The sequence below is a fragment of the Lutra lutra genome, chromosome 8 (assembly GCF_902655055.1).
Source record: "Lutra lutra chromosome 8, mLutLut1.2, whole genome shotgun sequence".
Classification (NCBI taxonomy): Eukaryota; Metazoa; Chordata; class Mammalia; order Carnivora; family Mustelidae; genus Lutra; species Lutra lutra.
The window spans coordinates 55170088-55391702 of NC_062285.1; the positions used below are offsets into that span (position 1 = coordinate 55170088).

Consider the following 221615-nt stretch of genomic DNA (forward strand, 5'->3'; position numbering starts at 1 on the left):
ATATCACAATGACTTTTTTTTTTTTTTAGACATTATGTGAGAGAGAGAAAGAGAGCATGAGTGGGGAGGAAGGGTAGAGACAGAGGGAGAAAAGCAGTCTCGCCACTCAGAAGGGACTTGATCCCAGGACCCTGGGATCATGACCTGAGCCAAAGGCAGATGCCCGACAAGTGAGCGACCCAGTCACCCCACATTATATCACAATGACTTTTATTTTCTGTGTTGTCTGTGTGTGTTCCTTGGCTTGGAAGCTACCAAAAGGCACGCACCAAATCTATGTTTACACAGATACTTAATCATAGTTTCTAGATAAGTGTGTAGGACCTATACAAATTTATCATACAAATTCAAAGGAATCTAGTTTCTTCTCCAGCAAAATTTGGCTGTCTTGCCACCAACTTTCCCACTGGTCCCTCCCTCAGAAGCCTGGATACTAACGATTCTTTCCCTCCCTCCATCTAGTGTTTTCTTCCTCCAGGAATACGCACGTTTACTGATGGCTCACAGTCTTGCTCTTCTGGGGAACTGATTTAGCAAGAGAAGTAGGAAATCCATCAGTGCCCATCAGCCCCAGGTGCTTGAAATTAACAATCGCAAATAGAGCTCAAGACTTCAGAACAGCCCTTGTTGAGGTCCCCGACTGGCTGAGTCAGAAGAACATTCGACTCTTGATCCTGGGGTCATGAGTTTGAGCCCCACATTAGATGTAGAGATTAGTTTAAAAAAAAAAAAAAAACACTTAAAAAAATAGTTCTTATTGGCAGTGCCTTCGCACTCCAACTTGTACACAAGTACCTATTTAACAGAAAGAAAGAATATCCTAGAAAGTTAACCCTGGAGAGAACCTTAAAAATCACCTACTTTTCTCCCTGATTTTTCCAAGTGAGGAAATTGGAGTTTTGAGATATGAAGTAACTTGCAAAGTTAATTCAGGTCATTAGTAGCAAGGCTGGGACTAGACTCCCAGTTTCCTGCTTCCAGGACAGCTGTTCTTTCTATGTCACGTCCTGGTGACATGTGCATCTAGCAAAACACGTCATAAAGTAGCCTCATCTTAAGCCATCAGGAGTGAAAAATAAATTATTCAAACCCTTCCTCTTCTCTCTGGCAATTTTTTTCCTTTGCGTTTCTCTGTGTCCTACTCTCTCTCTTTTTATCCTTCTAATGTTTCTGAGAATCCATCTCTCTGGGGTTTCAAACTGAATTGTAGCACGCCTGCATGATTCCTTTGATTTTTCTTTTCTAAGCTATTGTTTTCCGTCCAAAGACAAACATGCATAAGCCAATCAAGACTCTTCTTGACCTTTATGGAAAACAACACTCAATTTCTATATGAGAGGTGCTGGACCTCCCTCCTAGTCTATCCAGTCAATTAAAATGAGTCTCTGGCCCCCTTGAGAGCTGTTAACCAATCCTAAGAAAGAAAAGATCAATCTCATTTCTCCGTCACCACTGTGCAGGGAGGCTGCTAACCAGTGAGAATGTGCCACCAACAGTCATTAGAAAAACTGGCCAATCAGGCCAGCCTTGTTACATGGTCTGGTAGGAAAAGAAAGGGATTGATTGGAAAGGATAGTCTGGCTCCACACCCTTTCCTTCCGGGATCCTAGTTTTCCCTCGCTGATGTGGTGGAAGGGCCCTTTCCCAAACCGAGTTAAAAAGATCCCTAAGACCCTTTGCTAACTCTCTCTTTTGCTGTCTTCCAATTCACCCCTCTCTCACATACCTCAGCCAGTTTTTGCAGTCTCACTGTTCCCCTACGGATTTAATTTCTGACTTCAAGCCTGGCCACAATAGCCAGCCTCCCCCACTCTCAGTCCTCCCCCACAGATCTCTCTATCCACCGAGCTGTCAAAGAACCTGTTTTGCATGATTTATGAGGGTGAAAAAGTTCAGTATGTCATAGTTGAGTCTCAGGAGATACCACTGCTGGGATCTTCCAATCAAGTCTCCAGGAAGCAGTGCAGAATCCGAATTGCAATGCTTTCAGCTGTAATGATAATCACAACAATAACAATAACTGGTATTATTATTACTATCATTTATTGAACTCTCACTGAGTTCCAAGTACTTTGCTAAAAGCTTCACATATATTATCCCAATATTCGCTGTGGGGTAAGCACTATTATTACTCCAAATGTGCATAGCAAGAAATCGATTTAGAGGGGTTAAACAGCTTCCCCAAGGTCACAGCGATCTGGGAACCCAGGCTGGTGTGAATCCAGAGCCCAGCACCGAATGGGGGAGGGGGGTAAGGGAGAATTAAACGCCACAGGCTTTAAGAACTTCAGCTTCCTCAGGGGCCCCTTCTGCAATCTTCCTTTGGGATAGTTCGCGATATCCAAGAGGGGGTCTAAACTGTCACAACAAACAGCTACAACGGTTTGGCGGTGGCGCCTAAGAACTGCGGACTTTTTTTGCCTGGGAGGCCGCGAAGCCGAGAGCTGAAAGGAATTCGGGAGGGGGGGTGCGGGAGAGCGGGAGTGTCCGGAGCCCTTAGGGGATATCCTTGCCCGCCCGTCTTCCCTTTCCCCTCACAGCACCTTATACCGTGCCTGGCACCGCTTGGTACTTGGTAAATACCTGTTGATTGCCTCCCAACGATCCCAGCTCCTTTCTTCGCCTATTCCACCCCCCTCCCCATCTCGAGTCAACAACTGGAACTGAAGGGATATTTGGGAATTTCCGGGAAACCAGCGAGAATCCTCACCGAGCTGGAATCGTGGATTTAGGAAAGGCAGGAGGTCCCCCACCCTTCTCTCCTCACCCGCGTCTCCGATTTCTCCCCACTCCTTCCCCTCCCTTTCAGGAGCTCAGGGCCATAAAAATGCAGATGGAGGATCGGTGTGAAATAACGGGCCCATATAAATCCCTCTGCCGCCCGCCTGCAAGATGGATTGGCCGCATTGAAATTCCTCCGCGAGGATAATTAAACTCGGGGCCTCATCCGGGCAAAATTACATTCCTGTAATGGCGTCGCTCGGGGTCCCGGGAAATTGCTCCGTGGGCTTTCAGCGGCGGTTTTTATCGCCGGCCGGGGTGTGCCTGGCTGCGGCTCGCCTCTCCTCCGGGACCGTAAAGCTGCTGCCGTGATTTATCCTCCCCTTCTCCCAAATCCGATTAAATGGAGGAGCTCGGGGCCGGGGCGCCGCGGGGCCTGGGAGCCGGGAGGGGGCGGCGGGAAGGACGCGGCCAAGGAGGGGAGGACAAACGGCCCCTCAGAGGGTGGCGGATTTGGCTTTATTTACAGCCGCGGCTTTCTTTTTATTTTTTATTTTTTATGGGGGTTTGGTGAGCTTTCCCCGTCCTTCTCGAGCCGCGTTCAAGCACGATGCCTGGATGGCTGGCGTTTGGACATGAGGGGAAGTGGATAGGCCTTGTCGCCTTCCTTCCAAGGGAGCGGCTGGTCGCCTGTCTTGGGAGACAAAGAGGCCTAGAGGATGGGATGAGGGCCGGGAGCCCCCCACCCCTACTGCTTTCCATCTGGGAAAGAAAGAGCCAAAGGGCACGAGGGAGAAGCCGAAGGGCTTCCATGAGAACATCTCGCGGGAGGACGGCTTATCTCAACTCCCACAGATGGAGTCTGGGCAGAGGCAGGGGCATGCCTGCGGTGACCTCACAACCTCACTACAGGTCCCTGGTGCCCACTATTCCTTGACTGTCTCAGGACTCCGGAGAGAAGGCTTAGTGTCAGGGCGCTTGAGTCACCATCATCATTAGCCCCTATCTTCTGGTTTGGTGATGCTGGTTTCCTCATTCCTGGCTGATCACTAGAATAAGAAAGAGGGAGAGGGAAATAAAGGTGAGGCCACCACAGGCAGCTGGGGCATTTTGCTCACTATTCGCCCACTGAACGGGTTTCCAGTCCATAAGGTCAGGGTCCCTGGGCGACAGAAGGCAGGAGTGCCATGACTTTTAATTTTCCTTCTGCTACATTTTGGACACAGACCCCCCCCCATCTTGATGTATGTTATTTAACACTGAATTTCTGGTGTGTGGGGGTTTGGGGTTGGCAATGTGACTGCACATGCTGGGAAAGGGTACACGATCCCAAACGCTGAGCGGACCAAACCGCAGGCCACGTTACGGATCGGTTTACACTGGAGGGTCGTCCACGTTTCTGCACAGGGTCGGCTCTGCCTGCAGTTTCTCCTCTCAAACACCAGGTGGAGCAACTGGCCGAATGCCGCCACAAAGCTGGCAGGCGGCGCTGTGGCGCCTGGGTCGACCCTCAACGTTGCAATCACTCTATCCTTAGCAGAGCGTCTCGTTGGTCCGGGCCGCGCATGCGCTGAACCTTCCTTTTGCTCTTCCCGCCCCCCCTCGACACTCCCCCCGCCCTCTCTGTCTCCTCGGCCCTGGGAGCAGGTAAGGCTTTGGGCCCTCTCGCCCGCAATGCGCCGCGCACGCGCGCGGAACACCCTACCTTGCACGAGTCCTTTGAGGCCCTTACCTTGCATGCGCCCACCCTGGTCCTCACGCCCTCCTTTGTTCCTGGTATTCCCGCGCCTTAGGGCTGCCCCTTCCGCGTGCCGGTGACCTCCAACCGCGCGGGCCTGGCGCCATCTTGGATGTCTCGTGGGGGGGGGGGGGGGGGGAAGAGCGCTCTGGAGCTGGCGAAAGTCAAATCCCAGAACGCTCTTTTCACCTGTTCCACGCGGTTCCTGCAGAGGTTCTTTTCTCCCTCTTGTCTATTCAGAGTTGTCACAAACCCCGGACTCTCCCTTCCTGTCTCAGTTTTTTCTTCTTATCCTGACTCGTTGTCTCCTTATCGTGCAACCTCCAGACTTGGCTCCAGGACCTCAGCTGCCCAAGCAATGGAGATAGCTGATAGTCCTTTAAAAGTAATCGTGGACATGGTAGAACAAAGCCAAAACACCCTTCCATTCAGACCGTGGCCTAGGAGAGCTGTGGCAGAGAAGAGAAACCAGTTTCTTTGGAACCATTGGTTGTCTTGCAATACCGTTCTCTTCCTCCATCCAAGGGAAGTTGGAAAAAACGGAAGTGGTAGGCTAATAGCAAGGTTTTCTATTAAAGGGAGCAGGCCCGAAAGAGTCATGGGGGGCCCATTGGTGATCTTTTCCTGTCAGCTTTTCTGTCAAGGGTATACTGAGTCCCCAGACTCTGCTCTCATGGGGGAAAAGAAGGTTTAAGGAAAGGAGTGGTTAAGTCAACAGCCCCTCTAACTCTGTGACTGATCACGGAGGAATAAACCTGTGATGATTTAGGCCCTCTGATTCTGGATGATGCTGTTGTCTGGAGTGTTGTAGGCTAACAACTGCAGACTTGCCGCAGTTAGGTGACCAGTGGAGGCATCAGCACTTCATGCAGTCTCCCGTAATTGCCACCCTTTTGTTGTGGGTTTGTTACATGTCAGCACCACATTAAACTCTACATGTTACTTAATTTACGCCCCCCAACTATGTTCTGTATGATGATGTTGAGGTGTAATTGCCTTGGGGGGAAAACAGATAGTACTTATTTACTTATTTATTACATTTTAAACAAGCTCTACACCCAAGGTGGGGCTTGAACTCAAAATCCAGGATTTGCATGCCTTACTGACAGCCAGCCAGGTGCCTAGTGCTTTTTTTTTTTAATTAACATACAATGTATTATTAGTCCCAGGGGTACAGGTCTGTGAATCGCCACATTTACACACTTCACAGCACTCACCATAGCACATACCGTCCCCAGTGTCCATAACCCACCCACCCTCTCCCTGTCTCCCTCCCCCCAGCAACCCTCAGTTTGTTTTGTGAGATTAAGAGTCTCTTACGGTTTGTCTCCCTCCTGATCCCATCTTGTTTCATTTTTTCCTTCCCTATTCACCAAACCCCCCCATGTTGCCTCTCAAATTCTTCATATCAGGAAGATCATATGATAATTGTCTTTCTCTGATTGACTTATTTTGTTCAGCATAATACCCTCTAATTCCATTCACGTGGTTGCAAAAGGCAAGATTTCATTTCTTTTGATGGCTGCATAGTATTCCATTGTATATATACACATCTTCTTTATCTATTCATCTGTTAATGGACATCTAGATACTCTACAGAGTTTGGCTCTCTCTTTTTTTTTTTCTTTTAAAGATTTTATTTATTAGAGCATGGGTGGGGAGTGAGAGGAAGAGGAAAAGAATCTCAAGCAGACTCATCCCTGAGCTCAGAGCCTCTTGTGGGGCTCAGTCCCATGACCCTGAGATGGTGACTTGAACCCAAACCAAGAGTGGAGCACTCAACTGACTGATTCACCCAGCACCCCACCCCCACTTCTCCTTTCTTTTAAGCTTTAGGGAAATTTTGGCTTTTGACCAAATTTATAGTCTGCCGCAAAATTGGGTTAGAGTTATGTATGGGCAGTTGGAGACAGGACAAGAGTTGAAGCTACCGATTAATCTAAAAGTGACTGATTCTGGATTCAGAAGGGTAATGTGGAAAAATCTTGAGTACAACTCATTTAAGGAAGTGTTATTTAACAGGTTTAAGTAACCCCTGAGTATTTCAACCTGTAGCATATTAGGAAGCATTAACTTAAGTGTGAGAAAATGTCAAGTCCTGACTCTACCACTACCATCATTAGTGGGTTTTTTTTTTAATATTTTATTTATTTATTTGATAAAGATCACAAGTAGGCAGAGAGGCAGGCAGAGAGAGGGGGAAGAAGCAGGCTCCCTGCTGAGCAGAGAGCCCCATGCGGGGCTCGATCCCAGGACCCTGAGATCATGACCTGAGCTGAAGGCAGAGGCTTTAACCCACTGAGCCACCCAGGCGCCCCAACCATCATTAGTGGTTTTAAGACCATGCTGTCAGTGTACCTAACAATCACTTGAGAAGCTTGTTTGAAGTAATAGGACACTTGGGCCTTATACCCAGAGATCATAATCAGGACAGTCTAAAGTGGGACCTGAGTATGCAGAATTTTTTGAATATGCATTTATTTTATTTGGTTTTTTTTGAATATGCGTTTTTTGTTGTTGTTGTTTTATAAAACATTTTATTTATTTATTTGAGAGAGAGAGAGACAGTGAGAGAGAGCATGAGCGAGGAGGTCAGAGGGAGAAGCAGACTCCCCGTGGAGCTGGGAGCCCGATGCGGGACTCGATCCCGGGACTCCAGGATCATGACCTGAGCCGAAGGCAGTCGCCCAACCAACAGAGCCACCCAGGCGCCCTGAATATGCGTTTTTAATATATAGATCATCCCTACCCTCAAGTAACTAGTTCTTGTGGGCCTCTCGGAAATCTTTTTGTAGGTCTTTAACTCAACCACTCTTCTCTTAAATAACTTCATTTCTGCAAACTTAGGGCACCTATAGGGTGTCAGCATTGTTTTAGATCTTGAGCATACAAAATTGAATGCCACTTAGGGTGGTGGTGAAAATGAATACTTTAACAATCATGGCTAACTACGATAATGAGAGGATTCCTCACTGATCTGCCTCACTCTGTTAATTAATGTAGGAAATTGAAGTGTTTTGAGGAACCCAATAACTTCCAGGTAACTAGGTTCAGTAAAAAGATGATTGGCGATCCTTCCAGGGTCTTGGACTTCAACAAACAACTCTTAAGAGTCTTTAAAGGGCAGCTATTTCTATCCTGGACAATAAAATCTTTAGAAGAGTTCCTTTTGAATAGAGACTGAGGAAAACTTAGGCTGAGGACACAGGAACTTCTCTGAAGACACCAACTCACGAGCTGTGGAAATGAGTAACAGGTCTTAAATTTTAAGACCAAGTGGCTACTTGTCCAGACTAGTGGGAGTCACTTGATTATAAGGAAATCTTAGAAACTGTATGGAGGAAATCTTGACTTCAAGGTTTTGATTCCATCTCTGCTAATGACTTGAGGTCATTCACTCTGCTCTCTGGGCCATTTAAATTTCCCAGAGCACCTTTTCTGCTAATTAAGATCTCCTTTGATGAATAAGGACAACGTTTACAATTCTGCTTCTGTAATTTTCAGCTCTCCTGCCGCAGCCCCTCATTCCCTGAAAATGTACGCCTGTGCAAAGTTCGTCTCCACCCCGTTCTTGGTGAGTGCCTGCCTTTTCTGGGACAGTTAAGTAGGGGGGATCTTGTTTCTTCCTTGCCACACCTTGGTCTTCACAGTTGGGCTGGGGAAAGGTCCTTTGATATGTTAGCCTGACAACAGAGTGAATGCTTACCAGACACCCCCCATCTCAGATCCCTTGGAAGCCAGTTAAATCTTTTCATCCAACCATATTAGAAGATTGAAAATGAGAATCTAGGCTAAGATCGGGTTATTTCTATCCTAAAACTGTGTTCCTATAAACTGGAACCCAACCGGAAATAGCCTAACTTTGACCTCTGGGAGCTGAAATTTGAATGGCAAGTTAAATCACATGTAAATACACATTGGAAAAAATACGTGATTCAGAAGCAACAGAGTGGAAGAAATTGTGGATTATTTTTTTAAAAGATTTACTATTTATTTTAGAGGGGAAGAGAGAGAAAACAAGTGGGAAGGACAGAGGAAGAGGGAGAGAGAATCTCGACTCTCCACAGAGTGCGGAGCCTGATGCAGGGATCGATCTCACAACCCTGAGATGATGACTTGAGCTGAAAACAAAAGTTGGATGCTTAACTGGCTGTACCACCCAAGCGTCCCAGACGTTACAGATTATTAGATGGTGGAGGCAACCGGTTCATACATCCATAAGTGAAAAGGGGTGGCACTATTCATGGGTACCATTGATGGATGGAACACTGGGTGTACTAATTTGTGTACATAATCTCTTTTACTTCTCACATCACTCCTGAGTTACCGCCTTCCAGTTTGATAGATGAGAAGGCAGGTTTAAAAAGATTTACGTTACTTGTCCTAAGATCACAAGGCTGAAATAGAGCTTAGATTAGAATCTAGATCTCTCTGACTAAAACTGGCTGGTAACCACTAGGTTATCCGCTTTTTCCTGGGGATAGTCAGAAACGGCTATAAGAGGGGGTAAATTTTGAACACAATGGCAATACCTTGTGGTATGAAAGGAAGTAGGTTTCTTCCCTTAAAATAGAGGCGAAGCCTGGGAAGCAAGAGAACTCGAATGGTTCTTAGTTTGCTGAAAGTAAAAGAATGATCCAAGATTCTGATTTACGCTCAAGTGAATGAATGGGGCATCCACGTGACAACTTGGGGGTTCCGAAACTTCTCCACAACTTCCTTGACTCTCTTGCCTATGTGTTGTTCCCCTTAGGTCAGGAGCACCTCTCAGCTGTTGAGCCGATCACTGTCTGCAGTGGTGCTAAAACCACCCAAGACACTGACAGATGAGGCACCTTATAAGGTCAGAGTGGGCCTGTGGTTTTCGGGGTGAAGGGTGAAAAGGGCTATCTGGCAGCGCCAGTAGGGGGAGTGCTGAGGACAATCATCACAGACAAAGTTGGTGAAGGAATGGGGCCACTGGCTTTAGGTGAAGGTGGAGGACAGTTGATACCACATACATTAGTGTTCCAGCTTTTGCTGCTGGCAGCACATGCTCATGTGTGTTGCTGCTAACTACCATTACCTGACCTAATTTACTGACTTCAGCTGGTGGCATTTGGGCCCGATGATTTCAGGGCACCAAGAACAGGCTGCAGCTTAAGTCTTACCCTTCTAGACCATACCTGAATCTTAAAGGTATTTGATGTCCACCTCTTGCATCAAAAAGTTCTGCTTGGCAACATTATAGGGGATTTTCCAGGGAATAAAAAGTCATAGAATGTCATAGCGTAAAGGGTTTAAATGGTACAAAGTTACCAAAGCAAAAAAGGGGATTTCTTAAAATCTTTATCTTTTACTGGCATCTTCACAGGGCCTCAGCATCTTGTCAGCCCCACGTCCCCTGACCTCACTTATTCCTAGCCGAAGCCTCCAAACCAGTGCCATTTCAAGGGACATCGATACAGCAGCCAAGTTCATTGGGGCTGGGGCTGCCACAGTAGGGGTGGCTGGCTCTGGGGCTGGAATTGGGACTGTGTTTGGGAGCCTCATCATTGGTTATGCCAGGTAAGATGGGCCCTCCATTGGCTCTCATATGTTTCCAGTGGTCTGGGCAGAAATACCTGGGGATCTTGAGGCATACCGTCCCATATAGTAGCCACGTGTGGTTATTTGAATTTAAATTTTTAGTAACTAGGGATTCCTGGTTGGCTTAGTTGATAGGGCTTGTGGCTCTTGGTGTCACGAATTCGAGCCCCATGTTGGATTTAGAGATTATTTAAAATAAATATTTAAGTAACTAACAGTACATAAAGTTTAAATTTTGTGTATTTATAATGTGGCTAGGTAGCCACATGTGTCCAGTGGCTACCATATCGGAAAATTCCATTCAAAAGCTTTGGTTTAGAGCAGAAGTCAGCAAACCAAAGGGGGAGGGCCATACCTGGGCTACCCCTTGGTCTTTGTATAGCTGCGCTAAAAATGGATCTTAATCCTTAAAGTGTCATGAAAAAAGTGGGGCAACAGAAACCATATGTGACCCACAACAGCTACAATATTTGCTGTCTGGCTCTTTACAGAGAAAGTTTGCTACCACTGGTCTAGCGCCTCAAGTCAGCATGGTGGCTTGGTTGCTGCTTTTCCCCTATCCCTGGGAGTTCCCTCCCACCCCATCACTCCTGGGAAAACTGCCTTTGCAGTCAGCCCCACAGCTTTCTGACACTGGGGATTATTTGGTCTCCACCAACTCTGGGAAACTCACGTTAAAACTAAATTGATCCTCTAGAGACCTGCAAGTTCTCTTAATGCCTTTGAGGAAATAGGTTTGTTTTTTAGGATTTACATGAAATAAGCCTGACTGCTTCTGTGTTCACAATTCTGTTGGAAGTTGGTGTTACTTTACCTCATTCATCAAGGCTTCCAGAGGGGACCGAGTAAGGGAAATAGAAATTATATATTGACTTCCAAAATTGGGAGTTTTTTATCCCATTTTGTTTCTAAACCCCACAGACCATTTGTAGCTTCTTAAAGCCCCAGATCTTTGGCTACTTTGGAATGAAAGAAAGTAGTTTGTCCCCCTGGCTCCCTTGTCCTCTAGAATGGGGTTTTTCTAGTTGGGTTCCATAAAGCCCTAGGGTTTTGAAGTATGCCCAGAGACCGTCTTAAAGAATGAAGGGGAGACCAGTCAAGCCTTTAGAATCCCCGACTTTTTTACCATTGTGATTTGGTTTTTACACATTTTGTATTTTGGGGTTCTGCTACTTCCAATTTCAAAACACAGACTCTGTCACTGTGGATACCTCTTCCATTCTGGTTGGGCCCTAGGTAGTTAAATGTCCAGGCCCGGAGGTCTTAAGTTATGCTATGGGTGATCCACTGGAGGAGGAGGTAATGGGTCTTGTTACAGAATTTTGGATTGTCCGCTGCCGTCATTCAGTCTCTGTAGAGTCCTTGATATATCAGGCAAGAATTGGGGCATGATGGCGTCACCCCGAGACACGCATTGCCTAAGATGAGCTTGAGAAGATGAGTTTTCCCTGAGCCCACCTTTGGTGTTTGTCTTTTTCTTTGTGTGGACTAGAAATTCAGTCTTTTCTCCTCCCCTTCTCCCAGGAATCCCTCTCTGAAGCAACAGCTCTTCTCCTACGCCATTCTGGGCTTTGCCCTCTCGGAGGCCATGGGGCTCTTTTGCCTGATGGTGGCCTTTCTCATCCTCTTCGCCATGTGAAGGAGCCGTCTCCACCTCCCATAGGTCTTTCTCCCGTGTCTCGTCTGCCCTGTATAATCCTTTTCCTATACCTCCCCAGGCAGCCTGGGGAAAGTGGTTGGCTCAGGGTTTGACAGAGGGAAGACAAATAAATACTGTATTAATAAGAGCTTTCATGTGTCTCCTGTGTATATTTGTTCTCCACGGTTGGCTGAGTGCCTTGGTGAAAGTATAAGGCCTGGTGGGTGGTGACAGTTCTAAACTCAGCATGAGTCTGGGGTCACTTGTTCTTCATGCTCTGTGTCAGGAAAGCTTTATTCAAATTAGCAGTCGTTTTTAATAATTTTCACCTGGGATGGCCTGTTACCTTGGAGGATTGAGTCCATAGAAACGAACAGGACTGGCTTAAAATTTTGATGAATGGCTATTTTCCCTGCTACTCTCCTGGCTCAGGCCTTCATTGCCGCCCACTTAGCCTACTGCAATAACCTTTTAACAGGCCTTGCCTCCAGTCTCTTCCCTCTAGCATTTACTTCTATCTACCACTACCAGATTAATCCTTAAGTATGAGATAAGTTTTGTCATTTACCAATTCAAACACAGTCTGACCTCAGCTTTCTCAGATTTTATCTTTTATTGTTCCCATACACTCTACCCAAAGTGGTATTGTCATTTTTCAAATACTTTCCCTCTTTCCTGTCCTTATCTTCAGGCCTTGCCCTTTGGCCATCTCTGCTTTCTTTTTCTGAATCTTTGCACACTTTCCTTTTTTGCAAACTCCCTCTTATCTTTAAAGACTGAGTTAGGGGCGCCTGGGTGGCTGAGTCCGTTAAACAGCTGCCTTCAGCTCAGGTCATGATCTCAGGGTCCTGGGATTGAGCCCCACGTCAAGCTTCTTGCCCAGCAGGGAGTCTGCTTCTCCTTCTGCCCTTACCCCTGCTCATGCTCTCACTGTCTCACTCTCTCTCTCAAATAAATATTTTCTAAAAAAAGTTTAAGTGCTACCTCTTCATTACGAAGCTTTCATCTGTTTTCCATCTACCATCAGCCAAATGAGCATTAACCAAAATAAAGGACTATAGAGTATGTTGTATCCTTTATAATGCTTATGGTCTATGATAAACTGTGGATTTGTATGCACATACATGTTTTTTATCTTCCAAGTTAGACTCAGTTTCTTGAAGGGACTATGTCATGTTCATTTTTGTATCTCTAGAAGTATCTAAATGATGCATCTCAGCAATATCTTTGTCAGTCTTTTTATTTAATTATCTAAACCACCCACCTTCACAAATGAGGAAACCAAGAGTTTGAAAAGTCAGAAGATTTCCTCAGAAACACTGACTAGTCGAGCTGGAGCTAGAGTAAGGATCATGTTTTGTAGCCAGGGTGTAAGAATACCATACTGCTGGGCGCTTGGTTGGCTCAGTGGGTTGGGGCCTCTGCCTTTGGCTCAGGTCATGATCCCAGGACCCTGGGATCGAGCCCCGAATCGGGCTCTCTACTTGGCGGGGAGCCTGCTTCCTCCTCTCTCTCTGCCTGCCTCTCTGCCTACTTGTGATCTCTGTCTGTCCGATAAAAAAATTAAATCTTTAAAAAAAAAGAACACCATACTGCTGGTCTTGTGGGACTCTCCCCAAGCCATGTTGCCAGTGACTTATCCCAAGCAAGAGGAAAGGGTAGAATAAGCAAAGATAAACCTTTTCCCTTAAAAATTCCTGAAGAGGGACTTTGGACAGTGGGGTTAATATAAAAGTGAAGAATAGATTTTCTAATGGCTAGATACACTTAAAATAAGCCTTATCCTACACATGCTTGAAGTAACTGGGTTAAAGTCCTCACCTGATAATGTGAATGACCACAACACAAAAGTTTTTCTTTTGATTTAATTGACTATAAAGTTAAAGCCCAGTGCAGACGTAACTCCAGAGTAAACTGATCCTCAGGAAGCAGGTCACCCAAAATCGTTCACCCCTGTCCTTGTGCTATTGTGACCAAGGGTTGAGAGGGATCCTATCCACAGCTTGCTTCCAGATTGCTATATTACCCCCAACTAAGTGTATTCTGGGCCATAGGGCTCCAAGTGGAGCTTTCACTAGAATAGCTCCTCCAGCTCAGAGTGGGTGGAAGGTATGTACATATTTTGAGAGAGGGAACAGACTCTATTCCTCGACTATGGTCTCTTAGATTTGTATCTCTGGTAGGGCCTCTGCTGCCCATCCCCTTTCCGAGTCATCAGGTTTCTGTTTTTTTTCTCTTCTTGGCCCTTTCTTTGGGATTGATTCTAGCTAACCCCTTATCAACTTAGGTGCTTAGGGAGAGCACAGCTTAGTGGCCCACGTGTTTTTGTTCTCTCTGAGGTAAATGATGAGCTGGTGCTGCAAGGAGCTTGGGAGCAACTTTGAGAGGAGTCCAGGCAACCTCTTCATTTCAAGCCCCAGGAGATAGTTACTGGCAACCCAGGTTGCTAACAACTTGGGAAGAGGAGTGCTATGTTTTAGTAGAGGGTCCAAGAGCAAATTTTCTGAAGAGCTTTCCAACTTTGATAATACGTAATGAAAGCTTTCTACTGTCCTTTGTAGTTTTAGAAAGAGACCATGTTTGAAGTCAGATTTTTTTTTTTTTTTTTTTTAAGTTGAGCTGATCTCAATGCTACATTAGTTTCAGATGTATCAGGAGATGTTCTAATCTCTCTTCCACCACTGGCCACTGTGATATTGGGCAGATCACTGACCAGTAACTTTCTAGGCCCTCTGTTTGTCCCCATCTACTAAATAGGAATAATAATGTTCATCCCAGGAATTAATGTGCATATATACAGAGGCCCGTTGAGTATTTGGAAAGGATGGTGCCATCAAAGTTCAATATATTGATTATAATTTGCTTTCTCATTCACAGAGCTCACAGCATATTATAGCCATTTTGTAGATGGCTTCTCCCTTTTTTATGATTGGTATGGAAAAGGGAACTGACCATCCAAAATTTATAAATTCTAGCCATAAAACACGTGAGAGAGAACCCAAGGATGCTGAAGGCAGCGAGGCTTGCTTCCCTCCACTCCTGTTTTTTCAAAAGTTCGTTGTGTTTCTTCAGAACCAGGGGAGGAGTGCCATTCTAATTAGAGGAAAATGATGTCCTTTGGAAATAATCTAAATATTAAACAGCAGTAATGAGTAACCCTGTTCCAGGCTCCCCTTCAGGATGGATCTATTAGTTTGAGGCTTTCTCAGGTCATCCAGATGAGAAATATGTTTAGGAACAACACTGGTGATTTAGCTTAAGTTGGTGTCCTGGCTCTTAGAGGTTGCTCTGTGTCTTTACATCCTTTCAAGAGAAATGAGATGAAGGAATATTCAAGTCAAATTCTGAAATAGAAAAGGGAAGAGGATAGCATCACATTGGTAAGTAGAGGATATTGTCCTCATCCTCTAAGTTGTGAGCAATGAAACTGTCTTTATTGAGTCGTATCTAAAATTATCATGCATTTTCCAACATGTATTCTTAGGACACACTCTTGGACAGCTTGGTGTTCTCACTGTTTGATGAGGAAAACTTAAAACACAAGAAGATTTTTTAGTCCCCAGGCATTCCTTAAAATGTTTTTAGTTTTGAAACATTCATCTCAAGGCAGTGTGAGTGTTAGTAAGTACATTGTGATCAAACTAGCTACCGTAGAAATGGCAGAAGACATGATGGATAGAATACCAGGATGAGGTCAGGCCTCTCATCTCAAATGCTTGGCTTCTCTTACTGTAATAAGTGTAAATGGTTACTTAGAGATAGTTTGTTCCCGGTTCCTTCCTCCCCTTACCCCATAAGAGATCCTTTCATCTTTTAAATAAGTGTGGTAGTAGGCAGAATTTTTTAAATGACTCCCCTAAATGTGTCCTACTCTAATCCCCAGAACCTATGGATTTGATGGGATATGATGGGTGTGATTTTGTTATATTACATGGCACAGTTGACAAGATAGGGAGATTATCTGTGGGGACCCGATCTAATCCCATGAGCCCTTAAAAGCAAAGAGCTTTCTCAGGGTGGTGACAGAAAGATAAATGAGAGATTTGAAAGAAGGATTCAGTGTTCCATTGCTGGCTTTGGAGATGTAGGGGACCAGATACAAGGACTGGAAAGTGGCCTCTGAGAGCCAAAATTGACCCCCTAAACAGCAACCAGCAAGGAAATGAGGACCTAAGTCCCGCAACTGCAAGGAACTGAATTCTCCCAATGGCCTGAATGAGCTTGGAAGTGAATTCTTCCTCAGAACCTCTAAATAAAATTCTAGCCCGCAGGGCGCCTGGGTGGTTCAGTCAGTTAAGCATCCGACCCTTGATACCAGCTCAGGTCTCGATCTCCGGGTCATGAGTTCAAGCTCTACATTGGGCTCCGTGCTGAATGTGGAGCCTACATAAGGGGGAAAAAAAAGATTCTAGTCCAGTCAACACCTGCCTTGACTTTGGCTTTGTGAGATCCTAAGCAGAGAACACAAGTTTCCTGGATTTATGATACAGAATAGAAGGTGATAAATGGGTGTTGTTTTAAACCACTAAGTTTGTAATAATTTATTATGTAGTGTAGAAAGTTTATACAATGTTTCAATCTGCAAAAGAAGTAACATTTCATCTGACCCTTAATGCTGAAAAGGAACTCTAGAAGTTGACTTATCTGGCCCTCTGCCTCTTAACTTCATTGAATCTAATGTAGCTCAGGGAAGGCTAAAGAAGGAAAGACCTTTAAACAAAAATTATATGGCATAATATTTTACTATAGCTATTTAATTTGTACGAAGTAGATATATTTTCTTGTTTTAACAGATGAAAAAAACTAAGCCTCAGATTCAAGAGTGATGCCTTGTCCTTAAGGTTATCTAGGTAGGAAGTGATAAAACCAAATAGAAACCCACAACCAAAGTTGCTTGCATTCTATCACATCACAAGGTATAGGGACCACAGTATCATTGGTGGAGAGGTAAAACAAATGTAGATAGTTCTTCAGACTTCTCAGTGAAGGTGATTGATCTGTTTTTCTTACAGTTAACATCCCTGTTGTTAACTTGCTGATAGGTAACATTTTTGCCTCCCCCCTGGGTTCATTTTACCCCACTGCCTATTTCCTGGGTTTCTGGGCAGGCTCAGTTTAGTTGGCTCAGCTCTGCCTTCAAGATGGGTATTTTTAACCACTGTGGATTAGAGCCTTCCAGGAATTATGTAGCTGCTTTTACAGAAACCAGCCTGCAGATCTTGTGGGGCAGGAAGGGTTATGTATATGTAGGTGTAGAATCCAAGACCAGACAGACTTGCATCCCCTTTGTACCTGGAAGGCCTTTCCATTCACATCACCCAGCAGTTGGAGTGGGGACTTTCAAGTTTCCAAAACATAACTGCAAAGGATAACAAACAGCTAGCTTATAACTCCCTTAGCAACAGGAGAATAGTCAGTGGGGATTTAGCTCAGGAAAATTTGTGCAGTGCAAAAGACCATAAAATTTTCAGAAAGCAGCTTGGCCCTATAGAGTTGACCAGACTGAAAGTCCCAGAATCCTGGGTTCAAGTCGCTTTAGGTAAACTTCTTATGCTTCAAGTTTCTTCCCTTGTGTGAAATGAGCACATTTCCTTGAGATGTGCTTCCTGGAGATGTCATAGAAATAAGTGGAATTAAATTTTGAAACTTCTTTTTTTTTTTTTTTTTAAAGATTTTCCCTATCTATCTATCAGAGAGAGAGAGGGAGAGAGCGCGAGCACAGGCAGACAGAATGGCAGGCAGAGGGAGAAGCAGGCTCCCTGACGAGCAAGGAGCTCGATGTGGGACTCGATCCCAGGACGCTGGGATCATGACCTGAGCCGAAGACAGCTGCTTAACCAACTGAGCCACCCAGGCATCCCTTTTGAAACTTCTTTTTAGAACACAAGATCTTGTAAATTGTCTCTATCTCTGCTCTTTCTTGGTTACTAATTTACCAGGAGTAACTTAACACTAGGATTCTCTGCCAGTACTAAAATTAGACTCCACCACTCTGGGGCTTCCTTTCCTCCTCCTTGCTTTGTTTTAGGGTTTAAGGAAAACATGTACCGCTAGAATTAGCAAACTAAAAAACCCATTAGATTACCCATTAGAAAAACTATTTTCATCCTGCCCACATTATCTCCTTTTAAAGAAGGAATCAAATCTACCCTGGATTTTGATTATTCAATTCAGTTGTGCAGATGGATTAGGAAAGCCTAGTAACCCCATGGGAATAGAGAGGGAGGAATAAACAGAATTGGAATGGAGACAAGCTTGTCTCCTGGTCTCTCTAGCCAGCAGCCTGTCTTTCCCAGCCAGATAGGCTTTCTGCCATTAAAACTTTGAGGTTCTCTGGTCACATCACAAAAGGGCCTAGAGTTACTGCTCTGTGTGCTGACATCCTTTCTGAGAGTGGGAGTTTCAGGTATTGGGCACTTTTCCTGACCAGGGATCTGGGGAAAAGAAACAGGCAAGGAGGGAGTCAATCTTTTCCAGCTGCAACCTAGAGAGAGAAAAGGAACAAATTCTTCACCAGGGAAGATTGTGTAAACAGTGCCTTTGGCTGGAGCCATAGAGTTGGGGAAGCAAAGAAAGGGATCTTTGTTCTCCCCTACCCCAGCCAGAGCACAATCGTAGAGCTGGGATTGTTTGCTTTGGCAAGGGACTCCCTGCTTGAAAGGACTAGGCGTTCCAGAGACTGATGAGGCCTCCGTTGGGTTTCCCTTATGGAGCTGGGGAGAGGACAATCCACAGCCTACATTTTTTTACCCAAGGAAGTGAGCTGGGAAGCCTGGAGGCCTAAGCTATCTGGCCCATTCTTCTCTAGCTTTGTTCACCTCTTTCCCTTTCCAACTTGACCCCACCACAGGATGTTAGTTAGCCTCAATCTTCCTGCCTTTGAGGATACTTGTGGTCCTTGTAATAGTGTTCTATCCCAATAGAAAGCAAGACAATCCCAGGGCTCCATTCAAAAGAATCCCAACAGGAAAAAGGGATTCTGAGATCATCTTATTCACCCTGTTACTTTCTGGTTATATTGCACATGACCCTGATGTTGTAGGCAATCTTTCCAAAAATCTCCAGAAATGTCCCATTTTCTTTGGGTAGCATTAGTGTCTCACAAATGTAAAATAATATTTATGTATTGCATGCTCATGCCAGGTGTTTTACAAGTGCCATTTAATTTAATTCTTGTGACCACCCTATTAGGTAGATATAGTTACCCCCATTTTACGGATGAGGAGACTAGGGGTTAGCAAAATAGAATAATTTGTCCATGTTAGTTTGCTAGGGCTAGCAGAATGAAGTACAACAAACTGAGTGGCTTAACAGAAATTTAGTATCTCACTGAAGGCTGTGAAGCAGAATCTGTTACATGTCTCTCCCTTAGTTTCCAGTGGTTTGTTGGTAATCTTTGGCATTCCTGGATCTGGAGATCTGTGCCTTCATGTTCAAATGGCATCATCCTTGTATACATGTCTGTGACCAAGTGTTCCCTTTTTATAAGGATACTGATTATTGGATTAGGTGCCTGTCCTACTCCAGTATGACCTTATCTTAATTACATCTGCAATGTCTCTATTTACAAACAAGATCATATCTGAGGTAGTGGGGGGTTAGGACTTCAACATATGAGTTGGAGGTGTTTGGGGTGGGGGAGGAGACACAACTCAACTTGTAGTAGATGGTAATTTGCTATGCAGGATTTGAATTTGGGTCCATCTGACTCTAAAGCCATTTACATTTTTCCTTTTTTTTTTCCTTTTCCTCTTTCTTTCTTTCTTTCAGATTTATTCATTCAGGGGTGCCTAGGTGGCTCAGTCAGTTGAGTGTCTGTCTTCAACTCAGGTCATAATCTCAGGGTCCTGGGATCAAGCCCCGCATCCAGCTCCACACTCAGCGGGGAGTCCGCTTCTCCTTCTCCCATTGCCCCTCCCCCATTCCTTCTCTCTCTCTCCCTCTCTCTCTCAAATAAATAAATAAATAAAATCTTTTTTTTTTTATTTTAATTTTTATTTTTTTTTTAAGATTTTATTTATTTATTTGACAGAGAGAAATCACAAGTAGGCAGAGAGGCAGGCAGAGAGAGAGGAAGGGAAGCAGGCTCCCTGCCGAGCAGAGAGCCCGAAGCGGGACTCGATCCCAGGACCCTGAGATCATGACCTGAGCCGAAGGCAGCGGCTTAACCCACTGAGCCACCCAGGTGCCCCTTTTTTTTTTTTTTTAAAGATTATTCATTCATTTGAGAGAGAGCATATGCAAGCAACTCCAGGGAGCAGGAAGAGGGGCAGAGGGAGAGAGAATCTCAGGCAGACTGTCTTCTGAGTGCAGAGCGGAATGCAGGGCTCAGTCTCATGACCCTGAGATCATGATGCAAACAGAAGCCAAGAGTCCCAACGCTCAACTAATTGAGCCACCCAGGTGCCCCATATTTTCTTCCTACCATCTTCTGCTGCCTCTTTAAAATCAGGAGGTTAATTCAAAATGTCTCCCATCTTCAATCCAAATTCTGCTGCCAATTATCCTTCTAAAAAGTGAATTTGGGAGAGCCTGGATGGTTCAGTGGATTAAGCCTCTGCCTTCAGCTCAGGTCATGGTCTCAGGGGCCTAGGTTCAAGCCCTGCATCAGGCCCTCTGCTCAGCAGGGAGTCTGCTTCCCCCTGCCTCTCTGCCTACTTGTGATCTCTCTCTCTGTGTCAAATAAATAAAACTAAAATAATTTTAGGGCGCCTGGGTGGCTCCGTGGGTTGAGCCGCTGCCTTCGGCTCAGGTCATGATCTCAGGGTCCTGGGATCGAGTCCCGCATCGGGTTCTCTGCTCGGCAGAGACCCTGCTTCCCTCTCTCTCTCTCTGCCTGCCTCTCCATCTACTTGTGATCTCTCTCTGTCAAATAAATAAATAAAATCTTAAAAAAAAAAAACTAAAATAATTTTAAAAAATAAAAATTAAAACATGAATTTGATCAGTCACTCTGCTACTTAAAATCTTTGAATGGCTTCCAGTGGCTAACTATATAAAGTCCAGATATTTTATGGTGATAAAAAGGGTCTTTCTTCCATGCCTTTCTTTTCAGGCTACTTTCTCCTCACTCTCTCCTCGCATACAATCACCATAAATTCCAGCCATACTGACCTGTTTACAGTTTTCAGCAAACACATTATGCTTCTACACTCCTTCAAGACTTGCTTTCAGGGGCGCCTGGGTGGCTCAGTGGGTTAAAGGCTCTGCCTTCTGCTTAGGTCATGATCCCAGGGTCCTGGGATTGAGCCCCATATCGGGCTCTCTGCTCAGCAGGGAACCTGCTTTCCCCTCTTTCTCTGCCTGCCTCTCTGCCTACTTGTGATCTTTATCAAATAAATAAATAAAACTTTAAAAAAAAAAAGACTTGCTTTCATCCATCACTTCTCACAATATATTCCTTTTATAGTTATTCTCATTTCAACTATTCAAACCAAAAGGCCCTAGGCTCATCCTGATTCCTCTACTTCCTTTTCTCTATACATCCATCTCCACTGGCACCACCTAGTCTGGGCCTCCATCATCTCTCACATACACTACTGCAATAGCCTCCTAACTGGTCTCTCTGCCTCCATTCTTTTCTTCTTTCAGGATTTTATTTATTTTTTAGAGAGAGAGAGCAAACAGCAGAGGGAGAGGGTGAAGCAGACTCCCCACTAAGCAGGGAGCCCATGTGGGACTCGATCCCAGCACCCTGGGATCATGACCTGAGCTGAAGGCAGCTGCTTAACCAACTGAGCCACCCAGTCGCCCCTTTCTGCCTCCATTCTTGACCACTCCATAGTCATTGATTAAAGTGAAATTGTGATTGTTATTCTGAATAAAACGGCTAATAGCTTACCATTGAAGTTGGAATCAAATCCGAAGTTCTCACACACCTCTAAGTCTACAAGATCTGGTCCCTACCTACCCCTACCTCTGCCAATATCACCTCAGATTACTCCCCCATCTCTCAGTATATTAGCTATCTATAATTGTTTAACAAATTACCCCAGACTTAGTGACTTAAAACAACAAATATTTATTACCTCACGGTTTCTTTGGGTCAGAGATTCAGGACTGGCTTAGCTAGTTGATTTTGCCTTAGGACTTCTCATGAAGTTGCAGGCAAGATGCTGCCAGGGCAACAGCCCCAGTTAATTCAAGGATTGGGACTCAAAGATCAGATTTCAAGATGTCTCATTCACATGTTGGCAAGAAGTTTCAGTTCCTTATCTTGTGGTCCTCTCCATAAGGGTGGTGAGTGTCCTCATAATACCTGGCTTCCTCTGGAGTGAGTGATTCAAAAGAGAACAAGGAGAAAGCTGCAGTGCCTTTTATGGCCTATAATTCAGGTTCATAATAGAATAATTTACATACAGTAAAATTCCCTTTACAAAAAAAAGATTCAGGGGCGCCTGGGTGGCTCAGTGGGTTAAACCTCTGCCTTCGGCTCGGGTCATGATCCCGGGGTCCTGGGATGGAGCCTCGCATAGGGGCCTCTCTGCTCGGCGGGGAGCCTGCTCCCCCTCTCTCTCTGCCTGCCTCTCTGCCTGCTTGTGATCTCTGTCTGTCGGAGAAGTGGTGAAATCTTAAAAAAAAAAAAAAAAAAAAAGATTTCATTATTTAGAGAGAATGTGCATGTGAATCCAGGGGAGGGGCAGAAGGAGAGGGAGAGAGCAGACTCTGAGCTGAAGGCAGAGCCCTCATGGGGCTCAACCTCACAACCCTGAGATCATGACCTGAGCCAAAACCAAGAGTTGGGTGCTTAACGGACTCAGCCACTCAAGTGGCCCCAAATTCACCATTTTTAAATGTACGATATATCAAGTTTTGGCCAATGTGTAAAGTAATGTAACCATCACAGTTGGGATATAGGATATTTCTGCCATTCCAAAAGTTCTCCTGTGCCTCTTCGTAGTCAGTCCCCGCCCCACAACCATTACCATAGCCCCTAGCAACCACTCATTTGATTCCCATCTCTAAGATTTGTCTTTTCCAAATTGTTATGAAATGGTATGATACAGTATGTAGGGTTTTGTGTCTGGCTTCTTTCACTTCCTGTAACGCTTTTGAGATTCTTCTGTGTGTCACGTGTATTAATTTTATTGCTGAAGAGTATTTCATTGTATAGGTGTGCTATAATTTGTGTATCAGTTCACTGGTTGATAAGATATTTAGGTATTTCCCAGTTTGGAGATTTTAGAATAAATCTGCCAGAAGCATTCATTGTACAGGTCTTTGTGTGGGCAGATATCTCTAGGGGAAATACCAGAAGTGGGATTTCTGGGTTATGTGGTAAATATATGTGCAGCTGCCTAAGAAACTGTCAAGTTGTGTGCCTGAAACTAATATAACATCGTATGTCAAGTATACTTCAGAAAGAAAGAGAGAGAAAGAAGGAAGGAAGGAAAGAACGCGAAAGATAGAAAAGAACTGACAAATTGTTTTCTAAAGTAGATATATCTTTTTGCCTTCCCATCAGCAGTGTATGCTCCTCATCCTCCCTAGCATTTTGCATTGTCTATATTTGTAATTTTAGCCATTCTAGTGGGTGTGTGGTGATAGAGCATTGTGGTTTTAATTTGGAATTTCTGGGCACCTGAGTGGCTTGGTTAAGCATCTGCCTTTAGCTCAAGTCATGATCCTGGGGTCCTGGGATCAAGTCCCCCATTGGGGGGCACCTGGGTGGCTCAGTGGGGTAAGCCTCTGCCTTCAGCTCAGGTCATAGCCTCAGGGTCCTGGGATCGAGCCACGCATCAGGCTTTCTGCTAGGTAGGGAGCCTGCTTTCCCCTCTCTCTGCATGCCTCTGCCAACTTGTGATCTCTCTCTTTCTCTGTCAAATAAATAAATAATCTTAAAAAAAAAAAAGTCCCCCATTGGGCTCCCTGCTCAGCGGGGAGCCTGCTTCTCCCTCTCCCTCTCCCTCTCCCCTGCTCCCCACTCCCCTGCTCATGCTGTCTCTCAAATAAATGAATAAAATCTTTAATTTGCAATTCTGGTAATGATGTTCAGCATCTCCTAATGTATTTATTTGTCATCTGTACTTTTCATTTGATAAAGTGTTTGTTCAAGTCCTTTGCCCATTTTTAAAGTTAGGTGTTTTGTTTTCTAATCAAGTTGTAAGAGTTCTTTTTATATTGTGGGATACAGGCCTTTTATCAGATATGTGTTTTCCATATATTTTCTCATGTGGCTGGTTTTTATTTTTTAAATAAGAGCTTTTGAAAAATAGAAGTTTTTAATTTTGATGAAGTCCATATTTGTCCATTTTTTAATGGTTTGTGTTTTTGTGTCCCAGCTAAGAAATCTCTGCTTAATCCAAGATTACAAAGATTTTCACTTATGTTTTCTTATTTAAGTTTTGTAGTTTTAGGTTTTATATTTAGATTTATCCATTTGAAGTTGACTTTTTTATGTACAAGGTGCAAATTATGTTTCTTTTTTTTGCATATGGATGTCTAATTGTTTCAGCACCATTTTTTTTTTAAGATTTTATTTATTTATTTGACAGAGAGAGATCACAAGTAGACGGAGAGGCAGGCAGAGAGAGAGAGAGAGGGAAGCAGGCTCCCTGCTGAATAGAGAGCCCGATGCGGGACTCGATCCCAGGACCCTGAGATCATGACCCGAGCCGAAGGCAGCGGCTTAACCCACTGAGCCACCCAGGCGCCCTCAGCACCATTTTTTTGGAAGACAATCTTTCCTCTATTTAATTAACTTGGCATCCTTGTTGAAATTCAATTGACCTTATGCAGTTAAGTTTATTTCTAGATTCTTTATTCTCTTCCATGGATATAAATATCTATCCTTACACTAAAATCACACTATCTTGATTACTGTTACGCCACAGTAAGTTCTGAAATGGGACTGTGTGAGTCCTCCAGCTTTGTTTTCTTTTTCAGAACTGTTTTGGGTATGCTAGGTCCTTTGCTGCCAGGAGTTGTTGCATTTAAGTGCCCTCCTCTGCCTCTAATCTTCTCTGATTCCTTGTCATTCAAGCCTCACTTGAGATGTTTCCTCCTCTGAAAGGACTTCTCTCCATTTGGTTTAAAATAGACACACACTCAGGGCACCTGTTTGCCTCAGTCAGGAGAGAATGCGACTCTTGATCGCCAGGCTGTGAGCTTAACCCCCCCCGCATTTGGTATAGAGATTACTTAAAAAAAAAAAATCTTGGGGCACCTGGGTGGACTCAGTTGGTTAAGCAGCTGCCTTCAGCTCAGGTGGTGATCTCAGCGTTCTGGGATTGAACCCCACATAGGGCTCCCTGCTCAATGGGGAGTCTGCTTCTCGCTCTTGCTGCTCATGCTTTCTCTCTCATGTTCTCTCTCTTTCTCTCAAGAAAATAAATAAAATTTTTAAAAAGAATTTTTCTAAGCAATAAATAAAATGGACAGGCTCTTGATCCCAGGGTCATGAGGTCAAGCCCCATGTTGGGCATGGAGCCTTATTTAAAAAAATAAATAAATAAAAAATAAAATGGACACACATTCACACATTCATGTGACACTCTATTGCATTACCCTATTTAATGCCCCTGGTAGTAGCGTGTACACTCCATGAAAGCCCAGTTCTGCCTGACTTATCACTATGTCCCCAGCATCCAGAATACTACCTGGCTTGATGTAGTTCCTTGATAATTTATTTAATGAAGGAATTAAGGCCTTTGAATATGTTGTTTCTTTAAACTGAATAATCTTGAATAAGCGGGCTCAGTTGCTAGAGCAGGCAACCCTTGATCTTGGGGTTGTGGGTTTGAGCCCCAGGTACAGAGATTACTTAAAAAAAAGAGATTAGGTACAGAGATTACTTAAAAATAAATTTTAGGGCATCTGGGTGGTTCAGTGGGTTAGGCCTCTGCCTTCGGCTCAGGTCATGATCTTAGGGTCCCGGGATTGAGGCCTGCATTGGGCTCTCTTCTCAGCAAGGAGCCTGCTTCCTCCTCTCTCTCTGCCTGCCTCTCTGCCTACTTGTGACCTCTGACTCTCTCTCTCTCTCTCTCTCTGTCAAATAAATAAATAAATAAATAAATAAATAAATAAATAAATATCTTAAAAAAACAACAACTGAATAATCTTCTGCCCTGCAAATCTCATAGGTATCCATTAAAACAGTTCAGCCAAAATTCTAGATTTGTCAACTCCCTCTAGAGTTTGTTCAGTGCTCTTTGTGGCTGTATACACATTTGTTACAGCACTTATTGTGTCATATTGTAATTATTTATGTACATATCTGTCTTAGCCACAAGATTGCACCTATGACATAGTAGCCACTCAGTAAATAGTTTTCAAATGGATGAGCTACATTGTGGCTTATCTTATAGCTTATCTTCCTACAAGATGGAACAATTTAAAAGCACAACAAACAGGGGCACCTGGGTGGCTCAGTGGGTTAGACCACTGCCTTCAGCTCAGGTCGTGATCTCAGGGTCCTGGGATTGAACCCTGCATCGGGCTCTCTGCTCAGCCAGGAGCCTGCTTCTCCCTCTCACTCTCTGCCTGCCTCTGCCTACTTGTGATCTCTGTCTGTCAAATAAATAAATAAAATCTTAAAAAAAAAATAACAAATAAAAGCACAACAAACAAAAAACACATACATACAAAATAAAAAATAAATACACCTTAGAGGACCACTCTTTTTTTTAAGATATTATTTTTTTAAAGGCTTTTTTTCTTAAACTTTTTTTTTTTTAAGATTTTATTTATTTAGGGGCGCCTGGGTGGCTCAGTGGGTTAAAGCCGCTGCCTTCGGCTCAGGTCATGATCCCAGGGTCCTGGGATCGAGCCCCGCATCGGGCTCTCTGCTCAGCAGAGAGCCTGCTTCCCTTCCTCTCTCTCTGCCTGCCTCTCTGCCTACTTGTGATCTCTGTCTGTCAAATAAATAAATAAAATCTTTAAAAAAAAAAAAAAAGATTTTATTTATTTGACAGACAGAGATCAATCCTGGGACCCTGAGATCATGACCTAAGCTGAAGGCAGAGGCTTAACCCACTGAGCCACCCAGGTGCCCCAAGATTTTATTTTTTTAAGTAATCTCTAGGGGCACCTGGGTGGCTCAGTGGGTTAAGGCCTCTCTCTAACACCCAAGGAGGGGCTCAAACTTACAACCCCAAGATTAAGAGTCACATGTTATACCAACTGAGCCAGCTGTGTGCCCCATTAGAGGACCACTCCTAACATTAGATGTAAGTAAGTAATTTTTCCTTTTTTTTTTCCCCTAATTAAGCTCTACACCCAACATGGGACTTAAACTCAACCCTGAGATCAAGAGTCTCACACTCTATAGACTGAACCAGCCAGGTGCAAATTCACAACCCTGAGATCAAGAGTCAGATGCTCAAGTGACTGAGCCCACCAGGTGCCTGAATAAAGGCAAACTTAAATTCAGAGCTCTGGAGGTAGCCTGTGTCAGTGAGAGCCCCTAAAACTTAAGTGTCTTTAGCTTTAAGGCAAATCTGCTTCTAATACCAGGCACTGATCTAAGGGTATTACCTAGTCTCCTTAAACAACCCTATAAAGTGGTCTCCATTTTAGAGATGAAGATGTTAAGGGCCAAAGAGACTGAGCAATTTTTGCAGGATCCCGCTACTAGAATGACATGGAGGATTGGAACCCAGGAGGTCTGGCTGCAGAGTCCATACTTCTTTGCACTATTGCCTCCCTCAATGGGTGTGAAATATTTATCATTCATTGTAGGTTCGGATTGGCATTCCCCATTAAGCTAACTCTTAAATCTTAATCCTGACTCAGTGTAACCATAGCTGTAACCCATGGCTTCCTGTAAGTATCTCAGGCATTTCTCTAGCTAGAAGCTTGTACTTAAGAAATTAGTCAAAGATGAAAGAGTAATACTGAGTCTCTGGTAGCTCTCTTGGATCTAGCTATTCTATTTTTTCCTCATAAATTTATATAGCTAATAACCTCAAACATGGTCCTTTCTGCTATAGCTATGCAGGCCTTTAAAAATACTATAGACATAGGGGTGCTGTGCTGGCTCAGACAGTAGAGCATGTGGCTCTTGATCGTGGAGTTTCGAGTTTGAGCCCCATGTTGGGTGTAAAGATTACTTTTAAAGAAGAAGGGGACCTCTGGCTGGCTTAGTAGATAGAGCGTGCGACTATTCGTTTTGGAGTTGTAAGTTTGAGCCCCACAGTGGGCATAGAGATTACTTAAGAAAATAAATCCTTTAAAAATAATAGTAACAAAATAAATAAAAAGGAATATCATGGACACAGATTAGTCTAGTGTAATAATGAAACCTGATTTCCTTTCTACCACAAGTGGAAGAGTGGCCAACAATACTGTGAAGGATAACAAGAAATCAAAATGATGGGAGGATTTTTTTCTTCTTAATTAAAAAATAATTATGAGCCTGCTTGTATTGCTTCTTCTTTCTCCTTCCTTCCTGAGTAATTCAGTCTAAAATCCATTAGCTTGGGACACTTGGGTGGCTCAGTCTGTTAAGTGTCTGCCTTTGGCTTGGGTCATGGTCCTAGAGTCCCGGGATCAAGCCCTGCATCAGGCTTCTTGCTCAGTGGAGAGCCTGCTTCTCCCTCTGTCTGCTGCTCCCCCTGCTTGTGCGCTCCCTCTCTGTCTCACTATCACTCTGTCTCAAATGAATAAGTCAAATTTTTAATAAATAAAGTTATTTATTAATTAAAATCCATGAGCTGGAGAATGTAGGAGTCCAGTTAGTTGAGCAACAACAGTGGCCCGTTGTGGAGTGTTGGAGCCAGAGCAGGGTAAAGAGGGTTCCAATTGTATGTGGTGGGGGGACTATTGTGGGAGTCTGGCATGGGGTGCTGGAGGTCAAGCAGGCATTTGTGGTGCAGGGAAGGGGTGGGCAGCAATGGCAACAGATTGGTTATATATAAGGGGGATTGGCCAAATAATAAATATATTGAGGATAAAGGGAGACATATTTTTTTTCTGCTAAACAAGGGTCTCCACTATGGAAAAAGATAAAATCTGAATGAATCCTGTAACATTAGGTTAGAATTGGAGGTATCAGGGTGAAATGTATACATACATACATACACATATTTTCCTCCCAATTCTCTCCTGAAAGGACCTCAGAATAATGACTCCCCATAACGTTGACCACATCTGATACTGGTTTCTAAATACCATTCTCCATTAAAAAGGACCATTGCTCCTTTGAGAGAGGACTGATTCTCAGGCTGCGGGTGGGAGCAACTACAAGATAAACCTGAAATATCAGTGCCAAGAAAGCACAGAATGACCTAATAATGATAGGGATCTGTCAAAAGGATACAAGAGCCAACTTGAAGGGGTTCCCACTGGCCAAATCTGGGACAATCTGAATATCAAACTAAATAATAACAGTAAAGGATCAGAATCCACAGAATAAAATAGGAATCTATAAGTCATTGTGATAGTAATTAATAAATAAATGGGAAGAAGAAAAAGCTTTCCTCCATAAAATGACTAATAGAAGGAATGATGGAATTAGAAAATGCCACTTAGTACCTATCATAGTAATCCATAAGCATCAATGAATACTCTACCCAGTGGGTGGATATTGGATGAGGAATAGGATATTTCCATAGCCTCAAAGTACTTTCCCACAAAATACTCATTAATTAGAAAAGGGTAAAAAATCATTTTACAGTGGACAAACGTGGCAGACATCACCATAATTAAGAGATCAAAGTTAATGTTACCATTAATGGGACAAATCAAAATAATGTATAGGCTGATGGGATGCAATTAGAACATCACTTTGGTTGTAATTCCTGACAAAAATGCATAATCTGGGGCGCCTGGGTGGCTCAGTGGGTTAAGCCGCTGCCTTCAGCTCAGGTCATGATCTCGGGGTCCTCGGATCGAGCCCCGCATCGGGCTCTCTGCTCAGCAGAGAACCTGCTTCCTCCTCTCTCTCTCTGCCTGCCTCTCTGCCTGCTTGTGATCTCTCTCTGTCAAATAAATAAAATATTTAAAAAAAAAATGCATAATCTGAATCTAATCACAAGGAAATATCAGACATACCAAACTGAGGGACATTTTACAAAATAGCTGGCCTATAATCTTTAAAAGTGTCAAGGTCACAAGTCAAGGAAAGACCAAGAAACTTCCATATTGAGGGAGAGTAAAGGGGCACCTGGGTGACTCAGTGGGTTAAGCCTCTGCCTTCGGCTCATGTCATGATCTCAGGTCCTGGGATCGAGCCCCGTATTGGGCTCTCTGCTGGGCGGGGAGCCTGCTTCCCCCACCCTCTGTCTGCCTCTCTGCCTACTTGTGATCTCTCTCTCCCCGTCAAATAAATAAATAAAATCTTAAAAAAAAAAAAATAAGGAGAGTAAAGCAGCATGACAACTAAATACAACATGTGACTCTGGGCTGGATCCTTTTGCTTTAGAGGATATTTTGGGGACTGATGAAACATGAACAAGGTCTGTGGATTATATGGTAGTAATGTATCAAATACTAGTTTCCTGATTCTGATGGCTGTATTATGGTTATTGGAGAATTCCTACTTGGTAGAAATCATATACTAAAGAAATAAAAAACATACATTTTAGAAAAAGAAGTCTTTTTTCACAAATAATGTGAATGTTTACAGAAAATCCTATGGAATTGGGATGCCTGGGTGGCTCAGTTGGCTAAGCATCTGCCTTTGGCTCCGATCATGATCCTAGGGTCCTCAAATCGAGTCCTGCATCGGGCTCCCCACTCAGCAGGGAGCCTGCTACTACCTGCTACACCCCCTACTTGTGTTCTCTCTGTCTCCAACAAATGAATAAATAAAATCTTTTAAAAAAAGAAAATCCTATGGAATCTACAAGAAACCCCCTAGAACTAATAAGTTTATAAGATAGAATATCAGAATATCTATACTGATATAGATATACTGATATAGATATGCAAACAGATAGAAAGTCAGTTGTGTATATATATATGTATATATATATACATATATATTAGCAAAGATAATTGATATTGCCAGCTAGCAGACACTAATTGAGTCTTCAAGAGGCTATTCCGCTGTTCTACCAAACCAGCTGCTTCAGGATGGTGGGAAACATGGTAAACTCAGTGAATTACATGAGCAAAGACCCATTGCTGCACTTCTTTGGTATGAAGTGAGTTCCTTGATCAAAATCAATGCTGTGTGGAATACCATGACAGTGGATAAAGCATTCTGTTAAGTCCACGGATGCTAATTGTGGCCAAAGCATCACAGGTAAGGAAAATCTATATCCAGAGTAAGTATCTGTTCTGGTAAGAACAAAATGCTACCCTTTCCATGAAGGAAGTGGTCCAGTGTAACCAACCTGCCACCAGATAGCAAGCAGATCACCCCGGGGAATGGTGCCTCATCGGCCACTCAGCCACCGCCATACCCAGCTTGGCTTCGGTGAATGGAAGTCCATGTTGCTGAGCTCATCCGTAACTTCCATCTCCGCCACCATGTCCAGTTTGTTCATAAGCTCGTTGCGGGATGACAGCAGTGACTGGGCAAAGAGGCTGACTGGTCTCTGCAGAACAGATCATCCTATCCACTTGATTAAAATCCTGGTCTGCTGAGGTCACCCTTTGTGAGCATTCACAAGGTATACAAATAGCTTCACATTTTTTTGCCCATTCAGAGAAATCTATATACATACTTCTTCCCTGAGTTTCCTTATCAGCAACTTTCCATTCCTGTTCCTTCCAATTCCCTGACCATCAGGCAAACCATTAACCACAGCCCATGAATGGGTATATAATCACACATCTGGCTATTTCTCCTTCCAAGCAAAGTACACAACCAGGTGCAAAACGGTCAGTTCTCCTGGGAGGATTTCCCATCAGGAATGTCCCTGGAAAAGGCCATAGTGCTGCCACTGTCTACTTCAGAAGGTCCCTGCATATCATGCAAAACTACCTATAAATCAGACCTAAATCTCCTCTATACCTCCCAATCACAGGGAGCTCTGTGTGAGGCCATCGGTGCAGGCTGGGAGAGGATGGCTGTGTGGCAAGAGTGGGGACCATGGGCACTCGAGCCACTTCCTATAACTTACTTACGCCTTCAGGGCCTGCTTAGGCCTGAGCACATAAATACCATCTCCATTTGGTGACAGAGTGCTGCTGTGCACACCTAACTTGATGGCTTAGCGGGTGAAATAACACCCAGTTCATGGTGGGTAGCCAAGATAGTGTGGTAACTTGGTGGCTCATGGTTAGGAATTCCGTCTCTCTTAAGGCTAACTAGCAGACCAAGAACAGTTTCTCAAAAGGAGAGTAGTTCTCTGCAGAAGATGGCTGGGCTTTGCTCCAGAATCCAAAGGGCCTGTGTTGCAATTCACTGCTAGGGACCTGCCAAAAACTCCGAACAGCATCCCTGTTTGCCACTGCCCCTTCAAGCACCATTGGATCTGGTAGATCATGTGGCCCAAGTGGCCCAGCAACTTGCAAGAGCCTTGTTGCAGAGCTGTCTCCTATTCTGGGCCCCATGCAAAATGAGCAGCTTTTTGGGTCCCTTGGTAAATAAGCTGTGGTCACACACCCAAATGAGAAATATGTTGCCTTAGAAGTTCGAAGCGGCCCACTGGGCATTGTGACTTTCTTGGCTGTAGGAGGGGCCAGATGCAACAACTTATCCTTCACCTTGGAAAGGATATCTCCCCATGCCCCACACTACTGGGCTTTCACTGAGCTAGAAGACCCTTGAATTGTGGGACTTATTTCCCATCCTCCAGCATGCAATTGTCTTACAAATCAGTCTGGAGTCCTTGCTACTTCTTGCTTACTAGGTCTAATCACACCATGTTCTTGATGTAACAGACCAGTGCAATAACTTGTGGAAAGGAATAACAATCCAGACCACTGTAAATTAAATGGTGGCATAGGGATAGAAGCTTGATATACCTCTGAAGGTGTATTGCTGACCTTGCCAGTTAAAAGCAAAGAGCTTCTGGTTGGGCCTTCTTGACCAGAATGGAGAAAAAGACATTTGCCAAATCAATAGCTGCATACTATTGCTGTAACCAGGGCATGTGTTAATTCCCTCAGGCAATGAAGCCACATCTACAGAAGCTGCAATTGGAGTCACCCCCTGATAAAGCTTATAATAATCCACTGTCATCCTCCAAGATCCATCTTTCTTTTGCACAGACCAAATAGTCAAGTGGATTTTGCATTCTGGAACTGGGAAAATAACCACAGGACGGGTTAAGGGACCCAGTGGACCCACTGTGAAGACCTGAGCTAAAATTCCATTTGTTATGTGACCTCCCAAAGCCCCTACTCTGAGTGGTGGGCCACAGTGACATTTTGGGTCTCCTAGAATCAGTGTCAGTTCAGAATCTGTGCCCAGTAGTCCCTAGAAATTCTGATTATTTCTTTTCTCCTAATGTAGTTACCCTGGTGAAAGGCTATAGGTCCCTTTGCAGAGGGCTGGGAAAAAGATTAACAGTATAAATTTCAGTAGTGTACCACGGTCCTTTATCAAGGGGACCCAGCCTTCCCTTCATTAAAGCGGTTCTGATGGGGCACCTGGGTGGCTCAGTCCCTTAAGCGTCTGACTCTTGATCTCAACTCAGGTCTTGATCTCAGGGTCGTGAGTTCAAGCCCCACACTGGGTGTGGAATCTACTTTAAAAAAAAGGGGGGGGGGAATTCAGAGTCTGTAAACTGTCTAAAGTATGAGAATTGATTGAGGGACTGTGACTCTGTGGTTCAAGTTAAACTTTTATCCACCTGACACGGAAATTTTCTCCTTACACAAATCAAGTAAGAAACTTAGTAGGCTTCTTATCTATTTCACTTCCAGAAACACTAGGACCAGCTAACCAATGCCATAGTTCCATAAGCATCAGATTATTCTGATTGTCTCTGCTATCCATATGGTAACCATGCCTACCTTGTTTTTGGTGGCCGAGTCTTGCCATTTGGCCCTTGCCACCTCAGAATGCAATTACTCTCATTGCATTTAGGTTTCCCAATTCAGTGACTGCAGTGCTCACTGTTAGGTCTGGTCTACAGAGAAGAATGATCCTAGAGTTTTCAAAGGATTCTTGGGCTGCCCTCATGAATTTATTTCTCACAGTATTGGTGAAAGGTATGTGTTCTGGACCTGCCCAGTGTGAGTAAATCTTAAATGACAAATCCACTGTAATACTCCAATCTCCCTAAGCCTTTGAATCCCTTCCTCTATGTTAAACAGACATATCTGCCTATTCCAATTTGCTCACTGTAGGCCATCTTTTTTTTTTTTTTTTTTTTTTTTGGTCCATGTTTTAGCCAACAACCAAATTGTTACAGCCCTTTTAACTCCTGAACTGCCACATTAAATGCAGTATTTCTGTCCATATCAATAAACTTGGCCTTTATGTTCTTTATGCCATTATCCCACACCCTTAGGATCCATTCCCACACATTTCCCCCAGCTTTCTCTCTGTACCAATTAGAAAATTCCAGTAGTCTTTTTGGAGTATAGTGTACCTCCTCATGGATAGCACTTCATACTTCATCTTTAGGGGCCTACTAGGGCTTAAGTTTAGTTACAGGTACAAAAACAAAGAGGGGTGGTGGGGTTGAGTCTTGAGGAGAATCAGCCCTGTCTTACGTGGCAATTGCCTCAGAGAAGGCCGTTACATTTTCCTCAGGAAATGCAGTGTTAACCCCTTCGATGGGGTTAGGGAGGATAATATCACTGGGAGTGAGAGGCCGTTTCCGCTGGGGGTGAGGAGGTCTCTTTCACTAGCAGAGAAGACACATCAGAATTTAGCGGCTTGGGGCGCCTGGGTGGCTCAGTGGGTTAAGCAGCTGCCTTCGGCTCAGGTCATGATCCCAGGTCCTGGGTTCAAGCCCCACATCGGGCTTTCTGCTCAGCAGGGAGCCTGCTTCCTCCTCTCTCTCTGCCTGCCTCTCTGCTTACTTGTGATTTCTCTCTGTCAAATAAATAAATAAAATCTTTAAAAAAAATGCTGTTTAAAAAAAAAAAAAAAAAGAATTTAGCGGCTTAGTGTTCCCGGGCTCGTCAGGGTCCTCCCACACATACCCATCCCATCTTAAAGGATCTCATTCTCCCCCCAGCCAATGCCCTCACTTTAACAGTAGTCACCTTATAAGACTGGGAATTCAATATGTGTTGTAATTCAGCTAGTTACAGAATGAGATTCCAGGTTTGATTTGCAGCAATCTCAACCCCACAGCTTCAGGAGATAAGGTTCTCCTTCAGGACGCACATAGAAGTCTTCAGGTCATTTATGTGGTGAGTAAGCTGGAAATTTGAATCCCTCAGCTCATCCTCTTTTTCACCACTATGTCCAGTGACATTAGGAGCAACCAGCCAACCTCATTATATTTGTTAATTTAAAAAAATAAGTCTGAAAGTATCATATACGCAGTCAACCAGCTCTGTGTTTCTTTTAAAGATGTTATTTATTTGAGAGAGAGAGCATGCAAGAGGGGTGTAGGGGCAGAGAGAGAGGGAGAGGCAGACTCCCTGCCCTGATAAGAGCCCAACACAGGGCTCTATGCACGGATGGATTCCATCCCAGGACCCTGAGACCTGAGCCAAAGGCAGACACTCAACTGACAGAAAGACCCACGCCCTCCTACCATTTCACATTATAGAGTATCTGTGTTCACTTTATTACTGGAAATAGTCATTAGCATCTTTAAATTTAATCATAGTGGAGAGTCCGTTTCAGAAACCCCAGAACCAATTCAGAAAACTCATCCTTTCTTAAAAAAAAAAAAAATTATTTTTTGAGTAATCTCTACACCCAACATGGGGCTCAAACTCAAACCCTGAAATCAAAAGCTTCATGCTCTACTGACTGAGCTAGCAGGCACCCCCAGAAAACTCATCCTTAAAATTCTGTTAATAGCTGAATATATGTGAAGAGATTTATTATAAGAGCTTTATTTTACTCAGCCACACAAAAAAAGATTGAAATCTTGCCATTTACAATGACATGGATGGAGCTAAAGAGTATAATGCTGGGGCATCTGGGTGGCTCAGTCATTTCGTGTCTGCCTTCTGCTCAGGTCATGATCCCAGGGTCCTGGGATGAGCCCCACATCAGGTTCTCTGCTCAGCAGGAAGCCTGCTTCTCCCTCTCCCATTCTCCCTGCTTGTATTCCCTCTCTCACTGTGTCTCTCTGTCAAATAAATAAATAAAATCTTTAAAAAAAGAAAAGAGTATAATGCTTAGTGAAGTTAGTCAATCATAGAAAGACAAATTACCATATGATTTCACTCATATGTGGAATTTAAGAAACAAACACATCATAGGGGGATAAAAGAGAAAGGAAAACCAAGAAACACTCTTAACTATTAAAAACAAATTGATGGGGGGGCGCCTGGGTGGCTCAGTCGGCTAAGTGTCTGCCTTTGCTCAGGTCATGAACTCAGGGTCCTGGGATCTAGTCCCTCCTCCGGCTTCTTGCTCAGCCAGGAGCCCACTTCTCCCTCTGCCTGCTACTCCCCTGCTTGTGCTTTCTCTCTCTCTGTCAAATAAATAAATAAAAATCTTAAAAAAAAAAAACAAAAACAAAAACTGATGGTTACTAGAAGGGAGGTGTATAAGGGGATGGACTAAAGTGATGGGGATTAAGGCAGGCACTCAGTGTGATGAGCACTGGTAACTGTTGAATCGCTGTATTGTACACCCAGAACTAATATTACATTAATATGAAACTAATGTTAACTAACTGGAATTTAATTTAAAATTTTTTAAAGAGATTTATCATAATAAACTGTTTATAACAGATAAATAGGTTTATTATTAATTGGCTAATACAGTTATAGAGGCTGAGAAGTGCCACAAGTGGAGATCCAGGATGGCCAATGGTATAGTTTGTGCCTGAGTCTAATGGCCTAAGAACAAAGAGAACGAATGGTATAAGTTCCGGTCTAATTCTGAAGGCCTAAGAGCCAGAACTGATGGTGTTGAGTTCCTATCTAACTGCAGGAGAAGATTAGATGTCCCCGCTGGAAGATAGTTGGACAGAGAACAAATTCTCCCTTACCCCAAGTTTTGTTGTACTCAGGCCCACAATGTATTGGATACTCTACCCCCGTGGGGGAGGGCAATCTGCTTTGCTCAGTCTGCTGATTCAAATGTTAATCTCATCAGGAAACACTTTCACAGACACACCCAGAATAATGTTTAGCCAAATTAAAACCACACTGAGAGGTCCCCACACACCTATCAGGGCCAGTTGAACTCTCATGACTCTTAGTGGGAACGCAAAATGATGCATTCCCTGGAAAACAGTGGCAGTTTCTTAAAAAAATATATACATTTAGGAGTGCCTGTCTGGCTCAGTCAGTAGAGCACCTGACTCTTTCTTTTTTCTTTTTAAGATTTGTATTAATTTATTTGAGGGAGAGAGAGAGAATGAGTGGAGGGAGGGACAGAGGGAGAAGCAGACTCCCCCGCTGAGCAGAAAGCCCAACGCAGAACTCAAACCCAAAACCCTGGGATCATAACCTGAGCTGAAAACACATGCTTAACCGACTGAGTCACCCAGGTGCTCCAGCATGTGATTCTTGTCTCAGGAATGTGAGTTTGAGGCCCATGCTAGGCATAGAAATTACTTAATAAAAAATACATACATACATACATACATACAAACATACATACATACACAGACAGACATTTAACATATGATTGAGCAATTGTACTACCAGGTATTTTCCAAAGAAAATGAAAGCCTATGTTCATAGAAAGACTTATACACAAACTGTGATATGTCCGAACAGTGGAATGCCACTCAGCAATGAAAAGGAATGAACTGCAGGGGCACTTGGCTGACTCAGTTAAGTGTGCGACTCTTGGTTTTAGGGTCATCAGTCCCAGTGATATGAGAAGCAAAGGCAAAAAAAAAAAAAAAATTCCTTATTACTTATAGTCCATCGACAAATCCTTGAGACAGGCAGAGTGACATTTCTCTAGGAACTCAGCTACCTCAATGTTAATGCTTTGTTAAGGGCAAAAGGTAATATTAGCCTGAACCCCAGGATCCTCTAAGTCTATTTTAACATAAAAATTCCTTTGAAAACTTTATCTCTATCCCTCAAGATATATGTTAGCAATCATCCTCTAAGCATGTGACCCACTGATACATATCTGAAAGGTCTTGCCTGAGTTTTTACTAAACAGTAATAAATGATATTTTCCTAACAATACCTAGACCCCTCAAGGTCCTTAAAACCTTGTTTCCAAAATACCCTGGAGGCTTACTCTGACCCTAAACCCCTCCCAACTTGAAAGTATATAATCAGTATAATATAAACGACTGGGTGGCTCAGTCTCAGTCATTAAGCCTCTGCCTTAGACTCTGATCCTGATCCCTGTGTCCTGGGATAGAGCCCTACATCAGGCTCCCTGCTCAGAAGGGAGCCTGCTTCTTCCTCTACCATTCCCCTTGCTTTGCATTCCCTCTCTCTGTGTCTCTGTCAAATAAATAAAATCTTAAAAAAAAAAAAAAAGTATATAATCAGCCATTCCTCATGACTCCAGTGCAGCTCATTCGGCCCATGGGTCCTATCTCTGTGCTTTAAAAAAAAAAAAAAACTCCTTTTGGGGGCGCCTGGGTGGCTCAGTTGATTAAATGTCTGCCTTCGGCTCAGGTCATGATCCTGGGATTGAACCCTGTGTCAGCTCCCTGCTCAGCTGGGAGTCTGCTTCTCCTTCTCCCTCTGTACCTTTGCCTTTCCTGCCACCCCCACTGCGGCTCATGCTCTCTCTCAAATAAATAAATAAGATCTTTAGAAAAAAATAATTTAAAAATATTATACACTTTAAACAAATGCAGTTTATCTTATGTCAATTATACCTCAATAGAGTCGTAAAAACAACTTCAGTGAGAATGTAAACTGATACAAAGATATTAATAATAAAATATTTCAGATACAGATGCAGCTTTACCTACCAGTCCTTCTCCTCCTTCTTACACAGACATAACCACATTACCAAAAAGTTGCTATACTTTGTGTATAGCATTCTGTGTGTCTTCATACTTTCTTAACATACATAAATATCCATAAATATCCATAAATTATATATACTATAAATCATACATAATATTGGTTAGCATATTTTATAGCTATAAATGGCATCATATTGTATGTATTCTTTTCCAACTTGCTTTTTTCACTCAATATCATGTTTTTGAGACTTAGCCATGTTGATAAATGTAAATGTAATTCATTCATTTTAGCTGTTGTATGGTAGTCTTTTTTTTTTTTTTGGTAGTCCATTTTTGCACCAAGGAACAGTTTCCAACAGTGTTACAGTGAACATCCTGCACATGTCTCCTTGTTCACAAGTGTAAATATTTCTCTAGGAAAGACTACTTCAAGTAAAATTACTAGGTAATGGAGTATATGTATCTTCTGCTTTATGAGATATTGTCAAATTGTTCTCTCCAAAGTAGTTGTTCCAAGCATTTCCACTAGCTATAGCCTTGCCAACACTCACTGCACTTAGTAATTTTCATTTGCCAAGTGGTGTGAAATCGAACCTCATTATTTTAATGTCCACTTCCCTAATTGCTAAAGAGATTGAACATCTTTTCCTATGCTTATTATTCCTTTGAGTTTCTTCCTCCATAAAGTCCCCATAATATCCTTTGCCTGGCTCATTTTCTATTATGTTATTCATGTTTCCTTCTTGATTTCTGGGAGTTCTTCACATGTTTCATATGTTAATCCTTTAGGTGGATTGCAGGTATCTTCTAATCTGTGACTTGTCTCTTCAGCTTATGATATCTTTTTTTTTTTAAGATTTTATTTATTTATTTGACAGAGAGAGATCACAAGTAGACAGAGAGGCAGGCAGAGAGAGAGAGAGAGGGAAGCAGGCTCCCTGCTGAGCAGAGAGCCCGATGCGGGACTGAATCCCAGGACCCTGAGATCATGACCTGAGCCGAAGGCAGCGGCTTAACCCACTGAGCCACCCAGGCGCCCCATGATATCTTTTGATACAGAGAATTACAGTCTTTTCAATCTTTTCCTTCATGGGTATGCTTTTTTAGTTTTGCTCAGGAATACTTCCCTATCTGTTGTCACAAAAATATTCTCCCACAATTATATCTAAAGTAAATTCTGGCTTTGTTACTAACTAGCTATGTAATCTTGGGCAAGTTTACTTTTTTAAGCATATGTAGATTTTTCTTTTCTTTTCTTTTCCTTTTAAAGATTTTATTATTTATTTGAGAGAGAGAGAAAGAGAGAATGAGAGAGAGAAACCATGAGAGGGGAGACGTCAGATGGAGAAGCAGACTCCCCACCAAGCAGGGAACCCGATGTGGAACTCGATACTGGGACTCCAGGATCATGACCTGAGCCCAAGGTAGTTGCTTAACTAACTGAGCCACCCAGATGCCCCTTGGGCAAGTTTCTTCATCTTTCGGTCTTGGAGTTCTCATCTGTAAAACGGGAATGGTAATATGTCTAGTTCATAGAGTTGTTTTTAGGGTTATTCATTTGTATCAGGCAGGGACCCAAAGGAAACAGATGTCACTCTTAAATTAGAATGGTATGAGATGGGTTATTTACAAAAGTATGGATGGGCACAGGGAAACCACAAGGAATAGTACAATATCCTCAAGGTAGTAACAGCAAAGAAACTGTCATAACACTGAGACCAAAAGGGAAGAGGAAGGCAGGCAGTGGTTATTGAAAAGACAGACTCCATGTACAGAGGGTCACCTTGGGAAAGATAATGATTTTTGATCCAGAGACAGGGTAAACCCGAGGCAATTTGTCAGGAAGTAGCCTGGGGAATAAGTACTCTGAATTCAGTTTCCTTCCTCCAAATTCCTACTGGGGTTCCACATGTTGGCTGAAGCCAGAGGCCAAAAAAGTTTACTGATGATCTTCATATTGGCTACTGGGAAGAAGGGAAAGAGTAGATCTGAAGAAGTAAATGGAAAATATTTGGCAATACATTCAACCAGAATTTATTGAGTGCCAAGGTGATCCAAATATAGTTCTAGACACTGAAAATACAACAATGAACACAGTGGACAAAGTCCCTGAGTAATGAGAGGAAACTGATCATAAATATAAGTTAATATAATATGTCAAGTAGTGGTAAGTTTTAGGAAAAAAAATGAGGTGAGATGAGGATAGACTGATGGGGGATGAGGTATACAGGCAGTGGTTAGGGGAGCATCTCTGAGGAAGTATCATTTGAACAATGATTTGAAGGAAGTAAGGGAAGGAGCTATGTGTATATCCAGTAGAAAAATGAAAAGGTTTGGGGCACCTGGGTGGCTCAGTCATTAAGCATCTGCTTTCGGCTCAGATCATGATCCCGGGGTCTGGGAATGAGCCCTGCATTAGGCGCTCTGCTCACCGGGAAGCCCGCTTCTCCCTCTCCCAATCCCCCTGCTTGTGTTCCCTCTCTCGCTGTGTCTCTCTGTCAAATAAATAAATAAAATCTTCTTTAAGAAATGCAAAGGTTTTAAAACAGGACGATGTTTGGCAGTCTGAGGAAAGGTGAGGAGGTGGTAGTGTTGGAAAATAATGAGTGAGTGGAGAAAGGTAGCTTAGATCAGTGTGGTAGCAATGAAGGTGGTGTTAAGTGGTGTGAGCCTGGATATACTTTGAAGGTAGAGGATCTGCTGTCTCTACAGTATTTGCTGATATAGGATGTTTCAGAAAGACAGACATGAAGGATAACTCTAAATGATTTGGCTGCAAAACAACTGGAAAGAGTGACATCAACAAAAATGGAAAAGTAAGAATTCCTCCTTCCTGAATCTATTCTTCCATAAAAGTGATGAGAACACTGACAAAATTGTCAGGATCAGCTTTAAAAAAAAAAAAAAAAGTATTATTATTATTTTAATTAACCAAAGATTTGCAGCAATGAAGGGAGTAAATGTTTATGTAAGAAAAATGTATGAGGGGTACCTGGGTGGCTCAGTTGGTTAAGAATCCAACTCTTTTTTTTTTTTTTTAAGATTTTATTTATTTATTTGAAAGCCGAAGGCAGAGGCTTTAACCCACTGAGCCACCCAGGCGCCCCCCCCTTTTTTTTTTAAATAAAATCTTTTAAAAAAGAGAGAGAGGGGGACCTTCGGCTCAGGTCATGATCTCAGGGTCCTGGGATTGAGCCCCGCATCGCATCGGGATCTCTGCTCAGCAGGGAGCCTGCTTCCTCCTCTCTCTCTGCCTGCCTCTCTGCCTACTTGTGATCTCGGTCTGTCAAATAAATAAATAAAATCTTTAAAAAAGAGAGAGAAAGAAAGGCGATGGACTTATTAGACAAAGACTTTTTTTTTTTTAAGATTTTATTTGTTTATTTGACAGAGAGAGATCACAAGTAGACAGAGAGGCAGGCAGAGAGAGAGAGAGAGAGGGAAGCAGGCTCCCCGCTGAGCAGAGAGCCCGATGCGGGACTCGATCCCAGGACCCTGAGATCATGACCTGAGCTGAAGGCAGCGGCTTAACCCACTGAGCCACCCAGGCGCCCCTAGACAAAGACTTTTGATCAACCATTTCAAATATATTCAGGGGTGTCTGGCTCACTCACTCAGGAGAGCATGAAATTCTTGATCTCAGGGTCATGAGTTCAAGTCCCACCTTGGGTGTAGAAATACTTTTTTTTTTTTTAAGATTTTATTTATTTATTTGACAGAGAGAAAGATCACAAGTAGGCAGAGAGGCAGGCAGAGAGAGAGGGGGTAGCAGTCTCCCTGCTGAGCAGAGAGCCCGATGCGGGGCTCGATCCCAGGACCCTGAGATCATGACCTGAGCTGAAGGCAGAGGCTTAACCCACTGAGCCACCCAGGTGCCCTGGGTGTAGAAATACTTAAAAAAAATAAATAGAAATTAATATATAATATATAAATATTAACTAATTAATATCAATATGTAATATATATGTATTCAAAGAACTAAAAGAAACCACGTATGAAGAACTAAATGAAAGAGAATGACTGACCAGAGAATATCAATAAAAATACAGAAATTATTTTTATTTTTAATTTTTTAAAGATTTTATTTATTTATTTCACAGAGAGAGATCACAAGTAGGCAGAGAGGCAGGCAGAGAGAGAGGAGGAAGCAGGCTCCCTGCCAAGCAGAGAGCCTGATGCTGGGCTCGATCCCAGGACCCTGAGATCATGACCTGAGCCAAAGGCAGAGGTTTAACCCACTGAGCCACCCAGGCGCCCCCAGAAATTATTTTTAAAAGAACCAAATTCTAGTGTTGAAAAGTACAATAACTAAAATGAAAAATTCACTAGAAGGGCTCAACAGTAGATTTGAGCCTACAAAAGAGAGAAATACTCAGTTTAAAGGAAGATCAATTGATATTATCCAGTTTGAAGACCAAGAAAGAAGAATGAAGAAAAATGAACAGAGCCTCAGAGACTTGTAATACTCCATCAAGTGTACATGGAAAGAGAGTAGAGGATTAAAAAAAAAGTACAACACAGAAAGAGGGGTACCTGGTGGCTCAGTCGTTAAGCATCTGCCTTTGGCTCAGGTCATGATCCCAGTGTCCTGGGACTGAGCCCCACATGGGGCTCCCTGCTCAGCGGGAAGTTGGCTTCTCCCTCTCCCACTCCCCCTGCTTGTGTTCCCTCTCTCACTGTCTCTCTCCCTGTCAAACAAATAAATAAAAACTTTTTTAAAAATACAGAAAGAATATTTGATAAAATAATAGCCAAGAGCTTCCCAAATTTGATGAAAAAATCAGTCTATACAACCAAGTTCAACAAAATCCATGTAGGAAAAATTTAAGCAGATTCACACCTGCACACATCATAACCACACTGTCAAAAGACAGAAACAAAGAGTGACTCTTGAAAGCAGCAGGAAAAAAGTGATTCACCACATATAGGGGATCATCAATATGATTTCACATCAGAAACCATGGAGGCCAGAAATAATGGGGTGACATATTCAAAGTACTGGAAGAAAAAGCCTATCAACCAAAAATTCTATATTCAGCAAATCTATTCTTCAAAAATAAAGGAGGGGCACCTGGCTGGTTCGGTTGGCAGAGCATGGAACTCTTGATCTCACAGTCATGAGTTTGAGCCCCACATTGGATGTAGAGATTAGTTAATAAATAAACTTAATTTTTTTTTTAAATAAAGGAGAAATTAAGACAGCCCAAGATAAAACAAAATGGCAAGAATTCATCACTAGCAAACCTGCCCTACAAAAAATACTAAAGGGAGTTGTTCAAGAGGAAATGAAAGCACAATAGACAGTAAATCTAATCTACATGAAGAAATAATGAACATCAGTAAAGGTAACTGCATAGATAAATATAAAAGTCAATAGAAGTGGAACTTTTATATGTAACTGTCTTTTCTCCTATGGTATTTATAAGACAATCGTATAAAACAATAATTATTGATCTATGTTGATGAGCATACAAAGTAAAAAGATGTAATTTGTATGACAACAGTACAAAGGAGGAAGGAAATAAAGCTATATAGGAGCAAAGCTTCTGTATGTTATTGAAATTAAGTTAGCATTAATGCAAACAAGTATGTCATAAATTAACATGCTAATTGTAGTTCCCAGGGCAACCATTAAGAAAAAAATTTTAAAAATGCAAAAAAGCAAAGGCACCTAGGTGGCTTAGTCAGAGTGTCCTACTCTTGGTTTTGGCTCAGGTCATGATCTCAGGGTCATGAGATCCAGCCAGGCAGCGGGCTCAGTGCTGGGTGTGGTGCCTGCTTGAGATTCTCTCTCTCCCTCTTCCCCTGCCCTTCCCTCCACTCTCTCGCTCTAAAAGAAAAAAAGAAAAAGGAATAGTTAGAACAGTGCTTGTGGGATACCTGGATGACTCAGTTGGTTAAGTGTCTGCCTTCGGCTCAGGTCATGATCTTGGAGTCCTGGAATGGAGCCCTAGGTCAGGCTTCCTGCTAAGTGGGGAGCCTGTGTCTCCCTCTCCCTGTGCTCTTCCTTACTGCTCATGGTCTCTCTCTCTCTCAAATAAATAAATAAAATCTTTATTTAAAATAAAAAAAAGTGGGGCGCCTGGGTGGCTCAGTGGGTTAAGCCTCTGCCTTCGGCTCAGGTCATGATCCCAGGGTCCTGGGATCGAGCCCCGCATCAGGCTCTCTGCTCAGCATGAAGCCTGCTTCCTCCTCTCTCTCTCTCTCTCTGCCTGCCTCTCTGCCTACTTGTGATCTCTCTCTCTCTGTCAAGATAATAAATAAAAATCTTTAAAAAAAAAAAAAGTGCTTGCCTTCTTGTCACATAACTTACTATACAAAATGAGTATCTTTTCTAAGCCTTGGCAAATTGTTAGTCTCCATTCTTAATTTGTATCATATTGCAACATTTTATCCTTTGCTCTTTCTAGGTCATGAAATATCTGAGAGTTCCTTTAAAGTGAAGGTTTTTTGCCAGTATCACTTAATGTAGAACATTCTTCTTCATTCTTTTTGTCACTTTCTTCATTTATCAGTAAGTTCACCTTCACTGAGTTCCTTTTGTTGCTTATCCTGATTCTGTAGAATGGTACCAGTGTCAATATTCCCTTGATCAGCTGTCTTTTCTAAACTCCACTTATATTCAATTTGAATTTCATTTTCTGCATTATTGTTTTTTATTTCTTTCTTCTCTGTCACTTTTTTGGCCAGTTATCGATTGATTATCTATTTTTGAAGATGGCTATCACTGGAAGACAAGGAAGCAACACAACTACACACTCTGTTGTCTGTGCGTAAACTGAATAGCAGATGCACAGTGACCAAACACTATCAGACTTTGAAAGAAGTGACAGGATTGGCACTAACTAATCATATTTATGCACATATTTATGAAGTGGTTTGTGTACTGATGAGCCAGCGGGGAAGTTTGTACTTCATGTAAGTACTCACAGTTCATATACCATGGTAACTGAAGTTTGAACCATGATGTTAAAATGAAATACCTTTCTTTCTTCCTTTCTTTCTTCCTTTCTTTTTTGTGTGAAAACTTTACTTACCCATTTGAGAGAGAGCAAGCATGAGCAAGGGGAGGGGCAGAGAGAGAGGGACATGCAGAATCCTCTCTGAGCAGGGAGATCAATGCAGGGCTCATTCTCAGGACCCGGAGGTCATGACCCACACGGAAGTCAGACGATTAACCAACTGAACCACCCAGGTGTCCTGAAAATTAATTTCAATAATTGATAGAATAGCAGAAGATCAACAAGGGTAGAGAAGATTTGAAAAGCACTATAAGCCAACTATATGCAACAGATATCTCTAGAACAGTCCATCCAATAATAGCAGAATACATATTCTTCTAAAGTACAAATGAAACCTTCTCCACAGTAGACCATATGCTAGGCCATAAAATAAGTCTTAATAATTTTTTATTTAAAATTTTATTTATTTCTTGGGGCACCTGGGTGGCTCAGTGGGTTAGGGTCTCTGCCTTCGGCTTGGGTCATGATCCCAGGGTCCTGAGATCGAGTCCCACATCGGGCTCTCTCCTCAGCCGGGAGCCTGCTTCCTCCTCTCTCTCTCTGCCTGCCTCTCTGCCTACTTGTGATCTCTGTTCAAATAAATAAATAAAATCTTAAAAAAAAAAAGATTTTAAAAAAATTTATTTATTTCTTTGACATAGAGATAGAGAGCACAAATAAGCAGAGTGGCAGGCAGAGAGAGAGAGAAGCAGGCTCTCCGCCAAGCAGGGAGCCCAATGTGGGGCTTGATGCCAGGACCCTGGAATCATGACCTGAGCTGAAGGCAGCTGCTCAACCAACTGAGCCACCCAGGCACCCCATGTCTTAATAATTTTTAAAGTATTGGGGCACCTGGGTGGCTCAATTGATTAAGTGTCTGACTCTTGATTTCAGCTCAGATCATGATCTCAGGGTTGTAGAATCAAGCCCCGAGTTGGTCTCCACACTCAGTGGGAAGTCTGCTAGAGATTCTCTCTCTCCCTCCCTCTCCTTCTGTCCTTCCCCTGGCTTGTGCACACTCTCTATCCCTCTCTTTCTCTTTCTTTCAAATAAATAAATGAAAAATATCTTTAAACAATAATAATTTGCAAAGTATTGTAATAATGCAAAGTATCACAATAAAATAGTTCTCCAGGGGCTCTTGGCTGGCGCCTGGCTGGCTCAGTCAGTAAAACATGCAACTCATGATATCAGGGTTGTGAGTTCAAGCCCCATGTTTTGTGGTTGTGTGTAGAGACTACTTTATTTTAATTTTAATTGAAAAAAAAAGTTTTAATTAAATAAACTCTACCCCCGATGTGGGGCTTGAACTCATGCCTCTGAGATCAAGAGTTACATGCTCTGCTAAGGAGCCAGGTGCCCCTGGAGCCTACTTAAAAAAAAGAGAAAGAAAAGTTGTCTGATCACAATAAAATGAAATTAGAAATGAATAATAGAAGGAAATTTGGGAAACTCACAAATTTATAGAATTAAACAACACACTCTTGTATGACCAATAGGTCAAGAAAAAATTGCAAAGGAAATTAGAAAATACTTTGAGGGGCACCTGTCTGGGTTTGTTGGCCTGTGACTCTTGATCTCACGGTTGTAAGTTCAAGGCCCAGGTTCTGTGTAGAGATTATTTAAAAATAAAATCGTTGGAGCACCTGGGTGGCTCAGTGGGTTAAAGCCTCTGCCTATGGCTCAGGTCATGATCCCAGGGTCCTGGGGGACCACTTCGGGCTCTCTGCTCAGCAGGGAGCTGTTTCCCCCTCTCTCTCTGCCTGCCTCTCTGCCTACTTGTGATCTCTGTCTGTCAAATAAATAAAAATAAAATCTTTAAAAAATTTTTTTAAAAATAAAATCTTTAAAGGGGTGCCGGGGTGGCTCAGTCAGTTAGACGTCTGACTTCAGCTCGGGTCATGGTCCCAGGGTCTTGGGATTGGGCCCCCACATTGGGGTCCCTGCTTGGTGAGGAGCCTGTTTCTCCCTCTCCTCCTCCCCTTGCTTGTGCTCTCTCTCTTTCTTTCTCTGTCTCTGTCAAACAAATAAATAAAATCTTTAAAAATAAATAAATAAAATAAAACATTTTAAAAAAGCAAAAGAGGGGCGCCTGGGTGGCTCTGTGGGTTAAGCCTCTGCCTTCAGCTTAGGTCATGATCTCAGGGTCCTGGATCAAGCCCCACATCGGGCTCTCTGCTCAGCAGGGAGCCTGCTTCCCCCTCTCTCTCTGCCTGCCTCTCTGCCTACTTGTGATCTCTCTCTCTGTCAAATAAATAAATAAAATCTTTTAAAAACAAACACATACATAAATAAAAGTAATTAATTAATTAAAATAAATAAATAAATAAATAAGAAAGAAAATACTTTGAAATGAATGAAAATGGAAACATAACCTATCAAAACTTATGGAATGTATCGAAAGCAATGTTTAGTGGAAAATTTATAGCTACAAATGAGTGTTTTTTTGTTTGTTTGTTTTTTTAAGATTTTTTATTTATTTATTTGACAGACAGAGATCACAAGTAGGCAGAGAGGCAGGCAGAGAGAGGAAGGGAAGCAGGCTCCCCACTGAGCAGAGAGCCTGATGCGGGGCTCGATCCCAGGACCCTGAGATCATGACCTAAGCTGAAGGCAGAGGCTTTAACCCACGGAGCCACCCAGGCGTCCCCCTTTTTTTTTTTTTTTAAGATTTTATTTATTTATTTGACAGACAGAGATCACAAGTAGGCAGAGAGGCAGACAGAGAGAGAGAGGGAAGCAGGCTCTCCATTGAGTAGAGAGCCCGATGCGGGGCTCGATCCCAGGACCCTGAGATCATTACCTGAGCCAAAGGCAGAGGCTTCAACCCACTGAGCCACCCAGGCGCCCCCAAATGAGTGTTTTAAATAGAAAAAAAATCTCAAATCAATAACCTAAGCTAAAGTGACAGAGGAGCAACTAAGTTGATGGAAGGAAATAATAGAGATTAGAGAATGAAATAGAGGATGTAGAATAATAGAGAAGATCAGTGAAAACAAAAGTTTTTTTTTTTTTTTAAGATTAACAGAATTGGGGCGCCTGGGTGGCTCAGTGGGTTAAGCCGCTGCCTTCGGCTCAGGTCATGATCCCAGGTCCTGGGTTCGAGCCCCACATCGGGCTTTCTGCTCAGCGGGGAGCCTGCTTCCCTCTCTCTCTGTCTGTCTCTCTGCTTACTTGTGATTTCTCTCTGTCAAATAAATAAATAAAATCTTTAAAAAAAAAAAAAAGATTAACAGAATTAACAAAACTGACAAAAATAAAAAAAGAGGATTGGGGCACCTGGGTGGCTCAGTTGGTAAGCCTCTGACTCTTGATTTCTGCTCAGGTCATGATCTCAGGGTTGTGAAATCCAGCCCCATGTTGGGCTCCACACTCAGTGGGAAGTCTACTCCAGATTTTGCCCTGTCCCTCTCCAACCCACACTCTTTCTCTTAAAAAAAAAAAGAGAGAGAGAGAGAGGATTCAAGTTTCTATAAGCAGCCTCACAGAAATAAAAAGGGTTATAAAGGAATATTATGAAGCACATACTATTGAAGAAATACAGGGGTGCTGTGTGGCACAGTTGGTTAAGTGTCTGACTTTGGGTTTCTGCTCAGGTCATGATCTCAGGGTCTTGAGATAAAGCACCGGGTCAGACTCCATGCTCAGAACAGAGTCAGCTGGGGTTCTCTCTTCCCTCCCTCTGCTCCGGGAGGAGGAGGAGGAGGAGGGGGAGGGGAAAGGAGAGGGGGAGGGGGAGGGGAGGGGGTACAGGAGGGGGGAGGGGAGGGGGAGGAGGAGGGATACAAATAGACATATATACTGAATGGCCCTATAACAAGTAAAGATATTGCTCCAGTAATAAAAACAAAAACAAAACAAAGTAGCAAAAACTTCCCACAAAGAAAATCAGAGGATCATATGGGTTCATTGGTGAATTCTACCAAACATTTAAAGAATTACCTCCAATTCTTCATAAGCTCTTCTAAAAAATAGAAGAGGGAGCAACTTTACTCAATTCATTTTATGAAGCCCAATATTTTTTTAAAAACATTTTATTTATTTATTTGAGAGAGAGACAGTGAGAGAGAGCATGAGCGAGGAGAAGGTCAGAGGGAGAAGCAGACTCCCCATGGAGCTGGGAGCCTGATGCGGGACTCGATCCCGGGACTCCAGGATCATGACCTGAGCCAAAGGCAGTCGCTTAATCAACTGAGCCACCCAGGCGCCCTATGAAGCCCAATATTATCCTGATACCAAAACCAGATAAAGACGCCACAAGAAAACAAAACTACAGACTGGTTTCTCACAAATATAGATAAAAAGGTCTTCTACAAAATACTTTTAAAGAAAATACAGCAACATCCAAAAAGGATTACACACCATGATCAAGTGGGATTTATCCCCCAAATGCAAGGTTGGTTTAAAATATATGAAAATCGGGCTCCTGGGTGGTTCAGTGGGTTAAAGCCTCTGCCTTCGGCTCGGGTCATGATCTCCGGGTCCTAGGATCGAGTCCTGCATTGGGATCTCTGCTCAGTAGGGAGACTGCTTCCTCCTCTCTCTGCCTGCCTCTCTGCCTACTTGTGATCTGTCTGTCAAATAAATAAATAAATAAAAATCTTAAAAAAAAATAAATTAAATAAAATATATGAAAATCAATCAATGTAATATACTATGTTAATAGAATAAAGGAGAAAAATTATAATAGCATCTCAATGAGTGTATTTCATAAATGTATCTAACACCCTTTCATGATAAAAACACTCAACAATCTAGGAATAGAAACAAATATCTTTAATGTGATAAAGGGCATCTACAACAAACCTACAATTAAAAAAAAAAAAAAACCCGGGACACCTGGGTGTCTCAGTTGGTTAAGCAGCTGCCTTCGGCTCAGGTCATGATCCCAGCGTCCTGGGATCGAGTCCCACATCGGGCTCCTTGTTCTGTGGGGAGCCTGCTTCTCCCTCTGCCTCTGCCTGCCACTCTGTCTGCCTGTGCTCGCTCTCTCTGTCTCTCTCTGACAAATAAATAAATAAAAATCTTAAAAAAAAAAACCCTACAATTAATAGCACACTATTTTTTTTAAGAGATTTTATTTATTCACTTGAGGGAGAGAGAGAGAGAGAGTGAGAGCAGGAATAAGTTATGAGGGAGGGGTAGAGGGAAACAGAGAAAAGGACTTCCTGCTGAGCAGGGAGCCTGACTTAGGGCTTGATCTAAGGATCCTGAGATCATGACCGGAGCCCAAGGCGATGCCCAACATATTGAACCACCCAGGTGCCCCCAGTTAACAACACAATTAATAGTGAAAGACTAAAATCTCTCCCCCTGAGATCACGAACCAGAGAAGGATGCTCACACTCACTACTTCCATTCAAATCTTACTGGAGTTTCTAGCTAGAGCAATTAAGTAACAACAAGAAAATAAAAAGGATCTAGATTGAAAATGAAAAGGTAAAAAACTCTCTAGTAGCAAGTGATATGACCTCATTGAAAGAAAATCCTCAGGAGTTCACAGGAAAACTATTAAAGTTCATAAGTAGTGCAGCAATATTGTAAGATATAAGATCAATATATAAAAATTAACTGTGGGGTGCCTGGCTGGCTCAGTTGGTAGAGCATGTGACTCTTGATCTCAGGGTTGGTGAGTCTGAGCCCCATGATGGGCATAGAGATTACTTTAAAAAATTAACTGTATTTCCATATAGTAGCAATAAATAATCCAAAAATGAAATTAAGGAAACAATTTCATTTATAATAGTATCAAAAGGAAAAATACTTAGAAGTTTAACAAAAGAAGTGAAAAATTTGTACTTTGAAAACTATAAAACATAGTTCAAAGAAATTTAGAAGACCAAAATAAATAGAAAGATATCCTATGTTCATGGATTGGAAGATTTAACATTATTAAGATGGCAATACTCTCCAAACTGATATATAGATTCAATACAATCTGCATCAAAATCCTAGCTGGCTCTTTTGCGGAAACTGACAAACTGATCCTAAAATTCATATGGAAATGCAAAAGACCCAGAATATCCAAACCAAATGAAAAAGAAGAACCAAGTTAGAGGTCTCACAATTTCCACTTTCAAAACTTACTACAAAACTGCAGTTATCAAGCCTTTTTGATAATGGCATAAGAATAGACATATGGAACAATAGAACAGAATTGAGACTCCAGAAAAAAGTCTGAATATTTAAGGCCAACTGATTTTTGATAAGAATGCCAAAGTAACTCAATGGGGACAGAATAATCTTTTCAACAAATTGTGTTGGGACAACTGAGTATCTATTTGCAAAGAATGAAATTGGACCTTATACTATATATAAAAAGCTATCTTAAAATGGATCAAAGATCTAAACACAGATCTAAAACTATAAAAATTTTAGAAGTAAATATAAGTGTAAATCTTTGTGATCTTGGATTAGGCAGTACACCAACAGTACAAATAAGCATAAATAAATAAATACATACATACATACATAAATTGGACCTTACTAAAATTAAAAACTTTTGTGCTTCAAGACACCTGGCTGGCTCAGTAAGTAGAACATAGGACTCTTGGGACACCTGGGTGGCTCAGTGGGTTAAAGCCTCTGCCTTCAGCTCAGGTCATGATCCCAGGGTCCTGGGATAGAGCCCCACATCCGGCTCTCTGCTCAGTGGAGCCTGCTTCCTCCTCTCTCTCTCTGCTTGCTTCTCTGCCTACTTGTGATCTGTCAAATAAATAAAATCATTAAAAAAAAAAAAGAAGAACATAGGACTCTTGATCTTGGGGTCATGAATTCAAGTCCTGCTTTGGGTAGAGAGATTCTTAAAAAAATAAAGACACTAAAATTGTTTAAAAAAAAAACTTTTGTCGGGGCACCTGGGTGGCTCAGTGGAGTAAAGCCTCTGCCTTCAGCTCAGGTCATGATCCCAGGGTCCTGGGATCGAGCTCCGCATTGGGCTCCCTGCTCTCGGGGAGCCTGCTTCCTCCTCTTTCTCTGCCTGCCTCTCCGCCTACTTGTGATCTTTGTCTGTCAAATAAATAAATAAAAATCTTAAAAAAAAAAAAACTTTTGTGAATCAAAAAATACCATCAGATGGGACGCCTGGGTGGCTCAGTTGTTTAAGCAGCTGCCTTCGGCTCAGGTCATGATCCCAGCGTCCTGGGATCGAGTCCCACATTGGGCTCCTTGCTTGTCAGGGAGCCTGCTTCTCCCTCTGCCTCTGCCTGCCATTCTTTCTGCCTGTGCTCGCTCTCTCTCCCTTTCTCTCTCTCTGACAGATAAATAAATAAAATCTTTAAAAAAAAATACCATCAGAAAGTAAAAAGACAACTCACAGAATGGGAGAAAATAATTGCAAATCATGTATGTGATAAGTCTAGTATCTAGAATATATAAAGTACTTTTACAACTTAATAATAGAAAGACAGATGATAGATTCTTGATTTCAGCTCACATCATGATCTTGGGGTTGTGAAATTGAGCCCTCCTTTGGACTCCTCGCTAGTGTGGAGCCTACTTAAGATTCTCTCTCTCCTTCAGTCTTGTCCACCCCCAGCCTCTCACCACTAATGTGGCATGTGCACTTTCTTTCTCTCCAAAATAGAATAGAATAGAATAGAATAAATAATAATAGAAAGACAAATAACCCAATTACAAAAGAGGCAAAGGATCCGAACAGATGTTTCTCCAAAGATATATAAATGGCTGATAGGCATATGGACATTCAACATTATTAGTTATCAGGGAAATGTAAATAAAAACTATAGTGAGATACACTTTCACACCCACTAGGATGGCAAGAATCAGAAAGATGGACAATAAAAGTGTTCATGTGAGGATGTGGAGAAATTAGAACCTTCATACATTGTTGGTGTGAATGTAAACTGTGTAGCTGCTTTCAGAAAGTTTGGCAGCTTTTCAAAAAGTTAAATAAAAACTTACCATATGACTCAGCAATTCCATTCCTTGGTATATATCATGAGAATTGAAAACAATGTCCACATAAAAACTTGTATATGATGTTCAGAGCAAAATTATTTATAATAGCCAAAGAGTGGGTACAGCCCAAATGTCCATCAACTGATGAATGTATAAACAAAAATTGGTATATCCATTCAATGGAATATTACCCTGCCATATAAGGAATAAAGTACTGATGCATGCTAATATGAATGAATCTTAAAAACATTGTTAAATGAAAGAAGCCAGCCATTTTTTCAAATACTACAAAGGTCAGATATTATATTATTCCATATATATTAAATATATGTAACAGACAAATCCACAGAGACAGAAAGTAGACTAATGGTTGCCAGAAGTTGGTGAGGGGCAAATGGGGAGTGACTACTAGTGAGTATGTGCTTTCTTTTTGAGGTGATGAAAATTGTTCCAGAATTAGGTATTGGTGATAGTTGCATAACTTTGTAAATATACTAAAAATCACTGCCTTGTATACTTTAAAAAGGTGAATTTTGTGGTATATGAATTATGTCTCAATAAAAAAAATACAACTGGAATTCCACTAAGAGAAGGCTAGGGAAGGAACACATGTGGGAGAGAAGGCAGAATATATTTTGGACATGATAAGTTTGAAATACCCATTAAATACCCAAGTGGATTTCTTTCCTTTTTTTTTTCCAAAGTGGATTTTCAAAGTAGGTAATTGGAGTCTTCAGTTCAAGGGAGAGATATGGGTTGGAGATATAAGTTTGAAGGAAATGGATTAAAACATGTAAAACATTTAAAATGGTTCCTGGAGCACAGTAAGATCTATAAATGTTAGCTATTATATTTATTCTCTTATATGCACAGAGTAGTAGCTGATAGTCCTAGCACAATTTGTAGAATCCTTTACTCTCTCTTTCTTTTTTTTTTTTCTTTCAGATTTTATTTACTTATTTGTCAGAGAGAGAGAGCACAAGCTGGGGGAGCAGCAGGCAGAGGGAGAAGCAAGCTCCCTGTTGAGCAAGGAGCCTGATGTGGGACTCAATCCCAAGAACCTGGGATCATGACCTGAGCCGAAGGCAGAAGCTTAACCTACTGAGCCACCCGGCCATCCCAGTCCCTGACGTTTTTTAAGAGATTTTGGTTTTAGGTAATCTCTACAACCCAGTGTGGGGCTCCAACTCACAACCCTGAGATCAAGAGTTGCACACTGCACTGATTGAGCCAGCCAGGTGCCCCCGATTTTTTTTCTTTTAAGTTTATTTATTTCAAATAATTTCTACACCCAACATGGAGCTGGAACTTACAACCCTGAGATCAAGAGTTATGTTGTCTTCTGACTGAGGCAGCCAGGAGCCGCGACTCCCTGATTTTTAACACCACCCCCATTATATACAAATATCCCATTTATGTTGTTTCTATCATTGCATTCTTTTTTTTTTTTTAAGATTTTATTTATTTGACAAACAAAGATCACATGTAGGCAGAGAGGCAGGTAGAGAGAGAGAAGGGGAAGCAGGCTCCCTGCTGAGCAGAGAGCCTGATACAGGGCTCAATCCCAGGACCCTGAGATCATGACCTGAGCCGAAGGCAGAGGCTTAACCTACTGAGCCACCCAGGTACCCCTCATTGCATTCTTTTAACTAGGAATTGTTTTGGGGGAGAGTAGATTGGAAGCCAAGACCTTCCTCAATTGACTTCACAAGAACATAAGTGATTCTATGCTTCTGAACCTTTGTTATCTAAGAAGAAATCATCTGGATTATTTCTACCTTTTAGAGGGTGCTGTGAGAATGGATGACATCCTAGGCAGAAAGCTCAGAAAGCCAAGTAATATAAAGCTGCAGAAGGAAGTTACCTGAGAGAAAAGAGATTCCATAGGTAATACTTTGAGTCCATTAATTCTACTTATAACTATGGTAATATTTTTAAGGTTTTTTTTTTTTTTTTTTTTTTTTTTTAGTCGTGGCAAAACCCCACATAACATAAAATGTACCATCTTGGTTACCACATGAGAACAAATTTTAGTAGTTTTGCATTTTTTGTTTCATCCAAAATCTTCCCAAGGCTGTTTCCTCCTCATAGTTCAACTGCTGGTTCAAACACATTCCTTCTTCAGAGAGGCCTCACAGGAGTGAAGTTGCTTCCCGACATCCCAACTTTCTGTCTCATTACCCTGAAGGACTCTTCACTACTGACATAGGTGTGTTTTTTGGCTTATTAACTGTCTCCCTCTCCCCACTATCATGATAGTTCTACCTGAGCAGGGACCTGGTCTGTCTGCTCTTCTCCCCATGCCTGGAACAGTGCCTTGCACATAGTATGTCCTGTTGCACATTTATTTATTTATTTATTAGCAGAGAGGCAGGCAGAGAAAGGGGGAAGCAGGCTCCCTGCTGAGCAGAGAGCCCCACGGATGACCCCAGGACCCTGAGATCATTATCTGATTGGAAGGCAGAGGCTTAAAACCCACTGAGCCACCCAGGCGCCCCCCGCCCCTCTTTTAAGTATTTATTGAAATACTTGCTGAGTATTAAGTATAGTGTTCTGTGATCCCCAGTTTTATATATTTTATCTCATTTGATCATTACAACTCTTTGAGTAAAATTTACTAGCCCCATGGTAAAGAGACTCAGAGAAGCATCTCACAAAGTCACAGGCCAATTAAATAACAGGTTTGGAATTGCTACGTAGCTGGCTTGCTTTTTCCAATACGTTCACTCCAGTTCTAGGGCTAAAGGTATTTCAAACTACTTTCCAATTAAGGAAGTGATGACTCTGGAGGATAGGAGAAACAACCTGCACATTTATTTACGTATCCAGTTCCTGCAGTTGGAACCCTTACTATCCCCACCCCACCCCTTATGCAGTTACACACACACACACACACACACACACACACACACACACACACACACAGAGCAGATTTACGGCCACAGTAAAATTATTCTAAATGCAAAGAAGAAAATGCAATTACTCGACCGTTTGGAAACCTGAATCCCCTTGCGTATCGGAGTGTGTGTGGGGGGGTTCTTCTTCTTCTTCTTCTTTTAAACGGCTTCATTGAGGTATTCTCTTGTTTTAAAAGTGCGCTCCTTTAGGGGGCCGGGGAGGGGAAGAAAGTGTGCTCCTTTGAAATAATCTCATTCCCTAGAATATTTACTTCCCCATTTGCGCTTCCTTATTCTTAGTAGCTTTTGGTTTATTTGTTTATATATTTAAGTAATCTCTAGAGTCAACGTGGGGCTTGAACTAATGGTCCCAAGATCGAGAATCACAGGCTGTTCCGACTGAGCCAGACAGGTGCCTTTCCTTCACTTTTTTGGATCTCCACTACTACAGGCACCTGAACGGATTCCCTTTCTTCTTTTTTAACCCCTATATTGCACAGCCAAACACGTGTAACCCGTCTGTACCCAATTCGCTCAGCCTCTCTCCAGGCCAGCCCGGCCCACCAGAAGTCCAGCCCCTTCTGTTTTCCAGAGCACCGCCTTTCGGCCCCTTTCCAACTTAGGGCCTACGGATCTCGCCCTTCCTCCCCACCCCCCAACATCTCGCGAGAGGTGAGCGCCCCTGGCCGGACGAGAAGAAAGTATCTGCTCCGCTGAGGGGGGAAAGAAGGAGCTGGAGACAGATTGTGGGAACGAACGCGGGCGGGCGGGAGGCGACGGAGCTACCAGAGGGTGAGTTCTTTTAACATTAAGTAGTCCATGATCTGGCGGAGTCTCTCTTTCAACTCTGGCCACTCTCAGTGTCCCAGGCCGGGGTCTCCCCTCCCAGTCTGTGTTGGACGGGGGCGCTGAGGCGGTGGCCGGGCCCTGTCTGAGGAAGTGGGTGGGGCATGGACTCATGCCGACCAATAAAAGAAAAGGAAGCTACGATTGGCGGCGATGAACACTAATGAGAGATCGTCTTTACCTTGCGGAGTGCCGCCCCTCTTCTCTCCCTCCTACCGCCTCCTTCCTCTGGGGGGGAAGGCGGGGCCAGAGGCCTGAAGTGTGGGGAGAACTTGGGGGTAAGTAGCCCCGGGGGGCACAGGGCGTGGCAAGGAGAGGGGAGTTGAATCCTGAGGGAATGGAAGCCTAGTAGAGACTAATGGGAGGGTAATGGGATGGGGTGGAATGGGAGGAAGGGGAGGGGTGCTAAATTGGTTGAAGACTCAGGCTTATCAAAGTGGGGTTAGGGGCTTGGCATTGAAGAGCCAAGGGTAATAGGCAGGAGGTAGGGAACAGTAGGTGAAAATATGGCATTGGGTTTGGATGGAAAGATAGGTGGATGTAAATCACTGGAAATGGGAGTCATGGCATTTTGATTGAATTTTGAAAATTATGAAAAAAGAATAAGGGCATGATTTCGGAGAGAAAGTATGAATTTTGAGAAAATTCAGTGAATGAGTTTAGGAAGACTTTATAGAGGTGGGCTTACCAGCCAAGGCATCACTTTGGGAAGAGTGTAAGGGAGTTTAGAGGAGTAAAGGAGGTGTTTGGAAAGGAGACAGCGGATATATACAGGTCTTTAGCCTAGGTATCAGAAGCAGCCTAGGATATTGATTTGGGGCATTTGCTGTATATGGCACCTAGTCTGGTGACCAGCTTGCAAGAATAGTGAGGTAGGGGTGGAGGAGGAGAAATACAGAACACTTTTATCACTTCTGCTCTGATTTCCTTTCTCCCTTCTTTTCCTCTTCCTACACTCCTCTCTTCCTAAACTCAGGGATGGGGGCTTGGGACTTCAGCGGTTCAAGTTGGAACCCCATTGGGAGTTATGTTGCTCTGAATTGCTTGTTATGTTCTCTGACTGGGGTGTTTACTACCCAGGGCACCTCCTACCCAGATTGCTGCGTTGCTACTTTGCTAACTTTAAAAGTTTGCTTTCTACTTAATAGTGTTTTAGTATCTCCGAAGGTTGTATCATAGTAAGTGTAGGTTTGTGGGGATGTGCAGTTTTCTGGGCAAGCTCACTTGATTCTTATATTTAAAAACCTTGCAGTAGTGTAAGAATTCTTGTAATGACATTGGTCTTTACAGTTATTATAAGCACAGAAAAATATACTGAAGTTTGTTTTGTTAAATGTGTGTCTTATCCACTCATATTCTTGGAGCTCTTAAATGGTTGGTTGTGGTTAGTCTTAGCTGATATTATATATTTTTAAACGGTGTAAATAAGATGAACATATATTTCAGGAAAGTGAAAAATTTTCAGTTTCTTCCTTTGTGTCTAAACTCAGAAGTTAAAGATATGTCATAATATCTTAGGGCAAGTGTTGGGGAAATCAAACACAATTTGTACTTAAACATGGAGGATGTAAGGTAAGTGAAGGCTATTGCGAAATGTAACATGTCTGTAAGAAAAGAAGCTAAAGAAAAGTTTGGCAGCTATACTAAGTAGTCTTACCAGTTTGTTCTTAATTCTGTACAGCAAAGGGACGAGCCTTTGCCCTTTGTTTGATAGGTGTGTATTATTTAATAATCAATTAAACTAATATAGCCAATTAATTAAGAGCTGCTTTGCTGCTGCATAGATTTGTCTTTTATATCCTTCTCTTCTTCTACTTTTGAGAAGCAAAATAACGTCTGAAATGCCGGTAAAGCTGTTTCATGAAGAGAAACCAGAGTATGTTGCTTTGTATTAACCTTTGGTTTTCAGCAACCATTTGAAGCTTTTTCTCCTAGCCAGAAAGTTGCCCCTACAACACATTGAGACCAATTAATTACTAACCCTTTAGCATTAATTACTGAATTGAGCTCCAATATTTCACATTCAGAGCAATGCTGTTGGACATTCAGACCTTTTCACAGTTTGCCTGGCAGCAGAACAAAAAATACCCAATGAAAGAGCAAAGTCCCTTGTTTTATTCTTCCATTCTCGAGTTTGTGGTGGCTTTAACTGGGGCACTATCAAATGGAAGTTTTTTTTTTTTTTTTTTTAAATTTCATCAGTGTTAACACCTAGCAGAAAGCTAGGGAGTGTCAACACTGCTCATTTTTAAACTTGTGGATCAAAGGTTACATCCTGTGATAGTTCCAGGGTTGTAATTTTTAAGCATTTTTATTTACCGTGGCTTTTAAATGTTAATGGACACTGCTACTGTACCTCCTTTTTCTTTCCTCTCTCCACCTCCAGCTCCAAATGAAAATTGTTTTTTTCATCCAACTCTTAAGCTGCTACTTTGCCTCAAGTAAAGTCCCTGGCTCTGCCTGAACACAGCTGCTCTGAAATTCTCACAAGTTATTGTTTTGTACATGTCAAGACGGAGTTTTTCCTAGGCTGCAGTAGGAGGTAGTCAATGTTAACAGCAGCCTCATCCACGTCTGAGAAGGAGGAGCCTTCTTCTTGCAAGGAAGTTTTAGGTGGAGCAAATAGCCTTGCCATGTAAATGTATAACAAAGACAGCTCTCTTCTGGAGGCTAGTTGGCAGGCTGGCATATAATTGTCCCTTATCCCTTGATAAAGGTACTAAAGTTAAGGTGCAGATGTTGTTTCTTTCAGAAAAACAAATGCAGCATTCATTTAAAAAGAAAAAGCATTAATTTTTTTTTGCTGTTGGTTTCTCTAAAAATGGCACTATGATTTGAGAGTTCATGAAAGAATTTTCTTTTCTTTCTTTCTTTTTTTTTTTTTAAAGATTTTATTTGTCAGAGAGAGAGAGAGATCACAAGTAGGCCGAGAGGCAGGCAGAGGCAGAGGGAGAAGCAGATTCCCTGCCGAGCAAGGAGCCCGATGTGGGACTCAATCCCAGGACGCTGGGATCATGACCTGAGCCGAAGGCAGCCGCTTAACCAACTGAGCTACCCAGGCGTCCCCATGAAAGAATTTTCCATCGGGTGCCTGGCTGGCTTAGTCGGTAAAGCATGTATATGACTTTTGATCTTGAGTCGTGAGTTCGAGTTCCACATTGGGTGTAGAGAATACTAAAAAACAAAAAAAACTTTAAAAAGAAAAGGTCTTGGGGCGCCTGGGTGGCTCAGTGGGTTAAAGCCTCTGCCTTCGGCTTGGGTCATGATTCCGGGATCCTGGGATTGAGCCCCGCATTGGGCTCTCTGCTCAGCGGGAGCCTGCTTCCTCCTCTCTCTCTGCCTGCCTCTCTGCCTACTTGTGATCTCTCTGTCTGTCAAATAAATAAAAATAAATAAATAAATAAAAAGTCTTCCATCTATTTAGAAACATGTCAAAGGAAACAATTTTTTTTTTAAAGACTTTATTCATCCATTTGACAGATAGAGATCACAGTAGCCAGAGAGGCAGGCAGAGAGAGAGAGAGGAGGAAGCAGGCTCCCTGCAGAGCAGAGAGCCCGATGCGGGGCTCGATCCCAGAACCCTGAGATCATCACCTAGAGCCAAAGGCAGAGGCTTAACCCACTGAGCCACCCAGGTGCCCCAAAGAAAACAATTTTTAAGCATCAGTTTTTTAATGTTGCCTTCCTGAAGGAGGCTTCTTTTGGGATAAAGTATATTCATGAAACATGAAAATGCGTCCTATTTGGAATTCCTGGCAGGTGGGTCTTTTCACTTCTAATGCAATAAGAAGAAGGTCCCCACTTCACAGATACCCTATTCCATTATTGGAGGTCTACTTTTAGAACATTCTTTACATTGTGCTGAAGCTCTTTAGTTCTGCCATTTGCAACTATAATAAATAAACCTAATTCCTTGTCAGCATGGTAGTCCTTCAAGTATTTGATGACAGTTATGTAGTAGGATAAATATCCCAAGTTATTTTAGCCATTCCTTAAATGATAAAGTTCAGGCCTCATCAGCTGGGTTGCCTGTATTTAGGGTTTCTTATCTAGATCTGAAATAATAACACCTCAGGTATAATCTGATCAATACAAAGTACGGGGAAGAGTATGGCCTCTTTTCTGCTGTGCTCTGTACTTCTATTCTTAAAGCCTAAGATCGCATTAATTTGTGTAATTGATTTTTTTTAAATGTAACTGATGACCTTACATTTATCCTTGTAATTGTCATCTTGTTAATTTGGGTTTTTTGTTTTAGCTTAATAATGTTATTTGGCCTCTTAGCTATTCCTCATATCCTCATGTTTGTATCTTTGATAGAGAAATTTGATAAATGAGACATAAACATCAATGTTTTTGTTTTAGGTCATTGGTAGAAATATATAAGGGTGGAGCAGTGCCATATAACATCAGCATGCTATCATTAGGTTGATATTAATCCATCAATCAACCTTTTGCGTAAAATTCAATTATGAATTCACCTTCTGTTTTATCATCTAACTTATATTTCCTGTCTAATATTAAGAAGTATCCTGTTGAAATCTAAATATATTGTCTCTGACCTGTCCCTAAGCTCCTAGGCTAGTGACCTGGTAAAAAAAGAAGTTAGACATTAGTTGCTACCTAGCTAGGTCATGCTAGTGTTTATAAATCATTGCATTACTTGTCAGTTGTTTTTAAGACATCTATTTAATAATTCCACTATGTTTTAAAGTAAAATTTCCCCCCCTTTCCAACATTGCTGGTCCTGCTTCCTTTATTTTTCTTTTAAAAAATAATCCTAGAATGATTAACAGTGTTTCTGCATAGTTGCATATTTTGTGTCGTCAAACGAAATTCTGTTTTGGAATCTTTTAGGAAGACATGGCATTTTAAGTTAATATTAAAAAATTAAACTATTATCCATGTAGCGGTTTTATCATAGCCTCCCCATAATATTGACATCTCCAATTTAGACCTAACTTTTCATTTTGTTTGGAATAAAAACCTACACTACCTGTAAGAAAAAGCACACCCCCTCACACACAATTGCCTTTTATTATAGTTTATTGATGTGGTGGGCTAAGTTTGTCATACTCTGTGCTATAGGTAAAATTGTGCTAGAAATAAGCCAGAACATCAGAAAACATCTCTAGGGAATAAAGACTGTGTTGGCAGTCAACAACTTTCCTGTGTGTTAATTTTAGACCTGATAGTTGAACTTATGTTTGAGCAATTTTAGCTGATAAATGCATTTTTAAAGCACCTTCCTCTTTTGGGGTTTTAATTTTTACTTTCACTTTTAAAAAATTGAAAATTGTGAATGGAAATGTCTCTGTGGAATGAAGTAGCATGCTGTTAGGGACAGGGTACATCTTTTGATATCTTCTTATCCATTTGAGATTGTTTAGTTATTAATTCTCCTGAAAAGCAGAAGATGGACTTGATGACCCCTCAAGGTCCTTTCCAGTCCAAACATTCATAAATAGAAACTCAGATCAAAGAACTTACTATTGAAGAAAAGTAGACATTAAAGAAAATGAAATTGAAGTGGTTCTACTGACCCAGTGGGAATGGCTAAACAGAAAGTAAGGAACATAAATGTCAAGAAATAACTCCTTTGAGCAAGAAACAAAACAAGAATCAACAACAACAAAATTTTGCATTGGGGTCATTTCGTGTCTTAAAATATTTCATCCTGATATTTTCTCTATAGAATTTCCCTGGTGGACACTTTGTGTTGAAATAGTTTGTCTCCCTACCCCCGTAAGCCATAGTATTTTGTTTTCTTTCCTTCTCTTGTTTATCCTTTTGTTTAGAAAGTGTATGTGTGTGTGTGGGGGGGGGGGTGTCTGAATAATATACCCACTGCTTGTGTACAATGAAGAAAATTCAGTTTGGTTTTGAAAGTAAAGGTATACTGCTTGGCTACCTTAGAGAGGAAAATTTTTATGAAAAGATGAATTTGTTACCTAGTTTTTAGAACTTTGTAGGCAGACATGTAGGAAAGATTCCCAACTAAGGCAAATGTGAGTTACTACAATAATCTTTTTTTTTCTTTTTTAAACTATAGTAATCTTATGAAGGATCTAGGAACATTTAATCGGAGAACAAAACTCATTACAAACAACTTCACTTTGTTAGCTTTTTCTCATCTTCTTGCAATTTTAATCCTAAATGTTCTCATACATTTGAAACCCGAGTATATAAAAAGTTTCTCTTTTCAGGATGCCTGACTGGGTCAGTTGGTGGAACCTGTGACTCTTGGTCTCAGGTTGTGAGTTCGAGCCCCATGTTGGGTGTAGAGTTTACTTTAAAAAAAGGTTTCTCTTTTCTGTTCAAGAATGCATTTTTCCTTAATAAATATCAACTTGTGAAAGCGTAACCGGAGCTAAGATTTAGCTTAAAAAGTCACTTTGTGAGCTTGTGGCTTGGGCCTCCATGGAACAGTGTTGTTCCGCCATTGCTGCACCCTCTCACAAAATCCAACTTGTTTTGAGTGCAATTACCTATTAATATCTTATCTGGTATAGTGCTTCTTGCTGACATAGTGGACAAAGAAGATTTATATGCTAAATTGGTCAGATTGTATTTGGGGCTTATAATTTACCATGCAGTAGAAAAATTACTTTTTTTCAGATTAAAAAATAGAGCATAATCATTCTTTCTGAAAAGGAATATGCCAGACTATATTATAAAAACAGGATGATTTATTGACTAGAATGTATGACTGCTGTAAATGATTTGTGTTGGCACCAAGTTTCTTGCCAGTAATGTTTATTTAAGTTTTATCAAACTTGAGTAACACCATATTGGTTTTATTTAACATGGTTTTTCTGGTATTTCTGGTAGTAATGTGTTTCCTGTAGTACCATTTTCTTTATTTTTTTAAGTTATAGGCAAGCAGTAGTTTGCTGATATTTTATACATCTGTGTTTGGGATTATTGAAAGTCAGTGAGCATTAGAATACCCCAAACAGATCACTGTGTTGCCAGTATATGGACAGTCTTTAGAAAACAGATTTTTTTTTCCTTGAGAATTTTTAAGCATCTCCATGATTGTCATTATTGTAGCAATTTCCTATCCAGGACTTAACTCATACTAGGGCTTAATATTAAAGTCTATCAGGTTTATTTTTGTTAGTAATGTATTTAAATTAAGTCCATTAAAAAAAAAGAAATGCATGAAGATTTTAAATTTATCCCTAAGGATTAGTGTTTAGGGGTTGATCGCTACTGGTGTATTGTTTTAGGGATGATACCTTATCTGAAAATGAGTAGGAAAAAAACCGAAAACACAGGGTTAGATTTTTGACAGCCTTCCAGTTTCCAGGAATTTTTCAACTCCTAAAATGCATATTGAGGCCAAACATAGACACATATAGTGTTCTCTAGTTATTTCTAACTCTGCTTCCTGCTGTCACTTTAGTAAGCTTTTGCTTCTTTGTTTTTATTAACCTTTCTGAGGATAGCTTAAAATAGTTCCTTGAATCCTCCAAAAGCCTAGAGAGACTTAAAAAAAGTTCTAGTCAAATAGTTGCCTATATGAAGCTGTTCCCAGATAGGTTCTAAGGTTTGGCCATGTGTTGTCTAACTTATGATTCAGCCTAATTCTCACTCCCATCTGTTTTTAGTCATTCGATACAAAAGTATTTGATCTATTTAAGCTGGCTCCTGTTTTGGAAACCTGTCCCTTGCATGTCAGAGCTCAAAATCCAGAAATTAATTTGAACCTTTTCTTTGATCAATCCAGGGTACTCTACTGTTGTTTTGTTTTTTTTTTTAAGATTTTATTTATTTGTCAGAGAGAGCAAGCATGCACAAGCAGGGGAAGCAGCAGGCAGAGGGAGAAACAGCCTCCCTGCTGAGCAAGGACCCCAATGTGGGACTCAATCCCCGGACCCTGGAATTATGACCTGAGCTGAAGGCACATGCTTAACCGACTGAGCCACCCAGGCGTCCCTGTTTGTGTATTTCTTAAAGCAGTGGGTCTCAAACTGCTTTTGGTCTCAATACCTACCCCTTTATACTCTTCATAACTGTTGGGGACTCCAAAGGACTTTGGTTTGTCTTGGTTATATCTGTTGATGTTGAGCATTTTAGAAATTAAAGTGGAGAAATTGGGGGTGTCTGGGTGGCTCAGTGGGTTGAGCTGCTGCCTTCGGCTCGGGTCATGATCTCAGGGTCCTGGGATCGAGCCCCGCATCGGGCTCTCTGCTCGGCGGGGAGCCTGCTTCCTCCTCTCTCTCTGCCTGCCTCTCTGCCTGCTTGTGATCTCTCTCTGTCAAATAAATAAATAAAATCTTAAAAAAAAAAAAATAAAGTGGAGAAATTGAAAAAACACTCACTTTCAAATAACAACATAAATAATTACCATAGTGTCAGAAAAATTGGGGGGGGCAGGGCTTCAAATCTTTTAATGTCTAACTTAATAGAAAACAGCTGGATTCTCATATTTGCTTCTGTATTCAGTCTGTTACAGTATGTTGTTGGTTGACGTATGTGAAGATAACCTGGGTTCACACACAGATACTAATAGGAAAAGGAAAGATTTATTTTTAAAGACTTACTTATTTGAGAAGGGAAGGGGCAGACTGAGAGAGTCTTAAAGCAGACTCACTGGTGAGCAAGGTGCTGGATGTGGGACTTGATCCCACAGCCCATGAGATCATGGTATAAGCAGAAACCAAGAGTCTGATGTTCAACCGACTGAGCCACCCAGGAGCCCAGGAAACAGAAAGATTCTTTTCAGATAATTGTAGATAGTCTTTCTTCTTTGATACTATACCAGAATCCAAAATGGGGTAGTTTCTTAATGGTTGACTGTTGTGTAGAATCTGAAACACATCTCTGAATTTTTAATACTGTTAAATTAAAATGAATTAGCCTGTCTTGCTCTTTAAATAGATCTTTTGTCCATGTATGACTTGAACACCCGTAAACCCTCTGAATGGTTCTTAGGAATCTATGGGGATCCCTGGAGCCCACTCTGAGAACTGCTGTCTTGTAGTACCAAATTGGAAAAATACAGCCCTTTACTATATGGAAGAACTATAAGCTCTCCAACCATTTTAGTTTCCCTCCAAGGCTGAGTTTCTGACCATTTGCACTGGAATTACCCAGGGTATTTTGTTTTTTTTTTTAAGTGTAAATTCTTGGGCCCCAAAGCCAAGAAAATCCAGGAGGCATAGGAATCTGTATTTTTCAGGGTGCCCAAGTGAATATGTTAAGGTTGAGAACTATGGAGCTAGCTTAATTAACCTTATTTTTAGAAGACCTAATTTCTTGGGTATCTGACTGGCTCAGTCAGAAGAGCATACTACTATTGAGTTGTAGCTTGAGCCCCACAATGGATGTAGAGTTGACTTAAGAAAAAGAGGGGGGGCGCTCCTGGGTGTCTCTGTCGGTTGAGTGTCTGACTCTTGGTCATGGCTCAAGTCTTGATCTCCCCGTCATGAGTTTGAGCCCCGTGTTGGGCTCCATGCTGGGTGTGGAGTCTACTTTAAAAACAAAAACAAAACAAAACAAAAAAAACACAAAAAAGCCTAATTTCAAAAATTTGTAGTCATTTATTTATTTATTTAAGATTTTTATTTATTTATTTGACAGACAGAGATCACAAGTAGGCAGAGAGGCATGCAGAGAGAGAGGAAGGGAAGCGGGCTCCCCACTGAGCAGAGAGCCCGCTGCGGGGCTCGATCCCAGGACCCTGGGATCATGACCTGAGCCGAAGGCAGAGGCTTCAACCCACTGAGCCTCCCAGGTGCCCCCAAAATTTGTAGTCATTTAAAAAGAAATTATTATTAATTCAATTTAATTGAATAGTCACAATATAAAAGTTCTTACTAATGGTTAACACACACACTCTGACATTTGTCATAATTGAGATCTCCTAATTACCCATGTATTTTAATTAGTAATAGTTATTTATAAATACGAGGAGTTTGCAAACTAAGGCCAAATAGTAAATAAGGCTTTGCAGGCATGAGGTCTGTTTGTAACGATTCAACTCTACCATTATAGCACCTAAGAAGCCATAGACAACATGCAAAGGATAAGCATGGCTGTATTCCCATAAAACTTTTTTATGGACTCTAAAATTTGAACGTCCTGTAATTTTTATGTGTCATGAAATACTTTTTTTGTTTTTTTCCAACTATTTAAAAATGTAAAAACCGTTCTTAGCTTGTGGTCCATACAAAAAGAGGTGGCAGGCTGGATTTGGCCCACTGACTGAAGTTTGCCAATCCTTGACATATACTGTAACTGGATTATGAATTTAAAAATTATTATAGTAAAATATACTTAATGTTGGGCAACCCTCTTGGGTCCCCTCCCTCTTAGAGAGCTTTTTCTATTGCTCAGTAAACTTTACTTTGTTGTCCACCACACACACAAAAAAAATTACACACACTCTTAATGTTAAAACTATGAACATTATTTAATTTTTCTAGACAAAAAAATTGCTCCAAGAATTTGCAGTCCCTCCTGATTCATATTTCTGGACATTCATTTGTATAATAAACATATAAGAAACTATTATGTGTAAATTTTTGGAAGTAACACAATTCAGTTGGAAGTAGTTATACAATAGGCAGGTTATCGTACAACTTTTTTTTTTTTTTTTTTAAAGATTTTATTTGGGACGCCTGGGTGGCTCAGTTGGTTGAGTGGCTGCCTTTGGCTCAGGTCATGATCCCAGCGTCCTGGGATCGAGTCCCACATCGGGCTTCTTGCTCAGCAGGGAGCCTGCTTCTCCCTCTGCCTCTGCCTGCAACTCTGTCTGCCTGTGCTCACTCTCTCTCTGACAAATAAATAAATAAAATCTTTAAAAAAAAAAAAGATTTTATTTATTTATTTGGCAGACAGAGATTACAAGTAGGCCGAAGGCAGGCAGAGAGAGAGGAGAAGCAGGCTCCCTGATGAGCAAAGAGCCTGATGTGGGGCTCGATCCTGGGACCCTGAGATCATGACCTGAGCTGAAGGCAGAGGCTTTAACCCACTGAGCCACCCAGGTGCCCCTTTATCGTACAGCTTTTAGGAGATTTTGTTTTGTTTTTAAAGATTTTATTTATTTGTCAGAGAGAGAAAACACATGCAGGGCCAGCAGCAGGCAGAGGGAGAGGAAGGCTCCCCACTGAGCTAGGATCCCATAGCGGGACTCATCCCGGGAGCCTGGGATCATGACCTGAGCTGAAGGCAGAGTCTTAACGGACTGAGCCACCCAGGTGTCCTTAACTTTTAGGAGTTCTAAAAAGATGTGCTATCCGTTTTTATACCTTCTTCGAAGTGTGTGAGAATAGGTAACTAGGAGTCAAGTGAGCCTTAACCTCTTGACTCATCTTTTGTCTATTTTTTTTTTCTCTCTAGCTCAGTTTTCACAGTCTGTAAGCAAAGTGCTTTACAAAAACTCTGATATAAAACAGTAAGGCAAGTTAGTTTAAGATTAGAGTGATATATGTGCTTTCTGTATAATCCCTTTGGGGCAGTTGGTTTACCTACTAGTGAAATAATATATGCTAAACTGTTTTTATGCTAAGTAATACTGTGGAAAACAAACCCAAAATTTATGAACAGAAATTTCAATTCCTAAATAATCTACTACCTAGTAAAACTTGAGTCTTTGTTTTCTGAGGTTCACATAATATGCATTATAGTCTCACAGTTCATGTTTACTGGCATCTTTTCCTTAAATCATTTTTCTAGATGTAATGCAAATCACAGCAACACTTGAGTATCCTATGGAGAATAAAATGTTGAGACTGCTGTGGTAGAGATCTTTGGTGTTTGTACTCTTTGCTTAGTAGCAGCTTAATTATCTTAGAGTCTGAACTTGTTATGTTATGTTACAAAGTTATGTTCTTGGAAGAGAACTGTTTGTATATAATTTCTTTCTTTTTAATATCATAAGGGAATGGAGCCCATAGAGCTCTGTTTGGGTGCCTGTCTACATTTTTTAGCTTGTTTATAACTGAACTGAAAGACCTTTAGTACCTGCTAAGCTTGGTTTCAGCTCTCTTTATTCTCTCTGTGATGAATGGCTGGGGCAATTTCTAAGTGTTGGATATAAGTAATACTCTTTAGGGAACATTCATGGGATTCTGAAAATGGGTTCTTGAAGGTAACAAAGGAGGAACTATCTTGAACTGCTTGATTACCCTGTGTATCGATATAAGTTTCCACCGTGTCTATTTCCATATGAAGCTGCTAGTTTATAATTTTAGAAATATTTTTGGTAGTCTAAAAAATGAATTGAATTTATCAGTTGGTTCTGTTGCTTTGTAGTAGAGAATGAACAACCTTGCATGATTTTTAAATATACCATCTAGTGCTTTATTAGAGTGTACCAGATGTGGACCTTTTTTTAACTTGTAGATTTTTTAAATTAGATTACCCTATATTATTTTTATTTTTTTAAAAGCAATCTGTGATCAGTGTAGACTTCAGAAAATGCTGAAAGTATGAAGAAGAAAACAAAACTACCTGGAATACCATTATCCAGAGATAACCATTATTAACATTGGATGCTAATTCCCTTATCTTTTTATATGCTTATTCTTTTGTTTGCTTTTTTTTTTTCTCCCCCCAGTAGGCTCCATGCCCAATGTGGGGCTTGAACTCATGACCCTGAGATCAAGAGTTGTAAAGTTGCATGTTCTACTGACTGAGCCAGCCAGGCGCCCCGTTTTGTTTGCTTTTTTATAGATTTGGAATTATGGTGCATATGCAGTTTTATATCCTGCTTTTTTCCCTATAGAATATATAGCATTTTGGGCACCTGGGTGGTTCAGTGGGTTAAAGCCTCTGCCTTCGGCTCAGGTCATGATCCCAGGGTCCTGGGATCGAGCACCGCATCGGGCTCTCTGCGAAACAGGGAGCCTGCTTCCCTCCTCTCTCTCTGTCTGCCTCTCTGCCTACTTGTGATCTCTGTCAAGTAAATAAATAAAATCTTTAAAAAAAATTTAAAAAAAAAGAATATATAGCATTTTCTTATGTCATTAAATAGCTTTCAGAAAATGTTATTTTTTTTTAAGAGTTTATTTATTTATTTGACAGAGATCACAAGTGGGGGCGGGGGGAGGGAAGCAGACTCCTGACTCCCCGCTAAGCAGAGAGCCCGATGTGGGGCTTGATCCCAGGACCCTGGAATCATGACCTGAGCCAAAGGCAGAGGCTTTAACCCACTGAGCCACCCAGGTGCCCACAGAAATGTTATTCTTTTTTTTTTTTTTAATTTATTTTTATTTATTTGACAGAGATCACAAGTAGGCAGAGTCAGGCAGAGAGAGAGGAGGGGAAGCAGGCTCCCTGACAAGCAGAGAGCCCGATGTGGGGCTCGATCCCAGGACCCTGGGATCATGACCTGAGCCGAAGGCAGAGGCCTTAACCCACTGAGCCACCCAGGCGCCCCCACAAATGTTATTCTTTTTTTTTTTTTAAAGATTTTATTTATTTATTTGACAGACAGAGATCACAAGTAAGCAGAGAGGCAGGCAGAGAGAGAGAGGAGGAAGCAGGCTCCCTGCAGAGCAGAGAGCCCGATGTGGGGCTCGATCCCAGGACCCTGGGATCATGACCTTGTGGGTCTCGATCCCAGGACCCTGGGATCATGACCTGAGCTGAAGGCAGAGGCTTTAACCCACTGAGCCACCCAGGCGCCCCCAGAAATGTTATTCTTAACTTAAATATAGTCTCTTGTCAAGCAGTATCTTACATTGATCCATTTTTCTAAACATTTAATTCCTGTTCTTTTTTTCTTATTGTTATAAATATGACTGTGATAAACCTTTTAATATATAAGTGGTCCGTGTTTTGGGCTTTAACCCCAGAATAAAGTCCTGAAAAAAGAATGATTTGTTCAAGGGATACAAAACATTTTAAGACAATATAAATATTGCCAGATTGCTTTCCAGAAAGATTGTTCAAATATGTACTCCCAAAAGTCTTATATGAAGGTATAAAAATTTCTTTTTTTTAAAGATTTTATTTATTTATTTGACAGAGAAAGGGATAGGGAGAGAGGGAATACAAGCAGGGATGGAGTGGGAGAGGGAGAAGCAGGCTTCCCTCTGAGCAGGGAACCTGATGCGGGGCTCAATCCCAGGACCCTGGGATCGTGACCAGAGCCCAAGGCAGACACTTAACGACTGAGTCACCCAGGCATCCGAAGGTGTAAGAATTTCTGTGGCATTCTTTTTTTTAAACGTTTCTTTCTTTCTTTCTTTCTTTTTTTTTAAGATTTTATTTTATTTCATTTATTTTTTAAGTAGGCTCCACACCCAGTGTGGGGCTTGAACTCAAAACCCCTGAAAACTTGCAACTCCTTAAACTCACAACCACAGTGACATGTCTACCTAGGAAGCCAGCTAGGCCCCCCTCTGCTGCATTCTTTTATACATGAAAATATATCTTAACAGCTCTGGCCTGGGTTTTGTTTTCAAGGGCCAATGAAAGGTTAACTTGACAAATAATCTTCCTTTTCCCCATTTTTTAGCACTCTAACTGAAAGCTGTGGAGTCACCTCTATGCTATTTGGATGATAAGGAAAGCACGGAGTTGGTTGAGTGTAGTCACATCAAGTGCCTTAGGCACAAAGTAATTGTATATGTATTTAAAACATGTCAAATATGTTTAGCTTTAAATACATAAATATCTGTATAGCAGTTGTTTTGTGGACCCAGCTGGCAGCTTTATGAAAAAAAAAAAAAAAAACAAAACAGGAAGATAAATGTAGAATTTCAGCAGAGTATACTTAAATATTGGCTTGATATTAAATCAGTAAGTATTTATCAAAAATAAACTGTGTTATGAAAGGAAAGTCTTCCAGAAGTTTTAACCTAGATCTCTGTATTCTATCCCATTCCCATTTTGGTCACAGATAATACAGCCATTTTCTTTTTATTCATGAAACTAAAATAGCCTGCTCATGGCCACTAACATATCACCATTTCATTTCTTTCATAGCAGGTATCTGCTATTAATCTGAAATTACTTTGTTTACTTGCTTTGTGTTTGTCTCTTCCTTTTAGAGTGTAAGCACCATAAGAGTAGAAACCTTGTCTGTTTCATTCACTGTTGAATTCTGGGGCCTAGAGTGTGGGTAGGCACTGAATTGATGAATTGTAGGGTTGTTTTTTTTTTTTTTTTAAGATTTTATTTATTTATTTGACAGATCACAAGTAGGCAGAGAGGCAGGCAGAGAGAGGAGAGAGAGAGAGAGGAGGAAGCAGGCTCCCTGCTGAGCAGAGAGCTGGATATGGGGCTTGATCCCAGGACCCTGAGATCATGACCTGAGCCGAAGGCAGAGGCTTTAACCCACTGAGCCACCCAGGCGCCCCGAATTTTAGGTTTTTTGCTTCTTGTTTTTTGGTTTTTTTAAAAGTAGGCCCCATGCCCAGTGTGGAACTCAACTCGGGGCTTGAGCTCACCACCCTGAGATTAAGATCAAGACCTGAGCTGAGACCAAGAGTCAGATGCTTAACCGATTGAGCCACCCAGGCACCCCAGTGAATTGGTGAATTCTAAAACTGACCATAGGGGCACCTGGGTGACTCAGTGGGTTAAGCCTCTGCCTTCGGCTCAGGTCATGATCTCAGGTCCTGGGATCGAGCCCCGCATCGGGCTCTCTGCTGGGGAGTCTGCTTCCCTCTCTCTCTCTGCCTGTCTCTCTGCCTACTATGGTCTCTGTCTGTCAAATAAATAAATAAAAAATCTTAAAAAATAAAAAAATTAAAATAAAATAAAATAAAACTGACCATATTTACTTTTTGATCTAGAAAGTAAATTGTGATTATTAGTTTCAGACTTTATCCTTGCCAAATCTTTTACTAAGACTTTACATACCTCTTTTTTGTGCTCTTGCCTGTACTCTGGAGTTGTCTAGCAAAGGAATTTGATAAATGACCACAAAGAATAAGAAATAGCAACAGATCTAATATGTATGCTGATCAATCTCTGACTGATTGAACTTGTGAATTAAATCATCATTCTTACCACTTACCTGGCATCTCTCATGTCAAATGACAAAAATTCATTGTCTGACCAAACTTTAGGCAGGTTTTTGAACCTTCTTTTAGGCCCATCAGTGTACTTTCTTGTAAGATCCAGTTTTAGCAAGAATCCCTCACCATCAGTATCTGATCACCCTCATATATCTGATCACGTTCTTCATCTTTCACCATCCCTTAGATTATGTATCATCATCCTGGCCTGTCTTTATCAAGACTCTTGTTAGGTTGGTTTAGTCAGAATCCCCCCTTCTCCTGATGTTTCCTCTTAGTACTTTTCCATCCATTAACCCCCACCATGGTCCTTGGCTATAAATTTCCACTTGCACATGATGTATTCAGAATTGAGCCCAGTTCTATACAGAGGTCTCTTTTCTTCTATTGCAATCATTCTGACTAAAAAACTCTTTTTTACTGCTTTAACTACTCTCCAGCTCTAGTTTTTCTTGACACAGATGAGTGAAAGATTCTTTTTTTTGGCAAAGGATTATTGTCTTTTTATTTTTATGTCCACTTTGCTTGGCACTTAGTTCCCTAGTAATGTTTTTTGAGTGAATGAATGAAAGCTAGTCTAAACCCTTTCTAGATTTTCATGAATCTTTGATATTAATGGTGCATATGCCCTTCTCAATTTTTGTACTTAGCAGTATCTGCCTTTTGTTATTAGGAACCTAAGAAGAGGCTCTTGGGTGTGTTTGTATATGGCTTTTATGCCTTACTAAAGTTGGGCCATTTTATGAACAGCAGTTAGTTACTAAAGAAATAATTGCATTATACCTGGGTCCAGAGAACTGACTTTGTCATCCTCAGTGACGGACTTCATTCTCTTTCTATTAAAAAAGAAGGAAAAAAGATATATATGCATATATATATATATATATATATATATATATATATATATATTACATACATAGAAAATCAGTTTTCTTATTTGCACATTGACCATTTTAGGATATACTTCTGGCTTTGACAAAACTATTTAACATAGATTTTATGAAATTATCCCAGTTATTAAAAACCAGTCTCTAAACCTTGGATTTTCTTCACTTCTCTCCCAGCATTCGGGTAACTTTCTCTCTTTTGAGTAAATAGTAATTTTTATCATTTATGCCTTCTGGTGACTGAGCCTTTTCCTCTGCACACTTGGACTCTGGAACAGCCTTTTTCTGCATCTTTGTTTTCCTGTTCTAAGATCTCCTCTGGAAGCATCTCACTTCCTCCTGGAAATGTCTCTTAATGTGTGTATCCTTTGCCTGTCATTTATTGGTTAGTTGTACAAAATGTTGAGTTCCATCCTGAGGAATAGATTGGGGAGCAGACACACATTTGAGTGTCATGCCCAGACACGTGATCTACTTGTCAAGTAGTGTAGTTCCATATGGGCTGTGAGTTAAATTCTAGTGAATGACAGCATCTTTATTCAGGATTTCACCTTTGTCACAGCCTGTTTATATGACAGAAATGTGCTGCTTTTTGTTCTTTCTTTCTTTCTTTTATTTGACAGATCACAAGTAGGCAGAGAGGCAGGCAGAGAGAGACAGGAGGAGGAGGCAGGCTCCGATGCGGGACTCGATCCCAGGACCCTGAGATCATGAAGGCAGAGGCTTTAACCACTGAGCCACCCAGGCGCCCCTGCTTTTTGTTCTTGAGAAGGCATCAATTTGACCTCTTTCGTAACTAGAGATTTGTTTTATCTATCAGATAGAAATAAGCAATGGCATTCCTTGTATGTAGCAATTGATACAGCTAACAGGGAATTTGAAAAGATGTAAACTGGATTTTTTTTTTTTAAGTAGGAGAACAGATGATTATTATCGTTGTAATATATTTAATTCTTAAAAAAGACAAATCACTTTAAAGTGAAAATGATGGAAATGAAAAGCAGCAAGATACTGAGGAATGATTTCAGATTAATTCTGGTATTTAAGAAAGAGGGCCTTCTTCCTTCCATTGTGATCCTCCTTTCGGTGAAAATGGCAAAACAAAAAGCCAGTAAAGTGGGAAGGAAGAAGGAAATCCTAGTTAGTGATTGTCAGATTTGAGCCCTGAAAATGGTTGCTTTTGTTGGATTAAATACTTTTCCTCAGCTTTGTTTTGCCTTTTGTTTTCTTTTAGAAAATTGTGATTTTTCACTTCTATTTCCTAGTAAGGATGCAGTTAAATGAATTTGGAAGCATATATTGTGATATGATTGTACAAAAGCAAGTTAAATTTTGAATTTTGTGGTTGGAGGGAAACCATTCTGGAGTTTATTCGGTCACTTCCTATGCCAGTGCTGCCCTACTCTCAGCCAGCAAGCACCCCTTTTCTCCTCTAACTAGGTAGAAAACAGAAAATTTAGCCAAATAACAGAAACAAGGTAAAAGGAAGGAATCTCACCTGCTTCTTATGTTATATCTGCCCTAGCCCTTGTAGTTTACTTCCTGGTTGGAGATATGCTACAGGATCTTGTTGAAATTAAATTTTCATTTCATGATTATATTAGGAAAGCGGGGTTTGGGACTAGGAAGTGAAACTGTCTCCAGCACAGCAGTTAGGAATTTTTCGAGAGATGAATTGCTTTCCAAAAATGTTCTGAATTTTCAGTCATAATGGCCATGGTCTTTGCATTTATTTACTTTTATTTACTTGATATTTATTTTTTGCACTATGTCATAGTTCCAGAAAGTGCTAAAAAAATTATTATGTATTTAAAACAAACAAACCAGAAAACCCCCTTGTCCTGGGGCTGTGTGAAGAAGAATAAAGCTCTCATTTTCCCAATACCCAATCATCAGCTTCAGCTGGCTTCTCCTAGGAAAAGAATTTATTGAAGCAATTTATCCTGGCTAAATGTGATATAAATCTGTGTGCACCTATGTACATACAGGCTCTCTTCCATTACAGCAATGCTGCAGCATCAGTTTCCTTCATAGTTAGACCCTGTTCCTAGCACACTGAAAGATGACTAAGAAGCCCTTTCTGTTTTATGGGGCACCCCACAATTTTAAACACTGATTAGTTGTGAAATTACTAATCAGACTACCAGAAATACTGGTTTCCAACCCCAGAGTGAGTCTTAAGAGAGTAGGAGAGATGTTACCTAGCTGCCCTCTGAGTTTTAAGCAGGGTTTTCTGATTACCAAATTCAGTCTAGCACTTTAACATTTTATTTTAATGCAGACCCGAGTGAGGGTAACCTGATATTTTGGTTTATCTCCAAAATAAAAATTTGAATTTGGTTACAGTTCTGAAGTTGTTTCTAGGCATATTCAAATTATAGTTCTTCCTCTTTCATCTTCCCTTGTTAATGCTCTTTTCTACACCTTCCTTTCTTATAGAAAGATGTTCGAAAATATACTTTAGGAGTTTATTCTGTGAAGACTATTTTTGTGCCCTCCCCCTTTCAAAACCCTGTTTATCTTTTAGGAGTATTTTTACTATGATTTGCATTTCTCATCCTTATCCATCTCCACCTCTATTTTTATTCCTAAGTGGGAAATGAGAAATTTCCCCAACACATTCATATTGAAATTATTGTTCTTTGACAAAGAATTTCGATCAGCATTTCAAGAGTTTAGCTTCAATAATTAAAAAACAACAACAGTATAAGCCCTGTTAAATTCTTCAGAGAAATAGAGAGGATGGATGGTGATGCCTTTTAGTGCCATTTCTTTTATCCCCTGCAGCAGCACACATCTGTTGGCTGCAACAGAGCAGCCCAAGAACTCTGGCCGAGAGCGGCACAAACAGCCGGAACATATTCACCCAGTAAACCCCCAAAGAGTCGACATTTGTTTTATTGCTGCTTTTAAAAACCTAGCCATAAATAGAATTAGAGGGGGAAGGGCACCCATATTTCTCCATTTGCCACAGACGATTGGTGGGGGGAGAAGAAGGCTCCCAGTGGGGAGAGAAGGTTTTTATTTTTATTTTTTTATTAATGAAAATCATTTCCCGTGTAGCCCAATAGGATGGGTGCTTTGTTTTCTTTGGCAATAATCTGGGATAAACGGCCCTTGCCAACAGTCTCGTAGTTTATACACCAGGGAGCCAGATTATAGCCCTGTAAAATGGAGCACCCCTCCTATAATCCCTTAATTAATTAAATGACAAATTTTGGTCTTCTCTAGTTCAGAAATATGGCTTCCGCATCGAATGTTCAGTGGATTTATTGACATAGGGAACTGCACTGATTGTAATTCAGCAGACTAGAGGAGTGTGTTATATACTGTAGCAGAAAGAGGGGAAATCTACCAAAGGTTTGAAATTCCTTGACTATTTAGGTCTCAATTTTTCTAATTAAAAGTTTCAGTTGAGGCACAATAGATCATATGCCACCTGTCTAATGGGTCTCCCCAAAGTAGCCTGTGTTTATAGCTTTGATAGACAGCATTCTTGGAACACCTGTTTCTAGGCTTGATATTTTTGAAGCACTTTTTTTTTTTTAAACTCCAGCGTATTTAACATAACTTTTCCCCCTGCCTCCCCCTCCTCAGCTCCGCTCTGCTATATGAAATATGGGAGACGACAGACCGTTTGTGTGCAATGCCCCGGGCTGTGGACAGGTACGTTTACAATATACTTTATTGTGAATGTCTCGTTGTGAATCAAAGTGGCTGTTTTATCACTAAGGCAAAGAGTTTAAAGCCGGTATTTTACGTGATCACTGGAGGTAATCAGATCAGAGGATTTGCAGTGTGTAAATCCATGTTATGAGGAAGTGTAGGCACTCTACCGTAATGAAATCTGCCTTGCTCTCTTTCATATTGTTATTCTACTGGTGTTTGTTTCCCAACCCACAGTGTTGAGGAATACATGTTGCTCTCTTCTGCTTTCTAAAGCAATCCATCTAAATATAAAACAAGTTGAGAAATATCTTTTCCTCAACCTTTGGGGATATAAAAGTGTGCTTAACATATTTAGAATAGGCAGCTGAGAACGTATCTGTTCATTGTGAGCCTCAGTTTGCTGGAGTATGTTGGATTTTTTAAATAAGAGAGAAAAGTTTCTTTGGACTGTTGATCCAGAAAATCACTGTTGGTAGCTAAGGCAGATCTCTGCCTATGTAGAAAATACAAATCCAGCATAGAACCTGAGATCTCACCGCAATATATAAACTACAAGATTTCTCAGCCATCTTCCCTCCCTGACACCGCAGGATGTCTTGTCCTGTGTGTCAGCTGCCATGTTATTGTCTGCATATCTGTACATTATGTGTCAGATACTTTCATCATATGCTTTTTTAATAAAATAATTTTGTTGAAACTGCTTCTTTACCCCACCCATTTTGTATCTTCTTAACTTCTTCCTAGACCCTCCCCTACTGCCATGTTTCACAAAGGATGAAGAAAAGCATACAAAGGAAGTTTTATTGGCCTTCATGGACTGATTTTATAGAACTGAAAGGTTGAATTTCTGTTCAGTTAGGAATATGCCATGTGACTGCCCAGTGACACTTACTGGTGGTATGTGAGATTGCAGACTAGTTCTATTAAACACTATAAATACTTCAGCAGAAAGAAGAGTTAAGTTCCAGAGATTCCTAAGAATTGGAATTCTTAGTGAATGGGATGAGAGTAGTGACAAGGAATAAGCAGAAGGATTCTAAATTCCAATAATGCTGAAAATTTCAGAAAAGGCTAAAAAAGCCATTGCATTCTGAAGTATTCAGTGTCATAAGGTATATTTCCTTTTTTGTTAGTTTTCAGCTTTATTGTTGACTGTTCTCCCCCATCTGATTTGTATTTTATTCTTTTACAATAGAAGCCACTTGGGAAATTAGGGTAGATTTGTTTCACTTTTCAGACAGCTATATTAGAATACATATCTGAACCTGATCCCTCCAAATTTTTGTGTGTGGATTTGTTGATACTATCTACTGTGATTCCCATAATTGATACCGGGGACCCTTTTCACTTATCTCTCTTTAAAAATCTGCAATTTTGGTGAAAAGATTTATTTTTCTCATACTTTTATTTTTCTTTGTTTATTTTTTAAGCTTCTCAGTGCCCCGCTTATGTTTTATGCTTAAAACCACCTAGACAAGGGCTTAACGAAATTAAAATGGATTATAAAATAAAAGGAAAACACCAGAAAAAGCATCTCGTAAGCTCCCTGAGAAGAAAGGTATAAATGGGTTTCTTTAGGCTGTCTCATCAGAAAAGAGTAGTTTTCACTGAAATTTCTTTTTGTTTTGCTTGGGCTAGAGGTGGTAAAAATAGTAGGGACTTTTTACTTTGGTTCCTTTTGTATTGTTGGATACTGTTTGTCATAAGCCTTTTCCTTCCCCTACTTCTTCCTCCCATTTCTGAATTGTTTGCTGGTATTTTGGTTGTTGGGATTCTTTATAACCTCTACTGTTGGTCCTGAAGCCACCCCCCAGTGGATGTGGAACTCAAGGAGATTGCTACCTTCTTTTGTATTCCAGTTACTTGTTTTATAGAAAAGAATAGAAGGTAGCACGGTTCGTCCCTTTACCTCCTTTGCATGTCAGAATTTTATGATCAGGTAAAATTGTAGTTGTCTAGTTACGTTTAGTCTCCTTCCAAGTTTCCCCCAATATCTAGTGACAATTAACTCTTAAGTAGGATCTCTTCAAGATTTACTGTGGTAAACAACTGTGGTTGCTTTCTATTATATGAAATAGTGGAAATCTGGCAGAGAAGATAAATTTGGGAAAGCGAACTACCCTTGGCCTGTCATCCAGCTTTCTTACATCTCTTGAAAATGGTTTCATCCTGGAGCCACTTGAGGCCTTTAAGCTATTTATAATCCACTGTCATTGGTTCAAAATTTTTATTCCAGAAATGGTAGAATAATTTTTAAAAAGCTATGTAAATCCCAGTAGTGGTAATAAGGACCATGATAATTTTTACAAGACATGGTTTAGAACTTACTGCCATTGAAACCTCAAAAATTGGTGGTTTCTACCACTTAGAGGAAGAAGGAATGAAAGCAAATCTTTTTTTTTTTTTTTAAAGATTTTATTTATTTATTTGACAGAGAGAGATCACAAGTAGACGGAGAGGCAGGCAGAGAGAGAGAGGGAAGCAGGCTTCCCGCTGAGCAGAGAGCCCGATGTGGGACTCGATCCCAGGACCCTGAGATCATGACCCGAGCCGAAGGCAGCGGCTTAACCCACTGAGCCACCCAGGCGCCCCATGAATGAAAGCAAATCTTAATTCAAGAGACGGATCCTTAAAAAACCAACCAACAAACAAAAACTGTAGGAATCTTGCATTATTTCAGTGTATGTTCTCTGCCCAGACTTTACCTTATGTACCCCTAAACTCAGAAATCATCTACGCCTTAATATTAAGGGAAGGTGAAAGGAAAATTCACCTAAAATAGACTAGTGGATTATGCTCTCCACCATATAATCAAAACCACCGGGCTTTCAGTGGATACGTAAACATGTTTTGGTTGCTAGGTCTTTAATGGCTGTTATTTTTGGATGCTGTTCATGATCCACTTCCCAACAGTAAGTCTGATGTGACACAGCTGAATTCTAAATATGCTGCATGTACTTTTTTAAAAGAAAGATGGCTGCTGAAGGTTGTATTCTCTGCATTCTTATCTGAAAAGACAGATGATAGGGTGTTTTGAGCCCTCTCATCTCTATTCTCCTGTTGAGACCCTGTTTCTCTTGAGGCCTCATCACTCTCCTGAAGAGGAACTTAGGGAGAGCAATATTCTTGCTAATACCTCTCTATGGAATGTGGTAGCAGGAATAGTTAATAGAGCTGCCTCCAGAGAACGGGTTAGTGTTGTTAAGGCAACAGTACCCCAGATACCCTGTGCCAAAGGGTTGGGTTGAATTTGAGTGGTTTGGGTTTTTGAAATGTTTATAAGATAGCATCTAATTAATACTGTTGTGACATAGTATAGTTAGTAGAAGTATAGTTTGGTGCTGAATTTAGGTAGTCTTGTAAGTTTTTGATGCTTTGGGGGACTCTCTTATTTAAAGGTGGATTGTGAAATTGCTCTGTTGTTTGTAGAAGCAGGAAAAACTACAGTTGACCCTTGAACAATGGAGGGGTTAGGAGCACCCCAGGGGAGTTAAAAATCCGCATATAACTTTTGACTCCCTAGAAACTTAACTACTAATATAGCCTAATGTTGACTTGAAGCCTTACCAATAATATAAACAGTTGATGAACTCTTATTTTGTATGTTATATGAACTATATATTGTATTCTCACTTTGGAATAAGCCAGAGAAAAGGAAATGTTGAGAAAATTGTAAGGAAGAGAAAACTTATGGTATGTATTATATTTATTTTTTAAAAATTCCACATTTAAGTGGACCTGTGCAATTCAAACCCATGTCATTCAAGGATCAACTGTACTATGCTTCTGAGAGTAATCTTGAATTTGTAAATGCAGTTAGATAACTTACCTTTTGGATGCTTTTTGCCCAGTTTTTATTACTAGGAGCCCACAAATTCCATATTCCTGTACCTCCCTTTTGGGAACATGACACTGTTTTGCAGTACAAATTATGCAGATTTAAGTAGTCCTTCTGGTTATTGTAACTAAGCCCTTGAGCAGAAGCTGATCATATAAGCTTATTACTTAGAATGTCTGTTTCTTTAAGAGCAGGAACACATTTCCTCTGAGGAGATACTTCTGATGGACAAGATCATCCCATTATTAGCCATTGAGGAAAATTTCTGTCATAATCACCTCTATATCCACTCTGTCCTTTTAAGGAAAAATCCTTTGATTGTTTCTCTGTCCATTGTGACCTGAGGGACTGTTACTCTTTTCCCCCCCCTAAGGTTATCTACCGCCAGATCTTTTCTTCTCCCAGAGGACGTTTAGGGATAGGTTGAGGTTCTGTTTGTATCTAACTGAGACATGAAACACATAACTAGCTCATAGACCTCCAGGGCCTGCTTTCCCTTTCTAGGGCCAAGAATAGCAGTAGAGCCCTAGTTGTGGTGGGATTGAGGGCAGCTTCTTGTACCTCCTTATCTTGTCATATAATAGGAATAATGTTTATGGTGCTGTAGTCCTGGCTTCACTTGGCATTTAACCAGCCTCCAATGCTGTTTATTGCTTCGTATCCTCTGCCTCCATGAACATTATCCCTTAAATCTCTATTGCTTTGTAATATATGAGGCAACAAATAGCTTCTATGATTGGTTAAATGCTGGCATGCTACAAAGGTATATGTTTTATTGCCTATGTAACACAAATCTCTATAGATTTTTTTCTGTTATCCCAGCCCTCCCTTTAAGTGGGCCATACTGGTATTATGGGACTCTGGATTTTTAATTCTATCCCTTTGGCAAGTTTCCCTATTACCTGGCATTAGCACAAAGAAAAGAGGGAAGAATGGGTTGGTGCTGATTACTAATTCTTTATGTCAGGGGAGCATCTTGAATTGGAGAATAATAAGGAAGAAATGGCTTTGATAGGTAAATACCATTTATGGTGGTAGATACCATCTTTACATGCTTTGACAGGTGAGGGCAATTTCAGGCAAACAAATAAGCCTTTCTTCCTCACCCCCTGCCAAGAGTTTAAAAAAATTCAAATTTTTATTTAATAATTCATATTTCATTCAATAATTCATCCAGTTCCCATCTGGTAAGAGTGCCTGCATGCTGTCAGGCAGCTGAAAATACATTGCATTATACACAATTAGGCCAAATGCTAACCTTGTTTTTTGTAATAATATGTTGATTTTGCAATAACTTTCAGTCCACTCTGAGTATGCTACAGTTTTATGAACCGTTGTTATGCATCGTGTGGACAAAATTGGGACTAGGATTTTTAAAAATGTAAATATATTAAGAGCAAGGAATTAAACCTGTTTTTAATGTCCGATCTGGCACTCTCGATACTCGCCTTTAGAAACATGTGGTTGATGATTTTAGCTTTTTATGTTACCATTATTTTTATGTTACTAAGAACATAGTGGATTAAAAGCATCCCTGTTCTGATCTACCATGGGGGGAGGCTGTATGAACCTAATTAGAGTGATACCCAAGAAATTAGATGAAATTTTTCAGTTATTCACTCTTGTTTTCCTTGGATATGACTTAATATTTGGAATGGGAGCCCAGAAACAGTTCTCAGAGCATTCCTGGTAGGAAAAAAATAAATAAAATCCTGTATCTTCGTATCTCAGTTCTTCCTAACTCAGGAGAGAGGCTGTTTTCTAGTCCCTTCTTTTATAAACTGCTGAGTTAATAATGTGCTTTCTGGATCTGAGAGCCTGTCCTTCATTAGTCCCTCTTTTGCCACCCCTGCAAAACCACGTACAGCTAGGTTGTTAACTTACAAGGTATTGTCATCATTATATAGAATTCATCATTCTCTTATCAAATACTCTTCCAGCTAATGCGGCAGATTGAAGAACAGCCAGTGTGTTCCCTCTTTCTGGTGAGCGTGTTTCTTTAATGCAGATTGACTTGCTCAGCAGTTGCATTTTGTCTGAAGCCCTTGTTAGGGCCTACTCTGTATGTGGATTCATAACACATCTGTGTGTACATCTACAGTGCTGTATAAATAATAATAAGTAATCACCAGATGGCCTATAACTGCTCCTCTGGACCCGCTGGGTCTCTTGAAGCTGTTAGTAAAGTCTTCTGGCGTTTTGCTGGGGAAAACTTGTCATAGATTTATTTCTAAAAAAATTCAAACTCACAACTGGGTGTTTAGGACTAGATATTGCTGTCTGTGTTGTAAATATTTAACAGGCTTTGTACAATGACAAGTAAAAGCACCATTACTAACCACACACAGTGGCTGTGGAGCTCTTCTTCCCTCCTGGCCATTTAGAAAGGAAACAAAATGCCGATAAATTGTGCATTATGAACAAGGTGCAAGAGATGCTCTCTCTGGAAGCTCTTTCATAGGAGAGGAAAGAGAACTTCAGTGTTCTGCTCAAAGGATGTAACGGGACGAACTTAAGCTTTTTAACCAGATGCCAGTGACTTATATTAAAATACGATGTTCTTTTTAAATTGGATTTACAGTACAAAAGAAGCCCTTTCATTTGGAGTTAGGGAAGAGCCAGGTTTTGATCTTAATTGAGTCTTTATAACCAAATGATAAACCCCTTTGAAAGGGTTACAGTTGCAAATGTTAGTAAGCATTTAGCTAAATTTCACTTAGCCAGATCTTTAGACTTTTGGTTATGTCTAAAAATTTAAGATAGCTATTGTTTGCCAGTGTTATTTATAAAGCAGAACATCTATATTTTTGTCCGCTTTTCATTTGTTTTTGTAAAAGGGGTTATATGTTTTGTGTTTTTTTTTGGAGAAAAAAATCTTTTTTTTTTTTAAAGATTTTATTTATTTATTTGACAGACAGAGATCACAAGTAGGCAGAGAAGCAGGCAGAGAGAGGAGGAAGCAGGCTCCCTGCCGAGCAGAGAGCCCGATGCGGGGCGATGCGGGGCGATGATGTGGGGCTCGATGCCAGAACCCTGGGATCATGACCTGAGCCGAAGGCAGAGGCTTTAACCCACTGAGCCACCCAGGCGCCCCTGGAAAAAAAAAATCTTACTCTGATTTTCTGTTTATAATTTTCTGTGCTATATTTTACTATTACTACTGTCCGTGCTCCAGTTCCTGTTGTAAGATACTTGCTCAGTACAGCAATGAATATTTTAAAAAATCAAAATAGAACTGATTATCTCTAAATATTAGTGTTTTAAAATCTTTGTATATCTTAAGATAAAAAAGGTTTCAAACAGAAATTGCATATCTGAACTCTCAAGTCTAGTTTTCTTTTGTCTGTTGAGGGTTGAATCTATTTAACCATAGAAGGTCTGTCCTATAAATCATAGCACAAGGCTGTCACTTTTGACTTAGAATATGTAGAAAGCTTTTTTCTTTAAAAATCTCACCTTGAAGAAATGACATACAAATTGTGAGGGAGAAATCCTGTTATTAATAGTTTATTGTAGATAGATTTTGCTTTTTAAATCCCTCAAAAATGATCAGGTTAAGGATAAGATTTCAAGGAGGAAAACTGTGGAGAAAAGATGGAAGGTTTGGGGGTTTATCTCTTTGTAGTAGTGCCTTTGTGTTTTTACTTAGAAGTTTCTTTGTGCACTGAAATACACCACCTAAGATTGTGTTTTGGTAAGAATCTGGACTATTTGCAATTGCTGTGTGAACGAACGAAGAGAATGAGAAAGAATTTTGAAATTAACCCATTCCCAGTCTGACACACCAGAATGTGGCTGCTGATTCTGCCGGCAGATAGAGGAGCCGAACCAACTTCTGCTCTAAAGACCAGCATTGCCAGCCCTCATTCCAGCATTTAAATCTCCTTGCTCACATTGATGATGTCAGATTTTGAGCAAACATGGTTCTGTCTTTAGATCCCAGGTGGAATTTGCAATTCCCTGGGTTGAGGGAAAGAGTTCTTCCTTTTTGCCTTTGAAAAACTTGGGTAACTCTGCAGGGAAAGTCAGCAGAATAAATCTGCAGCCTTGCCGAGTCCTTTGAGTCATTGTGGAAAGCTGAGCGCTCTGTTCGGCAGTCAGTCGGCAGATTGGCTGTCAGAGTTGCAGCTCCGCTTATCAAAGACTTAGTCTCTTGAAGAGCCATTTATGTTATTCCAGAGAGAATCATCCAGTGGCAAAAGGAACTCCTCCTTTCTCCTCCCAAGGGTCAGATCTGCTTTTGATACTGGGCAATTATCCCTTGATTTTCCTGAAAAATGCCTCAATTTACCATAAAGATTGGCACCAGCACAGGTTGCAGACTTGGTTACAATGACAAGCTCTGATTTCTTAGCCACAGGGAGAGGCATCAGGGTGACACTTGTAAGTATGCCAGAGGCTTAATGGTGGTAATTTTTCTGCCAAGTATCTCAGTACCCCTTATAAGCTTGGTTTCTCTTCTCTTTCTCCGAGGGAGATAATATTTGCTTTAGTTTTTTTACACACCAGTCACTATAAAAATGATGTGAGAGTTGTCTCTCTCTCCTTCCCTCACTTCCTCAAGACTCTTGCCGTGTCTTTATCCTCCTGTCTAGTTTGTGATTAAGCGCTGTAGTCTCTTTTTTTACTTTTTGCCTTCTTCTTGTATAACGTATCTTGGCTCTTATTAGTCATTGTACCTGGTAGAGATTATTAACCAGTGTTTCCTTTGATTAAAAAAAAAATAGACTATTCTTTTTATCAGTTTTACACTTACAGAAAAATTGAGCGGAGGAATGGCTAGGTGTCAGTCGGTTAAGCATTTGCCTTCATCTCAGGTCATGGTCCTGGGGTCCTGGGATCGAGCCCCATGTAAGGCTCCCTCTCAGTGGGGAGTCTTTTCTCCCTCTCTCTCTGCCCCTCTCCCCCACTTGTGCTTGCGCTCTCTGTCTCTTGCTCCTCTCTGTTAAGAAAATAAATAAAATCTTTTTAAAAAGTTGAGTGAAAAGTACTGAGAGTTCCCATATATACTCCTTATTCTCCTCTGCTACTGTATCTTTTTTTCTTTTTTAAGGCTTGTATTTATTTATTTATTTATTTATTTATTTTTAATTTTTTTTTTTAAAGACACATTTATTCAGCGTCATGATCAGACTATTACATTTAGCAATCAACAGCATGGGTGCAAAAAAAAAATCTACATTAAAACCCTTTGTTGGAATGCTTTACACTTTCCACAGAACAGAAACTAAAATAACCTGTTATACAATTAGTCACAAATACAGTCCTCGAGTTTTTTTGCCCATACACATGAGTATTGTCTAAAACATGTCTTCTTTGTAGCAGCTAGGCCCTGCCACCACTGTGCTTGGCTGAGTTCACAAATCTGTTGTAACCTGTAGCTTCCCTGTCACTTCTCTGGCTCTCCTCTCCTGCTAAGCTTTGTTTCCTGGCAGTAATTAAAATCTTCTGCCACTGCCGTAGCTGCTGCTGCTGCTGGAACCACCATAGCCACCTTGGTTTCGTGGTTTGGCGAAGTATTGGCCTCCACCACCATAAGGGCCAGAGCTTCTGCCTCCAAAATTGCCTCCTTTCATGGGTCCAAAATTTGAGGATTGATTGTTGTAATTGCCAAAATCATTATAGCTTCCACCACCTCCAAAGTTGCTTCCATCATTACCAAATCCGTTATAGCCATCCCCACTGCCACCATATCCACCACCACCTCGACTGCCACCAAAGCCACCTCGACCACTGAAGTTTCCTCCGCGACCAAAGTTGTCATTCCCACCAAAACCACCTCCACGACCACCACCAAAGTTTCCAGAACCACTTTGACCTCTTTGGCTGGATGAAGCACTAGCCATCTCTTGCTTAGAGAGCGCTTTCCTTACTTCACAGTTGTGGCCATTCACAGTATGGTATTTTTGAATGACAATCTTGTCTACAGAATCATGGTCATCAAATGTTACAAAAGCAAAACCCCTCTTTTTGCCACTGCCTCGGTCAGTCATGATCTCAATCACTTCGATTTTCCCATACTGTTCGAAATAATCTCTTAGATGATGTTCTTCAGTGTCTTCTTTAATGCCACCAACAAAAATCTTTTTCACAGTTAAGTGGGCACCAGGTCTTTGAGAATCTTCTCTTGAGACAGCCCTCTTTGGTTCCACAACTCTTCCATCCACCTTGTGTGGCCTTGCATTCATGGCTGCATCCACCTCCTCCACAGTGGCATATGTGACAAACCCAAAGCCTCTGGAGCGCTTGGTGTTTGGGTCTCTCATTACCACACAGTCCGTAAGTGTTCCCCATTGCTCAAAATGGCTCCTCAGACTCTCATCGGTAGTTTCAAAGCTCAGACCTCCGATGAAGAGCTTCCGCAGCTGTTCAGGCTCTTTGGGAGACTCTGACTTAGACATGACGGTGGTGGGAGGGGAGACTTTAACGATGCTTACTCGGCGGCGTCCACGGGCAGAAAGCAAGGCTTGTATTTATTTATTTATTTATTTGAGAGTGCACAAGTGTGGGGGTGGGGGAGCAGCAGAGGAAGCAGGAAAAGCAAGCTTTCCCACTGAGCAGGGACCTGATACTGGACTTGATCCCTGGATGCTGGGATCATGACCTGAGCTAAAGGCAGACCTTTAATAGACTGAGCCACCCAGGCTTCCCTTCCCTCCCCGGTGCTATTTTATGTTAGTGTGGTACCTTTGTTATAACTGATGAGCCAATATTGATACATTAATACTAACTGAAGTCCGCAAGCTACCTTAGGTTTAATCTTTGTGTTGTACATTCTGTGGGTCTTCACAAATGTGTAATAACATGCACCCACCGTTATTTATCATATAGAGTAGTTTTACTGCTCTAAAAAATCCCCTGTGTTCCACTTATTCATCCCTCCCCGCAATTATCCCCAACCCTTGGTGACCACTGATTTTTTTTTCTAATATATATTTAATTTTTTTTTAGATGTATTTATTTATTTGAGAGAGAGAGAGCATGCACGAGTGAGCTTGTGTGAGTGGGGAGAGGGGCAAAGGAAGAGAGAGAATCCCAAGCAGACTCCCTGCTGAGTGCAAAGCCCTATGCGAGGCTCCATCTCACAGCCCTGAGATCATGACCTGAGCCAAAATCAAGAGGCAGATGTTTAACCTACTGAATGACCTAGGCACCCCACCACTGATCTTTTTACCGTCTCCATAGTTTTGTCTTTTCCAGAATGTCATATAGTTAGAATCTTGCTGTCCTCTAATTCTTTAAAGTTATGAGCAGATAACCATGTGATTAGGTATAGCTGGAGAAAGGGGAAGAGAAAATTTAACATTTAAGGTCATAGCTCGAAGGTCCCTCTAAAAGTCTCAAGAATCTATCCAGGGAGATTAAGGTGGCAGCTTTTCTAGTCCTCCAGAAGTCTCTCGGATGTTAAAAGATTTGACTTCCCTAGTGAGAGTTTTACTGATTCTGGGTGTTGGGAGCAAGGGTAGGATGAACATTGAATGGACTGTATATGGGAAGTGAAGGTATTAGGGCTGAGCAAAAAAAGAAGTAGTAGAGCCCATGATCCCTTTTCCTTTGATGATGTTGAGTACAATAAAATGTCCTTTCCATTCCTCTCAAGGGTAGCCTTATATGTGACTGAAAAAAGTCAGTGCAACTTAAAGGTAAATAAGAAAGATTCCCTGTCTTAAAGTAATCCTCTGTACTTCTACATTAGTGAAAGATTCATATAAATTAATAAGTTACTAGAAAAGTATGGGACTTGTCATTCATGCTTTAGTATAAATCAGTTTAACCAGAGATGTAGTATTGGCTACATGAAGGAATAGAAGTTTGTATTTGGGTTTCGGAATAATAGATGAGGACTGGCTTAGGTAGAATGGTTCCTGAGCAAAGGAGACGTGGCAACTTATGAGGATGTCAAAGATAAATAGATTTACTTCTTAGTTTTGTATTGGGCTATTTCAGTGTCCTTCTATTAGAAGCTAGTTGAGAATTCTAAGTCTTAAGAAGCATCCTAAAAAACACTAGAAGCAACTTAATTCTTTTTGAGATAGAAAGAGATATTTCCTCTTTGCCCTGCCCTGGAAAATTTATATTGATAAAATATGAGGGAAGGAGACTGAACTGATCTCTCCAGTTCTAGAATTCAAGCTTCCTATCTACTTAGAATAATAACTCTCTAGTATTGGGCAAGATCCCTTTTCATAGAGATAGTGACTTTCCACCTTCTAGACTTGGCTCCAGTCTTGGCCTCAATGGTAATTTAGTTTCCCTACTTGTTGAGCTGAATTGACTCCATGGTAAAATGAACCATTAGCCTACAGCAGGCTCTATAACATGATGTTCAGGATTACTGTCGATTAGTGCAGACCAGCAGCTCGAATATACAGACCTACACCTACAACTTAGAGGAAAGGCTGTTTATATAATGTGGAAAATTTTATTCTACCCAAGGGATTATATGGGGGGAATGGGAGAGAACAAAATACAAAGAAAATTATTTAACTCTATTAATGTAATAATAACGACAGCAGTAATGCAACAGCTAACTGAGCTCTTATGTACTGTATAAAAGTGCTTTATAGATACTACTTTATTTAATCCTAGAAATCCCTTGAGGGAGGATATAATATTATTCCTGTTGTACAGATGAGAAAGCGAAGGTTCAGAGAGACTGAGTAACTTGTACAAGGCCACACGATATTTTGTGATGGAGCTATTACACAAACCCAGACTAGCCCTTTTAACTACTAGGCTAAATTGGTTTCTCATTATTCTCCCTATACATGTATGCATATGCTCATCTAGCATGGGGGTGGGGTGGGGAGAGAAAATAAGTCGTTTTTTGGTCAATGGTCTATAGTTGGTCTAATGGTCTATAATGGTCTAAACTATATAGACCATATAGTTTATTACTATAATTGAGCTTGACTTGTACAAAAAGATAAGAATTCTTACTCATCTGAAGGGACCTCTCTGCAACTGCATTAGCCTTAATCTGTAATGGTAATGGCTTTTTATCTGCCTGGGAGTGCTGCTGAGATGTGGCTAACTCTTTCTGAGGTAAACAATCATGTTTGTAGCTTGGCCATGATTTTAAGATGGAAAGAAAATGAATTCTTGACCAGTCAGAAAGGTAGACAGAACTAGGAAATTGGGACCTAAAAATCTTGGCTTCAGCATCCTCCACTCATAGGCCCAAAGAAGCATTGTGGTGTCATCTTTGTGAATTCTAGACTGGGTTACTTCCTGATTGACGCTCCCTTCTTCTCGTTCTTAGTTTTATGCCTGTAAGCTCCCAGATACAAATGGCATCTCTCTTTGTGTAGTGTCATGTAGTAGTGGGGCTTTGGTTATAGTGGCTGCCGTACTGATTGGTAGCAAGAGGAAATATGACTAAGGTGGGATGAGGGTATGGCTAGAAGTTGGTTAATGGTGTCCTGAGATGTGTATTCTGCCTGGTGATTGCTAGCTTGTTTATCCTCTGAAGTTTTGGGCGTACAACTGCATGGAGGATCTTACCCGTTGAATAATAAAATTTTTCTCTACTCAGATCTTGCATCCTCTTCTTTGATTTCATAGCCCTTCCATATGTCTGGTCTTCTTTTTCCCTTGTGTGTTAATGCTGTGGACCTCATTTATCATTAAAAGTGACAATCTGTGGCTAAATAGATACATGGAAATATTTATGTGAAATAATTTGTGATAAAAATATGTGGAAGTACACAAAGGATTGAAAGAGATTGGAGAATCTCTTGGTTGATGTTTATAGTACAAGTATTCTTTGTATATTTTGTCTGACTGTATGTTTTATGGAAAGGCTGCTTAAAATATATATTTCCCTTCTTGATTCTGATTCTGATTCAGAATTTAGCATTCAACATCAGGAAATATCTGACTGAAGTCTTGTCTTTTCTACCTGTGACCAAGTCAAATTCTTGGCTTCAAAGCTGAGAATGCCTTATTGGGCAAGGTCACAGACTACCAAAACAATCACTCTAGGGGTCAGAGATCTCATTTGTTTATTTTGCTGGGTGCCTCTGACACCCATTTAGTTGCATGTGTATGCATGCATGTTTGTGTGTGTGTGAGTGTGTGTGTGTGTGTGTGTGTGTGTGTGTGTGTGTGTGTGTGTCTATCTGTCTCGGGGTGTATGTGTCCTGGCAGGAGTTCTTGTAAAACTAATTGCAGAGAAAAGGTGATTTAAAGCAGCAACCTATGAAACAGAGACTACAAGCTTGATTGCTAAGAGGTTATCAGATAGATAGTAGCAGCTTAATAGGGTGGAAGATTTTTTTTTTAAGGCCTGCATTTTTTTTAATTACAAAAATTTTTAAAGATTTTATTTATTTATTTGACAGAGAGAAAGCACAAGCAGGGGGGAGTGGCAGGCAGAGAAAGAGAGAAGCAGGCTCCCTGCTGAGCAAGGAGCCCACCATGGGGCTTGATCCCAGGACCCTGGGATCAGACCTGAGCCAAAGGCAAGCACTTAACCAACTGAGGCACCCAAGCATCCCAAAGGCCTGCATTTTAATGCTAAGTCTCAGTTACCTCCTTTTTGTGTCCCTGTTCTCAAAATCACTGACCAGGGGGAAAAAATAACAACCAAAAACCAAATAATAAATCTTTTTATTGGCAAGAGTTATTTTAGTCAAGTGAAGAGTTTTCTTTGGAGTTGTCAAGATCTCAGGTGTGGGGTGTAGGTGGACTTTGCTCTAGAAAACCAGAGTGAGGGGCACCTACGTGACTCAGTCAGTTTAGCTGTTTCAGCTCAGGTCATGATCTCAGCGTTCTGACATCAAGCCCCACACGGGGCTCAGTGCAACACTGTTTGGGATTCTCTCCTCCCTCTGCCCCTCTCCCTGCTCATGCTCTCTCTTTCTCTAAAATCAGTCAATCAATCAATCAGTCAATCTTCGGAATACTAGAGTGAACAGATAGTATTACACTTGTAACTTTAGTGAGCATCATTTTTTTATACAGTGACAATCTGTGTACATTAATTTTTTATACTGTATTATGTTCATAACGTCAGACATTTGTCATTTTACTTCAGTTTCGGGTATTTCTTAGAAGAAGAGACTCTAGTCCACTTAGGCTGTATTGGGAGGGGACAGTAAAAGTAGTTACTCTAACATTTTCAGGGGTCTGGGTGTCTGAATTTGTTTTATAAGGCACCATATTAGATTCAACAACTTAGCTATTTCCTCTTCAGCCTTTCCTTTTCTTTCCTTTTAGTTTTTACCTAGCTAAGGCAATGCAAAATGGAAAGGGGAGACTTGTTTCAGCATTCTTTCACTTTATATGCATTTGAAACTACAGCCAGGCAGCCTCCTTATGGAGGCTTGTACTTTCAGTTAGGCACATGTGATTGCTCAGAGGAGAGAGAGTAGTGTGCACATACGTAGCAGCTCTTGGCAGAGCAGTGGTTAAAGGTTTGAACATATTGTACCTTGTTGGCTCTTTCCTTAGTCCTAAGGGAGGCATTTTGCTCCTCCATAGACAGTAATCGGCTTGTCAGAGTCGAATGACTTTTTGTTTTTTCTTTATCTAGTAAAATGCAGTGGGCTCAGCTTTCTGGAAAGCAATTTCTTCCTCCACCGCATGAACAGAAGGTCGTGGATGCTGTCTCTGAAACAAAGGGGAAGTAGTGATAGAAAAATCAGCGGCTCGGGTGTAATTGCATTGGAGCTCTGTCAAAGAGACAACAATTCTTGCTTGGAAGCTGGACTTTCTGCTATGCTGTGCTTTTCTGTCTTAGAATAATAAGCAATGAGTACTCCAGGCTTAATTTTTCAGGCTCTTTTCTGAGCACTCTGTGAGAATAAGCATGCATCAAGCTATTTATTTTTACTTAGTCATTTTCAACTTTTTCTAAGGCTTTATTTTTTGAGAGCCATTATAGTTTGACAGCAAAATGGAGAGGAAGGTGCAGAGGTTGCCCTGCCCCCACAGGTCCATAGCCCCGGCCATTATCAGCATCCCCCACTCGAGTGCTGCCTGCGGTTCCTGTAACTGATGAGCCTGCACTGATGCGCCATCATCACCCAGAGTTTATAGTTATACTATAACTGTAGTTATAGTTCTATAGTATAGAACACCAAGTTCACTCTTGGTGTCGTACCTTTGATGGGTTTGGAAAAATGTATAGTGACATGTATCAATCATTGTATTATCATAGAATATTTTCACTGCCCTAAAAAGCCTCTGTGCAATCTTCTATCCCCTGGCAACCACTGATCTTTGTACTGTCTTTACCATTTTGCCTTTTTCAGAGAGCCATTTAGTTGGAATCATACAGTATGTAGCTGTTTCCGATTGGCATCTTTCACTTAATATGTGTTAGTAATATGCATTTAAGTTTCCTCCATGTTTTTTCTTGGCTTGATACCTCATTTATTTTTAGTGCTGAATAATATTCCATCATCTGGACATACCACAGTTTATTTATCCATTCACCCACTGTAGGATATTCTGGTTGCTTCCAGATTTTGGCAATTATGAGTAAAGCTGCTATAAAAATTCATGTGCAGGTTTTTATGTGGACATAAGTTTTCACTTGCTTTGGATAAATACCAAAGAGCATGATTTCTAGATCATATGGTAAGACTGTGTTTAGTTTTGTAAGAAACTGCCAAACCGTCTTCCAAAGTGGCTGTACCTTTTGCATTTCTACTGGCAATGAATGAGAGTTCCTATTCTTTCACACCCCTGTCAGCATTCGATGTTGTCAGTGATCTGGATGTTGGCCATTTGAATAAGTATGTAGCAGGATGTCACTGTTGTTTTAATTTGTGTTTTCCTAATGACGTGTGATATGGAGCATCTTTTCATATGTATATCTTTATCCATCTATATATCTTTTTTGGTGGGCAGTCTGTTAAGGTCTTTGGCCCATTTTTAAAAATTCATTTATTTATTTGAAAGAGAGAGAGCAAGGGAGCAAGCTCGGGTGGAGGGGGGCCAGAGGGGGAGGATCTCAAGCAGACTCCCTGCTGAGTGGGGAGCCCAACAAGGGGCTTGATTCCATGACGCATGAGATCATGACTTGAGCCAAAATCATGAGTTGGATGCTCAGCCAACTGAGCCACACAAGTACCCCTTTGTCCCATTTTTTTTTTAAGAGTTAATGTTTCTTGAACACTTTTTTTTTTTTTAAGATTTTATTTATTTGACAGAGAGAGACACAGTGAGAGAGGGAACACAAGCACAGGGAGTGAAAGAGGGAGAAGTAGGCTTCCCGCCAAGCAGGGAGCCCAATGTGGGGCTCAAAACCAGGACCCTGGGATCATGACCTGAGCCGAAGGCAGATGCTTAATGACTAAGCCACTCAGGCGCCCCTTTGGCCCATTTTTTAATTGGGTTGTTTGCTTTCTTTTTAATGAGTTTTCGGAGTTTTTTGGATATATATTTTGCTTTATCAGATGTGTCTTTTACAAATATTTTCTCCCAGTCTGTGGCTTGACTTCTCATTCCCTTGATACTTTCACAGAGAGGAGTTTTTAATTTTAACAAGTCTGACATATTATTTCTTTCATGAATTGTGTGACTTTGGTATTGTATCTAAAAAGTTTATCACCAAACCCAAAATTATCTAAGTTTTCTTCTATGTTACCTTCAGGAGTTTTTTGTTTTGTTTTAAGTAAAGGTTCCATACCCAGCATGGAGCCCAACAAGAAGCTTGAACTCACAACCCTGAGATCAAGACCTAAGCTGATATCAGGAGTCTGATGTTTAATAGCAATGCCTGCATGGCTCAGTCTAACTTCTGGGAGTTTTATAGTTTGGCTTTTACATTTATGTCTATGAGCCAGTTTGAGTTAATTTTTGTGGAGAGTGTAAGGTCTGTGTCTAGATTCTTTTTTTTTTTTTTTTTTTTGGTCCTATGAATGTCCAGTTGTCTCAGCACTATTTGTTGAAAAGATTTTCTTTGCTCCATTGTACTGCCTTTGCTCCTTTGTTAAAGATCAGTTGACTATATTTATGGAGGGTCTACTTCTGGGCTCTCCATCCTTTCCATTGATCTTTTTGTCTGTTCTTTCACCAGTACTACATTATCTTGATTATTGTAGCTTTAGAGTGTATCTTGAAGTTAGTGTCAGTCCATCACCGTTGTTCTCTTCTAATATTGTGTTGGGTATTCTGGATCTTTTGCCTCTCCATTTAAGCTTTTTTTTTTTTTTTTTTTTAATTTTATTTATTTATTTGACAGACAGATCACAAGTAGGCAGAGAGGCAGGCAGAGAGAAAGAGGAGGAAGCAGGTTCCCCACTGAGCAGAGAGCCCAGTGCAGGGCTCGATCCCAGAACCCTGAGATCATGACTGAAGCCGAAGGCAGAGGCTTTAACCCACTGAGCCACCCAGGCGCATCTCCATTTAAGCTTTAAAATCAGTTTGTCTGTTGACATCCACAGAATAATTCACTGGGATTTTCATTGGGAGTGCATTGAATCCGTAGATCAAGTTGGGTAGAACTGACATCTTGACGATATTGAGTATTCCTATCCATGAACATGGAATATCTTGCCATTTATTTAGATTTTCTGTGATTTCATTCATCAGAGTTTTGTAATTTTCCTCAGAGGGATCTTATACATATTTTGTTAGATTTATACCTAACTATTTCAGTTTTGGGGTTGCTAATGTAGATGGCATTATGTTTTTAATGTCAAATTTTACTTGTTCATTGATGGTATATTTAAAAAAAAAAAAAAAAGTTGAGGGTGCCTGGGTGGCTCAGTCAGTTAAGCCACTGCCTTAGGTTTGGGGCATGATCTCAGGATTCTGGGATTGAGCCCCACGTCTGGCTCCCCACTCAGCAGGGAGTCTGCTGCTTCCTTTCCCTCTGCCCATCCCCCTGCTCTCTCTCTCTCAAAAAAAAAAAAAAAAAAAGTTGAGGGCACCTGGGTGACTCAATCATTTGGGTGTCTCACTCTTGATTTTGGCTCAGGTCATAATCTCAGGGTCATGGGATTGAGCCCAATGTTGGGCTCCATGCTCAGTGGGGAGTTTGCTTGGGATTCTTTCCCTCTCTTTCTCCCTCTCCTCCTCTCCCCACTCATGCTTGCTTTCTTTTTTCTCTCTCTTTTAAAATAAATAAATCTTGGGTGGTTCAGTTGACTGAGCGTCTGCCTTCAGCTCAGGTCATGATCCCAGGGCTCTGGAATCCAGCCCTGGGATTGCGCTCCCTGCTCAGTAGGGAGCCTGCTTCTCCCTCTGCCTCCTGCTCACCCTGCCTGCCACTCTCCCTGCTTGTGCTCTCTCTCTCTCTCTCTCCATCAAATAAATAAATAAAAATCTTATTTAAAAGAAAGAATTTAAAATAAATTTAAAAAAGCAGTTGACTTTTGTATATTAATCTTGTATCCTGCAACTTTACTATAATCACTTATTAATTATAGGAATTTTTGTTGATTCTTTTGGATTTTCTACATAGATGATTATGCCATCTGCCAACAAAGATAGTCTTATTTCTTCCTTCCCAATCTGCATACCTTTTACTTCCTTTTCTTGTCTTACTGCATTAGCTAGGACATCCAGTACAATGTTGAAAAATAGTAAGAAGAAACATCCTTCCCTTGTACCTGATCTTAGTGAGAAAGCTTCAAGTTTCTCAACGTTAAGTATGATGTTAGCTGTACATTTTTTTTAGAGATGTTCTTTTATCAAGTTGAGGAAGTTCTTCTCTCTTCTTAGTTTGCTGAGGGTTTTTATCATTGTGTAGGGTTTTACCAAATATTTTTTCTGCATCCACTCATATGATCATGTGATTTTTCTTCTTTAGCCTGCTGATGTGATAGATTACATTAATTAATTTTTGAATGTTGAACCATCCTTGCATACTTGGGATAAATCTTACTTGGTTGTGATGTGTAATTCTTTTCATACATTCTTGGGTTTTATTATCTTGTTTAGGATTTTTTTGTTGCTTAGGATTTTTTTTAAAGATTTATTTATTTATCAGGGTGCCTGGGTGGCTTAGTCGTTAAGCATCTGCCTTCAGCTCAGGTCATGATCCCAGGGTCCTGGGATCGAGCCCTGCATCAGGTTCCTTGCTCGGCAAGAAGCCTGCTTCTCCCTCTCTCTCTGCTGCTCCCCTGCTTGTCTTCCCTCTCTCACTGTGTCTCTCTCTGTCAAATAAATAAATAAAATCTTAAAAAAAAGAAAAGATTTATTTAGAGCATGCATGTGCATGCATGAGTTGGGGTAGCACGCTTCAGGAGAGGAGAGAGAATCCTTAAGCAGATTCCCCTCTGAGTGTAGAGCAAGTATGGGCCTAATTCCAGGATCCTGAGATCATGACCTGCTAATGTTGAGGATTTTTGAATTCATGTTCATGAGTGACATTGGTTTATGGTTTCTTTTCTTTTTCTCTTTTTTTTAAAGATTTAATTTTTTAAAAAGATTTTATTTATTTATTTATTTGAGAGTGCTCAAGCAGGGGGAGGAACAGAGGGAAAGGGGTGAGCAGACTCTGTGCTGAACGCAGAACCTGATGTGAGGCTCAATCCCCGGACCCTGAAATCATGACCTGAGCCAAAATCAAGAGTCACACTTGACCAGTTGAGCCACCCAGGTGCCTCTGACCCCTTTATTATTATGTAATGCTCCTTTTTATTCTTGTTAATGTTCCTGGCCAGAAGTCTGAAATCAAGGTGTGAGCAGAGTCATAATCTCTCTGGAGGCACTCATGAGAATCCTTTCCTTGCCTCTTCCAGCTTTTGGTGGCTGCTGGCATTTGGGGGGTTATGGCCACATCACTCCAGTCTCTACTTTTGTCTTAACGTCACCTTCTCCTCTTTGTGTGTATCTCCCTTTGCCTTTCTCTTACAAGGAAGTCTGTAATGGCATTGAGGGCCTAGGTACATCATCCAGGATAACCTCTTCATATCAAAATCCTCAGTTTAATCATCATATAGGTAACGTGGGATCTAGGAATTAGGACATATCTTTGGACATATCTTTGGGAGATGTTAGGGGTTGAATTGTATCCCCTAAAATTCACATGTTGAAGTGCTAACCCCAAATATCTTAGAATGTGACCTTATTTGGAAATAGGATTGTTGTAGATACAATTAGTTAATATGAGATCATATTAGAGTAAGTTGGACCCATGATCCAGTATAACTGGTGTCATTATAAATGGAGGAAATTGGAAACAGATGTGCAGCCAGGGAGGACACCATGTAAAGATTGGAGTTATGCTACCACAAACCAAGGACACCAGAGATTGCTAGCAAACCATCAGAAGCTAGGAGGTGAGCATGGAACAGATTTTCCCTCACATCTTCAGAAGGAACCAGCTGTGCTGACACCTTGATTTCAGACTTCTGACCTGTAGAATTGTGAGACAATAAATTTGTTGTTTTAGGGCAGCTCCAGCAAACTAAAATGGGAACCATTATCAGCCTACCACACTATAGTTGAAATCTGTTATTTGCTATAGTGAGTTGTTACCAAGAAGTGAGGACGAGGAGTACCAGAGTCTTCATTTATCCCTGACATCCATCAGTATGCTTTATGGCCTTTTTATTTATCCTTTTTCTCCTCTTTTCCCTTAACAGATGGGGCTGTTGTAATGTGATATGAAGGTTAATAGGATCCCATTAGCACCTTCTGGTTTGTCTACATTCTTATATAATAGGATGGGAGGTTCTATATAATTGAAATAATTTGTTATCATTTTAGACCAGAATCAAAAATTGAATATGGATTTTCACAAATGTCTAGTGAGAGATCTGGTGCACACAAACGATCTGTGGTAAGAATAAAAAAGTCAAGACATTTCCCTTTGTGTATTTTGCCAGGTATCTCTAACCTTGAGTAAGATTGGGGACAGGTTTCCAAAATTAGCCCATGAATAATTTTCTCAGTTCAGTCAGACTCCTGTTAGCTTTTGTGGGTTCAATTTAATAAAAAAAATACTTGGATATCTGCAGTGTGCTACTCACCATGCTAGATACTAGTGACAGAAAGATGTATCAAAGTATTCACTGTCTCATAAGGGAGTCAGACACATAAAAATGTAATTACATTATAGTATGATAAATGTAATAATATAAGTATTTGCAAGTTCAGAGAGCTCTGGTAGACATCAGGGAAGGTTTCCTGGAAGAGGTGATTTTTTAACTGGTTTAGAAAAAGATAAAAAAAGAAATTACCAAAAAATTTTTTTTGCCAGACAGAGAAGATAGAGATGAACGTTAGACGAATATCCCAAACATAAGAGACATAAGAAAACACAAAAGAATGAAACAGCATGATGTGTTCAGAGAAACTGCAGGTAGCTTGATATTGACGGAGCACAGATTGTGATGAGGCTGGGAAGGTTAGCAGGGGCAGTTTCCCCAGCACCTGATGTTGCTGCTGTAGTGGATAACTATAATAGTCTCGAAGCGTGTGGATAAGTGTGACTGTTAGGCAGCATAGGTTCCATTTTGCCCCTCCCTGCCTGCATTCTTTTTTTTTTTTTTTTTAAGATTTTATTTATTTATTTGACAGAGAGATCACAAGCAGGCAGAGAAGCAGGCAGAGGAGAGGGGGAAGCAGGCTCCCCCCGAACAGAGAGCCCGATGCGGGGCTCGATCCCAGGACCCTGAGACCATGACCTGAGCCTAAGGCAGCAGCTTAACCACGGAGCCACCCAGGTGCCCCCTGCATTCTTTTAATGTAGACCACTATTCATTGGCCAGCATTCCAAAAAATACCTTGTATGGGGAAAAAAAAAATCCAACATATAAGGAGTTTCCTATTTGCTTGGTTTTATTTCAAAGCTTTCCAAGTTATACACAAGGAAAATAAGCTGAATGTATCAGTAAGTCAGGGTTAAGGCTTTCTTTCTGCATCAAATTAAGGAGGCAAGGCAGAATCAGTGCATTTCACAAGTTCCTGGCTTATTCAAGAGATTTGCCAAACCATTTGAATCTTTGTCTATTTCTTTACTAGCCTGTAACCTTTTCTGTAGTCATTAAAGCTCTGGACAGTTAAACTTTGATAGTTTGTTTGAAACAAAAACACATTGCTGTATTTTGGAATTATTTTTGAATGGGCGAGTGCAATCTTTTAAGCTTGCCTCAGCCATTGAAACACTCAAAGTTTTGAAGACTGAGGTATCTACATTTCTTTCTCCTTCCCTTTCTCTTCTACCTTTGTCCTTTCCTCCTTTCCTCTCTTACTCTCTCTCTTTTTCTCTGTCCCACTTTCTCTCTTTCAGGTTCAGTTTTTCTTTTGACTGAACTGTTAGAGTACCACGTTGTATTTAAGTCCTTAAAGGAGCAGAATTTTTAGCTATTGTAGTCTCTGTAGTGTGATTCATAGTACATTGCTCTGCTGAGCTTATTGTAAGCATTCAGAATCTCCTGTATTATTACCAAGAAGTGTTTAGAGTATTCTTTTTGCATAATGAAATTTTCATCAGCCCAAGAGAAAACAGAAATGTAGTAAATTATCCCAGCTTTGATGGTTAAGAGCCACACTGTTCACACTGTATGTTTGTCTTTCCCACCCATGTGTAAGATCCAGGCACAACAACACTAACTGTGTGGCAGAATAGATGTGATGTCTTATTCAAAATAGAAGTGACGTCTTATTCAAGGGCTCTGTACCTTATAATATCCTGATAAGAATTTGGGAAGAGAGATGAGATTGAAAAACACAAATGTGTGATGTCCAAAAGAACTTATAGGACTGTGTGATAATCATTTTGACCCAGAAAGCTTTCCTTGCTTTGTTAAGAACTAAAGTTATTCCTTTGGGAAGTTTAATAGTACCCCAGCTAAGCAGATACGTTTGAGAAGTAGAATACTATAAGATCTACCATTAGGCAGGAGCTATGGAGAAAGCAATTAGCTGTGTTAAATGACACAGTTCCAACCCCTGCTGAATTGCTGCTGGGATTTCTCTGCTCCTAGGCACTGGTCCTTTAAAGTTTGTTGAGCATAAGGGGCACCTGGATGGCTCTGTTGATTAAGGTTGATTAGGTGGTTAAGCATCCGACTCTGGATCTCAGCTCAGTTCTTGATCTCCGGGTTGTGAATTCAGCCCCCACATTGAAAAAAAAAAAGTTGAACATTTAATCCATCCAAGTAAGTCACCACTATCTAAAGAAAGGTAATGGGTCTGTTGTTGTTCATGCTTAAGCACAGTTCCCAAGAGTGCCCTGGAGTTTAATGCACAGCCAGCCATTATGTATTTGAGGGAGAAACAGGAATAAAAGAAGATGTGGGTAAACCTAAACCTCCATATGTTACTGAAGAGGATCTTTAACTGCCTTGGGTTCAAGAGCAGCATGACAAGGTGCCTCTCTCTTACCATTTTGTCCTTCCCTAAAGCCGGAACAAATGTATAGCCATTGTTTGTAAGAACCCTGTGGCAATAGGTGATGATGAGATGAAGTAATTTATTGGTATACTATGCGAAAGTGAATATGGAGTTCTGCATTAAGGTACAGCTGATAAATATTCATGAAGATGTGGAATGAGATATTGTCTTCCTTGTTCCATTTTCAAGTTCCTTAACAGAAAATGAGGAAGAATCTATATATCCTGAAATTCATCATATATTTGTTAGAAATGGTTTCAGCTGCAGCTACTTCCTGTAGCTTAAAACTTTGTGAACACTTGTAACGTAAGAAGTCGAGAATTAAGACTGTTTGAGCAGCTAAACAAGGTTATTGAGGACCTGGGTTCTTTGTGCCTTTCAGCTCCACCATTTTTAGCATTTACCTTTTAGTCTCGAGTTTGTTGCCTCACAGTCAAGGATGAGCAAGGAAAGAAAAGAAGTAGCACCAGGAAATTTCCTCTTTTAGTGTCCTCTTTATAAGGAAACAAAAGTGTTCCCAGAAGTTCAGTCTTTTATCCCAGCCCCTAGTGGATTTCTGTGGCCTAAACTGTGTGACAGCTTTAATCCTACCTGCATGGGAGGCTGAGGAAGTGAGTATCTGGCTTTTCTGCATTTATAGTGAGAAGCAAACAAGGGAAAAAGGTTAGGAATGGGGGGATTGGGTTAAGAAACCAATAGTGTCTTCCTCAAACCTATTACCTCTTCCCTGTCTCTGCTCCACTGCCACCCCCTTTCACCAGACAGTCCAGTATGTAAGGCATTAATTGACAGTGGTCTTTTCAGGATCTCAGAGTCTAATAAGCCATACAGATTTCCAGTTTTAAAGTCCTTGGATCCAGACCCAGCCCAGGGCAGGGGGGACGTGGCTGGCGTCACCCCGGCCTCTGTTGACTCCCTGTTTCTTCCCAGGCCCCTGGTCCCCGCAGGCGTGTCCGCAGCGCCGCGAGGGTTTCTTAAGATGTCCGCCGGAGTGTTAACCGTTGAATAAAGTGTGATTATTCTGGAAGCCTAGCTGGGGTCGCGTCCTTTCAGATTAGGCACTGGTCTGGTGGCTGAAGGGCTGAAGTTTTTGAATTCGCCCTCTTGGAGAGATGTCTGTGATGCCTAGGTAATGGCTCCTGCCACTTGAACCTGCAGGCTGTGACGAGAAGAGCCACATTGTTTCTTTCTGGCTACTATGGTGTTAACACAGAGGATTATCTCCTTCTGGTGTTGGGCAGATCCTAGGAACTTTCATCTAACCTTCCTGCATTAACCTGTGTGAGCAGCAGCTGTCAACTTACTGGAAAAATGAAACTGCCCGGGAATTTTGAAATGCTTAAATATTTTTAGATCAATGAGACTTCTTTAACAAAAATACTTGTTTTTATCAAAAAGATTCTAATAAAACATTTAAAGCAAAAAATAAATAAATAAATAAAGTCCTTGGATCCAGAATTTAATTATGGCCTTACTGGAAAAAGTCACAGGGAATATTATTGAAAGGAAAGGGATTCAGGGAAGGTGGCAGAGTAGGAAGCACCAGGAATTGGTCTCCCCTCCTAGACAACAGTTACACTGGCAGAATCTGTCTGATAGAAGTATTCGGGAATTCTAGAGTCTGTTAAAGGCTTATAACTTATAGGGGGGAAGGATTAGAAGGTAAACTGTGGTTAATTTTAATCAGTTTCTGTGCTCAGCACAGTAGTAGCTATTCTCCCCCACCCCCAGGCAGGAGCCAGGCAGCTGTGCATGTGTTCTTGGAGCAGCTTATACATAGCATATAGGAGCTAGAATGGTCAGAAAGAACCCTGTCTTCCAGATATCAAATTGCTGCTCTGATTATTCATTGGTGCTTCTGATGTCACAAGTGTAGACAGAGAGGTAGGTAGCCATTTTTATTGCACCTCCCTTCATTGTTGCAAGCGCCTCTCCATCTGGCTGAAGTGATTTCCAAGGGGTTTAAAAGGCCTGCACCGCTCCTGCCCACTTTATTCTTCACTTTTCCCCCTTTTGGGAGCCAGACATTACAGACTAAGGCCCTCAGAAACAATTGCATATATAAGAAAATTAGAAAGTGAGTGTGTGAGTCCAGGGAAAGGCTCAGAAAAGACCTAAGAAGATAGTAAGTTTATGCCTCAGTCTGATCCTCAGCACAGAGACACCGTACATCAATCAAAAACACTGAAACAGGGGCACCTGGGTGGCTCAGTGGGTTAAAGCCTCTGCTTTCGGCTCAGGTCATGATCCCAGCATCCTGGGATCGAGCCCCGCATCGGGCTCTCTGCTCAGCAGGGAGCCTGCTTCCTTCTCTCTCTCTGCCTGCCTCTCTGTCTACTCGTGATCTCTCTCTGTCAAATAAATAAATAAAATCTTAAAAAAAAAAAAAACACTGAAACAATAATAAAAATCATCAAGGCTTGGGGAAGGGGTAGAATCTGATTTCCAGAGTTACTACTTTATTAAATAGCTTCAAATGCCCAGTTTTGGGGGCACTTGGTTGGCTCAGTCAGTGGAGCATGCAACTTGATCTCAAGGTTTTAAGTTTGATCCCCATGTTGAGTATAGAGATTACTTAAAAATAAAATCTTAGGGGGCGTCTGGGTGGCTCAGTGGGTTAAAGCCTCTGCTTTCAGCTCAGGTCATGATCCCAGGGTCCTGGGATCGAGCCCCACATCAGGCTCTCTGCTCTGCAGCGAACCTGCTTCCCTTCCTCTCTCTCTGCCTGCCTCTCTGCCTACTTGTGATCTCTGTCTGTCAAATAAATAATAAATAAAATCTTAAAAAATAATAATGAAATCTTAGAGGCACCTGGGTGGCTCAGTCAGTTAAGTGTCTGTCTTCAGCTTGGGTTGTGGTCCTGGGATCCTGGGATTGAACCCTATGTCTGGCTTCCTGCTCAGCTGGAAGCTTCTCCCTTTCCCTCTGCCTGCCATGCCCCCTGCTTGTATTCTCTTTCTCTCTCTCTCTCTCAAATAAATAAAATATTCGAAACAAATAAAAAATAAAATCTTAAATAAATAATTCCCAGTGTTGAAGGAAAAAATAAATTAACTGAAACTCCCTGAAAAAGACCTGATAGCAGATCTACTAGACAAAAACTTTAAAACAACTGTCTTAAAGATATTCAGAGAACTAAGGGAAGTGTAGCCAAAGTTAAGAAAACAGTGTGTGAATAAAATGGAAATATCAACAAGGAGATAGAAAATCTAAAAAGAAACCAAAAGGAAATTCTGGAACTAAAAAGTACAATAACTGAAATGAAAAATTTAGTAGAGGGATTTGAAGGTAGATCTGAGCAAGCAGAAGAAAGAATCTGCAAACTTGAAGATAGGATAATGAACGTTACCAAGTGTGAGGAACAGAAAGTAAGAAGATTGAAGAAAAGCAAACAGACCTAGAGGACCTATATGATACAATGAAGTGGACCAACATACACATTGTGGTAGCCCCAGAAGAAAAGAGAGAGAGAGGAGTAGGGGGAATATTTGAGCAAATAATGGGTGAACACCTTCTGAATCTGACGAAAGACATGACTTAGAAACATGCAAGACACTCAACAAACTGCAGGTAAGATGAACTCAAAGGGACTCAGACCAAGACACATTATAAATAAACTTTGAGAAGACAAAGATAGAGAGAATCTTGAGAACAGCAAAAAGGAAGTGAAAAGGAAGTGAATTATCACATACAAATGATCCTCCATAATATTATCAGATTTCTTTTTTTTTTTTTTAAGATTTTATTTTTTTATTTGAAAAAGAGCACAAGCAGAGGGAGGAACAGAGGGAGAGGGAGAAACAGACTTCCTGCAGAGCGGGAGTCCAGTACAGGGCTCGATCCCAGAACTCCAGGATCATGACCTGAACTGAAGGCAGATGCTTAACAACTGAGCCACCCAGGTGCCCCTATTATCAGATTTCTGATGAGAAACTTTGGAAGTCAGAAGACAGTGGGATGATATATGTGAAGTGCTAAAGGAAAACAACTGCCAATCAAAAATTCTATATCCAGCAAAACTGCCCTTCAAAAGTGAGGGAGGGGTGCCTGGCTGGCCCAATAACTGAAATGCATGGCTCTTGAACTTGTGGTTGTGAGTTCGAACCCCACATTAGGTGTAGAGATTACTTAAAAATAAAATCTTTAAAAAAAAAAAAAAAGTGAGAGAGAGGGACGCATGGGTGGCCCAGTGGGTTAAAACCTCTGCCTTCAGCTCAGGTCATGGTCCCAGGTTCCTGGGATCGAGCCCCGCATCGGGCTCTCTGCTCAGCGGGAAGCCTGCTTCCTCCTCTCTCTCTCTCACTCTCTCTCTGCCTGCCTCTCTGCCTACTTGAGATCTCTGTCAAATAAATAAAATCTTCAAAAAATTTTATTTTAAAAATTTTAAAAAATTAAAAAATTTTTAAAAGTGAGAGAGAAATTACAATATTCCCAGATAAATGGAGACTGAGAGAGTTCATGACCATTAGACCTACCCCAAAAGAAATGCTTGAGGGAGTTCTGAAAGGTGAAAGGATTCTAGTCAGTATCCCAAATTACAGAAAATCCATTTACAATTGCAGCAAAAAGAATAAAAAACTTGGGAATTAAGGAGGTGAAAGACTTAGTGAAAACTGCAAAAGAGTGCTGAAAGAATTTAAAGAAGATGTAAATAAATGGGAACACATCCTAGGGCGACTGAGTGGCTCAGTCGGTTAAGCATTTGCCTTTGGCTCAGGTCATGATCCCAGGGTGCTGGGATCTAGCCCGATGTTGGGCTCTCTGCTCGATGGGGAGCCTCCTTCTCCCTCTCCCTTTGTCTGCCACTCCCCCTGCTTGTTCTCTTGCTCTCTCTCTCAAACAAATAAATAAAATCTTAAAAAAAAAAAAAAAAAAGTGGAAACACATCCCATGTCATGGATTGGGAGATTTAATATTATTAAAATATCAGTACTACCCAAAGCAATAAGGTTCAATGCAGTGTTTATCAAAATCCCAATAACATTTTTTATTAGTAGAAAACCCATCCTAAAATTCGTATATAATCTCAAGGGACCCTGAATAGCCAAAGCAATCTTGAAAAAGAACAGAATTGGAGGACTCACACTTCCTGATTTCAAAACTTAGTACAAAGCTACAGTAATCAAGGGGTGCCTGGGTGATTCAGTGGGTTAAGCCTCTGCCTTTGGCTCAGGTCATGATCTCAGGGTCTTGGGATCGAGCCCCACATTGGGCTCCCTGCCTCTCTGCCTACTTATGATCTCTTCTCTCTCTCTGTCAAATAAATAAATAAAATCTTTAAAAAGAAAAAAAAAGCTACAGGGGTGCCTGGGTGGCTCAGTGGGTTAAGCCTCTGCCTTCGGCTCAAGTCATGATCCCAGGGTCCTGGGATCGAGCCCTGCATCGGGCTTTCTGCTCTGCAGGGAGCCTGCCTCCACCTCTCTCTCTGCCTGCCTCTCTGCCTGCTTGTGATCTCTGTCTGTCAAATGGATAAATAAAATCTTTAAAAAAAGAAAAAAGAAAAAAAAGCTATAGTAATCTAAACACTGTGGTATTGGCATAAAAACAGACATATAGGCCATTGGAATTGAATAGAGATACCAAAAATAATTCCTCACATATACAGCCAAATGATTTTTGAGGAGGGTGTCAGGACCATTCAGTGGAGAAAGAACAGCCTTTTCAAGAAATGGTGTTGGGAAAACTGGATCTCCACATGCAAAAGAATAAACTTGGACCCCTCCCTAACACCATATATAAAATTTAACTCAAAATGGATCAGGGACCTAAATGTAAGACCTAAAACAGTAAACTCTTAGAAGAAAACATAGGACAAAAGTTTCATGATACTGGGTTTGGCAATGATTTCTTGGAAAAGAAAAAAATAGACACATAGAATTTCATTAAAATTTAAAAATTTTTGTGCATTTAAAGACACTGTCAAGGGTGCCTGGCTGGCTCAGTTGGTAGATCATGTGACTCTTGCTCTGTTATTATGATCAAGAGTTGAGTCTTGATCTCTCATGATCAAGAGAGGGGCTCATGAGTTTGAACCCCGTGTTGGGCATGGAGCCTACTTAAAAAATAATGATAATAATAAAAATTTTTTTTAAAAGACACTGTCAGAGGTGGGTAGGTGGATGGGTTAAATAGTTCATGGGGATTAAGGAGGGCACTTGTGGTGAGCACGGGGTGTTGTGGGGAAGTATTTAATTGTTATGTTGTACACCTGAAACTAATATTACACTCTATGTTACCTAACTGGAATTTGAGTAAGAACTTAAAACACGCAAATTACATACAAATAAAAAATAAATGACATATCTTTTTTTTTTTAATGACATATCTTTAAAAAAAAAGACACCATCCACAGTATAAAAAGACAACCCACACAATAGGAGAAAACATTTATAAATCCTATATCTGATAAGGGATTAATACCCAGAATATATAGAGAGCTCTGAAACTCAAGAGCAAAACAACTTGATTGAAAAACAAGTAAAGGACTTAAATAGACATTTCTACTAAAAAGATATACAGATGGCTAATGAGCACATGAAAAGATGCTAAACATTACTAATCATTAGGGAAATGCAAACCAAAACTACAGTGAAATACCATTTTACCCCCATTAAGATGGCTACTTTAAAACAGAAAAGAACAAGTGTTGACAAAGATGTGGAGAAATCGGAACCCTTGTGCACTATTGATGGGAATATAAAATGGTGTAGCCAATGTGGAAAACAGTATAGTGATTACTTAACAAATTAAAAATAGAATTACCATATGTTCCAGCAATTCTACTTCTAGGTATATACCCAAAAGAATTGAAGAGATTCAATTGGAGAGATTTTTTTTTTAAGATTTTATTTATTTGACAGAGATCATAAGTAGGCAGAGAGACTTGCAGAGAGTGAGGAGGAAGCAGGCTCCCCACTGAGCAGAGAGCCTGATGTGGGGCTCGATCCCAGGACCCTGAGATCATGACCTGAGCTGAAGGCAGAGGCTTTAACCCACTGAGCCACCCAGGCGCCCCTACACCCATATTTGTAGCAGCATTATTCACAATAGCTAAAATGTGGAAACAACCCAAATGTCCATCATTGACTGATGAATAGATAAACAGAATGTGGTATATACATACAATGGGATATTATTTAGCCTTAGAAAGGGCGGAAATATACTGCAGTATACTACAACACGAATGAACTTTGAAGACCTGCTAAGTGAAGTAAGTCACAAAAAGACAAATCCTCCACTTATATGAGGTACTTAGTGTAGTCAACATCATAAAGACAGAAAGCATCATGGTGGTTAACAGGGGCTGGGGAAAGGGGCAATGGGAAGTTATTGTTTAGTAGGTTTAGAGTTTAGTTTTACAAGATGAAAAGAGTTACAGGGATGGATGGTAGTGATGGTTGCACGACAGTGTGAGTGTGTTTAATACCACTGAACTGTACACTTACAAATGGTTATAGTGGTAACTTAATGTGTATTTTATGACAATAAAAAATTAAAAAGAGAGAGAAGAAGAAAAAGAAGATTTATGTTTGCTGGTTTACTATGATACTAGGGAATACCATAGAAAAGAAGTTGAGATGTTTGGGACTTTGGCTAAGGCTATTGATACCTGAAATAAGATTACATTTCTCAGTTGCATTGAGGAGCAAGCAGAATTTAAAAACAAATCACCCAACCTTTCCCAACTTAAACTGATAAGAAATTATATTTGCCACGCTCTTTTTCCTATGGTGCTCAGTCCCTTTTGGAGTGGGCCTATATGACCTTTGGAGCTCAGTTTCCATTTTGTTGTGATTTACTGAGTACCAGCAACTTACTTGGCACAAGACACCACCTGTGGGGTCATGATTTTTCACATTGTCATAAACAAAAGGAAGGAACAAGGAACCAAAATTAAAGTTAGTGATCAGGTATGGCATAATGTGTGGGTTCGAGCTCCACATCGGGCTCCCTGCTTGGTGGGAAGCCTGCTGCTTCTCCCACTCTCCTGCTTGTGTTCCCCCTCTCACTGTCTCTCTGTCCATCAAATAAATAAAGAAAATCTTTAAAAATTTTTTTTGAAAAAGTATTCTTCTCTCCATCAACTGATTTGTTGTCTAGATTGTAATATACCTTTTCCTCTTGTCAGTTTCTCCAGTGTACACGTTATAAAAGGAAGAATCCAGTTCTTCACACTCTTTGATTCCTGTGGGATGCTGATATTGTGCTCTATAAAATTTAAATTATTGGGATCCTAAAAGACAGTGCTTAAAAAGATGTGTTTAAAATCACCCCTGGTGATTTGAGGAGTGAAGAAAGAAAAGGTTGCTGTTTCCGAATTGACATCTTTTGCACAGAGCATTTTAGTTGGTAGTAAAGTTCAGCAATGGACTCGGTTACCTGAAGAAAGTGCATTGACCCATAAGACATGGTATCAGTGTCCTTTCATACTACAGTGGTATAACTCCAGCATGCTGAAATTACCATAAATGCCTTTCCATAATAAAGGGAATCTGGTATCTAACAAAATGGTGGAGAGGATACATGAATTCTCATTTATTTGAGTAATAAAGTGTACTTTGGAAATGGTGATGGAAAGGCATCAGATCATTCTGAAAGTGTGCCCTGTTAAAGTCTTGAGACCCAAAGGTGATAAAGTTTTTGAACAGTTATTTTCATTATCACTATATAAAACTTAACCACTCCAACAGCAATTTACTGAGCACCTACTGTGTGCTCACCTCTAGGCCAAGCCCCAAGATGGGGCAAGTGGAAGGGTAAAGAATAAGTGTAGGAACCATTTTTAACCCTTTAGAGGTTTACAGTGTACTTTAAAGGATCAAACTTTGAGACTACAGAGACCAAAATTCTAAATTACATGGTGTAAACTGTTGAAGTACCATACAGGTTTAGGAGAGAGAGATTACTACAGAGGCATGAGAGAAGTGTTCAAAAAGCAATTGATTTCAGCTGGGCCTTGGAAAAATGGTAGGATTTGAATGAACAGAGGGAGAGAGGAAGACATGGCAGAAAATAGGCAAATTGTGTGGAGGCACCAAACTGAGAACAAGGAGACTTTGCAGATCAGTAGAGAGAGTGACCTGGATAGAAAACATCAGTGAAAGAACAGGAAAAACTAAGTTCTAAAAATACAAGAGGACCAGAAAACTAATGCATTTTATATTCCTTTAAAATCTCCTTTCGGAATGATTTCAGCCCCCTTCTCTTCAGAATCAAGAAATTCTTTTCAGTGATTTAAATCCCCTTTGTTGCCATTTTGACTTTTTCTTATTGTCTTAATTTTGAAATTTTATTTCTCATTCTAAGCACCTTGCATTGGAATATTCTCAACCTGCATGGACCCAGCCTCTAGTTCCATTGGAAAGGTTGGGTATTGGGGCGCCTGGGTAGCTCAGTGGGTTAAAGCCTCTGCCTTCAGCTCAGGTCATGATCCCAGGGTCCTGGGATCGAGCCCCCATATCCCCCGCATCGGGCTCCCTGCTCAGCGGGAAGCCTGCTTCTCCCTCTCCGACTCCCCCTGCTTGTGTTCCCTCTTTCACTGTGTCTTGCTCTGTCAAATAAATAAATAAAATCTTTAAAAATAAATAAATAGGGCGCCTGGGTGGCTGAGTGGGTTAAGCCGCTGCCTTCGGCTCAGGTCATGATCTCAGGGTCCTGGGATCAAGTCCCGCATCGGGCTCTCTGCTCAACAGGGAGCCTGCTTCCCTTCCTCTCTTTCTGCCTGCCTCTCTGCCTACTTGTGATCTCTCTCTGTCAAATAAATAAATAAAATCTTTAAAAAAAAATTTAAATAAATAAATAAAATCCCACTCTTCTTTTGGATATAGTGAAAATTCTGTGACCGTTATACATATAGACAAGAGTTTTGTAAGTTGGGCATGCTTTCTATCACTTACGTGATATAGCTAATTGGCGTTTATTCAGCAAATCTTAAATACCTACTGTATGCAGGTACTGTTCTAGGTGCTTGGGATGCTTCCACGAATACACAAATGAAGAAGATCCTTGCTCTTGAAGAACTTTTATTCTATTAGATGGGTTCATTGCTAGACCAACTATCAAATGTCTTTCCTCTTAAAATTACTTCTTTTTTACAGTGGCCTGATTTAGTCAGCTGATAGAATCTTTAAGACACTCAAACAGCCTCCTCCAAACAGAAAATTCCTTACTCCATAGACAGAGGAATTTATGCTAGGTATAATTTGATGGTCCCCCCCACCCCACCCCATCCCACCCCCCGTTCATCCTCTTTTACTTCTCTGACAACATTTTCTCTTGGAGTATTCTGGGAAGAAGTTTCCTGTTCTTACTTTTCCTGTATAAATTACCTTGCTAACACATACAGCCTATGAGCTGCCATTGCTGTGGCTGTAGTTATTTGTTGAAAAATTCTGTACTTTGCAATGATTCATTCAAGAGCCATGAAGCATTCAAAGCAGGATGTGTGACTCATTTAGTAAATAGCAGCATCTTGAAGGAGGGAACAGGAACCTAGGATTGACTAAGGTACAAATGAAAGTTATGTTGGCTTTGAGGTATGTTTATTTAGTCCTTTGCCTTCTTCTCCCATTCGCTACTTTCCCAAACAAACAAAAGTCTCTTGGATTGGGAATAGAAGCGCTGCAATGAGGGTGGGAAGCATTATTAGGACTATTGCATATCTCCTAGTTTCTCCTTTCAGAATATGTGATCAACAGAAGAGATTAAATAATGTTCATAAAAAGGTTATTCTTTTCCATCCTGTTTAGCCCTGCTATCACCGTACCTTAGAGCTTGCTCCCCATAGTTTTTAGGCTTGCTGTGGCTTTTTCATGCAGTTTTCTTTTCATCAAAATATGCCCATGTGTAGATACTATAATAAAAGAAAGCTATTCTGTCCATGAAGTGCTGTCAGACCCAGAGACTTTGGAGAAGGGGATAGTTAGGCTTCAGCATAAGGGAACATTCAGACTTATCAAAAATGTAAACTCAGTTCCTTGTATTGTTCCCTGATCGTTTAGGCATTCAGGGCTCATTTCCTAATAACCAAAGAGTTCTCATTTGTCTCCTTCCCCCAGTCTGCTCTTCTAAAACAAGGAAAGGGACATGTATTAATCATAGGTCAAGGCATTAGAGCGTTTTTAAATGTGAGGCAAATCCACATGGAAACTGGAGCTGTGGTGGCCAAAAACAACATTTCAGGAACGAATTTGGCTAGGGTTTGAGTGCATATTGCACAGAAATTTCATTGGTTACAATACTTTACCAAGGATTTAGCTTGAAACTGTTATATATCTAGTGCCCATATGCTTGTGCCTGGCTCAGAGTCAATAGGCAGAAATTTAGCTCTAGTTTGGCTTGACTTCTCCTTTGCCCTGAGCCTTCTCTTCAGTTCTGTTTAGTGCTGTTATTTCAAAAAAGTTTCTGGAAGACTAGTTTAATGGGATTAAGAAAAGAACTCTCTCTAAGCGTTGACTTGTTCAGAGTTATTCTGCAAAGAAAAACCAAGTTTTACTCTAATACCTGTCTTGTCTACCTTGAGATTAAAAATGTAGAGAACTAGCTGAGTACATGCTAGGTACTATGCCTGAGTATGCCAGGTACTATACTGTTTTATAGAATTATTTCATTCAAAAGCTTAAGAAAAGAGGGCTATGAGGAAGACTTTTGGGGTATCTGAAATATGTATCATGTCTTGATCTAGGTTGTCATTGCATCAGCATTTACTTATATAAAAATTCATTGATGGGGCTCAGTCGGTTGAGTGGCTGTCTCTTGGTTTCAGCTTAGGTCATAATCTCCGAGCCCTGGGATCAAGCCCTATGTCAGGCTCCATTGCTTATCAGGGAGTAAGGATTCTCTCTCTCCCTCTCCCCCTACCTCCACACATGCACTTGCTCGCTCTCTCTTAAATAAATAAATCTTTAAAAAAAAATTCATTGAGCTGTACACTTAATATATTTTTTTGGTGCATGTTATACATCAATTTTAAAAAACTTAAGGGGCACCTGGGTGACTCAGTGGGTTAAGCCTCTGCCTTCAGCTCAGGTCATGATCTCAGGGTTCTGGGATCGAGCCCCGCATTGGGCTCTCTGCTCAGTGGGGAGGCTGCTTCCTCCTCTTTCTCTGCCTGCCTCTCTGTCTACTTGTGATCTCTCTCTCTCTCTCTCTGTGTGTCAAATAAATAAATAAAATCTTTTTAAAAATGTCAACTTTTAAGACTTCATTTACTGAGATGTATTCCTGATTTACAGTTTCCACCATCTTTGTTTTTTAGGCCATTCTGGCCCTTGGCTTAGCTCTATTCATTTAGAAATTTTCCTAGTAGGTGGGATTCTGCTTCTATCACAGAAGGATAGGTGAGAATGAAACTGCCTAGAAACAGAAAGGATTTTTACCAAAGATTTCTTGTGGAAAATTGTTAATGAGAAACTATACTTTGCCTGCCCATTCTGCAACTGATACCAGTTTTCAAATTGATCCTCATGTCCCTGACATTAAGAAACATTTACAAGGGGCGCCTGGGTGGCTCAGTTGGTTGAGCGACTGCCTTCCGCTCAGGTCATGATCCCGGACTTCCAGGATCGAGTCCTGCATTGAGCTCCCAGCTCCTTGGGGAGTCTGCTTCTCCCTCTGACCTTCTCCTCTTCTCATGCTCTTCCTCACTCATTCTCTCTCAGATAAATAAATAAAATCTTTAAAAAAAAAAAAAGAAAGAAAAGAAACATTTACGAAATGTTTCCTAACACTTATTAAACCAAGAAAATCTCCACTGGGTAATAAAAATCAAAATTAGCCCAATTGTTTTGATTTGCTTCTTGTGTATTATCTCTGTGTAACAAGGCAGTGCATGAGAATCCCACCTAATTTGTTCTTCTTCCAGTTATAGTGCCTTCTATCTCCGTCTTCCCAATTTCCCTATCCTAAGTATTTGCAGATCTGTAGTACATCAGCCATTTTATAAAATGAGGTTGGGAGTTTTCTGCCTGTGTTTTTTTCTTTCCAAGTTTTAGATCCAAAAACATGTGTTGGCAGTTTGGCAAGGGAAACTAAAAAACAGCCTTTTTTTTCCCTCTTGTTTCTTTTTCTCTCCCTGTAACCATGTAGCAGAATTTCTCAGCAAAGACACAGTTAACATTTTGGGTCAGATAATTCTTTGTTTTAGGACACTGTCCTGTACATTTCAGCATATTTATCAGCAACCCGTGCCTGTACCCTGTAGAGGCCAGTAAAGTGCCCCAGGTTGTGATAAACAGTAATGTCTCCAAACATTGCTAAAATGTCCCCTGGGGGTCAGAGTTGTTCCTGGGTGAGAACCACTGACATATAGTATAAACTGTATTTAGAGAAAATGGGTTTGGGGGGCAAGATTCAAGATTGGCACATGATTAAAATTCCTATCAGGTCTTTGAGAATATTATCTAGATCAGAGCTGTCCAAAAGAAATACAACACAAACCACATATGTAATTTAAAATTTTCTAGTAGCCACATTAAAAAGTAAAAGTAAACAAGTAAAATTAATTTTAATAATGCATTTTATTGGGGTGCCTGGGTGACTCAATGAATTAAGCATCTGCCTTTGGCTCAGGTTATGATCCCAGGATCCTGGGATCGAGCCCCTCCGGCTTCCTGCTCAGTGGGGAGCCTGCTTCCGTCCTCCCTCTGCCTGCTGCTCCCTGCTCAGTCTCTCTCAAATAAATAAAAATTAAAATAATAATAATACATTTTATTTAACCCAGTATAATCAAAATATTATTTCAACATGTAATCAGCATGAAATTAATGAGCTATTTTACATTTTTTTATCATTTTTTGTACTGCATCTTTTACTTAAAGGTGCATCTCAATTCAGACTAGCCCCATTTATTTATTTTTTTTTAAAGATTTTATTTATTTATTTGACAGACAGAGATCACAGGTAAACAGAGAGGCAGGCAAAGAGAGGGAAGCAGGCTCCCCACTGAGCAGAGAGCCCAACTCGGGGTGTAATTCCAGGACCCTGAGATCATGACCTGAGCCAGAGGCAGAGGCCCAACCCACTGAGCCACCCAGGTGCCCCTAGACTAGCCCATTTAAAGTGCTCAGTAGCCATGTGTGGCTAGTAGCTATCATACTGGGTAGAGCAGATAAAAAACATCTTGGTCTATAGGGTGCACATAATTACCACATAATACTTCTCACCCATTTATGCCAAGGAGCTGCCCTGATGCATTTACTTGAGCAAATTAGATGCTAAACCATAGTTACTATACAGATCTTCTCCCAAGGCATATAAACTGCCTTCTTGATTTAATATGACTTATATTCTTCAGTCTCCATTTTGAATGGTAATCAGCCCTCTGTTATCTTGGAGATGGCTAGTATCTACATATTCCTTGAAAATTATCATTATTTACCCTACAGGCAGAATGAGTGTTCCTGACTGGCTCTTTGCCAAAACCTTAGTCATAGGTAAGATGAAAGAACAAGGGAAGACCCATTAAGGGTATTAACAAATGGGAGAATTAGATTTTTAAATAGGCAATAATTCAAAGAGGAAATCCTTTTGAGAACCCCTCCACCCATTTTAATTCAATAGAATAATCTAATAAGGTCAAAATTTTTATCACTTAATGATTTTAGATATTTTAATTGAGAAATTGCTTTCAGAGAGATAGTTTACTAAGCACACATTTCAAGACTGATCTAGAGAATTCTTAAGGGTTAATTTTTTTTAATTTTTAAAACAATTTTAAGGATTTTATTATTTTTTCTTCTTGTAATCTCTACACCCAACATGGAACCTGAACCTATAACCCAGAGATCAACAATCACACGCTCCACCAGCTGAGACAGTCGGGCTCCCCCTTAAGGGTTAAATTTTAATAAATGAGAAAGAATATAAGGAACAATAAAAATAATAGCCAGATCAACATTCACTTTAATAAAAAGCTTTAGTATACTTTTATTCTTCCCTTCCTACTCTAGCCATATAAAAATTATATTAGAAATTATAAGGAGAGGGGCGCATGGGTGGTTCCGAGGATTTGAGCTTCTTACTTCTGATTTTGACTCAGGTCATGATCTAGTAGTCATGGGATCGAGCCCCGAGTTGAGCTCTGTGCCCGGAATCGATTGGCTTGAGATTCTCTCTCCATCTTCCCCTCCCTCTGCTTGCTCACTTTCTCTCTCTCTTTCTTTCAAAATAAATAAAATCTTTAAAAAAAGAAAGAAAAGAGAAAGAAATTATAGAGAGAGATGACTGAAGCCAAGACCAGGCCAGTGCTCTGCTTCTTAAAATTCTGCCCATTTGCCTCCTCCTCAGAAGCTCACTAATTTAGTCAGGGATTCTTAACTTTTATGGTGTCACGACCGCCCCCTCTTGGTAGTTTGATGAAACCTGTGAACCCCTTTTCAGAATATCGTTTTTATTTTTATTTATTTTTCAGAATATTATTTTTAAATTAGTAAAGTAAAATACATAGAATTACAAAGGAAACCAATTATTTTGAAATACAGCTACCAAAAATATTTTTAATATTTGATAATATAGGGGGCCTGGGCAGCTCAGTCCCTTAAGTACCTGACTTCGGCTCAGGTCATGATTTTGGGATCCTGAGATCGAGTCCCACGTTGGGCTCCCTACTCGGTGTGGAGTCTGCTTGTCCCTCTCCCTCTGCCCCTCCCCTCGCTTGTGTGTGCACGTACTTGTGCATGCACACTCTCTCTGTCCAATAAATAAATAAAACCTTTTAAAAAAATTTGATAATGTCGGAGTGCCTGGGTGGCTCAGTGGCTTAAAGCCTCTGCCTTCGGCTCAGGTCATGATCTCAGGGTCTTGGGATCGAGACCCGCATCGGGCTCTCTGCTCAGCAGGGAGCCTGCTTCCCCCTCTCTCTGCCTGCCTCTCTGCCTAGTTGTGATCTCTGTCTGTCAAATAGATAAATAAAATCTTTTAAAAAATTGATAATGTCATATGTGTGGTATTTAATTAATGCATTAGATAATAAGTTCTAGTGGTAGGTCTTGTGATTCCCATAGTTTCAAAGTAGCAATGAGTAGAAAGGACATTTTGATATATGTGATAAGAAGATACCTGTGATGTCTATTCGAGTTAGGAATGTTAAATTTCAGAGTTTGATGTGAATAAAGATGTAATTTTTTTCCTATCCATGATCACGGTTATCAAGCCCTCTGAGATGCCAATGGGTGGGAAATCCCTTTGGCCACCTTCAGTTCTTTTCAGATCCCAGCTTTTGATTGGGAAAAATTAAATAACTCAAGGAGAGAACAGGGCAGCATGGAAGGGAGTGTGGGCTGGGGTGTGCAGCGGAGAGGAACCAGAGCTAGAGGCTAGATAAGACAATTGGGGCTGTGTAGCAAAATTGTAACAGAAGGGGAGTTGCCTTTTTTAAAAAATCGTTTTTAAGGTTTATTTATTTGAGAGAGAGAGAGCACGAGCAGAGAGGGAGGGAGAAACTCAAGCCGACTCCATTACTCATCATGGAGTCTGGCATGAGGCTCTATCTCATGACCCAGAAAAGAGAGCTCGGCCTGAGCCGAAACCAAGAGTCTGCCACTTAACTGACTGTGCCCCCCTGGCGCCTCTATATGAACTAAAATATTAAGTGATCCTAACCAGAGTAAAACCTGATGAAGGTTTCAAGTCTTTTCTCTCAGCTCAGTTTTACACAGACTTTATTTTTGATAGTAGAAAAGGACTTTTACTCAAAGTCACTTTTTTTTTTTTTTAAGATTTTATTTATTTATTTGACAGAGAGAGATCACAAGTAGACAGAGAGGCAGGCAGAGAGAGAGAGAGAGAGGGAAGCAGGCTCCCCGCCGAGCAGAGAGCCTGATGCGGGGCTCGACCCCAGGACCCTGAGATCATGACCTGAGCCGAAGGCAACGGCTTAACCCACTGAGCCACCCAGGCGCCCCTCAAAGTCACTTTTACTTAAAGGTCATTCTTCTAGATTCCAGAACATTGTGCAAAATTTTTCAGGCTACCTATATGAAACTTCCTTGAAGTACTTATAAACATCTTTTTGGAAAAGATTGTTAGAACATTACTAGTGTTTCGAAATTCTATACCTCTGCCTGATCCACTGCTCTTCCCGTAAAATGTTGGTTTTTCTTTGTTGTAGACTAGATTCTGCTCATTTCCTTTCACCAAATACCTGGCAAGCCCAGAACCTCAAGAGTGACTTATTTAACCCACAAATATCATACCCCTGGTTAAAAGACTGTTCTCTTCCTTTTTCCACCCTCAGCCCCAGCCATTTTTCCTTAGGCAGAAATCTTGAAGGAAACAGTTGATGCCTACGGTTAACCAACAATAGAGAAAGCTAAAGTTCTTGGATAAATTCCCCCATACTTTATCAGTTTTATCCTGGATCCATCAGAAACCACTCCAAGGCAGTCTTTTTGACAGTTTTACTTTTTGGTTCTTCATCCTCTTAATTGAAAATTCACTTTTCCCTACAGGCCTGGAGTCCTAGCCTGGGAGGATTTTACACCTTAAGCTAGCTTTAGTGCTGATAGGGCTCTGAGCAAATTTGGGGAAAGTATCTACTTCCAGATAAGATAAAGGAACTTTAACTGAAGTTCAGTGTCACTTTCTTGACTGGATAGGAGCCGGGATGGGTGGGGCTAGCTCCTGTGTATTTGGTTTGCAGTCAAGAAGCGCTGTGGAAAAAAGAGCTAAAGGTATAGTGTTTGCTGGGAAATGGGTATGTATCTCATGAGGAAAGTAAAAGGAGGGGACTAACCAGTCATTATTTTTAGAAACAAAAAGACAAACAAGCATGTTTCAGAGGCTCGCTGGTGAGGGAGCTGTGGGAAGCTGCAGTAGCCAAGCTGTTCCTGTGTTGCAGGCATGTTTTAACGAAGGAACCAGGCCAGCCAGCCTCAGAGGGAATTCTGAGGGTATCATTCTTTTGAATTACTGCTGTTCATCTGTTCTCTTCACCTCCCCAGCTTTAAAGAAGGGGTGGGAGCATGAATTACTATCCAGTCACCCTGTCTTACATGTCTTAACTGAGGCTGACCTAGCCTCACCTTTTCATTGTCCTTTCACCCAAACCCCTAAATAAGTAAAGCCTCTACACCATCTCCTTTTCCCTTCCCTCATCCTGCCTACAGGGTCCTCCCTACCCTAAAAAAATTTTTTTTGTTTGCATTTTTATTCTGTCATTCTATAGCCAGCAGCATTGCACTGGCCCCTTTATGGCTGCCAGAGCCCAGGCGGGCTGCCCGATGAGGGGAGACAGCATTTGGCCGATGGGGCTGGTATGTGCCATTACTGCTGGCCATTGGGCCTCTGTCCTCTACGGCTCCATCCTGGCTCATTAAAACCCTGAGCCAAATAGCTGGGCAGGCGCCTGCTGCAGCACTGTGGGGGCCAGGAAGTTAAATGGTTCTCCTAATCCTGCATAATTTATCTCCCTGTTAGCCCCCTCATAAATAGTCCAGTTCAGCCCCACTGTGGAGAGCTTCATTCTGAATTTCCTATTTTTGTGATGACCAATGAGTGTCCAGCTTTTCCCTTCTTCCCTCTTTATTATTATTATTAAAAATTATTTCCCCCTTGTTCGCCACGAGCCTTGCCTAAATGTTTTTTTTCATTTGGAGCCTCCTGCCTGGACCCCACTTCACCAGCAATCTGTCCACTTCTCTTATTTGGACCTGATACCGCAGAGCAGTTGGTGCTGTGGCCCTCCTCTTCTCCTCTCCGCACAGCTTTCTAGTGCCTCTTTTTCCCCTTCCCCATTTTCTCCTTTAATCCCTCTCCTCTCCTTTTCCGTCACTTCCAATTTTTTCTCCTTCCCATTCCCCTTCCAGCCCCTCTGTCCAGGGACCATCCTTATTGCAGGATGTTTGGTAGGACATTTTAAAAGGGCACTGAATCGCTTTTTTTTTTTTTCCTCACATCTCTGTTTCTGTTTCGTTTCAGAGATTTACAAACGAGGACCACCTGGCAGTTCATAAACACAAGCATGAGATGACATTGAAATTTGGCCCAGCCCGAACTGACTCAGTCATCATTGCAGGTACTTGCTGCCCCGAAGCCACGTGCCTTGATATCACTAGACAGTTAAGATTAATACCAGGGACCAGATGTACTGGGAGCTCTACTCCCCTTTTCCCATTAAGAGCCCTTATGTGATCTGCATTTAATCAGGAAAAAGGAACACTAAATGCTCCCAAGTTTCTATTGTGCCCTCCATTCTGTTTTAAATACAAGATTGGGTTCTGCGGTTTTTGAGGGTAGGTGTGTTGAGGTTTTGTCTTGGCTTTTTTCAGCCTATTCCCTCCTTGCCTTCTTTTTATTAAGACTTTGGAAGATTTACAGACAAAAGATGCCTTTGGCATTTCTCCCTACCCACAGTGAAGGGGTGAACAAAAGAAAGCAAGAAAGCCGACTTAGCCTGGCTGCTTCTCTTCCACTGGGTGTCAGTTTCCCGCAAGCAGGCAGATCGTCAGTTCATAAATTCAGCTTAGCTTGTGAACCCAGACAGCCCTGAGGGCACATTTCCAAAGCTCAAACAAGACATTTAGTCAGTGGGACTTTTCTAAGCCAATCTGGGTGACCTGGAACCTCTTGCTGGTTGTTTTAGATAGTGTCTTGCTTACGTATGCCATGCTCTAGGGAGCATTCTCAGAAACTGCTCTCAAATCGTGCAGCAGTTCTACTGTGCCATTTTCAGCTAGACAGACATACAAAACAAAGTGGGCTTTTTCTTTCGATACTGTGAGGGGTTCTAATTTAGCCTGAGTTAAGCAGGCTTAATTAGCCAGTAAGGGATTTACTTGATAGTTATTACATCAGTTCATAACTCAGATAAGACACGATTTTTCTAAATATTACTAACCAAATGCAACCCAAGATATAGTGAAGGAAAGAGAGAACCTCCTTCTCCATGCTTTTATATGTGAAGAAAGGAACTTGCCCTTACACATCTCCTAATCCTTATTAATTCAGCAAATACTTATAGCTACTGTGTGCACCAGCCACTTTGCTAGGAGTTTGTAGATTATAATTCCTGGAAAAGGACATGAGTTGGGGACATTGTCATTGATGATCCTTAAGAAAACCTGGAGGAAATCTTAGGGAAGAGTGGATATGGTATAAAAATATATGTAGGTGGGCGCCTGGGTGGCTCAGTTGGTTAAGCAACTTCAGCTCAGGTCATGATCCTGGAGTCCCGGGATCGAGTCCCACATCAGTCTCCCAGCTCCATGGGGAGTCTGCTTCTCCCTCTGACCTTCTCCCCTCTCATGGTCTCGCTCACTGTCTCTCTCTCTCTCAAATGAATAAATAAAATCTTTAAAATATATGTATATGTAGGTAACACATACTTAAATTTATTAAGTCAAGGCACACATACATGAAAAAATTTTGAGAGTTTGCGGTCAAGTACAAGTGATAATTCAAACAGTATAAATACTAAGAGAATGAATATTAAGTGGAATTAATCAGAGAAAGTTTATGAAAGAGGTACATTTGAGACCAGATTATCAGTTTGGAAAGATTATTTCAAAGGTGGGAAGTTCTATGCCAAGTCTATAAGAGTATGAGAGAAATCAATACAGGATAGTCCCAAGGAGAGAAAGTGTTTTCCTGTTACTCTTTGCATTCTATTCTGGAGTGCTCATCCCATTGCACATGACTCCAGTTATCCTGTTGAGGAGGATAATTCTCATTTCTCTAAATTGAGACTTTGTGTCCGACATGTATTTCAATCCCTTATTGAACACTTACTTGGCTGTCTTTCTGTCCTTCAGATATTCATGCCTCGCCACACCCCATTTCTGAACTTCTCTCCTTGTCTCCTAGACCTTCTCCTTCTCCTTGCTATTCAGTGATATCAGTAGTCTCAAAATTTTGAGTTGTTAAAAAATAAAATCTTGAGTTGTTTTATTCTTTCTTCACATTCTCTCTGTTCTGTTCCTCCCACTACCCTCATTATGTTTCGGTTTCTCCAAAGCTGGTCTCCTTGACCAGTCTCTTGTTTTCGTCTTGCATTCTCTTGAAAGCCCAGTCTTGGGGCCCCTGGGTAGCTCAGTTGGTTAAGCGTCTGCCTTTGGCTCCAGTCATGCTCCCAGGATCCTAGGATTGAGTCCCACGTCAGGCTCTCTGCTCAGCAGGCAGCCTGCTTCTCCCTCTCCACCCCCAGCCCCCTGCTTATGCTCTCTGTCTCACTCTCTCTCCCAAATAAATAAATAAAATCTTTTAAAAAAGAAAGAAAGAGGGACGCCTGGGTGGCTCAGTTGGTTAAGTGGTTAAGCGGCTGCCTTCGGCTCAGGTCATGATCCCAGCGTCCTGGGATCGAGTCCCACATCGGGCTCCTTGCTGGGCAGGGAACCTGCTTCTCCCTCTGCCTCTGCCTGCCTCTCTGTCTGCCTGTGCTCGCTCGCTCTCTCTCCCTCTGTCCCTGACAAATAAATAAATAAAATCTTTAAAAAAAAAAAAAGAAAGAAAAGCCAGTCTTCCTTAAATTCTTCTGCTTGCTCAAAATATGTCTGGGCACCTGGCTCTCTGGCTCAGTTGGGGGAACATGAGACTCTTGATCTCAGGGTCCTGAGTTCAAACCCCATCTTGGGGATACAATTATCACTTAAAAAAAAAAACAACCCACAATAAAACCCCTAAAAACCTTCTCCCTCTAAATAAAATGCTCTTAGGTGGGGGAAAAAAAGAAGAAGAAGAAGAAGAAGAATCTCAAGCTATAAGAGACTCTTAATTGAAGGAAACAAACTGAGGGTTGCTGGAGGGGAGGTGGATAGGGATTGGATAACTGGGTGATGGGCATTAAGGAGGGCAAATGATGTAATGAGCACTGGGTGGTATATACAACTGATGAATCACTGAATTCTACCTCTGAAACTAATAATACATTGTATGTTAATTAATTGAATTTTTAAAAAATCTGTCCTAGTCTTCCTATTTTCTTTTACTCTAAAGGCTATTTATACTTGGACTCTCGGGCTTTCTGTAATCTAGCCTGATGATACCTACCCCACTTTGTATACAACTTATATACCTGACTTGATTTTTCTTTTTTTTTTTCTTTTTCTTTTTTTTTTTTGCATTTTAAGTTGACTTCACACCGAACTTGGGGCTTGGGCTCATGACCTTAGATCAAGAGTCACAGGCTCTGACAGCCAGCCTGGCACCCCCTGAGTTGATAATCTTTACCTTAGACGTACCTTTTTCTCCTCACCTATATGTGGTCCCATACCCTGTCTCTCCCTGTGCCTTTACCTGCCTTACTCCTCTTACCCTCCAAATCTTCTCTTCTTTCTCCTGGTGAAAACCATTCTTGAAAGGACAGCTCAAGTCCCACTTCTTGAAACCTCCTAACTCTTCTGTCATTAATTTGTCTTTATTTAATTACTACAACAAATTTATTCCCTACTGCACATGGTGCCTAGTTTTGTGTATACTATGATGCTGTCTATGTATATTGGTTTATTTCCTCGAGTAGAGAACATTTCTCTGTCCCCTAGGGCAAGAGCCATGTCTTACATTTGGCAAAACTCCTATACTCGTAACCATCTTCTCCTCCAAATTTACTCACAAGTGTATATGCATATAGCATCAAAACATGTAGAAAGTATTCAGTAAACACTTGTTGATTCCTTTAGAATCATCAGAGCACCCTAAAGGTTTTCTTACGTATTTTCTGGCTGTTTGGTTGTTTGTTCAGGAATGGGAGCAGCTTGTATGAGTCTCAGGTCAGAGAAGCAAAAGGCCCTCTTCTGCCATTGCCATGCCCTTAGCTGCCCTGTCCTGTTTCACTTGACTTGTGATTTTTTGTGTGTGTCCTTACTGAAGTACTTTTGAGCGTAAAGGATGATATTACCCCCATTCACCCGGGGATGGAGGGAAAGTGGCTTCATCATTGGCCAACCAAAGCTGCCAGAGGACCTTTTAAAACTATTTTGGGAGGTAGTGGTAACTTTTCCAAACACTCTCATTCAGAAGAGGTTTTGTTTAAATTAAAAAATTTTTTTTGCTGTTTCCATGGAAAATCCCAGTGGACTATTTCCAATCGATCATGCTAAAAGGAACAATTTTATTCCCAGGTCTCACTCCTTAAAATGTCATTTAAACATTTTTCTATTTCTGCCATTCAGTTTAGCAGTTTGGGGTATGAAATGAATCCCTGAGGGGACTAGCATGTCAAAGAAAACCATCATAATAGAGGTTTAGATCAGGGAACAGGATTCAACTGACCTAAGAGAGAAAAACTAGAAAACCAGAATGGGGAGAGAGGAGCTCAAATCTAAAATTCAAGTTGCTTGTAAAGTTTACACGGGTTGCCGATCACCTTCCTCTTCCCAGGGGCAAAGGCACTGTTGAGGAAAGATTTGTGCCACCCCTGAGAGGATATTTCGGCTGGCAAAGCTAAATCCAAATATCCTGGTTTCCGGAATTTGCTCTGAGCCCAGGTTTCTGTGAAATGAGCTCTATTGTTTGCAGTTTCCTTTTCTAGCTCATGATCTTGCTGTCTTGTTCCTCAGCCCCAAGATTTGCCTGGAATGCCTTCAGAAGGTAACAGACCCTTACCTCAGTGACCACTGAAAGACAAGGCACCATTTCTTACTTGGTAGCTTTAGCAAGCAAACTCAACCATCTGATCCTCAGTTTCTTCTCCTCATCAGATTTTAACGTCCATCTGCTTATACCTGCTCACTTCAGACCTAGCAGGGAGTAAGTTTAAAAGAGAAAATGTCACTTAACTGTTCTTTATTTTCAGATCTGGAGGTTTCACAAATTCCACCTGGGGGGGTGGTTTTGTTTTGTTTGGTTTGGTGGGTGAGGGAGGTGAAACCAGCCTCTGGGAGAAAGGGGGTTACAGGGAGAGTCACGCAACAAAACATTGTTCTGTCTTCCCTCTGCTGGCCTTGAGGCAGCACAGCACAGACACCCTCTGGTGGCCTAGCGCTGGCCTTCACCCGCTCCAGCTCCGTAAAAGCAAATTTGCCCTAACACAGAGACTCTTTCCAAATAGAAGAATAAAAATGTGTTCTCTGTATACCGTCAAGTTTTAATTTCAGGTCAAAACTAAAATAAAGTTTCCTTTTTTTCTTTTTCATGTCTGCAGATCAAACTCCTACTCCGACTAGATTCCTGAAGAATTGTGAGGAGGTTGGGCTCTTCAATGAATTAGCTAGCTCCTTTGAACATGAATTCAAGAAAGCTGCAGATGAGGAGGAAAAAAAGGCAAGAGGCGCAACTTTTGCTGACAAACTGGCAGTGTTCAGATGGAGGCTATTTTCATTGTGCCCTGGGATAATTTGCTTAGTCGGTTAAAGCACACAATTATGGGCTTCATTCTTTAGAACCAGATGATACCCAGTAATCCAAGTCAGCCTTCATGTCTTCAGGGGGTCCAGATGATGGATCAGTACAAGTCTGTCTTTAGCAAAAATTAGGCTTCTTGCCCTTTCGGTGGAGCATTAATTCAGTAATCTCTCTCTCTCTTTTTTTAAAATTTCTCTTCTGAAAACGTTAAGGATGTTGAAAGATTATAAATTACTCAGATTCTGTGAGATAATATTTTTTGGGATCAAATCTCTTACTCTTTTCTGAGCTAATCAGTCTTCTTACCTGGACTGTTGGCATTCAGCCAGCCAATCAACAAATATTTATTGCATTTTGACACTTCTTTGTTTCAATATATGTAGCTCTTACCTTCAGGTAGCTTTCTCGTAATATTCCAGACATTAAACTTCAAGAAGGGGTTCGTAATGCCTTCCAAAGGAGATCAACTAGGATCATGAAAGGATTAGAAACTGTCACTTTGGGAACATATAAAGAAACTGAGGAAGTTTTGCTTGGAGAGGAGAAGTTTTAAGGTGAAAAAAAAAAAAAACAAACAGTGTTCTTCAAATATGTGAAGAGCTTTCATGTAAAAGAGGGGTTAAACTTACTCTGTCTGGCCCAGGGGTAGAAATAGGACGAGCAGAAACTATCACAAAGTGTGTGCAATTGTATGTAGACCACTTTAGTATAGATATTGTAGAGAGGATGAGAATGTTGGAATCCCTTATTCTGAGTTCTTTCCTTCTAAGAGGTAAATCAAGAGAGTTGTGCATTATTTTTTTTCTCATCCAGCATAAATTGTAATTGTAAGGATGCAAGTAAGTTATCCTTATCACGGGCGGTTTCTCTAAGTTCCATAGCTTCCTCTGAGCTTCTTTTCCTGCTGTCTCCCTCAGACTGAAAGAAAGCAGGGAAATCCACTGGCTTATATTTGTAGTTCCACTTTCAAACGGCTGGACTAGCCACAGTCTTCTCGTCATTACTTTTCTTCAGAGACTCCAGTCTCTCATCTCTCAGTGGCTTCAACCTATGTGGTATAATTTTATTTTATAGCTTCCCTGCCTCATCCCCCAGCCACCATCATTTCTCCTTCTCCCAAGACAAATCAGTCTAGTTGTTTCCACCAGGATGTGAGTGATTTAAAATCGAACTCGTTAGAGGCAAATTCAAGAAAATTAACCTCCCTTTAAAAGTGGGAAGTCTTTTTTTTTTTTTTAAGATTTTATTTATTTATTTGACAGAGAGAGATCACAAGTAGATGGAGAGGCAGGCAGAGAGAGAGAGAGGGAAGCAGGCACCCTGCTGAGCAGAGAGCCTGATACGGGACTCGATCCCAGGACCCTGAGATCACGACCTGAGCCGAAGGCAGCGGCTTAATCCACTGAGCCACCCAGGTGCCCCGGGAAGTCTTTTCTACTACCATTTTAACTCAGTTGACACTCTGGGAGGCCGTTCATAGTTGGTCAGGCTTTTACTCATTGGGCATCTTGATATTTCTTCCTGCCTATACAGGGGTGGTCTTTACCTCCCCGTGATAAGAAGAACAGACTCAGTAGAAGATTGTGTCTAGGAATGTTGACTGAGTCTAAAATTTCACTGAACCACAGCTTTTCTGGGAGATGCCTCTAAGGGAGTTTAAACCTGTGGTTCTATTTACTTAGAGGCCTCTCTTTCCCACCACCCTCTGACTTCAGGGATCCCAGAGTTAGCTGAATTGGGCCCGACATCTTCACAATGTAGAAAAAATGAGGGCAGAAATGAAAGCATCTTTGCTATTGTTCACCCCCATCAGATTGGAAAGAAAGAACCATTACCACGTTCTTTAACATGGTAGACACCAGATTATCTTCAGTGTGCTCAACTACCAAGATTTCTGGGGATTAAGGTAGGAAGGGAAGAGTTAGAAACAAGCTCCTCTTTGACCAAGAAGCCTAAAATATGGGAAGAATAGAACAAAGGATCTATTTTTTCATGAAACCGGACTGCAGTGCCTGCCCTTCTGTCATGCAGTGTCAGGGCCATCCTCTCAGATGGTTTATGGTTCCCTGCAAAGCCATTTACGGCTCCACAGTTTCTGTGAAGTGATTCACCACTGCCAGAAAAGCACTCTCTTTTCCTTTCTGCTTTCCTCCAGTCCTGCTTCTGGGACCAAGGTCTAATGTCTTTAACTAATCAAATGACCAGGCTTTCCTTTCCTCATTACCCCAGACCCTAGCTTCCTAACTTCTAGCTTCTAGCACCATATGTTGGGGTGAAGTCACCATCAAGCATGGGAAGTTCCCCAGAAAAGATCTTTCCTGTCTTGTTTGCAGTACTTCATTAGCTAGTCTGTCTCTGTTTGCTTTTGATACTTGTGTAATCGAGTCCTTCTGGTTGGCAGAAAAAGTGCTCACAGTTCTCTAGTGGCCAGCAGAGCTGTTTGGAAATAGGCAAGCACTGGATTCAGGAATCATTATACTTTCCTGAAAAATGATACAATTATGATTTAAATGACATCTTTTTTTTTCTCCTTTCAGGGTCTTTATAAACATTTATAAGTATTTTTTTCCTTTCAGAATCGTTTTAAGTATTCACCCATGGTGAAGCATGCATTATTTCTATTTTACAGTTAGAGAAACTGAAGTTCTGGGACGCTGAGCTTTGGCTCAGGTGATGATCCCAGGGTGCTGGGATCGAGCCCCACATCAGGCTCCCTGCTCAAGTGGGAAGCCTGCTTCTCCCTCTAACTACCACTCCCCCTGCTTGTGTTCCCTCTCTTGTTGTGTCTCTGTCAAATAAATAAAATCTTAAAAAAAAAAAAAAGGAAAAGAAAAGAAAAACAGAAGTTCTGAGAAATTGAAATGATCTGGCCAGAGTTGTACATAAAATACCTAGGTTCCGTATTTGTTTGACTTGCAGTTCAGTTCCTTGACCAAAGGCTGAACTTAGAAGTATATTTCCTCAGGGCATTAGACTGCCTCAGTCAGTAGAACATGTGACTTTTGATCTCAGGATTGTGAGTTCAATCCCTACATTGGGTGTGGAGCTTACTTAATAATTTAAAAGAAAAAAAAAAGGAAAGGAAAGGAAAGGAAAAGAGAGTATATTTCCTCATCTTTGAACTGGAAAGATTTTTGATTCAGCCTGTAGGGAATCATGGGGTTGAACTTTGCTTATTTGTCTCTTTAACAGGCTGCTGCTGGGCCCCTGGATATGTCTTTGCCTTCCACACCAGACATCAAAATCAAAGAAGAAGAGCCAGTGGAGGTAGACTCATCCCCACCTGATAGCCCTGCCTCTAGTCCCTGTTCCCCACCACTCAAAGAAAAGGTAAATTCTCTACCAAGGATTATCCCAGGGATGCCTGGGTGGCTCTGTCAGTTGAGCGTCCAGCTCTTGGTTTTGGTTCAGGTCATGATCTCAGGGTTGTGAGATCAACTCCCATGTCCGGCTCTGCACTCAGTGAGGAGTCTGCTTCAGATTCTCTCTCCTTCCTCCCTTGTTCCTCCTCCTGCTCATTTACATGGGTGTGCTCTCTCTCTAAAATAAAAAAAAAAAAATCTTAAAAAAAAAAAAAAAGAATTATCCCAAGTGTTAATTGATAGGTAGATTAAGTTTTTTTTTTTTTTTTAAAGATTTTATTTATTTATTTGAGAGAGAGACAGTGAGAGAGAGCATGAGCTAGGAGAAGGTCAGAGGGAGAAGCAGACTCCCAATGGAGCTGGGAGCCTGATGTGGGACTCGATCCCGGGATTCCGGGATCATGACCTGAGCCGAAGGCAGTCGTCCAACCAACTGAGCCACCCAGGCGTCCCATATAGGTAGATTAAGTTTTGATTCATTACTTGTATAAATAGTATGTGACACAGGATTGATTATATTTAAATAATGCTCATTATTTAGAAGATTTGCATAAATTACACCTATTCTCTGACCCAGTAGTTCCACTTCTGAGTCTATATGGAAGTGAAATTAGTATATAAAAAGTGTATAAGAATGCTCATAACAGTTATATTCATTATAGTAAAAAAACTGAAGTATTCCAAATGTCCATCAATAAGAGAATGAATAAATAAACAAGCTGTGAATATTTCTTTTTTTTTTTTTTTAAGATTTTTTATTTATTTATTTGACAGAGAGAGAGCACAAGCAGGCAGAGAGGCAGGCAGAGAGAGAGGAGGAAGCAGGCTCCCTGCTGAGCAGAGAGCCCGATGCGGGGCTCGATCCCAGGACCCTGAGATCATGACCTGAGCCGAAGGCAGCGGCTTAACCCACTGAGCCACCCAGGCGCCCCGCTGTGAATATTTCTAAAATGGAATAGTAGGGGTGCCTGAGTGGCTCAGTCAGTTAAGCATCTGACTCTTGGTTTCGGCTCATCATGATCTCAGGGTCATGAAGTCCAGCCCCACATCAGGTTCCATGCCGGTCTTGGAGCCTGCTTAAGATTGTCTCTCTCCATCTCTCTTTGCCCTTTGCCTCCCCCAATTCCCCCCCCCCTTTAAAAATAATTATAAATGAAATATAATGGAATACCACAAGGCATTAAAAAAGAATGAACTAGGAGCGCCTGGGTGGCTCAGTGGGTTAAGCCGCTGCCTTTGGCTCGGGTCATGATCTCAGGGTCCTGGGATCGAGCCCCGCGTCGGGCTCTCTGCTCAGCGGGGAGCCTGCTTCCTCCTCTCTCTCTGCCTGCCTCTCTGCCTGCTTGTGATCTCTCTCTGTCAAATAAATAAAAAATTAAAAATTAAAAAAAAATCTTAAAAAAAAAAAAAGAATGAACTAATGATATACACAGCAGTGTAGGTAAATCCTACAATGTTAAATTGAACAACAACAAAATTCAGACACAAAACTACACACATGGCTCCATTTACGTCAGGTTCAAGAAGAGACAAAACTATTTGATGATAGAACTCAAAATAAATGCTTAACTTTCATGAGGGAAGGTGTGGATTGGGAAGGGACACCTTCTGGGGTGCTGGAAATGGGCTCTGTCTTAATTTGACATATATGAAGTCATTTAGTTATATCCTTTAGATTAATATACTTTATGTATATTATACTTCAATTATTCTGGGGTTTTTTGGAGGGGGGTTGCTTCTTGTTTTGTTTTGTTTTAAGAGAGGGAGAGAGAAGAGTGGAGAAGGACAGAAGGAGAGAGAGAATCCCAGGCAGGTTCCATGCCCAGTGTGGAGCCCGACATGGGGCTCAATCTCACGACCCTGAGATTGTTATCTGACCTGAACTGAAATCAGGAGTCGGCCACCCAACCAACTGCACCACACAGGCACCCCTGTACTTCAGTTACTAAGTGGGAAAAAAAAATTATGTAATTTGTAAACTGGACATTAGGGGCGCCTGGGTGGCTCAGTGGGTTAAGCCTCTGCCTTCGGCTCGGGTCATGATCCCAGGGTCTGGGGATCGAGCCCACATCGGGCTCTGCTCAGCAGGAAGCCTGCTTCCCCCTCTCTCTCTGCCTGCCTCTCTGCCTACTTGTGATCTCTCTCTCTCTGTCAAATAAATAAATAATCTTTTTTAAAAAACTGGACATTAAATGATTTTGGGAAAAAAATCTTCTTAGAAGGAAGCCTTCTAGTGACTCAAAGAGAAAATCTACTAGAATTCTAAGTATTATTTTTTTAAAGGAAACTTTCTATGAGGTAATGTTTTTTATAAATTTATTGAAATACAGTATATACCCAAAAAAGCGCATGAATTGTGAGTATATAGCTCACTGAATTTTCATGAAGTTTACAGCCTGTGTAACCGGCACCCAGATATTATCAGAATCTCAGAAGCCCGCTCATGCCTTTTTCCAGTCCCTACTCTCTACCAGGGGTTATTAATTTTAATGTCCACTGCGGTTAGAACATCTGTGCCTCATTTTACCTCCCTCCAAATTTGGTTTGATAACTTCCCCAACCTACCTCCTCCCTAAACAGTGCAATTGTCCCTCCTCCCTCCCCTTTTCATTAGCAACCAGGTCCTAAAGGTTGTCTGGAGCTATGTGAGGGCCAGTGTGGCCACTAGCACCTAAGGTCCCGAACAAATTAACAGTGGGAAGTGGTTTGTTTTATTACAACATGACCATTAAATTCAAACTTCCATAGTCTTCCTCCATAGCCTTTTTTAAAGGGTTCTGTCTGGGGGCACCTGGCTGGCTCAGTAGAGCGTGCAGTTCTTGATCCCAGGGTCGTGAGTTCAAGCCCCGCACTGGGCATGGAGGCTACTTAAAAAGGTAGGGGGCATATGTCTGTAGGAGATATTGGGTTGCCTTATCACAGTCTTACACCCTGTCTTTTCTCATTAGAGATTGGAGGACACTCAGGCATCTGATTTGGAACAAGAGTGAAAAATTATTGCAGTCCTTGGAACTTACATAGCACTACAGTGCTTCTATAAAGATTTCAAGTGATTTTTCAACTCTTAATCTCATTTATATAGCATTCATCCCTGAAGGATATAGCCAAAGAGCCTAACTCCGCATTCCTGTTGAATGGGCGAGTGAAGTATGGATCCATGATCGTGGTAGAGTGATAGCATGATTTACATGAGTCACTGTGGTGCTCTTTCCAGTAAATTTGTACTACATTTAACCAGCTACATATTTCCTATAAGCAGCCCCTTATAGCATTCTGTGTTCTGTTGGTCTCTTCTCTTCAGGAGGTGGCCCCAAAACCTGTCGTGATCTCTACCCCAACACCTACCATCGTGCGTCCTGGCTCCTTGCCTCTCCACTTGAGCTATGATCCACTTCACCCAACCCTTCCCTCCCCAACTTCCGTCATCACACAGGCTCCACCATCCAACAGGCAACTGGGGTAAGTAAAGCAGGGAGAAACAGTGAAGCCTGAACCCTTTTGTACTTGGTAAAAACAAAAAAACAAACAAACAAACAAAAAAAAACGGACTGTTTTTGAATACTCAAAATGAGTCAGTGAGATTGTCTCTCAAAATAAAATATCCCCCTGTAACCAGAAATCTCCTTCACGTTATTAGTAAGCAAGCTGGGATTTATTTGGGAATAATACTGCCTTAATTTAGAGGTTTAATACTTCTTTGATCTGAAAGAAGAATCTTTAGAACTTTAGCAAGTTAATCATAGTGGTGGAAGCCACACAGGAAAGTAAATTTGGTTCTTGGCCTCAATCTGTACAAGGTTTGGGGGGCATTACTGAATGACAGGCTGAAACCCATTAAGTCATCTTTTTTGAGTCTGGTGTTCCCGTTAGTCTGGGGCTCTTGGTCTTTGCTACCCCTAATTTTGTTTGTCTGTCTGTCTTCATTCCTGGCGTGGTCCATACATATTTCCTAATGAGATGACTTGAGCTCCTGTCCCCAGGGACCCATGGGTTAAGAGGTTTTTGTCCGGATTTAGCCTCTTAAAGCTTATTGTTCTCTGGACCCACTAGGAAAAATACAAAGTGACATCTTTTGGGGCTAAGATAGAGCAGTACGTGCAAATGGCAAGAGAAGCTTACTCATGTTTGGCTATCATATGACGTAATTCAGCTTTGCAAAATGACAACTTTCATCCAAGTCCTGGCTAAGGCAAGACAGAATTTATACATGCCAGTGGTAGGGATGTTTTGTTGTTCTGACATCTTAATAGGATTAGCTTCCCACCAGTTTGAGTTCAGTGGTGTTTGCTTAATTTGCAAGGTGTAAAGATCTTACCATTTCTGTCTGTCTGAAAGGTAAGTAGCATTCACTGGTTTTTCCACCTTCATGAAGGTGTCAAGGTTTTTTTTTTTTTTTAAAGATTTTATTTATTTATTTGACAGAGAGAGATCACAAGTAGACAGAGAGGTAGGCAGAGAGAGAGGGAAGCAGGCTCCCCACTGAGCAGAGAGCCCGATGCGGGACTCAATCCCAGGACCCTGAGATCATGACCTGAGCCGAAGGCAGCGGCCCAACCCACTGAGCCACCCAGGCGCCCCAAAGGTGTCAAGGTTTTATAGTGTTGCCCTGTAGCTTCCATAACTAGAGAAGCATGGGCAATCTGCTGTAATTATAGAAGGAGGGTCTATAGACAAAAGGGTCTGTGTGATGAGCATTTCACTTCATGTTTCCTCAGGTCTCCCACTGGCTCCCTCCCTCTCGTCATGCATCTTGCTAATGGACAGACCATGCCTGTGCTGCCAGGGCCTCCGGTACAGATGCCTTCTGTTATATCGGTGAGCTCTGTAGTTGGGGCAGCCAGCCCTACCGACACACTAATCCCTCCCTTCCACCTGAATGCTCATAAACACACATGAGCCCCAGGGAGACATGGGCTCTGGTCTGTATTAGTTGAGCGTGGCAGCCTGCCTAAACTCTTTGCTAACCTCTGCCAATCCAGCGCTGTGGAACACTAGACAAAGACTCATCTGGACAATTGGCTCCTGGTCTAGGAATTGATCTTGTCAGCCTGCTGATTGGTTGATTTCACTTGGCACTCAGCGCCTCCCACATTACCCACCACTTTCCTCAAGATACAGCCCCAGCCGTTCCCACAAAAATTGTTACAGCACTGAAGGATTAGATTCCCTACCGTGTGGTACTCCATGGGGAAAGGTGTTTCCCAGGCTGTCCCTCTATGCCCTATGGACAGACTGCACAGAACAGGCCCTAACATGCCAGTCTCCAAAGCACTTCATTTTGGAAAGCTGTTGCCCCCCGACTAGTATTATGTTCCCTTCTGGTTTTTCCTCCTCCTCTTGATCCAGCTGGCCAGACCTGTGTCTATGGTGCCCAACATTCCTGGTATCCCTGGCCCACCAGTTAACAGCAGTGGTTCCATTTCTCCCTCTGGACACCCTATGCCATCAGAAGCCAAGATGGTGAGTACATCCCAGCTTGGGGCAGTGTTGGCCCTTTTAAAAGAAGTGTTATCAGCTAGGTTTTTCGAATGAGCCAGGCAGAGAAACCTGGGGCTTGCAAAGCTAAAGATACCCTGTGGTGGGGTCTGGAGAAGAAAAGACCCGGATTCATGACTCTGTCTCCTCTCTTCCACCTTTAGAGCCTGGTACATAGACCATGGCAGTGAAAAGAAGCAGCACAGATTGTTTGGAGTGGAATGCTTGCTGTTTCAGTTCCAGGGTGACAGATGGAGGGTGGACGAGTGGGCAGGAGAGCTGGCCAAGAGGTGAATAGCTGCATAACCACCACCTGGCTGGGTTCCAGAAGAGAGCTTTCATCTGGACTCTATTACTTCAACAGTCCCCACCCTCCAACTGTGCCCAGGATGGTAGCCAAGGAACAGAGTAGGCATGGTAGGGATCCAGGTGCACATTCTCCCTGTCATTTTCTTTTAATTCCTCTGTTAAGGGCAAATTGGCATGGAAATTTTAGTGATCTGTAAGGTCAGTATTAAAATCTAAGCCCACTTTTCTCATCCTTGATAGAATCTCACCCTTGGCAAGCTGTTTTTTATTGTTGTTCCCTACAGAGACTAAAAGCCACCCTGACCCACCAGGTCTCCTCAATCAACGGTGGGTGTGGAATGGTGGTAGGTACTGCCAGCACCATGGTGACAGCCCGCCCTGAGCAGAGCCAGATCCTCATCCAGCACCCGGATGCCCCGTCCCCTGCCCAGCCACAGGTCAGTTGGGCCCTTCGACAGGGGAGCCCGCTGTGTCACCATTACTTTATGGCACATCTGTTTTGCGAGGAGCAGAAAAATTATAGAAGAGCGGGTTTCACTGTCTGTCAAATAAATAAATAAAATCTTAAAAAAAAAAAAAGAAGAGCGGGTTTCAGTCTTCGGGGCATCTTTTTGCACTTCGGTTCTTGTTAACAGTTTGACAGTAGTAAGACGCACCAGGCTTTACCTACTCTTCTGTTGTATTTACATCAGACAGGCCGGAGAAGGCAGAGCTGGCACAGAGGAGGTCTCAGTTTTTGGTCTTTGTTTTTTTCTATATGTGAATGATGTATCTGCAGAACCCTCTAAAGTGTAACAGAACCTGACTCAAACCACTTTTTGCACCAAAGGAGGCTCCCCTAGTCGCTTTCCCATGAGTTAAGTCTTACAAAAAATAAACGAAGCAGAACAAAGACAAAAACAAAAACCAAGAAACATACCTGATTAAGTTTTGTGGCCAAAATTGGGTAATAACAATACATGAGTAAAACGCGATGTCACAGTGCTAAGATGGCTCAGTAAACAGACATAATAAAACACATTTTCCTTATCAGTTTAGTCCCTTTCTATCACAGAGCAATGAAAGGAGTGGTGCCATTTATATGCCCTGATCTTTTCCCAGGGAAGCCTCAGTTTTAATAAGTTTCTTTGACAACTGAATAGGCCTTAGTTTTTGTAGTATCTGCGCTGGACAGGTGACAACAACCTGAGATGGGTTTCTAGAATGACATCTTTGTCCAGCCCCTTTTTCTGATGTCACCACCTGCTTCGTCAGTTACCACCACATGTCCTAACATTTAATGTCCATATGCCGCCTTAAAGCTTGGCCAACAGCAAAAGCCTTCATTTGAGTTTTCTTATTGGAAGCTAAGCTTGCCCTCCCTCCTGTAACCCCTTCCAGTGCCAGTCCCTGGAGATGGTGAAGCCATAGCCGCCTTGCCTGAGTTGTGCTGCTGTCCCTCGTAAGAAAATGATGGGGGAAAAAAAAAGGACTTTCTTTTTAGTTACTGCTGATTCCTTTCTTTCTCACTCTTCCCTTCTTTCTCTTGGTGTTCATTTACCTCTCTTCCCTGCGTGAGAGAATAGGAACCTACCATTTCCTTTCTCCATCCTCCTAAAGCCCCAGTCTTTCATGTGCTCTGTTGAGCTCAGGACAAAGAGAAAATTGAAAATCTCAAGAGAATTAGTATAAACTTCCCATATTACAGTGAGAAGCAGTGACCCAAGGCCTCCAGCTCATTAAATTGAGTTTTAAATTTCTTCGCCATTTTTTCTTTTGGGAAAGATAGTATTAGTGTAAATAAATAAAATTATTTCTTGATTATCTGTATTAATGGGGAACATGAATTAGTAGGGCCTGAAGTGGAATAAGATTCTGTTTTTTATAAGCTCACGCTTAGTCTCATGCAACTGATGTGAGCTCTGTCCCTTGGGAACTACTAATATAGATATGCTCTAATAGCAGCAGATCCAGGAAGAATTTATTTTTGGCATTGTTTTACATTATACAGTTTCTTTTATACAGATGGCTGAGCTTCCTACATTTTAATTTTGCTGGTTATTAGAAAGTTGGTCTATCTTTTCTGAACACATACCAGCTAATAGAAAGGGAAGACGATCCAGAAGTACTTTAGTGAGAGAGGACACAGCCTAAAGTTTCAAGACAAAAGGCAGTCCTAGTCTCCAGTATGTAAAGGGATTCAAAATGGGTTTTTGTTTAAGAACAAACAAGGGGGGAGGGTGGTTGCTGAGGATGATTAATAACTGACTGTAAATAAGAACGTACTAATCCACATCTCTCCATGATAGCCAGTATCTCACCTGTAGTAAAGTCTTTTCTCCTCTTCTGAAACTTGTTGTTTATATATATTGCTTGTCCAAATCAATGATTCTCAAGTATCTTTATTCCAGTCTCCCTAAAAATTCCCCAGGCACCCACCCCCCATTATAGTTTCCCCACCTACAAGATTCCCTGTTGTTATGAAACAAAAAGTGATGCTCGCCTCATCTTATCTGTCTGTCTCAGAAATAGTCAGTTTTCACCTGAGCTGTGGTCTAAGTATGGGGCTGAGAAATCTGGAAGGAAATGGGGAGGCAGAGAGAAGAGAAACTCAGGGACATGGTGATGAGACTTGCTGTGGTTACAGAGACTGGTACGTCCCTCTGCCAGATCTCTACCTGACATCAGGTTGAATTTGGAAAGGGTTGACGTTCCCTTCAAGTAACTCCTCTTCCTGGGCCCCAGGTCTCACCAGCCCAGCCCACTCCCAGCACGGGAGGACGGCGGCGACGCACAGTGGACGAAGATCCTGATGAAAGGCGGCAGCGGTTCCTGGAGCGCAACCGGGCTGCAGCCTCCCGCTGCCGTCAAAAGCGGAAGCTCTGGGTGTCCTCCCTTGAGAAGAAGGCAGAGGAGCTCACTTCTCAGAACATTCAGCTGAGTGTGAGTGGGTCCTGGGTGATTATTGGGATTGAGGAATCTGGGAAGTGAGATGGAATCAGAAAAAAGTGAAACAGTATAAAAGAAGACGATAATTCTTTAAATTAGGACAGTTCCAGAAGCTGTGCCAGGAAGAATGCCGAAAGAGACTCTTACCAGTCAAAATTGAAATCTCTTCCCCAGGGGTTGGAAAAGACTCACCATCTACTCCTGAACCTTTGCTAGAGTCTGAATCACCCACAGACCCATTTGGATGGAGGCAATGGGTACTCTTTTGGGATCAGTCGAATCCAGCTGGGGTCGTGAAGCACTCAAAGGAAAATGTATTTGCCCCAGATAATGCAGCTTAATGAAAGAAGGGAAACCACACAAGCACAAATAGAAGAATTATAATCCAGATATTTTCTTGAATATTATTTCTCCTTCTTTTGATTACTTACTAAGATTTCATTGCAAAGGTGTATGAATATATTTATGTATATAACATATGTATACCTACATGCACACACAAGTGTATAGAACAAAACCAAAGTTCCTCTTCAGTATGCCTTTCCCAGTCTGATTTTTTTCCTGTGGATGAGTTTGGTGTGTACCTACCAGACATAATATGTATTTCTAACTATTTTTTTCACTTATACTTTTTGTGGAGTAGTCAGGGAGGGACTGTGTGTTTGTTCTAACATGTAACTGGGTTGATAATATCTCCGGAGACCTGGCCATGTGTCTAGAGGATCTTCATTTATTTAATAGCTCTATGGTAGTATGTTCTCTAGTGTGGTTATATTATAAGGTACGGATATTTACAATGTTTCTAATTTTTTGCCAGAACAGCAATGCTATAGTTAACATTGTGTGCACTTGAGCAGGTAGTTTTGTTAAACAGATTCCTGGAAGTAGGCTTTCTTAGAGGACATATGCATTATTAATTCTGGTATGATTATGTTTATCCTAAGTAGGAATAATGTGTCCATTATAAATCCCCACTTTTCATTATAAGCAGCTCCTGTCACTGAACTCATGACTGTGGTCCTGAGCTGTCTGAAGCCTTACAGGATGAGGAGTCTCCCAGATTCAGGGGAAAAAATCCAGACAGCATTCTGTCCTCACCGTGGGGACAGCCATGGGGGTACAACTGTAGAGCGTGCATTTTCTTGATTTCTTTTCTTCCCTCCCTCTTCAGAACGAAGTCACGTTGCTACGGAATGAGGTGGCTCAGTTGAAACAGCTACTGTTAGCTCACAAAGACTGCCCGGTTACTGCACTACAGAAAAAGACCCAAGGCTATTTAGGTGAGTGGCTCACAACCTAAGCAAGGTTAGTCAGCCTCAGTCAATAAACTGCATGTACCCAGTGTCTCAACTATTTATAGTTTTATAATCCCATTCTGAATGTTCAGGAGGGATCCACACTGATGGGTGAGCAGCCTTTCTGGATCAGCTAGTCCTAAAAAATAATTTTGTTTCCATAACCATATAGAATTTTCCTAATAATCTATCATAGTTTGAGATAAAGGGTGGCAATATTTATCGGATGCCTGTGTTGTGTTAGGCACTCTACCATCTGCCCAGTTCTCTCATGAAATAGATAGCGCCTCCATTTATACACAAGCAAACCACAGAATAGTCATGTACCTGAAGTTACACAGTTGGTGAAATAGCAGAGCCAAGATTCCCATCTAGGTCTTTCTTATTCCAAAGACACTATCTTGGCCTCAAGAGAGTATAAACAACAGATGATACATTGGCATTTGCTAAGCCTTGTGCTCTGGGGGTATATTTTATCTTTCCAGTGATAGACCAATGGTAGTTTTAGTTTGTAACCTATGTACACACATAAAATAGTGCTAGAAAGAGATGGTCATAGAGTCATGCTCGGGACAGTCACAGTCCTGAAATTAAAATTACTGTGAATAATTTGCTTGTGGACAGTGAACGCTAATAAATCATTTTCCTGTACAAATTTAATAAATTTCTAGAGATTTTGGCATCAGATTTTGATGTATTGAATTATTTTTCCACTAGCTGTCTTTATCATTTCAGAGATGCGTTCCCATAGAAAAAGAGTAACCACATCACTCATTTTAAACATCTCTATTTAAATTTTAATTTTAATATGTACTTCAGGATACATTCATTCATTAAGCAGATACTGATTGAGCCTCTTCTGTGCCAGGCACTGTTTTATATGCTGAGGATATAATAGGAAACCAAATAGATTTGATTAAAATCCCTGCCCTTGAGGGGCTTATATTTTAGTAGGTGAGACAGACAATAAGCAAGATAAATAGGTACAATATATGGTCTATTAGATAAGAGTAAACGCTTGGAAGAAAAAACAGGAAAGAGGAATATGAAATGTCGGCAGCAGGGTTGAAATTTTAGATGAGGTAGCTTTTTTTTTTTTTTTTTTTTTTTTTTTTTTTTTTAAATTTATTTTTTTTATTTTTTTTATTTATTTTATTTTTTTATTTTTTTCAGCATAAGAGGTAGCTTTTGAATAAAGACTTTAAGGAAGGGAGGGAGCTGGCTGTGCATTTATATGGGTGAAAACGTACTGCTAAAGGGCAAAAGAGCAAATGCAGAGGCCCAAAGTGGGAGTGCATGTGGCATATTCCGGGAACATCAAGGGGGCTAGTGTGGCTGGATTAGAGAAAACCGGGGATGGAGAGTAGTTGGAGATGAGGTAGGGGAGCTAACGGGAACATTTTCATATAGGGCCTCATCAGTCCTTGTGAGGACCTCGTCTTTTACTCGACGTAGGGGGTTGGGGGAGAACCATTCGAGGGTTTTTAGAATAGAAGTGACATGACTGGTCTGACTTAGGTTTGAACAGAACCACTCTGTTAGAGAGTGCAGAGCCACCCAGGCAGGAGCAGGCAGTCTGTGTAAGAGTCTGTGGCAGTCACACAAGCAAGCGGTGGTGGAGCTTTGGGCCAGGAGGGTGGTAGAGAAAGTGCTGAGAAGGGACTGAATTCAGGGTGTATTTTGAAGTTAGAGTGATGGGGCCTGATGACGGGCCCTACGGAGTAGAATAGACAAGAAAAGAGTCAAAAGCTGCACCGAAGTTTTTGGCCTGAGCAACTGCAAGAGTGGAGTTGCCATTTGTGGAAGTAGAGGAAAGTGTAGAACCAAGTGGATGAGGAGGTGTAGCTGCAGCCCAGAGTTGGACAAGCTGGGCTTGCAGGTGCGGGTGTCAAGCAGAGGCTAGTTGTGTGGTCCTGCGGTTCAGAGGATAGGCTGAAGGTACGGCTTTGGGAATCAGCAGCATGTAGTTCGTTTTTAAAGCTACAAAACCAGATTGAAAGAGCACAGCCAGAAAGAGAGAGGTAGTCGCAGGATCAAGCTCTGGGGTACCCCAATGTTTAGAGGTCAGAGAAAGGAGAAGAAACCTACAAATGAGGCAGAATGAGCCTCCCAGAAGGCAGGAGGAAGATAAGCTGAGTCGTGAGTGTGGCATTCTGGAAACCAGGAAAAGGAGGTGTTTCCAGAAGTTTAGTGATCAGCATTTCAGATCCTTTTGATGGGGTAAGGAAGGCAAGGACTGAGTTTTCATCAGTATGGAGTCTGTATTCAGTAAGTTTTCTGCCCAGTCCCTTCAAGAACTTTTGAGGGGCAGGCAATCCATTAAACTACTTATTTGTTACAGCAAAGATATATCTGGTTCCTGCTGTGTGGTGTAGACACTGTGGTAGGTATTTGATGCAGGCCAGTGACACACTGTACCTCTGAGAGGCTCAGAGTTCTGAGGAGATACTCGTGTCAGCCTGTGAATAAGGTAAGCACAGCTAGCCCAGTCAGCGAGGCCCTGGAGTGGGAGCTTCCTGAGGACAGGGCTCCTGTTTCAGTCAGCACATACCTCGGTGCTGGCGCATGCAAGATGCTCAGTCAGACAACGAATAAATGAGTGCACTCTGAAAGCACCCGCCACGAGACCGCGAATGGCATGAGCGCAACAAAGAAGGCTTCGCAGAGGAGGTTATGTATATCTGAATCCTGAAAGGAGACCCAGACATTCACCAGGAGAGAATCAAAAATACAACCATTGGTCGTTGGCCCTTATTTATTCCACACATCTCTGTTGAAGCAGCTGTGGAGGCTGTGATGTTTCATAAAATCTGACTGCAGAGCCACATGGAGTTGCCTCTGCATGCAGCTCAGATATTTGTGGTCGTGAGTAAGATGTTATCATCACTTTAGGTGAAGTGGCATAGCCTGTAATAAATGTTTTCAGTCATTAATGCCTAGCGGATTGACAGGAGGATCCAGCAGGTGTCTTTGTAGTTTGTTGTAGTAACTGGACTTGGCCAAGGACTGGTGGGTCGTTCATAACCTCGCCTGAGTGTAGCTTGATATTTATCAGGCTTACCTGTGGGGCAAGTGCATGCTAAAGGAACATAAAAAAATAATGGAGGGGTGCCTGAGTGGCTCAGTGTGTTAAGCCTCTGCCTTTGGCTCAGGTCATGATCCCAGGGTTCTGGGATCGAGCCCCACATCGGGCTCCCTGCTCGGCAGGGAGCTTGCTTCCCCCTCTCTCTGCCTGCCTCTGCCTACTTGTGATTTCTCTCTCTGTCAAATAAGTAAATAAAGTCTTTTTTAAAAAATGGAATGATTAAATTCTTGTGGGAATTAATCAGAGAGGATAGCTAAAAAAAAAAAAAAGGAAAAAAAAAAGATCTATTTTAAATCACCTTTCAAGACTGAAAGGCATGAATAAAAGGAAGAGTGTTCCAGTAGGGGTGATGAACTACACAAAGACATAGAAGCCAGACGGTGTAATTAACATGCTGGGGGGTTACTTTAGTGAGATAGATAAATTAATTTGGACCTAGTTCTTGCGTCCTTTCTCAGAACTTCCCATTTCCTAGCCCCTTTGTGGCTTAGAAGCTAAGATTCTGGGAAGTTTGCCCCCCAGAATGATGGGCTTCCTTTGCTTGGGACTCCTTTAGAATTATGACACAAGGTGATCCTGCTTGTTTCCCCATTCTCTTTTCTAACTACTTGCTCTCTGCTCTTTGTCTTCCTTCCTGGCAGAAAGCCCCAAGGAAAGCTCAGAGCCAACGGGTTCTCCGGCCCCTGTGATTCAACACAGCTCAGCAACAGCCCCTAGCAATGGCCTCAGTGTTCGCTCTGCGGCTGAAGCTGTAGCCACCTCGGTCCTCACTCAGATGGCCAGCCAAAGGACAGAACTGAGCATGCCGATACAGTCGCATGTGATCATGACCCCACAGTCCCAGTCTGCGGGCAGATGATGCCTCCCCTGGTGGAGAGGTCCCCAGCCAGAGCTCGCCCGCCCGAGAGCCAAGAGAGATGTCATCTTATCGCCTCCCATCTGCCTTGGACATGGCAATATGGGGGGAAGATTGTGTGTTGTGAGTAACGGACAGATGTGGGGCTTTTCAGCCACATGGTCATGTACATTGACACCTGTACTAGGAACGTCCCAGCCCCAGAGCCACATAGATTATCCCCTAAGGGGGCAGTTTCTGATGTACCCACAGCCAAAGGCCTTTCCAGATGGTCCGAACAACCACCCCTGCCCATGCATGTGTACCTGTCTCTCTCAACACTAACCCTTGCACTTCTAGGTTTTGGGTTTCTCGGTTCCCTCTCTTCCCACTAAGCCATGGCTATTACCTTCCTGATCCTTAGCAGCACGCCACTTACTGCTATGTAGAGGGAGGCCAGTGTTGATGGCAGGTCACCCCCTAGCCCGCCCCAGCCACCCAGTGGGCTCAGGATTTTGTCTCCCATTAGCTGCTTATTTTATCCCTTTACCCCCTTCCTGAAGTCTAGTTCAAACATTCACTTATGGCGAATGTAAAATTACCCTTGATGTATGAATTAGCAGTATTTTCCAGCTCTTCCATAAACTTTAGTCCTTCTCCCTACCTGCCACCAAAAAAAACCCAGAAACAAAACAAACAAAAAACAACAACAAAACAAAGCAGAAAGAAAAAAAACTGCAAGAATTCTAGTCTTTTTTTAGCTATTTCCAGATCTATTTGGGTACCTCGTTTTGTGTCTTGAGTTTTCTCAGTCTACTGCTGGGGCCTTTTCCACCTCCTGCTAAGCCTTGGCAAGATCATCTTGTGGCCTTATTAGCTCTTCTTGTTAGTGAAAAGGGAAAGTGACCCCGGTGTGACTGGCTGATCCCCCCACTTCCGCAGTCCACCCTCCTGCAGTGACCATTAGGGCAAGCAGGAACAGGAGAGTTTGAAGCTCATTCTATCAGGTTACTGGATTGATTCTTAATGTCTTACAAGTGTTTACTGGCCAAAGCATATATAACTCCTTTTGGTCGTCCATCTGCTCCTGTCTCTCCCTCTTTGTTCCCCTGCCTGGGTCACTGCCTCAGTCTCTCTCCAGGCACAGCCCTCTGGAGCTGTTGTGTAGGGCACTCTTGCACTCCCTGGCTCTTCTCCCATCTCCCAGCCCCGCCCCGAGGTTGTCTTTTCCAGGCTAGGCTCTTCTATTCACAAGTGTCCCTCACCCTGGATCTCCCTTCTCCCGTTCACCAGGTTCCTAGGCTAGCTGCTAGGTCTCCCTGCTCCTGTAATATTTCTTCAGCTCTCCTCTGCCTTCTGACCCCTAGGTTCATTGTGTCCCCGGGGTCCTGAGTGGGTTTTCTTGAGGGTAAGGTAGGATGGGAAGAGGCAGGAGAGAGGAGGGGCAGTACTGATCTCAGCAGAAGAGCCCTGCTCGGTGAAGGTCTGGTGTGCCTGGGAAGTCGGTGACTATTGCTTTCAGCCATTCTTACTGTAAGGAGTTAGGTTACAAGGGGAGAAATTCATCCCTCTTGTCCTTCTTTCTTCCCCGTTAAGACTTCTCATCTTCCTTTGGCTCTGAACTATGCAATTTCTACCAGGGCCATAGGAAGCAATCCAAAGCCAGAGGCCTGTGGATAGATAGGTCAGCTTTAATAGCCTGTCAGTATGAATCTCTTCCAGTTGTCCCAGAGCCACCTTTTGCCATCTGGCCAAGTCAAGAATGTCCTTTTCTCCCTCTCTCCTACCTCCATCTTAAATTTACATACGGAATAACTGCCAGCTTCCTTTCTTAGTCTGTCTTCCAAAATTGGCTGTCATCGGGAAATGTGGAAACATTCTAAGCTACCAGGTTCCCATCTTCTCAGAGTGATAACACTGGTGAGGCAGTCAGAGGACATGTTCTGTTGTGTCTGTTTTTCATTTTCCCTCCTGCTTTTCAGAGCCGGTGCTGAACAAGACACACCTGGTGAAGAGAAAGGAGAGAAAACATGGTTTTCTCATCCTCTACCACCCGGCACCCAACAGGAACAGCCCCTGAGGTGACTCAGTCTAGCAAATGGCACGGCAGATGGTCAGGACGCCAGCTACCACCTCCAGGGACTCCATTTGCCTTTAACAGTTCACAGCCATAACTTGTACTCAGGACTTTTCCTTTAGATGGCTGCGCCCTGGGACTTTGTTCTGCTTTAGTTGTGTTTCATTTTTTATTTTCTTGATTTCCTACCAGGAGCCTTGCCCTAAAGCTTGACTGAGTTTACGGCTCCCAAGGAGACTTCGTAAGACCCATGACTATTTTCCGTCCCCCTTTAGTCAAGTGTTTTTCAGGTGAAGAATCCGTTTGTCACTGCACACATGCCCTGCCTTACTGCTTGGCCTTAGAGGAAGTTTGAGTCCTAGCTGTCTGTCCCTGTGTAGGAAAGCTAATTTATTTAGAGGGTCTTATTTAGTTTCTTAGTCCCCATGTCTCATTCTCTTGAGTCCTTATTTCATTTTCATTGGTAGGAAGTTCCTGGGGACCTAAATAAGGGGCTTTGCCAGAACCTTAGTAGTAAAGCCGTAGGAAGGGAAGGGGCAGGACAGAACCTCCCAGATAGCTCTTTAGTTGGTCGGTGGCCTCACTAAGAAGACAGAGCAGTTGCTTATCCTGAGACTCTGTCATAGTTAAGGGGAATGTCACTTATCTTGTCATTGCTGCCAGCCTTGTGGCCACTCTCCCTGCCCTTTGCTTTCCTGACTCATCTGGACCAGAACCAAACATCATGGAGGATGTCACTTAGCCCTTCCTAATGACCATGGCCTTTCTAGGGGCCTACGGAAAGACACTTTCTGAAAGGAGCTGGGAGTATGGATGCCTTGGGACTCTTCTGAGTGAACACAAGACTCAGGCCTCCCACCTCACCCCAGAGACACAGCTGGTAGATAACCAAGGCCATAGAGAAATGTACTAGACCAGGTATTCTGCTCTGCAGACTTTTGCCCTTTTCCTTTCAGCTTGCTCAGAGTTGAAAAGTCTGGGAAAGCTTCCCTCACAGCTAGAGAGAGCTAGAAAAATAGGCCCTCCCTTACTTACTCTTTCCCTGTTGGTTGTACACCCCAAATCTGGCTTCTTTCAGCCTCCACGCCTCTCCTTGGCCCTAAGCACTAGACCATATACTCCTGGTAGTGGTAAACAAGGAGATGTCCTCACTGAACCTCATTCACCTTGCTGCCTTCCCTGTGCCTGTTCTGTTATACTTGGCTCCTCTCCTGATTCACTGCCCTCTGGCACCACCCATCCTGGTTGACGGGGTACTTAGCCATAACCATGCCCTGTCTGTAGCCTGAACCACCAAGCAGATACCAAAATATTCCTCCTGTGGTTTCTGAGGCTCCCCTGCTCCACACTGAGAGGCTCCTTTAAAGGTGCTAGCCCTGAGACCTTTTCCCCAAAACCTCCCCCTTTCTCTCATGACTTCCTTCCCATCCCCAAATCATTATTTTTCATTAATATTGTACATTGTATACACAGGAAGGAAATGTATTCCTTTTTTTTTTCTTTAATCTCATAACCAGTCCATTTAGAATCCAGTCCTCCTAGTTATATCACGTATGCCTTTGTTGATATGCTCTTTCTGCTTTCTTTAGACTTTTGTTTGACAGGGGCAGAGGGAGGAACAGGACAGGTGAGGATCCTAAGGCAGATTAGAGGAGCCCCCATCCTACTTCAGCCTCCCACAACCCTAATCATCCCACTCATAGTATGGAACTGATTTCTGTCTGTTCGTGTTTGCACACATGCATGTACACAGAGACATAAATCCCCACCCAAGCCCCCTGAGTGGTAACCCAGCAGGAATGAGCATCAGCTGCTGGCCACCATTCCCACCCTCTGTTAGCAGGTCATTCGTTGCTCTTTGGGGCAAAATGCTATCCAGATTGAGAAGAGGCTGGGGAGAGTAGGGCAGGTGAAGGCAGCTATGTCCTCTGTAAATGCAGGTTTGTGCTGTAGCTGCTAGGGTTGATTTTATTTTCTTAATGGCGGGCTGGTATCTCACCACCACTAGCTACTGGTGAGTGCAGTTTTAGCTGTAAGAAATGGCTATGAGCACTAGTTTTATTGACTTTCCCTTGTGTGGTGGTTCTCAGGATGTAATCCAGGACCAGGAGCATCACCAGCACCAGCATCTGGGAGCTTGTTAGACACCACATTTGGGCCCCACCACAGACCTATTGAATTGGGAACTTGGGCTGGACGCTAACAAGCACTCCCCGTGATTCTAGTGCATGCTAACATGTAAGAACCATTGCCTTAGAGGCAAGCTGGGACATCCTTGTAGGGTGTCAGGATATTTTAAGTACCATCCTCTGCCTTAGCACTAACACATTTTTCCATTTCCTCCCGTCCCTCTCTCCACCCCCATTAGAACAACAACCACGTCATTCATCTCAAAATCTAGGTTTGTCTTCCTTCTACTTCCTCCTCAAACCTGTCCTGCCTTGGTCTGGACAAGAATTGTCCCATATTCCCTTACAGACTGGTTACTCCACATTCTTTGTTACAGGAAGGTCCAGCTGGAGCTCTAGCTGTCCTGTACGCACACACGCACACACGCACACACACACACACACGCACATCTACACACCCCTTTCCGGCAGGGAGATGAGCCTCCAGCCCCAACAGTGGAGGCTGCCGCCTCCGGACATAGTATCTGTTGAAAGCAAGCCATGTGTATCTATGGTTATAGCTCTCTTCATCTGTATATCTTCGACATGTAGCAGCACCTCTCCATCTCACCAAGAGCTCAACTCTGGGTCTGGATGTCCCCCAGCCCCCAGTGGTGTACTTTGACATGTGGGAGGATGTAGTGCTACAGGCTGTTTTGTTACAAAACTGTCTTGTCCCCTTTCCCTGCCACCCAACTCAGCATGATCCCTGTGAGCGGGCTCTCACAATCTCCTGGGACAGGCTGAGGCAGAGGCTTCACTCTATTCTCCCTCCCCCTCCCCTCTCCTATCCCCCTTCCCACCCAGCAGTTATCCCCCCCGCCCCCCGCCATGCCTTCTCCTGCTCCCCCTCGCCCTGACATATATTGTGCCTTATTTATGCTGCAAATATAACATTAAACTATCGAGAGAACCACTGTTCTGTCTAATGCTTCAGTACTCTTATCTTCGAGTCCCGTTGGCCACTCTTGCTGGGAATTCATCGGGCTTTCATGTTTTTGCTCTTCCTCACTCTCCTATATCTGTGGACAGAAGGAGCAGGGATTCTTATCCCTCTTTTTTATGCAGGGAAGACACAGCCTAAAGAAGGTAGGTGGTTCATATAAATTATAGAACACGAAAGAAGGTACTGAGACTAGGGGTCAGATCTGTGCACTACCCTGGGGACAGGGTCCTTGGCATCATGGGAGCCTCATGGCTAAACTCATGGGCTTTATGTGGATAGGGGATGGTAGGGTGTGTGAAGGCAAGTGTCCTCTTCCCTTTCAGTGTTTTGTCCCCTTCTTCCCAACAATAAAAACAAAAACAAACCCTACTCTCAGGAAGTTTTGACATGACTGGGGGAGTGCACACATAGAAAAGGAAGCTTTCCACAGATTCTATCAGTTCTGTGGATGTGGTGAAGAGCTCGTTTTGGAAATGAGGGGTGGAGCTTGTTTGGAAAGGGGTAAAAGTCACAAGGAGAACAAGTAATGGTCAGGAACTATGGTGAGGGATAGGGCAATCTGTGTATCTCTAGATAATTAGCACAGGTGAGAAGAGTGAGCCAGGCTGAAAAACTTGACCAGGAGGTAGCAGGTGCCTCTGAGGATCTCCCAGAAGAGGAGTGATACGGGAGCTGTTTGTGGTTGGTGTTTGGAATAATCGACACAAGCAGGGAGACTGTGTCTCCGGAGGAGAGTGGGAAGGTAGTGGTGATCTTCCCTGTGTTGTGGTCAGGAGCACATGGGGTTACAGAGAAAGGTAAGAAAGTAAGTTGCTGAGAGCCAAATACCAAAGCCAAGATTGAGACGTTTTGAAAGGAGACCGAAGGTAGGGCAGTTTCCCAAGTTCTAGAAGAATTAAGCCATTGCCCCTACAGGCCTTTTTGTTTTCTTGCACTTCACTTTATCACACTTTAAAGACTCTGCATGTTTGTGTGTGTGGTTGGTTGGTTTTGGGGTTTTGTTCTTTGTTTTTACAAATTGAAGGTACAAGACTTTAGTGGAGGAAGTAACTATAGTTGTGGAAATAGCAAGAGAACTAGACTTAGAAGTAGAGCCTGAAGGTGGGACTGACCGAATTGCCGCAGTCTCATGATAAAAGTTGAATAATTGAGTTGCTTTTTGTGGATGAGCAAAGAAAGTGGTTTCTTGAGATGGAATGTGAAGACTGTAGGAATGACAAAGGACTTAGAATATTACAGGGATGCCTGGCTGGCTCAGTCAGGAGAGCACACGACTCTTGATCTCATAGCTGTGAGTTCCAGCCTCACACCGGGCATAGAGATGACTTAAAATCTTTTTAAAAAAAAATTTTTTTTAATTAGAATATTACAGGAACTTACTTGATAAAGCAGCAGCTGAGTGTGAGAGGTTTGGCTCAGTTTTGAAAATTCTATGGGTAAAAACTGTCAAACAGTATCACACACTACAGAGAAATCGTTTGTGAAAGGAAGAGCCAATCGATGTAGCAAACTTCATTGTCAATTTAAAGAAATTGCCACAGCCACCCCACCCTTCAGCAACCACCAATCTAGCAGTGAGCAACATCAAGACCAGACCCTCCACCAGCGAAAGACTGACTTACAGGGCGCCTGGCTGGCTCAGTCGGTAGAGTATGGGACTCTCGATCTCAGGGTCTTGACTCTTGAACTCAGCCTGAGTTCAAACTCCACGTTGGGTGTGGAGCTTACTTGAAAAAAATTTTTTAAATAACAATCATATTTAAGCAATATTTTATTTTAAGATTTGATTAGAGTGCAAGTGAGAGAGAGCACAGGTGGCGTGGGGGGAGGGTTAGAGAAGAAGAAGCAGAGTCCCCACTGAGCAGGGAGCCGGATGTGGGTGGGACTCCATTGCAGGACACCCAAATCATGACCTGAGCCAAAGGCAGATGCTTAATTAACCAAGGCTTAGCCACACAGGCACCCCTAAGCAAATTTTTAAATTAAGGCATACACATTGTTTTGTTTTTCAGATATAATGCTATTGCACACTTAATAGGCTGCAGTGTAGTGTAAACATAACTTTTATATGCACTGGGAAACAAAATTCATTTGACTCCCAGTGCGTTACTTTATTGTGGTGGTCTGGAAGTGAACCAGCAGTATCTCCAAGGTGTGCCTATGCCTGCCAAGGGAGAGAGCAGTCCCCTCCCTCCTGGACATAGGAAGTTAGCTAGACCGGACCCTGGCTGAATTGAGCCTCAGCTCAGGTCCACTTGTAATTGATGATCAGGGATACTAGGAGAGTCAGGGTTGTGAATATTTATTAGCTGCTCTATGCTAGATGGAACACAAGACACTTTGTATTCAGTAAGTCATTCACTTTTCGCAACAACCTCTTAACAGGAGTAGTTGCCTCATTTAAGATGAACTAAGGTTTCAGTTAAGACATTTGCCAAGGCGCACAGTAAAGTGCAGGAGCTGGGGTGAAAACCACTCCGAGCCCAGAGCCACTCTGTGCAGTCCCGAGGCCCACACCCCCTCACAGCCCTGCTTCTCTGGACTGCTGTCAGGGAAGAACAGAGAAGGACCTTGATGTGGCATAGGATCCATTTCCCACAGAAAAACCCATGGACTGGATCGTCCCTTTTAAGAAGCAGTGAAATTCCAGGATGTAGTGATGAGGACCGCCAGGTTCTGTGCTTGGGACCAGCTGGGAAACAAAGCATACAGAAGGGTTCACCCTAGCTTAGGCTGAATTAGTATCTAAAACATGCAGATGAACCTGCTCTATTCTACCTCCCCAAAATTATGAATTGGTTTCTAGATGCCTTGCTTTTAAAGGGAGCAGGGGGGATCCCCTTAAGACTGCAGAGTGGAAGAGGGATATCTGTCTTCAGATACATGGAAGGCTTACACACGTGAAAGATGTGCAGTGTTCTATAACTTCATGGGAGCCAGCTTGGTTCTCAGGTAAGCCTGCTTGATCACTGTCTCAGGAGACAAGTTCACTGGGACTCGTGTATGCAGGGGCAGCACTGCTAACGCTTTTGAGGACACTTGCTCTGTGCCAGATCCTGTGCTGGGTGGATTACAGGAATTATCTCAAATAATGCTCACCCTAGAAAGTAGTTCCTTTCAATGTTGCCATGTTTTAGGTGAAGAAACTGCAGTTTAGAGAGCTTGCTTGCCCAAGACTGATGCACAGGCTCTTGGCACCATGGCCGCTCTGCAGCATAGATAGGCTGGAGAACCACACTGGGGTCGGGAGGCCAGGCAGTGATGCTCAGGAAGGGATTCTAAGGTCAGAAGGAAAAGTGAACCAGATGACTTTAAAGGACTCCTGAGGAAAAACGATTTTTGCCTAAAAAGGCAGGATTCTTGTCGCCTGCCCTCACAGGTCGGAGCCAGGCAGAGGCTGGGGTGACTAGAAGGAGGTGAACAAAACCAGATACCAACCCTAGTATCCTGCCCCTGCCTTTCAGGGACCCCTTAGAGTCAGGGCGGTAGGAACCTCCATCTACGTAGCCTCACCCTCAAAGAGCAGAGACAGGAAATGGCCGGCCCTGACAGTGTCAAGCTGTGGCCACAGGGTGGCAGCAGAGTGCTTCAGCTGTAAAGGATGGCGGCAGATGCCCAGGTGAGGCAGAGCCTGAGTGGGGCTCCCCCGTGAGCATGGGGCTTGTGTCCATGATAGGGAGCAATCCCCACTTTCCGTGGGCTCTGAAACCTTTTAGTCTCCTTCTGTATCCCACTTTCCTATCCACAGGCAAATGTCAGAGGAGTGCCTCCATTTTTATCCCCCCAAAGGGCATATAGGCAAGGGGATGAAGGGGCTGGATGACCCCGTGGCAGCCATAGTCACAAGAGGGACCAGGCTGGGTCATCCTGGCTCACTCTAACCCTGGCTCTTCCCTCCTTTCCTCTGTTCCAAGACATGGTGCCTAGACCTTCTTGACAAGACTTCCTCTATGCTTTTACTCTCAAGTTAGGAAAGCGAGGAGGTGATCAATTGGAACTCTCGAAACTGTTGAGGAATTGGGGGTTCTTGAAGGCCCCCTAGGGGCTGGCTCTGACAAAGCATCTGCAATTAATGATGCTTCTTGAGCTTTGGAGACAGAATTTATGCATCTAATAAAGTCTGTAACTCCAGCCTTAGGGGCTGAGGGCCGGAGGCTGGGAGCAGGAAGTCCCAGAGGTGCCGTGGGAGGGGCTCCCAGGCGGCTCCTCATTGAGCGATGCATTTCCCTCGCCCACTCTAGACTGCCCCTCAGGCTGCCGTGGGGTGGGGGGCCCGGGCCACCGCAGGTATAAGAAGCGGGTATGGCTCCAGGAAGGCAGATGGCAGCATGGAGCCCAGGCGGGCCGCAGTGCTGCTGATGGTGCTGCTACTAACAGACGGAGGCTGTGCTGGAGGACCAGGCGATGGAGGTGAAGACCAGATCTTCATGGTAAGTTACTGCCCCAGCCCCATGTCACGATTTTTCTTTGTTTTTATTTTTTAAAAGATTTTATTTGGCGAGAAGGCGAGTGAGAAGAGGGGCAGAGGGCAGGGAGAGAATCTCCAGCAGGCTCCACACGATGCAGAGCCCGGTGGGGGGCTTGATCCCACAACCCTGAGATCACGACCTGAGCCAAAATCAAGAGTGGGCCACTTAACGGATTGTATCACCTAGGCACCTCCCCCTGCTCCCCCAGTGTCACCATTTTTCTATCTCCACTTGAGACTTGTGCTCTCAGTTCAAATACTCCAGCTGCCAGGGTCTTCAGTGGGTCCTCAGCCTCCTACAATGTGCCTCTGAGTCACTCCTTTCCCCCGTGACCTAAAATGTCCACGGCCTTTGCCCATCTTCCCTCCCCAATGCCCCTGTACCACAGGAGGAAGACAGCGGAGCCTACCCACTGCAGGAGGTCCAGACCCCTGGGTCACTCTTGCGCTCCCTGCTCCAGGCCATGCAGAGACCTGGCCGGAGCCCAGCCTTTCTGTTCCAGCCCCAGAGGTGAGTCTGAGAGAGACAAGGTCCAGGCCTGAGCCAAACAGGAGGGTGGGGGCTGGAGGAGGAAGGGCTGAAAGGACCTACAGTTGAAGATGGATCTCTCCCAAGGTTCGGCAGAAACGCCCGGGGCTCCTGGAGCAGCAAACAGCTGAGTCCCCGAGCCGGGGAGGGGCTCAGCTCCCCCTTCTGGAGTCTGGCTGCCCCTCAGCGCTTTGGGAAGAAGTGACCTGTCATCCCTTGATATGTATGCATGCGAAGCTCCCAACTACAAGGGCCAGGCCTCCCCCTCCTCCCCTAATAAAGCTGTGGCTTCTGAATCCATGTGTCTGTCCTTCTGAGACTTGAAAGGGCAGGAAGAGAGCCCCAGGGCCAGGGCCACAGCCCTTCCATCTCTGTCAAACCAAGCTCTGCAGGAACACAGGTGATGGGGCCTCCTGCCACCAGAACAAGGTGGGGAGGCACAACAGGGTACCCTGGTGCTAACCTCCTCTGCTGTCAGCCCTAGGCAGGGGAACAGAAAGAACGGGGTTTAAGAATCCAAGAGGCAGCACATTTATTCCAGGCTCTCAGGGAGGGCCCCCAGATTTCATTCCCACTCATCATCACCAGTGCCATGAGGACAGATCTTGGGCCAGCCAAGGCCCCGTGGTCCCTGGCTGCTGGTCCGGTGTCCTCCTCAGCCTGCAGGCAGGCAGTCTGTGTCAGAGGTAGAGACGGCACCTCCGGGGTAGGGGGGCACCAGAGCTGAACAGACGTGCGGGCTGGGGGAAGAAGAGCAGGGAGCCAGGAGGCGTGTCCGAGTCCGGCTGGGGCTTTACTTGCTACCTGCCATGATCTTGAGGTACTGCAGGGCCCGGCGAGCAGCCTCCCCACGAGCTGCCTCTCTGGTCGTCGCGGAGCCGTGACACACAGTCGCTGGCTGCGTGGACAGCTCCACCAGGCACTGGCAGAGCCCGCTCAGGCTCAGTTCCTCTGGAGACCAAAAGAGAGGACGGAGGTGGTGTTGGGTGGGAAGGCAGCACGGGGAAGGGGGTATCCGCATCCTCATGGTCGTGCCCTCCCCAACCCCCTGTGGGCCCGTCCATACTTGCTCCGGCTCAATCCCCACCATCCCCTGGCCTCCCAACTAGCCATACCAATATCCAGGTAGCTGACATGGAAGGCCTGCTCCTCAGACAGCTCACTAAGGACACTGCAGCAGGCAGGGCCCAGAGCACCTAAAGCGCCCAAGGAGCAGCTGCGGAGGGACAGGATCTTCTCTCCCACTGAATTCCGCAAAGAATCCCAGGTGCAGCCTGGACCCCGGTTCCGAAGTCCATCCAGGCGGGAGCCCACACCCTGACAAGATGGCGACAGTGAGAAAGATGTGGCCATGAACTGAGACCCAGGCATTTAACAGGACATTCGATGCCAAGGAGAGAAAAACCCACAAAAGGAATGCTTCATCCAGCCAGCCTTCCCCGAGTTGGCCCCCTCTAACTACTGGAGTCTGGGCCAGGGGTCCAGGCAGCCTTCCTCATTCCAGTAAGCGCAGGCTCCAGGGCTCCAGCCCTGGGCCACCTCCCCACAGCACTCGCCAGGTAGGCCTACAGCTGAGGTTGTGGGGAGGGGGACAGCCAAGGAGGTCTGGGAGAAAAATGGGCAGGAGCTGGCCTGGGATCCAGAGAGGCTCACCCCCAGGTGACAGGCCCAAATCCCCAGTGTCCTGCCTGGCATGGAGGATGGACCACAGGGCCTGGCCCACACAAGCCACTTACAATGGAGAAGTGATCGTCATCGGGCTCTGCCTCATTCCCATCCCGGGCATCCAGAGGCACCGTGTGCACTCGAAGTAGCATTTTGGCCGCCGCATTACGCTTTGCCAGCTTTTTGGAGGTGCCACTGCCTGCGTGTGGGGAGAGGGTTGCTGGGTTATGATTCCCAACAGGCTTTCCAGTGCTTTCCACCCAGCTCAAGCTTGGGGTCCCCTGTGGGATGTCAACTGGAAAGAGGAGCTTGGGCCCTGCTATGCACCTAAGAACCTGGTCAGCCAGAGAGGGTCGGGGGAGGCCAGGACAAAGCAGCAGCTGGGAGAAGGAGCTGAGCCAGGGGTCTCAGCCAGGACAGTGAGGCTGTAGCACAGAGAGGCTAGGAGTTGCCTGTGGCCAGGGCTGGAGTAGCTTCAAGAACTCCCCTCTGCCCAGTTACCAATCTCAATGAAACGTTCCACTCGGCAGGTCATGGTAAACTCTTTGCGGTGGGCCGGCCCAGACTCCTGGGTCACCGTGTACTCGGGCAACCGCCAGCCTTTCTGCACCACCAGCTCCTTGGGAAGGAGAAACAAGGGTGCACAAGGCAGAGTGAGAAAAGACTCCTTACATCCTCTCCCTCCTACCCTGGGAGCCTCAGATTCCAGGGAGGAGGAACGAAGGGGGGTGGGAAAAGCCTTCAGACAGGGGAAGAGCCCCTGCATAACCGTCCCTCACAGCCCCAGGTCCAAGGGAAGACAGGCATGCACAGGAAATGAGGATGGGGGCACACCTGCAGAGCGCCAACAGGATTGCACTCAGACTGCTGAGGGGAGACGGGGGGCTGCACCTCCATGGGGGGGGTCCTGAAGGAAAAAGGGTCCAGGGCCAAAGCTGATGGGGCTATCCCCTTTGTGGCTCTCCATGAGTCCTAAGCTCTGCTCTGGTGTCCCCACAACCATCTCCCTAGTGTCTGCCAGGCAAGCAGCTGTCTCTCCAAACATCCAGCCTGCTTCCTCCCTTTCCCACCCAAGTGAGGTCTCTTCCAGGGCCCAGGCCCATTTAGATTTTTCTGGAATACCGGATCATCACCTTGGCAGAACAGTGGGCGAGGGGCTGTATATCCAGTCCCTGGAAGCACCTGATGGGAGGCACACACAGGACCACCATGTGACCAATTCAGAAGAAAATGGGGCCTTCGAGACCCTTGAACATGGTCAAACACCTCATCCCTGTGGTTATTTAAAAGTCATAAATTACCTCCTGTCCCAAGAGCTTACCAACTGGTGCAAATTCTTCAAATTCTGGTCCCCAACTATTCCATCCTCTGTTTACTCTCAGACTTCCTCCTGCCTGACCAGCTGGGGCCAAGGGCTGGGGAACCAGGAGCCAGGACCCCTTCCTCCCCACTTCAGGCCAGCAGGAAATACAAGATACCTGGTTGGAACAGCAGATGTAACAGGAGTAGCAGCCGCTGCAGCAGGAAAAACTGGAATGTCCTCAGGCAGTGAAGAGTCTAGGGGAGAAAAAGAACTTCCCGAGGGGAAGGGGGCCTTTGATTCACACCCATGTTGGGGGTGGGGGGAGTAGAGGGTGGGGACCCAGGTCCTCCTGACCTGCCCATTCCCTAAGAAAATTCCTTCCCACTGGAGCCAAAGACTCAGGGAAGCTTAACCACCAGCTTTTCCTCCTCGGAGACTTTGCTGCCAAACACTGGATCAAGAAGACTAAGAAAAGGGGAAGGAGGGTCTCTTCCTACCCAAGAAACACGGGGAGGCAAAAAACCTCCAATGTAGGTGTGGAAGAGGGAAGGACAACCTGCTAGAGAGAGGAGGCATGTTGGGGTGCAACCCCTCTAGCCTCAGCCTCCACCCCTTTCCCTCCCTAGCCGGGCCCAAACCACAGCCACAGCCCCTTGACATTCCCCCCAAAGGGTCCTTCACAGCAGCAGAAGCCCTGGCAGCATCCTGCTCTGTCCAGAGGAAACTCTCAGGAAGGGGCCAGGTCAAGGTGGCTAAGTGTCACCAGGCCAGGCCTACTGGGCAGAGGAGGTGGCGCAGGGGCCTGGGTTCCTGGCAGGGCCTCTAGGAAGCCTCGGCTGTTCCTCCCTCACCTGCTGTCCTCCAGGGCCGGCTCCAGCATGCTCCCCCCTTTGAGGTGTTTGAGGGCCACCTCAGCTGCCTTGTGCTTGGCTGCCTTCTTGCTGGGGCCCTGACCTGAGAGAGGGGCGTGGGCAATACTGGAGGTCACTGGGAGGACAGAAGAAAAACCAGCATCCCACAGCTTCTCTCCTCATAGCTGGAGGGAGTCAACCAAGCCCCTCTCACCAACTGCCCCTGCCCAAGACTGGAAATGTTACACTAGTTGCTAGAAGGGAGGGCTTTTATCTTCCCCAGAGCTCCCCAAATCAAGCCGTGTCGGGCGGAAGCCCCTGAGCTCAGACACCTTGGGTGGAGATTCTTTCTCTGCTTTATTTTCCTCTGGGAAGCACCTTCTTTTCTCTCAATAAATAGAGATGGCTGGAAAAGCAGAAAGAGGGTAGGCTCTAGAGTCAAGGCCTGGCTCTGCCACTCACTAGACATGTGACCTTACACCACTCACTGAAACCCCTCTGAGTCTCACTTCCCTCCTGTTCAACTTGAGAATACTACCACTTCTATCGCAGGATCAGACTGTGGTTTAAGATTAACTAGGAATTCGGTCAAGCACCTGGCACAGAGCCCAGGGCAGCAGGTACTGACTCCCCTCAAATACTTCACTGAGAATTTGGTTTATCTCCTCTTTCTCCTCTAGGATGATGACAATCTGCCAGATCACTGTGCCAGTCCTGCGTGCTCCTCTAACTCTCCCAAGCCCTACCCACCTCCTCAAAGACCCATTTTCCCAAACCAGTCAGTGGCTTTTCCCCTGAAATCTCTCCTTCCCTCACTGGCTTTGGAGAAAAGGACTGGGAAGAGACTCCAAGAAACAAAACCAACAGGGCCCTGGGAATGCACACCCCAGCCAGGATGCCCAAGCCTTCCTCACCAGTGCAGCTGGTGTCGCCAACGGTGACCCGGAAGGTGAAATTAGGCTGGTGGGCTTGGCCCTCGGCTTTGAGGAGGTCGTACACGGGCGTCTTCCCTATTCTGGTCCCATACTCCTGCAGAAGGCTGATCGGGGTCTTGCCCGGGTTGGCTGCCAGCATTTGCTCTATACTGGGGGAGGCGGGGGGCACAGACTCTTATCACACGTCCAACTCTGCACCCACCTGGCCAAGCACTATCATATCAGACCCAGGCACACTATGGGGGACATAGGGTCCAGGGGACCCCGGAGAGTAAAGACATTAGCTGGATTCAATGTGGAGTAGGGATGCAGGCTGGGAAAGCAGGGTGCACGGCCCCCAGAGCAAGCGGGGAATGCACTGTTCAAGTCTCAGTTAAGGAGGAGGAGCCCGTACCCCAGTGCAGTTAGGAAGTGCATGTCCCCTGACACAGTGCAGGCCAGGGACCCGGTACCCACCAAATGCACTGAATGTCGAGAGCATAAAGCCCAGTGCCCCAGGTGCAGTCTGGGAACCGGGCCAACCCCAAACTATTTAGAGCAAGAGGCAGTGGCCACTGCCGGAATGCATGCCGGGAACCACGGCCCACTACCCCAGTGCTTGCCGGGAACAACCCTCAGGCCAGGTGCATGCTGGGGCCGCGCCGATACCTCCTCTGCACCGCGGCACGCTTTTCGCCCGGCAGGGATCGGTACAAAGCGGCTCACCTGGGCAGCCCGCAGCCCGTGGTAGTGCCGGAGCCCTGCTCCTCTTCACTCATTCCCACCTCCGTCCCCGCGGGCGCCACCGCGACTGCAGCCTCAATGCGCCCCAATACACCGCCGACGAGCTAGGGCCGGGGCCAAGCCCCGAGTCGCGGCCGGTCGGGCCCGGCGCGGGGCATGCCGGGACATGGAGTCCCCCGCCCACCCGACTCCATGAGTCTCCGTCCGGAGGGGAGCTATCCGCCCCACAACCCTCCGCGTGGTTTGTCCCGGCATGCAGCACCGCCTTCTGGGAGGAGCGGAGTCGTCCACTGTCGCTTCCCGAGCTGAGGGCGGTTTTGTGTGTGTGTGTCTGTGTGTTTGTGCGCGCGCGCATTTCTTTTTTAAATAGCGTCCCGCCTCCTTTTTTCCGCGTCTCCGCTCCCCGGAGCGGGCATGCGTAGTAGCAGAGTGGAAGCAGCTGGGGGCGGGGCGGTAAGGGCTAACTGGAGCCCTGGACTCTTTGACTCCCGAGGAAACTACAGAACCCAGGAGCTCGCGCGCCATCTTTGTCGCAGCTGGAGGGGCAGGGTCAGGCATGCACGAAAAGTTTCGCGGTATAATTGGTTATTTCCGATTGCGCTTACTTCTCTAGGCAGATAGCGATTGGTTACTTTACTTAGAAGGCGGGGACAAGGAAAGAGTCATTCCCTTCTGGCTCCGCCTCTTTAATGAGGAAAGGTTGTGATTGGTCCGGGGGCGAGGCGGCTGTTGGATCCTGGCTCTTTGCAGGCTTGGGGCGGGTGGCCCTTACCTGGACGCGGGAGGAGACTGTTCTTTGCCCCTCAAGCTGAGGGGCAAGCCAAGTGCTTTTCAGGCAGTACTCCTTCAGCCCTCAACTTAAACACCTGGCCCTTGGGCCTTCGTCTCACAGCACCTGCTTCCTTTCCCTAGGTTGCCCTTCACCTCCCTTCCCCTTAATTCTAGCCCGCAGCCTGTCTGGTTTCAGTTCTTTTCTAAAGCCTTTTTAGAATGACCCTAGTGAACCTTTCTGTAGCTGTCCAGGAGATCCCCTCTGGAGCCTGAGAATCAGGCTATAGTGGAACAACAGGACTAGAAGGACGAACGCAAGTCGTGTTCTCATTCCCTCTGCTTGTGGGTCTTGGTCTCTCAGCTGAAGAGACAGCAAGAGAGGCTTCTGGTCTCTTAAAACTAATCCACTAATCTGGGTGCAGAGCAGAACACTTATGTTTGGGTCCCAGAGCTCCAGTCTCTCCTCCCCAAAGTCTCAGGACCACGGGGTTAAAAGATGTTGGAAAATCTTGTGACCTTGGAGAGAGATCACAAAAATGTCTGGTTCTAATGAGTGTCCTGAGAACGGGTCAGGTACTGGAGGTCCAGGGGAATCTTGCAATGATAATGAGGAACGCTGGAGGGGGACGGGGAATTGAGCTGAGTGGATTCCAATTGGGTAAAACTGGAGTGGTGACAATTAGGGGAAGGAAATCTGGCAAGATCGGCATGGCACGGGGAGCAATGCTAGAGCTCTGGGCGGGTGGGGGGTATCCCACGTTGAAGGGCTTCTGTCTCTGGGAATAGGAAGGAGTTTATAAAACTGGTCATAGGGGGCTCCGACGGAATCAGCGTAAGGCCCGAGGTGCGACTGTCACAGGACACCGCCTGCAGGGAGGTGAGGGGCCCAGAAGGGCCAGGGACGAGCCTGGAGCGCGCCGGATGGCAGCAGCAGGCTCCTTTAAGAGGCCGGCGGCTCCAGCGCAGCATCCCCCGCTCAGGGCGTGTCCGTCCCGGGGGGCCAGGGGCGGGGGCCTTGGAAGGAGCGGGAGTTCAAGCCGAGTGGGCAAGGGGCTCGGGGTCGGGGGGCGGGGGGAGGAAGCTGGGGCTGACACCCGTGCACCCGGACACCGCACGAGCCTCGCCTGTGACAGCGCCCCGGGTCCGGTCGAGGGCAGCGGGGGGAGGAGAGAAGGAGGAGGAGAAGGAGGAGGAGGCGGGAGCAGCATCCGGAGCCGAGCTGCAGCAGCGCCGCCTTTTGTGCTGCGGCCGCGGAGCCCCTGAGGTGAGAGCCTGGCCGAGTTGGGGGGCGGGGGGCAGGGATGGGTCCGGGGATACGGGTGCGGAGGGAGGGTCGGGGATGCAGATGTGGCGGGGTGGGGTAGGGTGGCGCGGGGATGCTGAGGCTTCGGGGCGGAGGAAACTGGGGACATGGACCCGACGCCTGTGGGGATGGGAAGGAGGGGAACGGAGCGGAGGGACTCCGCGGCCCAGCTTGGAGACGAAGGGCCTCCAGAGCTGGAAAGGACCGTATGGGGTGGGGGTGGGGGAATGATTGGGAGACAGACTTAAAGGGCAGCGGGCAAGAGAACACCCTCCTCTCCTCCCACTCATCTTCCAGGAGGAAGAGAGGGAAGGAGGAGGAAGAGTTTGGGCCCTCTCAGGGAAGGAAAGGAAGGACGGGGCCTGATGTGCCCACCGCCCGCCTCACCACCACCACCCCCACTCCCACACTCAGCCCACTGCACCTGAGGATTAGAGGGTGCGAGCACCTGTTCCTGGATGCCCAGGTGATGGCCCTCCTCCCCTTCCCTCTGATGCCCCCAATCCCCTCCAGCTGTGGTATTCACCTTCTCCATCCAGCTGTTGCTTCTTCCCCTCCCCCATTCATTTGTGGTTTTCTCCCTCTTTCTCTCCATCTCCTCTGGCTCCCCTAACCCAATTCCCCAGCCCAGGCCTTTCAAGAACCTCCTCCCTTTCCCCCACACATTTCTCAAACTCCTTGGCTAAAAAATAAGCAAGAATCTGCTCCACACAGTTGTGCCTCCTGATAACTATGGCCTTGGCCAAGGTGAGGGAAGAGGGGGTCAGAGGCTCTATAGAGAGTGGAAGGAAATCGGTGGGGTGTCCCTTAGCATAGAAGGAGTCCCACCTTTGGGGACTTTAACTCTGCACCTGCTCCCTCTTGAGAGAAGAGTGGGTGGGTGGCCCTCAGCCAAGAAGGAGTGTGCCTGAGGTCTCTCCCCAACCCAGAGTCCTCTCAGCCACAACCACCACCTCCCTCCAAATGACATTTCCCTTCCATCTCACAGGATGGACTCCGTGGCTCTGGGAGCTCTGATTGTCAGCCGGAGGGTGATATCGAGGGAAGGCAAGCACAAGGGATTCTGGAAGGAAAGGTCTCAAGAGCTCCCTGGCCTTCCTGTCCAGACAGCAAAGTTTCCCAGAGTGCCATTCAGGGCCTGCTGTCTCCCATCTCACACTTCAGGGTGGCCAAGAGTGCTTGCCCTCTCGAGCCAGCCACTCATCCGTTCTCCCAGTGGGGACTGAGGTGATGCTGGGGAGACCAAAGGTGTGATATCCCGACTCCAGCACCCATGAAGACACAACTAAATACCCATCCCGGAATTAAACCCAGCTATGGGCAGAGGAGGCAAGAAGTTTAAGTAAGGATTGGCTTTGGACGTCCTGTGTGTCCTTACAGCTAAGGATGGCAGGACCCCTCTCAAACCAGCTGCTGTGTCCCCGTCCTTCCCCTGGAGGTGACAAAATGGTCCTCTGACTTCCAGGAAGAGGACCCTAAATCCTAGTGCCCACCACCCCAAACTCGCCCAGTGGCATCTCACATGCGGTCCTCCCTCTCCCCTACCTGGCCTGGGGAGGAAGAAGGGACTAGAAGTCCCTCCTGGGGCAGAAGGAGGATACTGTGGAGACAGGCTAGCAGATGACACATGGGCTTCATGAGAGGTTGACCACAGCGACCGGTCTGTCTTGTTTGCTTCTAGGAGGACCAGGGTCATCTTTGCTTTTAGGGAAGGTGCTGAGGTAGGAACACTAGGGCTGAGGGGCCTAAGGGTCATTCAGGACAAAGAGCCCTTAGTCTTGGGTTCCTTTTCGCCGTGCTCTTTTTTTTGCCCCTTGCAGTTTGCCCACCTCCCTTTCCACCCGTACCCTCTCTGCTGCAGATGAGGAAAAGGGGAAGAAGGGAAGGGAATCATATTTATAAAAGATACCCTGCTTCTGCTTGTTAGGCACTTTTCGGTGTGGCTCGTGTTTCTAGGGAGCTTCGTGCTTCGTGTGTGCCAGGTCCTGGGCCAGGAACCTTGCTGAGATTCTCTCACTAGTGTTAAAAGACTAAGAATTGAGTGTTCTTGTCATCCCTGTCTTAGGGATGAGGAAACTGAAACTTAAAGTAGTAATTTCTTTAAACTTCGGGGGAAGAGCTTAGGTCTTGGACTTAGGGCTATCTAACCCAGAACCACTGTGTTCTAGACTGTATGACCGCTGTGACAGGGGTACCTCGGTTCCCGTTCAGAGAGAAGAATCAGGTTTGTTCAGAAGTGTCTTACTCCAGATTGCCTGCCTGGTCAGGAGCAGAGACAGGACATCAACCAAACCTCTCTAATTCCCAGGCTACCCACTCACCCACTGTCCCAAGCCAGGTGACAGGAGCAGATGGGCACTCCTGATTTTTATTTCCTCATTTTCAATTCAAAATCTGATTTTTTATTTTAAAGGCAATTGAAACTTATTGCTGAAATATTAGAAAATACAGATAAGCCACAAGAAGGAAATAAAAGTATCCACAATTCCACCTACCTAGAAATGGTTACACTTCGGTATCTGTCCTTCCAGATCTTTTTATATTTTTATTTCTTTATGATTTTTGATCTTCCAGATCATTTTAAATGCACATCCACCCCAGAAACTATTTGCTTAAATGTGCTGTACTTCTTCCGGGTCCACCTGAGGACCTGAGTAGGAGGGACACTGTGGCGCTTCATACCCTGCTTCTACCCCTCCTTTCCCTTCCCTCCTGACCTTAAAGGGTAGGGCTGCAGGGTGATCCTGGGCCACGTTGGCCAAGGGTGAGTATGTGGTGCAGGCCTTCTCCCTTAGTCCAGAAGTGGTGGAATGATAGGATTTGTAGACGAAGGACTGAGGGTCTGGTAGCAAAGAGACCAATGACTGGGGACTCCAGCGCCCCACGGCCACTGGGACCTGGTTTCCCTGGGACCTGATATTGAGAAAAGTCCTGCGGAATTAGAATGTCTGAGACCCAGTCTGCCTTTTTCTGGCCATATGAAGAGCTGGCCTCTCCAGAAGCCACAAAGACAGACCCAGTGTCCAACTAACCAGGAGGACAGAGTCAGGACCCAGACAGTGTGCTCACGTCATTCCCCACATCATCTTAAACCGTCCCCACCGCAGAAGGTAGAGCGGGGAGCCTTGAAGGGGTAACATTCTTCAACTCGTGGCAAAACTAAGGTTCTGGCTCTGATCTCTCCAAATCCAAAGTTAGCTCTTTTTTCCTAAATAGCCCTGCCCCCTCCCCCTGCCCCGTCACTGCCCAGCTGACTGGAAGAAGAGGTGGTGGCACCAGGGGGGGCATCTCAGGACTTGAACTGTATGAGGTTGGGGGGGTGCCTGGATTTAGGGGTGATCTCCAATTTACCCCAAGTTCGTTGGGGAAGACATTTCGCCCTGATGAAGGCACTGACAAAGCTGTAGTGCCTTCCATCTGAAAAGAACCCTGTATTCAAAAAGAAAAACAGCTGTGGCCAGTGGCCAGGAGGCAAGGTCAAGAGGGGTCATGGTCCTTTATCCTATCAGGATCTCAAAGCCTGTAGAGGTGGAACTAGCATCCCCCCCAGAATCTTGGGTTTCCTTTCCCTGTGAAGACCTTCCTTCTCACCTTCACTCAAGAGAGAAGAACCTTCCTCTTTTTCCTGAGGACAAACTGAGGTCCAGGGCAGTGGTGAGTGCTCAGTGTGAGAGCCTGCAATTTAGACAGATGGCCTGGCCTCTCAGCTGAGCCCCCAAGACTGCCAGACATGCATGCAACTTGGCCTTGAGATTGTGCTGTTAGAACAGGACAGGAGAGAGAATTCGAAGGGTTCCCTTGCCACAAGCTTCCAACACTGCAGGGAAGCAGAGGGACCTTCCGGCACCCACTCCACCACAGGCTCCTGAGTGGGCACTCTGGGAGTCACCAGCAGAGAATCAGGTAGCTGTAAACCGAATTAGGACCTCCTAGGGCTTCCAGAGAGCCTCTTGCCCTGGCAGATGTAGGGTTTAGGGACCACTCTGCCCCTCACCCAATCTGGAATTCTGTGCAGTAAGCACTTGGTAAATATGGTTGACAGGATGATGGAGATATCCACCCCCTCCTGTCACGTCTCTGCCCTTCCTCCATGCTCTGCATAATTGATGGCCAGCGAGGCTGTTCCCCTCCCCCAAGGTGACCGAATGTCTAGGCCAGGGGCTTCTGGCATGATGTGCCCCCAAAATCCTGGCGCCAAGGCCCAGCTGGGGGGCAGTGGGACACAGCTGGTAGGTCAGAGATAAAGGAAACTGAGAGGGGCTGTGTTGGGAGAGGAATCTCCAGTTGACTGTAGCTCCCTGGGGCCTGGCTTCCCTTGACTCCCTCAGGTCAGTCTGGAGGAGCTGTGTTAGCCGAAGGACAGGCTGGCGGTGGCCTGAGGAGCCCAGCTAGAGTCCCTCCCTTTCCCTGGATCACATCTACTTCTTGAGGTAACTCCCACTGCCCTAAAAGACAAACAGGTGAAATGGTTTCTCTCCCTGTCTCCCTAGTTGCGAGCCCTGGATACCAGAAGGGCCTCTGGGGAAGCCTGGTGAACTGGAGGGAGGCTTGGTGGCAAGTGCCTGAGCATGTCACCCTCTCTATGCCTGAAACTCCTAGTTGCCAAACGCCACATGAGGACTGAAAACTTTAAAAAAAATCCAGGTGTGGTGCCTAGTCAAGGCTCAGCTTCTAAATAGGAAAGACTTGGGAAGGGCACAGATGGTCTCCACGTTTTCCAGTTCTTTCTCCGCTACTTTTTTCTCAGTGCCCTCTCTGCTTTTCACATTCAGGCGTTCAATCCATCCTTTTCCGATTTGATTCTCCCTGCGCTTCACCGTTTCGGTCTCTGAATCTCTCCGCTCGCCACCCCCTCCCCGCCCCGTTCTCTGGGTGTGCCTGTTGCCCTTTCTGTGTCCCTATCTCCCCATCTCCTGCTTTCTCTGTGGCACTGCTCCCCACATTCCAAGCCGAGTCCCCGCTCCCCAGCACCAATGGCTCTCCCTCCGCTCGGTGCCCGGGCCGAAGATGTGTCTGCATGAGGGGTCGAGAGAGGTATGCGAAGGAGGGCAGCGCACAGGCGGCCGACTGAGGGGGCCCGGGATCGGAGCCCGTGATTCCCGCAGCGCTCCTGACCACCAGCACATGGACCGGCCCGGGTCAGGGGCGGGGCCCAGGCGCAGCCCCGCCCCCGCCGCCGCTCACGTGACTCTGGGCTAATCTTGTCCTGGTGACTTCACACGCCGCCTCGGGCCCAGTCGTCATGGTTACGCCGCAGCGCCCAGCGCTTCCCCCAACCCGCTGAGTCCCCTCCCCTTCCCCACCCGGACCCCCTCCTTCCGCCGCCGGGCCCCCGCCCGGTTCCAGCCACGCGCCCCGCGCCACGTGACGGCCGGGAAGGAGGTCGGGAAGGGGGAGGGGGCGCTGGGGCCGTAACCCCTTCCTCCCCGCCTCGGAGGGCCTTCCTGGGGCTTCCCGTGGGACCCGCGAACGGCCTGATCCAGCCCACCCTTCCTGCGGGCCAGCCGCCCCGCCTTGGGGGCGCGGGCGAAAGCCCTGGGATCCTGCGGAGTAAATTCTTCGCCTGGATTTGTCGTTGGCATTACGGTGTACATCTACTCCCCTCCACAGGCGCCGATAGCTCGTAGGATATGTTGAGGATTCAGAGGCTGGATCTGACTGTGACTAAAGCTTTCTGAGTCTGTTTCCTCAAGAATATAGAGGGACAGACGGGTAAAGCTCCATCCCTGGGTGGCGGTGAAGAGCCAGGGAGCTCCTGCGTCCTTAGCGTAGGGGCGGCCTTTAAGACCACGGTCCTGCCCGCGCGCCGGTGCTGGGCGAAGCCTGGGATCCCGGGCGAGAGCGTCGGGGGTCTCATGGAGGGCGGGCTGTCGGAGGAGCCGGACGCCTGAGCCCACAGTGCCTCCGGGCTAATAGGAGCCACGATGAAGGAGGTACAGGCGGGCTGTGCCGGCCCCGACGGATATCAGCTCAGAGCGGGGCGGGGGTGGGGGTTGGTGGGGGGAAGACAGGGAGGAACACTTCCAGGCAGAGAACGCTCGGGGGTGAAGCTTGCGGCTTTTCCTCAGAGAGGGCACCCCGGGCAGATTATCCAGTACCTCTGTCACTTGGGGCGAGTGTCGTTTTGAGGATTAATTGAGCTAATGCGCCTCGGCAGAGGCTAACGTACATCCTAAGCCTTGCCTAAGAGTTAGCCATTCTCTTTAGGGGCCCTGGCACAGAAGCCCCATGTAGCCTGGTGTCAGTTCTCTATGGCCCGGGTGCCAACAGCAGTGGGAGACGAGGCTGGCGAGGGACCAGAGCATGGAGATAAGGCTTCTGGGCCAAGGGCAGTAGGGAGTCTTAAAGGGCTTGAAGCAGAAGAGGGGGTGATGGCCAATCTGTGTTTTAGGAAGATCCTTCTAAAGAATGATGGAAAATGGAGTTGGGGGGTGCACTGTGTTAAGTACTGGGAGACTACGAGGCAGTCTCGGGTTAGCTGACACAGCCAGAGTCCGAAATTAAGACAGTGAGGTGGAACTAGAGAGAACAGACTAGCATTGGCTCAGAGCTTTTCAAATGGGCCAAAGTCAGGTAGGAATCACCTGAGGTGCTTGTTAAATATGCGTGTTTCAGGCCCACCCACAAACACTGAAAAATCCTTGAGAATCCTGGAAATTGTTACAAGAGTTGATACCATCGGGAGTGCCAAACTTCCATGTCCGTCTGTGTCATCATCCAGTGGCCCCTTTTAATGTGTACATTCCTGTACCTCCTCTCCCATTGTGATTCAGAGGCTCTGGTGCAGGGGTTCAGGAAGGACCCTAATATGAGGAACAGTTAGAGCATCACTGTCCTCAGGAATCCTCACATATCAGGATCTGTTAGCAGACTAGATGTGGAGGAAGACGGAAGACTACAATGACTCCAGATGCCAAGCTCTGGACAGGTTTGGTATAGGTTGAAGAGTTTGCTGTGCCTGAGTGATGATAGCTAGTTTATCCCCTTTGTACAGTTGGAGAAATTGAGGTCCAGTCCAGTTTGCCTGAGGTCACACAGCCAGTGTGTGGCTAGAATTCAGATTCTGTTTTTAAACATTTATTCGAGAGGGCGACAGTGCACAGGGAGAGGGAGAGAAGCAAACTCTGCTAAACATGGAGCCCGACACAGGGCTTGATCTCACAACCTTAAGCCAAAATCAAGAGTTGGATGCTTAACCGACTGAGCCACCCAGGTGCACCCAGACTTTTAAGATTTATTTGGGGCCTCTGGGTCGCTTAGCCAGCTCAGGTCATGATCTCAGAGTCTTGGGATTGAGCCCCACATCAGGCTCCCTGCTCAGTGGGGAGTCTGCTTCTCCCTCTGTTGCTCCTCTGCTTATGCTTTCTCGTGCTCTCTTTCCCACTCTCAAATAAATAACATTTTTTTAAAAAAGGATTTTAAGGGCGCCTGGGTGGCTCAGTTGGTTGAGCGACTGCCTTCGGCTCAGGTCATGATCCTGGAGTCCCAGGATCGAGTCCCGCATCGGGCTCCCGGCTCCACGGGGAGTCTGCTTCTCCCTCTGACCTTCTCCTCGCTCATGCTCTCTCTCACTGTCTCTGTCTCTCTCAAATAAATAAATAAAATGTTAAAAAAAAAAAAGGATTTTAATTCTTAGAGGGAATGAGTGAGCAGGAGCTGGGGGAGGGGCAGAGGGAGAGGGAGAAGCAGGCTCCCCGCTGAGTAAGGAGGAGCCCGGATGCTGGACTTTCTCCCAGGGCCCTGGGATCATGACTGGAGCTGAAGTCAGATCCTTAACCAACTGAGCCACCCAGGTGCCCTTAGAATTTCGATTTTTTTAATGGTTACTTTTTAAATAGCACCTAGTTATGAGAATTGGGACAAATCTCCATCTTCTAGAAAGCTAGTACTTGGTTTGGAAGCTGGGGATGGGGTGATGGAGAAGAAGCAAGGAGACAGGCCTCTGTAACTGACCCCTGAGGGAGCAGCAGAACTGATGTCAGGCCTAAGGGGGGTGAAGCAGTAGGCTCCTGCTCGTCCCAGCTTCTGCATCTGCCTCCCCACTGGATGGCTCTGCCTTGTCTTCTGCTCCCCCTCCATCCCCAACCACCGCCAGTTTGGCTGAGGGACTACAGGCTTCCCTTATACCTTGGCAAGGCCCAGGTGTGTGTGAGCACTGGAGAGGGAGTCCCAGATGAGAGCCCGAGGGTGCCTTGGGATGACTCTCACCTGAGGCTAGTGTTCCTGTGAAGCCTCAGCCATCTCACGTGTAAGTACACCAGTGGGAGCCCCAGGTGCCTCCCCAGCACGTGAGAGGCCCAGGAATGTCCTCTCAGAGTGCCTGCGTGTCACCTGTGTGTGCCTCGGCGCCAGGAGACCTCTGGTGTTACTATCACAGACCTGAGGCTGAGACTCGGAGTAGAAGATGTATGTCTGAGAGACCCTTATGTGACTTCTGCGTGTGCATGGGAGCTTGAAGCGACAGAAATGGGAGCTCCAGAGGTGAATTACAGTAGTCTTCCGAGGAGAAGGGGACGAGTCTGTTACCATAATACTTGAGTTTCTGGCATAAGCTCTGGGTCTGTGCCTGAGTGTGGGGCTGTTGCCTGGGTCCACCTGAGAATGTTGCTCAGGGATGTTACTAATGGAGGCTCCGGAGGAAGCTCATGCATCAGGTTACTGAGATGGGTCCCCGAGGGTGAGCGCAGCTCCAGTGGTACTTCTGGTGGGGCTGTGGGGGGGCCCGGATCCTCCACCAGGCTTCTGCCTCTGAGGCGCAGCCCCAGCTGACCCTCCCTCCCTTCCTCTATTCTCCTAGGGCCCACGGCCCCCCGCCGCGCCCAGGCCCAGAGGCCATGGCCTGCCTCCATGAGACCCGCACACCCTCTCCCTCCTTCGGGGGTTTCGTGTCCACCCTGAGCGAGGCGTCGATGCGCAAGCTCGACCCGGACACTTCCGACTGCACCCCGGAGAAGGACCTGACGCCCACTCAGTGTGTACTCCGAGATGTGGTGCCGCTGGGCGGGCAGGGCGGGGGCGGGCCGAGCCCCTCTCCAGGGGGAGAGCCGCCCCCTGAGCCTTTCGCCAATAGTGTCCTGCAGCTCCACGAGCAGGATGCAGGGGGCCCCGGGGGAGCCACGGGGTCACCTGAGAGTCGGGCATCCAGGGTCCGAGCTGACGAGGTGCGGCTGCAGTGCCAGAGCGGCAGCGGCTTTCTGGAAGGGCTCTTCGGCTGCCTGCGACCTGTCTGGACCATGATCGGCAAAGCCTACTCCACAGAGCACAAGCAGCAGCAGGAAGGTAGGCCGCGTCCTCATGGGGGCCCTGTCCCTGTCTCCCCGAGACCTGGTGGGCAGCCCCATCTCTCCCCCGGGGCCCAGACTTGGCCCCTCAGCAACACCCCCCCGCCCCGCAATGCCCTGGCTTTGTCGGAGGCCCCTGTTGGCTCCCTTCCCTGTTCCCCCAGCCCTTGCCTCCTTGGCCTCTTGTGGCTTGTTTTCGGCCTGGGCCCCCGAGTCCCTTCAGCCAGCCCCAGGCTTGCCCCTGTGCCTGCCCATTCCAAGCTCCTGCGCGTGGCTCCCTCCGAGCCTGGTGGCACTGCGCCTCCTGTTCGCAGACCTGTGGGAGGTCCCCTTTGAGGAGATCCTGGACCTGCAGTGGGTGGGCTCGGGGGCCCAGGGCGCGGTGTTCCTGGGACGCTTCCATGGGGAGGAGGTGGCTGTAAAGAAGGTACGGGACCTGAAGGAGACGGACATCAAGCACCTGCGGAAGCTGAAGCACCCCAACATCATCACCTTCAAGTAAGGTCCCAGGCAGGGGTTGAAGCCAGGGCCACTGGGCTGTGGGCAGGGGTCAAAGGGGGCTGGGCGGGGACAGGGGGTAGGGAGGGTCAGTTTCCAAGTGGGAATCAGGGGCCTGGGAGGCTGGCCCAGGCCCTAATGCCCCCTTTTGGCCCCCAGGGGCGTATGCACCCAAGCTCCCTGCTACTGCATCCTCATGGAGTTCTGCGCCCAGGGCCAGCTGTATGAGGTACTGCGGGCTGGCCGCCCTGTCACCCCCTCATTGCTGGTTGACTGGTCCATGGGCATCGCCGGTGGCATGAACTACCTGCACCTGCACAAGATTATCCATAGAGACCTCAAGTCCCCCAAGTGAGTAAGCCAGCAAGCACAGAGAAGCTGACGTGCATGGTCTCCTGCAAGTGACCCCCCAGCCAGTGTAGCCGGCTCCCTGCTTCCAGACCCCCGTCCTGAGTCCATGTGGCCCATCTCAAAAACCCTTCCCAAATGACAGTCCTATTTCAGGAGGGCTGTGGCAAGCCCCCGGCCTCTGGGTGTCCCAAATGACTTAAAACAAAGTTAGAGTTGCTGCAGCTAGAAGAGGTGTGGAGAGGGGCCTGGCCCCCAGCTGACTACAATCTTTACCAGCATGCTAATCACGTACGACGATGTGGTGAAGATCTCCGATTTTGGCACTTCCAAGGAGCTGAGTGACAAGAGCACCAAGATGTCCTTTGCAGGGACAGTAGCCTGGATGGCCCCTGAAGTGATCCGCAACGAGCCTGTGTCCGAGAAGGTCGACATCTGGTGAGGGCTGGGCTGAGCACTGAGGCGGGCAGCTAGCCAACCCTAGGGAGGGAAGGGGCTTCCAGGGCTTCTGGAGGGAGCCCCTTCCAAGGGATGTCCCCTCTTATCCCCAGGTCCTTTGGCGTGGTGCTATGGGAACTGCTGACTGGTGAGATCCCTTACAAAGACGTAGATTCCTCAGCCATCATCTGGGGCGTGGGAAGCAACAGTCTCCATCTGCCTGTGCCCTCCAGCTGCCCAGACGGCTTCAAAATCCTGCTTCGCCAGTGTTGGTAAGGACGGCCTGGCAAAGCTGGAAAGTGAAGGGTGGTTGCTGGCAGTTGGACGGCACCTGGAAGCCAGGCCTCCAGGCCCAGAATCCTGGACAGGGAAAGAGGGCCTGAACTCCCTCGTGACTGAGACAAACTGTGCCGCCTTGGGCAAGTGTTATCACCCCGAGCCCGTTTCCTGGTCTGTATAAGACAGACCCCAATCCCGGCTGGCCAGAGCAGCCAGGGTGCACCTGCAAAGGGCCAGCACAGCCCCAGAGCACGGTAACTGGAGCGAGAGGGCTGCGTTAGAACCCAGGAAGAGAGGGCCCTAGGGCCTTGTTTGGAACCTAGACTCTGAAGGGAGGTTGGCGATTTCCCACCTTTGGTTTACCATTTCCCCAAGCGTGTCTGTCTGAATGTAGTTACTCAGAAAAAGGTGTTTGGAAAATAGGATTAAATAGGTTTCCCTACTGCAGGACTTTGATGTGCTAATGGGAGAGCAGAGCCAGTGGACCAAGGAGCCGGTCACGGAACACACTCTAGCGTTCTCTTCTCCAGGGCACATCTGGGGAAGGGATGCTCTAGTTCCTTTCTGGTCATCCCTAAAATTTGTCTCCATTCCCTCCCTCCAACTCCATGCTCTCCAGGAACAGCAAACCAAGAAATCGTCCATCGTTCCGCCAGATCCTATTGCACCTGGACATCGCCTCAGCCGACGTCCTGTCCACACCCCAGGAGACTTACTTTAAGTCCCAGGTGTGCTGTGGGCGGGGAAAGGGACACCTTTACTCCCTCCCTCTGCAGAGAAGAGTGTGCCCTCTGAGGGGATGTGGGGATGGGTGGAAGGGATGGTAGGTTCGCTCTTGGGAGGGCTGAGACCGCCCCATCCTGGCCAGTCCTGTGCCTACCCCTCTGTGCTCAAAGGAGGTCCCTCACCCCTCATTGTCTCTTCACCCCCTAGGCAGAGTGGCGCGAAGAGGTAAAGCTGCACTTTGAAAAAATTAAGTCAGAAGGGACCTGTCTGCACCGCCTAGAAGAGGAGCTGGTGATGCGGAGGAGGGAGGAGCTCAGGTGTGTGCATTTGTCTGGGAAGGGGATTTCGTCACCAGCAGGGACCCTGGACCAGTTCCCAGAGACTGGGACTAATTACAGCATCAGGTGGCGCTGGCTCACCTCAGAGACCCTTCTGCCTGTTTCAGACACGCCTTGGACATCCGGGAGCACTACGAACGGAAGCTGGAGAGAGCCAACAACCTGTACATGGAGCTCAATGCCCTCATGTTGCAGCTGGAGCTCAAGGAGCGGGAGCTGCTCAGGTAACCATATGCACCCCATGCATCAGATCTCATCCTCATGGAGCTGTGACGCAGAGAACCTACAGAGCCTGGGTCCCCCTTTCTGATCACATGCTGAACTGAGGTGTCTCATCTTTAGGAGGGAACAAGCTTTAGAGCGGAGATGCCCAGGTCTGCTTAAGTCACACCCTTCCCGAGGCCTCCTGCATGGGAACACTATGGAGAAGCTCATCAAGAAGAGGAACGTCCCACAGAAACTGTCACCCCACAGTAAAAGGTGGGACCGGAGTTCTCAAGTGGTGAGGCTGCAGATCGGCAGGGGAGTGCTAGAAGCAGGGGTGGAGACGGAGGCTGCCCAGATGATGATCTGTGGGCGGGTGGAGGGGATAGACTTTGTACTACCCAAGGTTGGGGAGGGCTTTCAAGTTTGGTATGTTTCAACATTGCTATCTGTTCATCTCAGACTTGTACTTTCCCTCCCCTACCAGGCCAGATATCCTCAAGACTGAATCTTTGCTACCTAAACTTGATGCTGCCCTGAGTGGGGTGGGGCTTCCCGGGTGTCCTAAGGGCCCCCCCTCACCAGGACGGAGTCGTCGTGGCAAGACTCGTCACCGCAAGGCCAGCGCCAAGGGCAGCTGTGGAGACCTGCCTGGGCTTCGTGCGGCTTTGCCACCCCATGAACCTGGGGGACCAGGAAGCCCAGGGGGGCTAGGAGGGGGACCCTCAGCCTGGGAGGCCTGCCCTCCAGCCCTGCGTGGGCTCCACCATGACCTCCTGCTCCGAAAGATGTCTTCATCGTCCCCGGATCTGCTGTCAGCAGCACTGGGAGCCCGGGGCCGAGGGGCTACAGGGGGAGCTGGGGATCCTGGCTCACCACCTCCAGCTCGGGGAGATACCCCACCAAGTGAGGGCTCTGCACCAGGCTCCACCAGCCCAGATTCACCTGGGGGAGCCAAAGGGGAGCCACCTCCACCAGTAGGGCCTGGTGACGTTGTGGGGCTGCTGGGAACTGGAAGGGAAGGGACGGCGGGACGGGGAGGAAGCCGGGCTGGGTCCCAGCACTTGACCCCAGCTGCACTGCTGTACAGGGCTGCTGTCACCCGGAGCCAGGTAAAGTATGGGGTGGTTCCTAAGCTCCTACCCTTTCCTTGTTCTCCCCTGGGCCCAAGTCCACAACTCACCTCCCATATTAGGTCTTCATCTTAAGCCATTCCCTACTTAACCCTAATGACTATGTTCCCTTCTCTTGGGTCCTTGCTGACCTCTTCCCACTTCTGACTGCAGTACTCTTCTCTCCTGCAGAAACGTGGCATCTCATCGGAGGAAGAGGAAGGAGAGGTAGACAGTGAAGTAGAGCTGCCATCAAGCCAGAGGTAAGTGACACGTAGTGACAGTGTTTTGCTTAGGGGGCTGCAGTGTGCCAGCTGTAACCCTGGCCTCTCCAACATACAGGTGGCCTCAAGGCATGAACATGCGCCAGTCACTGTCCACCTTCAGCTCAGAGAATCCATCTGATGGGGAGGAGGGCACAGCCAGTGAGCCCTCCCCCAGTGGCACACCTGAAGTTGGCAGTACAAACACCGACGAGCGGCCAGATGAGCGGTCTGATGACATGTGTTCCCAGGGCTCAGAAATCCCACTGGACCCACCTGCATCAGAGGTGGTTCCTGGCCCCGAACCCAGCTCCCGACCCATCCCACACCAGGACCTACCCAGAGGGGAGCAGGTGAGTCTCAGAAACAACTAGGTACATGAAGAGCAGACGCTTAGTTATTTAGGACTTTAGAGGTAGACAAAGACACCAGAAAGCTCAGTATTTACCTTCCAAGTCACTCAATATGCGAGCCCAGTTCCTCCCGTACCAAGGGGCCTAAATCCGTAAGGTGGATCTGAGAGGCCCAGGGTATAGAGCATGTAGCATGGTTAGTAAGTGAACAGTGCTGCTTGTACAGTAGCTGTAAATCGCAGCCAGGACGAATCCTGAAACGGGAACCTGGTGCCTTGACATCTCATGGCCTCAGCCACTGAAATCTGAAGACCGTGAAAAATCAGGGAGCTGCTGGCTATTACAAGACCTCAGTGAAGGATCCTGAAGGAATCTATCTGTAACACCAAGAGCTGCTGAGCCTCCCCTCACTGTACTTCTCTTCTTCACAGGGCCCTCCCACTAATGAGGACTCAGACTGTGACAGCACTGAACTGGACAACTCCAACAGTGGTGAAGCCTTGCAGCCTCCAGCCTCCCTCCCTCCATGAAAGCCACTCTGATTCCTGTACATAGAAAAATTATTTATATAAATAATATATAAGCACCACATAATCAACAGAGAAAGATGGGGCTGTCCCAGCCTTAAGTCAGGCTCAAGGGAGTCTGACCCCTGACCAATTCACCTGATGAAACTCTAGGGCTACTGGCAGCTGTGGAAATGAAGGACAAGTACTACCCTAGAGTTGTGGGTACGGGCAGACTGGCCCCTTCCTGCTTCACCCCATTATGTTCAGCAAGCGGTAAGGCAATAGAAAAGCCAGACTTGCCTCTTACGTTCCTCTATACTCTTTTCCCCCAACCCTGGGGAGGAGGAAAGGGAGCCACTTAGACTGCACTTTTTTGTTTTCCATTTACTCTGTTTACACATTTTGCACTTGGGAGGAGGGAGGCGAAGGCTGGGTCCTCCCCTCTGAGGTTTCTCAGGTGGCAATGTAACTAATTTCTTTGTACCTCCGTTTCTCTGCCCAAGCCCTGGCTTAGGGCCGAGGGGGAGATTAGGAGATTGTGAAAGCATGTGATGGCTCAGGCTGAAGGAAGGGGATGATGTTTTAAGTCCCTGCTTTTATCCTGGTGCCTGATTGGGGTGGGGACTGTCATATTGTAACCCCTGTGAAAAAAACTTAAAATATAGCCACTCCACGCAGGCCCAGCTGTTGAGGGTTTTCTTGGTGAATGTATGGGGCAGGACACATGGCTGAAGTAGGAGCCTTGGGCTCCAGACATTATCTGAGGACTCTGGACAAGTTCTTCCCTCCTTTTATGCTTTCTTCCCCCCACTAAATGAACATTGCTTAAAGTTTCAACCTTTTCTAAAATCATCTGCATAAACGAGAGCAGGTACATCTTTCTGGAAGGACTTTTGAAGACCGAAAATGTTAAAACACATATTCTTATAACTGTAAATGAACATTCAAAAAACAAAAGACTGGTTTTTAGCTTGGCCAAATATGGGACAGACATGTCCAGCAACCTGAATTCCAGTCCAACACACACACATTCAACTGCTCCCACATGCATCCTTCCCCATCCCCTGCCCACCCAGTGGAAGTGCTTGCCTATTTTTTGCAGACAAGTCCTAGGTAAATGTAACCCTCCTCCAGACTTTCAAAGGGCACATGGCTAGCTTGAACGTTATTTGGTTACTCTGCAAGGTAGGCTCAAGGGAAAATTGGTTCAAGGGCTACAAAAAAAAGATGGAGTGGTAAAACAGAAGAAAACATCTTAACTGGAATAAAGGCTTATATTCAAAACCCAAGCAGGGTCCTTGTCCTCTGAGGCATAAAAGGTGCAAAAAGAACAGCAAGACAACAGGAATAAAACCCACATGAATCACTGTGGCATCCAGTTTCTATTCACAAAGAAAAAGCTCCAGTCCATCTTTTAATTTTTTTGAAAAATTCCTGACATTACAGAACTAAACTGAAATGTATTAATATTCCACTCTTACATTTCCATGACAAACAGAAAAAAAAATTCATGAGCCAAAAAAAGGGGGGGGGGAAGCTTATAAAACTAAATATGGATCTCAGCATTAACAGCTGAACAGAGAAAGGAATTAAAACGCTTTAATTAAAAAATCACGAGTGGATGATAAAGTGTGTAGAAACTGAAAATTTACAAACTATTTAAAACCTGGAATCGCTGACTGTTCAGAAACTACACAGATGGATCATGGGTGGTGGTGAACAGCAGAAAGGGATTATGGATGAATCTGCATTGTTCTAGCTGCTCCCCATGCCACCCGTCTCCGAGGAAAGCCTGTAACACAAAAAAATAAACAACTCAAAGTTAGTTTTTTGAATGCCCAGCTGCACCTCTCTGAAACTTTCAATGTCAAAGGAGACATTTTAAGATTTCCTGGATTAACTTGTACCATGACTCTCTAATCCCTGTAATCCAAGCTTTCTGAGGAAAACTATCCCAGAACTGAAGGAAACAGACTCTTATTACCAACTGCGGGGGCTCCTTTAATGAACCGCTCTGGAGTATCTGGGAGATGTTAGATGCTTTCCAAAACTATGCCACACACTAAAACCTCCTCTTATAGGGTCCTACTACACAGAAGCACCTTTTCTTTACTGAGCTTATTTTAGCTCCTCCCAAGCTACTGATAGAAAGCAGTTTAGGAAACCTTTATCTGAAAGTAGCTTCATGAGGCTAATATTGAGACAGAGCAAAAGAGTGACAAAGGTTTCTGTCCTGGGTTTCTCTAACATTGTGAAGGCTATTCCACTAAGAGATAATAATAGTTTTTAAACGCTAGGGGATGTTAAAAAGGGAAGAGCAAGTATACTTAAGAATTACACCCAACCTATCGCCTTCAGACTTAAAAAGCAGAAGCCAACATGTTTCAACAATTCCCTGGTTCACTCTAGAAGCTCCCAAAGCTTTGGGCTCCTCAAGCTAAACTCTCCATTCAGACATACCCAGCCAACTACAGTGCCTTTCTGTCACAAATATATCTTATCACTTGAGGTCCTGGAACCCAATTCTGAACTCTGAAGGAGGACTGTTTAGGTATTTATAGCCTGCTTCACTGAGTATTGCATACCCAGCAAGTCTTAGCCCCCGCTCTGAATAGAACTAAATGTGTAAGACTCCGTTTCAATTCATAAATTTATTTCATGAGGCTTTTCAACTAACTGGCATAAACTATTTGTGGTATCTAGTCAAGAACAAAATGAATAGTACTCCGCCATCTCTCTGCCTTCCACAACAATGCAAAGCCAAGGTGGTGGGGGGTGGGGAAGGACAACACAACACCCGAGAACCAGGAAACAGGTCCTTCAACTACAAACTGTATTTAAGTCTAAAATGGTATTTCTACCTCAGCATAAAAAGAGAACAGTTAGTTCTTTTATAGGGGGGCAGATTCTTGCCAATCTCAAAATAGGATGACCTAGGGCTACATAATAAGCAGTAAGTCCTGAACCTAAGAGTTTGGTGGGGAGTGAAGGTTCAGGATGGAGCTGCTGGAATAATTCCGGTCTAAGACCTAAAAGAAAATTAAGTTCATGCAAGAAGGTCATGGCACTCAGGCAATAAAAAGAGCTCAAAAAGAAGTATCCAGAATTTAGGGGCACCTGAGTGGCTCAGTCATTAAGTGTCTGCCTTCGGGTCAGGTCATGATCCCAGTGTCCTGGGATGGAGCCCCACAAGGGGAGTCCCTGCTCAGCTGGAAGCCTGCTTCTCCCTCTCCTGCTTGTGTTCCCTCTTCTCACTGTGTCTGCCAAATAAATACAATCTTAAACAAACAAACAAAAATACCTATCCAGAATTTATATACAGCCTAAGCAGTGACTGAGGCAGGGGGTGGAAAGGTGGCAAGCAGGGAAAACCCAACCGGAATACCATGCTAAGGACTCATTATAATAAGAAGGACCACATAGGGAACCCAAAAAGTTTTTAAAAATTTAACACCAATACCCCTGGAGGTCGTGGTGGCAGCTGGCATCTGCCTCCTTCCCTGCACTCCTCCGTTAGAGAGCACTCATTATGTAAAGAGGACTTCTATTCAAGAACTAGATAAAATAAAAATCTGGTCTCTGGGGGGAGATGGTAGAGGCAGAATTAAGTCCTAACTAGAGAGAGAGTTAGTTTACTAAGGGAGAGCTGGACCATATGACAAAGGAGCACCAACAACTAACAAGAGGAAACTATCTGGACAATGAAATGAAGGCTGCTCCTCTGTGCAAACTCGGGACACAGAACATTAATTTCATAGGCCAAATGTGGGACTGAGAGACCACAACGCCATGAGATAACACGCTGCAATACTTATCAGCAGTTAGGTTTTTTAATACTGTAAACCAAATGAGATGTGAGAAAAGGTCAACAGAAAAAAATCTCTATACTAATTATCTTAATGCCCTAAGAAGAGCCATATGCATTTAGGTTGAATAGGAGACCATGCATGAGAGGCCTTCTGCCATCACACCTACAGCACTTCTTCTAGTCTTTTGTGGAGAGTGAGCTATGGTCTTGGGACAAGGAAAATTAACTTCAGGGAGATAAAGTACACTTGAGTTATAAGTGAAGCACAAGTTGTTAGTGCAGATTAGTCACTCATGTGATCTGTGAATTTAAATTCTCCAAGGCTTTTGTTTTTTAATCTGGTAAGTGAGGGGACTGGTGAGTTACAGTTGATCTTAAGGGTTCCTTCTAAATCTAAGTTTATAATTCTCTACTTGTGAGAGGGTTGGTGGGAGACAGAAGCAGGGGAGGGAACGGAAGGAAGAGTAAAGGAACTTAGTAATCAGGGTGGGTTTGGGATGACTAGAGAATCCTGTCAAATTTCGGATGATGTTACAGGCTGGTTGTTCAAGATTTACCCAGTGTCACAGGAAGAGGGATACTTCTCATTCAGAGAAATGCAGACAAAAGCCAGTCAACTTTATTAGACTTTTTCCAATTTGCCTTCCCATTCTAGGTCAAGAAGTAACTTCTTTATATGTATGCTCTATAAAAGATTCTCACAGTAACCACTCACCAGAGGCAACAATCCTGGGATGGACACCCTTGTTACCTGCTGCTGTTGGCAAGGTAAGGGATCTGAGAAGTCAGAGAAACTGGTCTTTCACTAAAGCATCATTTAATGCCAATTAAGGAAGACCCTCAGGCTGTAACCTGCTACAGGCCCATGTCCTTTTGTGGGGAATGACAAAGGACTGCTACTGAATCAACCAGGGACACAAACAGGCCCAAGTCCCCGGTCCAGACTCCCTAGTTGAGTAGCCACAGGTTACAAGTGCCCACCCCGTTACCCTTCACAGCACACAGTCAACTAAAGTTCTTACTGTGGCAACTTTATTACAGCTAGAAACACAAATCTGGCCACAACGGCCTGCTAATAACTTAACCATTAAATAATTTAAAAAAAAAAGGGGGGGGTTAACGGAGAAGCTTTTATTCATTAACACAGAGCCTAACACATTGTTATATTGCAATGCAGAATAAAGCTACAAAAAAGTAACAGAATGAAAAAGAAGAGCAAGAACTGTGGCTCTAGATAAAGAATTCAACAAGTCAGACTCTGAAACAGGCACTCAGATGAAATGGCCTAACCCTAACCCCAGGTTACCATTACCCCCACCCCCACCCTGTTATGCCCCAAATAGTAAAAAGGAAACAATCACAAGCTCACAATTGTTTGGTTCTCACCAATGTTAACAAAGAAAAACAAAATGAACCAAAAAGTACTTGAGGGGGTACCTCAAGATACTCAATCAGTAGGGGGAGAATCTCTGTTTCTCGCCTTTCAGTTTGTTAGTTACACATGGCACAGCAGAGGTGGTGGTGGTGGTAGCAGAAGCCCCGGTCCCCTTAGCAGCAGACACAACATTTAGAGCCAGGAGAGGGATGGGTTTCATGCCAAGCAGACTGGAGACACAAGGGGCGGTCGGAAGAGGGTTGGGGAGGCTGGAGGGTGCGTCGGAGGTCCCCGCTGTGGCGAGCGAGGGGGTGGTGGTGGAGGAGGAAGAAGAAGAAGAAGGGGTGGAGGGTTGAGAGAGGTTGATGCTGAGGTGATCAGGGATCGTGACGGAGGCTGCCTGGGAGGAGGGTTTAGCGTTTTCTAAACTGTAACAGAGGAAAAAAGGAACAAAAAAAAAAGGGTGGGTGGAAGGGAAGACCACAAAAGGGAAAAAGTACAGGACAAAAACCGCTTGTTATCAGTTAAGTGCCTCTGGCTGCAAATTAGGAAGACCTAATACCAACTTGTGATAAAAGGCCCCTCTTTCAGTCTGTGTCCCACCCTCTAAAAAAATGTACACTTTACCAAATCCCATTCCACAAGGCTATATAAAACTGTTATGGTGAAGAAAAAGCAGACAGACTGAGAAAAGAAATCACACAAAACACACTTCCATGTATCTGACACGTGGATCCAACCCAGAAGTCAGAAAGAAATTATTTCTAAGTAGAAAATGAAAGAATATTCAGAGCAATCTCCGAACAAGGAACAAAAGTGTTACACTCACCAATCCCTTGAGAAGGTGTAGAATATTATTCTATAGAATTAGAAACTTTCCCCCCTAATGTTGAAGTGTGCTTCCATCTTCTACAACAAATGAACCAATGTATTAGGATGGGAAAGGACAAGAAACTGAAGTAGGTCACTAATTTCAGGACTTGAAAGAATGTAGCATTTTAAAAGAAAACTGCTGAGAACAAAAGTGTAGATAACAACTAGGAAAGCTTTGTTTCTGGTAAGAGGTGGGGGTGAGGAAAAAAAGCCCTTTATTTTTCACAAAACATACTTCTAATATAGACCTCACAGAACTGAAAGATACTCAAGCACTCCCGAAAAACTCATTTAAAAATGTAAAAATATGCCTCAGACTCCTGAAGCGAAGTCCAAATAGCCTAATGACCAGCACCTTCCGAACGCCCACCCATCTAAGCCAGAACAGCAGTATTTGTCAAAGACTGTCTGGACAACCTACCCCACAAGATTAACTCTTCAAGGGCAGGGCCCCTCCTCTTAAGATTCCATTTTGTTTACTGAAGTCCAGAGATGTTACAATCCATAAAGCAGGGATAAAGAAAGGACCCACACTGACAGCGTAAGAGCAGAAATGCTCAAAATCCATTCCTGAAAGCAGAGAAATCTTTCTTGCCTGGTAGTAATAAAACCAGCTCGCTTGTGCATTCAAACTTGGCCAAGAAGGGAGAGTGAAGAGTAAGTTTTGTGCATGTACAATCTCTGCTTCGGTGTTAAATGAAGCCTCACAAAGTTGTGACCCAAACTCATAGTTTGGACAGTTTCATGAAACGGGACAACCCTAAATGCCAGCCATCCTCCAAGGAGGATCCTGAAAAGAGCGACTGAATCAGGAAACTCAGGTGGAGATGTTCGGCTTCCTTATGACCTAGGGTCAAACAAGCTGCTTCCATTTAAGCACTACCTGACAGTATTTAGGGTAAGCCCAAGCAGAAGACAACAATCCCCACCTTCCAACAACATGAATCTCACCACCTAAGACCTGCCCTCAGACCTGCCCTGCCATATTCCAATTAGAAACAAGAAAAACCTTTGCAAACAGCCTCTACACAAAGCTTACTACCATTTCCTACTGAACATGAAGAATCTGATGTGCTTGGTAGCTGAAGCAGATCCAGACACAGGAAATCTTTTCTACATAAATACTAGTCAATACCTCAAGGCATTATAAAAGGCTTAGGGCAAAAGTCAAAACCATGGGGGAACTGATAAATTCTTAACCAGGAGATAAAAGACAATGGAATAATTACAAAGTCAGTGTAAGCAGACAAAACAGACTTCACACTTATGAATTCCTTTCCTTTGCCCTAGATTCAGGAACTCAGGACACCTTTTATGCACAAGAGAAACTGAACAGTTGTGACAGAGAATAAGTGAGAACTAGACAAAAATCTACAAGAGAAGGATGGCTAAGCCCCCTGGGGAAATGGACTGCTAACCCTGGCTTAGCATGTTAGTAAGCAATTAAGATCGGGACTGAAGCAAATGTGCTAAGAAAGCAAGAAATATGAATGCCTTGTAGGATGCCCCCCCCAGACTCCAAACAGCCCCACTGTGGCTGTCCTGTGCAGTAACATCAGCTAGGTTTGGGTGAGGAGAATAAAACCTCAGGAAGCCATTATGGTATGAGATGGTGGCAAAAAAAAAAAAAAAAAAAAAAAAAAAAAAAAAAAAAAAAAAACAAAGAACAGGCTAGGCATTTCTGAAATAGTAGTCCAAAACCTGTGCCTCTCCTTTCCCACAAGCTCTGAACAATGGAACACATTTGCAATTTTAGAAAGAATAAATGGTAATCACTGCTTCCAAGAAACTGCCTTGCCGTCACATTACTACTTCATTATCCTTACTCCAATTAGGGCACTTTGGAGACTAACCTCCACCTGTAAAATATTGGTCTAGGATATGTACGGCAAGAAACCCACATCTTCTTAATATGGATGCTCCAGCCAGAGCACTACCCTACCGGTGAAAATGTGCTCCACTGTTTCCGTGCCTAAAACCATCAAGTCAAATGCAAGCATTCTATTCCCCTCCCCCGTACAAATTTATTCCAATCTTGTTACTTTTTCTGCTTGCTACACTAAGTATGGATCAAAGTAGGGCAAAACTTTATTGCTGTCTCCACCCATCCCCACTCCCATCCCCCAAATACTCCCACATTTAATAATACACTGTAGTTTTCCCCAACACACACACATTAATGTGTTACCAACAATAAGACAAAAGGTAGGGAGGAACACTTACCTGACATTGATTAGGTATTGAGCCAGGCTAATGCTGGCAGCAGATCCAGTGATGGTAACCTGCCTATCAGTAGATCCTTCCACTGGGTTCGCAATTTTGATCTGCGCCCCAGACATCTGACGGATCTCATTGATTTTGGCGCCTTGACGCCCGATTATGCAGCCAATCAACTTAAGAAAAGAAACAAGGCATACCAAAATTAGGAGTTGCATGGCTAGGTCCAAGAAGTCCATCCCACCCCTCCAGTCTTCTACAACTTGGATCCACAATAATGGTAATGGAAACTACTATCTGCATCCTACATACCCTACTCACATACTCCTGATTAAGTAACTTGATTCTAGATTGCATCTCCAGTCTTGCCCTATTTTGTCCGACTACCACAGGTCAGAGCCAACTCTTAGCTCACGGACTCTGAGGAGCATTAGCTCATTTCCTAGAGTACCAATCCAAAGACAAAATAAATCAGAGACAATATGCTAACAAATCAGTTTCTCATGGCGAGGGATAATAAAGGTCTCTGGTTTCTGGCAACAAAGATGCCTAAACTTAGCATGCTATGATTACCATTTTCACATACCGCTAAGAATTCTGCCTAATTTATTTTTCTAAAGATATTTATTTATTTGACAGAGAGAGAGATCACAAGCAGGCAGAGAGAGAGGAAGGGAAGCAGGCTCCCTGCTGAGCAGAAAGCCCGATACGGGACTCGATCCCAGGACCCCGGGATCATAACCTGAGCCGAAGGCAGAGGCTTAACCCACTGAGCCACCCAGGTGCCCCAAATTCTGCCTAATTTATGTTTTTGCCTTTGGAAAGAAAAAAAAAATGGGTATACAGTCACACTGTCCAATACTGTAGACACTAATAACACATAATTACTGAAAACCTTTAGTGTGGCTAGTGAGATTGAGAAATTGAGATTATTATTCACACAATTCAAACAACCACATGCAGTTAGCGACTATCACGTTGGATGGAACGTTCAATGGCCCCTGCTTTAAGGATAAGGCTTTGGATCATCCAAGAAACCAAAGCCAATGGGAATCTGTATCTGAGACAAAAATGGTTCTACCTCATGATACCTCAACACAACAGTTTTACCCATTTTCTCCATCAGTTTTTATTTATGATTCTACATACTTTTAAAATTTTTAATTCAGGATCTGAAAAAAACAAAAACAAAACCAAAAACCCATGTCTTCCCCGCTAGGCCTCAAGAATGGCATGACACTATATTGACTCTCTTATTTTTATCCCATGCAACCCTATTAATTATACTCACATCATTTGGAATGGTGAGTTCATGAGAAGTAGTCTGAGCAGATGCATCCAAACCTGCTAAAAGACAGAAGAGAGCAAGGAAGTTCAATGCATAGCAAACAAACCCCCACTGATTTGCACATTAACCTAACAGAAGGAAACAAACTGGAAACCCAGCATTGGCTGTTGGGATTCATCACTAACTTGGAAGCCTCCAAGGAGGAAAGAGGGGGAAAGGGGTACAGAAATAATGCTGGAAAGGTTCCTCTGTAAACTCAGAAAAGCTGATTTCATGCCATTTCCTGCAAAGCCCAGCCTATTAGGGTGTTAAGGGGATGGAAGCAAGGGGCAAGGGAATGTGGTAGGACCAAAATCTAACCAAATCCTTCTGCACTGCTCCCCTTTTCTGCTTAAGATTTCCTGCTGCTGTTGTGTTCCAATTTTATCTCACCTGATGCTCACTAGCACCAGTGCCAATATCATGCCTGTTACTGGGTACCATGGACTTTTGGCAGACATGCAGAGTTGCTTTAAATATACCTGTATCAGATTAACACCTCCCCCAATCCTAACCTACACTTGAAGGTCAAAGAGAATGAAATGGCAGCCAGGTGAGGGAAATTCATTTCTCCAGATTTATTCCCTGTCTCTTCCTCAATCGCTCGGTAATTTGTTCTGGTTTTTATTTTGTTTTCCAAAGAAAAAGAAAAAAAATCCTATCAGCAAACACCCATACCCATCAATACTACTAACACCTGGACAGAACCAGGCTGGCTGGCTAATTCTCAAAGCTAGTCCTACTCTCAGCTGTGGCTGCTAAACTCAACATTTTTAGAAGGGGGTTGGCCAGATCCATCAAAGGACCCTCAGGGGCACCAGGCCCACCCCTTTGCTCTCTCAGCTCCTTTCTGCCATGTGCATCTTGCTGGTATGTCATGGGCAGTGAAACAAGACTCCCACCAGTTTATTAATATAACAGTAGAATACTACAGATTTTTTTTTTTAATCATTACCCCAATAGCCTTTCACCTCTGGAGAGCTGGATTCAATGCCTGTTAAGATACAAGTGAAAATGAGTTTGGTGGTCTCATCCTAACCCTATCGGACAAGTTATTCCTTATACAGAAAAAAAAGCCCCAAAAACAAAACAAAACCAAACCAAAAACCACTACACAATTTGGCACAAATGGATTTTCTACCCAGATCTCTGAATAGCTGGCGGAGAGAAAGGGGGTGCCAATCAGATCAAAGGGGCAGCAGTGAGGATGGGAAGAAATATCAGCCTACCCTTTGCCTGACAAGCATCCCCAAACCTCACCCCAAACCTTCCAGGGCCTTTTTTTTTTTTTTTTTTTTTTTTTTTAAAAGAATAACTCATCCCAAATGAAAACCAAGTTAACAAATGCATTACCTCCTTTGGTTTAGTGATAGAAGACAGGCAAGTTTAAACCAGCAGGATGCTGGGTAATGAAGTATGTTTTAAACAGATGCCAAACTGAGACCTTGGGGCTGGCCTCTGTCTTGCACTACACCTTACAGAAATAAACACTGAGGTATCCATACCACTGAATCCGGTGTTGCCATGCGTCATGGGAAAATGAGACTGTTGCATTGCCAACTGGTGCAGCTTGGTCAACTGCAGGGAGGAAACAGGAGAGGCTGGCATTAGAAGAGTAACAGAGCCAGGGCTCAAGCACATTCAGACTTGAAAATGCAGAACTCCTGATCCCCAAAGTTGACTCTACTACTCAGACTACAAAACAGAGTAAAGATGGGGCTTATACCACAATCCTGGAGATGGGCAGGATATGCAGGTAAGGGTGAGAAGTAGAAAGGGCATCAATACAAGAGAATGAATGCATCTTAGGTGTGTGAAAAGAAAAGCAGCAGCACCTGCCTGACAACCATCCCCTTGTGGGATAATAATGAAGGTGTTTGCAGCCATTGCAACAGTTGCCCCAGGGACAAGCACAGACAGGCTAGGTAAACAAACTGTGCAGTGGTGCTAGGGAAAACACACCATGCAGGGTTGTCAGTACTGGGACAAGGGAAGGAGATGAGGGGGCAGGGAAACTGCAAGGAGGAGAGAGATTAAGATGAAACCAAACTGGGCTCAGCCCCACCCCCCACCCAATGGATTTCTACAGCTAATTTTCTTCACCTATACAAACTATCCTGGCTGTTGTAAAACAATCCCTCCTCAAGGCTACTTCCATTCCTGCGCCAAGCACTGACCAAGAACCAAACCCAACTTCCCAAGTCTAATGCTCAGCACCTGAAAGGGTTAGTAATGACAGAGAAAGTGCAGAGACGAAGTCTGAATATTAACGCTTTTAAAAAGGCGTGTTTAGTGGCAAGAAAGGTTTTTACTGATATGAATCCCCAAATATTCAGCTTATCCCTCCCTGTGCAAATTAAGCCCCTTTCCCACCCATCCAGATGCTTTTTAAATTGTCACCTCAAATTGAGAAGTACCCAAAAGATAAACCCAACCTCCCACTCCCCCCACTCATGGAAAGGACTCTCTGAAGAGATGCACAGTCAGTCCATTGTCAATTTAAACTGTGCCCTGGAACAACAAATGACAATATAGCATGGAACACTTCTCTTTTAGATAGAATAATATGGAACATGGGGTAAAGCAGAATCTAATAATCTGCTGAATTCCAATTTCCAGTGAGTATGTCAAAAGGCAAACAAGGTGCTACTGTGGCCCTGATTATAGATTATTTAAGGGCCAAAATATGGGGTTCGTTTCACCTTGTGAGGAAAACAAAACTGTAAATGTTTAAGACCCAACTCACTTCTGCCTATATAGAAGAGTGAAAACAATTTTGGATGGGAGAGGGAGCTTTTCAAAACAAGAAGCGAAAACAAAACTTACATCTGGCTGTGGAATGGCATACTGTCCTTGAATGGTATAGGCCTACAAAAGGAGGAAAACAGTTCCTATTAAAAAACCAATCACGGACAGCCACCCAGTGGGAGAAGGGGAGATGGATTTCAACTAGCCAGGAAGCCAGAGTTGAACTAGAGATGGGGGAGGTCAGAGACTGAGGCAGTAGGTGATATCTCACAATCACAGGCCTGAGTTGGCCACCTCTGAAACCTAAATATGATGCCTTATTCCAGGAAACCTATGAAGGGAGCCATGTTCCCTGCAATCAAAGGCAAAACACACGTTTGTTTCTTAATAGAAAGGTGGGAAGTGGGATTAAGCAATGCCTCGATTGACCAAACCCCCTTCATTTCCCTATATTCAAGACAGCCTAGGAGGAAAATGGTCTCTTCCCTCAACCACCCCAACCCTTATATACCAGTCATGGTGACATGATTTGTTTTGCACAAACCTGCATGGCATGTTTTGAAACACTTCCCTTTCCCTATCTTATTTTTCTCTACATCTGCCTAAAGACCTTAAATGCACTGGAAGCTAGCTGAGTACCTAACACTAGGGAGCTGACCACAAGAATGCAAAATAAATAAATGAATAAATAAATAAGACAAATTACTGTGTGCTAAACCCTGCACCTTCTCCCACCTCCCCCTCCATAAAAGGCACTTGCAGCTCCCACTACACCCTCCTCCCCCCACACCATAACCTCCAAAAAGGGAGCTGGGTCTTCAGGGCAAGGGGTGGGGGATAAGGAGAAGGAACAGGAAGGGAGGGGAAGGAGTGGCTGGTTAACGGGATGTGAAGCTTTTCACATCACAGTGGCCTGTACCCCCAAAAGTGCACCCAGGTGGGGGTAGGAAGGTGAAAATGGGATAGGAAGAGTGGGAGATGGGGAAGAGGGGTTGAACAACAACAACAACAACAAAAAAAAAAAAAAAAAAAAAAGAAAAAAGAAAAAAAAAGGAAAAAAGAAAAAAAGGAAAAAAAGGGGGAAAAAAAAAAGAGAGTTGGTGTTACCATCTGGTGGGCTACGCGGCCTGTGTGAAATGAGGTGGGGGGGGTCAGTCCAGGTCCCCGTGGACAGGTGGTGTCCACAGCACAAAAATCACCAGCGCCACTGGCCCCCCGCGTGTTGGCAGTCTCGGCTGAGGCGGAAGGATTGAGTGAGCCTTGGAGACTGAACATCCCCTCTCACCTCTAGAGGTGGTCCCTCCAGGTCAGGGTTGAGGCACATGGACGGGGTGGTGTGGGGAAAGCTCGCACTGTCGCTGCCTGTGCTGTACCTGTCCTGTGGATAAATAGAGGATTTCAGTCTCCAGGGCTGTCAATCCGGCACCTTGTCACCAGCATGAAATTCACACAAAAAAAGTTGTTTAATTTTCTCTTTTCCTTTAAAAAGGAGCTCACGACACAATTTGAAACGAGCTGCAATCAGTGAATTAAAAAAAAAAAAAGTTACCTTGTGGCAGGTATCACACTGCACAATTGGGCTATTTTCAGTAAGAATGGAGGGATGGGGCAACAGAGCTGATGCCAGCTACTGGTCAGTGTGGGATTAAGTTGAACCCCTACAGAGCCCACTTTTGTCACAAAGGAACAAAAGATACAGGTCCATCTGTGGACGTTGCATGAACCCGTCCATTTAAAAAGGCCCATGGGAATAATCAGGGCCACTCATGAAAGAAGCTTTAAGCCTTTAGAGGGTGGTCAACTAAATAAAGGGGGGAGGGGAGGGAGGGAGATAGGGAAGCAAAGAGGTAAGAAGTGGGAAGTGGAAAGAGGAGGAGAGGAAAGGAAAGGGAAACGAAGAATTATAGAGAGGACTGCTGCTACACAGCATGGGACTCTTTATAATCCCAAATGGGAGTAGAAGAATCCAGAAGAGCAGGAACCTAGAGTTCCTGGGGAGAAGGGAAAACTCCTAAGGCTAAGCGTCCTTGCTATACTGACTCTGGGCCTTTGTTTATCCCGCTTGACTATCCAGACTAACAGAACCCTTTAACCAATCCAGTTTGTACAAAGCAAGGTACTAAACTGTCTCAAGGTTAACACTGCAACATGATTTCTTGTGAAAGCTCCCAGAAGCACTTGACAAACTAAGTCCCCAGAATCTTGTTGTTTTATGCCAACTCAAAACAGAATGTGAATGAGATGGACTTCAAGTTTATGCTTCCCCCAATTCAAACAAAAGATGGAACTAACTGAATTAAGTGTGCTTGTAACAGGCCAGCTCCTCATTGGGAAAAGGCATTTTGAGCAATGCACCTGCTTAGGAAGCCACCAAAATGAAGATCACTATTTCATCCTGAACCCCAACATTTACAAAACTGACCTACCTACTCCTTAAATGCTAACCAGCAACGCATAAAACTACCATGGTTCTGATCCATGCTCCTGTCATAAAAATCTAACTTCAGAATAAACCATGTACCAAGGATCAAGAATTTAGGTGGGTGAAGTAGAAAGAGGCCAAGGGGGTGCTTTGGTGTTCTTACTCTAATACCAAAGATCATAGCACCACAGCCCAACATGCTCTCCCCCTTCTATTCTCGCACATTGAACCCTCACCCCGGCTGGTTTCAGTTATGCCATGTGGATTCAAACCAGCATTTATAAGGTTAAGCGCCTGGGGAAACAATTCACTGGAGTTTGGGAGTGAAGGGGTAGGAGTAGGGGAGGTGAGGTGGGGGGGAAGGGGAAGTTTGTAGGACACTCAAGTTTAGGACCCCCCAATTTTGAGACCACCATCCAGAATCTCCTTCAGAGGTCCAGTTCTTTGCTACTTTTTTTCAGACCTCTAAAGAACACCCCACACATAAAAAAGCATGGATGGGGTGGGGTGGGGGGGAGACAGGGAGAGTAGTAGTGACACCAAGGCAATTTAACCCTTTCTTCTAACCCAACCCACCTTAAATCACAGCAAGTAAATTCCCCCTTCCGAGTGCCTACAAAACTCCCATTGTCTGCTAAAAATTAAGGGCTTGGCATTCATAGCTTTCTCCAGTACAAAAAAAATAAAACCAAAAGCACGTCAAACTTTGGCCAGAATACGGGTTTCAGCAAGCATGCAGAGTGGCCTGGTGTGCTGCTGGCAAAGTTGACATTTCAAATATAATCCTCGTTCAATCTAGCCCACCAATAAGAACTTTCTTACCTGACCACCTGCAAAGATGACTGGAGAACTGGACGGCTTGGGCCGGTACGGGATGGTCACGCCCTTCGGGGGGGACTGGGAGAGAGTCAGAGGGGAAAAAAACAAAAAGAGATAAGGTTTCAAAGCTGCTTCAGCTGTGTGGCTTAAGCTCACACAGATCAGTTAAATTAAAAACTGTATTAATTTCCATCCCTTCACCTACCAACGTTGTCTCTGGCTAGATCTAATCTCAAATCATCTGTAGTTATTTGCCTTTAAAGCAGTAAGATGGGTCCATGGACTACACAGCTCACACTAATTCTCATCAATGAAGATTCCCCTGTAATAATTTACGCATTATTTCCACGTTTTCAAGTAAACCTAATGAACACGACAAACCTCTATGCGTACGTAATTAGTAATTAAGCATCTTACATTTTGGCCTACATAAGAAAAGAAGCCAAAATAGGAAATGAAACACCCCAGTATTATCCCTAGGATAATATAGACACTGTCAAGAAACAGTTCAAAGGTTCAGTCAACATTCTGAAAATTTTACTTTCCTTTTTCATGCAACATGGAATGAATTCCATAACAATTCTATAAAGATTTTCCCTTAATTCTGCTATTCTTATTTTAACATATGCTACACCAGGACCTCATAAATCATTCAAAAACACCACTATGGGTCAATTTTTTCCTATATAACTATCTTGAATATAATCCTGCCTTAAAACACAAAAATTAATTTCAAGAATGCGTCAAAATTGTTCACAGCCAAAATACTGTAATCCAAAGGCAACTTAACTCCGTTCCTCAGAAACCCAGTTACATCTTTTGTTCACTCAGTCCGAGTAGTCAATCTTCCCCTACCAACCCTACTAGAATTGCTGTAAACCAAAAGTTCACTACTGCTTAACAGTTTCTATTCTTGCTCAGACTATAAGAAAAGTCAAAGCTGGGGGAAGGAAAATATGAACTCAGGGAACCTCTTCCCCACCCCCACTGGAAGCTTCTAACAGCTTCACCTAATTCTAGTCTTACTAAATATAGAGCAGCCTGTCTCCCTAGAATAACCCTCCCCCCACTCAGCATGAGCCTGAGGGCTTACCTCCAACATGACCACGCAGATCTGTTTCACACACTCAATGATGGATTGCGGAATGCCAGCAATAGTGATGGCCCGCTCAGTTGAGTTGGGGAGCATATCCCCCGCCACCTGGACCTGAGCCCCTGTACTCTTTGGGGTAAAAAGAAATTTTAAAAATCAGATAAAAACAGCTCATACTCTTCCAATTCCCTAAGCAGCAATTTTAGAGTTGAACGCTCAGTAGAGATACTTATCCCATCTCCTATTTTACCCTTTTTATTCTCCCTTCCCACTCTTCCCTTATTCCAGATAGGACTATTTAATCACAGTTATAAATAAATTGGCCTCTGAAAATCAAGAATAAACCTGAACAACAGCCTAAATTTAAGCTGCTCTCAAGAAAAAGGCCCTTCTAGACAGTTTCCTTTCAGCTAATGGTAGCTTCGTGGGCCATCAAACAAAATCTCCACAAGTATCACCAACTTTTCATTCTCTTATTAAGTAAATCTTTATATTAAGCCCATTCTATGTGTCAGGAACCATTCAAGGTTGCTTGGAATACATAAAACCAAAATCCCTGCTCTCCTGTCATGTATGGTCAAGCTCCTGAAAACTCCTTTAGAAGCCACTTAAATTTCATTCCAACATCCAATTCAGTAACTCCCAGACACTTTTAAAAGCTTCCATAATTCAATGTTAAGAGCCACAATTTAAAAGGGAACACAATTACAACTGCATCCTACTATATCTCCCTATTTCCCCCTTGCTGTTCAGTAGGAGTTTGGCCAAGGCCAAGGTATTATATATCAAACTTTAATCTTCTTAGACATGAAAAAAATTACGTAGTCTCATGGAAAAGTTGCCAAATTAAAAAATGGAAACAGTGCGCCTGGGTGGCTCAGTCAGGCGTCCGACTCTTGATTCCAGTTCAGGTCATGATCTTACAGGGTAGTGGGATCAAGCCCCATACTGGGTTCCACGCTGGGCATGGAGCCTGCCTGGGATTCTCTCTTTCTCTCCCTCTGTCCCCCACCCCCCAGCACAGTACTCTAAAACAAAAAACAAACAAGAACAAAAACAAAAGAAACCAGGTCATGTTCAACTATTAGAAATTCTGATTAACCTTCTGACTTGTTAGGATATATGAATTGTTAAAAAATAAACAAAAAAACCCTACATTTTATGTGTGTTATGAATGTTGTCTTCCCAATCCATCCAGGAGTGTTACTTTAACAATATTCATCTCAAATGCAAACTTTCCCTAGCCATACTAAGAGCTATTAATAGAGAAAGCCGTATTTATAATAAACATTTTGAAAACAATGAAAGTTACAAACCTCTCGTATTTCCTTGATCTTGCAACCACCTTTCCCAATGAGAGAGCCACACTGACTAGCAGGGACCACCAGCCTCAAGGTAACTGGGGGTCTACTGGCAGCTGTGCTATTGGTCATAGAGCTGCTGATGTCCTTCAAAAAGAAATTTATCAGAACAAACGAATATAAGTTTCAGCAGATCCCTGGGACCCGTAACTGCTGTAACAGAACTGTTTTAACCTTATAAGGGTATATATATATCATGATCTACCATCAGCAAAAGTTCAAATACTGCCTCCCCACCTCCCAAAACAACTATTTCTAAAAAGATTAAAAACACCTACAAACTTCTTCAGGATTAGCCCTAAATATAGTTTCCTTCATGGAGGGGTAAGATGGAGTGTGGTAGGAAGCAAAGTTGATTATAAGTTCTGGAAATTAGAGCTGACTGCAAAGTAAAACAATTATCAAAGTCAAAATTAAATAAAACATTAAGAGAAAGATGAAACAATGCAATCTAGAATATTCAAAGAACCAATTTTGCTCTACCAGAAAACTGGGGAAGATTAAGTTGTGTATTTCTACGTATCATTATTTTAATTTCTTGGTAATATTACATTATACAGATAATGAAATTGAGGCCAAGTACTCAATCACATCTAAAAAGCTGTAGATTTTTTATATAAAGATTTTGTTTATTTATTTGACAGACAGAGATCACAAGTAGGCAGAGAGGCAGGCAGAGAGAGGAGGAAGCAGGCTCCCCTGCTGAGCAGAGAGTGCGATGATGCAGGGCTCCATCCCAGGACCCCGGGATCATGACCTGAGCCGAAGGCAGAGGCTTTAACCCACTGAGCCACCCAGGCGCCCCAAAGCTGTAGATTTTTAAATTAAATGACTGTATTTGGCTCCAAAGCCCACCATCTTTCCCATAACAGTACGCCACACCCAAAAAGTCATGTTTTAACCTAGTTAAATTTAGCCTCCTGAGGATTAAGTGTTGTAAACATCACTTCTCAGCCTAATCTCTATGTAATAGCTAGACCTGGAAAGTGCTTAAACATAAGCCCTTAAAGTCAAGGGCAAGTTGAAGTATGAATACATCTTCTGAATGTTTTTTAAGCTTCAGGATCTGGATTAGCAGGGCCCTGCAGGTCAAAAGATAGCATTTCTGATCTTGGCTATGATAAAATTTCAGGCACCATTAAGTATCCAACCACCAACTCAAGCAGCAGCCAACAGCTCTTTTCTGCCTGTGGTGTCAAATGCAGCATTAGCATTAGCAGCATTACTGAAGAAGGGGAGGAGGCAAATACAGGTCTGACACAACATTATCAGACTTATTTTCTTAAAAACTTAACTACACCCAAGGTTGAAAGGTATCTATTTATTCATACTATACAGTAGTGTTCACCAAGGCACCTAAAGAAAGCACATTTAGATTCATTCAACTACAAATCAGGGAATGTAATGTTGAGTAAAACAGTACTATCATACCTTCAAAACGGTCAGTCAAAAAAAAATGAAAATAAAAGATGCTAGTTTCTCATTTTTTTTTTTTAAAGATTTTATTTATTTATTTGACAGAGAGAAATCACAAGTAGGCAGAGAGGCAGGCAGAGAGAGAGAGGAGGAAGCAGGCTTCCCGCTGAGCAGAAAGCCCGATGTGGGGCTCGAACCCAGGACCTGGGATCATGACCTGAGCCGAAGGCAGCGGCTTAACCCACTGAGCCACCCAGGCGCCCCCTCACTTTTTTTTTTATGTTGAGTCCCAGGTAATAGTCAAGCAATTTGTTTTAATGATTCAAATGACTTAATGGCCAGATTTTGGGGACACTGAAGTGGGGGAAGGACTCAAAGATATCTATGACCCATTTTTTCCTTGAATTTAAAAGTTCTCAGAAAATCACTAAGCTGTCTAGCACTTTAAAAGGAAGACTACGGGGGCACCTGGGTGGCTCAGTGGGTTAAGCCGCTGCCTTCCGCTCAGGTCATGATCTCAGGGTCCTGGGATCGAGTCCCACATCGGGCTCTCTGCTCAGCAAGAAGCCTGCTTCCCTCTCTCTCTCTCTCTCTGCCTTCCTCTCCGTCTACTTGTGATCTCTCTCTGTCAAATAAATAAATAAAATCTTAAAAAAAAAAAAAAAAAAAGATGGCGGAGAAGTAGCAGGCTGAGACTACTTCGGGGAGCGGGAGATCAGCTAAATAGTTTATCTAAAGATTGCAAACACCTACAAATCCAACGGGAGATTGAAGAGAAGAAGAACAGCAATTCTAGAAACAGAAAATCAACCACTATCTGAAAGGATATAAAACATTTGGGAGAGGGACACCTGGGTGGCTCAGTTGGTTAAGCAGCTGCCTTCGGCTCAGGTCATGATCCCAGCGTCCTGGGATCGAGTCCCACATCGGGGTCCTTGCTCATCAGGGAGCCTGCTTCTCCCTCTGCCTGCCATTCTGTCTGCCTGTGCTCGCTCTCTCTCCCTCTCTCTCTCTGACAAATAAATGGGTAAAATCTTTAAAAAAACAAAACAAAACAAAACAAAAAAAACATTTGGGAGAAACAGATAAATAGGACATGATTCCAAGGGAAATGCATTCTACTAAGGGATTTAAACCATGTGTACTAAACTATTACATATAATAAAAGGTACAATATGATAACCATAAATAAATAATAAGTAAATAAATAAATAAATAAATAAATAAAAGGAAGACTACGTGGGGAGGGGTGCCTGAGTGGCTCAGTTGGCTGAGCAGCCAACTCCTGATTTCAGTTCAGGTCATGATCTCAGGGTCCTGGGGTTGATCCCTGCGTGTGGGCTCTGCATTCATCAGGAGTGGGCTTGAGGAGTCTCTCTGCCTCTCCCTCTGCCACTCCCCTCCTGAGGGTGGGCATGCGTGCGCGCAAACACACGCACTCTAAATAAAAAATGAAATTTAGGGACGCCTGGGTGGCTCAGTTGGTTGAGCAGCTGCCTTCGGCCCAGGTCATGATCCTGGCGTCCTGGGATTGAGTCCCACATCGGACTCCTTGCTTGGCAGGGAGCCTGCTTCTCCCTCTGCCTCTGCCTGCCATTCTGTCTGCCTGTGCTCGCTCTCTCTCCCTCTCTCGCTGACAAATAAATAAAATCTTTAAAAAAAAAAAAAAAAAAATTAAAAAACACCCGAAAGTAAAATAAAACAAAGACTAAGTGCAGAATGAGAGAGAACAACACACCTCTTCCAGTTTGTCAATGATCATAGCAAAGGCTTTGAAGATCGCGTTAGTGGGTCCAGCCAAAGTGATAATTCTCTCAGGACAATTCCCTTCTGAGATGTTGATACGTGCACCACTCTGGATAAAAAACAAGGCCGAGAGGTTAAGTAAGACAAAAAGAATCTGAGTATATATAGAACACCCCCCCCAAATAAGATAAGCAAGGAGCTGCCTACGTTATTTTGACACAAGGCAATTTCAGCATTATTTCAAACACTTGCTCATGTTTGTCTTCAGACTACAGAAGCTGCCTTAATGCTTGAGTGAACTAAGACACAGGAACTACATTTCCCAGCATACTATATGCTGTTACAAATAACCAAACAAGAAAAATACATTTTCCTTTTGAGACCTTTCCCCTTGCAATCACTCATTAATAAGAAAATTTCTGCCTTTAGGACTTAACACTCCCTTAACTCCCCCCACAAACTTACCTCCTCACGCATCTTCTTAACTGATTCTCCTTTCTGTAAGAGGAAAAGTCAAGAGTGAGCTCCAAATGCTATTTCAACCCAGACTGACTAAAGAGTAATTAGAGTTGAAGTGAAACTGTCTTACCTTTCCGATGATACTGCCAACTTCCTGCAAGGGAAAAAACTAGCATCAAATAAAAGGAAACTCCAAGTGTTCATTATTATGAAAAGGAATTTTTAACTGTCCGAAGCAATGCGAAAACTAAGATTTAGAGAAAAGGGGACTGGGTGAGCTTTTTCTTTTATTTGCTCAAAACATAAATGAGATATCCAGAAATTTTGAAGGAATAACGATGTAGTAATGATTAAATGCTATTGTGCTTAAGAGGTTATTTTTTAAAGTACCAAATACATCACCTCCCACCTCCCACCCCCCACCTTAAGTTTCCCAAAATTGTCTGAGCCAAGGAAATCTACTTATCACAAGCTATAGCAACCTCTACAGGCAAAACCTTATTATCCAGATATGAGACAGTCTTTGGCTCCATCCTCTAGTTAAGCCTTTCCTGCTCAGTGGAGCTTCCTACTAAAGTCTGTCCATTTTCCCACTACACTCTCATCTACTCTGATAGAGAAGAGTGCTAACGCCAGATGCCCCACAGTGCTAATCTGATGAGCTCCAAGATGCATGCCCTCTCTTCCTGGCCTCTCCCTGAGCAGTTACTATGACCCAATTTCCCAAGCTGGTGCGTACCTTTCCATGCATAAGTAGCCGGATGGTGAGAGTGACATTTAATCCACCTTCAATCACACCGGTGTCCATGTCGAGCAGTGTTCTGGGGAGCTGGACTTTGAGTGGTCAAGTCTTTGGTCACTGGTGGGGGTGAAAGCCAAAAACTGAAATGCAAACATGACCAAAATCAGAAAGGAAAATAGTAGGAGAAATAGTTCCTAAAATCATTTTCACCATTATCAATGTTTCTGGACTCTTCTCCTTAAACGACAACCTATCAGTTGGCAAGCGTGTGTACACCCAGCACAACTGCACTAATGACAATCATTTACAGCTCAGGTTCTGTAGAGTATGGAAGGAGACTTTTCAGTCTGCTCTCCTTAATGGCAGGGTTTCTGCTGACTCTCAGGATGAGGAGGATTCCTTCAATCGGCAATGGTTGTAAGGGAACTGCTGAACATGCACTTGTCCTTCAGCAGAATAAGCTTTGACATGATACAGAAACACCTGGAAATCATGAGGCCAAACCTCAAACTAATCAACTAGAGAGAGGCAGATGACCTTCTGCTTCTTTGTTAGGTAGGAGCTCAGGCTGAAAGCTAGAAAAGACACTAAGTTTTCCTACTCGCAGCAATTTCTAGCTAAAAAATTGAGATGTTTCTCACATTAAAATTTCACATCTTGACAGATGACACCAAATAATTTAATAAGTTTTAAATCAATCATCTCACTGAAAAGGGCATTATCTATGAAAGCCTTCTATGAAGGGTGGGATTCCGTATTTCCCTCTGGGAAAACATTCAGTACATTTATTAAGTACAGCCCGAGTCCTTTCTTCTATCCCCTTTCCCAACCCAATTTGATAACCACTCAGATTTGAAAAATTTCCTTGCTTCTGTGTATTAACCTTTCTTACTACTCCATCTATTCAAATTTATTAAATCTTGAATTTTCTTCCAAAGAAAACAATGAAAAAAAAAAAAAAAAACACTGGCATTGCTAAAAATTTATTGTACAGTTGTTTTAAGCAAGAGCAGTAATGAACCTTTCCTACAAAGAAAGCTCTTTCCCCATCTATCCTCTGAAACAATGTTCCCAATATTTCAGTTTTCAAGTAACAAATTACATGGAGAAATAGAATCTGGTTTTGGGTATACCTTTTCCTACCATACCTCCTTAGGACCTAACAGCATTAGCTTTAAAAAGGTTCTCCAAATTGATAAGTTTCTCCAGTGACATTTTTAGAAACCATCCCTTCAAAACTGAACATCAATGAACTCTCCTACAGCTAGTTTTCCTCCTTCACAAACCAGCCACCGTTTTAACTTTGCTCTAACACAAAGCCCATCCCTAAACATTTAAAAAGTGTTAAGTTGCTGCCAGATCATTCTGTTTATGGCAAGCTGCCCCACCATTACCTCCAGAGCATGATTTAAAAGATGGGCTTTACATCCCCAAGGCACCTCATTCCCCCATCTTCAAAATAGAATTAACTGCTGGCAAAATCCCAGAATTCAACACTTTTCACTCATGAAAAAACAACAGTGCTGGGGGGAGGGGGCAGAGTGGAAAAGGGGAGACAAGAGTTATGTCTGTAAGAATGACTTTTTCTTTTTAATGAGATACGGTACAATACTGGCAGTTTAGCTTATCTCCACTCAAAAGTAACATAAATCACTTTACAAACACCAGAATAACGCAGCTAAGAAAGGGCAAGAACACTGAAAATCTTTTAGAAGGCCATTTCGTGATTAAGGCACAAAGCTGCATTTCTAACTCCAAACATCCAAGAAATCCCTGTCATTTTCTCCTGACTGGGTCAATATAAGTGTACCCAATCCCAGCAATCCAGCTGTTAATCCTGCAGTCCATTATCCCTTCTCCTATAAATAGCTCGGCCTGCGTCTATATCGGCAGGCATTTTGTAATTTCAAAATTCGTTACCCCGAAAGAACGTCCTGAATAACTCGGTAACTGAGAGCCCGTTTACCCTTTAACTCCGCCGCCCCCCTCCCCTCGGTCATCCAAACATTTTCCAATTAAAAAATGCCCCCCCCCATGCCTCCACTGAAAAAGAGAGAAGGGAAAAAAATAAACGGTTCGGTCGGGGGGGGGGCGCTGCGATCCAGGGGGAGGGGCCGGACTAGTAGCGCCTCCTCGTGTGGCTGCGCCAGCGCCTGACCCCCGCGGGGAGCCGCGCTCACCCGCCCGGCCAGCAAGCCGGCCATCGCCTCCCCCCACCCCCTTCAACCAACAAATCCACCGCCGCCCCCCCTACCGCGCGCGCGCCCTCCTTGACTCCTGCGCAGCCGCCACCGGGAAAAGGCGGGGGGAGGGGGGTAGGCCTTGCGCGAGGCCTACTAGGCCGCGCCTGAGCCAGGGCCTCGCGTGAATGGCCGGCCAGCCAGAGTGAGGGGGTAGGCGCTCACGCGGTACTACGCGAGGCCGGGGCTCGTGACGAGAACCGGAGCCCGCTGAGAAAGATGGCAAGAGTGGAAACAGAGCTATAGCTGGGGGCGGAGGAAGAATTTTGAAGCTTACCTGCAGGCGCGAGGCGACTGAGGGGAAAAGGGGAGCGGGCGGGAAGGGGAAGGGCGGGAGGCCGGGGGCGGAACAATAGGGGCGGGCGGGAAGGCGAGGGGGGCCCCGCGGGCGGGCGGAGGAGGAAGGGGGGGGTGGAGGAGGAGGAGGAGGAAGGGGGAAAGAGACCCCGGGGCGGGTGGAGGGCGGCGGAGGGCGGGCGGGCGGGCGGAGGGCGGGCGGGCGGGAGAGGGCGCAGGCTGCGGCTGCTCCGGCTGCTGCCTCTGCTGGTCTGGGAGGGGGACGGGGCGGAGCGGCCCGCTTTCAACCCCGCGCACCCTCCGACCCCGGAAGCGCTAACCGCCCCGGGGGCCGGCGAGGCGACGGCGTCGTCCAAACCTTCCCCACGTAGTGCGGACGGCCTCCCAACAGCCTAGAGCGGCTCCGTGGACAGCGTCGGCACCAGTGAGACAACACTTGGTAGCGGATAGCCAAATGTATGATAGAGCGGCAGCGTAGGGACAGGGAGGAAGCTAGTGGCCCCTAGCGGGCTGATTGGAAAGCCCAGGCGTGAGTGAGGAGAGAGTTGGCAGTCGCCATGGATAAAGGGAACGAGGGAGAAGGGATGGGTAAGAAGAGAAGAGACGGCAAAAACCACAGAAGTCTATAGTAATACTCAAAGGAAAAAAAAAGAAAAGAAAGATTAAAAAAACCTAATTTGCCACTCTGAAGGCAACTTTTATACCAACTCCTTACTCTGAAAATTAGTAATTGAAAGAATTAAGCATTTACTCCCTCTTAGGAAGAACTGTAGTCCATCCGTTGTTAAGGGAAAACTCTTTTTTAAAAGATTTCCATCTAATAAATGTAGTAAGAATGAAAGAGTTAGAAAATCACCATCCACTCTGCAACCCAAAATGAAATAATTAATTCAGGCTGGTGGCATCAGTCATCAAAATTTTAAGTGACAGGCTGATAGGGGAAGGAGAGATTATCATGGGGACAAATATCACCACACACATTACTGGCAAATTGTACAGGGGGAAAAAAGTCATCTAAAATGGAGGGATCTGATAATCACCACCTTACCCAAGTGATCAAACTTTGCACCACTAATAGCAGGACGACTGACATTATGTGGTCCTTGATGAGATAAGATAAATACATAGCATTGTCTATTAAGTATTTTTGTCAAAAGTGTTTAATCTTAATCTTATCAACCTTTCGACCTAATTAGCAATGTACAGGAAATATGTAAGGGCTAAAGGAATAAGTTAAATACATCACACTACAAGGAGATAATCAACAAACGTAGAAAGTGGAATAATCTGCAAAACAACTACCCCGGGGGGCACCTGGGTGGCTCAGTCAGTTAAGATCAGCCTTTGGAGGGGGGGGCTGGGTGGCTCAGTGGGTTAAAGCCTCTGCCTTCGGCTCAGGTCATGATCCCAGGGTCCAGGGATAGAGCCCCGAGAGTCGGGTTCTCTGCTCAGCAGGGAGCCTGCTTCCCTTCCTCTCTCTCTCTCTCTCTCTCTCTGCCTGCCTCTCTGCCTATTTGTGATCTCTGTCAAATAAATAAAAATAAAATCTTAAAAAAAAAAAAAAAGATCAGCCTTTGGATCTCAAGGTCCTGGAATCCAGCCCTGCCTGGGGCTCTCTGCTCAGCAGGGAGTCTGCTTCTCCCTCATGCTCTCTCTCTCTCTCAAATAAATAAAATCTTTAAGACTAATAAAATAAAATCTAAAAGTAGCTATATATTTTGGGGACAATTGAGGAAATCCAGTGAACTGAATATTAGCTAATATTAGGGAGTATTGTTAATTTTCTTAAGTGTGAGGGGCACCTGGCTGACTCAGTCAGAAGAGTGTGAGATTCTTGATCTTGGGGTTGGGAGTTTTGAGCCCTACATTATATAGAGATTACTTAAATAAAAATTTTTTTAAAAATGTTTTCTTAGGGCGCCTGGGTGGCTCAGTGGGTTAAGCCTCCACCTTCGGCTCAGGTCATGATCCCAGGGTCCTGGGATCCAGCTTAGTATCAGGCTCTCTGCTCAGCGGGGAGCCTGCTTCCCCCCCTCTCTCTCTGCCTGCCTCTCTGCCTACTTGTGATCTCTGTTAAATAAGTAAACAACAACAACAAAAAAAACTTAAAAAAAAGTTTTCTTAAGTGTGATAATGGGATTATGGTTATGTAGGAAAAATGCTGTTTAGAAGGTGCCTCATGAAATATTTATGGATGACAGGTCATGATGTATGCAAGAGACTCTCAAATGGGTCACATAGGTATATTGAAGTAAGTGGGAGAAAACAATTGTTTAGTGTGGGTAGTAGGTGTATGGGTAATCATCGTATTCTTTAAACTTTTAAAAAATTATTTTTATAATAAAAATTGGAAACAATATGTGGAATGGAACAAGATTGGCAAAATGTTGATAATTACTGAGATTAGGTGATGGGAATACAGGAGTTCATTAAACTACTTTCTCCTGTGTTATGTCTGTAAATTTCCAAATTTTAGCTTTTTGTAAAAATTTAAAAACAGCAACAACAACAACAACCACCACCAACAACAAAAAACCCAGAAGAGCTCTGGCAGGGAATAAGACAAAATAAGGAGAAGGAAATTAAGAGAAAGCAAATACAGGGTTATTACTGAACCTTGTTCAATTCCTTTAGGTGTCAGTTCTGGCCTTAATATCAGTTAAGTTTTATTGGGTAACTCCAGTTCACTGGAGTCATCTGAAGCGGAACAGCTTCCCAAAGTGAAAAATACAGCTTGGGGATTCCAGTTCCCCTGGGTGGGAGTGAGGGGTGTATTAGAAACAATGTGAGATAGAAATAAAAAGAAATCTGTCACTGGCAAAGGCAAGGGGCAGACCAAATGCTGAAAGAGAGGAAAGGAAATAAGAAAATAGTAGGGGGGGTGGGGAGGAAGAAAGAATGTTGCAACACCAACATTAAAAAAAAATTTTTTTCTGGGGCACCTGGGTGGCTCAGTGGGTTAAAGCCTCTGGCTTTGGCTCAGGTAATGATCTCAGGGTCCTGGGATGGAGCCCCACATCGGGCTCTCTGCTCAGCAGGAAGCCTGCTTTCCCCCTGTCTCTGCCTGCCTCTCTGCCTGCTTGTGATCTCTCTGTGTCAAATAAATAAATAAAAATCTTAAAAAAATTTTTTTTCTTTTAAGATTTTATTTATGGGTGCCTCAGTGGCTCAGTTGGTCAAGCCGCTGCCTTTGGCTCAGGTCGTGATCCCAGGGTCCTAGGATCGAGTCCCGCATGGGGCTCCTTGCTTGGCGAGGAGCCTGCTTCTTCTCTCTGCCTCCGCCTGCCACTCTGACTGCTTTTTCTCTCTCTCTGACAAATAAATAAATAAAATATTTTTAAAAATAAATAAATAAAGATTTTATTTATTTATGTGACAGAGAGCACAAACAGGGGGAGTAGCAGGCAGAGGGAGAGGGAGAAGCATGCTCCCTGCTGAGCAGAGAGCCCATTGTGGGGCTCCATACCAGGGGATCATGACCTGGACCAAAGGCAGATGCTTAACCAAGTGAGCCACCCAGGAATCCTCAAAAAGAAAAAAAAAAATTTAAGATTTCATTTATTTATTGGACAGAGAAGGAAAGCTAGAGAGGGAATACAAGCAGGGGTAGTGGGAGAGGGAGAAGCAGGCTTCCCATGGAACAGAGAGCCCAATGCAGGGCCACCCAGCACCTCCAAAAATTTTTTTATTAAGTTTTATTCATTTGAGTAATCTCTACACCCAATATATGGCTCAAACTCACAAACCCTGAGATCAAGAGTTGCATGCTCTTCTGACCGAGCCAGCCAGGTGCCCAGGACACCACCATTTCAAATCAAACTAAGGAGCAGGCTTACTATGAGGCCTATGCAGAAGATCAAATTAACCTCAAGAGGGGCACCTGGGTGGCTCAGTGGGTTAAGCCTCTGCCTTCGGCTCAGGTCATGATCTCAGGGGTCCTGGGATCAAGCCCCACATCGGGCTCTCTGCTCAGCGTGGAGCCTGCTTCCCCCTCTCTCTCTTCCTACCTGTGATCTCTCTCTGTCAAATAAATTAAAAAAAAAAAAATTAACCTCAAGATTTTGCACGTGGTGGGTTCCTGGGTGGTCCAGTCGATTAAATGTTTGCCTTCGGCACAGGTCATGATCCTGAGGTTCTGGGATTGAGCCCAGAGTCAGGTTCCCTGCTCCACCGGAGAGTCTGTTGCCCCTCTCCCTCTGGGTCCATCTGTTCCCCCACTCGTGCTCTCTCTCTCTCTCCCTTCCTCTCTCAAACAAATAAATAAAATCTTAAAAATAAATAAATAAATAAATAAATAAATAAATAAAGTCTTAAAAAAAAAAGATTTTGCACTTGGGTTGTTTAGACTCCAAAGACCCTGAGAGCTCAGGTGGAAGTGAGTAGCTATCCAAGAAGTCACCTCTAATGTGGAAGGCAAAACAAATATCAAATAAAAATTGATAAAATAGGGGCACCTGGGTGGCTCAGTTGGTTAAGCATCTGCCTTGGGCTCAGGTCATGATCTCAGGGTCCTGGGATCCAGCCACATATCAGGCTCCCTGCTCAGCCGGGAGCAGGCTTCTCTCCCTCTCCCTCTGCCACTCCTCCTGCTTGTGTTCTCTCTTTCGTTATTTATTTATTTATTTATAATAAAATATAATTTTATGTATATTATATATAATATATATTAAATGTATATATTTATATGAATAATATGTTTATTTATATTATTATATATTATATATTATATATTATTATTTATTTAACGGTATAAATAAATGAATAAAATCGTTAAAAATTTTTTTATAAAATGATGTCATCCTTTACTAACAATAGCATGGCTTTTCCTAGGGCTGGGCAACAGCTGTAATCAGCTTTGAAAGAGAAAGATGAGATGCACTTAATAGCAATACCTGATAATTTTATGAATCAGTAAATTCCTCTCAGAAGGGGAAAAAAGAGAATGAGTTTGCCTAGAGCCATAAAGCAACCTGACATGGGGAGATGATTCCAAAAAGGCAGCAAACTAAAGACTCATCCCATGATTGGCAATCCCCAAAGTTAGAGTGTCATTTTTTAATTTTATTTTTTTTAACGATTTTATTTATCTATTTGACAGGGAGAGAGAGATCACAAGTAGGCAGAGAGGCAGGCAGAGAGAGAGAGGGAAGCAGGTTCCCCACTGAGCAGAGAGTCTGATGTGGGGCTCGATCCCAGGCCCCCAGGATCATGATCTGAGTCGAAGGCAGAGGCTTTAACCTACTAAGCCACTCAGGCGCCCCTCAATTTGTATTTTAGATCTCATGGGTTTCCTATCCTTTTCCATTCTCAAATGTGTGGAAACCTTGCTATACTTTGTTTCCAGTAAGAAGAGAATGGCAAAATCCCAGATTCCCCTCATGGGCACAAGGTGGTGAAGGCATAAGATAAGTACATTTGAGAATGACCATCTTTAATGCTTTATATTGTTGCACAAAATAGGGTGCAAACCCAATGTTCTCAGGAGACAGGCAAGTCATGTAATGGGGAGAAAGAAGGCAACAGGAAGCTGAAAAGATGATAAAACTGGAGAGTACAGGACCCATCAATAAGGAATGACCACTACTCAGGGCCAGAATTTCTGCCTTCAGAATTGTGAACCCACTGTTGATAGTTTCCAGCTTAAAATCTAAATCTTTATTGAAAATGTCTGATGTGGGGCGCCTGGGTGGCTCAGTGGTTAAGTCGCTGCCTTCGGCTCGGGTCATGATCTCAGGGTCCTGGGATCGAGCCCCGCATCGGGCTCTCTGCTCTGCGGGGAGCCTGCTTCCTCCCCTCTCTCTGCCTGCCTCTCTGCCTGCTTGTGATCTCTCTCTCTCTGTCAAATAAATAAATAAAATCTTTAAAAAAAAAAAAAAAGAAAATGTCTGATGTTATGGGCGCCTGGGTGGCTCAGTCCGTGAAGCATCTGCCTTTGGCTCAGGTCATGATCCGAGGGTCCCGGGATCAAGCCCCGCATCAGGCTCCCTGCTCAGTGGGGAGCCTCCTTCCTCCTCTGCCTCTCCCCCTGCTTAAGCTCTCTCTCTCTCTGTCAAATAAATAAATAAAATCTTAAAAAAAAAAAAAATGTCTGGTATTAGAGCACCTGGGTAGTGCAGTTGGTTAAGCATCCGACTCTTTGGTTTCAGCTCAGGTCATGATCTCTGGGTCCTCAGATTGAGCCCTGAGGACCCATACTGAGTGCAGAGTCCTTCTCTCTTCGTCCCTCTCCTTCTTCGTACCCCCCCACCCCGCTTGTGCTCTCTCTCTCTCTAAAAATAAATAAATCTTTAAAAGAGAAAAAGAAAATATTATTTAACACAGTGAGTAGGCCCGCAAAAGGGAAAAAAAATACTCAGCCAGATATAGCTATGGGGATCCAATTTTCAACCTCTAGTTAAGATAAATGTCCAAAAAAGGGGTGCCTGGTGGCTCAATCGTTAAGCATCTGCCTTTGGCTCGGGTCATGATCCCAGAGTCCTGGGATTCAGCCCCACACCGGGATCCCTGCTCCACAGGAAGCCTGTTTCTCCTTCTCCCACTCCCTCTGCTTGTGTTCCCTCTCTCACTGTCTCTCTCTGACAAATAAATAAAAAAAAATTTTTTAAAGATATATGTCCAAAATGTTCACTGCAGTAGTTAAGTATACAGTAAGACTGGAAACAATCTAAAATTCCAACAATAAAAGATTGAATAAGTTGAATGATGTTAAAACAATGTTATATAAACACACGCACAAATGGAATCAACTTCAAAACAGATGGTTAAATGAAGTAATGTTAGGTCCAAAAGAGGGCCTACACTATGCTCCCCTATAAAGTGGGGAATGGGGACAAAAGGAACAATGTAATATAGAAATAAGAGCTGGGGGCTTGACTACACAAAGAATAGCTCTGGAAGTTTACAAAAATGTCTGGTAATCGTTTTTCGCTTTGGGGAGGAAGTTGGGAATCTAAGAAGAGAGGAGAATCTTTTTACTGAATATCCTATTAAAAATGTTACAATCTGGAGCGCCTGAGTGGCTCAATTTGTTAAGTGTCCTACTTGTGATTTCAGTTCAGGAGGTGATGGTCCTGTGTCAGGGTCCATGCTCAGTGGGGAAGTCTGCTTTAAAGAGCCCCTCCCCTCTCTCTACAATAAACAAATAAATCTTTATTTAAAAAATGTTGCAATCTGGGGGCGCCTGGGTGGCTCAGTGGGTTATAGCTTCTGCCTTCAGCTCAGGTCATGATCCCAGGGTCCTGGGATCGAGCCCCACATTGGGCTCTCCGCTCCATGGGGAATCTGCTTCCTCCTCTCTCTGCCAGCCTCTCTGCCTATTTGTGATCTCTGTCTGTCAAATAAACAAACAAAATCTTAAAAAAAAAAAAAAAAGTTGCAATCTGGGACACCTGGCCAGCTCTGTTGGTGGAGCATGCAACTCTTGATCTCTGGGCTGTGAGTTCAGCCCACAGTGGCCATAAAGCTCACTTTATTTTATTTATTTATTTATTTATTTTTTTAAAGCTCACTTTAAAAAAATTAAATTTTTTAGAAGATTTTTAGTTCATTTATTAAGTAATCTCTACACCCAATGTGGGGCTTAACTCACAACCCTGAGATCAAGAGTTGCACATTCTACCAACTGCGGCAGCCAGGCACCCCTTTTTTAAAATTTTTATTTTTTTTAAAGATTTTATTTATTTATTTGACAGAGAGAGACACAGGGAGAGAGGGAACAGAAGCAGGGGGAGTGGGAGAGGGAGAAACAGGCTTCTGGCTGAGTAGGGAGCCGGAGGCAGGGCTTGATTCCAGGACCCCGAGATCATGACCTGAGCCGAAGGCAGACGATTCGATTAACTGAGCCACCCAGGCGCCCCCAGGCACCCCTTTATTTTTTTTTTTAAATTTTAAAAATAGATTTTATCTTTTTTTCCCCTAAGATTCCATTTATTTATTTGATGGAGAGAAAGACTGAGAATGAGCAGGGGGAGCAGCAGGCAAAGGAAGAGGGAGAAGCAGACTCTGCTGGGCAGGGAGCCCAATGCAGGACTCGATACCAGGACCCAAGGACCATGACCCGAGCCGAAGGCAGACGCTTAACCGACTGAGGCACCCAGGTGCCCCTCAGATACCCCTTTAAACAATTTTTTAAAAAAATATTACAGGATGCCTGGCTGGCTCAGTCAGAAGAGCACAGGACTCTTCATCTTAGGGTTGTAAATTCAAGCCCTACATTGGGTGTAGACATTACTTAAATAAAACTTTAAAAAGTTACAATCTTCTCCCAAAGTAAATGTATTACTTTTAGCTCTTAAAAAGTTGGGCACCTGGGTGGCTCAGTGGGTTAAGCCTGTGCCTTTGGCTGGGGTCATGATTCCAGGGTCTTGGGATCCAGCCCATTGTCAGGCTCCCTGCTCAGCCGGGGGAGCCTACTTCTCCCTCTCCCTCTGCCCCTCTCCCCTACCCCTCTCTTGCTCACTCTCTGTCAAATAAACCAATAAAAAGGGGTACCTGGGTGGCTCAGCAGGCTAAGCCTCTGCCTTCAGCTCAGGTCCTGGTCTCTGGGCCCTGGGATCAAGCCCCACATTGGACTCTCTGCTCAATGGGGAGCCTGCTTCCCCCTCTTTCTCTGCCTGCCTACTTATGATCTCTCTGTCAAATAAATAAATAAATAAAATCTTAAAAAAATATAAAAATAAAAACATATTCAGAGCACAGGGAAAACAGGGGAGTCCTTCTCCCATTAAAAAAATAAATCAATAGGGGCACCTGGGTGGCTCAGTGGGTTAAAGCCTCTGCCTTTGGCTCAGGTCATGATTCCAGGGTCCTGGGATCGAGCCCCCCATCGGGTTCTCTGCTCAGCGGGGACCTGCTTCCTCCTCTCTCTCTGCCTGCCTCTCTGCCTACTTGTGATCTCTGTCTGTCAAATAAATAAATAAATAAATAACCTTTTAAAATAAATAAATAAATAAATAATCTTTTTTAAAAAATAAACAGGGATATGCGGGTGGCTCAGTCATTAAGCATCTGCCTTCAGCTCAGGTCACGATCCCAGGGTCCCAGGATTGAGCCCCGCATCGGACTCCCTGCTCCGTGGGGAGCATCCTCCTCCCTCTCCCACTCGCCCTGCTTGTGTTCCCTGTCTCGCTGTGTCTCTGTCAGGTAACTAAATAAAATCTTGGATAAATAAATAAATGAACTAATAAAATCTAGAAAGACCTCAAGCATTTATTTGGTATAACTCACCTCAGGGGAAGGTCATAGATGCAATATAGCCAACGAAAAATGCTCCTTCCTTGTTCTTTACGCCCCAAACCCCTGTGGGTTTCACCTCAGAAACATCTCTCAAACCCACTCCTTCCTCTAGCCCATCTCCCCGACTTCAGCCTCATTTTCTGCTTTCAGGCTCCTGCATGGTAACTTGGGTTCAAAAACTCCTGAAGTTTCATCCTACCCCTTTTCCCAACTCTTTGCCTCAGCAAAACCACTGTTTCTGCCTGCAGTCCATTGGGTTAAGAGCACAGAATCAGGAGCCAGACAGCCTGAGTCTAAATCCTTACTGAACCACTTCCTGCTTCAGTTTCCCTTACCTCTACAATTGGAATGATAGTACCTACCTTATAGGGTTGCTCTGAAGATTATAGAAGCTGTAAATGTAAAGCACCCTGAGCCCAGCACAAAATAAATGCTCAATGTTGGCTGAAATTATTTACCAACTGGGCAACTCCTGCGTATCCTGAGGCACAGCCCAGACCTAGCTCATTTTCCCAGTGGCACCATCATCCCTTCCTTGGTTCCCCCACTGCTGGATCCATGTCTTTATTGTGGTCCTTTTTACAGATTCATAATAATCTGTTTATGTGTCCTGTCTGCTTCACTAGATCTTGCGGGTCACGAACAGTGGGGATGGTGTTACTCATCTTTGTAGGCTCAGCACCCAGAATACAGGATTTCCTCAATAAACAATTTCCTAGAAAACCAATCCAGCCCCACTGGGAGGCCCATGATTCCCAAACACGCAATGGAACTTTATGACCCTGTAACCAAGCATACATGCCTCTCCTGGCTCCTCTCCCCCTTCTACTTGGTAAATCCATTCTTTCTTTCTTTTTTTTTTTTTTTTTTTTGTTCTCCTTATACTTTTCATGCTCCAGGGCCAAGAGGTAGTTGAAATGTCACTTTTCTTTTTTTTTTTTTTTTTTTTAAAGATTTTATTCATTTCATTTGACAGACAGAGATCACAAGTAGGCAGAGAGGCAGGCAGAGAGAGAGAGGAGGAAGCAGGCTCCCTGCCGAGCAGAGAGCCCGATGCGGGGCTCGATCCCAGGACTCTGGGATCATGACCTGAGCTGAAAGCAGAGGCTTTAACCCACTGAGCCACCCAGGCACCCCGAAACGTCACTTTTCCTGTGAAGTCATCTTTGACCCCTCCTACCCTGCCCACTTAGTTCTAGGTTTCTATCCCTCTGGCATTTTACAGCCTCTATCTTTATTAAGTAGTTTTCTTGAATATCTTTTTCCTCTCCTCAGCAGATCGCTGAAAACCTGATGTGCGACACCATGCATGGCCTAGAGTGAATCAGGGGCCATCAATTCTAGCTGTGTTATCATAGTCACCCACCTGTTTGTTTTTTTTTTTTAAGATTTTATTTATTTATTTGACACAGAGAGAGAGATCACAAGTAGGCAGAGAAGCAGACAGAGGGGGAGGGGGAAGCAGGCTCCCTGCTGAGCAGAGAGCCCAATGTGGGGCTCGATCCCAGGACCCTGAGACCATGACCCAAGCCAAAGGCAGAGGCTTAACCCACTGAGCCACCCAGGTGTCCTGACCCACCAATTTTCTTAAAAATACTAATTTGTGGGGGTGCCTAAGTGGCTCAGATAGTTAAGCATCCAACTCTTGATCTCAGCTCAGGTCTTGATCTCAGGGTGGCAAGTTCAAGTTCCACATTGGGCTCCACACTGGGCATAGAGCCCACTTTAAAAGAAACAAAAACAAAAACTGATTTGTAGAGCCCCATCCTTAAGAGTCTCATTCAATAATTAAAAAAAAAATTTTTTTTAAAGATTTATTTATCTATTTGAGAGACAGAGAGTGAGCAAGAGAAAGAGCAGAGGAAGGAGGCAGAGGGAGAGAATATCCAAGCAAACTATCGCTGATCAAGGGACTCAGTCTCGTGAGCCATGAGATCAGGATCTGAACCAAATCAAGACTTGGATGCTAAACTGACTGAGCCTCCCAGGCACCCCTCATTCAATAGATTTAAGGCAAAACTCTAAATTATTCTCACCCTGAGGGGCACCTGGGTGGCTCAGTTGGTTAAGAATCTGCCTTTGGCTTAGGTCATGATCCCAGGGTTCTGGGATCAAGCCCTCCGTCGGGCTCCCTGCTCAGCAGAGAGCCTGCTTATCCCTCTCCTTCTGCCTGCCACTCTGCCTACTTGTGCTCTCTATCTCTCTATCAAATAAACAAATAAAATCTTTTAAAAAATTTAAATTATTCTTATCATGAAACTAATAACACACAGTATGTTAAATAATTTGAATTTAAAAAATTACTCTGAATTATTACTCTGATTACAGTCTAAATTATTACTCTGATTATACTCTAAATTACTACTCTGATAGCTAATGGGCAGCCAGGGTTAAGAACCTCTGTAGTAGATATGAAAACTTAAGCTAAAGACCTGTACCCTCATTGACCGGATCACAGTAAAGATCCATTCCAGTAGTCTGAACAAATTCTGAAGGTTCCTCCCACTTAAGAAACATAGGGACATATGGTGTCTTCCTCACTGACACTCTGGTTTACTATAAAACGGATACACTTTGGAGGGCAGCAAAAGTAGTACAGTGTGCTGGGCCCAACCAAGGTAATGGCACGGGTGAACAGAGACCAGGAAAAAAAAAAGCTTTCTTTGGACTGAGAGGTGGAGAATGAGAAGGACCTAAGCCAGCCTACTAAGCTAAGGAGTGAGATTCCAATGGTAAGCAGAGCTTATCTACCAAATGGACTCCACCTCCTGGCAGCCTTACAGTTCATACCACCAATAAAGGCTGCTGGGAAATCTATGTGCCATTACATCACCAAAGTGTGCCAGACACATTACAAAAATGGCACAGTTTCTTTTTTTCCATAATTAAATTTCCACAACACCTCCCAACTGCAAGTATTACAAAAGAAAGCTTAAAAAAAATCACATTTTACAGATCTTAAACTCATCTGCAGCATTTAGCTTCAAGGTCTCACCATCCTCAAAAAACAGTTCTCCTGCTAAACTCGTCAGCTAAAAGTTCTATCCAAGTAGTGAGAAGATGGTCTTTGCTGGCCCATAGTAATCCTTTTCCCATTTTCCCTAGCTAGTTAGGGCTGAACAGCAGAGTAAGGCTCAGATTGGGGGATGAGGAAGAAGGGGCACAAGGGCTAATTTTCCCCAGTACAAGATGGCATCTGAAGCTTGATGGGAGAGCAGAACTGGAGAGGCTTGAGGGAAGGGTCCAGGCCCTGTATTCAGTCAGAGTCACTGCTGGAAGAGGAGGAGGAGGAGGAGGAATGCTGTAACGGGAAAGGGGAAAGGAGACAGCCATCAGATCCAACGACCTTTGATCACTCCATGGGACGTTCTCTGGTGCTCTACCCCTCCACCCAAGCACTCCTGCTTCCTAAGATCAGGTGTCTTGAAACAGACTGTCCCTTACACAGCAAAAGCAAACATATCCCTTAGCAGTGAACATACAGGAATGGATTACACCCTCCTAAATCGGTGCACAGAACTTAATACTGCATTGGGAGCATGTTTCCAACTTTCTTTACCCAAGCCGGTGCCTAGGCAAGAAGTACATTAACAAGTACTAGTATAGTATAGTGCTAGGAGACAGCTGCTACCTTGCAAATGCTTACTGACTGGATGCATGGAAAGTTCATGTAGCTATGGGTCTAAGACAAGTGAGTAGAACCAGCATCTGGGTGCCCACTAGCTCTACTTCTTCCTAAGCCCCAAATGGGAGACAGTGAGGAAGGTGGGAGAAAAAGTGGGGAGACTACTAGCCAAGGTTCTTTACATGCACACTCCCATCAACAGTCAACAAAAACATTTTTCAGTCTCTCCAGAGTAATTTCACTCCCCATTCAACCTCATCTTTCCTTCTCCTCAAACTTCTACCAAAGATCCAGAACCAGGAAGTAATGCCCAAAGCCCTAAAGCAAATAAACACTAGGCAGTAAAATGTAAATCAAGGCCTCCTCAAGATCCAGGCTGGTTCTGTCCTTTCAGAGTTGTCCTGAGAGCTACTTGTTAATTAACACTCTTGTAGAATGAAGAGACTCGCCTTGCCTTGGGTGGACACTAAGAGTGTCACTGGGTGGTAGGAAACAAAGGTCCTGTAATTAACACAAAACCTTGAGAACACTGAAGGTGGGTGTGTCTAACTAGCTAAAACAAGCATCTGGGGGATGGGAGTGGAGCAAAAGTTTGGGGAGAGCGTAAGACAGACAGGAAAGGCTTTTGATTCTGATATCTATTCCAAGGCTCAGCATAGCCCCTCCTTGATAGAAGGCCCAATTAGCCTAATATTTCAAGGTTATCAGATTCTTACCAGTAGAATCTTTACCAAGAAGAACCATCTACCAGAGCAACACAATGGCTGCTCTATGTCCTCAGACTGCCAATCCCCCTTGCCCACTCCCGCTAGCCTAGTCCCTCGGTAGGGGCACCTCTTCCAAGCCAGGCTCTGGAGGCACTAACCTTGCCATGCTTGTGGTGTTTGTGCATCTTTTTATGAGCTTTCTTCATTTTCTTCCGCATCTTCTTGTCCATCACCATTCCTGGTCCCACCATGCCGGGTGCCACGGGATTCACAAGAGGCATGCCAGGAGCAGGTGGCGGGTAGGGAGGTGGGTAGGGACCTAGGGGTTGGCATCCTGGATACCCTGGCTGAGGCACAGGATTAAGGGGCCCACCTGGAGGGAAAGCTGGATTCCCCTGGGGAACTCCTGGGGGAGTTGGAAAGGGGCCTGGAGGATAGGCAGGATTGACAGGTGGTGGTGGATGGACAGGATTGGAACCTTCAGGGTACCCCACGTTAGGGGGATATGGATTTGGTCCTGGCTGCCCTGGTGAAGAAGCAAAGAATAACTTGATATTAGAACAGCTCAGAGCCTCTGACAACAAACAAGGACAAAAAAAGAAGGGGATCCGGCATCTCACTCAATACTTGAAGGGAAATGCAAAGGTGAGGAAGGAAAATGAGGCGGAGGGGAGTCAAACCTGCAGAGCAGAGGAAAGGTAAGGGCTCTGGCAGGGCTGGGGAGAAAGGGAGGCAGTGAAATCTAAGGAAAGAGGACAGCATTGGTCCCCTGTGGTTTGACTGCTTCAGCAGGTGAGAGACGGGGAGGAAAAACGGACAGAAACTTCCTATTGTGGGGCTCAACTGAAAAGGGGTTGCGGAGGGAAAAGAGATCACCCAAACACCTACCGGCATTGGGATTCCACATCTCCAGGTGCTTCCTCCAGCCTGTGGAGAAAGAAAGGAAGGCAAAAAGCTGATGGCACACAGGTGGGCAGGGAATTTAAAAACCGAGCCCCAAACCAGCGCCTCTCGGAGAGACTCGGAGAACTACCACGACCTCCACATAAATGTTTTTCCCCACCCATTCCTTTGCCCTCAGTACCTATTTCGCGCCCCCGCCCCCACCTTCCTAACTACAGGGATCTAGCTCCCAGGGCCCCTCCACCTTATACTACCTCTGGCCGCAGCTGGAGGTCTCTAACTCCTCTGGAGAAGGGCAGAGTTCGCGAATCTCACTGTCCTCATCCCTCACCTCCCTTTCCGTGACTAAGTCCGGAAGACTTTCACCACCCGCAAGCTACGGAAGGATCTTAAACAATTTCACAGCCCGCACCCCGGGAGTGGGGGAGGGAGACAGGACCCTCACCGCAGGCTAGAAGGACCCGCCTCTCGGCGAAACGGAGAAGGCGTTCAGGGCAGATTCTCAACCGCTTCCTTATGTAGACACACCTCCTTCCACCTTCAAAACGCCAAATGGAGATCCCGCGTCCTAGTTGGAAACGGACCCCTGACCTAGGGTCGAGGAAAGGAGGAAATTGGGGAAACCAGATGCCCCGTCACCTTTACACCACAGCCTGGGCTTGACTCATCCTCTGTTCTCACTTCCTGGTCACCCCCCCCCCCCCGCCCCGCTCAACTAGGCTTCAACACCCGCCTCTGCTACCGCCTAGTTGGCCATCGTTTGGTCTTTCGGCATAGTGATTGGAGAATTTCTTCGTCAATCACTCTAGTCCCAGCTAGGCTGGAGAACAACGGTTACAATAGGGGCGGAGCGGAGCTTTGCGGGAGACTAGGAGGGTGCAGCGGAGTGGGCGGGCCGGAAATCCCTGGGGGCGGGGCCAAGAGCGATCTAGGAGAGGGCGGAGCCAGGTTCTGGGCAAAATCCTTTGGGAGGACCAGGAAGCTCAGCTTGTGCTTTCTTTTTTTTTTTTAAAGATTTTATTTATTTGACAGACAGAGACCACAAGGAGGCAGAGAGGCAGGCAGAGAGAGAGGAGGAAGCAGGCTCCTTGCCGAGCAGAGAGCCCGATGTGGGGCTCGATCCCAGGACCTGGAGATCATGACCTGAGCCGAAGGCAGTGGCTTAACCCACTAAGCCACCCAGGCGCCCCTCAGCTTGTGCTTTCTGAGCTGCTCCTCGCTTGGTAGGTGCGATACCTTGTGAAGTGAAAAACTCACCGTGGTTAGTCTTGCAACATGGGTATATTCAGAGCGTTTAAGAGAGGGCGGAGAGCTGCTGAGTCCCAACCCCACACCTCAGTTTCACCACCTTCTTCCTATCCCCCGTGGAAAGTAAAGAAACATTTTTGGGGGAAATAGAGATATTCCATAATCCCTCGTAGGATTCCCTATCTCAGTAGCATACCTCCGCCATCGGTCGAATTGCATAAGGCAGAAACCAAGGAGGTCATTCTTGATGGCGCTCTCCTTCACCTTTCCCGTGTACCCTTCCAACACCATAAAGAGTTTGTATTGTCTCCCAAATAAATCTGAATTCCTTCCACTTCTCTCCACCTTTTCTGCTCCCAACTTGTCATCACCTCTTGACTCCAAAAATCACAATAACAGGCTTGATTGAATAAACATAGAAAACCGTGCACCCAAAACTTAAAAATACTCATTCTTCCTAAGCATACTTAAGACATTTATTTAAAAAATTTATCTCAACCAATAAACTTCAAATTTCTTTTTTTTTTTTAAGATTTTATTTATTTGGGGCGCCTGGGTGGCTCAGTGGGTTAAGCCGCTGCCTTCGGCTCAGGTCATGATCTCAGGGTCCTGGGATCGAGTCCCGCATCGGGCTCTCTGCTCAGCAGGGAGCCTGCTTCCCTCTCTCTCTCTCTCTGCCTGCCTCTCTGTCTACTTGTGAGCTCTCTCTGTCAAATAAATAAATAAAATCTTTAAAAAAAAAGATTTTATTTATTTGACACAGAGAGATCACAAGTAGGCAGAGAGAGAGGATGAAGCAGGTTCCCTGCTAAGCAGAGAGCCTGCAGGGGCTCGGCCCCCATGATCCTGAGATCATGACCTGGGCAGAAGGCAGAGAGGCTTAACACACTGGGCCGCCCAGGCGCCCCTATAATTCAAATTTCAAAGAATTGTACAATACATACCATATTCTCTGATCACAATGTAAAATATAAATACAAATATCTATCTGGAAATCTAAGAAAACAAAAAGGCTTCCAGATAACTCTGGGTCAAAGAATAAACGATGATGGAAATTAAATACTTTGAACTAATCCATAATGAAAATATATCCCAAAATTGTGGAATACAAAAAAATACAAAGAAGATAAATTTTATAGTGAGTTTATCATCTTGAATTAAGGACTTTGACAGATTTTAAAAATATTTTTTATTTTGAAATAATTTTTAGACTCATGAGAATTTGCAAAGAAACAAGAATTCCCATGATTAAAAATTAAAAAAAAATTAAAAAAAAAAAAGAATTCCCATGATTTACCTTTTACCAAGCTTCCCCCAATGGTAATATCTTATATAACCATAGTACATTTTGATGTACTTTCCTATCAGCTTTGCGCTAAATATTTGAGATGAATTATTTCCCATGTTTTCTTAAGCTCTAGGGCAATTTACATCTACACTATTTCTTTTTGGGAAGATTGAGTTTGAAATAAATTACTGATGTGTCTGTATGGGCATAATGCCTTTTAGAAGTTAAGTATTTCAAACTTTTGCTCTTTTTTTTTTTTATGTAAAGATTTATCTATTTGACAGAGATCACAAGTAGGCAGAGAGCCAGGCAGAGAGAGAGACAGGGAAGCAGGCTCCCCGCTGATCAGAGAGCCTGATGTAGGGCTCAATCCCAGGACCCTGAGATCATGACCTGAGCTGAAGACAGAGGCTTTAACCCACTGAGCCACCCAGGCGCCCCAAACTATTGCTCTTTTTTAAAGCAGTCTTACTGAGATATTATTCATATACCATACATTCCACCCATTTAAAGTGTACATTTCAATGGTTTTCAACATATTCAGAGCACTGTGCAACCATCACCATTATCTGATTTTAGAATATTTTTGTGCCCCCTAAAAAAAATGCCATGCCCATTAGCCATCAAGTGGGCAATCCTCATTCCCCTCCCTTTTTCTCCTCTACCCACCCCCTCCAAGCTCTAAGTAAGCATTAATCAACATTCTGTCTATAAATTTGTCTATTCTTGACATTTCATATAAATGGAAAATTGTACAATATGTGGCCTTTTGCGACTGCCCTCTTTCCCTTAGCATAATCCTTTCTAGGTTCATCCATGTTGTCCTATGAAAGAGTGCTTCATTCCTTTATTTTATTTATTTGACAGACAGAGATTACAAGTAGGCATAGAGGCAGGCAGAGAGAGAAAGAGAGGTGGAAACAGGCTCCCTGCTGAGCAGAGAGCCCAATGTGGGGCTCGATCACAGGATCTTGGGTGATCATGACCTGAGCCGAAGGCAGAGGCTTTAACCCACTGAGCCACCCAGGCGCGCTGCTTCATTCCTTTTTATGAAGGAAGTACTAAATAACATTCCACTGAATGGATATGCCACATCTTGTTGTATCCATTCATCGGATGATGGACATTTTAATTGTTTTTACTTTTTGCCTATTATGAATATTGCTGCTATGACAATTCATGTACAAATTTTTTTATCAATAGATTTTTTTTTCATGTACAAATTTTTGTATGAGCATATGTTTTCAATCCTATTGGTTATAACAACACAATGGTGATGGCTGCACAGTGCTCTGAATTCCAGAGGAATCCCTGGGTCATACGGTAACTCTGTGTTTCACTTTTTCAGGAACTGCCAGACTTTTTTCCAAAATAGCCACATCATTTTACATTCCCACTAGCAATGTATGAAGGTTCCAGTTTCTCCACATCTGGCCCAACACTTGTTACTGTCTGTCTTTATCAGACAGTAACACTTATCCTAGTAGGTGTGAGATGGTGTCTTTAATGGCTTCGCACATTAAATCACAATTATTTTTACACATATGTATTCATTTTTGTTGACAAGGTAATAAGTTCACTTGATTGCAAAATGTGGAAGGATAAAGAGATATAAAGTGAAAAGTCTCCCTCTCACTCTTGTTCTTACATCTACCTTCAGCTACCTACCAATAGCCTCCCACTATCCACACAACCCCTGTAGTTTCTTATATATGTTTCCACAGTTTCTTCATTACAATCAAGCAAATACTGATGTAAATGTATATCCCCCATTTAGAATATAAAAACTAGTTATGCAGAGTTTAATTTGAAGCTTTCCCCCCTACTTAGTACATCTTGGAGATATTTTCATATCAGTACACAGAGTGTGTTTTGTCTTTTTCACAACTTCATTTTATTCTTTTGTATGATGTACCATAATCAATTCGACCAGTCAGTGGATATTTGCATTGTTTTCAATCTTGCACTATTAAAAACAATGTTGTAGTAAATAACCATGTGTATATGTCTTTAACATTTTTACTTTTTGTAGTTATTGATAAATTACTCTCTATAGAGGTTATAGTTATTTACATCGTCAGCACCAGGGTATGAGTGTCTATTTCCCTAAAGGCATTCAGTAAAGAAATACTCAAAATCTTGTCACTGTAGCCTGCAGTGGTCTTGCCCTACTACCTTTCTGGTCTCTTCTCATACTATTCACTCCTGGCTTTCTGCCCTCCAACCCTTAAGCTTTTTTTTTCATCCCTTCAGATCTTGGTTCCTTTTGTAGGAGGGCCTTTGCCCTTACTCCCTTCAGCCTGGAATGTTCCCCATCTCTCTCCACTTAGCCTAATTAACTCCTGATCATTAAAAGAATTACTTCTTTTTTTTTAATTCTACTGTATAAATGAAATGTTCTTTTATTTGTTATTTTTTCTCACTTAACTGAATATTTTCTGTTCTTTTTCCTTCCTTTTTAAAAAATTTTATTTCTTTTCAGTGTTCCAGAATTCATTGTTTATGCACCACACCCAGTGCCCCATGTAATACGTGCCCTCCTTAATACCCACCACCAGGCTCACCCAACCCCCCCCCCCCCGTCAGAATTACTTCTTCAGGAAACCTTTTTGACACCCTAGTTAGGTGAGATTTGTATGTTGTAGTATGTGGTAGAATCTTGCCTTTCCTTTATCATATCCATCTTAGTTTATAATCATACATGAATCAATCAATAATTACTTGATTAGTATCAGCTTTCTACATTAGACTCCTTGAGAGCAGGGACTGTGTTCATTAACACTTAATGCTTCACATGGTGCCTGGTACATAGGAGGGTATTAATGAAAAAGCTATTAAATGAATAACTACATGAATGAATAACGAATGAATGAACAAAGAGGAATAGAACATGGTGGTTGTGCAATCAGTCAGATGGCTTCGAGAGCCAGATTCTGGCTTTGCCACTTGTTGTGCGACCTTGAATTAGTTAAACCCCTTAGACCATCAATCAGTTCTCTCATCTGTAAAATAGTGGCAATGGTACCTACCTTGTAGGGTGGTTGAAATGAGAAAAACATGTATCTGTCACGTAATAAGCACATATTAGGTGCTAGTATATCATGATTCTCATTAATATGATGAATGATTACTATCAGACTAGCATGATTTTAACCTCTCGGCAGGACCCTCACAGGGCACCAATGTCCTCCATGTATATCTTCACCTACCTGCTAGTTGGGAAATTCTTCCTGATTTAAGATCAGATTATTCCTTTTAAGATTTTATTTATTTATTTGACAGACAGAGATCACAAGTAGGCAGAGAGACAGGCAGAGAGAGAGGGGGAAGCAGTCTCCCCACTGAGCAGAGAGCCTGATGCGGGGCTCGATTCCAGGATCCTGGGAGCATGACCTGAGCCGAAGGCAGAGTAAGCTTTAACCCACTGAGCCAACCAGGCGCCCTTTTTTTAAGGCAGAGGGAGATTGAGAAGCAGACTCTCCGCTGAGCAGGGAGCCTGCCGTGGGGCTCCATCATAGGACTCGGAGATCATGACCTGAGCCGAAGGCAGATGGTTAATGACTGAGCCACTCAGGCGCCCCTAAACTCAGATTATTTTTAAAGCATTAAACAATGTTTTTAAAGTTCATTTCAGCTCATTCATTAAGTCAGTAATTATCTACCATACTTCTGTCATTCATTCATTTAGCAAGTATTTCTCAAGCCAGCTAGGTACTATTCTAAGCACTGGGGATTAAGTGAAAACAATAGAAAAAGATCCTTGCCTTTCTGAAGTAATATTGGGAGAGGCAAAATATAAATATACAATAAAGTGTCAGACAGCAATGTGTATATGCTATGGAGAAAAAAGAATCAACGTAAGTGTAGGAGTGTGGTGCAAGTATTTCTAGATCCTTGTAAGCCATGGGGAAGAGTTCAGATTTTATTCTAAGTGTGAATGGAAGTCTCTGAAAGGTATTGAGCATGGGAATGACATGATCTAATTTTCGTTTTAAACAAATCATTCGGGGGGCACCTGGGTGGCTCAGTGCGTTAAGCCTCTAACTTCGGCTCAGGTCAGAATCTCAGGGTCCTGGGATCAAGTCCCGCATCAGGCTTTCTGCTCAGCAGGGAGCCTGCTTCCCCCTCTCTCTCTGCCT

The 221615-nt window shown here is 43.7% G+C and overlaps 7 protein-coding genes and 1 long non-coding RNA gene across 45 annotated transcripts in view; 4 read left to right on the forward strand and 4 right to left on the reverse strand.

Moving 5' to 3' along the window:
* Positions 1-4949, reverse strand: part of LOC125106033 (uncharacterized) — a 5428-nt gene extending 479 nt beyond the window's left edge. Inside the window, exons 1-3 of the long non-coding RNA XR_007129210.1 lie at positions 4454-4949; positions 2711-3770; positions 1-1990 (exon numbers count right to left, since the gene is read on the reverse strand). The exon at positions 1-1990 is cut by the window's left edge and continues 479 nt beyond it. This is a non-coding gene — a long non-coding RNA (uncharacterized LOC125106033). The remainder of the gene's footprint in view (positions 1991-2710; positions 3771-4453) is intronic.
* Positions 4283-11814, forward strand: ATP5MC2 (ATP synthase membrane subunit c locus 2). 2 transcript variants are annotated; one of them, XM_047739501.1, is made up of 5 exons: positions 4283-4368; positions 7964-8033; positions 9213-9302; positions 9813-10006; positions 11552-11814. In XM_047739501.1, the coding sequence occupies exons 2-5, from the start codon at positions 7995-7997 to the stop codon at positions 11664-11666; spliced, it is 438 nt and encodes a 145-aa protein (XP_047595457.1). In that variant the 5' UTR covers positions 4283-4368; positions 7964-7994; the 3' UTR covers positions 11667-11814. The 2 variants fall into 2 exon arrangements, with proteins under 2 accessions (XP_047595457.1, XP_047595456.1); XM_047739500.1 differs by lacking the exon at positions 4283-4368 and having other exon boundaries at positions 7905-8033.
* A 45070-nt stretch (positions 11815-56884) lies between these two features.
* LOC125106028 (cyclic AMP-dependent transcription factor ATF-7) lies at positions 56885-153924 on the forward strand. Of its 10 annotated transcripts, XM_047739461.1 has the most exons (14): positions 57547-57569; positions 58722-58775; positions 77668-77736; positions 89178-89220; positions 120794-120890; positions 125952-126070; positions 129344-129481; positions 132815-132972; positions 134229-134328; positions 134860-134973; positions 135582-135734; positions 138022-138219; positions 139397-139505; positions 143247-153924. In XM_047739461.1, exons 1-14 carry the CDS (start codon positions 57562-57564, stop codon positions 143462-143464), a joined length of 1578 nt encoding a protein of 525 aa, XP_047595417.1. In that variant the 5' UTR covers positions 57547-57561; the 3' UTR covers positions 143465-153924. The 10 variants fall into 10 exon arrangements, with proteins under 10 accessions (XP_047595418.1, XP_047595420.1, XP_047595419.1 ...); XM_047739462.1 differs by lacking the exons at positions 57547-57569; positions 58722-58775 and adding an exon at positions 56885-57149; XM_047739463.1 differs by lacking the exons at positions 57547-57569; positions 58722-58775 and adding an exon at positions 57163-57481.
* NPFF (neuropeptide FF-amide peptide precursor) lies at positions 152928-153924 on the forward strand. The gene is made up of 3 exons (XM_047739502.1): positions 152928-153061; positions 153489-153610; positions 153716-153924. The coding sequence occupies exons 1-3, from the start codon at positions 152960-152962 to the stop codon at positions 153831-153833; spliced, it is 342 nt and encodes a 113-aa protein (XP_047595458.1). The 5' UTR covers positions 152928-152959; the 3' UTR covers positions 153834-153924.
* Positions 153925-154135: 211 nt separating this feature from the next.
* Positions 154136-159398, reverse strand: TARBP2 (TARBP2 subunit of RISC loading complex). 4 transcript variants are annotated; one of them, XM_047739497.1, is made up of 9 exons: positions 159088-159397; positions 158362-158526; positions 157448-157550; positions 156772-156867; positions 156128-156200; positions 155795-155912; positions 155365-155492; positions 154744-154945; positions 154136-154579 (listed from the first exon to the last, which is right to left on the reverse strand). In XM_047739497.1, the coding sequence occupies exons 2-9, from the start codon at positions 158519-158521 to the stop codon at positions 154422-154424; spliced, it is 1038 nt and encodes a 345-aa protein (XP_047595453.1). In that variant the 5' UTR covers positions 158522-158526; positions 159088-159397; the 3' UTR covers positions 154136-154421. The 4 variants fall into 4 exon arrangements, with proteins under 4 accessions (XP_047595453.1, XP_047595451.1, XP_047595452.1 ...); XM_047739495.1 differs by having other exon boundaries at positions 158362-158531; positions 159088-159393; XM_047739496.1 differs by lacking the exon at positions 159088-159397 and adding an exon at positions 158839-158971 and having other exon boundaries at positions 158362-158531.
* A 403-nt stretch (positions 159399-159801) lies between these two features.
* On the forward strand, positions 159802-177069 carry MAP3K12 (mitogen-activated protein kinase kinase kinase 12). Of its 4 annotated transcripts, XM_047739460.1 has the most exons (16): positions 159802-161140; positions 161477-161645; positions 169977-170150; positions 170250-170458; positions 170775-170958; positions 171118-171309; positions 171586-171744; positions 171858-172016; positions 172643-172751; positions 172957-173066; positions 173195-173311; positions 173430-173567; positions 173779-174403; positions 174596-174666; positions 174746-175019; positions 175451-177069. In XM_047739460.1, the coding sequence occupies exons 2-16, from the start codon at positions 161638-161640 to the stop codon at positions 175547-175549; spliced, it is 2628 nt and encodes an 875-aa protein (XP_047595416.1). In that variant the 5' UTR covers positions 159802-161140; positions 161477-161637; the 3' UTR covers positions 175550-177069. The 4 variants fall into 4 exon arrangements, with proteins under 4 accessions (XP_047595416.1, XP_047595412.1, XP_047595414.1 ...); XM_047739456.1 differs by having other exon boundaries at positions 169977-170458; XM_047739458.1 differs by lacking the exon at positions 161477-161645 and having other exon boundaries at positions 169977-170458.
* On the reverse strand, positions 176892-200608 carry PCBP2 (poly(rC) binding protein 2). 21 transcript variants are annotated; one of them, XM_047739475.1, is made up of 15 exons: positions 200452-200608; positions 197932-198074; positions 197323-197346; positions 197199-197231; positions 196726-196842; positions 193527-193658; positions 192211-192339; positions 191121-191195; positions 189162-189254; positions 187955-187996; positions 186634-186706; positions 186084-186122; positions 185093-185145; positions 183808-183977; positions 176892-177320 (listed from the first exon to the last, which is right to left on the reverse strand). In XM_047739475.1, the coding sequence occupies exons 2-15, from the start codon at positions 197998-198000 to the stop codon at positions 177284-177286; spliced, it is 1086 nt and encodes a 361-aa protein (XP_047595431.1). In that variant the 5' UTR covers positions 198001-198074; positions 200452-200608; the 3' UTR covers positions 176892-177283. The 21 variants fall into 21 exon arrangements, with proteins under 21 accessions (XP_047595431.1, XP_047595430.1, XP_047595429.1 ...); XM_047739474.1 differs by having other exon boundaries at positions 185093-185148; XM_047739473.1 differs by having other exon boundaries at positions 191121-191207.
* An 11741-nt stretch (positions 200609-212349) lies between these two features.
* PRR13 (proline rich 13) lies at positions 212350-215633 on the reverse strand. 2 transcript variants are annotated; one of them, XM_047742956.1, is made up of 4 exons: positions 215386-215633; positions 214926-214964; positions 214196-214563; positions 212350-213006 (listed from the first exon to the last, which is right to left on the reverse strand). In XM_047742956.1, exons 2-4 carry the CDS (start codon positions 214942-214944, stop codon positions 212962-212964), a joined length of 432 nt encoding a protein of 143 aa, XP_047598912.1. In that variant the 5' UTR covers positions 214945-214964; positions 215386-215633; the 3' UTR covers positions 212350-212961. The 2 variants fall into 2 exon arrangements, with proteins under 2 accessions (XP_047598912.1, XP_047598913.1); XM_047742957.1 differs by lacking the exon at positions 215386-215633 and adding an exon at positions 215195-215365.
* Positions 215634-221615: the final 5982 nt, after the last annotated feature.

Coding starts and splice junctions, on each gene's coding strand:
- PCBP2 (XM_047739472.1), bottom strand. CDS start 198,000: ATGGACACCGGTGTGATTGAAGGTGGATTAAATGTCACTCTCACCATC. Junction 192,340..193,526: donor AGATCAAGGAAATACGAGAG/GTTTGTAACTTT, acceptor TTTACCCCAAAG/AGTACAGGGGCTCAGGTCCA. Junction 177,321..183,807: donor CAATACCTAATCAATGTCAG/GTAAGTGTTCCT, acceptor TTTGTGTTACAG/GCTTTCCTCGGAGACGGGTG.
- MAP3K12 (XM_047739456.1), top strand. Junction 171,745..171,857: donor TCCGAGAAGGTCGACATCTG/GTGAGGGCTGGG, acceptor TCTTATCCCCAG/GTCCTTTGGCGTGGTGCTAT. Junction 174,667..174,745: donor GAGCTGCCATCAAGCCAGAG/GTAAGTGACACG, acceptor TCCAACATACAG/GTGGCCTCAAGGCATGAACA.
- NPFF (XM_047739502.1), top strand. CDS start 152,960: ATGGAGCCCAGGCGGGCCGCAGTGCTGCTGATGGTGCTGCTACTAACA. Junction 153,062..153,488: donor GTGAAGACCAGATCTTCATG/GTAAGTTACTGC, acceptor CCTGTACCACAG/GAGGAAGACAGCGGAGCCTA. Junction 153,611..153,715: donor TTTCTGTTCCAGCCCCAGAG/GTGAGTCTGAGA, acceptor ATCTCTCCCAAG/GTTCGGCAGAAACGCCCGGG.
- TARBP2 (XM_047739495.1), bottom strand. CDS start 159,140: ATGAGTGAAGAGGAGCAGGGCTCCGGCACTACCACGGGCTGCGGGCTG. Junction 157,551..158,361: donor TGGCGACACCAGCTGCACTG/GTGAGGAAGGCT, acceptor CCCCTCTCTCAG/GTCAGGGCCCCAGCAAGAAG. Junction 155,913..156,127: donor ATCCTGTTGGCGCTCTGCAG/GTGTGCCCCCAT, acceptor CTCCTTCCCAAG/GAGCTGGTGGTGCAGAAAGG.
- ATP5MC2 (XM_047739500.1), top strand. CDS start 7,920: ATGAATAAGGACAACGTTTACAATTCTGCTTCTGTAATTTTCAGCTCT. Junction 9,303..9,812: donor CAGATGAGGCACCTTATAAG/GTCAGAGTGGGC, acceptor GCATCTTCACAG/GGCCTCAGCATCTTGTCAGC. Junction 10,007..11,551: donor CTCATCATTGGTTATGCCAG/GTAAGATGGGCC, acceptor CCCTTCTCCCAG/GAATCCCTCTCTGAAGCAAC.
- LOC125106028 (XM_047739461.1), top strand. Junction 77,737..89,177: donor ATGCCCCGGGCTGTGGACAG/GTACGTTTACAA, acceptor ATTCCTCTCAAG/GGTAGCCTTATATGTGACTG. Junction 135,735..138,021: donor CGTCCCCTGCCCAGCCACAG/GTCAGTTGGGCC, acceptor CCTGGGCCCCAG/GTCTCACCAGCCCAGCCCAC.
- PRR13 (XM_047742956.1), bottom strand. Junction 213,007..214,195: donor AACACCACAAGCATGGCAAG/GTTAGTGCCTCC, acceptor TTCCCGTTACAG/CATTCCTCCTCCTCCTCCTC.